The 268,428-nt window shown below is 56.7% G+C and overlaps 23 protein-coding genes and 1 long non-coding RNA gene across 36 annotated transcripts; 15 read left to right on the top strand and 9 right to left on the bottom strand.

Annotated features, from left to right (window-relative positions):
* Positions 1-2,657: 2,657 nt before the first annotated feature.
* RHOA (ras homolog family member A) lies at positions 2,658-28,684 on the bottom strand. The gene is made up of 5 exons (XM_061458442.1): positions 28,512-28,684; positions 10,903-11,060; positions 8,005-8,125; positions 4,930-5,060; positions 2,658-3,934 (listed from the first exon to the last, which is right to left on the bottom strand). Exons 2-5 carry the CDS (start codon positions 11,056-11,058, stop codon positions 3,761-3,763), a joined length of 582 nt encoding a protein of 193 aa, XP_061314426.1. The 5' UTR covers positions 11,059-11,060; positions 28,512-28,684; the 3' UTR covers positions 2,658-3,760.
* A 3,017-nt stretch (positions 28,685-31,701) lies between these two features.
* LOC133271921 (uncharacterized) lies at positions 31,702-38,427 on the top strand. The gene is made up of 3 exons (XR_009744292.1): positions 31,702-32,280; positions 32,865-33,058; positions 38,028-38,427. It is a non-coding gene; the product is annotated as an uncharacterized LOC133271921 (long non-coding RNA).
* Positions 38,428-42,349: 3,922 nt separating this feature from the next.
* TEX264 (testis expressed 264, ER-phagy receptor) lies at positions 42,350-78,235 on the top strand. The gene is made up of 5 exons (XM_061458434.1): positions 42,350-42,417; positions 43,503-43,794; positions 48,022-48,243; positions 70,421-70,592; positions 77,396-78,235. Exons 2-5 carry the CDS (start codon positions 43,537-43,539, stop codon positions 77,707-77,709), a joined length of 966 nt encoding a protein of 321 aa, XP_061314418.1. The 5' UTR covers positions 42,350-42,417; positions 43,503-43,536; the 3' UTR covers positions 77,710-78,235.
* Positions 78,236-83,665: 5,430 nt separating this feature from the next.
* On the top strand, positions 83,666-90,951 carry GRM2 (glutamate metabotropic receptor 2). 3 transcript variants are annotated; one of them, XM_061458426.1, is made up of 6 exons: positions 83,666-84,135; positions 86,384-87,221; positions 87,938-88,056; positions 88,135-89,001; positions 89,873-90,047; positions 90,462-90,951. In XM_061458426.1, exons 1-6 carry the CDS (start codon positions 83,677-83,679, stop codon positions 90,533-90,535), a joined length of 2,532 nt encoding a protein of 843 aa, XP_061314410.1. In that variant the 5' UTR covers positions 83,666-83,676; the 3' UTR covers positions 90,536-90,951. The 3 variants fall into 3 exon arrangements, with proteins under 3 accessions (XP_061314410.1, XP_061314409.1, XP_061314411.1); XM_061458425.1 differs by having other exon boundaries at positions 87,938-89,001; XM_061458427.1 differs by lacking the exon at positions 90,462-90,951 and having other exon boundaries at positions 87,938-89,001; positions 89,830-89,966.
* A 468-nt stretch (positions 90,952-91,419) lies between these two features.
* Positions 91,420-96,382, bottom strand: RRP9 (ribosomal RNA processing 9, U3 small nucleolar RNA binding protein). The gene is made up of 17 exons (XM_061458209.1): positions 96,237-96,382; positions 95,811-95,896; positions 95,531-95,653; positions 94,630-94,733; positions 94,443-94,561; positions 94,288-94,361; positions 94,152-94,193; positions 93,797-93,923; positions 93,510-93,634; positions 93,177-93,269; positions 92,977-93,077; positions 92,723-92,857; positions 92,523-92,585; positions 92,296-92,441; positions 92,110-92,189; positions 91,928-92,001; positions 91,420-91,835 (listed from the first exon to the last, which is right to left on the bottom strand). The coding sequence occupies exons 1-17, from the start codon at positions 96,337-96,339 to the stop codon at positions 91,730-91,732; spliced, it is 1,701 nt and encodes a 566-aa protein (XP_061314193.1). The 5' UTR covers positions 96,340-96,382; the 3' UTR covers positions 91,420-91,729.
* A 470-nt stretch (positions 96,383-96,852) lies between these two features.
* NAA80 (N-alpha-acetyltransferase 80, NatH catalytic subunit) lies at positions 96,853-100,785 on the top strand. Of its 4 annotated transcripts, XM_061458435.1 has the most exons (3): positions 97,145-97,245; positions 99,018-99,173; positions 100,002-100,785. In XM_061458435.1, exon 3 carries the CDS (start codon positions 100,010-100,012, stop codon positions 100,718-100,720), a length of 711 nt encoding a protein of 236 aa, XP_061314419.1. In that variant the 5' UTR covers positions 97,145-97,245; positions 99,018-99,173; positions 100,002-100,009; the 3' UTR covers positions 100,721-100,785. The 4 variants fall into 4 exon arrangements, with proteins under 4 accessions (XP_061314420.1, XP_061314419.1, XP_061314422.1 ...); XM_061458436.1 differs by lacking the exons at positions 97,145-97,245; positions 99,018-99,173 and adding an exon at positions 96,853-96,952; XM_061458438.1 differs by lacking the exon at positions 99,018-99,173 and having other exon boundaries at positions 97,167-97,188.
* Positions 100,786-102,002: 1,217 nt separating this feature from the next.
* LOC133271916 (hyaluronidase-3-like) lies at positions 102,003-103,803 on the top strand. 2 transcript variants are annotated; one of them, XM_061458431.1, is made up of 3 exons: positions 102,003-103,092; positions 103,201-103,290; positions 103,428-103,802. In XM_061458431.1, the coding sequence occupies exons 1-3, from the start codon at positions 102,124-102,126 to the stop codon at positions 103,770-103,772; spliced, it is 1,404 nt and encodes a 467-aa protein (XP_061314415.1). In that variant the 5' UTR covers positions 102,003-102,123; the 3' UTR covers positions 103,773-103,802. The 2 variants fall into 2 exon arrangements, with proteins under 2 accessions (XP_061314415.1, XP_061314414.1); XM_061458430.1 differs by having other exon boundaries at positions 102,003-103,290; positions 103,428-103,803.
* A 1,090-nt stretch (positions 103,804-104,893) lies between these two features.
* Positions 104,894-106,447, top strand: LSMEM2 (leucine rich single-pass membrane protein 2). Its single transcript, XM_061458439.1, has 3 exons — positions 104,894-105,539; positions 105,624-105,821; positions 105,915-106,447. The coding sequence occupies exons 1-3, from the start codon at positions 105,410-105,412 to the stop codon at positions 106,049-106,051; spliced, it is 465 nt and encodes a 154-aa protein (XP_061314423.1). The 5' UTR covers positions 104,894-105,409; the 3' UTR covers positions 106,052-106,447.
* Positions 106,448-106,779: 332 nt separating this feature from the next.
* IFRD2 (interferon related developmental regulator 2) lies at positions 106,780-109,911 on the bottom strand. The gene is made up of 11 exons (XM_061458433.1): positions 109,679-109,911; positions 109,509-109,593; positions 109,255-109,379; positions 109,015-109,172; positions 108,744-108,794; positions 108,252-108,421; positions 108,055-108,160; positions 107,702-107,839; positions 107,431-107,559; positions 107,260-107,355; positions 106,780-107,115 (listed from the first exon to the last, which is right to left on the bottom strand). Exons 1-11 carry the CDS (start codon positions 109,845-109,847, stop codon positions 107,035-107,037), a joined length of 1,308 nt encoding a protein of 435 aa, XP_061314417.1. The 5' UTR covers positions 109,848-109,911; the 3' UTR covers positions 106,780-107,034.
* A 2,418-nt stretch (positions 109,912-112,329) lies between these two features.
* Positions 112,330-114,510, top strand: LOC133271913 (2'-5'-oligoadenylate synthase 1-like). Its single transcript, XM_061458424.1, has 6 exons — positions 112,330-112,547; positions 112,733-113,027; positions 113,107-113,282; positions 113,365-113,606; positions 113,694-113,826; positions 113,906-114,510. Exons 1-6 carry the CDS (start codon positions 112,353-112,355, stop codon positions 114,410-114,412), a joined length of 1,548 nt encoding a protein of 515 aa, XP_061314408.1. The 5' UTR covers positions 112,330-112,352; the 3' UTR covers positions 114,413-114,510.
* Positions 114,511-116,164: 1,654 nt separating this feature from the next.
* Positions 116,165-122,066, bottom strand: SEMA3B (semaphorin 3B). The gene is made up of 17 exons (XM_061458422.1): positions 121,369-122,066; positions 120,317-120,474; positions 120,179-120,241; positions 119,975-120,094; positions 119,802-119,895; positions 119,595-119,714; positions 119,179-119,324; positions 118,979-119,093; positions 118,821-118,890; positions 118,582-118,726; positions 118,256-118,475; positions 118,083-118,174; positions 117,888-117,929; positions 117,631-117,788; positions 117,464-117,519; positions 117,247-117,386; positions 116,165-117,169 (listed from the first exon to the last, which is right to left on the bottom strand). Exons 1-17 carry the CDS (start codon positions 121,691-121,693, stop codon positions 116,729-116,731), a joined length of 2,505 nt encoding a protein of 834 aa, XP_061314406.1. The 5' UTR covers positions 121,694-122,066; the 3' UTR covers positions 116,165-116,728.
* Positions 122,067-135,988: 13,922 nt separating this feature from the next.
* On the top strand, positions 135,989-150,269 carry SLC38A3 (solute carrier family 38 member 3). 2 transcript variants are annotated; one of them, XM_061458417.1, is made up of 16 exons: positions 135,989-136,178; positions 143,772-143,923; positions 144,051-144,135; positions 144,229-144,344; positions 144,823-144,896; positions 144,976-145,068; positions 145,151-145,232; positions 146,046-146,128; positions 146,252-146,310; positions 146,759-146,932; positions 147,068-147,147; positions 147,576-147,676; positions 147,766-147,890; positions 148,250-148,394; positions 148,826-148,929; positions 149,031-150,269. In XM_061458417.1, the coding sequence occupies exons 2-16, from the start codon at positions 143,814-143,816 to the stop codon at positions 149,133-149,135; spliced, it is 1,536 nt and encodes a 511-aa protein (XP_061314401.1). In that variant the 5' UTR covers positions 135,989-136,178; positions 143,772-143,813; the 3' UTR covers positions 149,136-150,269. The 2 variants fall into 2 exon arrangements, with proteins under 2 accessions (XP_061314401.1, XP_061314402.1); XM_061458418.1 differs by lacking the exon at positions 135,989-136,178 and adding an exon at positions 142,190-143,252.
* Positions 150,270-151,722: 1,453 nt separating this feature from the next.
* Positions 151,723-166,321, top strand: GNAI2 (G protein subunit alpha i2). The gene is made up of 9 exons (XM_061458416.1): positions 151,723-151,909; positions 160,203-160,245; positions 160,422-160,563; positions 160,912-161,072; positions 163,387-163,515; positions 164,651-164,780; positions 165,018-165,171; positions 165,578-165,785; positions 165,906-166,321. Exons 1-8 carry the CDS (start codon positions 151,792-151,794, stop codon positions 165,766-165,768), a joined length of 1,068 nt encoding a protein of 355 aa, XP_061314400.1. The 5' UTR covers positions 151,723-151,791; the 3' UTR covers positions 165,769-165,785; positions 165,906-166,321.
* Positions 166,322-167,535: 1,214 nt separating this feature from the next.
* Positions 167,536-170,940, bottom strand: GNAT1 (G protein subunit alpha transducin 1). The gene is made up of 8 exons (XM_061458446.1): positions 170,630-170,940; positions 169,329-169,371; positions 169,022-169,163; positions 168,792-168,949; positions 168,586-168,714; positions 168,373-168,502; positions 168,133-168,286; positions 167,536-167,914 (listed from the first exon to the last, which is right to left on the bottom strand). Exons 1-8 carry the CDS (start codon positions 170,733-170,735, stop codon positions 167,724-167,726), a joined length of 1,053 nt encoding a protein of 350 aa, XP_061314430.1. The 5' UTR covers positions 170,736-170,940; the 3' UTR covers positions 167,536-167,723.
* Positions 170,941-173,442: 2,502 nt separating this feature from the next.
* SEMA3F (semaphorin 3F) lies at positions 173,443-196,036 on the bottom strand. 3 transcript variants are annotated; one of them, XM_061458419.1, is made up of 19 exons: positions 195,736-196,036; positions 192,279-192,448; positions 183,147-183,307; positions 182,926-182,988; positions 182,507-182,626; positions 181,062-181,142; positions 178,903-178,996; positions 178,398-178,517; positions 177,388-177,527; positions 177,199-177,313; positions 176,945-177,014; positions 176,677-176,821; positions 176,364-176,586; positions 175,538-175,626; positions 175,295-175,336; positions 174,938-175,095; positions 174,795-174,862; positions 174,027-174,160; positions 173,443-173,944 (listed from the first exon to the last, which is right to left on the bottom strand). In XM_061458419.1, exons 2-19 carry the CDS (start codon positions 192,394-192,396, stop codon positions 173,534-173,536), a joined length of 2,352 nt encoding a protein of 783 aa, XP_061314403.1. In that variant the 5' UTR covers positions 192,397-192,448; positions 195,736-196,036; the 3' UTR covers positions 173,443-173,533. The 3 variants fall into 3 exon arrangements, with proteins under 3 accessions (XP_061314403.1, XP_061314405.1, XP_061314404.1); XM_061458421.1 differs by lacking the exon at positions 195,736-196,036 and adding an exon at positions 195,454-195,584; XM_061458420.1 differs by lacking the exon at positions 181,062-181,142 and having other exon boundaries at positions 195,736-196,035.
* Positions 196,037-213,804: 17,768 nt separating this feature from the next.
* Positions 213,805-229,061, bottom strand: RBM5 (RNA binding motif protein 5). 2 transcript variants are annotated; one of them, XM_061458429.1, is made up of 25 exons: positions 228,902-229,061; positions 228,562-228,767; positions 228,338-228,450; positions 227,818-227,973; positions 225,642-225,711; positions 225,117-225,190; positions 222,706-222,789; positions 222,013-222,073; positions 221,786-221,851; positions 221,492-221,652; positions 220,359-220,456; positions 219,826-219,913; positions 219,542-219,619; positions 219,369-219,441; positions 218,801-218,886; positions 218,412-218,490; positions 218,064-218,155; positions 217,359-217,523; positions 216,743-216,889; positions 216,592-216,663; positions 215,966-216,145; positions 215,686-215,760; positions 215,132-215,229; positions 214,924-215,053; positions 213,805-214,485 (listed from the first exon to the last, which is right to left on the bottom strand). In XM_061458429.1, exons 1-25 carry the CDS (start codon positions 228,916-228,918, stop codon positions 214,360-214,362), a joined length of 2,595 nt encoding a protein of 864 aa, XP_061314413.1. In that variant the 5' UTR covers positions 228,919-229,061; the 3' UTR covers positions 213,805-214,359. The 2 variants fall into 2 exon arrangements, with proteins under 2 accessions (XP_061314413.1, XP_061314412.1); XM_061458428.1 differs by having other exon boundaries at positions 228,338-228,767.
* Positions 229,062-229,765: 704 nt separating this feature from the next.
* LOC133271906 (uncharacterized) lies at positions 229,766-235,926 on the top strand. Of its 2 annotated transcripts, none has more exons than XM_061458413.1 (9): positions 229,766-229,840; positions 232,532-232,635; positions 232,976-233,061; positions 233,219-233,341; positions 233,665-233,744; positions 233,992-234,106; positions 234,232-234,318; positions 234,791-234,895; positions 235,133-235,926. In XM_061458413.1, the coding sequence occupies exons 2-9, from the start codon at positions 232,533-232,535 to the stop codon at positions 235,442-235,444; spliced, it is 1,011 nt and encodes a 336-aa protein (XP_061314397.1). In that variant the 5' UTR covers positions 229,766-229,840; position 232,532; the 3' UTR covers positions 235,445-235,926. The 2 variants fall into 2 exon arrangements, with proteins under 2 accessions (XP_061314397.1, XP_061314396.1); XM_061458412.1 differs by lacking the exon at positions 229,766-229,840 and adding an exon at positions 231,573-232,192.
* LOC133271817 (maestro heat-like repeat-containing protein family member 9) lies at positions 235,759-237,320 on the top strand. Its single transcript, XM_061458208.1, has 5 exons — positions 235,759-236,097; positions 236,300-236,454; positions 236,581-236,728; positions 236,849-237,027; positions 237,116-237,320. The coding sequence occupies exons 1-5, from the start codon at positions 235,759-235,761 to the stop codon at positions 237,318-237,320; spliced, it is 1,026 nt and encodes a 341-aa protein (XP_061314192.1).
* A 12-nt stretch (positions 237,321-237,332) lies between these two features.
* LOC133271907 (maestro heat-like repeat-containing protein family member 7) lies at positions 237,333-241,032 on the top strand. 2 transcript variants are annotated; one of them, XM_061458415.1, is made up of 8 exons: positions 237,333-237,557; positions 237,766-237,903; positions 238,498-238,677; positions 239,056-239,211; positions 239,688-239,789; positions 240,123-240,225; positions 240,472-240,522; positions 240,764-240,843. In XM_061458415.1, exons 1-8 carry the CDS (start codon positions 237,447-237,449, stop codon positions 240,769-240,771), a joined length of 849 nt encoding a protein of 282 aa, XP_061314399.1. In that variant the 5' UTR covers positions 237,333-237,446; the 3' UTR covers positions 240,772-240,843. The 2 variants fall into 2 exon arrangements, with proteins under 2 accessions (XP_061314399.1, XP_061314398.1); XM_061458414.1 differs by lacking the exon at positions 240,472-240,522 and having other exon boundaries at positions 240,765-241,032.
* Positions 241,033-248,265: 7,233 nt separating this feature from the next.
* LOC133271931 (probable G-protein coupled receptor) lies at positions 248,266-250,767 on the top strand. Its single transcript, XM_061458445.1, is given in 1 exon segment — positions 248,266-250,767. A coding segment is annotated over 1 exon segment (1,230 nt). The 5' UTR covers positions 248,266-248,552; the 3' UTR covers positions 249,783-250,767.
* Positions 250,768-251,182: 415 nt separating this feature from the next.
* Positions 251,183-257,133, bottom strand: PCBP4 (poly(rC) binding protein 4). The gene is made up of 13 exons (XM_061458411.1): positions 256,941-257,133; positions 255,318-255,433; positions 255,017-255,040; positions 254,906-254,938; positions 254,531-254,647; positions 254,318-254,446; positions 253,951-254,079; positions 253,618-253,692; positions 253,399-253,443; positions 253,167-253,242; positions 252,759-252,811; positions 252,153-252,322; positions 251,183-251,845 (listed from the first exon to the last, which is right to left on the bottom strand). The coding sequence occupies exons 2-13, from the start codon at positions 255,411-255,413 to the stop codon at positions 251,530-251,532; spliced, it is 1,263 nt and encodes a 420-aa protein (XP_061314395.1). The 5' UTR covers positions 255,414-255,433; positions 256,941-257,133; the 3' UTR covers positions 251,183-251,529.
* Positions 257,134-258,239: 1,106 nt separating this feature from the next.
* LOC133271904 (putative protein-lysine deacylase ABHD14B) lies at positions 258,240-259,920 on the bottom strand. The gene is made up of 4 exons (XM_061458409.1): positions 259,831-259,920; positions 259,334-259,558; positions 258,928-259,169; positions 258,240-258,593 (listed from the first exon to the last, which is right to left on the bottom strand). Exons 2-4 carry the CDS (start codon positions 259,539-259,541, stop codon positions 258,411-258,413), a joined length of 633 nt encoding a protein of 210 aa, XP_061314393.1. The 5' UTR covers positions 259,542-259,558; positions 259,831-259,920; the 3' UTR covers positions 258,240-258,410.
* Positions 259,921-260,251: 331 nt separating this feature from the next.
* Positions 260,252-262,118, top strand: ABHD14A (abhydrolase domain containing 14A). Its single transcript, XM_061458408.1, has 4 exons — positions 260,252-260,807; positions 260,959-261,074; positions 261,390-261,625; positions 261,894-262,118. Exons 1-4 carry the CDS (start codon positions 260,560-260,562, stop codon positions 262,074-262,076), a joined length of 783 nt encoding a protein of 260 aa, XP_061314392.1. The 5' UTR covers positions 260,252-260,559; the 3' UTR covers positions 262,077-262,118.
* A 976-nt stretch (positions 262,119-263,094) lies between these two features.
* Positions 263,095-268,225, top strand: ACY1 (aminoacylase 1). The gene is made up of 14 exons (XM_061458407.1): positions 263,095-263,716; positions 264,351-264,415; positions 265,006-265,110; positions 265,221-265,315; positions 265,538-265,614; positions 265,856-265,945; positions 266,179-266,235; positions 266,331-266,404; positions 266,483-266,532; positions 266,728-266,872; positions 266,953-267,021; positions 267,116-267,195; positions 267,471-267,531; positions 267,639-268,225. Exons 1-14 carry the CDS (start codon positions 263,608-263,610, stop codon positions 267,801-267,803), a joined length of 1,242 nt encoding a protein of 413 aa, XP_061314391.1. The 5' UTR covers positions 263,095-263,607; the 3' UTR covers positions 267,804-268,225.
* The last annotated feature ends 203 nt before the right edge of the window (positions 268,226-268,428 follow it).

Below are 268,428 nucleotides of genomic sequence, written 5' to 3'. Positions count from 1 at the left end.
GCCAAGGTCAGAAAGTGCTTAACAGCCCTGGCCTCCAGCCAAGGCCACCTGGGCCCCAGGGGGTGTGCTCAGGGCCCCTCTGCTGCTGGCTGATCTCTGCCACGCTTGGTAGCAGGGACTCATTGCAAACTGCCAGCTGGCACTAACAGGCCATCACATAATGCTGTGTCCCTGGTCTGGGTTCCCAGGACACTGCAGGATCCTGAGGGTTTCGCTTTGGGCCACTCTTAGCGCCTGCCCCTGCAACTGAATAGTTCCTGCCTGCAGCCAGTTTTGGGAACTCATTATTTTGCACCCTTGTGAACCTACAATTTCTGTGGTGTGTTGCAGTGCCGATAGCAGGAACCGTGACAAGTGCCCTGAGAGATCGGAGCAGCTAGGAAATAGCTGTTGGGAGGAGCAGAGGTGCATGACCCTCATTTGCTGCCCAGTAGCCTGACAGTCACAGTTCAACCAGCCTCCTCACCCAGCCCCTGGGCACAGCAAGCCACAGTGGCTTGAAGAAGAGGAATTTCTCTTTGGGGGGCCCCAGAGGCATCAAGCCTGCTGCCACTTCTGGCACTTGCACAAACTGGCACTGTCAGTCTTTGGGCTGGGCCTGGGGCTTCCGTCTGGAGTAGGGAGTTTACTTCTGTGGCCCTGCCTATTGCAGACAGGCATAGCTTAGGGCTTTCCCTTCCTTTGTGAGCCAGGTCTAAGGAAACCAAGTGAGCTGAACTTCCTTGCTGGCTCTGCTGAGCCTGCTGGACTTGGATCCAAGAGAGCCAGGAGCTCCTGAGGGACTAGGTGGCCTCAAGGGACCCCTTTTGAGATGTGTGACAAATGGCATCTAGGAGGTCAGAAGATCACCGTTTAACAGCAACACCAGTAATTGCTAAGGCCACAAAACCACACTTTCTGATCTCCTCTTGCATCTTCTCCCCAGCCCTGGCACCAAACCCTCCCCTAGCCAAGGACTGCCTTTTGACTCCCAGCTTTTCCCCTGCCCTTCTCAAAGCTCCTTGCCTGGCTGGGTCACTCTCCAGAAGCACTGAACTCCCATTTCTCATGTCTGGTCTGGCCCTCTGTGTTTAGCTCAGTTCCATGAGAACACAAGTGGCTCCCAGAGGCAACAGACATGACAGGAACCCAAAAGGAGCCAGGCCACCAGCCCTTGAAGCCAGGAAAGCAGAGAACGACTGACAACTTCACAACCTGCTCCTAAGCAGGCTCCCGCTCTGATACCAGTGGTGTGAGGGACAAAGTGGGCTGGAGCTTCTGGTCATAAATAGGAGAGACAGAATTAACATGTCTGAACTCAGAGAAAGGCCAGCCAGGGCTGGACACCCAACACCAGCAGGTAGCCAACATGGAGAAGATGGGGAGGTAGTGCTGTAGGGTAACAAATTAATTGTAGGGTAACAAATTAATTACCTGGAATTGCATCAGCAGACATATCCCATGAGCTGGGTCTGAGGAACATGCAGACCTTACTCAGAACCCCCGAAGAGCAGCTGGAGGAGCTGCTCTGTAACTGTGACCAGGGAGAACTGCAACCCTGCAGCTCTGCAAGACTGAAAAAAAAAGAGTTTTGCTCAACTGCAACACCCCACAAGAAAAGGGAACTGCAGAGCAGCGACTGCCAGGCACAGCGTGAAAATCTCCCGGACAGCCCCCAGCGGGGAACTTCCTTCTTTGCTCACCACCACCACCACCCAGCACTGGTGGAAAATACACCCAGGAGAGGAAAAAGGAAGGGTGGGTGGGTGGGTGGGTGGCACTGCTGAGCTGGCCAGATGCATCACTGGCGTCCGTGGCTGTAGAGGGAGGACAAGGACCAGAGGTACAGGGCATTCCCATGGCTGGGGTGGCTTCTTCCTTGTTCCAGGAACAGGAATTGAAAACACTGTCAAAAAAACCCTACAAAACAAAACAAAAAACCCCAGAGAGACATTGGCATTTTGAAGACATTAATTGGATGCAGCAAGGTCCTCACTTACATGGATTGTCGTGAGCAACTGGACTCCCCACTGCTCAGCCAAGCAGGCAGAGGCTCTCAGCTCAGCACCAGCTGCTCTAAATACCAGTGCAAGCGTGGAAGAGCATGCTATATGGCGGAACAGGGGGAACTTCTCACACAGGAGCAGCACGATCTGCTTGCCAGCAAACAGGCCAGTACCTCAAGCCCATCCTTTGCTGCAGCATTTGAAGGTGTCCCTCATGAAAGCAGCGTGGCAAATGTGCTGCCAAGCACGGCACCTCACACATGCTCCAGTGCAGCACACAGGGTACATGGCAGCACAGACCAACCACCGTCCGCTTCTGCAGCTCCCCCCTGCACAGCCTCCTCCTGCTTGTCAACTCCCATGCTCCATATAGACAAATGCAACTCAACCACTGTGCTGGGGTCTGGTTTGAGTATCAAAAACAGCTCCTGGGAAGCTTTGCCACTCACTACAGAAGTCGGGCAGGGCGAGGGATTCCACCTCTGCTCTGCTCCTACATTTGGGAGTGGCTGTGAGCAATAGGTGAGTATCACTTGCTAGGAAACAAAAAAATACTAAAGCACTTGTAATGGCTAAGGGAATCCTATCACAGCTGTATCACAAATAGTACTTCTGCTTGAGGCTGCCAGATGCTGGGCCAGAAACCCAGAGTGAGGAATACAGACACGAGGATACAGGGAGCTTAGAAAACTGCCTTTATTCTATTAGTTGTTGGAAAAATGAAAATACAGAAAGAGTTTAGCTGGCTGCAGAACAGCAAGAAGTTCACAGGTTAGGAGTCTGATCACTACATGGTAACCAAACTTACACAAAAAGTTTCCTTTGTTGTTTCTTTTTTTAGTTTTGAAACTGGGTCCAGCAATGAACTTAAGGCAACTGAACAGTTCAGAAGCTTTGAGTGTGAGCAGGCTGTCTTTTCTCATCCCTACGGCACGTCATGGAAAAAACTCCTCCTGGGTGTGCAGACCACTCAAACCATTCACATGGGTCAGACTCTTACAAATGAACAGGGGAAGAGGATCAGCTGCTTTCCATCGGACTTTATTTTCAAATACAGTTTCTTAAAAAACCCAGAACACCTTAACGCAGAGGTTACAAGTAACAGTATTAGGAAATCCAATTATACAAAAAATACTACATCTAAGCTGGGGTAAATAGATTTATTTTTGGTAACATACATTTAAACTGGCACTAATTACACAGTAACTAAAAGGTAACTAACATGAAACCACAGAACCCTCACTTTTCCATAGCTGAATGGGACTTGGTCATTTCAGAGTGATCACATTTTCAAACTAATGTTTTATACCACTGAGCCATGAAAACCAGATCTTCCTAAATGTGATAGCACTGAAGCTACGCTTGATTCCACAAACAGCCATGTAACTGTTGTACTCAATTAGCATAGGACGTTAGTTATAAAGTAGTTACAGACCAATCCTCTGTGTTGACAGCTTTTTCTCTTTCTAGAGAGAAGAAAGGAGAGAGAGAGAATTGTCTTCAATTAGCGCCTGGCATATCCTGTGAGTGCAGAAAAGGTTTGTTAGAGGAATGTTGAGGTTAACCTTGGGTGCACAGATGAATTTGATGCAGATTGTTATAAAAATCATGGTTGGCTTCTAAATACTGGTAGCAAGATGACTCGATTTTTAAATCTCTTAAGTAAATTATAGATAATGAAAAAGGCCAGTAATCATACACTAAGATTAATAAACAGCACTTCAAAATTACTCAAGTGCAGGGTGCTGCTTTGGCCATCTTCCTCTGGCCACACTTTACAAGAGAAGGCACCCGGACTTTTTCTTGCCACGCCGGGCTTGCAAAGCAGCTCTAGTGGCCATTTCAAAAACCTCCCTCACACCGTCTTTGGTCTTTGCCGAACACTCCATATACCCAAAAGCACCGATGCGGTTTGCCATATCTCTTCCTTCTTCAGGTTTGACAGGCTCCTGTAACAGCACAAAAGCAAGGGGTGAGAACAAGCCAAAACGATGCCAATGTGCACCGGTCATTTCCACCTAGATTCCCTACAAAGGCATTTCTGGATTAAATGTATATAATTAATTGGTTAATTAATAATTAATTACTCCCCTGATAGTGATCCTTTAAATAATAAAAGCAGATTTATAATAAAATCTGCTTATTTTCTCAAGATGCAGTGTGCACCTCAGCCTGGATTACACAGACAGGTGTGTTTGTGTACTGCACCCACTCCCTGAGGACACCATCAGTGTTCCAACACCTCTGAGCTTGAATGCTGCAAGGTTCTTTGAAACTGGATCAAACAATCGCTTATTTCTGAAGAAACACACAACTCTTTGCTACAACTTTCACAAAAGCCTATGGACAAATTCCCAAATTAATGCCTCAGTCTTTGTATAAAAACAAGCATGCAAAAGGAGTAAATATTCCAGGATAGGGCAGAATATCTGCAGTCTCAAACCTGGGTTGGAGGCTTCAGACTCAATCTGAAAGTGAAACCTAGTGATGGGCTCAGGAACGAGCTACAGCATCTGTAGTTACCACCTCAGAACACCTACCAATAAAATTGTTCCCTTTCACATCGCAAACATACAACATAATTAACATCTCGAGTTGTTCTTTACATAGGAGAGTTCTTTACACACTTGGTGTGTCGATGTCTCCTAATTAATTCCTTCCTACCTCAGGGATGCAGCTCTCCAGCATGGAGAGCAACTGACTGTTGGTAACCCAATATAGCCATTTGTACTGTTGAGAATGCCTTTTTTCTAAAAGTTGTATCTCCAAATATGAAAAAAGAAACACTCAATTAAAGGCTATGATATCTACTTTCTGGTTTCTGTCATGGTAAGTGTTCATTATGCAGCTCACTGGAAGCTGGCAGCCAGCCATGGAGGCCTATTTAATCCTCTGGCACAACCACTACACACTTCCTTCATTTATTGCAAGGGAAAGAACCTGCCTGCTTCATTTTGGCCAGCTCTCGTCTTGTGTGCTCGTCATTCCTCAGGTCCTTCTTGTTTCCTACCAAGATGATAGGCACGTTGGGGCAGAAATGCTTCACCTCCGGGGTCCACTTCTCTGGGATGTTTTCTGAAAAAACAGAAGTATGACTGTACTAACCCCTACTTCTGGGGAGGGGTTTTATTGTAAAGCTGCTGCCTGAGTGGTTTGAGCTTGATAATCGACACTGACGCCCTTTACTCTTAATTTGGGAATCCAATAGAACTGTTCTGGTATTGCCAAAGATGACAAGCCTCTCTACCTAAGGTAATTTGAAGGCTGAAGGACACCTAACCTCTTGGCTTCTTTACATCTCTCAGTAGCTATTTGACAAGGGTTAGCATAAGGAACTTCAAAGAACAGCATGCAGAATCCTGAAGTAGAAAGTTACGGAATGTTTTGCTTCAAGAGAAACATTTATCTCCAGGAGCTAAAGATGGGCACAACCCAGAAGCATCAGTTTTTACACTACTTCTTCTTTTTATAAAGCAACATCAAGCAATAAATCCAAACTCTCCCATTAACTGTAGCATTAATGTTGTTCTCTACACTCATCACAGATGCACAAAGACTCCGTAAGTCACTTGAAGATTTGCCACTTCTCCCTGTCTGCAGCAAATGAATTTGCTCATACACAAGAAACTTCTTCCCCCTGACAGAAATACCCTGCATGACGTTTTTTAAAATGGAACTGCAAATGGAAGACTGGAGGGCTTTTGAAAGCAAAACCTTCATAATTTCTCTGTAGCAGAACTGCTGAACAGGCCAAAACATTCAGCTTTGCTTTCAGAAACTCTCAGACATCTGAAATTCCCTGGTAAAGGTACCTGCAGGATACATAACCCCCTTTTTCAGCTTTTGAAGAGACATTCACTATTATTGCATTGTTTTCTTGCTTGAAAGAACCCCCCCCAGACAAGCATTTTGAAGCCAGTTTTTGTCTATGGCCACATGAGTGGTTCTGCAGCTGCACCTGGAGTACTCGGGGTGCCTGCCTCTAGGTGCAGCACATCTGGCATGTCACTGCTCCCTCCACTCCCCCCAGGGACACAGGCACTGATAATGGCAAGCAGGAAGGGAGGAGAGTGAGTCAAAAAACACCCCAAGATCAGACTTGGCTTAATTAACCCTCTCTCCCTGCCTCCGGGGTTCAGTGAGCCATCTTGCTCCCAGGGCAGTCAGTCAATTTGCTCTCCAGCAGCCAGGGAAGCAGCACATGCAGTGGAAGCGAGCACAGCTCACACCTTGTGTGTGGCTGTTCACAGCCACCCCAGGCAGGACCACAGCACTGCTGCCCACTGAACCTCCAGTTGTTCTAGAGGCAGACAGTGAAAGATGTTTCCAAACACAGAATTAGGTGGTGAAGAGAGAGAGAAGGATTTTCCAGATACCAATCCAGCAGTGGTTCTTCTATAAAGAGTATTTCACACCCAACTGCCTGTTCAACTGCTGCTGCCCTTCGGGGGCAAAGTAAGGAACAAGAAAGAGCAGCTATCAAACACTACCCCAATCAGGCTGTAATATCACTGTAACAATCTTAAGGAATACTGTGTTTGCTCATTTACTCAAACTCTGTGAATTGTTGCAGGAATGGTATTTTTCAGCCACTGTGGTAGCTGCATGCAGGACTAATCCTTCCACTAACTGCATTTCTGTGCTTCCTGGATCCTTTTTGTCTCATTTCTTCCTAAGACAACTATGGGATGCAGTGGTCATCCATAAGATAGATCAGTACCAATCACTGTAAAGAAGGTTCTTGTCAAAAGTACAGCTGGTCATATACACACACAGAATCCACATGCCTAAAGATCTACCTTAACATTATCTGCATTCTCATAAGAAACCTCTCACTGTCCAGAAGTAGATATGGGAATTTTTACAGAATTTTAAGGAAGTGCTACCGGGTGTATTTGTTTAGCAGGCTACCCTGGATGGATGCAGTAACTACCATTTGAAAGGGATAGAAATCAAACTTTCAGAGTCTTACAGATGAGAGTATCTATCTCCTGCTCCTTACCCTCTTCAGAAAGTCTTTGTCAGATCAAATACATTGGTATCTACACATCAGATTTATAAATCAATCAGTGAAGATTCCGGTCTTGGACTGCACACAGAAGAGGAGATCATCTAATACACAGGTTTTTGAAACATATGTTTCTGGAGCTCAGAAATCTTAAATCAGGCAACTCTTTTTTCCTCTTTTCTCCATGACAAGCACATGTCAGTCACTGTAAAGCTGACTAGGAGAGTACAGATCTCCAGCCACTGCTAATTATACTGGAGAGAGTCCCCTTCAATATACTTCTAAGCCTATGTCTTTAACTCACCAAGGGGAGAGCAAAAACCCCTAGGTTATTTGGGATTCAGAGTGTTTCAATCTCTGGAATAAATGGGGGAGAGAGGAAAAAGGTATGAAAGCGCAAAGCTAGCTTTTCCATACACACAGAAAGAAAGTTGCTCTATTTCCATGGATATAGTGTGGTCCTGAGTGTGTAAGAACCTGCAATTCCAAGGAGAACTTACAAAACAAACAAACAACCAACCCTCACCATAAAATAAACTAAAAATTGCGTGGGCCATGCCACTCAGTGGACACCTGATGTACTTGCAGGGTTCCCAGACAGCAGAGTGCAACTACAGCCTTCCTCTTTCTTGGGGCCACCCAGGCAGCACTGCCCATAGGATGAGCACACCAGCAGCCTGCCCTGACCCACCAGACCACATTGCCGAGTTGGGGCTGCTGATCTAGGGCAGGGAGCTGCCTTCCTGCTATGTGTTGCTCAAATGACACAGCATAGCCCTGGGTAAACAGTGGGCTGCTGAGGCTTCCAAAATGCCACTTAGCATGTTTGAAGAATACAGGTTCCTTTAAGATCTTAATATCTGAAAACTATACATTCAAACCAGTATAGCATTCTGAAACTAGAAGAGCTCTCAAGCATTAAAGACCTGAAAACACATTTTACAGGACAATTTCCAAGGGAAGTACAGCAACACAGAGAGGTGGTTCCGATTCAGTTTGTGCTCTACTTACCTAAACTATCAGGACTATCAATTGAAAAACACATAAGTATAACATCAGTATCTGGATAAGAAAGTGGTCTAAGTCGATCATAGTCTTCTTGTCCTGCTGTATCCCACAGAGCCAACTCAACCTGCAGAAGGAAAGTAAGGCAGTTACCCAGATCAGGGAAGTTTTGATTCAGAAGCCATTAAGCAAAGAGAAATGGATAAAATATTTCAGTCAACACCACTTGAAAGGAGGAAACCACAAGAATAACTGCTTGGACAGAGGAACTATTTGAAATGTTATGTTCCATAACTCCAGAAATCAATTTATGCATCTTATGAGACTTTTCTTTATATCTGTGACCAGCGTCCATTCTCTGAAAAGACAAAAGCCACCAGCAAAAAAGCAAGACAGAAGAATCTAAGGGAATTTGCTCCAAAGGGATGGACATCTCTCTGATTAGCATTTCAGGAATACCAGTTTTCAGTGAAACTGGACTCTCTTAAGTATACACTTTTTAGGATCATGCACATTTTTAATTGCTTTGCAGCCCTGTACTAAGAAATGTCAGGACTGTACTTATTTGTGCACAAAATCATTAAAACTCCACCACAGCAGAAATTTACTCTTGCTATTTGCTTTGAAATAAACCTGATTTGTGTGCAAAGCTTCTTGTTACTAAGAACTGAATAAAGTAGCTGATGTTCTCAGTTTTTCTGCTTATGGTGGAGCTAGAGAAAAATACGCGTTTAAAACTGCAGAAGGAATAATGAATGTTTAAACTCAGAAATTAAAACTGTAATCAACATCTTCAGGCACACTCTTGCTTGAGGTTCCCTGATGCATCTCTGCCTTTGCAACAGAGTGGGCTGCTGCTTCTTTAAACTCTCATGTACAAAAATTCCAGCAAAAAAGTCCACAGCAGCTCTGATAAAGACAGAACTGGAACCCAAATGTGAGCTTGGGTATGCAATAAAACTGTTCAGTTAAATCTGAAAAACAAAGCCTTAGTTACACGCATATACAAAACAATTATTCTGTACTTCAGTCAGAAATACTCCTCTCAGAGTCACCTCTGGATTTGTGAATGTGAATTTTGTAGCAAATACTCGTATTTTTTACAGAAATGTCTGTTGAGGGCTCCCTCATGTGACACTGGAATCAGCTCCTTTGCTCTGCCTAAACCCCCCCACATCTCATACCATTACTGTTTTGTCTTCACATGGCTTCTGAATGTTTCTGGTGATGCTTTTTTAGGAAAAGAGAGTTTAAGTGGCTGCTAAAAAATAGAGTCTTAAGCACTGATCTACAAACTCCTGTGATCCAGTTTTCTGGAGACAAAGTGCTTGGATAAAATGTATCTTCTAATTACACAAAAATCAGTGGACATTTCCACCACAGAAAATGCTCTGCTGAAGCTGCTCATGCAAGTTGTACTGGCTGCATACAGCTGATAGGCCGTGACTCCCTGATCATCCATGTAGACATGCAGAGATTCAGGCAGAAGGGAATAAGGAAGTTTGAGTAGGTGATAAGAGAGAGAAATTAATATTGTATGTATTTTAAACACTAGAGTCTAAGATACAATATAGAAACTGCAGAAGCTGTCACTTGAGGGGAAAACATGTTCTAATACTAGTCTCAAAGTAAGTTTTTATTTTTGTATCACAGGAGATAAAAGCTCTTTTTAGACTCAAATGGCATGAACTATCATGATTAAACCCACAAATAATCCATGCCTATAACAGCAGGAGATCAATTTTAATATAAGCCCAAAACTAACTCAAAGTTTTGTTCATATGGGGATCAAAATTGAGCAGTTTCAGTGTCACTGCATCTAAACTAGAATGACTGACAATGTTCTGACTGCACCTGAGCCCAGAGTAAAGGCACATGTCCCAGGAAGGGGTGAAACAGGGGAGCTCAGCATTGTAAGCATCAGAACCTACCACATACTCAACATGAGGACCCATGGCACTGAGGTCAGCTCTCTGTGGCTGCAGTAACAAACCAGAGACATGCCATGGCTGCTTAAAAGGATTTGAAAATGGTTGAGCTTTTGAGATACAAAGTGTGTGCTTTCTGTGCTTCTGGAGTATCATGGCAAGTGACGGTTTTACACATCATGAACTCCCTTGTGTGACATAAATGCAGAAGGCAACCAACCCTGTGTTCAGAGAGCAGCCTTCTGAAAGCTGCCTCTCAGAGCAGGTGCTGGCATGTTTGCTTGTTTGGGAAACAAAAGGACTCAAGAGGTCACACACATTGAAAACTGATTTTCAAAATATTTAAAACTAGAATGAAATATTTTAATGGTTAATTTACTGAAGTAGCAACTGAAAACAAAGCTCAGTGAGCCATGGGCATGCTTGGCTGCTAAAAATTGCATTCCTTCAGACGAGTAGGACAGATGATGGAGACGTGCACTACAAAAATCAAATCCCTTTGAAGTCTGTCAGTCATCTGCTCTGAAGAGGATTCAGCATGTTGCCAGGAGTGGATATGAAAATAGACTCTCTCCAGAAACTAGTCTTTGTTAATCACAACACCAGGTCCTTATCAAAACAGGGACTCCACTATGCAACTCCAAAAGCTGGTAGCTCTATGTCCTCAGCATGTAGGCACGTCTTTGAATTGCTCCTTCCCTTCCCACCTACTGCAACATTTAAGTTGGAATAACTATGTTTTTTAGAATCTCAACTCATATAAGGTTAGAAATAAGTTGTTAAGCAGACACTAGATATGAGCAGGTTCTAGAAAGGCCAGTATGTTTTTCCACAGGAACATACTTAATATTTAAAAATATATTTACAATACAAGCACAAAACATTTGAATTAAACACTTACTAAAGAAGTGGAGATGTGCATGCTATTCTGGATAAAGGCAAGCTCATTCTGGCTGTCATAGCAGTGTGCACATACCTGCTTTCCATCCACTTCGATATCTGCTACGTAGTTTTCAAAGACGGTGGGAACATACACTTCAGGGAACTGGTCTTTGCTAAACACAATCAGCAGACAGGTCTTCCCACAGGCACCGTCTCCCACTATAACCAGCTTTTTTCGAATGGCTGCCATAGCTGAAAAATAAAATGACAACTCATTAACTGAGATGCTAATAACAAAGAACCGCTAAACTTTCAATTAATAAGAACTTTCAAATTGGGTCAACATGTGTCCATTAGAGACACTCACATAGGTATCTGAAATCACGTTGAGTTCAGATTCTCATCTGCTGAGAGAAACATTCCCCAGCACTTGTCAACACACTGGTGAACTACGGGGTGCAAAAATAATAGGAGAGGAGACCAGCCTGGCTTTACATTTCTTGACCTATTCTAAAGGTTGAGATAGGAACACCCTGAGACAGCAAGTGAGCAAGCAGCACTGTCCAAGAGCACCTTATGAAAAGGTGAAAACTGCTTCAATTAAAAGGCAGTAACATTTTTTTGCCATGCTGAGTTGTCTTAACTATAGAGTACCAGTGAGCTGGACTGAGAAGCATCTGCTGCCACGTCAGAGTCCCAACAGAAGGATCTCAAGGTAACCAGCCTGTTCCTCAAATTACAATTACCACATTGCAAAGGATTTGGAAGGCCACATGCCACTCCCTAACCTGCTTTCCGGGACATCGCTATTACAAGTTTAATACAGCCTGCTGTCAGCTTACATTAAGTAAAGGGAGACACAGAGAGAGACACCACCATGGTGCTCCACACATACATCTGCTGTTCAGTGTATTGTACCAGAAGCCATGGCTGGCTCACATGCAACTTTGTCCTCAGAAAGTACGAAAGCTTGAAAAGTTTCAATGAAAGTCTGGAGTCAGCGTGAGACTGGAGGAGATGATTGTGATGGATTTGGCAATTTACTACAGTCACAAGTCACCCAAGTAGTATGGACAGGGATGGACTGTTCATCTTCACTCCCCACGAATGGTATGTGAGGGGTGTGGTGCAAAGACAGCAGGAAAGGTATCAAACCCACCAGAAGGCAAGGGGCCTTGAGAACTCCAACAAGAGGATGTTATGGACACAAGAAACTTACACAAGCCTAAAGAGGACTGGGCAAGTACATGGGAGAAGCTTCCCATGTGAATTAAAGAATGAAAAGACCACATCTGCCTTAGAAAAATCTCCATAGTAAAAGGACTTTGAGGCTGAGAGAGTACTTTGGGAAGCACTATATATGTGCCTGCTCTCTTCTTTCTTTTCCCTAAGCATTTATTTGCAACCACTGCAGGAACAAGCCAGAGATTCAGGGAGTAACCTGGCTAGAAGAGACTGGAATGAAGACAGAACCGTAACTACTTTATTCTCCATAATATAAAACCACTCCAGGGGAAGCTGCTTAGTCATCCCATGAAGCTTCCTGGAAATGGAGCAATGCCACCATAATACCTACTATTGCATGACCAAAATAACTCAGAAGGGTGCTTCCTCTATGGTAACTTTTGCCATGATAATCCCAGTACAAAGCTCTGTGAGGATGACTGGGGCTGCTGGCAAGGGCAGAATGGCTCAAAAAAGCATAGAAGAGAATTAAGACACAGAAAACCCATTTTCTCCTTTCTACCTCTTCTTTTGCCTTACGAAATTAAATAAAAAGGTAAAATCAACCATCTGAAAGCAACATTAGTACTCTTAGGGGGTGAAGAAGCAGTGGATATTACAGAGATTCTGTACTTCTGCTCCAGGGGCAAACAGAGAAGGACCATTTTAGCCCATCAAGCTGCATGGATTCAAGGACTTGTAGCATGTAGCTTTGCCAGACAAAGTGCTCAAGTAATCCAAATCTATCTCTAAAGTGAGCTAATTTCACCTTGTGAATATACATGTGCGCAATTCAAGTTACTTACCTTAGGGGTTTGGGGTTATTTTTGTATTTGTGGAAGGTTTAAAATGATCCAAGCTTTAAAAAGGGTGGTTGTTTTTTTTTTTTCCAGTGGTTTTAGATGGGTTTGAATACTTTCTAGCAATGGTAATATTTGATTTTTATAGACCTGGAAATCATCTGTCCTCTGTACCAAGTCAGGATCAACTACTTTTACAAGCTCCACCTACAGTCAGCTTCATCTAATCTGCCTTTCAAAACTGTAATGCTGAGTCCTACAAAACCTCTGAAGCTGTCAACTCCTGTGCTCCACAATATTTACTATGAGAAAATTTCCCCCAGTGTGTACCCTCAACCTTTTCTGATGTAATATAAGCCCATTACTGTTTATCCTATTTGTCATAGGCATAGAAGAATAGTTTATTCCCTTTCCCTAGTGCAGTTGAGAATACATACTTTCATTTGGTCTTCTCTTCAGGCAAAACAATTCCAGTTTATTCAAGCCTTCTCTCTAAATCATATTTCACAGACTTTCCTGTTGCTCCCTTCTGGGCACAGTCCAATTGGCACAAATCTACCAAAGCACAGAGCCCAAAAGCTGAATCCATTATTTCACCTGGGGCTCTAGGAACATTAACTAGAGCTGAAGGATTAATTTATTTATTGATCTTCCAGGATACACTCTTGCTTAAACTCCATACTGGAGTGTGTCGTTCCCCCCCCCCCCCAAGACAACAGTGTCGATACATTTATCTCTCAATTCATGGTAACTCCCAGATCTTTTATCTTAGGACAGCCACATAGCGAGTTGCTCTCTATTCACACAGCTGAACATTCTACTGTCATGCTTTTATTTATCCTCCCGCTGACAGATGTTCTATTCTACCTTCAAGTTCTAGTTCTGTCCTCCACCTTAATCACAGTCTTTCTCAAATCCGACTTTAGTAATAATTATCTAGGTCACTGATGAAACCACCCTGGAGACAAAGCAGGTGGATGACAGGATGGGATAACCTGTCCTTCTTCAGCATCCTCTCTCTTTCCCCCTTCTGTGCTAGTGGCTGGGGCTCTGGCCCTTGGTCAGTTGTGTTACCTGCAATAGCACATAGGGTAGGTGACCAGCATAACCTATGGATAACTGTCTTTTTCTGTGGATTATCAGATCAACTCTTCCTAAATAAATCTGTTACTTCAGACTTTTTTAAACGTTCCTTGCCAGCTGAATATCATTTCATGCTTTGGCCTTCTATACACTTATGCCAAAGGTCTACAAGAGAACTGTAATTCTTTAAAAAAACCCCGAACAGTATCATTTAAAGTAGTGCTTTCTATAAACCCTTTCCTAAAAAAACCCAAACAACACACAAAACCCCAACAAAACCCAACCCTCCCCCAAAACACAAACCCTTGAATTTATTTTCTTACGTATATATTTCAAGAACTTTATTTTATCTTTGCAATATCTTTTTCCTGAGAAAAGTCTATCATGAAGCTCTCCCTTACCAAATCTTCCCTGAAATCTGTTGACTTTGTACCCAACATGGAAAACCACTGTCAACCCAGGTGCCCTTCAGCAGTGTATGCTCAGCCACTTCCTTCCCACTGCTTATGACTCAACTCACCCCATGAGACTCTCCCCTGCTCAGTATTTTATATGCAGGACAGTCTCCAGGACACCTCACATCTCCTGATCAGTGCCTTCTGTCTAATAATTCAACTACCTAGGTAATTAAAATTTTCTCATCACCACCTTCTAGAGGACCCTTCAGGACACTCACAAAAGGCTTTAATCACATTATCTTTTCTTGGTGGCCTATGGCACTCTTATATTTTTACTTCCAGAGCATTACCACAGAATAATTCCTTCTGCATAATTTCCTTGGAGGAAATGTGTTGTATAAAACTCAGTAGAGGATGCAGAGATCACCAATTACATCTTAGAAGCTTTCACTTGCCTCCAAAGCCCGAGGAGCTGCTTTTGATTTGCTTACTTCAACCAAAATTACTGGGCATGCAGCACAGGCTGAGGATAGTTTGTTTATGGACCTCAACATATTTTCAGAAACAGCTCAGATATAAATGCGGGGTAGACACAGACACATCAGGATGTCAGGTCTGATCACTGTATAGATCCCTCCATCCACCTCAGAAGGAAGTCATGAAACATCACAACCACTTGTTTCTTTCTGACATTAGTGGTTACAAACTTCTCAGCTTTCTGGTACTTTAGATTTCTCCCCTGCTGGTGAGGCTGAATCCTTACCTGCTGCCACAACAATATCCTTCACTTCTATTCAACCTGTGGACGTTCAAGGATGGAGCACTGCTGTTAAGCCTGCACCTAGCTTTCTTCTTACAACAGACTCATCTTGTCTGTATCACTGAAGGTCTTCATGCATATGGAAACCATTCCGCAGGGCTACAACGTCCCAAACCTGCATATTCGATCTTCAAATGTTAGCAGACATCTGGCCACAGCAATAGCATCCCATAATCCACGCATTAGCATATTTACAATAATAATGTCTTCATTTAGAGGATTCAGTGTACAGATCAGCATCTTTCAGCTAATTATTTTTAGCTGAAATAAATACATTCCTATCCAGTGAGGAGCTGGAAGGGACTGGCAGGTTTGGCAAATACTCAGAAAAGCAACACCTCTGTAGTAAAATAGAGGAAAAACAAGATTGCTTAGAATGGAGCTACAGCTTAGTGGTGCATATCACAAAGACAACACTAACAGCATTCACAGCAGTCAGGTCCTTCTGCTGCACTTTGGCATGCTTTGGTTTACTTAATCAAGTGTTCTGAAGCCTTGGACCAAATTTGCTTTTTGATTTGAAAATCCAAAAGTACTTTGCTAGCCTAAAAAGTTTCATTTAATATGTACAGTACTTACATTGCATGCAAGTTAGTATCTGCTGCAGCACAGCCTGTCACCAGTGAGTGTGTCTACATTCAGAGGTAAAAAAGCCCAGCTATATGAACTACCTAAGAGGATATTACAAATAGACCAAATCCAAGCTACTACGACCTCACTGTTAACAAAACACAAGTACCACATATTCATCCTTTTAAGCAATGCTTGGAGTAGGAAGAGACCCATAAATCCAGAAAGCTGCTGGAACAGCACCACTGACAATGCACACAGAACATGGAGCAAGAAGCATTCTATCCCACTTAGTGTAGCAGAATGGCTGCAGTGATCTTCTAGGGGAATCTGTGCTGTCTTCTGCAGCAAGATGACAGATCTGCAATTTTTTCTACTCTTAAATGAACCACTCCTCCCACCTCTTCATTTGTAGGATTCTTAAAACCAGCTAGTCTGCTAGATTCAAAGTGGAAACTCTCACAACATGACTCGAGTGACTCATCTAAATGGAAGAGATTCAGTGATGACATTTCCTCAACCTAGGCCAATGCCTTTCACAGGTATTGCGAGAGCTTCAGCCATCATTTACTCAATCCCACTAACATTACAGCTTACAACACAAGGAGCTCCTGTTTGCCAAGTTGCCACACCAATATCCTTGTTACATGAGACTGCTATTTCTAAGTGCAGTGACGCTCCCAGACTCATGCAGCATAAAGCTCTGCTTGTTAAAAGAATCCAGAAAATACTCCAGAAGAACAGGAAATGGGGAAAATATTCCCTTCCCCCCCCCCTTTTAAATGTACTCCTCTACCCCAAGTATTCCAAGTATTATTGTTTACTGCATGGAATTTGCCTCTTCTCTTCAGCAGGCTATTTATTTTTACAAGGAACAACATTTCCAGTGCCCCCTCTCCTGCAAATCCCAAGGCCACAAGCACGAGTGAGGATTGTGGACACACTGGTGACTTGGATATCTGAAGTTAGTTAAGCTGGTAACAAACATGCCAGGTTTGCCTGTCTCACCCTGAATCTCATCCTGGAGAAAGTAATAATGTGGGAAAAAAAACTTTTTACCACCACAAACGCATTCTGACTGGATTTAATTTCAATACCAATCAACTACCATCAACTTCATGTTGCCTGTTGGGTCAGATGGGCAGATCTCCTCCTGCTCTGTACTTAAGCAGTTTACTATTGAGTTACTATTGAGCCTGGTATTCTTCTCACTTCCTTCATTTCCCCCTGCATTCAGCCAGTCGTGCCCTGGGACAGCAGCAGGAAAAGGCCAAGGCTGAGGAACCAGAAGATGAAACCCTACTCAGGAGTCCAGCAGCCCAACCAGTCAAGCCCTGCCCTCTACCTACCAGAAGGGAGAACCGCCTCTGCACCAGGACCTGAATTTACTGCTAAAATACACTCACTTTTGTTCCAAGTTTTGACAGGGAAGAGGACGGAGTTTCCGCAAAGACTCTAGTGATGAAGAGGACACAGATGAGCAGGCTTTCCCCACAGCTTTCTTCTGGCTGTTTAGCATAGCAAGGTCTGGCATCAAAAATGAGAACTATCAAAACAGTTTGGAGTAGAAAGCACATCAGTCCAAAGGCAAATATGTCTGCTTTTAGGGCACCTGTATACAGTGAAGAAACTGAGATGGAATACGGAGCATTTGAGTGGGGGAAATGATCCAAAGACCATCAACAGAGAACAGGGAGGAGATGAGCGAACAGGCCAGGAGGAGGATGGCAGAAGGATGTAACTGCTCAAACCTACCCTCCTTTAGAGCAGAATCCAGGATTCTCCACTACACTTTTCATTAGTTAAAGTATGTACAAACAAACATCAGAAACATTTGCTGTTGAAATGCTATTCAGGCTGCTCTAAACAAGCTCATTTGAGCATACACAAGCCTATCGTGCTATCTTTTTCCACATAACGCATACAGGATGGACATGCTCTTAAATTCAGTAATAGTTGTGAAGTAAAGGAAACCGTGAGCCCAATTCACCTCTTACAGAGGTTGCAAAATGGGTAACAGCCTTGGGACTGCAATAAGCATACAAAAAAAAAAAAAACAAAAACAAAACAAAAAAAAACCCCTAAGAATTAAAAAAGATGATTCAATCAGATAAAGGAGTTAGTGACAACCCATGCTTGTCTACAGGGTTCCTAAAAGACCCTGGAATAACATGATGCAAGTGACCACCGATTTACTGTCTTTATTTCCAAAGACATCCAGAATAGATCCCATCTGTGCAGCTGCACTGAAAGTAAAGCCAGATTAACTCCATGCTCAGAGTGGTCATGCACATTTGGTACAATGTACAACTTGAAATCAAGTGTTACTGGGGTAGAAATATAGTTCAATTACAAGCTACTGGAATACAAGCACTAAAACTAAGAATGCAGTCACTGCTATAAAGGAAACAGTCACAAAGCATATTTTAATTATGAAATGTACTGAATTCTGTGCAAACTTGCCTGTGGACACTTGCATTCACAAACAGATAAGCCACATTATTTAAAGCAATGCTAACAAGGCCTTTGGGAAACAACTATATTTATATTCCTTGCAGCATCCAGCACATAAAGCAGTTTGCCAGTACTGCAGCAAGACAGACCTGTTTCTAACTATGGTGCTATGTGGGAGCACTTGGTAAGAAAAAGCTATCTGCTGGGGGTTTTTGGAGGGTTACATACAAAATTAACACTTTAAAAAATTCCCAAAACTGGCAGAGCACAGGGCAGGCCACTGACACTGCAGTAAATGTAATCCACAGAGAAATAGTAATGTTCTGTTCTAAGACTGTAGTACAATTGAAAAACTGATACAGAAGATCAGCACAGTATCCAATAGGATTAAAATACTGGACATGGGTCATAGGTCCTTCAGGAAGGTCCTTGAACAGGGAGAGACAGGCATTAGGCTTTCTGCTAGCAGTTTATTCCAACTGTGTGTTAACCATGATAAAGCCTGACAAGTTTTACTAGTTTGGTAAAAATGCTTTGCAAACATAGCTGTACACTTCCAGAGCAGCTTTAACCTGGAAGAAGTATAGCTGTGTTATAACCCCAGCTCATAAACCTCACCAGGTCTCAGCTAACTCCACAAATAAGCAGCTCAAACCATTTTGTATCACATCACCAGAATGGGGAGCAGGGGCAGCTTAACAGCATTAGCTCTTAACACTGGCTGCCAGTCCCGGTGAACCCTTAAAGACTGATGTGTTATCGGAAAGTACAAAACCAGTGTTTAATAGGCATGGGCACACAAGGCATTTCAATCAAGCACACACTGTGTTGTTTATGCTGCCTCTATGATGGATGGGACAGTGCAGGAGATTCCTCCTCCAGGATAAAGGCTGCCAGTGCAAAGATCCTGAGGACACCCGAATGGGCAGCCAGTGCTAGATCCAAGCTGGCTGTCATGCGGACAGAGTACATCTAATCTGAGATATCATGTGAAGTCTCAAAGCTGGATTCATCATATCAAATTGCAGCCTCTGCCCTTGCTTTCCTCTTCAGGATAAATCCTGTATCATATGATTTATCTGACTCTGAGACAAAAAATGGCTTTGGGTTCTGATATATTTTCTTGATTTCTACCTACCACAGGAAAGATCAAACCATTTTGCTTTGCTCTCCCTCCCCTGCTCAGCCCACCCACCTGTGCTTTACAGGCATGATGCCTTAGCATGACCAAGCACTTCCAGAACACACAAACTACCTTTTGTTAAACACCCGAGCCACGACCTGTGCAACCCTCTACACCTGCACCGTGTCCCACAAGCAGCTTCAGCACAGACATCAACCAGGGGACCAACTTGTCCCTGGAGCTAAACTTACATTTCCTACATCTAGAGACTCACAGACCATCCTTTATTACAGGTCTACACACATAAAAAAATGAGCATATTGCCTTGGGACTGAAGTCCCTCCACCTCAGCACCTGGCATTTAGGATCAGCTTAGGAGTGGATTCCTACAGAGAAGCAGAAGAGAAAGGAATGAGAAGCTTCTCCCTCCATGCTCTCCAGCCTCCAACCATTTTCAGCTCAGCAGCTTCTTGGGTCAGATGTGGTTCCCATGAATTTGGTAACCTCAAACAGATTTCTCTTCCATAAGCTTGTCCAGACGTCTTTTGAACCCAGTAAACTTCCAGCACTCACAACATCCTGTTGGAAGGAGTTCCCACAGCTTAATTACACATTGTGTGTAAAGCCACTTCCTTCAAATTTAAGATTGTCCCTATTAGTCTGTTTTACTGTCTTCTAATTCCAAAATGGAAAGAGAGCAAACAGTTTACCTCACTCACCCTCCTTCTGCTGCTCATGTAGCAAGACTTTCCAGACTGTAGCATCCTAGCATACATCTGTTTTAGCTTTTAATACCTTTACACCTTTGACAGCAGCAGCTGGGTGATCTATCAGCTGGCTGCTCATAGCATAAGGAGTAACAAAGTGGTAGAGGTGTCACCATGAAATGCTTCAGCCAGGAAGGGCCCTTGGAAGCCCAGCAGCACAGCAGTGTGTATCTTCCCATCCCACATCGTCCAGGCACAGCACCAGGCAAATGCACCAGGGCTGAAGCAAACAACTGGGGCCCCAGGAGCTGGAGCGCAGAGGGTTTTGACAAGCCTGTGCTGTTATATCCATTGAGCCACACCCTGAGCTGTGTTTCAAGTGCAAACAAGCCGCAGCTCAGTCATTCCTCGGTGGTTTCACTCCTTGCTTTAACTCAAGTGCAGACTATCTTGCCTTTAAGGCAGGTGATAACAGAGTCCCTGAACGGTCTCAGGCCAGCAGTTACATTTTCTGCATTAGCACAGGGTTTTTTTGTCAGTTCCTCGTTTATATGGCCTCTGCCAATTTCTTCATACTGGTATTTTGTGTTTCCTCCAGGTGATGGGGAAGAAATACAGCCCATGTTCACTAGAGACAGATTCATTTGAGCCTTCGCTCACCTTTTAAAGCTGTCCTCTTTCTACTAAATTTAATATGAACCATATTGATTTTGTCATGGCTTCATTTCTAATTGACATGCAATTACTGTCAAGCGATAACTGAAGGCTGAGATGAACACCTCTACTTAAGAACCAAACTGAAACAATGAACACTAACTGTTTCTGTTTCCCCCAGTCCAGGCTGAGTGATGTTGCTGTAATTCCTTCCTGAGCACTTTGTTACTTAGTCCATTATTGTACCTGGGATTGATGCCTTAGTCTGATGGGATTATCATGATTAAGGTTGTCCTACTTCTCTTTGTTATTACTACATATTCGCATTCTTTCAAACTCCTTAAACTGTTGCAGTATGTAGAGCTTTCTGGAAAAAAAAAAAGATGTCTATAACCCCCTCCATTCTCAGGCCAGAGATCTTCAGAACTTAGATATATCAAACCAGAGGTGTCAGTTACCAAGTCTGGTCACATAAAGCATGCAATATAATTCAATCTTTTTAAATTTCATTCAAAGGGATAATCAAGACACCTGATTACAGGGAATTTCCCTGGGAACATGTAAGTAACTGGTGAAAGATGGGGAAGAAACCAGAGAGAAGGAAATGCTCACCTCTCACAGAAGACCATCAATTGAACCTGAACAGCCCAACATTCCTAAATGACCTGAAAAAGCCAGGAAAAATAGCAGTAACAAAATTTATTGATGATGTCAAGATGCCCAGGTAGTAAAGGCAAGGGCTTACAGTGATGAATTTCAGAACCTTAACAGATGTTGTGTCTAAGAACTAACATTTGAAATAGATAAATGTGAAGAGATACAAAAGGCAAAAAAAACAGATTCAACTTTCTATATGAAATGATGGCTGGGAGCTGATCACTGTTGCTCGAGAGCAGTATTTTAGGGTTATATAGTTAAATCCTATAAAACAAAAGCTCAACACTCTGAACAGCTAAAAAAAAAAAAACACCACTAAAATTCCATTTTTAAGCACTAGGAAAAAATGACCAAACCAGAAATCATTAAGCTGATGTAGGAATCCACAAGCACACCTGCATCACTCTGCAGTTGTGATCCTCCCCATGTCAAGAGGCTGTAAGGGAACTGGAAATGGCACAGAGCAGGGCAACACGGATGATTAAACCACAGAACAGCCTCCATATGAAGAACTATGGCTGAACTGGAAAAAGGAAAATCTGGAAGTGACACAACCAAGGAAGAAAATTATTACAGACACTTGTCCAAGATCCTAAGCAGTGGTGAGAAAAGCTGGGACCTGAATCTTCACTCTTTAAGCACTCTGGATGAGCCAGGTTGAAAGCAGAGGCAGGCAGGGCACAGAGCAAGGTGTTGCTGCTTCTAACACATTTCAACTTTTTAAGTCTCTTTGAGCCCCCTTTTTCTCTCAGTTACACTTCATGCTTCTAAACTTCTGGTTTGTATTTTCTACTTTCAGTTTCAGCTTTCCTCATATTTCATCTGTAAGGCTTTCTTGCATTGTTTTTAAGTGCAAACAAAACAGATGCCTTCATTTCCTTTCCAAGTTATTGAATTTGCTTTCAATGCTTGACTGGGGGAAAAAAACGCAAAAGGAGGTTCCTGAAACATCACTTCTAGGCCTGTTTAAGCCAAAATTGTTAGAAACTAAAATAGCAATAACTGCAACCAAAAGTATCTTAACATCGTCACCGTGCATCCTGTTTTGCAAACACCAAACTCAGAAAGGCCCTCCTGGTCTACTACAAGTTTTTCTTTCTTCTTATCTGCAAAGTTCACCCGTGCGCTGTTCACCTCCCTGCTTCTATAGAAGTAGGAAATTATAACAATTTCAGAACCCAGGAAAGACTAATTCCAGCATTTCTCCCCTGCCCTACTCTGCCATGACAAGTCCCGCTCCCAGGCTGAAGGCAAAGCTGGAGCTACATGGGCAGAAAGCAGCGTTTTGCCCTCAGGCCCTGGGGCTGCCACTGCTGTCCTTTCAGCCTCACTCAACATCCCTATGACTTTGCCCCTACCAACTAGATCTGTGTTATCTGTAGGTATGATGACTTAAGAGAAGATTTCTCCTATGCAGCACCGAGTCCCAAGATTACTTTGCACAAAATGAGATTGGGGTTAATATTGAGGTAATTACAGTAGATCGGTGGATATCCACTCATGTGCAATCTGCAAAACACTTTGCATTTGTGCCAGGCTTTTTTTCCTTCATATTCTCTCTTCCCAGACACCTCCAGCATGTCAAAAGGGATGTGGAGCACCCACATGCTGAAGAGGACAGGCTCTTCCTGGGTGAGAAGACTCTGTCTTTAGGCACCCACTGCTGCCCTGTAGCTGGCAGCAGAAGCATGTATGGACCAGAGAACACCAACTATACCAGACAACCATCTTTCTGTACCCACAGCTAACACTCTCACCTGTGGTTCCTTCTCCCACCACAAGACATCTGCTAAGGTTGTACTGGTTTAGGTCAAACACCCCTCAAGTCCAGCACCCTGCCTGACACATGCAGGTACCTCAACTGATTAAGACAGAGCAAAAGAAGAGCAAACGCACTGATATCTCTGTATTTTCTCAGTTTCCAGCTTGGGAGTATTCTTAGCTTTTTTAATCTTTGTGATCAACAGCCCATTTGATAGCATTTTCTTCTGTTATTTTATCTGTTTAATTCTGAAGCCACATAAATCATTGTCATTCAAAGCACTTTGTGGTGCTGCATTCTACAGTCTCAATACAGACTGCTGGAGTGGCAACATCAGTTTTGATCTAGACCAGACTGTGCTCAGACACATCTTTGCCAAGCTCAAGGCTTCAAATCTTTCTAACCATCCCTTGTATGGAACCAATTTCTTATCCTTGATCATTCTTCTCAGCTTTTCTGGTTGCCTTGTATCTCTAAGTCCATCTTTCTTCACACAAAACCACAGTAATCAGCATGCTCAGAACTGAGAGCTGTACAGTTACCTTCTTTCCTTCTTTCTTTCTTTCTCCAAAGCCCCGCACACATGCTCATATGAGCACTGTTGAGTTTTAAAACTTACATTTTCACAGAATTATGACAAGCTCTTCCTCTTAAGTAGCAATAATTCACTTTCACCCCACTGGTGCATAAAAAAAAAAAGATAATTTTTTTCCTCCAACTTTGTATTTATCAGATGAACAAATTCATCTGACATTTTGCTGCCTGGACTTCAGCGTCAGGAGGATGAGCTGCAAGCTGTTTTTTCTTCCCTTACTACCTCATACCTTTCTCAACAGATCATTTATGTGTATGCTAAACAACATAGGTGTAACACATATCCCTATTCTTCTCTTGTCCCAAGCTTCCCTTCTCTGTACTTGTCGAGTCATTCAAAATCTCCAGCAGATTTAAGCAGCACCATTTCTCTTTGCAGAAGCCACACTGACCTTCTCCTATGGTTAAGTTGTCAGACCATCTGGTTACTTTTTTTTTTTAAATAATTTATTTTTTAAGAAATCATTGAACTCCGTGATATCCTGCTCAACTAGCATTAAGAACTGCTACCATGTAAAGCCATCTTTTCTTTCTCTGGCTTCAAGGTACTAAGGAGTTACACAGTATCTTTAACAATTCGGTCACTCCATGCCCAAGTCTCCTTTGGAACCCCTGGGCAAGCACCAGCTGGTCCTGGCATTTTGTAACTATATTTATCACTTAGCTATAAACAATTCTTTGCTGGAACTTCAAGCAGAGACAGATCTTTCATCGAGTGCTGCTCCACATAAAGAGAATTTCTGACATAGGAACCTCCTTGGACATCTCCACAGTCAACAGGAATATACATAAAGTCATTTAACTTTCTACTGATGGCTTCATCATTAAGTTTTTTTTTTCACTTTTTCATCATCAATTGGCCCTCCAGACTCCAGCACCTTTCTTGCTTCTGATGTACTTAAAAATAATATATATATTATTTTCTCTATTAATATGATGTTGCTCAGAGTTGTTCTGGTGGGTCACTGTATTTTTCATTTGACTTGCCAGAGTTCATGTTCTTATTTACTCTTCTGGTCAACTTCATGACTTGAACTTTCTGAAGGCTGTATTCTTATTTCTAATAATTTCTTTATCCCAAACTGCATGCTTATTCTCATCTGTCAACATTCCACGGTATAATTTAAAATCTTCCCAACAACATTCCAATTTCAAGCACAGAAGCCTGGTCTGCTGCAGTTTACATGGAACCCAGCCTTTCCAAACAGCTTTTGGACTAAGGGTCAAAAAATGAGCTAATTCACTCTGTCAGTACCAAGTCAAGATCCTACTCTAAGACACCTTCTCATCTCACACAATTTCAACAGAGTAGATAGAAAGTGAAGAATAAAGAGCCTCCAGGTGTAAAATGTAAGAAAAGTGAAATGTTAGCAAAGAATGCAAACAGAGATAACTGGTATTTGGAGAGCTGATAGTTCCTTCAAACCACAAAAACTATGATGATGATGAGGAACCACTTTGTACACATCCACACTAGTGACCTGCTCCAAATGCCATAGTTCAATCAATCAGTCAGTACATGGTAAGGTGAGACAGAACCACTTATTGTTGCAAAGCACTGCAAACTAACTGAGCAGAAAGATTGAATTCAGCCCCACTTCTGATTAAATCAACAATAAAAAAAGAAGCAATCAAAAACCCCACAACTGTCAGAGTTTGAGAAAAGAAAGACCTCATATCTCATATTCCTAGTGGGTGTACTGCCCAGTATCACTCAGTATAACAGCGGCTCTCCATCTGTTCCTTCTGCTAGAGACCTTAGTCATGAAGGCTGGTCAAAGACAGTGAACCTTGTTCTGATGAGTTTAATTAGATGATTCACTTAGGAAGGACTGGCTGCTAGCTGGGTGTACACATCAGGGGATGGCAAGTATCTTCATTAAAAGGTAGTTTATGGATACCTCAGTTCTTTCACTGTCTCAAATGCCATTCTCAGGTGAAAACATGGTGATAGGAAAAAGACAGAAGAGAGCATGAACAGAGCAGAGCTGCTCCATTAACTCCAATTATGCTTTGGGTAGCTTTTGTTCACGCTTCAGAATGAGGCAAGAACAGAGATCACATCAAGGCTAGAAGGCACCTGGACACCTAACAGTGGTTTAATATGGCTTAAAGCAACAATAAATTAACCAGAGGCAGTCTTTGGGGATATTTGTTCTTATCTTTGAGATGATCCCCAAAGTAATAAGCAAATACCTCTTCCTACTCGGTTACCTAGCTATTTATACGTAGTATCCAGTGCTGCAAGAGAGGAATCACACCACCAGGCAAGCAGCAGAGGATTTTCATCCTGCATTCAGGTGTGTATATTTGCATAGCTGTACTCTGGGAGTGACGGCTGTTGCCATTTGGTGCATTTACTTTGCACAGCACTGTTCTGTATTATAGGGTTTCACTCCTTATTACATGTTTACTAGGACAGACTGATCACAGATCAATTTCAGATTTAAATGGTACGCTGTTGAACCTTCACTGACATGCTAACTTCCTCAAACTCACCAACTAAACTTTTCCTCCATATTAGTTAAACTGCGTTTGAAGACAAATCATAAGACAACAGAGCAGTACAGGCCAGATTACACACATGTGGAGTAACACATGAGCCAGACTAAAAGTTAGTATAAAACATAGAAGATAGAGTCTGTGCAGAGACTTGAAAAGAACCTAATGATATCATAGCAGCAAGGAATAAAATGTTGCAGAGAGACTGAAGGAGATACAACAGGCTAGTGAGAAGGCAGCAGCCAAGGTCGGAAATTTCTAGGGTGGAGTGGACCACAGAAAGGGTTCAGGGCAACATAAAAATGTTGAGGAAAAAAAAGCTTAAGTGTAAAAAGTAGGGGAAATAAGAGTTACCATTAAAAAAAAAAAAAAAAAAAGAGGGCAATGATATTTCCAAGCTGCCCTCAAACTATCAAATTGGTTTTATTTGGAATTTGCTTATCTGAAGAGCCATTGCTGGTCTCACATCCTGGTGGCAGTTAAGATCATTTAGGATGTTTTTACTGTCAGTTCCTGGCTCAAAGAACTCCTCGCCTCTGGCACTCAGTTGCTGTGGCAGTGGGCCAGAGCTGGAGTATAGTGAACTACAAGGGATAACACAGGAGCTGCTCAGCTTAGCTCTGTGACCACATTTCTTTTGTCCCTTGTGCTCTTCTGTCTTGAGAAATTATTTAAAAAAAAAAAACTGTATTTCAGTGTTAAATTACACAAATCACTCATTACAATTCATTTATGTCAAGCATTTATGCTGAATAGGCTGTGAAACATTCCAGTGAACTAATTAAAACAAAATAAGGCTAATGGCAATTGTTTTTTGTTTTTTTTTTTAACATGCAAAGTTGGTCCAAATCAGAGCCAGAATTAGTCCGCAGATGTGAAACAGAAATACTAGTGCTCTGTGGCTGGAAACCTGGGTAAGGACAGGAGGAAGGCACAGCAATGTATCAGAAGAACCTTCAACATAAAGGTATTTTCACAAATTATCTCTTCAGGGAGAGACTTCATGTTTCCCCACTGAAAAAATCCCCAAATAAAGCCACTGGAAACTCTAACACTTTGAGCCCCATACAACATTTGGGACATGTAAAACTAATTTTTTGAGATTTCTGAGCTAGCAGCACACCATTTAAAAATTGCACAGGCAGCGGAACTGTTACCTAGTCTAAGGTCTGGGTGGGGGAACTGCAACAACAAACCTAACATTCCCTAGGTAGGTCCTAGAATTTAGCCTCCTCCGAATCCTGCAGCACACGCAGAGGGGGGTGGAATCCGCTGCTGACAAACGGCTCCCCGCACCAAGCAGGTGAACTGCAGCGGGACAGAAACAAAAGCTGGATATAAGGCAGCAACTAAAAACAAACAACTCCCCGTTCCAGACATCTCACCGAGAAGCTTAAAGGGGTATCAGAGCAGTTAAAGTATCATCTGAGTGGGGACACCACTTTGTCCTAATCCTCTGTAACTCTGTAAACCTCCAGAATACGTTTTTGGTGTTTGTTTGGTTCTTTTACCAAAGTAGTCTCGAGGTGCCTCTCGCCGCAGACGGAATGAGCTTCCCGACAAAGAATCTTTAGCTACCACTTAATTTAAAGCTGGGTATTTTTCAGTCCAAGGTAGGGGCTGCTGGGCCACACGGTGCCGATCGCGCTAAGAGTTCGTTTCGAAGCAAAACCGCTCGCTTTGCCAGACTCTTGTCCGCGCGCCTAAGGCCCGAGGAGGCCGCACCGGTAAACAGCAACAGAACGGGAAGTTCCGGGCCGCACTCCGGGGGCGGTTTCTGCCCCGCGCTCGGCTCGGACGTTACCAGCGCCGGGAGCTGCTTCCGCGGGAGCCCAGCGCCACGGCCCGGCTTCCGCGCGCGCGGCTGACGTCACCACAACAAGCTGCCAGTCAGCCGGGTCACCCCCACCGCCCGGTGCCCTCTCGTGTCACACCCGCGGCCGCGGGGGACGGCAGTTACTGTCGCCTCCGCACCGAGCGCGGTCCGCGCCGCGGCACAAGCGGCTCCAGTTGGGGGGAGCCTTCAGGGCCGCGCCCCGGCCCGCCCGTCTCTGCCCCCCCCTCCCCCGCCGCCCGGAAAAGACCCCGTTACCGGCCCCGGAAACCTGGGGGCTCTCGAGGGGCAGCCGCACACGCCCTCCGCTTTTGTGCGCGCGATGCCGCTCGGACGCTGCGGCGATAGCCCCGGCCGGGCCCGACTGCCTCCGCCCGCAGGCCACGGCGCGGGATCCCGGCGGGGGAGGGCGGGCCCCACCCGGCGGCGGCGGCGGCGGCACGAAGGGAGGGGGAGAAAGCCGGCGAGCTGCCTCCCTCCTACTACCCACCCCCCGGTAGGCGAAGAACCCTCCCCGGTACCTGCGGCCTAGCGCTGGGTCTCACTCCCGCCGCTTCCTGCTCCAAAGGCCTAAGCTCGAGCAGCGGCGAACGGAAACGGGCGGGGCGGGGGCGTGCGCGCTCACCGGCCCGGCGCGACGCGGCGCTGCGCTGCGCTCCCTCAGACCGGCCCCACCCGGCCCCGCCCGCCCACGGCCCGCACGCACCCGCGCGCGCGTCCCCGACGAACCAATCAGCGCGGCCCGGCGCGGGGGCTGCCGGGAAAGAGCGCTATAAAAGCCCCGGTGCTATTTACGCCGTGGGGGCTGGGCTTGCGTGTCCTGGTGCATGCGGTGAGGGTCCGCAGCTGACTCTGGGTGCGCCCCGGGCCCGCCGTGAGGTCTTCTCTGGTGGGTGACTTGCTGGGGAATGTGTGCGCGCTTCCCTTGCTTATCTTTGGGCTGGGCGAACCTGTGGGGCAGCCACCGACTTGGAGTTTTCGGTGCTGGGTACCCGGGGGCACCTGGGTCTCACTAGGCTGGGGTGAAGCGGCTGTGGTAGGGTAGTTGGTGTATGAGGGTGTCCTGTTTGCTTACAGGCTTTTTAGATGAGCCTGTCTGGGCTGAGAGTTGGTTCCCTATTTCTTTGAGCCAGGCAAGTAAGCTCTGCTGTTAACAGAACCTGGGCAGAGCTGTTGGAAGAAGCTGAAGAGCTGACAGGGTCAGACTACACCATGTCTTATTGCCAGGATCTTCTGAGCATGTCTCTGGTGTGCCTGATGGTGGGGATTGTCCTCGTCTGGGGATGCGGAGCCTCCATAGTTGATGCAATGTGTCCTGAAGGAAGATACGGCTTTATCAGTTGCACTGTTTCCTTGCCTGCGCACCTGAGAAGGTTCAACAGATGGAGCTGGCTTTAGGAGAGCCTGGTCATAGCTTTGCTGCAAAGGTGTACAGAGGGGGTGGTGATGGCCATCTTCTGCAGGTCTCTCAAGGTTCCCTTGCACATAAGGCACATTAGCCTATAGCTGGCATTTGGGCACAGCTTACTAAATCTGGGTTCCCTTAAGAGGAACAGGGTGCTGTGCCAATTCTAGTGTGTGATCCTGTTAATAACTGTATTTTCCCACTCATGTTCCTTCCTCATTTGACAGTATTTGTGTTGCTAGACAACTTTAGACTGACCTTTTTATGGACTACTCTCTGGTGTCTCTAGAGGAAGGAGGTGCTTAACTCCTATTAGTAAGCATGTCCCTGAGACTAGCTCATTCTAATAAGTGTTTCAAGGAATCTGACTTTTTTAAAATCAAGCAAGCGTTTGATACACACTAATAAATGGTCTTAATGCGTACAGCTTGGTCCTGGTTCTCAATGGACAGTCAACAGCATGCAGGTCATGAGGCCCTCTGATACCTTGTCCTGTGGGGTGGTGGGTGCACTTCCACCTCTGACACTGTAGGAGCATTGAGACAGAAGTTTGTTTGAAGTCAGTAGTAGTGAAATGACATGTGTGGTTTGGGTGCCAGGTAGGTGGGGCTCAAACCGGAAATCAGTTATTCCTAGGTCATAGGTTCTTTTCATAATGTATTTTTTAATTTTTGCAGTCTGTTAATGTTCCTTGTGGCCTACTCTCCTTTTTCATGGCACACTGGGAAGTTTGGCCTTTGTTTATGGAACATTGTCAAGTCTTTGACCTGCACTCCCCTTCCTAGAGTGGTATCTCCTTGCCCAAGGCAGGGAGATTTGGATTTGGCCCAAGGCCCCAGGCATTGCTCTCTCAGGTGAGGGCTGTTCAAGTAGGTATTGTGTTAATCAAAGTGCTTTGGGAGCTGCTTTTTTTCCAGTTTGGCAAGTAGATAGCTTTTAATGGATTGAGAGCTTTGTTTTTTTGATGAAGACAGTAGCCATCAAGCTCTACTACAGCTATGAGGATCCTCAGTCTAACTCTCTGTAAACCACACCTTTTGAAGGGGTCCATACTGCTGTCTTGCCACATTTTCTTATCTGTGTTGTGTATGTCATTATTTGAAAAAAGTCTTCATCCCGACTTTCATATTACAGCCAGGACCCTGTTAGGTGCCAGCTGCCAGGATAAGAAGTAGTAGAAATATGCAGCTCTTCTCACACAGCGCATGCAGAATTTGAGTTAAAGCAACAGATTCTGAAGGTATTTGGTCATAAACGCTTCTTTCCCTCCTCCCCCCCCCCCCCCCTTTTTTTTTTTTCTAAGATACAAATCCATACAGGGGAAGAAAGGTTTCTTAACTGATAGCTGGGAACAGCTGAAACATCCCAGAATATTTTTTTACAAATATTCTTATTGCAGAGAACAGTCTCTCAAGTGTGTTTATAGTTATCACAAAAAATGGCAACAAAAAATGAGAGGAAATAATAAGAAGCAGTAGCTGATAAGATTTGTTCTCGGGGAATTTAACATGGGTTGTATTTTTAGTCAAGCTGAAGAGTAAGCCGTGTTTCTGTGCCAGGAAAGTGAGAGCTTACTTCTCACGCCACAGCATGACATAATTTAGCAAAAGTTCTTCCCTAACTTACCCAGCCCAAATGTTTTCTGTTATCTAATTGTATCATTATTTGCTTTTATACCACTGACAGTTTCCAGACATGCTTACCAGCATAATAGGGTGGTATGTCAGTGTCATCTTTACTTTAGCACTATAAGCTGAGCAGTGTGAGGCATCTGCCTACCACAGTAAGAATGTGCTTGGGTGGTGGTGTGTGTTGTTTAAAATAAATTAAAATCCCCAACAGTTTACCTTTCCAGGATATTTGGAGATACAACTCTTAAAGTCAAGAACTTTTGTCTGAACCGAGGCTGCTCAGATTAATAAATAATGAACATTAGCAGGTCAAGCCACTCCAAACAAGCAAAGTGCCTTTCCAGGTTCCTCAATCTGTGGCCTTATTAAGCAAATGAAGCAAAACTCTCCCAATGGTGCCAGTATTAAAAAAAAAAAAAAAAAGTTAAAGCAACAGAGTCCAAACCAAAAAGAGATCTATTTCTTTTATTTAGGACATAATTCTTCCTCTCTCCCCAGTCTGCACAGCATTTAGGCCAAGTGGGGGCCCTGGTGAAGTTAGGTTTTGGCCTGTCTCACAGATAAAGAAGCCTGAAGGGTGAATTGCCTGTCTGAAGTCCTGAAGGAAGTGGCCACCTTGGAAGCCAGTCCTTTGGCACCCTCCTTCATTGTTGCTGTAGCAATTAGCTCGTTGGCTTGCAGATACACCCATGGGCATTGTGTTGATTAGTATGGCTGTCACGACAGCCCTAAGGGGTAGAGCTCCAGTGCTCTGGACAGGGGATTTTCACAGAACAAGGGACTGCTTTTCCTCAGGGAGAGGGAAATCCAAAGCCTTTGATTTGCAGAAGGGGAGCAGGAGCTTCAAAAAGTTAATGGCCTTTAGTCAAACACAGGCTCCATGGTTGGAGAAATGAAGCCTATGAGCCCCAGCTCAGTGCAGCTACTGTGTGACGCTAGCACAGGTTTGCTGTGGCAGACACCTTCAAGATGGCATTGGTAAGGCTTCCCTGGCCTAGGGAGCAGCAAGCTGTGCTACAGCACTGCTGGAGGAGAAAGCAGCTGTGTATTCCCACTGAGAGAAACCCCTGCACAGAAACCATCTAAGTTCAGAGGAACATAGGCCTTGCAAGAACAGCCTGGGTCTTGAAGCTTGTCCCCTGCCTCCCCAGATGCAGCAAGCACTCTTAAAAATCCTACAGCAAAGTGACCAGAATCCTTGTGTTCTGTATTCCCTGTCCAAGTGTGGGATTCTCCTGGTCTCCTTATGTGAGCGTGATTACCTGGATCAAAAGTTAATCTTGCATCCCTATCCAGAAATGCATATCCAGAAGTCTGTATGTCTTACAGACCCTGGCTGGCTCTTGAGCGTGACAGCAGTGACCTTTAGAAGCTCATCCCTTAATCCTAGTGTGACCCACCTTCCTCTCTCCCACAAATACAGCATAAGCAGCTCCTTGTGCAGCTCTGAAAACCTTTCTTAATTTTCGCTTTTTTTTTTTTTGTTGTTGCAGGTCATTTATTTTTCTGCTCAGTTCTTTTAACTTGCAGCTCAGTTGAAAGCTGCTTTGAAGTCCAGTTCACAATTTAGCTTCTTTCACAACAACATAGCACCTTTGCTTTAAGCTTTCTGCTGGATTTAAGTGCACAGTAGCTAAATATATTAATTATGCCCTTAGACTTCAACTTGGCATGGGGCACAAAAGGTACAGTAGAGGCAACGCTACTCATACCCCATGCTGGCTTGTCAGCAAAGGGAACACATCAGGGATAACATCCTACTGAGACTAAGTTTCCTTATGTGATTTCAGCCTGTCGTTAAATGCTCAGTAAATCCATGGTTTTTTTCTTACATGCAGAAAGGAAGGGCTGATGGATACCTCCTCAGTGTGAAACATGTTGTAGCTGAGCAGCAAGGACAGACCTGCCTGTCACCTACAAGAGAACCTCCAGCCTTGCCTGAGCAGGACAGTGCCTCTGCTCTGCTCCCTTCCTGCCATCTGCTGCTGATTTCTGGAGAAGACATCAAAGGAGGACCAAAGCAGGATACCTGGTATGTGTTTATACAGCTGGAAGGGGAAGAAAGTCTTGGCCATGCCCTGCTGATGGCTCACCTGCGTCAGCTGCAGTAGGGCAGGTTGAGAACTGAAGCTTTAGTAGCTCTCAGTGCATTTGGCTGAGGGGTCCTGTAGCACCCTGAAACTGTCCTGGAGACTTGCTCTACCTACATGCAGAAAATGAAAGAAAATTCATAATATCAACTCCAAGTGACCCTGAGAGTTTTACTCTGCTTTTAGTGCTTTCTGACAGAGGAGGGAGCTGTCAGCTCACCATTGAACTGTTCAGCAAGCAGTGGTGCCCACCTGGGAGCTGGTGAAGGTGTCTGGGTTGCCCACCAAGGAAGAGGCTAAGCCTGTCTTGCAGGAGGTGATGCTACCCTGCAAGTGCTTAAGTCTTTTGTCTTTAAGTGCATGTGTGGGGTGTTTTGTGTCCCTGTACAATGGAAACCACAATTGCTAAGCTGCAGGGACAGTGGGAGCAGCAGGCCTGGGAAGCTGTTTGGAGCTGGAACATTTGGCAGTGGGGTGTTGCACACTTTGTTGGTGTAGCAATGCCCTCCTCTGCTACACCAAGAGGCCCCCCAAAACTGCAGCCAGTGCAACAGTTTCCTGCTAGAGACAGAGCACCTTCCTCTGTGTCTGGGCAATGCAGGCAGGCCTTTTATCTGGGTTACCTTCCAGGAAGCAGAAACAGGCAAGGCAAAAGCTAGGTTATATTGATCTGAGGTTTACTCAAGCCAATATGGACTAGTCTGAAGTGCAATAACAACCTGATTCCATCTTCTGTTTCTCCTGGTACAACTTGTCAGTAGCCTTCCTGCCTTGCCAGTAGCAGTGTGACAAAGTCTTTCTTAGTTACAACCCTGAAATAAAAAGAACTTCTTCATTAAGTGTTGCTTTACAGCTGTATCAGTCATCTTCTGTCCAGCTGCTCATGGCAGAGCTCCAAGTGGGCTGAGTTGGCTGGTTTGGCAGGTATGTGGAGTGGTGATGGTGGTTTGAGTGTGCAGCTGGGCAGAATGCATCTCTGAGTCAGAGGTTTCTGGTGATGTTGCTAAATACAGTTTGCCACAAAGGTCTTTTTCTACTTCATACTGGAGCTGTCTTTATGCAGTCTTCTGCTTTCAGAAATATGGCTGAGATCCAGTTCCTGCTAGTCATATGCATTCATTTGTTAGCCACTGGAAAAAGGCAAGTAAGAAAAAGTGGCGGCTGCGTTATGCTTGAGGACTGGTTTCCACCACACTTGTCTTCTGAGAAAGATTGAAAGTTGAGGCAGCCTGTCTTCCTATCCAGGATTTTGTGATTTATTTCTCCAGCCATGGAGATAATCTGTATGTCAGATGACTTCATTTTGAATTGTAGTGAGACAGTGAACCAATGATTAAGGAGCATGCACTGTCTTTGTTGTGGTTCTGATTTTGATGTGTTGCTTAGTGTACAAGAAAGATGGATTGTTACTTGGCTAAGGCTAAATGTGGAGGTAATGCTGCGTGCTATATGAAATAGAATCTCTTTTCAGCCTCAGTCAGTCCTCTGAATCCTCTTCGTTTTTCCCCAAGGTACTGCTGCTAGAAAGCAGCAGCCTTTCCTCTACCTCAGTCGATGCACCAGCTGCTTTGAATTAATGGTAAATCTTGTGTGTCTTGTACAGTGGTGACTGACTCACATCAGGTCACTTGATCACTTATTCCAGGAAAATAACACTCAAATTTGTCAGAGAACTGTCCCTGACACTGAAATATTTGCGAATTCAAAGCTTTTGCAACTCTGGCAATTTCTATATGTTTTCCTCTAAAATTGTTCATATGAAAATGCAGGGATTGCACAAAGAGCCTTGCTAGACTCTTCAATTTGACAAGAGTTTAAAATTAATCACTTGGACCAACAGGACCACTTGTTCCATGCAATTTAGCTCAGACTAATGTAGACTTGCAGAAAGATCAAGGCATAAACTTGGGACATAATCTGTCTATTCCATGGTGAGTCTTCTTTAAGAATTTTAGCTTTAGTAACTCAGAAAAGGCTGTGTCTGTCTGGAAAAAAAAAAAAAAAGTATTACTCCAGTGATGGACTTAATGCAATCCTTTTATGTTATTTTTTGAGGGACTTTTTTTGGACAAGAGGCAAATGGTGCAGGAACAAATTCTTTAGAGGCATAAGACTTCCTGTTCATATGGGAGGAGCAAAGGTTTCACAGCTAAATAGGAAAAAGGCTTGCTTTGAGGCTTCTGAGTTTTGGCATGAGTCCCTGTGGGGTGTGTGTCATGGGCTCCCCAGTCTTTGCAGTGTTGCATTTCTTCACAAAAGTGGGACCTTTGCTGGTACTGAAGTAAACAGAAAAACCATGGGGATGTGCTTGGAGCAAGGGGGAGCAAACTGGATGTCGTGTGTGGTGAGTGGCTCTGAGTTAACTGCCACTGCTGTGTATCTCTGTCATTTCAATATGCCTAGTAAGGTCACATCGCAGGGCTGAAAACCCTCCTGCTCTCTCAGAACTTCAGAGGGACTCTGTAAGGCTCAGATTTGGCTAAACAGACCCCTTAAATGACAGCAAGGAGACCAGTTAAATGCCAGAACTGCCTCATAAACTGCTAAAATCTTGGGAAATTGATTTATCTTCAGTCTGCAGTGCTGAGCCAAGTGACATCTTGTTATTTGGGGCTTTATCTAAACTCCATTTCTGACTTCACAGATGAGAGCTGCAGTGTCTGAAAAATAACCTGGTTGGAAAAGCTGCTAACCTCCAGCAGAAAATGTGCTTTAGTGGTTTACTAAAATGGAGGGTGAAGCTGTGGCATGCAGAGGAGGGCAATGCAATTTCTAGTGCTCATTGGTGTTCGGGCTCAGTGCAGGTGTTTCTCACATATTATCCTCTGCCACAGCAGCAATAAACATTGTAATAAAAAGACAAGACACTGCTCTGTTGTGCCACTCTCTTCTGTCTCCTCCGCCATGCTCGCGTTAGGGCTTTGCACTCAAAATTCAGATGTGGATCACATTTGGCATTATAGCTGAATAAACTATAGTGTTAAAAATATTCCTGGATCTCCCTTTAAATGGTTTCCCTTCTCACTATGGCATACTTGGCATCACTGGGATTGTATTTCTATGCTCTGTTGCTGCAAAGTTAAGCCTATATCAGTGTCAGCAGTTCAAGCTGTCTTGTCAAGGGAAAGAACAGCAGCCATAGGATCCAGTTTAGGCCTCCTGAACAAATCAGGTCAGCTGAGCTTCTATGGGGACACTAATAAATGAGCTTGTCTAGCAGAGCTGCAGTGGTGGGCTTAGACATGGTCCAGTTTGAACTGAAGCCATCACCGCAATGGGAGCGGTGCACCCTGCTCTGCTTGCACATGGGCTGGCCTGACCTGATTGTAAGCTGGGAGGAATCAGACTGGGCATAAAACTTGGGGATTTGAATGCAGTGGGAAATGTTTTTACCACCTGTGCAAGTCAGTAACCAGGAGAAGTGTACTCATGGTGGGTGGTAGTGCACCAGCAGGCAGTGACACTTGTAAGAGGAAAGGGGGGGTCATGCTGATGTGAAATAATGTCAGAAATCACCTGTGCATAATAGCTTTTATTGTAAATGCTGTGTACCCCACAAGATGAGGTAGTAGGAAAAGAAAAGGAAATATAAGAGTGTAAATAATCAGGGTTTCTGAAAGTCCTTTCAGATGAGCTCCCCCTTGTCAAATTTACAGCAGCTCCCACAGATGTTGGAAGAGGCTTGTGAAGTACTTTTTCAAGATAGTTTTTTTGCCAGGAAGGAGATGAAAATCTTGCATGAAAAATGTCTTTCGACTCTAAATTTGGGGTGGTCATTGGAATGTAATTCTTTACACAGCCGCCAGCAAAGTTTTTTTAAAGTGCTGTTTACACATGCGCATGAAAAACAGGAGCGTGCCATGGCTATAAGAAATTAATTTTCTGCTTTTTAAAGCTATCAATTAGGGCTGGAACAAATGTTTGTATTTGCTATTTATTCTGCAGTCACTCTTGTAAAACTAAAGGACATGCTGGCATGAAGGCTCTGTTGGTGTCATTACGGCTAGGCTGCTTTGCTTTGTTCAATGTCAGCTCCTCTCTGGTTAGAGTGCATTTGTGTAAGGCTCTTAAATTCCTGTTGAAACCCCTGAAGCCTGTTAGGGGATCCCTCATTAAAAGTGCTTGATGACAGTCTAAAGTGTCACTCACTGTAGAGAATGAGTTTATTGACAAGGCTACATTAAACCCAGCACTTCTTACAAGCACAGTTTGCAAACCCAGAGAGACAGAGCGTAGGGTGTTCATGCTTTCCTTGTTTCTGTGTGGATGGAAGAAAAGAACGCTCTGTGTAAACAGTCTCATGTTTTCAGCAAGAAAAAGAATCTAAGCTTACTCAGGACTTCACATACAATAGAGAGGTTAAAAAAAGGACAAAAGGCTGTTTTGTGGATGTCTGTTCTTCTGTAGCTCAAAGACAATGTAAGATCTTCCTCAGGATAAAGAAGGAAGTACATGATTGCCGCTAAGACAATGAAAATTGAAGGCATGCCCCAGGAAGAGAAATTGAGAGAACATTTCAATACACATTTCCCTATAAAGTACCTTTTTCACCAGGAAAAGGTGTGTATAGCCCCATTCTTTGTGTGTGTGATACACTACAGTAGGAGGTACGAATATCCACAGTGCAGGTAAAGGGAGATATTCCCTTCTGGATCAAACACAAACAACTGCAAGAAGCATTGCTGCTGATTTGAGGAGAACAGAATATGGCTGCAGAGAAGAGCTCCCTTCTGATCACTGGCCCATGCCTGGCATCTGGGAGGAATTTACCAAACCTGTTTGGCCATGAGTCAAAGTTGTGCACCCTAATTCCAAATGACTGGAGCTATAAATGGTTTAAAATGATTTTCAGGGGAGTTCAAAGATGCATAACACGCTCCCCCAGACTCGTACATGATCTTTTATTCACAGAAAATCAAAGCCATGTACAAATGTGATTGCTGGCCTTGGGGAGGGGAGTCTGAATGACTGCTTATCATTCACAGAAGCTACCAGAGTTGGTGACATCTGAAAGGAAGAGATGAAAGCTCCATCGCAATTTGTTAAATAAAAACAACCTTTATATCTCACTAAATAGCTGATAAGCAGATGTGCAGGATGCTACTCTACTGTTCAGTGCTTCCACAGCAAAAGGAGGACCTCATAGGCTACAGCCTACAAAAGTTTTTCTCCTGTAACTCCAAGAAAGTTTGCTTGTAGTATCCATGGAAATTCCTGTGGCAGAAGTCAATATTAAGGCAAAAGACCTGGCAAAGCGCCTGGAGTAATCTGTCCAATTGTATGCATTCCTATTCTAAAATATTGTTAAAATGTAATAATGATTTGTAAGAACACAGATTTTGTTTATTTTATCTTTTTTTATTTGTCCTAGCAAAATGAAACCTGTAATGAGAAGTTTCAACCTGAAGTAATCAAACTCACTGGAGACTGAAGTCAGTATACACACAAGAAAAGATGGGTGCACACTAGTTCTAAGTAAAAGTGGCTTGAGAACCTTCTACTGACCCACATTCCTCCAAAGAAGTGTTAGAAAAACTATTTAAAGGAGCAAGAAGCCTGGTCATCTCAAAGGTAGCACATAGTAAATTTGTTGAAGAATCATAGGATGCCACGTATCAGACTGGAAAGGACTGGTCTCCAAACTGGAAATTCCTCCATCTCCTGCTGCTGTAGGTCTTTGCTGCTCAAGACACCGTGCAGGTATTGCTGAGTGTTTTGTCCATCACTGCAGTCGGTTCGGTTCAGTTTGGTTTGGCGGCTTGAGTTTTGATTTAGTAAGTGGATCCTACGCTGTCCAGGTTTGTATGGTTCAGGCCTGGGATCTGAACATAAAGATGAGAATCTAAACTCAAGGCAGGAGGTAGGGAACGTTATGTGCCTGCCTGAAAATTTCATTCCATAACTTAAAAACTTTGCATTTAATTACAAGACCCTTTTTGCTAATACATACAGGAAGAAAGTAGTTTGCTATTTAGCATTTGTGGCCTAAATAAACAGCTAACCATAAGACAGCCCTGCATATTTTTTAACACTTTTAGATTTGTCTGAAAAGACATAAATGTCTTCTTATTCTGTAACACTGTGAATTTTTAGTTCCTGTCACATCAAAGAAACAGCAGAAATCAGCGGGAAATTAATTTAAACGTGAGGGGAAAATATGGATCAATAGTTAGTCCTTCAGTGTATCTCCTCTTCTGCTTTATCACCGAATGGTGAAGGGCTGAAGTGCTGCCAGCCTCTTCAGGCTGCTAGTCCTTCACAGGATACCAGGACATGTGTGTTTGCTTGTGTGATCCCTTCCTATTGTCCTGTCGAGGTTTTCCCATCAACAGCAGTTTCATTTGAACAAATGAATATTTTAGAAAATTTATTGATTGGTACAAGAGGTTCTATAGTGGCAAATATTACAAGTTTATGGTGCCAGTGGTGGGCGTGTGATGTGGCCAAGCAGGTGAGGAAAATGGGGAAACCTCCCAGAAAGCACGAGTTTTACATGCTTCTGCCTTGGCTTTTCTCAGTGTACTGCTTCATAGTGAAGGTATGAAGCTGCTACATGAGACCCAGATTTTAGTGGTTAGTGATACTGGGAAAATGTATGTGTTAAGTATGTGTGCTGAGTTAAATAACTCTAAGGGTGGAGAAAAGAGAAGTGTGTGATGGCCAGAGCTGGCAGTTAAAGAGCTTCTGAGTTCTCTTCCTCTTTCTGCCAGTGATTCACTGTATGGCTCCAGGCAGGACACGTAACCAAGCTGAAATATTTTCCTCCAGCTGCAAAAGAGCTGTAGTGCCAAATACAAGGAAGGCCTGTGAGATTTAACAGAATTTTACAGAAAGCCGTGAGATCCCTGCTAGAAAGCTGCTACAGAAAGGCAAGTATTACAGTATGTCAAGCTACTGTTCATAAATGACCTCCTTGGCTCCACATCAGAGAAAAGCAGTGCCTGGAACTCCCTCTATGAACAACCCTGATGAAGAGGGTTGGAACAGATGGGAAACGGATGTGAAAACACAGCAGGAGAGAGGCGAACTCCACCAGCAGCAAACTCCACTGCTGCTGAATCTGGAGGTGGCTTGGGCGGGTGTACCAGCACCAGAGAGCAGACTTTCCCTGCCAACAGCACTGAAGAGGCTGAGAAAGAGAGGTGTCAAAGCTTTTATAGAGTGGAAGAACAAGGATGGGAATTGTGTCTGGGTCCTTCTAGCAAGTCTCTCTTGGAGAAGGAGAAGAAGGTAGGGAAGACTGCTTGCTCCTCTGTCATGGTTTAAGCCCAACTACCAGCTAAATCCCACACAGCCAGTTGCTTACATAATCCTTCCTCTAGTGGGATGGGGAGGATGAGTGGAAAAACAGGTAAAACCCACAGGTTGAGATAAGAACGGTTTAATAACTGAACTAGTGAAAACTGAAGTATAGTAACAGTAACATCATTATCACCATCATCAATCCGTTTAACTCTTTTTTTTCTCAACCCTCCTGGTGCTCCCCCTTGCTGACTACTGCTGTCCATGTCTGCCAACCTATCTGCCGGGTTTTCCTTCCAGCAGTGACAAAGCCCGACCATCAGCAGAAACAGTCTCACCGAAGGGCCCAAGCGCTGCAGAGCAACTCTGCCCAGTACCGCGACCAGCCAGGCCCTGTGGTCAGGGCCGTAACGCACGGCCCGTGTGTCCTTTGTCATCGCGGAACCTGTTTGTCCAGCGCCCGAGGGAAGGAGCCCATTAACCGGACCCTCCGGCTGCTCCGGAGCCCGACGCTGGGCGTCACTCAGCCGGGACGCGTGCGGAGCTGCCGCAGCCCCAGCACAGGTAACGCTGTGCTAACAGGTTACACGTTGTTTATCAGTCACGTCCAGCGGCATTTTGGACCGGCACGTGCCGTGAGGGGCGAGAAGCCTTCTCACAGGGGGCACGGGTGAGCAGGTCCCGGCGGCCCCCGGCGCGGTGCAGTGCGCGGCTCGCGTGCTGGGCCGCGGGGTCCAGGGGACGGGGCGCGAGTTGCACCGGCCCCGCATCACGCCAGGGGGCGCTCTCTTGGGCTGCCCCGGCTGCGGCGATCGAGCCGCGGGAAGGGGCTGTGGCCCCGCCGGAAGCTCCGCCCCCTCTGCTGCTCCTCCTGCGTCCGCGCGCGTCCCGCGCTGTCCGCCGCGCGCAGCCGCCGCCTGGCGGGGCGGGGCGGGGCGGGGCGGGGCGTGCCAGCCGGAGAGGGGCGGGGCGAGCGGGAGCCGGCAGCCGGGAGCGCTCCGGGCCGGCCGTCACCGGCGAGCCCCGGGTGAGGAGAGCGGGGCGGCGCTCGCGTCCCTCCGGCCAGCGCCGGGGCGGGGGGCATTCTGTGCTGGGGGAACGGCGGCAGGGCCGGGCGGGCCAGAGCTGCTTCGCTCCGGTTCCCCCAGGCCGCGGCCTGCTTGCATCTGGGGGGACGCCGGCCGGGCTCGGCTGGTCCCTCACCGCTCCGGCAGCTGGGCCGATGGCGGGGCTGCAGCCGGTGCCCCGAGGGCGCTGCCTGCAGCTAAGAGGGGCCGAGAGCTGCGCCTGCTGCAGGCCGGCCGGGCCGGGTGCTAGGGCCGCTCGGGTCAGACCCTGCCCTCCGCCCGGGCACGGCCTTCTGGCCGGGCAGGGACCGGGCGACCTCTGCTCCCGCTGCCTGTGAGGAGGGCAGATGGGAAACTGCCCGCGCCTGCCGCCGGGGCGTGGAACGACCCATGGGGACCGGGAATAATAGCCGAAAGCACCGGTTTCTCCCCTGGTGCCAGCCGTCTTTTGGGCCCTCGGGCCGGCAGCTCATGGAGAATCGCCAGAACTGTGATTTGAAGTAATAAATCTATGTTGGTTATGGGGAGGAGGCTAGGTGCTGCTGGGGACCGGAACGGGTGTAAAGCTCCGGGCGTGCTGTGGGTCAGGGGCTCCTCCCCTGCGAGGCCACCCTGAAGCAATGCCCGGTACCACTCAGGTGTCCCCAGGGTGGGACATACAAGCAGGACATTGTCCACCTTCGACGTTCCTTTCCAGTGTCTGTGTTTCTTGGTGCCCCTGCATTCAGCCCCAGAGTTTTGGGAAGAAATCTTGTCTCGTGAGGTCCTGTGGGAGAAGCTGCTCCTTGGGACGCCCCTCCTCTGGAGAGCAGGTCCGAGGCAGCTGGGTGCCATTCAGGTGCTCTGCTGTGACTGTTCTGCTTTTGGCCTTGTATGTTCAAAAGGAAGCAATGATGTTTATTTTTTCCTGCTCTAGCGCCAGAGATCCTGCGCTAGAGATCCCCAGTGGATCAGATGTCGTGAACTGTTTCTGGGCTGAGCTGGTTTTGCAGGTGAGTAGGGCCATGGTTTGATATGGTGCCCAACCTGGTGCTGCCGTGGCACTGAGAGCGTACCTGGCGGTGCCGGATCTGCAGGGCTTGGTTTTGCTGTACCACTGCTTGCTGGGGTTGAGCAGAGCTGCCCTTGGCTTCTACCAGGATGTGACTCTTTTCTCTTGCTGTACAGCTGAGCAAGCAGCAGCCACTGTGAACAGCTTTTATTGGATAAAGTGTGTTTAAAACACAGAGGTGAAGGTGAGTTGTTTACTTCAACCTTTGCTTTCAAACTGAGCTCCTGTGCAAGTCCCAGGGGAGTGTTGCAGCCAGTCCCTGTGACCAGGTCTGTGTATTCAAGGGAGAATAAAAAGCTAACAACTCTCCTGCAATGGTCTGGGTTGCAGCTTCCCAGAGCCACTGCTCTTGGTGGGTGAAAACAAGCAGGAGGTGTTCACCAGACTGCTGTGTCCTGCAGCAAGTGTGAGGGAGAAAAGTTGCCAAGCAAAACAGGAAGCTTTTGTTGGGGTTATAAAAATTCTTTTAGGCTAAAACTGACAATCTAAAAGGTTTACTGGTAATTCATTGCACCTGAGTGTGTTTGGGATGTTTTTTCTAGCTAGGTCTTCAACTTGCTCTGAGCTTCTCTGAGTGCTTGGATCAAAGGGGCTCCCCTGGTCAAAATATCAGGCATGGCATTTATAAATTAAAAATTATTTTATTATAGACCCCTGATCCTTAGCCCAGTGCTGGGTATCTGTTGATCTGTTGGGTCATCCATCTTTCCTGGATGCAAGGCTGGACATGAGCAGTGTGGCAGGTTCTGGGAGATGGGGGCAGTACCTCTCCATTTCTCCTCCATAATCACCTCATTCCCAAGAGGTGCTGAAGCAGTATAATTTGTACCTGGTGACCAATTGGAACAGGCTGATGCAATGTAGGGCTAATATACAGGAGATTTCTAGGGTGGTTCCACTGTCTTTAAGCTTCACATGTGAGAGGGATTGGAAGTGGTTGTGTTTTACTGCAAATAAATATCTTCAGAGTGATTGCTTGTCCAAGCGCTAGCTTAACTTCCCTTCTTTCTCATCTCTTGCCACTAGTGCATCAGGAAGTGTGGAGCGCCAAGCATCCGTCATGTCTGACTGGGTGCTCCTCGGGCTGATTGCAGTGCTGGTTGTGCTGCTGCTTCTGACCGTCTTTGGCTTCGCTGTCTACTCGGGGCTCTTCACAGAGGTGGTTGTGAGTGCTGGCTCCCCACCTGTCGGCAACATCACACTGGCCTACAAGTTCAGGGTAGGCCCCTATGGTGAATCTGGGCAGCTCTTCACGGATGGCTGCAGCATCTCTTCAAAGCTCTACTCCATTGGTGTCTACTACGACAACCCGCACACGGTAAGGCATGCCTGATGGGGCCTGTAAGCTCTTGTGGTCAGCACCCGGGTTCACAGCTCAGGATGCTCCCTACCTGTATTTCAGGCACTTTCAGCTCACCTTCTGTAGATGAGTACTGGGATTCACAAGGTCTCCCAGATATGTAGAGGATGCTCTGTGGGGAAAGGCACCTGAAAGCAGGTTATTTCTTGGACAACCCTAACTGGAAGGCATTGGTCAAGCAAAGCTTGCTATCTTCTGATAGCTCCTTATGAGCAAGTTATCAGCAGCATAGTGGATGTTATTATGGAGCAGAGGCCAATGTTCATGATCCCAAGGTAACGCATTCCTTGGCAGATACCTTGGCTGCAGGAAGTGCAGCCAAGGCTCCTTCTGGACTTGCAGCTCTGTGGCTGAAAGCAGATGGTCTCTTCAGCTTGCTCTGTTCTTCATCCATATTCCCCTTGTTTGTAGTGCTCTCGTGTTTTTCTGAGCTTCCCTGTAGTCCTTTCATCCCCTGAGAGTTCTTACTGAAACCTCAGGTGAGGTGTGCTGAGGGCTCCTGTCTGATGAAACAGTTAACTCCATGATGCTTTTCAGGCTGAGAGGTGAGCAAAAAGTGCACTGCCTCATGGCTGCCAGCAAGACCTAGGTACTCTGGTGGGTACTGTCCAGGACAAGGAGCAAATAAAAGTGCACCAGAATTTGCTGAAGAGTGAGGAGCCTGGTAGCTGATGTGAGGTGGCACTGGGGTCTCCAGATAACAGCATGTGGGCATTTGTCTGTGGCAGACAGTCTGGCTCCCCAGTAATGCTGCAGTAGCTAGCGTGACCGTGGAGGAATGCCACAGGAAGGGACAGCAGAGTAGTTAGCAGCTCTGTGTGTATGCTTGGGCATGTGTGCTAGGGGTGGTGTGGGGCACAGTGATGGGGTTGATAGTTCTCACCCCGTGCTTCTGCTCTGGGGGTGACTGATCCTATTTTAGGAACCCTGTTTCGTTGCTTGCAGCATGGTGCTCCCAAGGGTTGGACCTGCTTGGACAGGACTTGTCCGTGAAAACACAGTCCTGAGTGGCCTGACAGGAAAATATCAGAGGCAAGAAAGCACTGAGCTTGACAGTGGCCTCTGGAGCCTGGTGCGCTCAGCCACCTTGTGTCTTTGTATCTAGTGTTGAGCTGACTTACCTTTTATCTTCCAGTTTTTACTTCTGGATCATGGGAGGCAAAAAGACACTCTGCAGTGCCTCTTCCTGGCCTGGGAAGGAGGGTGGTGGAGTGTACTTTCCCCCATGGAATAAGCTGGGCAGTGGCAGAGTTTGACTGAACATGCTTGGACACTTGTCCGCAAGAAGTGTCTTGTTTGGAGTGGGTGAGGGATGGGAGCCGTGAGGAATGCATGGTGTGCTGAGGCCCGTGTGGTCCAGGTGGCTAATTCTTCTGCCACAGATTTGTGTCCTTGCATCAAGGTTCTCACCTGGAGTTGAGAACCCTGTGCGGGGCAGTAAGTGCTGCTGGAAGGGCTCAGCATCCATGCTTAGTGCTACCCTGCTCTGGGGGTGTGATGTGAACATGCCTGTGGTTGCCCTGCAGACCTTCTGCTTTCACACTGTGTGCTTGTACCTGCTGTAGCTGTGATGGTATGGGAGATGGTGTGCGCTGCTGGCTCCTTGTTCCCGGAGGTTCAGCAGAGCAGAATCGGTTACTCAGGCTCCCTTTCCCCTGGGAGGAAGAGGACCTCTTCCTCCTTGTTTTCAGCGCTCTCCTGACCTTGGTGAAGCACCCTGTGGCAGAGGCTGGTCCATCCAGAGATGGTCACCCGTCGCGGATGTTGACTTGTCACCAAAAATAGACCTTTTGTCATCAGGCAGCAGAATGTGCTTGCTGCCTGCTGTGTCCCCCTGTGTCCCTGGACAAGCACTGCTGGGCTCCGCCCAGACAGCTGCCTCCAGCCTGGCTCTTGGACACCAGCTGCTGTGGGGTTTAGTGCCCCAGTGCTGCAGCAGGAAGGGGCTGATGACCAGCAGGTACCAGTGTGGGATTTGCTGTCCTGGCACATTTATGGCCAAAGGAGGCTCCTGGTAGAAGAGAGGATGGGGATGCCAGAGAACATCAGCTGTGTGCTGGGCAGAGCCCCGTGGCCTGGAGCATGTGGGATGCCTCAGGGTCACACTGGGCCTCAGGGCAGCCGCATCCCCAGAGCTTCCTTCTGGCTCCTGGCTCTTAGTATTCACACAAGGATGCTCCCTGAGTGCTGCTGAACCCCTGCCAGTGATGTTTTATGTGGTTTAATGGACAAGATTAATATTAATTTGCACTTTTTTTTTTCTTTTTTTCCTTTTTATTTAATATTTAGCAGCCCAGAGGATTTCTCCCTACTTCTCCCACCTCTGTCAGGAACAAAAATAACTCCTCAGCAAGGATGGGATGTGGCGGGTGGGTTTGTGCTCAGCTCCAGCCAAGCATTTCTGCTCACATCTAGTTGTAGGCACGTGCCAGGGCCTTTTGCCTTCCATCTGCATGTTCACATGCTGAGTGACCAGCCTGTGCCCAGATGTTGGATGGATGAGGCCAAAAAGCTCTCTGAATGCAAGAATGGGTTTTGCTCCAATCAGCAGAACTGCTGATTAGGTTAACTAATAATTTCCAAAGATTCTCTGCTGGGGTGCTTGGGGGAGCAGAGGCTTTGATCAGCATCTGCCCATCCTAAAAGGACAATTAGGGAAAGGGTGGTTTTAGCTGGAGTGTTTCCTTCCTTCCCTTGAGATGGTCTGTGTTAGCCAGGGGAGGAAGCAAATCTGTCTTGCTGCTGTCCTTGAGAAAGCACCCATGGGTCTGCACACTATGAAATAGCAAGTTAAAAGGAGAATGGAGGAAGCAAATGTACCTGGCCCGAGTGGTGCTGCCTGCTTCGGCAGCTCTGGTCCTTCCACCTGCTCTGGGGGTGAACTGTCTTTGCTCAGGATGTAAATGGAGATTTCATTTCGTGTTTAAAGGAATTTACTACAGATGTCCCTTATTTCCTTGCTTCATTTGGACTTTTCCCTAGGGATGCCTTTAACTGTTGCCTCTTTCTGTCTTTGGGGTGGATCTGCTGCTTCTTCCTGGCCCCAAAGCAGTGATACTCAGCGCAGCCCTGTCTGCAGCTCCCTCTTGCAGCATAGGAGGGCAAAAGCGAGCTGTCAGGCGCCAGCCCTCAGCCTGGTGAATGCTGCTACTTCTGACAGGCTGTTTTCTTCCTTCCTTTTTGCATCTGCTGTGTTTCTCCTCCGGGGTAGTCCTGCTCTGCAACATTAAAGAGTGTTTTAAAGGAAAGGGAGGGCAAGGAGTGCAGTGTGAGGTAGTTATGCTGCAGAAAGAGACGCACAGGCAGAATTAGGTATGAGATTGGGAAGCACAGAGTGGTGATCCCCTTGGGAGGCACATGAAGAATGGAAGTGGTAACACGGTGGCCTTGTGTGCACCCTCTTTCTGCCTCACATCATCCCCACAAGAGTTTTGTGGTGCCAGAGCCTGCAGAGCATTCCCAAATACAGAGAGAGCATGTTTTACGTTTTGCATGTTGTTGCGGTCCAGGATGGAAGGGGATTTGTTTCTCTCTGTGCTACTACAAATAGCTTGCTGACTGTGCAAGTCTTCATGCCTTCATTTTCCCATCCCTGAAACAGCTGGACTGAGTGTGCTCATGTAGGAGAGACCCATCAGCCTCTGTATTTCTCTCTGGCTTAGTGCTGGTGGCCCGTGCAAGTCGGTTCCACCAGCGCATGTGTCTGGGTGGCTGCTGGGAGTAGGCACTGGTGCAGGTCAACCTCCTTGAGGGTATGGTGGAGGCAAGTGGGCAGGTTGTGGTCAAATCTCTTTTTAGTTCCTGCCAGAGTAGCAGGGATGCCCTGCACATGGGGATGGTGGTGAGCTCATCTTAACAGTTGGGTCTCTGATGCGGGGGAGAGCAAGAGAGACACTGGGCAGTTACTCACCTGGGACAGGTTTCGGTGAGCAGCCTGATGGGGTTTCTTTGCTGCAAGTCCCTGTGTCCTCCAAGGAGGGAAGCAGTACATTCTGCACTGGTCTGTGAGCTAAGGCTGGGAGGAGTGTGGACACCTAGGAGCGGGCACCTACTTTGGTGTGCCCGATCATTGCATTTACCCTGGTTTGTGGTGGTCTACTTCCTCCATGCTCAGTAGGTTGAGGTTTTGGCTGGTATTAAGACTCTCTCTTCTTCTGACACTGGCTGTCTGTCCCCCTTGTTCAGGTGTCTCCAGAGAAGTGCCGTTTTGCCATAGGCCGAATCCTCAGCGAGGGAGATGCAAAGCCGTCAGAAGAGCAAATCAAGCGGTTCCAAAAGTATGGCTTCAAGATCTTCTCCTTTCCTGCTCCCAGCCATGTGGTCATGGCGACCTTCCCATTCACTACGCCATTGTCCATCCATCTAGCAATCAACCGTGTCCACCCAGCCCTTGACACCTACATCAAGGTAAGCAAGCATGACGTGAAGAGCTCTGCATGTGTTCAGTGAACTGTCAGAGGCTTCTCATGCTGACAGCTAATGGGGCTGCTCTGACATGTCTTGATGTCTTCCCTTGGGCGCTGCCATCAAGATCTCCTCCTTTTGCAATCTGGCAGGTGTTTTCCCAGCAGGGGTGTCCTCCCATTCATTCCATAGGTGCAGGGGTGTCTTTTCTGCTGTTTTGTGTTGACAAGAATTCAGTTCTCATCTGATGGCTTGCTGCTTTCCTCCTTAATGCAGAGATAAAAGCTGCTATTTTCCTTGAATGTCTTCTTGTTAGGATCTGGCAGGCATGTGCCCCTTTGGTGTAATGCACTGTGCCATGAGACTTCTGTTTCAAGTGCCAGCCTCACTGATGGGGCAGCTGTTTTCTGCAGGAGTGGGAGGAGAAGTTAGAAACTTTCTGGTCCATGGGCTTAGGAAGACTTTGTTTCAAGCAATGCATTGAAATTTGTGGCCCTTGGTCAATGTTGGGCAGCTGTGGGCTGTTTGCCCTTACCCTGAGCAGAGCAGGTGGCCATCCCCACTGCTTCTGGTATTTTGATGACAGCTGTGCTGTTTTGCCCCGGCTGCCGGACCAGCTGCAGCAAGGGCGTTCTCAAGCAGCACATCTGACACAGGCATCTCCAGGTCCAGGCTTTCTAGAGAGTGGGGATGGTCCTGGCCAGCTGGGTGATGGAGGGAAGGGATGTGACCATCCTTCCTGGTGGAGAGGATGCTGGGGAGGGGCCTGTGCTCAGCCCCTGGCTGATCTGGCTGTCGAGTCCTGCTGCTTTCATTTGTTCGTGTTGAAACGCACTATTTATAAACTTGCTTTTCCTGGCGAAACTCCCAGCCCTGTGGGGGAACCGTGTGAATCCTGCAGCCTGTGCTATGCCGCAGAATGACTACCGGGGTGCCAACCCCAGAGCTTCAGTGAGGGACTCTGCCGACCCACTTGCGCACCCCAGCCTTAGGTAGCTGCCTGCTAGTAACCAGCAGAGGCGTGTTAACACCGGCAGTGGGTGAGACCTCTGCTGCTCGTGTCCCCCTAGTGTTGGAGAGCTGATGGAGAGCAGAACCAGTTCCCCATTCTCTTCATTCCATGCTGTCTACATCTCTCCCTGGAGCTGAGTTTTGGTGCGGGGGGGGTTGGGCCCTTCTGCCAGCCCTGCAGTGGATGTGTGGGAATGCGGGGAAGGGGCTGGCACGAGTGGGAGCATCAGGTTGGCTGCGGGAGTGTTCGGCGACATGGGACTGGAGCTGCCTTACTTGGGGAAAGGTGCTGGTAAGCACATCTGTCGCGTGAGAGATGGGGTTGTCGGAGCTAAAGAGGGAGCCATGGATTGCTCTGGAAGCACCTTGGCAGCATTCAGTGGGAGGGGCCGATTTTGAATTAAAATAAAGAACTGAAATCCTATGGGAATGCAGTGCCCAGGGCCACGTGCAGAGGGAGGGGACACGTTTTGATCTCTGCCTCAGTCCCTACAGCACATGTCAGGGTGCATGCATCCATCCCCAAGTCCTGCAGCAAAGAGTGGCCTCTCTGCCCATGTTAGACTGACCATGGGGTTGCCTTGCCAGCCTGGGGCAGAGGGGAATGGGTACTGCAGGTCCCTGCACACTGCACCCTGGGAATGCCCTGGCTTCCTCTGATGTGGTGTGGGGATCTTTGGAGGGTGCTGGCAGCTGTGCCACCAGCATCCCTGCAATTTCTCCCCTAGGCCGGACCACCTGCATCCCTGGGGCTCTGCTGGCAATTCACAGGGTGGAGAGATGGGGAAGGGGCGGGGGGGGGGGGGAACTTTCATGGAAACAGGTGACCTATGCCTGCTTGGTGGTGGGAATGGTGGTTGCCATGGAGACAGCTTCTCCGAATAGCATCCTTCATCCCACCCCTGATGCCCGGCTCCCTTAAGCAACCCGAGACAGCAGTGAGACAGATTTGCTTTATTTATTTATTTCATGCTGTGCCTCCTTTGAGAAGGGCACTGTTAATAAGAGCCACAGGTCAGGCCTGCTGAGTGCTGTGTGCCCCCCACTGTCCTCCCACCCCAGCAGCAGCAGGGAGGAAGCGGGTGGGATGGCAAAGTCAGGAGGCATGAAAGGGGACTCAGTAGCAGAGGTAGAATGCCAGCTCCAGTGGAGAGGAGTTAGCTGAAGTGGAGGGAGGATCCATGGCTGCCTGTCATAGAAAGGAGGTGTGGGAGAGCAGGGATGGAGAGGGAGGAGGAGGAGGCAGGGAGAGGAGTGGAATGTAGGGAGGGTGGAGAAAGCTTTGGAGATGCTGAAAAATAGGGGAGTGGAACAGGAAGAGGAGGGGAATGAAGGGGACCTGTGGGGTGAAAGCACATCCTATTTTGGACCCTTATTTTTGGACCTGTTTTTAGCTTAGAAAGTTCTCTGACTTGTCACTATTGCAAATTGGATGCTTGATTTCAGCAGTGGTCTTATTGCTGTGGTGTAGAGATGTCTGGTGAAGATCTTGCCCCCTGCCACAGACCACCCCCCCTTGTGAGTTTGTTCTGAGCCAGGTAACAGTGACCGCAAACACGTGCCACTGTCCCTTAATGAAGTTGTTGTTTCTTCATTAAAAGTGGAAAATGATAGAATTATAGAATAGTTAGGGTTAGAAAGGATCTTAAGATCATCCAGTTCCAACCCCCCTGCCGTAGGCAGGGACACCTCCCACTAAACCATGTCACCCAAGGCTCTGTCCAGCCTGGCCTTGAACACCGCCAGTGATGGAGCATTCACAGCTTCCCTGGGCAACCCATTCCAGTGCCTCACCACCCTCACAGGAAAAGAATTTTCTCCTTATATCCAATCTAAACTTCCCCTGTTTAAGTTTTAACCCATTACCCCTTGTCCTATCACTGAAGTCCCTAATGATGAGTCCAGAATTGTACCAAGTCCTACATCTTCTCTGAGTTTGAATGAATGGCAGGGATCTGATTGATTTATCAGTCAAGCCTGCAGTCCCCACAAAAATAAATCATGCTTGCCAACAGGATCTGACAGCTGTAAACATGTGTTGGTTGGCATTAATTATGTCAGTCTTTGCTTCCTGGTGATCTGGTCCAGTTGCAGCCATCCGTTTCTTTTGCCTTGTGTCTGTCTTTGCTGACCAGCCTGTGCTTGCCCGAGTCAGCTATTTACCCATTTTAATTTTGGCAGGCAAAGGCTGCTGTCTCTCCTGGGACTTTGTATCATCTGCAGCTGGCCAGAGATCACCCTTTGACATGCAAACAGCTTGTCAGCTGGGATTTTGGTGTGTTTTAAATGTGTGTTATCTGGACCTGTGAGCTATGTGTTGTGTCTTCTCATGGAAGAGCAAACATTTCACCCGGATCCTCTTCCCATGTTGTCTGGCTTTGACCTAACTCAATTGCAGAAATACTCACTGAACACTCCTTTCTTCCTGGTGACACCACCAAGGTTTCCCCCAGCTGATGTGGCCGGGGTCTGTGCCATCCTTAAGACTGTCCTTTCCCACCCAGCAACCCAAACAGCTTCTTAATGTGAACAGCTTTCTGTCTGTAGAGGACTGGGAACCTACACGTGATTTTTTACAGCAGCCAAGCCTCGGTGCCCAGTGCCCTTGTGAATATGGCTGCACTATGTCCTTCACCTCCTGCTCCTCTGATCACACTGCCATGGCTGCTGGCTTTGCTCAGATCTGTTGATCTCCCTGCTGTTATAAATGAAGGTCTGTGGAGCTGTGTTCCCATCCCAGGTGGTTTGTACTTTAAAGGCAAAACCATGGAACAGTCTTTTTGCTGGGCTGTGTTGGGGGCTGGGATCAGGGATTCACAGCCAGTAAAACAATTGCAAAGAGGCTCAATTATTGGGATGTTTTCCCCTTAAATTATTTCTCCTGGCTGATCTAGTTTGTTTGGTTTGGGCTCTGTGCAAGTGGTCCAGCTGCAGTCTGAGCATGTGTGAGACCCTGTTGCAGCAGCAGCTCCAGCCCATCAGCTGCTGCCCAGGGTTTTCCTCTGGGCATGTAGGAAGTACTACAGAGACTCAGCCCTCTCTGTGGTGCTGTTCTTCAACCATAGCCATGCTCATCCTCATGAACTCCTTTGGTCTCCTGTGAGCTCTGGGGAGCACTGCCAAGGCCACCCAGAGTTCTATATCCATCTCCCCAGGGAGGGTGAGGAGCAGGATACCTTTATCCAGAATTTATCACCAATATCTCATCATATGGGCCTTGAAGGACTCTTCTAGATGACCTTCTTCCTTCTTGCACCAGTGGGTCACCTTGTGGAATATGGTTGTAGCTTTCTGGGAGCTGGAGCTCTCCATCTTTCTCCTTCCCTCTTCCTATGCCCCAGGGTGACCGTGGGGATCAGTTTGTGGATTTTTTAGAGAAGTTTTGGGTTTTGGCAAGAAAGGCCTTTAGTCTTAGCAAATATGCATTTGAATATAAGTCTGTAGAGTTCCCAGAAGACAGGAGGTTATCTGATGCCACTGTTAAGTAATCCTCACAAATCAAATAAAAACAGGGTGGGGGGGGAAAAAGCCCTTGAGAGTCATAGAGGAGTTGTCATGTCTAACTTGTATTGATGGCAAAGATGAGAGCAAAGCTGACAGTGTGACAGGCTGCTGTGCTGTGGGCTGGCAAGGGCTTGGAGTAAGGATACAGACTCTGGGGAAAGTGTTTTGGGAGCCTTTGTGTCTGCATGGGCCCCAAGCTGGGCTGTAGGTTGGGTCACACGTGGCTTCTGCACTGCAGATGGACCTCACTGGCACTTGACTCCCACGGGTTGTGTACCTCAGGGCTGCAGCAGCAGCAGTGGCTGTCCCTCACATAGCTCTGGTGCAGTGTAGCTGCAGACTGGTGGCATCTCCAGTAGGATGGGGATGTGGCTGATGATGGGAAGCCCTGGGGAGGGGTGGATGCTTGGGGTGGTTGGTGCAGACAGACTCCTGGTGGAGGGTGGGAGTGTTTCCAGAGTTTGGTTTTTTTTTTCCACTTTTGTAGGGCTTTTTTTACCTCAGCTGGGCTGACTCAGAGCAGGCGATTGATGACAAGCCATCTCCCTGGTGTTGCCCACTCGTGATAGCCAGCCAGCAGCAGGGTTTGGAAATGAGGGGGAAGGAACAAGACCCATCCTACTTGTTTTCCCCTCTTAGAAATAAAATCCAACTCAGATGCTGCTCTGGCTTGGTTTATCCCAGGACCAAGGAAGCCCTTAACGTTGTCTTCATTGCCAGTCACTCATGGTCATGAGTGCTACATAGTGGATTGAATTCTCTCGTCTCCCTTAGGAGCCCTGTGGAAGTGTTGGCTGTTTGCAGTCTTCTCCTCCAAAGGGCAGTAGAGCACAGCCTTGATGCTTGCAGCATCTCCCTGCAGACAGGGAAACTGAGGCACAGGGGATGTCACATCCAATCTGCCACATGCTGCTAAGGTCTGGTCTTCCACTGCTGCTCATGGCCATAGGAAGAGAGAGCAGAAAAGGGCAGTGTCAAAGATGGCTTTGGGCAATTGTTTCTGATTGTCTGGGGGCTTGTGGGCACTGGGTAATGTGGTGGTGTGCATTGAGTACATCACACCCCCTCCTCTTGCTTAGGCTTTACACACCCTGTGTCTGCTGCCAGTAAAAGAGGTGATGAAAGTAGAGAAGATTTTAGCCTTATTTTAGGGGAAGACAGTTTAAGGATGGGAGCCTCAGCAAGCTAAAAGTCTCTCCCTGCTCCTCCCCTGGTTGATGTAGAGGATGAGTTTTGGACTAACTTGGCCAGCAGTGTTGGAGGACACCCATGGCTGATGTGTGCTGTCTGCCAGGAGCCGGTGAATCTCTTGATCTTGGGCTTGGCAGGCGCTGGCAATGGGTGGCACAATACTGCTTCGGCCTGAACCTCTCTGGAAGGTGACATGCAACGGCAGGGGCTAGAGAGGGACACCGAGGTGTCTCTGCATGGGCTTGGCGCCTTCACAGACATTCATCTCCTGTTGACCTGCACTGACAGCTGGTTTTCAGGAGTCTCTCTCCAGCAAGGCTGCCTGCTTGCTGCTGGTTGGCAGCCCCCAGCTGCATGTCACATCAAATTGGTTTGCATGTTCACGGGGACTTCTGCTTGTTAAATATTTTCAGCAACAAAACCCTCTGAAGAAGTTTCAGTCCTGTGAATTCAAGTGATCTCACAGTATGGGGAGGGGAGGGCAGGATGCCCCCAAGGTCAGGATGGGAGCTGAGCCAGGTGGAAGGGATTTTTGGTGGACAATGTTACTTAGCTTCATAGGGACTTTTGGACTCAGCTTGGGGTTGGCTCATGCAGCAGAGAAGATCCATTTAACCTGTGTCTGCAGGGAATCGTGCTCCTCCTGTGCTGCTAATGGAACATATGGGGATCCAGGGCTCTACGTCATGTCTCCTGCCACTCACAGCAGGCATTCCCGCTTTCCCACTTCTCTAGAGGAATTTGGCAGCCCCAGGCCACTACTCATCTGCTGTCAGTTTTGCCCTGGTCCTTGGGGGTGGGCGGTGACTTAGCACTGGCCTTGCTTCATGCTTAGTTCTCAGCTGCCCTTACGTAGCCGGACTTGTTCTGGGTATGCCAGTGTGTGCCAGTCGATGTGTGTGCTACCTGCTTCTCTGCTGCCCTGTGCTTCCAAGCACCTTCTTGCAGGCACATGGCTTCTGTTTCAGCTCTGCTGTTCAGCTGCATGGGGGCAGGTGTAAAACCACAGCCCTGATTTGAGCAGAAGAGAGGTTTTCTGACCTGCTTTGAGCTTCTGTAGTTAAAAAGGCTCCTTCCCTGCTTCTGCAGCTTCTTTCATGTGTAAAATCACCAGGTTTTTCCCCAACTTCTTGACTGTGCAAGCACCTGCACCAGCAGCAGGCGGAGAAGTTCCTATCCCAGGGAATTAGTGTGTGGGAGGCAGGCTTCCAGCCGCTGTGGCCTCCCCAGTTCTAAGTATGATCAGAGAATGAGAACAGCCCAGGTTGGAAGGGACCTGGAAAGATCACCTGGGCCAACCCTTCATGGAAAAGGGAGCCTGGGTGAGGTTATCTAGCACCCAGTCGCATCCTGAAAGCCTTTGGCAATGGGAATTCTACAACATCCCTGGGGAAGCTGTTCCAGCTGGCAGCTCAGCCCTGGGTCTCTGCCATCGTGGGTGCTTTTCTGTGACATCCAGCATTTTGATCCTATTACCGTCCCAGCTCCTTTTCCAGGAGCATTTCCAAAGGCAGTTCCTGGAAGGAGAGCAAGCTTCAAGCGTCTGCCTTCCCATGCATGCCAAACCATGCAGGCATTCCTGATGGCTCAATGGCTAAAAGCCTGGCTCAGTGCTGCCTGCCAGCCAGGGGTCCTGCCCTCCATCCTGGGAGTGAGTGGGAAGCCACCTTACTCTCCCAGCCTCCGCTCTGGAAAGCTGGGCTTTGCAACCCTGTGACAACTTACCCAACCTTGCAAAATTGTCAGAGGTGAATCTGCTCAGGCACAAAGATTTGCTCCCCCTTTGCCTTTGCAGCCAGGATTAATGATCACTGAGGAAGCCAGCTTTATTTCATATGTCTGTCCAAGGGAGAGAGAACCAAAATGGTTTGCCTTGGGCAAGGAGGGAGAGTAAAATACTACAGTGCTTTTCTGTCACATCTCTTTATTGACCCAATCTGTACGTGTGCTCTTCCCGAATGTATTTATAGAGAATCCCAGAGGATGCAGCTGGCTCAAAAAGTTTTCTTTGTCATGTGTTGGAGATGGGTCCAGTGCTCTCAAACAAAGACACCATCCCAAACCTTGGGGTCTTCCCTCTTTGCCAGCCAGTCAATTAATAAGAGGATGAGATTGATCTTCCTCTTTGCAACTGTTTTAGCAGGGTCCTAATGAGATTTTTCTGAGCTGGTTCTTCCCCGTAGCCCTCTGAGCCAGACCTTGCCAGCTGTGCTGGGCTTGAGAAACAGCAAAATGAACCTGATCAAATGTGAAACAGCTTCTTAGAAGCACTGTTCTTTTCCAGCGAGCGCTGCTGGCCCAGTTTCCCTGGCTGTGAAGCTCCCACTTTGAAACCTGTGGAGCAGGGAGATAATACATTTGAAAGCAGTGGCATTTTTACCTCCAGAAAAAAAGACCATTGTGCTATGACTAACTTGCACTTTTTCGATTCTCGTTAGATATAAAATGGGAGGAAAGGCCCTGCTTCAGGGAGGGCTGGAGAATGAAAACATAACATTTTCTCTTCTGCACTGAGTCAAAATACGGATGGATGAGTTGTGAGGTTGGGTGATGATCAGATCACAGGGATGAAAGAACAAAATTGGTTCTTGCTCCTTCTTGTGCCAAGAGCTTATGTGCCATAGGTGCGATGCAGGCTTTGGGGCTGCATCGATGGCTGGAGCACCAGAGAGGCAGCCAAACACAGCTGTTTGCTCTAAAGCAGGGAGTTACGCTGAAAGTCCTCAGGGTCTCCTCTTTTGACGGGGATATATATATATACACCCCCCTGCTGTCTCTTCTTGCCTGCAGCAGCTGCTACCTTTCGGATGCTCTTCAAGTTGATGCTGCTATGACTGGTAGCCTTGGGTAGAGGCAGCAGGATAGAGGTGTCTTGAGCTGCCAGTCCTGTGACCATGGCAGGTGTGGAGATCTGCGGAGCTGCTGACGTCTTGGGGGGGCTTTCATGGGCTCAGCATATGGTTTTCTTATGGTCATGCTGTTGCCTGGTGGCTGTCACTCAGCCCGCACCAATAGGGACCCACAGCCTTTGCAGAGCAGGGGCAAGTTATGGAGAGGTACAGTGGTTCAGTGCAAACCTATGTACAATTGGCGCATCCTGTTCTGCTTTGAGGAGCAAACACCTGCTGCTGAACCCTGTTGTCCTGATAAGCTGCAGAAAATTATGCTGCCAAATCCTGGTCCTCCGGATTTACCAGACTGGGTTTGTCTTTGTGATCTCCAGCTGCCTCTGCCATTGCAGGGCTCCAGAGCAGTTTGTAGCCTGGTCTGTAAGCTCCTTGAAAAAGGAAGGTCAAGCTGTGCTTAATTCTTGGCTTGCTGACTTTTGGAGAGTGCATGGGAGCCCTCAGCTCCAGGACTCCTTTTGTCCCCTTTCTTTTCCAGCATGTGGCAGCTTATTCCAGCCTCTGTTCAGCCAAACTGGGGAAAATCAGAGCCTTTAATAGAAATGTTAGCAGATGTAACTCCATCACTCATGCCTTGGAGCTGGCAGGGATGACTCCAGGTTAGAACTGCCTGCGGGCAGGTGATGGAGGTCTGCAGCCTGGTGGGGATGTCCAAGCTTCCTGTGCTGCTTCCCCTACGCTATCCTGGGCAAGCTGCAAGGCGAGGCTCTTTGCCTTCATGTGGGCAGTCATCTGTAGGCCATGTGGGTAGTCATCTGTCACCTCTCCACCTGACCACATAGGAGTGAGAAAAGGCATTTGTTCCCTGCTGTCAGACCACAGCGGGCACAGGAGGAAGCAGCCCCCTGGGGAGCAGCTCAGGGATGAGTCAGTATTTGTCCTCTGTCCCCTTGAGCTGGCTTCTCTCACAGTCTGGTGCAGTGCCTGGCATTGTTAAGAGACCAAAGGTATCTCTTATCCTCAAGAGTGGATCAGCATCTGATAGACCAGTGCCTCCAGGTGTGCTAAGTCAGCATCCCATTTCTTTGTCCCCTGCCCACCTGACATTTAGCTCTCCTGGGCTCCTCGATGCTCTGGTGAGTGTGAGGACATGGAGGCTCATACCTGACTTAAGTAGATGCATTTCTGCTGGGTTTGTTGGAGATACATTCTCCCTTAGGTAGGGTCCCTCTGCCCTGCTAGGGCTGGTAGTACAGCTGCAGCTGTAATGTGAAAAAGGATGTACCTCCAACCTGGAGGAGAGGAACAAATGTGAAAGATGATGATGGAGAGACACCTCTTCTTCTGAGTAGCAGGAAGAAACTAGAAAGAGGTTTCTGTGCTGACTTGGAGCAGAGCCTGAGTACAGCTTTTGGGACAGGATCAGATTCCCATGGCCACTGTGTCCACTTTCTCCAAAGCTCACCTCTTACAGGGGTTCAAAATACGGATCTCCTGGCCGTGTGCAGAGGGGGAGGTGGGGAAGGCTTTACAAGGCTTTCAGGTTTGTGAGAGCAGCCCAGCAGCAGCAGAGAGCCTGAGCCCTACTCCAGCTTCCACCAAGGCAGCATCCAAAGGGTGGCCAGTAGCTCCAAGAGAGCCAGGAGTCCTGGGCCAGCACAGAGAGGGATGGGACTCACAGCCAGCTCCTCTGGCACTGGGACAGTAAAACAGGACACTGGGTCTGCAAAATGGAGTCACTGATGGCACTCAGGGTGTGTTTCTCTTCCAGGTCACTGACATCTGGATTTTGCGCGTCTACATTTTGCATGGCTGTGTTCCTCCTAAAGCTCAGCGTGGCTCTGCCGGTCTGAGGCTGAACTCCAAATTAAATGACACCAAACAGTATGGTTTTACATTTCAAAGGGTCTGAGTGAGCAGAAGGATACTGGAAGTTTCTGGTGCTGTGGAGTAATTGGTGTGATTATTTTTTGGCGGCTTGTACAATGACCACCAGGTGCTTGCTCCGCAGATGGACGATTTCACTTGTTCCTCTTCTGCTAATGTGACGAACGATAACGATGCCGCAGGGATGAAGGGGGTGATGGAGCTCAGTGCACTGGCGAGAGCACGTTAGTAACCGCTCTGCATCCCTGACTCTAGCTGCTTATCACAGTGATAACTTGTGCATGGGCACATCACAAGACCCCTGGAAACTTCTGCATCTGCCCCTCCTGCCTTCCACACACCACGAACCAGAGGATTTCTCTGTAAAGCTGTTAGTGTCCATTTCCCTTATCTTTGCAGCTCTGTGAGGGGGAACCTAAGGCAAAAGTGCTGTGGAAGGTCAAGGACAGACCTTTAAGGCAGCTGGGAGAGTGTCTGGGAGTCTCTATCCTTGTGTGGCACTGGAGGCTGTTGTCTTTCAGATGAAACCTGAAGGGGTGTCTTGGCCCATGGGGGATGAAGAGGATGTGCTGTGGCTGTTCACAGAGCGTGCCTGTCCACAGCTGCCTGCCAGCTTCATGCATTTCCTGACGGGCTTTGTTCCCACTCCATGGGATTGTAAGGCACCCCAGGTAAGGCCTCGCCCCTCTGTGGACACTGGCATTTTCTCCCTGCTACTGGATGGCTGGTTGGATCCTCTGGGTTTTATTTCTCTGGGAGCTGATGGCAGCTCCTTGACATGCAGAAAGGTAGGTATTTATTATTGGCTGTGGCCAGCTGCTCTTCTTTTCATGCTGTGCAGATACACAGCTTGGGGTAACGTCTGCCCAGCAGTACAGTAACCAGACCGTGAGTTGGCAAAAGCTTGTCAAGAGGTCAGTGCTGGAGAAAGACTTGCTGTGGTACTTCTCTAATGAGCAGTTCAGGAAATGAGCAAAGCAGAAGTAGCTGCTGTGGCTGCAGGAGCTGCCTGATGCTGTGGGCTTGCAGCAGAGGAGTGCAGCAATCGGCCCCTCTTTTCTTGCATCCTCCTTCTCTCGTGTGCATCTCTAAGTGCCATGTTCACTTGTCCCTCTCTTGCTTGGTTCCTGCCTCTTTGAGAAGCCCCTGCCTGTATCTCCCATCAGTTATCTTGCAAAGCTGTGTCTCCCAGTGAGAGCTGCTATGGGACCTGAGCGTTGGCTCAGCTCTGGCTTTGTCCAAACCCCTACTCTCCTGCTAGCCTGGACCCAGCTAGCTGCTTTCCTGGGACAGGACTACAGCGGCGCAGAGCAGAGTCCACTCCCTGCACTTGATAAGCTGCAGCTGCTTGGAGAAGGGTGGATGGGGACAGAGGTGCAGAGATGCTACCCCAAAGTCCTCTCCATCCTCCAGGTATTATGAGGGAGGCTACCATGGTGCTGGGAAGAGGAGGGGTGTCCTCTGAGTCTTGAAGGACACTGATGAGGATCTGGGGCAGCTCTGGTGGCTGCAGCATTGGCTGATGTGCTGCTGTTGATGATGTTGTGCAGGGCTGTACATGGTTTGAGGTACCCAGGACCACAGAGCAGTGGGGGAGATGGGGAGATGGCTCCCTGGCAGGGAAGGACCTGGAAAGCTGAGTGGTACAGTGTTTATCTGGAGCTTTCCCAGCTCATGCAGCACCTCTGCGCACAGGACCTGGAAAGCATGTGGCCTATGGAAGGGCAGAGTCAGGCTGGGCTCCGTCCTTGCCTAATTTGCTTTGATTTCATTATGTTATTGATATGCACGGTCAAGCTCACAGTCTTGCACTGGTAGAGAAGCAGTCGCCAGACTGCAAAGGTTTCTGAAAGCAGCTGCTCCCGTCCCCTGCTGCCTCTGTTGCCAGCAGAAGGGCCTGGCTTTGGAGGTGCTTGGCTCATGTCCCTGCTGGCACTGCCAGCCATTGCCTCCCCAGCACACCGCAGGGCTGTGCTCGACAGGAGTCCTCCTCTCCAGGCCAAGGTAATGAGCCCCCTGGGGCCCTGTGCTGGGGTCCCTGCTGGGCTGAGGAGGAGGAGATGAGGGCTGCAGAGGAAAGGCCCAGCCTCACCTCGGCTCCCAATGTCTGCTGTGCCAGGGTGGCTGGAAAGGTAGGTCAACACATACAGCCACTGAAATGGCACATTCTGGCTCGAGGACATCTGGAACTGTTCTGAGGTCCCTGATGAATTTGCCTGCTGCTGCTTCTTCACTTCCCTTACTGCTCCTTGCCTCTGTCTGTGTTTCCACCTCTTCCCGCATTGCAGGCAGCCTGCCCATCATTTTGCCTTTGCTTTCTGCCCGCCAGCATTGTTAGTTTGCACTGGGGATTTCCTTGGGCGAATTGTTACTGCCGGCAGTGTGCAGTGACTGGAGGCTCCAGGGCGTCGTTAGCCAAGCTCACCTGTGGGAGTCGTCACCACACTGGGGCTCACCAGGGTTGCTGGCTCTTTGCCTTTTGCCTTTCTGCACTTCTTGGGGTAGAGGTGCAAGCTCTTGGACGTGAGGATTTGAAGGCAGCTTTCCTGGAAGCCTGCAGGGAACTGCCTCTTGTTCACTTGCAAAGATTCGAAAAGGCGCTTATCCTGGGCTCTGGCTTCGTTTTAAAACACAGGAATGTCACGTCCCAGTAAAGGGAAGGAGGAGCAGTGAACCAGGGGTGAACAGTGGCCTATGGGTGAGTGTCCTTCAATGGAGAGCCTGGGAAGTATCCCTGTCACCTGAGGCAAGCCTCAGGAGGACACAAAGCCTTTCTGCACTGTGGCTTCACTTAGCCGATAGCTTGGAAGATCCTTCTGTCCTGGAAACTTGCTTTCTGCCATTAGATTTGCTGATACGCTGTACTGGAGATATGCTGATGGATGTAGTGTTCATCTTTTCCATTCCTCCTCAGCAAACCAGGCTGAAAACCTTAGACTTCCTCTGTGCTGGCCTTCCTTGCCTTTTAAAAGAGGCCAATAAGCCCAACACTTAAGTCCCTGTTAGTGGGGAGGGAAGGACTATTTTGTCTGAGAATCAGGCATTTGCATTGCAGCTTTGCTCCAGGCTGCTGGTGGCTTTATGTGTGCAAGTTCAGCAAGGTTACGTTCTTCAGCTTCCCTTTTCAACTTTCTCAGTTGCGAAAGAATGGTGTGAGGCTGAGTTTAGCTCATCGTGAAATATATTCCAAGCAGACTGGGAGCTGGGGGCGTTGCAGAAAGACAAGGTTGTACAAGGAGGTAGGAAGGGACAGGGGCTATTTATTCTACTGTGCTGTTTTCTTCCTGGGGGCATTAATGTGACACATGTCCTGAGTTTGTTCTGGTGACAAACAAGCTGTGGAAGAGCAGCTGGAGGTGCCTACGATCCTGGGAGGATGGCTTGTGGAGCCAAAGAGCAAGGTGAAAGGGCAAAGGGCTGAGACTGGGGGGGGGGGGGCAAGATCTCCCATGTGCTGAGGGCACAGGCACTCCTGCTCTGTGTCTGTTGCTTTGATTTTAGCACACAAGGGTTTCATCACAGGACCCGTTACTGGTGAGGGTGTGTGTGAGAAGGTTGGGAATGACAAGCCTCCACTGGTTGTCCCTGTTGCGGAAGGGCAAGTACTCAAGCAAGTGGTGGCCTGCAGAAAAAGCTGTCAAGGTGGGTTGGGAATGTCAACCTGGATGAGGAGCCCTCCAGGTTCTCAGCTGTGAGTTAGCCATGGAAGATCTTCCATCACAAGAAACAACCTGTTGTTGGTTGACCTAGAGGGAAGTTGTACTCCAGGTTAGGGCTTACTTTCCCTGCAAGCAGCCTAATGAAGACCCATGTTTCAAAGAGGCTTTTTTTACCTGCATGATGCCCCACTTAGTGTGGGAGGCTGCGGTGTGGTGGGCTGCCTGACCAAGGTGGGATGGGCAGGAGAACATCTTGAGTGTTTGCTTTCTGAAAGGCCCTCCCTTGACAAGAGGTAGAGAAATTGCTATAGCTGCTGTTCCTGGCAGCCTCACTGAGGCAATAGAGCAGGCAAAGAGATTTAACATTGCTCCAGCCATCCGTGATGGCAGCAATCATTGCATCAACCTCTTCAGCTTTGCGATTAATGCTGAAGAAGCATCCCCTGAGGGCTGGAAGGAGAGCGTTGGTCCCCAGAGACCCCCACTCCAAAGCAGAAGCAGCACTCTCCAGCTGCCTTCCTGCTCTCCTGCAGTCTCATCCACCTCCTTTTGTGCATGGCTGTTGACCCACACCGTGGAGATCCTAGGGACAGGGACAGAAACCCAGAGCTGGTTCCTCAGGGGAGGAGAGATTATGTGGATTTACATGGATTTCTTGTCTTTTAGTGAAAATCCAGTGTTTGAGCTTTTGGAGTGGTTAAAACCTTTCAGAGAGCTGGTGTGTGGCAGTGATGGGGAAGAGAGGGAGGGGTGTGTTTGGGGTCAGTAGGAGGAAAAATGTGAGAATATATCATAGAGCTCTGGGAAGCTGGTGGGAACCATCTCCCCAGCTGGCTTTATTTACCCATGGTGAGTATAGGAGGAAGGCAGAACTGGAGATATGGAAAGCACAGAGATTTTAGGAAAATTAATGTTCTTTTGTAGTGCAGAAGTTTGTTTCACTTCTGAAAGTCTGTGCTTCAGGACTAATTAGTGCCAAATAACCATGACACTAGGGGGGAACCAAGCCCCATGAATTACGTGTTTGCACCATCTGCTCCTTGTTCTGCAGGTAGTGTTCCCGTAGTTGAGGGCAGTAAAATATGTCCCTGGAAGTACATGGATTAACATACCTGAGCATGTCTGGGTTGACAGCCTTGTCCACGGTTTGTCCTTTCCCCACGAGGCTTTGGCTGCCCCTGGCTACTTTATGGAAGGTCTTCTTTTGCTGAGACTTGCTGTCTGCCTCATCTCTGAAGATGGGGAATGCTCTTGAATGTGCCGCAGGCTTTCTCTTGCAGCTCAAGTGGGTGCTGGAATCAGAGGAGGTCTGGAGTGCATCTGCACCTGTAGTGAGACGGGGCTGGAGCTTAGACCCTTTCACTTGAGGGCAGGATGGATTCTCCATCTTCATGCCAGGGAGGAGAAAAGTGTTCATGAGTCTCACAGCAGTAACCAGCAGCAACCTGGGAGCTTGTGCCTGGTCCTCATCAGCCTTTTTGGGGCATTCCCGTACTCGCCAACCAACCCAAGCTCATTCCTTTTCCTCTTGGTTTGGCTGTGCCTGACAGCTCCTGCGGCTCTGCTGGGGCGGGAGCAGCCGGGTGGCCGGGCCCGGGGAGTGTAGGCAGGCAGGAAAGGTGTAAATTGCATGGGGGGCTGCTTTCACCAAGGTGAAAATGAAAACTCTGCAGCTATCTCCCAGCCTGGCATTTCGCAGCTCCCATAGCCCAAATGTGCTCCCTCTCACCACTGTGGAGGGGATCTTGAGGGCTGCTTTTCACCTCATTGCGAGGCGCTGTATTTTGCTATCTAGAGGATTTGCTATCTTTTGGTGAGGCTGCTGTTGCTATATTGTTGGTTCATTTTTCCTGCTGGCTGATGGAAACAGCCTTTTCTTGATTGCAGTAACATCACCTTCTGTTTCTGAAACACCTTGCAGCCCAGAGGGTTTGAAAGTAAAGTGCATGTGCGTGGGAGCAGTCTCACTACATCTGAAATGTGAGTTTCTCCAGTCTGGGAAGCAGCAGCTGTTTTGCAGCCCTTGGCAGCCTGGTGTTCATGGCTGTGCTGTGTGCTGGAGCTGGCTCCAAGTGCTGACAGTGCCAGGACGAAGGGGCTGCGGGCTCCACGTGCACCCTGCTTGGTCTGCGAGCTAAGGTGTTGGGATTTCCTTGACACTTGAGGTATTACTGGTGTAAAGCACATCTGCCTTCCTCTCCCTCCAAAGCTTGTCCTCCCTTCTGCCCAAACTGTCTCTTGACCCAGTGGTTCCTTCTCAGCTGCTGCCTGGCTCCTGCCCCTCAGTGAGCAGCCCCCGGCACCCAGACTTCATCCCTGTCTCCCATGGTCAGGCTGCGGCTTGGCAGGGAGGACCAGAATCGCAGAAGGAGTTGGGTTCAAGGGGCCTTCAAAGATCATACAGCCCAAACCTGCTGCCATGGGCAGGGAAGTTGTTCAGTAGACCAGGTAGCTTAAAGCCCCATCCAACCAAACCTTGAATGCTTCCAATGATGGGGTATCCACAGCTTCTCTTGGCAACGCTGTCCAGTGTCTCACCATCCTCATCACAAGATATTTCTTCCCTATGTGCAATCTAAACCCACCCTTTTTTGGTTTAAAACCATTGCTCCTCTCACTGCAGGCCCTTCTAAAATCTCCATCTCTTACAAGCCCTCTTTGGGTATTGAAAAGCTGCAATAAGCTCTCCCTGGAGCCTTCTCTTCTTCAGGCTGAATAACCACAGGTCTCTCAGCTTTTCTCCATAGCAGAGGTGTTCCAGCTCTTGGACCATTTCCATGGCCTCCTCTGGACCTGCTCTGACAGCTTCACAATTGTATTGTGCTGAGGACCCCAAACCTGGGGTTTCACAAGAGCAGAGAAGAGGGGGAGCATCCCTCCCTCAACCTGCTGGCCACACACTGCTTGTGGTGCAGAGCAGGAGACACTTGGCTTTCTGGGATGCAAGTCCACATTGAAACCAAGTTTGAAACTGGGGAGGAAGAGGTGCCTTTGTTTTTTTGCTTCCATCAGCTCGGACCTGGGGCCAAAGTGGTGTTTAACCTCAAGCTGCTGTCTGGGCAAGGAGGAATGGAAACAGGGACACCACCAGTGGGATGGCCCAGCAAGGAGTCTGTCCCCTGGCTGAACTGGAAGAGTGTGGAGGGGTGCTGTGTGCTGTGCAAACTGAATTGCAAAGCCTCTCTGCACTACCTAGCACTTGTGTTCTAAGATAAGCGGGGATGACACACTGAGTGTGGAGCGTGTGTGGAAGCGAGGAGGATGTGGCACACAGTGTGCTCCCTCTGGGCCTAGCTGGTGGCTCAGTTTCAGCTCTTAATTTTAGCAGCTGATTTTAGGGCCCTTCAGCACCACATAGTTTTGTTGTTTCTTTAAAATCCATAGGAGTGAAGTGTTCGACCCCTTTACCGGCAGGAGGAGAGGATGGATGCATCTGTCTGGCTGTCTGGAAGCAAGATGTGGAGGAGTCATGTTGTCTGAGCAGGCAGGAGGTGCTGGTGGGTCCTCTGAGGGTCCCCCACAGGCAGCACAAGCGACGGGAGGTTTGTGATTGTGGGTGTGATGATGCTCTGGCTGGTCGCCCTGGTGAGACCCCTGGTGAACAGCAACCCCCAGCAGTGGGCACAAGCTCCCTCTGTGTTCCTCCTGGTGTGGCAGCAGAATAAATGGAGACTGGAAGCCCTGGTGCAACAGGGGGCTGGAAGGGTGTCCCTTAGCACCCCCCATTGTTCCCCCAGGGCAGGACCTGGACACCCCTCTGCATCACCGATGTTTAACAAATCATACTTGAGGCTGACAGTTCAGTTCGGTAGCAGGGTGGACCTGGCTGTAACCCAGTGGTGGGCTGACCCTGCTCTCCAGCTGCCTAGAGAAAATCCCTTGTGTGGCTTATGTCCTCCAGCATCACAGGATGAGGATGGAGCTGGCCCTGTGTGGCTGGCACCCTTCTGCTTCACTGCAATGGCAGTGGCACATCCCATTGCCATAAAGGCAGAGACAAGTGGCAGCAATAGGCATGTTGTGCCAAACTGATGTTCGTATGGCCACTGATAAACAACCCACAGTTTCTCTTTGGCTCTAGGTCCCCTCCTGGAGCAGGCTTGGGCCATGTGCTCATCAGTTCCCTCTGGGAAGTTGTTCTCTCAACTGGAACTGTGCAGAGAGAAGTTGAGGCTTAGGCTGGATCCTGCGCCACTGCTTTCCTGGTGGCTTGGCATACTCCAGCCAGTTTCAGCTGTTCAGCAGCTTAGCCATCACCCATGAGCCATGCCAGGAGGTCTTGGTGATGGGTCGGGGGGTTATGGGACCAGAGGGCTTGTGGCCAGAAACAGTGAGGAGCAGCTGCCTCCCCGCAGCCTTCCCAGCAACCCTAGAAGTGTTTTGGGGCTGACAGTAGGTTTGGCTCGAGTCTTGAGTGCCAGCATGGCTGGGCATGGTGAGAATCCTGAGAGCATCAGCAAGGCTTGTTTGCTTGTCTCCTAACAAGATGAATTCTTCCAGCAGTGGGAGATGAAGTAGATCAAGTTGGTGGCATTTGAATTCCTGAGCAGACAAGCCTGACAGAGTGACAAAGCCAGTCCCTGCAGTGCCCTGGCTTGCCTTCTGCTTCCTGGCAGGCACCAAGGGGCACAGCATGGCATGAGCATCCCAGCACCTCCTTCCATTTTGGCACAATTCTGCCGGATTTTAATGACTGCAAACTATATTGGAGTTACCTCATCATGTGACCCATAGCCCTGGAACTGTTCTCTTGCCTGCACAGGAAAGCAGGGGCGTCTTCCATCCAGGAGGCTGTGCCCAAACTGCTCCATGGGCAGGTGATGGGGTCTGTTCCTTAACAGACAAGCAGGGAATGTCTGAAACCCTGGTTTGGTGCATAGTCCTTGTTGTCCTTTCTGATGCATGAGACATGGGGATGCTTTGTTCATAGAGTGATGAGGCCAGCCTGGAGAAAGTCCTGCAGGGAGTCGGGGTGGTGGGTGATCTGGAAACAACCCAGGAGTAAAGACTGGGCACAGTGCTGTTACACCTGGGAAAGAGGAGTGCAAGAGTCTTCCCCTACATAAACCCTTGTTTCCAAGAGGTTGGTGACCAGCACCACACCATGGCCCTCAGGTAGGCCAAGAAGGAGTTGGCTTCATGGGAAGCCACGGGTCTGACATAGCAGGATTATGCTGGAGCTGCTGTGCATGTCAGGACTGAGCTGTTGGGCTCTGGATGTGTTGGTCTTTGCTGTGTCTGTGTAGTTTGACTGTATGGATTGCGTGCAATAAATCTTATGCTTTGGGTGCTTGGTGAAGAGTCCTGCATATAAATAAGCTTTGTATGCTGCCGCTTCTGTCTTTGCTAGCCATAGGAAAGGCAGCCTCCTGGCAGAAGCTGAGAATGGAGGTGGCACAGCATGACCTTGTGAAGGAAGAAGTCCCCTTTTCTGCCCTACTTACTGAGTCCTACTATCCTAGCCAGAAGCCTGGCCCTGACATTATTGGCATCCCACTGTTCACCTCTCACTGAGCTCCTCCGCCCGTGTGAGACTGCATTTGAGGATGCTCCATCCTCACTGACTGGAGGGCTCTGCCTTGCAAACTCCACATCCACCTTGCTGCTCCATCTGCCTTAGCTGCACAGCGAGCAAGGGGCTTCCTTCTGAGCTGCAGAGAGATTTATTGCCTGTTGAGTTTCTGTTGGTTTGCCATGTTGTTGAGCTTTTGCTAATTTGCTCTCTCTTTATATCTTCACCTTTGGATTTTGCTCTTCAGTCTCTTTGGGTTGTTTCTTTCCTTGCAGCAGCCTTGCAGCCTTTCTCTCCACCAGGATAACCCTAAGCCTGCTCTATCCTATGCTGACCTCCACGTCTTGGTTGCACTTTGCTGCACCTCTGCCTGTGCTTGCCTGGCCTCTGCCTGCCTCCTCATCTCCTTTGGGATGATCGCAAGGATGATCTCCCTTGCATCCGCTTTGGATTATCTCCTTATGCATTTTGTTTAGTGATTCGCTTATCCATTTTTGTTGCCCTGGCTCTCCACCTCATCGCCTCTGCCCTTTCCACAAGTCTTTATGCAGCCTCATGCCTTTGGTCCCAACCCAGAAGGGACAGCATTCCCAGCTGCCACCTTGAGTGTGAAGCAGCACTGTGGAAGTCAGTATTATGGCTGTATAATTGGAAGAGGAGTTGTAGCAGCCTAGATAAACTGTGGGGAGAGGGTATGTCCCAGATCTGCTCTGTAGGAATCCCAGAGTGGACTTTGGGAAGTTGGTCTTGGAGGCCAGACTTGAGCTTCCAAGAGGTTTTAGACTGGTTAGAGATCTCATATTAATTTAGTGAAGGTCTCTTTGCTCTAAGATCCTTTGAGTTGTCCCTGTCTGCATTAAGTGGTAGAGGGCCAGCTGGATGCATTCAGAAAACCTGCAAATCTTTGAGATGCCCATCTCTGGTATGTGTTGCAGGAACCTAAAACCAAATTGAGCTGAAGATTGGCTGGTGGGCTTGTGGGGCAGAGCGGCGCGGAGGGTTCTTGTCTGCGTTGTTGCTGCAAAAGCAGGAGTGAGATGAGCCGCCTCTGCTCTGCTGCTAAAAACAGCCCAACTTGTTTTTATTTAATACAGTTTTGATCTGTGTGTGTTAGTGTTTCACCTGCCTGCAAGTGGGAACTCCAGGCTCCAAGCTCCTCGGAAGCCTGCCTGTGTCCCTGTGCATCCCTGCGGCACCAGGCTCACAAATGGGGCTTCTCATTGGTTGGAGGAGGGGCTCTGCTGAAATTCAGGCTCAAGGGCTATGGGACGGGTAAAGTTTCTGCTGAGGTTTGTGTCTCTGCCACTATAATGCCACTGGGTAAACTGGGGCCCCCCAGAAACAGATCTTGTAGGCTTCCCAGGGAAAATAGACCTGAAAATGGCTCACGTGGGGTTTTCTCCCTGCCTTGCTTGCACAGCATCCTCTCAAGAAAGGAGGTGGCTCTCCAGGTGGCCTGGCTAGCAGCACTGGGGTAGAGGGTTGGCATTGGCTCCTCTCTTTTGTAGATTCTGCCCAGTGCTGGCATTTGACTGGGAAATAAATAATTCAAAATCAACTTGGTCCATTCCCAGGGGTGAAGAGGGTCAGGAATGAACAGGCTTTTGTAAAGTCATGATTGATGTGTACGTAAAGCTTGTCCTCAGAGAGGGCTCACCACTGTCTTCAGAGAGTCGTGGAGGGATGGGGACCTTGCTGAAGGATGTCTGGGCAAGCCATGCCAGGGAGGAGGATAAGGGTAGTTGTGGTAGGGAGGAGGAAAAGGAGGACAGTCAGGGCAGGAAGGAGAGGAGGATAATCAGTGTGGTTGTGGAGTTAAACAGAAGCTGCCGGTGACTGGAAAAAGAGAAAGAAATAAAAAGAAATCTCCCTGGAAAGACACTGCCTTTTCAGCCGCCCCTCTGCCAGCAAGCAGCAGGCAGGCAGGCAAGGAGGGGGTGGCACAAGGGGTTCAGCTGCTCCAAAGCACAGCACTGGCACCCTGAGAGCCCCCCAAGCCCACGTTTTGCTGGGGGCGATGTGCCTCCCTCACAGGGCCCTGGCAGGCAGGGGAGGCTCAGTGTCTTGGGGGTGGGGGGGAAGGTGGGGTGAGGAGAGAGGAGGAGGGGCAATTGTCTGAAATGCCAGGAATTCATCTCCCACTCCCCCTGCCCTCACCGTTCTGAAAGGAGCTGTGTGAGCTGTCAGCTCTGGATTATATTAATTAGCAGAGAAGTGCTACGCCTGCTCATGGGGCCGCACTGCCAGGAAGAGCTGGGGACTTGGCAGGTCCATGCGAAGCAGCTGCCGGGCTCCCCGAAAACCCTCACTGCAGCCTAAAATGAGCACACCAAAACCAAAGCTGAGCCGGGGAAGCTGAGTCTCCCTAGGGCTTTGGTGTCTCCTCCTTGAGTGTGGCTTGTTGTTCACCCCTAGGGCTGAGCACTGAGATTGTGACAGGGAGAGCAGCACTCCAGTTTCAGAATGGGACCCACTGCTCCTCAGCAGTGCCCACAGTGCTGCAGGTCCATGTGGTGGGGGGCTGCTGGGATGGGGAGTGAGAGCACATCCCTGACCCTGCTGTCTTTCAGGAAAGGAAGCTGTGTGCCCACCCTCGAATTGAGATCTACAAGGAGGACCGCATCTACTTTGTCTGTCCCCTCGCCCGCCAAGGGGACTTCTACGTGCCTGAAATGAAAGAACTGGAGAGGAAGAGCAGGGCTGCTGCAGCTGAGGCTGAGGACGCCCAGACAGACGTTACAGGTACCTGTAGCTTGCACAGGTCTTGAATCAGTGTCAGGCCTCCCAAAGGTGGGCGTTCTGGTGCCCCTGGTACTGCTGCCTGTCTGGGGAGAGAGGGGCTGACCAGCACCCACCTGGCACCCAAACACTGAGTCTCAGCACACCTCTTTCCTTACCCCAGACTGAGATAGGATCTTGTCCCTAAGCTGTCACACCACCTTGGGGAGCACTCGGGCACCCCTTCGCCCTGTCAGGCGAAGGCCAAGCTGCAGCGAGCTGATGGCCCACTGTTGTCAGAGCAGAGCTGGATCTCGCAGCTTTTGGTTGCAGCTGGTCTTGTTTTTCTCCTTGTCATATATGTCTTCGTTGATCTCATCTTCATCTGTTACATACTGGGATTGCAAAGAGCTTAAATACCAGGTTGCTGTAGCTGGTGGTGGAGTTGCCCGATAGCATCTGCTCAGCAAGATCTGTTGGAGTCTGTATGTATTCGTACAGGAAGGGACCACAATGGCTGTAGGCACAGAACAGCAGTGCTATAGTAACCCAAAATGCTAGTTGCTGTCGCCAGCCCACGTGCTCACATGTCTGCGAGATGCGGGAGCTGGCTAGCCGAACATTCCCAGGCACTTGAATGGGGTGGGGGCAGCCACCTCCTCCTGCCTCATGGGTCACCACGCTTGTGTAACAGGCATGAAAAAACGTGCCAGCTCTCCCTGCCTCCCTGGGAGTTTGGTCGTTTGTTTTAACACATCTTCAGGTTTGGGTTGCTTTAATTCTTAATTGCATGCAGCGTAAAAGCAAGTCTGGGAATCACTTTCTGGGAGCTCTGGAAGTCCATTTACTGCTGTAATTGGAGCAGTTTCCCAGCGCTTTGAGGTCCCGTGTTTTCATGGTGCTCACTCAGCTCTTTGCCTTTTTGTCAGCCTTCCCCTGGGATGCCACCGCCAGCATGCCTGTGCTGGGGGAGTGCCCTACCCTGCTGGAAGAAGGGCAAGGAAGGTCTTCCCAGTTTTAGACAGCAAATGATAGTGGACTTTCTTATGTAGGAGACCGTGGGCTGGGCTCCCCAGCAGCAGCTCTGGGCCAGATCTTCCACCACCCCTCCTAGTCACATAGATGAGCTTTTGTCAGTGCAGCCTGTTGCGGTGTCATCTGCTGAGTCTGCACAAAATCAGCTTAAAATAATAATAGCTGTGAGAAGTTGGCCTTGCCTCTGAGACTAAAGAGTTAGCTTGAATGTTGCACTGTGATCACCATTCGTACTGGGCATGGCAGCCCAACCAGGTCCTTGCTTCAGCCACTGGAGATGGCCAAAGACATGGCAAGCCTTCAGATTGCTTATGTCACTCCTGCCTGAGGGTCTCGGAGGTCTCCATGATCTCCTGCATCCCCATGATGTTGCAGTGCCCCAGGCTGACACAACTGCTGTCAGCTGGGGAGAGTGGCCCTGCGTGGGGAGATCCTGGGCTTGCACTAAGGGAAACAGTGCCCAGTGAGTGTCCTTCTCCCACTGCCTCTGGCCTGCTGATGCTGGGATATCGGTTGCCAGTGGTACTGCTCCAGCCTCGGCAATCAAGTGGCCATTGAACTGTCCTGGTTAAGCAGCAGGGTCAAAGTCAGGAGGTGAGGTGGGAGAGGATAGCTCTCCATCTTGCCACCAAAGTCCTGTGTGGGTTTTCTGAGCCCTGGTGCAAGAGGAGGAGAAGCCACTGGAGGGGGCAGCCAGTGGATCCCCCCTTGCCCAGCTGCTCACTGGAGACACCTTGAAGGAGAAGCCTTGAAGATGATGCCCTTATGGATTGAGACTGGTCCTCCCTTCTAAGGTATTTTTTTGTGCTGGGATCTGCGCAACCATTTCTGAGCTGGAGGAAGAGAAAGCCACAATCTCTTTTCCCAACTTTTTTAGTCTCTGCTTATTCAAGGAGCAAGCTCAGCTTAGCCACAGCATGATAGCCAAAAGATCTTCATGACCCAGAAAATCCTCGGGTGTCTGTGACAGCTTCCAAATTTCCTTCCATCAGGTGGAGGGTGGGCACCACAATGTCCCCATCTACTTCTCAGTGCAGTCCCCCCTCCAATCCAATTGCACAGATTTGGGTTATTTCTTGATCCACCTCAGTTCTGCCAGTGTTTCAACTGGTCCTGCCCTGACAGAGGCTCAGGCACTGCTGGGATGCTGCTGGGAAGGGGGGGTGGTCTCCCCTGTGGCACTCCACTCCTCTGGCAGTGCCTGAGCTCTGCAAATCCAGACATGGGGCTCTGACTCCCTCCTGCCTCACAGGGCAAGTGAGGGGACTGGGGAGGTGGTGACCCCCTTTTTCTCTCCCTGAGGCAGCTGAGGATGCTTTACATACAGCAGCCTTGGGCTCTCACTCCTGATGTGGAAGCAGCTGAAGCCTGCTCTCCTCCCGAAATACTGAAAAAAGTCAGCACTGGGCATATGATTTCAGAGTGATCATCATATTTAGCAGTGCTCCGTGTGGACACAGCACCTTTCAGTCATGGCTCACAAAACTCCCTGCCAGCAGCTGTATCGTGCTTTCTTTGAGTTAAAGACTTCAGGGGTTCCCAGCAGAAGGCGCTGCTGTTTCTTCTTGCCTGTTATTGTGGCTGGTGCCAAACAGTACCAATATTGGGTGTGTAAGGAAAGCCTGGATTTGTTTTCTTGAGCTTCCTGACTTTGGAGTGCATCTCTGCATTCTGACTGTCGCCTGCTGTCCTTGCTCCTGAGCTTACTCTGTGAGGTGCTGGGTGCCTGTGGCTCTGAGCAAAGCCAGTGGCCACAAAGGCTGCAGGACATGATTCAGGATCTCTGCTTTCTGCTGTGCCCAGAGCAGGGTGCTGGCAGCTCTGCTGAGGACAGAAACACTCAGCATACAAGGAAAGGGCCAGGGACTGCGGCTGCCTCTGCACCAATTCCATCCCGTTGCCATCATCAAGTTCATCAGAAAGACGGGAAGCATTTTCGGAAGGCAGCTGACAGGTCTCCAGAGGGGCAGTGTCAATCACGGTTTTGTACTTAATTATTTTCTGGGGCTTTGGCACCAGCATGGGCTCAGCAGGCCCCCGCTCCCGGCTCGCGCTCAGCACTCTGCTCTCCAGAATGACCCCACTGTGACACATGGAAGGTGAAAGCAAACAAAAGCAGCCTCTTAACATGAGCTTGCTGGCATGAGCACAAATGGTTTCTAAGCACGTGGCTCTGCCCATAGTCTCAGGTGTGCATTTTCCTGGAGCTGAGTCTATCCAGCAACTTTTGGATGCAGCCAGTGGCATCACCCGCTGAGCCCCTGTGCCACGGGGGGCATCTTCCCTGATGTGCTCTGCCTCATCCCCACTTGCTTCTGTCTCCAAAGAGCCCTGCCTGTACATCCCGAGGAGGGGCTCAGTGTGCAGCTCCTGCTGTGCCTTCCTGCTGGTCTGCCTGCCCCAGCCCCTCTCCTGATGGCTTGTGTGTGAGAGTCAGCAAGCACAGCGGAGCTGTTCTCCTCCCAGCAGCACACTGATCTATTATTTAGTGGCAGTGGAGATTAATATTTGATTGAACAGGGGGTAAGAAAGGGCCTGTGTGCTTGGGCATCACTGTCATACTGGGACAATGCAGTCCTTCTCAGGGGGATCCTGGGGTGCCACAGGGCTGAGCTGTTGGCAGTAGCCAGCTCCTTGCTGGGCTTGTTAGCAGCATGGGGTGAGTGGTTCCTGTTGCACCCACCCATGGCTGCTCTTTTGGTGTTGGTTGCTTAGCTTCTCTTCTTCCTAGGAGGCTCTGGCCTTTGGGGAGCTGCTCAACACCTCTGCAGGACCACATCTCAGGCTGTGCCTCTTTTTTCCAATTAAAACTTTCCAGGTTCCACACTCCTGCTGAGTGAAGGTGAAGTGGGATTGCTGCACTGTCTTTGGGGGAGCAGAGCAGGGAGAGGGTTCCACAGGATGGCTGGCACCTTGCTGCACACCAGAGGGAAGAGCCATGCTGCATCTGGCTGCTGGGCTGGCTTCTGATGCAAGGACTGGCCTTAGAAAGTGGGATGCAGGGTTGGACAGCAGCTTGCTGGTGGACCAAGTAAGGTGCCTGGTGCAGGATGGAGAAGTGAGTGCAAGAGCTGCTGGAAATCTCTGTGCCCAGATGAGAGCTGAACCCATGCTTATCCACAAGGCACCTTATGCCACAAGGCACAGTGAGGCTCTGGTTGCCCTCTTGGAGCCCCACCATCATCCCTGCCCAGGCTGGGTGGCTGTGCTAGAGCCAGCCTTGTCCTGCGTGGAGGAGAGCGAGGCTGCTGAAATGGGCACATTTGCCAGCTGAGGCTGCTCAAACACAATCAGAAGTGACAGAGCAGTGAAAAAGTGCCTGGCTGAAAGGAAACAGGACTCGATTCATTGTCGCCCTTGGAACAAGGGAGAGGGAAGTGGCTGTAGGGGTGAGGACAGTAGTGCTTTTCTGCAGTGGCGGATCAAAGCAGCGTGTAGGTCAGCTCCATCCCTGTCTTTCGCTTCCTGAGCTGCTGCTCCTCCCCTCAGGAGCATCTTTTCTTTGTGTCATGGGGTTATGTGACAGCTTCCCAGCTGAAGTGGTCCCCAGGGTAACAAGGGAGGGTGATGGACAGGCAGAGCAGGGCTTGGGTGGTCAGAGTCACTCTTGTCCCAGGTTTCAGAGGGACACAAGATAACCATGAATGATGCAAGCTGTCATGAAGCCATGGTGGGCATGTGCCTTTGTCATCTCAGGCCACCAGTGTGGCCAAATCAGATCTTCTTCTTTTTTGAGATCGCTGCCAGAGACCTTGCAAACCCTTAGTTGGCTTCAAGGATAAGGACCTTGAAGGCTCCTCTCCATCCCCTGTATCTGTCTGCCTTCCCAGAGGCTCCCTGCTGACCCACTGCCCTGCCGAGGTCCTGCCGGGTGGAACAGCATCTCCCAGTTCTCTGCCACCCATCCAGTGGCCACCATGCCTTTCAGCAAGCACTTTGCCCGCAGTGTGCAGAACATCCTTTTTAACTTAGAGTAAATGTAGTTTCCATGTCAAGATGCTCCCTGGTGCTGCAGCAAAGGCAGTGCATGTTGGCAGGTGATGGGTCTTTTCTCCTTTTTGGGGGGGATCATCAGGCATCATTTGGGTGGGTGGCCCTGGACTTGGCTTGTGCCAGCTGCTGAAGGGATTGCATGCCATGGCCAAGGAAAGGGTTCTACTCTCTGGGTGTTCACCAGGCAGGATAAAGCCGATAGGCCATACAGGCAGGATGAAGCAGTGAGTATGCTGTTTCTGTGGGTCTTTCCCAGTTGCTCCTTGTCCTGCCACCACTACTTGGTCCTCTCTGAATGGCTGTCACTCAGCCAGCAGGACTGTGGGATGATGCCACTCAGAGGACTGCCATTTACCAGCAGTTCTGCTGACAGCTGCCCAGGCCAGGAAAAAAAAAACAGCAAAAAAGGGGATTTAGGGGTGCTCAGAAGGAAAGTTCCCTCCCTGGTAGGTCTCCTCCGGGAGATTGGTGGCTGCAGGAGGCTGGAGATGTCTGCAGGAGCCCTGTGCCAGTGGCTGGGGAGGGAGCATGCTGGGAGGAGCCACTGTGAAGGAGTCACCTCTCCTCTCTCACTTCGGTCATGACCATCCTCTTTGCCACCTCCTGACCCCACTGGCGGCAAGCTGCTGGTCCTCCACCAGTGCTGCTGCCAACCAGGACTCCTTGTTTCCCTCCTGGTTCAGGGCATGATACTCAGGAGGCACATCCAGCCCAGCATGGATGAAGCCTCAAGGGAAGTAGAGAAGCCCAGCATATGCTTCCCAATGGTGCAAGGCAGGCAGGGTGGAATGGGGAGGTGATGAAGGAGCCCATCCAGTGTTTACTGCCACTGTCATAATTAACAACATGGATCTGTGATGTCATGATCAGTGATGTGGATCTGTGATGTCATAATTAACAGTGAATAATGTTTTATAGGAAGGTTTGTCTCCCAGCTGGTTGCTCTGGCAACAGCACCAAGCTGCTGGTCTCGATCTGACTCTCATCTCGTTGTCAACTCCTTAATTGTGTTGTTGATGGAGCTAACAAGGCCAGGAGCCAGGGAATGGGGAGGTGGGCTGAGGGCTTTGCCTGGGCAGGCAGGGGCAGCCCCTGGAGGGGCTTAGCCATGAGAGGGGCTGTGGTTGGCAGCCGGGTGATGTGAGGAAGTGCCAAGGGTGCCAGGAAGGCTGGCCCCAAGTCCCACCTGCTGCTGTCCTGCCAGCCTCCACAGTGCTGCAGGAGTTGGCGGCTGCAGGGCAGCCATGCACGTAGGAGGAGTGGGTTGTAGGAGATGCTGAGGGCCTGTTAGGATACCCTGGCAGGAGGCTGGACATACACTGGCCTGTGGTGACAGCACATCTGAGGACCTGCCCATGTGCCACCATCCCCTTGGGTGCTCCAGCAGTGCTGCAGTTTCCCGTCACTCTTGCAGCACAGCATCCCACTGCTTGCTTTGTTGCTAGTGCTGTGACAGGGGCAGGGTTATCACTCACCTCCCAGGCTGGGCATCCTCCCTGAGGAAGGGCTTGCCAGGTCCTCCATGTGTGCACAGAAAGCAGCAGTGGGGCTGCTGCAGAAGGTCAGGGGTTGTTTGTGCCAGCTTGAAGGTGCCCTGATTTCAGGGAGCCGCTTGCGTCCAGCTGCTGCTTGTCTTAGTATGGTCACTTTTAGAGGCCCAGGAGGTAACAAGGTAGGAGCTGGTCTCCACTGTGACCTGATGTCTTTGATGTTTCTGGTGGTTTCAAAGGCTGTGTCACGCTATCCCAATCTCATCTTTCCAACAGCATTCACTCCCTCCCCTTCTCTCTCCATCTCAGGGGCCGACACCCTGAGTGAGGCGAGCTCCATCAGCATAGAGGCCACAACTGACAGCAGAGACACCTCAGTGGCCACCTCCATCCTGCTGCCATTCCCAGCCAGCCGTGGCCGGGAGGAAGCAGACAACCGCAGCGAGCACAGCTACAGTGAGTCGGGAGCCAGCGGTTCCTCCTTTGAGGAGCTGGACCTGGAGGTCACCGTGGACGGGGAAGGAGCCCCAGGCCTGCTGCCCGATGAAGGCTACGCGGGCAGCCAGGAGGTCACAGACAAGTGGACCAAGGAGCCCATCGCTGCTGAGAGAGGAGAAGAGTGATGCGGAGACCTGGCTGCATCGCCTCCACTGGGGTCTGAGTTACTGGGAAACAGTTGCCTTTCCCACCTCCTTCCTCTCCAGCCAAGAGATTTCGGTTACTGATTTCCTCCGAGACCTGTTCTCCCTCTTTGCAGAAAGGGTATTTGGCCATTTCAGGGATGCCGGGAGGTGGGGGGGTCTCCTGCAGTGCCTGGTGTTGCAGGGTGAGTGCAGGCTGGGGGGGCAGTGAAATACATTTGCCGTTTGTGTGTCTCTAGATGCATTGCATATTCCTTGCAGGAGTTTTGGGGGGTGGGGGTGGATGGCAGAGGTGTCCCCCCAGCATCTCTGCTGGTGCCCCTCTCACCCGCAGCTTCTCTCTGCTGCACTGCCACACGTTTTCTAGCACCAAAGAGCCGTGAGTAGGGTTGGATTTGTTCCCCTCTTCCCCTTGCTGAAAAATGGAAACATCCCGTGTAAACCTGGTCTTCCTGGCACTGCCACGGGTGCTTTTTGGGGTCTGTAATAAAGTGGATGCTTTTCCTCACTGGTGGCCGGTGGAGTTGCTGACTGCCTCTTGGCCCATCATGGTGGGAGCAGGCTGTGGGTGGAGGGTGTGGTGGGCTGCACCCTACATCCCCCAGCTGAGCTGGGGAGCGTTCTGAAGGCTCTGCATCCCATGAGCAAGCATGCTCAGGTTTGGTCCATGTGTGGCCAACCCAGCAGGCCCACAGGGTCTATCCCCAGCTCTGCAAGCTGCAGGGTGAGCAGGGAAGGATCTCAGTGATGAGCTGAGCTGGGCTTGAGGGAGGTGGCATCCCTGCTCCTTTTGGGAACCTGACAGAAGGAAAGCCAGTAAAGGCAGGTCCTGGGCTGCTGGTAGGCCTGGCACCACTGTGCTTCTCCTGCCTGTGCAATGCCTCCCTGGCATCCCATCCTTCTAGTCTTGCAGCCATGGATTGCAGAGGGCTGTCCAGGCTGGTCCCAATCCCTGTCCCACAGCTGGGGACAAAGGAGGGACCTTCACAGTGCCCTGCAGCAATGCCAGGTGCCAGAGCACTTCACCAGGCTGGCAGAGCTCAACCCCTGCTCCAGGAATCCCAGTGCCTCTGGCAACCCAGGGCTTTTTCCCTGGCAGTCAGATGTGGTGGCCCAAAACCAGGGCTTGGGATTGTGGTTCTAGGGACAGGGGAGGCCTGGCTGTCCCTCCGTGGTGAGGATATGTCCTCCCTGGCTTGGCAAGGTCATGATTAGTCCTCAGCCAGTGATTGACATGAAATCGTTCATAAATATTTTGTGCTCTGAGTGATAAAATATTAAACTCCTCCAGCCCACATGGAAAAATATTGCTCTTCACAGTGTTTATCTTTGTTGCCAGTTATTACAAAACTGCCAAGCCCCCTGAAATATTTATGTCTGGCTGAGGCTCCAGGGGGGTTGGAGCCAACCAGCAGATCCTAATGCCACTTGTCCCCTAACCCCACCACAGATGGGGGCCAGGGAGACTTTGCCATCATCCTCCCTCAGCAGCCAGAGGATGCAGCTGGTGATGGGGCTCATGCCAGGTCCCATGTGGCAGGGACAAGGGGCGGTGGCAGTGCAGCATCCTCCAGTGTAGCACGCCTCCAGTCCTGCCTGGCTCACTGTCCGAGGTCCTCCAACCCGGGCACCTTCCTCTCCCCAGTGCCCCACTCCATCTGTGGTGAGTCTTGAAAGAAGATAGGATGGTGGGGTCTGGGGTCCTGGTGCCATGGGACCTGGGGGACCTTGTCACAAATCAGGACTGCTGGGAGGTGCAGACTGGGTCTGACTTCCTGACGTGCCGTAACACTCAGCCTACAAGCACAGCAGCTGGCAGTGGGGAAACTGAGGCACAGGGTGGTGCCCCAGAGCACCCCTGGCCCCTGCCCATCCCTGTCATCCCCTGTCCCATTCTTGTCCCTGAGTCAGGAGCTCTCTGGGACAGCTGGGATGCCAGCACAGGGCAGACACATCATGGCAGGATCCTGGGCAGCCAAAGGGCTCCAGAGAAGGTTTGGACAAGTGGTGGAGACCTGGAACACTTAATCCAGCTTCTGCCCCTGTCTTCAGATTGTCCAAAGACTTCCGCCCAGCTTGGTCCTTGGGCCGATGGTGAGTACCTGCGGGCTGTGAGGAGTTCAGGTGGGCAGTGGGGTAATGCTGGAGCCTGGGGAGACTACAAGGGCTTTGGAGAACAGGGGGCCGGGGGTGGTGGTGTCTGTGTCGGGGGGTGAACAGCCCCAGGGCCGGAGGGGGGGGGTGTGTCTGTGTCGGGGGGGTGAACAGCCCCAGGGACACCAGGTCGTGGCTGTAGAGCAGGACGAAAGCTGGGACCCCCCTTGCTGGGCTGGGATGGGGCTGGCGAAGTAGGAGCTGAGCTGTGCCGTGCCGGGTCCTGCCTGCTCTGGTCGGGTCCTGCCTCTGCCCAGCCTGGATCTGGCCACTCGTTGCCTGCGTCTGGCTGAGTTCTGTCTGTGCCCTGGCTCCGTCTGGTCATCCTTTGCCTGAATCTGGCCGTGCTTTACCTGTACCCCCCCCCTTCTCTGGCCGCGTCCTACCTGTGCCCTGCCCGTGCCCTGCCCGCATCCGTCCATGTCCTCCCCGGCTTTGCCCAAGCCCCGCCAGCCTCCGGCATTGCCGGTGCCTTGCCCGGCGGTGCCGGGAGCGGGCGGGGGACAGGAGGAACGGCCCCGGGGTGCCGGTACCCGGCGGGCCGGGCCCGGGCAGGGGCGGGGGCCGGGGCCGGGCCGGGAGGAGGGCGGAGCGGCTCCGCTCAGCTGGGGCTGGCGGAGTGTCAGAGGCGGCGGCGGGAGGCGGCGGTAGCTGCAGCTCTGAGGCAGCCGCTGCACCGGTCACTGGCACCGGCTCCCGCTCCCGGCACCGACTCTCGGCGCAGCCCCTGGGGCCCAGGTAAGGGCTGCGGTCCCACCCTGGCGCTCCCACCCTGGCGCTCCCGTGGCCTCGGGAAGCGTCGTGCCCCGGCGGCGCCCCGGCATCCCCAAAGCCCCGGTGCCCTGGGCGACCTGCGAACCCCCGCAGCCGTGGGGACCGCGACCCGGCGTGTCTCGGCGGCCAGTGCGGGTGCCCAGGCTCGGCTTCCCTCCCGCAGCCCCGGGAGCCCAGCTTCGGGCGCTGGCACCGGCTGGGCCGGGGGTGCGGGCGGGGAACACCGAGGCCGGTCCCCATGGCTCTCCAATGCCCGGAGCAAGACGCCGGACCGCGGGGATCCGGGAGGAGAGCTCAGGCTGTCTCCATCCTCCCGCCCCGGTGCCCCAGCAGCGCCGCCCCCCCCGCGGGACCCCGCCGTCCCCGGGCAGGGTCTGCCCGCCGTCCCCGGGGAGGGAAGGGGGTTGACTTCCCTGCCCTGCCGCTGCCCCGCGGGTCCCTCCTCCGGCTGATCCAGCCCGGGGAGAGCAGCGGCTTACGGGGAGCAGCCGGACCCCCGGGAGGTTTTGGGATGGGATTTGGGGCTGATGGGCTGAAGCCATGACCGGTGAGGCGCTGCAGTGGGGCAGGTCCCCCTCAGCTCCTCTCGCTTTCACCTCCCTGACTCCCCGCGCTCCCACCAGAGCAGCCGAATGGCCACAGCGGTGGTGGGCAGTGGGACAAACGCCCCGGGGAAGGCTGTTTGACCCACGGGGCTCGCAGGCCGTGGGGCGGAAGGGAGGAGTAGGGGTTCTGGCAGAGCTTGGTGGTAGTGGGACTTCCGGGGACCCCCAGTGGAGGTGGTGATGGCAGCTTGTGAAGCTGGGCTCACCTAGCACCCTGCCAGCACTCTCACTGTGCCCCATGCCACCCCTAAGGGTGCTGGTGTCAGAGGATCAGGTCTCCTGGCAGCTGTAGGTGGGGGGCATGTAGGAGCATTGGCACCTTCTCACCCATCCTACTCACCAATGCTTTCTGGGGGGGGAGGCTGCCAGCAGTGGGCAGGAGCCTTCCTGCCACACTATGGCCTTCGGGCTGGACTTCGCTGTGCCCTGCCTGGTGTTTCACTTTTCCAGATGTCCTCCAGATGTTGCATCCTCCCCTGGCACCATGCCAGCCCAGATGAGCAGCTCTGGGGATGGCTGCAGCCCTTCACTTCAGGGCTCACTGCAGGGTGGGTGATGCTTTGCCCTTTTGGGAGCGCTTTACCTGAACGTGCCTTTTGTCTGGCGGGTGCTGCCAGCTGCCCCAGAAGAGCTGGACCCCAGGGAGCTGGGCTCCCGGTGCTGGTGGCACCCTGTGCTGGGCTCAGCCTGCCTGATGTGTTCCATCAATAACCCATATGCCTCCAGCCTCTTTTCTGCTTGAGGAAGCCCTGGGTCCCTCAAAAGCATTGACTGACAGAAATAAGAGACCCTTCCGTGGTCTCTTTCCCAAACTTCAATTTGGGGGTCAGGTAGAGATGCCCTGAGCTGGCTGGGGGCTCACTGCAGGCAGGCATCACCCAGGGCAGGTGCTTTGGGTCATGTAGCAGGAGGAGGTCTGTGTGCACCTCCCCACCCACCCTGCTATATGGTCCATGTCCAATGTCTGCCCACATCCCCAGGGCATCACCACCAGCTCCAGCTTGTGGAAGGCTTGCTGGAGGGCTCCTCCAGCCAGACGTTGCCTGTCCAGGAGCACCACAAGGCCATTGAGGGCTGTCCTGCTCCTGCTTGTGGACAGCAGCCTCGGTACCAGCTGTGGGGAGGTACAGGGGGGCGGCACCCTTCAGCATCACCCCATCTCCCACCCATGTGTTCCCATGAGCACCCTCCTCTGCCAGCCTGCAGGTGAGCCCCAGGACCTGCTGTGGCACTGGCACTTTTCCATGCTGGAGCAGCCTGAGCTTTCTGGGCTGTCAGGGGGGAATCCTTCTCCCATGGCTCCCAAAACACCAGCTCTGTGGGATTTCAGCAGGCAGCTTCAAATGGGAAACAAATCTCTCTTGTGGTTTGGGAAAAGACAACTGCTCTCCAAGGGGACTGCATCTCCTGCCAAAACAAGGCCTGCCTGCTGCAAAAGCCTTTGATTCCCCCGCGCCTCCGTGCTTTCTGCAGAGGGAGTCAGCAAACCTGGCTCTTACTTTTACTGAAATCTCTGAATTTAGTACACGGAGAAGGAAGGGGCGGTGGTGAGAGAACAGGCTCTAAGGCACCACGGCTGCTGGAGCCCACCCCGCGCATCACTGCGGGAGGACAAAGCCAGCAGCATGTCCCTGCTCTGGCCCTGGTGCCATGGCCGGCACAGAGGTCAATGCCAAGGCAGGTGGGCTCCAGGAGTATGGAATGGGGAGTAAAATAGAGCGGTGGCTGGGTGCTGGGGACACAGTGGGCTCATGGCCGGTTGCTTTTGGCTGGAGGCTGGGAGCTGTTGGCACCCCTCAGGCTGCTGCATGGGTCAGGGGCTCAGCTTGGAGCTGACCCTGCCCTTGGTGATATCCCTGCCACGGGTGACCACCCTGGCTACTTACCCATCTCGATGCTGTAGGGGCCAGCAAGCTGCCCCCTGGCAGGCTGCGCAGCCCGGTGCTGCCACAGGAATCAGCTCTGTGCACCCCCTGCCCATCCCAAGGAGTGCTGTAAGGACCAGTCCCTGCGCCTCTGCTTGCCCCCTGGGGTTTGTGCCACGTGAGGGTGTCCTGGGTTACTGCGGGAGCTGTCACGTCCGCTCAGCTCACCCTTCTGTGGGGGGATCCTTCCTAAGGAAAACCTGATACAGGATTCCAACCTGGATACAGGGTTGGGGGGCACGGACAAGCTCAAGCCCTTTCTTGCACATGCAGCCCTGGCATTGTCCCTGCGGATAGTCCCAGTCCCACCTTGCAGCCTAAAGACCCAGCGCTTTTTTCTTTACGTTTGCAGGTGCTGAGGGCCGTGCTGGGTGGCAGCACACCCTCCTGCTGCCACCACGCCACACCACCCCCACCACCCGATGCCTGGGGACAGCCTGCCCTTGCCTTGACAGGTGACAAGGGGTGGAGTGTCGGTTCCAACACACCCCATGGCAGTCCCCTTGGCCGCCTGGCTGTGGCTGATGCGCCTGGCCACCTGCCTGGCTGCCGGGCATGGCATGGCTGGCAAGAAGGAGATCAGCATGGATGGGGACCTGGTGATTGGCGGCCTCTTCCCAGTCCATGAGAAGGGAGTGGGGAGTGAAGACTGTGGCAAGATCAACGAGCACCGGGGCATCCAGCGCCTGGAGGCCATGCTCTTTGCCCTGGATGAGATCAACAAGGACAGGAGCATCCTGCCCGGGGTGAAGCTGGGTGCCCACATCCTCGACACATGCTCTAAGGACACCTATGCCCTTGAGCAGTCCCTCGACTTCGTCCGTGCCTCCCTCACCAAGGTGGATGGCTCTGAGCACATCTGCCCCGATGGCTCCTATGCTGTTCATGATGACATGCCCACCGCCATCACCGGCGTTATCGGTGGCTCCTACAGCGACGTTTCCATTCAGGTACCTGGGGCAAGAGGGGCTCAGATGGGGCTGGGGGGCTGGCAGGAATGACGGCGGGTGGGTTAGAACCCTGGTAGCAGTGCAGTGATGACGCTGCCAGTGGGGCACAGGAGTGCTCTCGCATCCCTCACAGTGATGTTGTGCCCCTTCCTGCAGTGGGGAAGGAATGGCAGCCTGGCACCTGAGAGGGACATTTCTCTGCTACTATGGGGGACCTGCAGCCCTGATGGTGGCCAGGATCCCCTCAGGAGCTGTGGGAAGCCCCCCATCCACTATAAGCCATGGGAGCTAAGCCGGTGATCTGTTCCATGTAGGGACAGGGCTTTATTCCCCTCCTGGAGTTATGTCAGCAGGTGCAGCTCCTCAGCCCAGGATAATCTCAATGCTCAAGTTCACACAGTCCTTGGTGCCACCATGCTGCTGGTTCCCTCACCGCCGCCACTGGGTTTGGATGGTGCGAGCCGCCTCCCAGCAGCGCTGGTACCAGACCCTGGCCTGCCGCATCCTGGCATAAGCCTGAAAGAGGACAATGGCCTTCTCCTGCCTCACCTACTCTGCCAGCACCAGCAGGCGCTGCTCCTCCCGCCGACGGGTGGTCACGCAGTGCCACCAGGCCTGGATGAGGCAGGAGCTGCGGGTGGCCACCTCCAGCGTCCGGCGGACCAGCTGCCCCCACCACTATGCCTGGATGGCCGTGGCTGCACCATGGATGTCCAAGCCCCTCCTGGCCAGCACAGTGTTGGGGGGAGAGTCTGCTGCGGTGTCCTGCCACCCAGCGGGTGGCTGTCCCTGGGGTCTGTTATGGTGCAGAAGCAGGGCTCGGCTCATCTCCAGTCCTGTGTGTCCTGTCCTGTGTGGAATGGGTGGACGTCCGAGTGCAGGGATATGCCCTGGCACGGCAATGACACTCCTGATGTCAGAATGGTGCCAGGGACACTGTGGTGGCGGTGGGAACACTGATCCTGGCAGGCAGAGCTGCCGAGCGGCAAGGGCACTGTTCCCTCTGCCCCCCAGCCCAGCCCCGCAAGGTGCAGGCAGCTGTGAGGGGCACTGCTTCTGAAAGGCTCAGCCTATGGCTATGGCTATATGGCCAGGGCAGAGGGTCACCACCCACATGTCCCCACAGGAACAGGCACCCTGCGTGGGGCACAGCTCAGTACCCAAGACCACAACTCTGCAGACCCAGGGGCTTTGGCAGGGAAAAAAGCATCCTCCGAGGATGCAGGCAGCCACCGGAGCCAGCCGAGTCCTTGAGGCTGCTGCTGAGCCATGTGTTTGCTAGGATTTAACGAGTCTCCAATGCATGTCACACCATGTCTGCTGGTCTCCAGGGTCCCCACATCCTCCCGGCCATAGGGCAAAGGAAGCTGGGGCCAGGTGATGGATGCAGGATGCTGGTCCAGTCCATGTGGGTGCATGTCCCTTCCCTTGATGGAGGACCTGGTGTGCACCCATGGCTGAGGGCACCATCCTGACTGCGGGTAGGCAGGTGGTGGCACGGGCAGCCTGTAGCCAGCCAGGGAGCGTGAGCAGTGCTGGGGTGGCACAGTGGGCTGGCAGATCCCATTGTGCAGCGAGGCCAGGCAGCAGCATTGCTGCGCTCGGGGGCCTTCCTGCCATTAGGGGACTTCTGTCATGGAGAGCACTTGTCCATGTTAATTCAGCCACATCTGTCGCCTTGGGAGCAGTGAGATGTGGGCAGGCTCACTGGCCCGGCCAGCATGCCCAAGCCCCTTCCTTGCTGCTCTAAGAGCCTGGGTTTTTAACAGCCTCGTTAGCGGGGCTCTTTTCCCCTTTGAAGCTAGCAAGGACTTCTGCTAAGCAGATGGAAAGTGCCAGTCCTGCTTGGGCTCCCAAGGCAGGATGTGCAGGCACCGGTCCCCAGGCCCAGCTCTTCAGTGCCCCTGGCTCCCAGGCCCCAGAGCCCATGAGCATCTCCCACAGGTTGCCTGTGGGAGAGTTTATCCCCTTCACAGCCCTGCATCTCAGAGGAGGGTACATGAAATAGTAAAACAAATAAAAGAAATAAGTACGTGTGAGGGCTCAGGCAACCCTGTGAATGTGTGTTCGTCCATCTGTCTGCCAACCAGCATCTTCCAGGTGTGGGGAGGCTGCTCATCAGCCCCATGGTGGTGCTTGGAAGCACCGTGCACATTTGGCACATTTGGTGTTGGGCAGGGGCCCCTCTGGTGAGAATGTCCCTTGCTGGCCCATGTTTTGAGGCACTCACCTCTCCTCCTCCATGCAGGTGGCCAACCTGCTGCGGCTGTTTCAGATCCCGCAGATCAGCTATGCCTCCACCAGCGCCAAGCTCAGTGACAAGTCCCGCTATGACTACTTCGCCCGCACTGTTCCACCAGACTTCTACCAAGCCAAAGCCATGGCAGAGATCCTCCGCTTTTTCAACTGGACCTATGTCTCCACTGTGGCCTCAGAGGGTGACTACGGGGAGACAGGGATCGAGGCCTTTGAGCAAGAAGCCCGCATGCGCAACATCTGCATTGCCACCTCGGAGAAGGTGGGGCGCTCCATGAACAAGAAGACCTACGACAGCGTGGTCCGAGCTCTGCAGCAGAAGCCCAATGCCAGGGTGGTTGTGCTGTTCTCCCGAAGTGAAGATGCCCGGGAGCTGCTGGCAGCTGCCCAGAGAGCCAACGTGTCCTTCATGTGGGTGGCCAGTGATGGATGGGGGGCCCTGGAGAGCGTGGTGGCTGGGAGCGAAGCGGTGGCAGAGGGAGCCATCACCATCGAACTGGCAGCCTACCCCATTAAGGAGTTTGCTGCCTATTTCCGTAACCTTAACCCCTACAATAACAGCCGAAATCCCTGGTTTCGGGAGTTTTGGGAGCAGAAGTTCAAGTGCAGCTTCCACACACAGGACTGTAGCTGGTACTCCCTCAAGACAGGCAAGTTTGAGCCAGAGTCCAAGATCACATTTGTGGTCAATGCAGTCTACGCCATGGCTCACTCTCTCCACAACATGCACCAGGCACTGTGCCCCAACACCACCAAGCTCTGCGATGCCATGAAGCCTGTCAATGGCAAGAGGTTCTACAAGGACTTTATGCTCAATGTTAATTTTGATGGTGAGTCTAGAGGTGGAGATGGGGTTGGCTGCCTAACTGGAAAGGGGCAGGTTGTGGGGCAAGGAAGAGACCTAAATTTGACCCAAGACCTTCCAAGTCCTCCAGCCTTCCCCCACCTGGGGACCTCTGTGCCATGGGCTGTGATTGTCCCAGGATGACAACAGTCCGCTATCTATGCTGGGAGGCAACCCAGGCCTTCTGTCCCTGTTGTAGAGAAGCTGGTGACCAAATCCATCATGTTTTAGCTAGGTGGAATCAGTCCCACAAGAGACCCTCTGAGAACATGGGTCCTCAGAGACTTCACTTGCAAGCATTGTGATTATTCACATTTCAGGGGTTAAACTGGAGGGATACCCTTGATCAGGAACCCACACAGTTTGGGATGAATTAGAAGAGTGTCCTCTGTGACTTGGGTTGAGCCCAGCTACTCTAGTGTCACTGACAGGCGCAGAGACTGTAAATCCCCACATTGCCCCTGCAGATCTGGCTGAGGCTGCTGAGCTGTTAGACACATGAGGAGGCAGTTCTCCACCTTTGCTTTCCTGCTCCTAACATGTGCATGGGCAGCAAGTATGAGAGTGAAGGCAGGGAACAGGTTTGACGTTTGCCTGTGGCCATGGTGGCATGTGACCCTTGGAAGGAGCCCTTCCTCCAGGCCAGGAGCAAGCCCTCTCCTGCCCCATGACAGTGACCATCTCCCCTTCTCCTCCCTCTAGCTCCTTTCAGGCCAGCAGACACCAAGAGCGTTGTTCGATTTGATCGCTACGGTGATGGGATTGGGCGCTACAACATCTTCAACTATCACCACGTGGATGGGCGGTATCGGTACCAGAAGGTGGGCTACTGGGCTGAGGGGCTTATCCTCAACACCAGCCTCATCCCATGGGCTGAGACCTCCATCCCTGTCTCCCAGTGCAGCGACCCCTGCAAGAAGAATGAGATAAAGAGCATGCAGCCCGGAGACATATGCTGCTGGATCTGCATCCCCTGCCAGCCCTATGAGTACTTGCTGGATGAGTTCACCTGCATGGACTGTGGTCTTGGTTATTGGCCCAATGAGACCCTGAATGGCTGCTATGAGTTGCCCCAAGAGTACATCCGCTGGAAAGATGCCTGGGCCATTGGTCCTGTCACTATCTCTTGCCTGGGTTTTATCTCCACACTCTTTGTTTTTGGAGTCTTCATGAAGAACAATGACACCCCCATTGTGAAGGCCTCTGGCCGGGAGCTCTGCTACATTCTCTTGACCGGGGTCCTCATGTGCTATAGCATGACCTTCATCTTCATTGCAAAGCCCTCCACTGAGGTGTGCACGCTCCGGCGCCTGGGACTGGGCACGTCCTTCGCTGTCTGCTATTCGGCCCTCTTGACCAAGACAAATCGCATTGCCAGGATCTTCAGTGGGGTGAAGGAGGGGGTCCAGCGTCCCCGGTTCATAAGCCCCACATCACAGGTAGTCATCTGCATGGCCCTCATCTCTTGCCAGCTGATCATCGTCATCATCTGGCTGCTGGTGGAAACCCCTGGCACTGGCAAGGAGACGGAGCCTGACAAGAGGTACATCGTCACCCTCAAGTGCAACAACCGTGACTCCAACATGCTCATTTCGCTCACCTACAATGTCCTCTTGATTGTCCTCTGCACGGTCTATGCCTTCAAGACACGGAAATGCCCTGAAAACTTCAATGAGGCCAAATTTATCGGATTCACCATGTACACGACCTGCATCATCTGGCTGGCCTTCCTGCCCATCTTCTACGTGACCTCCAGCGACTATCGTGTAAGAGCCTGAGTTTTAGGGGGTTTTAATAAGGCTTGATCTGAGTGGTCATGGCCACTTGGGCCCCCATGGGGTTTGTGACTAGAGATTGCATAGGCCTGGAGAAGGGTCTTAAACTACAGGCTTGGTGATGGTCACCTCTGCACTGGGGAGTTTGGGACCAGGTGAAGTATGGCTGAAGGGGCAATGACTCCTGAGGAGAAGGCACCAACCGCTCCTTGACAGACTGTTTGCTAGGGTGAGGATGGAAAATGGACCTGAGACCTCCAGAGACCCCTGACCTGACCACAGAGGAGTGATTTCCATCCTTCAGCCTTGCAACACGAAGGCATGAGAATGCCCCTGGCCCATACAGATACTCCCCCAAGCAGGGCATGAAAGCCAGCCTCAGGGCCAGCATGGTGCCTGTGGAGCTAAGCAGTGCCAGGGGCAGGGGAGCACAGGGCACACCCTGCAGCACCTCAACCCGCCTGGCAAGGCAGGACATTCTTGCCAGGCCCGGAGGACTCGATGGGAGGCAGCTGCAGTTGGGGGCTTCCAGAGAGGACCTGCACTCCTCAGTGGGAGCGGGCACTGGGGTGGGGGTGCTGGGCTCTGACCCTGGCCACTGCCCCAGAGCAGCCTGTTGGCAGGGCAGAGGGTGCTGCTCAGGGTTGCAGGGGCAGCATGTCCCCATCAGGGCAGTGCCCATCCTCTGCTGTGGGTCCACTCTGATGGAGGGACGTGGTAGGGGGTGGGATTGTCCCTGTGGGGTGCAGGCAGCAGCCCCTACCTGGTGGGGCTGGCTGGTGCTGCAGTGAAGGCTTCATCCTGCCCCTCTCCGGGCAGAGGGCTGGTGGCAGGAGCACCTGATGCCCACCCCTGTCTCCAGGTCCAGACTACCACGATGTGCATCTCAGTGAGCCTCAGCGGCACTGTGGTCCTCGGCTGCCTCTTCACCCCCAAGCTTCACATCATACTCTTCCAGCCGCAGAAGAATGTGGCCAGCCACCGTGTGGGCACTGCTCGGTTCAGCGTGGCAGCCGCCAGCTCCAGCCAGTCCCACGGTGAGCATGGTGGGGTTGGGGAAGGGCTGGGTGGCAGCACCCCCATCCTGGAGGGGGCAGGAGCACCCCAGCATGAGCCCCTGAATGAAAGTGGGGTGCAGGGTAGGGTGTGGCTGAAAACGGGAGTGTGAAAGATGCTGTGTTCCCTATAGGGACCACAGTCTGTGTTCCGTCCCAATCTCTCACCTCTCATGCCTGCAAGCCCCAAGACTGCAGCATGTCCTGCCAGGGGGGATACTGTGCCCAGGGCCCTGTCGTTGCCCTGAGGGGACATGGTCACCCCAAATACTCTCCATCCCAGCCCTGAGGGATGCAGCTCCCCAAGCACTCATCTCCCACCGGAGTGGGATGCCCTGAGGGTGGGTTGCTGGTGCCAGACCCCAACCTGCCCCTAACTGATTCCTTCATTCCCAGGCTCTGCCTCGCAGTATGTGCCCACAGTGTGCAACGGCCGAGAGGTGGTGGACTCCACAACGTCATCCTTGTGAAGGACAGGGGGACCAGGCCATAGTGCGGCCACCCTGCACCCGGCCCCCTCCTCAAGGACAGCAGTGCCTGCATCACAGTACAGACTGCTCAGGTGCCAGAGGCAGGCAGGAGGCTCAGCCCCTGCCCCAGCACAAGCTACGCATTCCACACGTTGGGTCATGGTACGTGTCACCCTTCCCTTGCACTTGAACTACGTTACGCGTCCCCTGCACTAAGCCGTGGTGAACATCCCCAGTCCCCTGCACTGAGCCATGGAGAACAAACCAAATCCTTGAACTGAGCCATGATGTATGTGCCCCTGCCACTTGCACTGAGACACGGTGCACATCCCTCCAAGTTACCTGCACTGAGCCATTGTGCACTCCTACATCCCCTGCACTGAGCCATGGTGAGTGTCCCCCACATCCCCCAAACTGTGGTGCCAGCTCTGCTCCACATCCCTCGCACTGAACCGTAGCGCACAACCCAACTGTCTCCCCCAGCCCTATCGCAAGTCACACTTCCCTCGGGCTGCACTTCCTGCTCCGTCCACTGCAAGCCCTGTGCTGGCATACACTGTCCTCACCCCATCACCCTGCTTTCCTGCTGCGGGTCCTTTCTGTTATCCAGCCATGCCCCATGCCACCCTTGCCCCGGCACTTTGCACAGCTTCACCTTTTCCTCCTCGTTTTTGGCCCCAGGAAAACTGCTGAGCGCTGCTGGGCTGGGCCCAAGCTCCCTCAAATCCCTCCCCTCACTGTGTGGGGTGCTGCTCCCCACCTTCCTGGGAGAAAGGGCAGGAGCAGGGAGGAATGCCCACTGCCCCCTGTCCCCCCAAGAGCCACGGGGGGGGGCTGGCAGTGGCTGAAGGCAAGTAATGGGACCCAGATATTTGCGCCCAAACAAGTTTTTAAGAGTAGATTTATTCTGTGAACAAGAGTGTGACTTTTCTTTTTGTAATTTATGTAAATAAAGTGGTTTTGTTGTTTAGGTTTTTTTTAATGGACTCTTCCAGAGCTCAGGTATGACTGAACCTGAGGGAAGGGGACAGACCCTCGCAGAGGGCAGAGCCATGGCACACCATGGGGAGCAGCAGGGTAAGAGGCTACGCGACAGCCCTCTCTGACATGCTGCTGTCCCAAGGAAGGTGGTTGCATGAAGAACACGGGGCACAGCTCCAGGGACAGCAGTTTAAGGACATGGCTCCAGCCATACTAAGAGCTGTCAGGGCCTTCCGGGCTGGGAACTGTGGCCCTCTGTTTCAGTGGGATGATGCAGATGCTGTTTTTGGCTTCTTTGATTCTCCACCACCGGCCGAGCCTACAGATGAAAGAGATGGGGGTCACCCTGAGCCAAGCACTGTAGGGGGTGGGGCTGCGCCCCTGGGTAGTGCTGGGCAGGGGAGACAGTACCGGTGCTCCTGCCCAATGCCAGCCACCAGGAAGTCACCAGCTGCGGAGAACTTGAGGCTGTTGACAAAACCCACCTGGAGGGAACAAGGCAGGTGAAGGGCTCCTCTGCCTCCACTCAGGCAGGGGAACCCCCAAGACAAGACACCACTCCCACCCAGCATCCCCAACCTCCCCATCCATACTAAGGGGATGTCCCAGAGAGGCTCCAGCTTCCGAAATCCCTCACTGCACTTCCAGAGCTTCACGCTGGTGCTGTGGGATCCTGGGGCAGAGAAAGGAGACTGTCATGCAACCCAGCTGGGCACAGGAGCAGGATGTCTCCACACATACACTCCCCAGACCCCTGTTCCAAAGCAGCTGCCACACACCTGTGGCCAGGAGGTCACTGTTGCGCAGGGCGGCCACCGCTGAGATCCAGTACGGCTGCTGCAGGCCCTGGGCATCCTGCATGCCGTGTGCCTGCCGGGCCAGTGCCAGTGGCTTCTTCTTTGTCACCCCCCACAGAGCAACAGACCTGCCAGGAGGGCAGAGTGAGGGTGCTGAGTGGGGCACTGCCTGCCCCGTCCCCCAGGCACCATCCTGGGCCTGTGCTCACCCATCATCAGCTCCAGACACCATGTGCTCCTCATTGATGAGCTGGATGCAGTCGATGGAGCCCCTTTGAACAAAAGAGGCAACTACTATCAGTTATGAACATGCTTTGGGATCGCATTTAGAAGACAACGGCTCACTGGGGCATCAGCATCCCCAGTGTGCTGCTGCCTGCCACAGGCCCTGCTCCTGCCCCAGACCTACTGGTGCCCACAAAACACGAGCTGTGACTCCTCAGGGATCTTCCAGAGCCTCACAGTGCCGTCCCGTCCCCCTGCCGTCACACAGCACTCCCGACTCAGACTGTCCAGCCCCGTGATGACATCCTGGTGCCCAAACCTGGAGAAGGAGATTGCAAAGAGCTGCTGGGAGCATGGCCCTTTGCAGCCTTGCCTCTCCTGGGGCCGCTGGTGCATCCCATGGCAGCAGGGTCAGTGGGGTTCCAACCCAGGTCTTACAGCGTCTCTACATAAGCATTTTCCGCCACATTCCAGACCTTTACACAGCGGTCATGGGAGGCACTGTACAGCTGGTGCGTGCCCTTCCGGAAGGACAGGCCCTACAGACAGATGGACGGACATAACACAGCAGTGAGGGGCACCGGGAAGAACACGGCTGCCCGGCCCTGCAGGCAGGGTGGTTGATGTCCCTCACTCACTGAGACAGCGTCCCGGTGCCCAGTGAAGATGTGCAAGCGCTTGCAGGTAGCTGTGTCCCAGATCATGATCAGCTTGTTCCTGTCTCCCGTGGCCTGAAAGACAGCAGAGAATGCCCAACGCCTGCCCCATGCCCAATGCCCATCCCAGCCTCCATTCTTTCGCCCATGTGGCTCCCAGGGATCCACTCTTGACTCCAGTGGGGGAAGGGGCTGCTTTTACCCAGCAAAGTACATCCAGGCATAAGACACCACCCCCCAGGACTGCAGGAGGGATGCACTCTCCATAGCCACTTCTCTGTCCCGTACAGCAATGCCAGCCCTCTCTCCCCATACCAGGTACTTGCCATCTGACGAGATGGCCATGCAGAGGATGTGGGACGCGTGGCCCATGTGCTGCTCCTCGGTGCCCCTCTTCCCCCCAGGCACCACACACAGCTTCTTCCCACTCTCCACCTCCCCTGCAGGTAAGGCATCATCGTCACCCCATGGGAGCCTCTCACAGAGTCCAAAGAGATACACGTGCACGTCCACGGAGGGGGCAAGGGCCAAGCCACCTCTGTGGGCACCTATGGCCCTGCTGCTGTGGGAAGAGCCAGTCACAGCCCCAAGGGAACACTTGCATTTGATGAGGGAGCCGTCCTTGGAAGCAGAAAAGATGAACCTGTCATCTGGAGAGACAACCAGGCAGGTGACGGGCAGCTGGTGTCCCCGAAACACACGGATGCTGGCTGGATCCGGAGGCTGCACCTACAAGGAGAGCAGGATGTAAACTGGGCTGCCCTGGCCCTTTCCCCAGGCACAGTACCTGAGCACGGCACCCTCCCTTCCTCAGGGTGCCAGCAGCTGGCACCCCTGGTGGCATAAGGGCTCTGGTCCCGTAGCCAGCACAGCAACTTGGGGTGCCAGCCATGACCATGACCAGGTGTCCCTCCAAGCCAGCATTTACACTCCGGTAACCCCGTGCTGAGCACTTACATCCCCGGCGACCAGGCGCTGCAGGCGGCCCTTCTGCTCGAGCTGGGGAGTAAGTGGGAGCTCAGCGGAGGCGGCCCCGGCCCCGCAGCCACCAGCCGCCACCGGGACGGAGGGGCCGCGCCCGCCCCCTGCTCACCACGTCTTCCTTCAGCCGGTCGCCGATGAGATCCGCCTGCTGGGTCTCCTCCTCCTCCTCTGCCAGCTCCTCTTCTGCAGCGGACACAGTCCATAAGGGCCGTGCTCAAGGTCCGGGGCCGCCTAGCCACAGCACGGACACCGCGCACGACTCACCGTGCTGGCGCAGCTGCTCCAGGTAAAGCTTGGCCAGGCGCAGCTTCTTCTCCTGCGGCGTCTCCTCCACCTCCTCCTCCGCCGCCACCGCCTCCCGCCGCCGCCGTCCCTGCAACGGGCTGCGGAGATCCGCGTGAGAACCGGTACCCCCACCGGCAACAACTCACTCCGTCGGCGCAGCCCCTACCCTTCCGTCTCAGAATCGCTGGACACCTCCTCGTCGACCGGCCGGCCGGCCGCCACCCGCGGCCTCCCCTCGGTGCCCGAGACCTGCGGGACGAAAAGGGGTGATCAACAGGAAGGAGACGGTAGGGGAGCGCCGCCTCCCGCGCGGGCGCTCCCTCCTCGCTCCCCTTTCCCCGCCCGCCCCTCACCGCCGCCCGCGGCCTCCGCCGTCCTGCCGCCCCGCGCGGGGCCTTGCCCCTCCTGCCGCCCGCCGTAGCCGCCATGCTGCCGCCGCACGTGGCACCCCCGCGCCGCTGTCGCCCCGCGGCCAGGCCACGCCCCCGGCAGCGCCTATTGGCTGCAGGCGGGCAGGAAGCGCGGAGCAGCCCCGGTCCGGGCCGCCCTCTACGGCCACTGCAGCCCCGGCTCCCCTGCCAGGAGCCCTCCGAGCGCGGCCCGCGGGGTCACTCCCGTAGCGACCACGTTCACGTAGCCGGGGACGCCGAGCTGGGGCTGGGCAGGTACCTCATGGCAGCGATGGTCAGCATGACTTGCTGCCGCACCGTGGTGTCCAGGCGATCAACGGGCCTGCAGCAGCACCTGAGGGGCACAGCAGTGTGGATGGGTCAGGACAGGGCAGCTCCTTCATCCAGCAATAGCCCGCGGGGCTGTCAGAGCCCATCCTGGCACCCCCAACCATTAGCAGTGGTCCCAGCCGCGTAGCAGGAAGGGCTGCGCCCGTCACAGAGCACAGCCTGGCCAAGGGACCTGCAGCCGGGCCATGCAGGTGGCTCTGGAGCATCGCCAAGGATGCAGCCCCAGAGCGGCGCTCGCTCCGCTCGCACTCCCTGCCTGGCTGAGCCCTCTCCTGCCCCAGGGCTGTGCCATTGACCCTGCCTCAGCCTGACCAGCCATCCCCTCACCTCGAGGGTCTCAGCCAGCTCAGGCTGGAAGAGCAGCAGCGTGCCCCACAGGAAGGAGTGCATGCTGCTGGTGGTGCAGATGGTGCAGACGGACTCCAGAAACCTCAGCTTCTGGTCTTCTTGCTGCCAGCCGGGGAGGTGACAGATGGACAGACATCGTCAGGCGGGAGAGACAGATGGGGGGTCCGTAAGACCCCTCAGCACCTTCTGAGTATGGGACGGAGGCAGAAAGACCGTGCAGGAGACACAGGCACAGCCGCATGGAAGTGGTCGTGGATACCTTTGGTCTGCTCCTGATGGACGCCTCGATGGTGTCCAGGCTGTTCTTTTCCTCGCTGGACACGTCCGCAGTTGAGATGCATGAACCTGGCCAAGAGAGAGCAGGCAGGACTGGAGGGCAGGCAGTACACGAGCCCTCTGCCCAGCTTCAGGGATGTCCCCAGTCCTGGCTCTAGGCTGGGACAACGGTGCCGCCCGTGCACCCCAGGGGCGAGGATGCGATGCGGGAGGGCAGCATGGGAGGGAGGCCCAGTGTGCCCCAAGGAAGGACACCCGGCACCAGGGGAAGAGGGAGCTCCTGGCCCAGAGATGCTGTGGTGAGGCTGTTCCCTGGGCTCTGCACTGCGGGGCCGATGCCTGGCTGGGGACTGCAAGCGTGGGACGGGGCAGGGTGGGCAGCCCCTGCCCGCAGCACCCGCGCACTCACCTGTACGCATCTCATTGCACTTCAGCCCGGAGCTGGGAGCCGGGCCAGCTTCGTCCTCCTCCACCCAGGCCAGTCTGGGTTTGCTGGGGGGTCTCGCCTCCATCCTGAGGGAGGGAGGGAGGAAAGGGGTGAAGGGGACCCCCCACCACCAGAGTGCTTGTGGGGCTCCTTGCTCCCACCATGTCCCTGAGACACTGTGCAGGCAGGGCTGGTTGACAGAGTGCCCCGATGTCATCCCCGCTCAAGCCCCTTCTCCCCCTCTCCACAGCACCCCTCCTGTGACCCCAGAGCCCCACGGAGCCCTCCTTGCCCCCTTGCTCCAATTTACGACCCTGAGAGGCTCCTCGAGGTGTTTTCTTTTGCAGCCATGTACCTGTTTCTCAGGCTTAGCAAAAGGAGGAACCTACGCTGCGGTGGGAGAAGACATCTGGTCCTCCTGTTGCAGCCTTCCTTACCCGCAGAACTGTAGCCTCCAGAGGCAGTGAAACACCAGTTTAAGCATCCTCGTCGCCCTGTCTGTGCCTAAGTCTCTGTATCCAGCGAGACCCCAATTTCATGTGGTGCCAGTGGCGGTGAGCTCCGCCCGGCGACATGACACCGGCCACCGCGCGTGCCGCAACCGGTGGCGAGAGGAGCGCGGCCTCCGGCCGCCAAGGGGCGCGCTGCGGGCGCCGAGAGGTGTCGGCGCCGGAAGTGATCGGGCGGTGGCGGAAGCGGTGGGTCCGGAGGAGCGGCGAGGGGGGCGAGCGGCGCGGGAGTAGAGGGGGGTCGGTGATGGGCAGAGGCGGGGCAGGGAGGGAGGCGGTCCTGAAGGCGGTGGCGGGTCAGTGACGGGCCCGGCATTGAGGGGACGGGTGACGGGTCAGTGACTGGTCAGTGGTGGGTCAATGGCGGATAAGAGCTGGATCGGTGATGGGGTGGGGGCAGTGATCAGCTGGGTGATGCCGTTCAGGTTTGTGCACCTCGTGTGGGTGCAGTGTGGATCGCAGTGATGGGGGGTGCAGTCTGGGTGCCGTGGCAGGGGGCTGCTGGCAGTAGGCCATGTCCGGCAGCGTGGCTGCCGCGCTTCCCACTGAGCAGCCTGGGGAGACTGAGGCACACGTGGCTGGACGGGCACCGGGCGAGTACGGGAGAGCTCCCTGCAGTGCGCTGCCGGTGAGGCGGGCAGCCGGGTGCACGCGTTGGTGTGCCAGAAGGTGGGGTGGCACAGCACAGCAGCCCGGCGGTGCCTGACACGGGGCACGTGTCCTCCTTGCCCCTCGCAGCAATGGGCTGTGGCCAGGCGGGTCCCCACATCCCACTGCTGCTGCTGCCGCCCTGCTGCTCAGAAGAGGTCCCTCCCGCTGCCCCTGAGGACCCCGAGGCTTTGGGGTGACCCCTCCCTGGGGACCTGTGCTGGGGCTCTGGGGTTTGGCCCGTGAAGCCGCAGGGGGAGAGCGCCAGGGCTGGGCTCCCCTTTCCAGACAGGCAGCTGCGCCTGGAGGGTTGTGCAGTACAGGCAGTGGGTGAGGACCTGGGTGCGCTGGGGCAGGAGAAGGGGCTCTGGTAGCAGCCAGGAGGCAAGGGCTCGGGGGGGGGGGCACCGCTCAAGCCGGAGGTCACTGCCCAAGGGGACCCTGTCCCAAGGCCAGGCCTTGAAGATGTTCTGCAGCTGCAGGGTGTCAGAAACTTGCAGTAGAGACAAGCCTCGGGTCCCTGGCTGTCCTGCGGCGCCAAGTGGAACATGCTGCAGAAGCAGGCTTCCAGGAGGCCATTCTGCTCTGCTGCAGGGACAAGGAAGAGCTCTTTGGAGGAGGCAGATCCAGGATTTGGAGAGCTGGGCTGATCCTCACATTACAGGGGCCACCTGAACCCCTCCTGACCCTGACATTGGCCTCTGGGGGGAAATCCCTGTGCCACCCCCTGCCCTGCTGTCTGCCCCCCTCTTGGCCCTGCCTCTTGCCACCAAACAGATGAAGGGACCTGGGAGAAAGGGGAGGCTTGAAACAGCTTACTCCTTGTAGTACACACTGATTTTGCCCCAGCTCAGGTCACCTTCCCAAGTACCCCTCGAGAAGTGATTCGAGGCCCTGGGAGCTGGGGGTCTGGAAACTGAGGAAGATGATGCAGTAGGTAAGAGATCATGTGGGTTAGAAGATTTCGGCAGATGGGTGGGACCTACGGGATAGGGGAGGGATAACCCCAGGCTCACTAGAAATGAGCCAGGGAGTAACGTGCTGCTGTTGGAGTCCAGATCCACAGAGCAACGTCAGTGCATCTGTGCCAGTGCCCGCAGCATGGGGAACAACCAGGAGGAGCTGGAAGCCCTTGTGCAGCAGGGAATTCGTGATATCATCACCATCACAGGAACGTGGTGGGATGATTTGCATGATTGGGGTGCTGCAGTGGACGGCTGCAGGCTCTTTAGAAGGGATGGCAAGGAGGAAGAGGTGGTGGGGTTGCGTTGTATGTCAGGGACTGCCTCAACCACTTCCAGCTCAGTGTTCTGAGTGAGAAGGCTGAGTGTTTGTGGGTGAAGATGAGGGGGAAGGCCAACCAAGCTGGCCACTGCCATAAAAGAGAATAAAAAGTACTTCTACAAATACAGTAGCAATAAAAGGAGGGCCCAGGAGCACCTCCATCCTCTACTGGATACTAGGGGAAACCTGGTCAATGTGTCAGTGACAGATCAACGATGGATCAGTGATGTGGGGGGGCAGAGATCAGCTGGGTGATGCCGTTCAGGTTTGTTCACCTCGTGTGGGTGCAGTGTGGATTGCAGTGGTGGGACATGCAGTCTAGTTTAGGTGCTATGGCAGGGGGGTGCCATGTGGGGCTCTGAACAGTTGAGTCATTCACACTGGGGAAGCAGAAGCAGGCACTGCGGTTGGCCATGAGACTGGGCTGCTTCCTGCTGCACAGGCACCAAGGGTGCAGGAGCCGACAGCAGCAGGCAGGGTGAGTGTGAGCATGGGCAGCAGCAGGCAGAGTGAGCAGCAGGCAGGGAGGGCAGCAGGCAGGGTGAGTGTGACTATGGGCAGCAGCAGGCGGGGTGGGCAGCCCCTAGGCTGGAGCTGGAGAGGGACAGGCATAGGGGGGAACTGGGCACCAGGGCGGGCAAAGCTTGGCAGGGCACCACAGGCAGAAGTGCAGGAGGCCAGACATGAGGGGGGCTCCCTCTGGCACTGAAGGCCCCCAGGGTGCAGGCTCTGCTGGTGGGGGGTTCCCGGTGTGGGTTTGCTGGGGAGACAAAAAAGCATCCCCTGCCTGATGGTGCTGAGGGGGCCTTGGGGTGCTGCCTAGTTTCCAAACCAGGCAGGATGGAGTCTGGGCTGGGAGCCAGAGGTCTTAGGCCTGGAGGGTGACTCTGGGGACATCCTGAGAGTGTGGGGGAGCAGGGCCAGGCCCTCCCCACCACCGAGAGGGGGAAGTGGAGCAGTTTGCTCATCCCCAGCTGACACAGCAGTGTGGCAGTTCCTCCTGCCCTCCGTGGCTTCTCTTTGCAAGAGGAAGGACCACCGGGCTGGGAGAGGGGTCCCCACAGCACACAGGTTGTAGCAGGGAGTTTCTGACCCCTCAGAGGCTGACAGGGCCCACCCCAGAGCCCCACATGCCACTTCCCTGCTGTGGTGCTGACGTGCACCCTCAGACCTGCCGTTAACCCCCCTGAACCCATCCTGCTGTGAGCTGGGCAGCCGTGGCTGCGCTGGGGCCGGAGTGGGCTGGGGGAAACACCCCATCTGCCCCCCACCGCCTCTGACCTGTGGCCTGTTGGTCTCCCACCAGTGAGAAGAATGGGCTCCGTGTCGGAGGAGCTCACCCTCGTCCCCCTGCACCAGAGGCCAGAGCTGCTGGAGGCCTGTGCTGAGCTGCTGCGCGAGGAGTGGGGAAAGAGCCGGGCGTCGCGGCTCCACATGCTCCAGCGCTCCTCAGACTCTTTCCCCGCCTGCCTGCTGCTGCTGCGGAGCCAGGGCACCGCCGAGGCCCCCTGCCAGCTCGTGGGCCATGTCCGGCTCTCCCGCGTGGCTGCCCGGCCCCGCAGCCTCTTTGTGGAGAGCGTGGTGGTGGCCCGGGCGCTGCGGGGCCAGGGCTACGGGCGGCGGCTGATGGAGGCCACTGAGCAGTGGGCCCGAGCCCGGGGCTTCGGCTGCCTGCACCTCACCACCCACGACAAGCAGCATTTCTACGCACATCTGGGCTTTGTCCTGGGCGAGCCGGTGCAGAGCGTGGCCTTCCTCAGCCCCACCGTACCCGCTGAGGTGCTGCGGCTCTTCTCCACCCGTCCTGGTGCCGACACCACCACCACCAGCAGCACCAGGCCAAGGCTGCCTCCTGCCCCACCACCTCCCATCTCGTCCCGTGCTGCTCCTGCACCACCCCCTCCACCACCAAATGTGATCTGGGCAAGGGGGGTCCTGGCTGAGAGCAATGGGCGCAGCCTCCTGGAGACCCCCCACCGCGATGCCAAAGGGCTGCCCATCTTCTGGATGAAGAAGGACATTTGAGGGGCCCGGGCTCTGAGCCCGTGATTAAAGCAGTGCGGGCAGGAGCTGCCCGCCCTGGCACTGCCTGGCTGCTGCCATTCTTCAGGTCTGGCACCAGCTCCCCCAGCCTTCCCAGCGCCATTGCTGGGGTGGGTGCTGGTGGGGAGGTGGGCCCACACCTTGTCCTGCCTGGGCACATTGGTTCTGCTCCCACCAGGCCCCCAGCTTGCCTGGCTGGGGCCCTGGGACCACCAGTATGGCAAGGAGCCAGCCCCATCCTTCCTCTGAGGGTACAACCAGTCCCAACAGCTCTGCAGTTTCACCAGTGTGTCCTGCAGCCATGGATCTCGCTGTGGGGCAGCTGGGGCTGGCAGTAGGCCATGTCCAGCAGCGTGGCTGCCGCTCTTCCCTCTGAGTGGCCTGGGGAAACTGAGGCACACGTGGCTGGATGGGCACCGGGCGAGTATGGCAGGGCCCCCTGCAGCGCGCTGCCGGTGGGGTGGGCAGCCAGGTCCCCCCCCACCAGCGCAGCTGGTAGCAGCAAGGGCCAGAGACATGGCGTTGGAAGGTCAACGAGCATCTGGGCTGCGCCAGGGGATTAGCAATGTCCTTGCTGCGTCACTGGGCCTGTTCCCTACCTAATCCCTCACCCCAGTGACTGGCCAGCACTGGCGCACCTGGCACCCTCCAGCACTGCCCTGATTCAGGGCACAGAGTTTCTGCTTTGACTCCACCATGGTTCTTGGGGGGCTCAGTCTCTCACCAGGGTGCCTGGCCTGGGTGGGCTCTGCTATGAAATGCAGGAGAAAGGATCTCATTAGTTGATATAAATATCTCAAAGGCAGGTGCCAGGAGGATGGTGCCAAATCTTTTTAGTGGTGGCCACTGACAGGACATGAAGCAATGGCCGTAAATTGAAGCACAAGAAGTTTCACCTCAACCTAGGGAAGAACTTCTTTACATTGTGCGTGGCAAAACACTGGAACAGGCTGCCCAGTGATGTGGAGTCTCCCTCTCTGGAGACATTCAAAACCTGCCTGGATGCATTCCTGTGTAACCTGGTCTAGGTGGCACTGCCTTAGCAGGCAGTTTGGACTGGATGACCTCCAGGGGCCCCTTCCAACCCCAATGATTCTGTGATTCTGTGCCCTTGCTACAGGCAGGGGTAGGAGCCAGCAGCAAAACTGATGTCTTGGGGTTGGTGGCTTGCAGTGCCATGTCAGAACAGTGGCTGTAGTGCAGGCAGAGCTCTGGGCACCAGGGCACAGCAGGCTGAAGTGCCCACTGGTGGCACTGATGCAGCAGGTGTCCAAAACCCCCAAGTTTCTGTGTCCCATGGGATTCTGGGGCTGGCAGCATGCCCCTTTGGGACTGCTTGGCCCATGTGGCAAATCTAGCCCACATGCCAGAGTGACAGTGTCAGCATGAGCAGGGTACTCGTGCATGGCACTGTGCCCAACTGCTTTCCTTTCCCCGCAGGGTGCTGGCCCAGCAGGATGGTGTTGGCGCTGGTGCTGTGGGCCTGCCTGGTGCTGGGCACAGCAGACGGGGAGAGCCCGGCAGCGGAGCCTGTGGCAGGTGGTCAGCCTTTTGTGGTGGTGTGGAACGTCCCCACCAGTCGCTGCCAGCACCACTTTGGTGTGGAGCTGCCCCTTGGCAACTACGGCATTGTGGAGAACCAAGATGGCCACTTTGCTGGCCAAAACATGACCATCTTCTACAAGGACAAGTTTGGGCTGTACCCCTACCTGTCGCAGCAGGGCATACCCCACAATGGGGGCATCCCCCAGCGGGTCCCCCTCAGCGCCCACCTCGCCAGGGTGGCGGGGGACATCCATGACCTCTTGCACCCCAATTTCCATGGCCTGGCCGTGGTGGACTGGGAGGAGTGGAGGCCCCTCTGGGCCCAAAACTGGGGGAACAAGCGGATCTACCAGGCAGCCTCAGAGCAGTGGGTGCGGGACCAGCATGGCCTCCTGCCACGGCAATGGCAGCTGCGGCTGGCGCGGCGGCAGTTTGAGCAGGCAGCACAGGCTCTGATGGAGGAGACGCTCCTGCTGGGCCGGACCCTGCGCCCGGGGGGACTCTGGGGTTTCTACCACTTCCCTGACTGCCTCAACAGCAACTGGGCCAAGGTGGCCAACTACACCGGGCAGTGCCGTGCAGCAGACGTGCAGCGCAATGACCGGCTGCGCTGGCTCTGGGCCGCCTCAGCCGCTCTGTACCCCAGCATCTACCTGCCCCCGGCACTGCCGCCTGCCTTGCGCCAGCGCTACGTGCACCACCGGCTGCGCGAGGCTCTGCGTGTGGCTGCCTTCAGCACCAGCGGCCTCCTGCCCGTGGTCGCCTACTCTCGCCTGTCCTTCCGCCACTCACCGCGGTTCCTGGAGCCAGTAAGCACCAAAGGGCTGGGGCCGGCGGCGGGTGTGCCAGGGGTCCTTCTCAGCACTAGGGGACAGCCTGTGCCCCCCAGCCCAGTCTCATCCCTCTGTCCTTTGCAGGCTGACCTGGTGCACACCATCGGGGAGAGCGCAGCGCTGGGGGTGGCTGGACTCGTGCTCTGGGGAGACATGTCGTATTCCCGCTCAGCTGTGAGTATGGCACCTGGCTGCGTCGGAGCTGCATGGGCTCTATGGGACAGCCACATCCCCTGTGCCCACCGGGGAGGAATAGCTAGAGGGGCCTCGGTGGCAGGGTGAGTTCTCACCAGTTCTTCCCCCCCCCCCAGGGGAGCTGTGCCAGCCTGCGCCACTACATCGTGTCCACCCTGGGTCCCTACGTGGCCAGTGTGACAGCAGCAGCCTGGGAATGCAGCTACAGGCAGTGCCATGGGCATGGGCGCTGTGTGCGCCGGCAGCCCCATGACCTGGGCAGCTTCCTGCTCCTTGGCCCTGGTGCCAGCCCACTGGCCTCCTTCCGCTGCCACTGCTACCGTGGATGGGCTGGCAAGGGCTGTAACCGACGTGTCCAGCCCAGCCCTGCCACCCCCTGCCTGGCGCTCACTCATGTTCATGTCCTTTACAGGCACAATGACCTCCCACCCTCCGACACCTGCCTGCTGCCCAGCACATGAGGCTGGTGACAAGGTAGGCAGCAGTGCTGCTGCCTCGTGCTTTTTATGAATTTTATTAATTTAAATAAATCCTCCTGGCACAGCAGGCATGGTCCTTGTGGGCAAAGCTGAGCGGCCTCCATGGTGCCCCCAGGATGGGCACAATTGCTATTGCTGCTGAGAGGCAGCAGAGACCCCATTTTGGCTCTGGATGGACCCACCAGTGCACCAGTTTTCCTGCACAGGCTCTGTTCTGATCTCACAGTGAAGTGTCAGCCCCTTTACCCTAGGAAGGGTGCATGGGTACCACCACAGGCTGCTTTCCCTTTGCCATGCTGGCACTATACTGCTGGAGCCCTGACTGCACCACTGGGCCCCCCTCCCCACAGCTATTTTTACCTCCCCCCAACTGTGTTTCTCACTGTCCTATTTTAAGCGACACAGTTGGCGCACTGGGAACCCGGTGCCCGGCTCCCAGGGCCCCGCACCACCTCACTGCCCACTCCTGCTGCCCGGGCACAGGGAACCATGCCCAGGGAGGCTGGAGAAGGTAGGCTGGGAGTGGGCTGGGGGGGCCCTGGCACCCGGGGGGAACTCGGTGGCACCAGGTCCTGGGGTTAGGATGGAAGCAGTGGCCAAAAGCTGCCCTGTGCTGTGGGCATTGAGGGCAGCGATGTCTGCCTGGGCAAGAAGGGGTTCCTGGAGGGGTGCAGGTGCAGGGCAGCAGGATTTGGGTTTGGGGAGATGGCAGGCAGCTGGCTGCCACAGCCCCTGCACCTAACTTCCACCACCCCCTGTGCCCCTCAGGTGCAGCATGATGGGGAGACCCACAGGACAGTCCGGTCCCTGGGAAGGGTCTGGGGATCCCTTGAGCACCAGCTGAGCCCCCCCCCCCCCCAGCTCTGACACCTGCCAGCCCCACTGGTGTCATGCAGGACCCCGACAGTAGTGGCATGGTGCCAGGCTGCCCTGCCACACACCACTGACCTGGGAGGGACTGGAGCTGGCACAGTACACCCTGTTCTGCTGCAGGCACAGCACTGGGCCATGCCCAGCACACAAAAACATGCAAACACATAGACAAAATCATTCCCTTCACCCTAGTGTGTCTCCAGATGGTGCTGGAGCCATGCCTGCTTTGATAAAGCCCGCTTGCTCTCTGAGAGGGATGGTGGGCACGAGGACCCCCAGCATAGCACACACCCTATATCCATCCATGCACCCCTAAGCAGCGCATGAGAATGGTGCCCATGGGGCAAGACAAGCCATGCCGCAGGCTGGAGGTGGCACATCCCTAGCCCTGCTCGTTGGCTCCCAGCTGGCCCAGGAGAGCCCTGGCCAGCCCCACAGTGCCTGGGCTACCCGGACTGGGGGGGTGGCACATTCCTGCCCCCAAGCCAGGACCAGATTCCAGCCCCATTAACGAGGCTCTGGGATCCTGGCCACCAAGCACCCGCGAACTGCTGCGATGACAGCATTCACCCGCCTGCGGCCACCACACCGTGCCATGCCGCAGCACTGGCTGCCTGCCCCAGCACAGCCCCAGCTAGTGTCAAAGTGGGGTCACCTCCGGAAGGAGCGTGGTCTCTGCAGGGGTGCCTGGTGCAGGCAGGGGCTGCAGGCAGGACACCCACTCACCCTCTGCCTCCGCAGACAGCATGGGACGGGCTGAGGGTGCTTCAGAGCCTGGGGACCCTGACAGCGGTGAGCCTGGAGCCATCAGCCTGCACCCTGTGGAGTCCATCAGCGATCTGCACTGGGCCTCGGGCGGGCAGAAGGGCACTGAGGGTGAGCACGGGGCAGGGGGGGGCCCACACCAACCCTGGCCGTGCCCACGACTGGGCTCTGACCATTTCTCTCCCCTGCTCACAGGCAATGGCCCGGCTCCCCCCAGCAGCCTGCACTGGCCCCCGCCTCGCCCCACACCCCCTGGCTCCCCACCGCTGCTGCCCACTCTGCGCCCTGTGCCCACTGCTAGCCTCTGCCCTGGCCACCCCTTGCTCCTGGCCCTGCTGGGGCTCCTGGCCCTGGTGAGCCTGGTCCTGGCCACACTGGCTATATACCTGAGTGGTACGTGGTGCTGGGTATGGCGGGAGGGTCTGAGGGACGCTGCAGGAGAGCCAGGCTGCCCACCCCTAGCGTGTCCCCATCCTCTCCCCACAGTCCTGCAGAGCCAGTCGGTGCGGGCACTGGCCCAATGGCTGGAGACCCAAGAGGATGCCGTGCACCAGCTCCAGGCAGCCAATGGGCAGCTCTGGGCTCACCTCAACACCAGCGCCGAGCATGGTGGGCACCGCTGACCTGCTCCTGGCCCCACCACAGGCACTGGGTCACCATGGAAAGGGGTACTGAAGGGCGGGAGGGGGAAGTGGGCAGCAGTACCAGCCCCACACCCCATTCAGGCCTGGCAGCATCTCCTCATGTGGTGCAGAGTAGTAGCAGAGGCAATTCTGGCCCCTATCCTAGGCTGTGAGAGAAAGGGACATGGCTGCAAGGACTGGCACCCAGGCAGTGACAGCCCTTACTCCTAACAAGAAGGCAGAAGGCACTCTCCAATTCGCCTTTTAATTAGCTCCTGTAATCAAAGTCTTAGAAAATCACCACCACAAATACATTCCTGGGGCAAAAGGCACTTCCAGATGGCACAGCCCCATGCTCACACGGGCAGCAGCCCCTGAGGCTGCACAGGCACCACTAGGACTTGCCCACTGTGCCATGCACCCGTAATTTATTTCCCATAAGAGAACTATTTCATATAGAGCACTTGGCTGGAAAAGGGCTCAGAGTGGGCAGCTGGCAGGGCTGGGCAGAGCCTGATGTCCCACACTGCTCTGCCACCATCCCTGGATGCCAGGCTGGCTGTGGAGGCAGAGGCTGTGCTCAGCATGGCAGTGGGGAACACTCAGACCACCAGCACAGGCACTGTGCTGCCAGCTGCCCTGCATGGCTCTGCCCTCCCACCCAGCGTCCTTCAAGCTGTGCCAGGCATCCATGAGACTGGGGAGGGGGTACGTGAGCCCTGCCCGCGAGACCCCCTCCACCATGGCACACAGAGCCCCAGCCACAGAGCAGGCACACAGCAGCATGCCACCACCTCCCCCCGCTCTTCTTTGATCCTTCTTTTTGCTTTGGTTTAAAAAAATAAAAGAGGGGGCAGCCCCCGTTGGGGCAGCTCCAAATACTTTGCTGTACATGAATAAAAGCCTGAGGGCTAGGCCCGCCGGCCCCTCACAGTGCTGGGTCTGCAGTCCAAGTGGGCTAAGGCCTCTGCCCCCTCTGCCCGTCACAGCACATCCGTCCGCTTGTCCCGCACCCGGCTCCGGGCTTTCGTGCGGGCTTTGAAGGCAGCCGAGTTGTAGAAGTGCTGGTGGGGAGGGAAGGAGAGATGGGTTACTGGGTGCCCCTCTGCCCAGCTCCCCTCTGGCACCCACCAGGCTCAGGCACTCGGCTGGAGCCCATGGCAGCACAGAAGGGCACTGAGGGCACAAATGTGGGTGGCAGCACCCACCTTCTCGAAGCGGGAGACCTTGCTGGCTTTCAGAGCAGGTGCATCCAGCACCAAGGGGGGCCCAAGGCCGAAGATCTCCCGTAGCAGCTCATTGTTCTGGGGAAGCAGGGGCCTGTCAGCACTCAGCAGCACCGGCCTGGCAACCCCTCCCTGCACAACCACCCCGCCTACCTGGAGGTGGTGGCAGATGCCAGAGGACAGCACCTCTTTGAAGGCTTGGTAGGTGCGCTGGCATGCCCAGCTATCCACGTACATGCACTCCAGGCCAAAACGGATGGTCTCCTCCTGGTACTCCCCGCTCTGAGCAGAGAGAGGGGTATCAGCAGCAACCTGGGCACCAGACCTGTGTCCCTGGCTCTCAGCAGATGGGGATCACCAGGCAGCTGGGCAGCAGCTGCACAGGCAGGGGCTCAGCAGGAAGGGCACCACCAGCCTCCAGTACCTCAATGAAGTGCAGAACGTCCCGGAAGATGGAGCGCTGCTTCCGTCGGTCCATCTTGGCTCGATACTTTTTGCTCTCAGTAGCCAGCACCTTGAGCTGGGCACACAGGAACACCGTATCTTGGTGGCACAAATCCACCTGCCAAAATACGGGGTTTGGAGGGGATGTGGCTCCAGGCACTGCCCACCACTGTCACCAGGATCACCGGAGCCAGTCCCTCTGCCTGGGTACCTGCTGGTGACACCAGTCTGAAGTGTCCCAACACCATCAGTGCCAGCTCAGCTGGGGCACAGGCAGGGGGCTGGTGCCAGCAGCTCTCTGCTGCTCTGCTGCCCATCCGTACCCCAATGTACCTCCATGTCCTGAGCCAGCTCGAAGACCAGCGCGACAGTCTCCCCAGCCAGGATGCGCAGCGCAACATTGCTGCTGGCCAGCAGCAGGGGCAGCCTCAGCCAGCCACTGGGACAGGAAGGCCGGAGCACAGTCAGGGGGGCTCGGTGCTACCCCAGGGGCTCCCCCCTCTGCAGCTGGCTGCCCCCACCCTACTCACTTGTCCAAGATGCTCTTGATGTGGGATGGGGGGCAGATGGTGAGGAGCAGGGACCATGACTGGAGCGCGCTGCAGTGCAGAGGGCCATCCTGGGAGGGTGCCGAGCCCTCCTCAGATGAGCTGGGGGGACTGAAGATGCTCTCCAAGCAGGACAGGCATGAGACCAGGTCCTGGAAGGGGGAAAGCCACCTGTCAGAACACAGCTGCCACCACAGTGAAGCCACACAGCAGGGGACCAACAGGGACCCACCCCATCCAATGACACCAGGAGGCTCCTTCACCCAGGACACCCCATTTCTACAAGGCAGACTTCCCCCCAGCTCAGCTCCATGCTGCCCACGGAAGGGGCCTGGGCTGTCACTGATGTCCCTGTACCCCCTCCCCAGCTCAGCTCAGCTCAGGCTGCCCTGGCACTGTGGGCTGAGGGTTGGTGGTACAGCAAGCCCCAGGGTGCCCTCCAGCAGGGTACAGACAACACTGAGGCACAGTTACCTCGAGATCAGCAGCAGCAATGTAGCAGCACATACCCAAGGCTGTGGCACACTGGCAAGAGACATGAGGAAAAGGCAGTCAGAGGCAGCAGTGCCAGGTCAGATCCAGCACCCAGCCAAGGGGGGAAGTAGGGCTGGTGTGTCCCTGCTTTACCCCACTGCTTCCAATTCTGCCACCCCCCTGTGACTGCAGGGACCCCCAAGGCACTGCCTGGGCTCTCCCCACAGCTGAGGTGTCCCCTGCGCCCAGGAGGAAAGGGTCCAGGCCTTACACTCTGCCGAGCGCCAGGGCTGGCCATGCTGTCTGTCAGGACACTGATGAGCAGGGGCTTCACGCTGCGAAACACCTCTTCCCCCTCCGGGCCAGAGCCCATCTGGAGGCAGAGGAGGGTGAGGACGGTGCCTGCCAGCGCCTGTTCTTCCCCTTTACCTGCGGGCAGCATGAGAGACCTCCCTCAGACACGGGCCATGGCCCCGCCACCCACAGCTTCGATGCCCTCCTGCGCCCAGACCTTTCTTGAGGCACTTCTCCAGCGAGTCAGCGAGCGTGAGGCGGCGCTCCAGCAGGAACTCGGAGAGGGTTCTGGAGCAGAAGGCCAGGCGCAAGCTCTGCAGTGCCGCCAGCCGCGTCTTGGCGCTGGGAAAGACCATGGGAGGTCATGAGGTGAGGTGGCCCGGTACAGGGCATGTCCCAGCCGCTGGCTGGCAGCGCAAACGGGGAACAGCAGCGTGCCAGGTGTGCCCGGGGCGACAGCCGCCTGGTTACCTCTTGTCCAGGAGGCTGTCCATGTGCTCCTTCAGCCTGTCCTCCACCTCTTCCTCCTGCGCTTGCTCCCCCGCCGCCTCGCTCCCTGCCGGAGTGGCACCGTGTCACGGAAGTCCCACCGGTGGGGGACACCGCAGCAGCGCGGACACCGCGGGGACACCGGCGCTCACCTGTGGGCTCCTCGGCGGGGCTGCCCCCCTCGCTGGCGCTGCTGCAGTGGCTCAGCACCTCGCTGCCGGTCTCCTCCTCGCTAGCGTGAGAGACCGCCCGGCCGCTGCCGGGGCCACCTGCGGAAGGTGGGGACAAGCCCCAGTCAGCCCGGACACACGGCGGGGCCATGAGGGAGGCACGGAACCTGTGCGGACCCCCCCGCTAACGGGACGGGACGGAAGAATGGTCCTGGCCTCCATCCCCATCCCCATCCCATCCCCATCCCCATCCCCATCCCCATCCCCATCCCCATCCCCATCCCCATCCCCATCCCCATCCCGCCACGCTCCCGCCCCGCGGACCCCACTCACGGCGCATGGCCCGGCGGGTCCGCGGCATAGCCTACGCAGGCGGAGCCCCGCCCCGCCCCGTGGCCCCGCCCCGCCCCTTGGCCCCGCCCCCGTGGCCCCGCCGCGCAGCCCCCTGGGAGCGCCCACCCCTCCCTGCGCATGCGGGCTGCAGCTCCTGGCGCGCGGCGCCGGGGTGAGGCGCCGTCGTTGTAGCCCTGGTCCCCGTCCCGTCCCGTCCCGTCCCGTCCCGTCCCGTCCCGTCCCCGCCGGTATTCCCCGTGTCCCCGCCCGTATCCCCCGTATGTCTGCTCGTGCCCCTGTCCCGTTGTTGTTTCCCTGTCCCATCACTGTCCCTGCCCAATCCCTTCCGCTGCCCCGTCTGCACCTCATTAGGAAAATCTCCTTCTCTAACTGTTGTACCAATTAGTCATTATAGTATGAAGTTGCATGAACTTTCTTAATCTGCAGATTTTTGTGTGAACGGTTGGTGGCTACAGGACCCCAGGTCGTTGGGAGGAGCGAGAGCGCCACCACGGGGGATGAAGGCCACTGCAGCACTTCAGCCCCTCCAACACCTACCTGCGGCCTTCCCATTACACACCCTCACAGACAGGCACTGTAGTGACTCCAGGGATACCTGGCTAAGGGAAGAAGGATGATCCCATCCTAGGAGACTCCAGTGGCTTTGCAGAGGAGGTGTGTGGTGGGGTGAGTAGAGGCTGATCAGACTGCGCTGTACCTCGGCATGCAAAAGGTGTGAGAGCCACGTGTGAAAACACATTTGGGGTGCCCCGATTTGTCTGGGACACACGTAGGTGCGAACAAAGAATGACTCTTTCTTGCTGCTCTTGCCTTGGTGTCCTTGTCTTGCTCCTCGAGCTGCACAGGCCAGATGTGAAATGCCCATGTCACTTCTCCATGCCCACAGCTTTGCCCCTGCCTGTACCCCTACTGCTGGTCCTCTCCTTCCCCTCTCCCTGCTCACATTCCTGCCCACAGCCCTGCCCCTGTCAGCATACCTGCCCATATCTCTCCTTCTGTCCTTGTCCCTGCCCCTGCCTGTATCCCTGCCCAAACACCTGCTGCTGTTCCCATTTGTATCCCTCCCCGTAACAGTGCTCCTGCCCCTGCTCTTGCGCCTGCCCTCATCTCTGCCACTTCCCTTGTCCCTGCCCGTCTCTACCCCTGCCCTGCCTGCCACCTTATCCCTGTCCCTGACCCCGACTGCACCCAATGCCCATCCCCACCCCTATATTTGTCCCTGCCCCTGCTGCTGCCCCATCCCTGTCCCCTCCTGCCTCCTTTCCCTACCCCCTGCCCGTCTTCTGCCCATGTCCTGACCACCTTTCCCTTCCTGCTTCTGCCTCCATTCTCCATTGCCTTCCTGTCTTCATGTTCCTGCCTGTACTGGATGAGCTCCTCCCCGACCCTACCCTGAGTTTCCAGACCTCAGTTTCAGACTTTTGGCTCTTCCTAGTTTCCCAGAGCAGGCAAGCGAGGCGGAGGGGGGGGGGGGGGAAATGGAAGCGACGAGGGGGCTGGAAGGGACGAGGGGCTGGAGCCGCCAAGGGCTTTCGTTTCCATCCAAACGTACTTTCGTTTCCAGCCAGCGGAATCAGAAATCGAAAGCGGCGCAGAAACAGAAACTCCCGTTTCCTGGCTCCAGTGTAGCCGGCGCTTAAGGCAGCGCTGACAGCAGCGTCCTGCCCGTACCGCCTGCCGCTGCGTGCAGTGACACCCGGGCCCCGGGTGATCCTGGCACCGACCACGTCCCATTGCCCGCGGTGACAGCAGGCTCCCCGGTGACACCGGCACCGACCACATCCCATTGCCCTTGGTGACACTGGCACTGACCATGTTCCATTGCCCACGGTGACACCGAGCTACCAGCCATGTCCCAAAGTTCGAACACGCGAGCCCCCGATGTGGGCGCAGGCAGGCGCTGGTGGAGACAGGGCACCTCCAGCCCTCGGGCAGGGTTCCCGTGGTGCACCCAGGGGACACCTTGTGCCACCGCTGTCCCTCCGGGCCAAGATATCCTGCAGCACCCCAGCCCCAGGCTCCCACCTGGTGCCGGGGTAACGGCGGTGCCCCGCAGCCCCTCCTGCCCCCTCTCTGCTCCCGCGGGGAGGGCGTCGGAGGTACCGGCGAGCAGGAGCTCCCCGGGGAGGCGGGCCAGTGGAGAGGCAAAACCCCGGGCTCTGGAGCCACCTTAAATGCCTGGTGGTGACGCCATCGGAGGGTTGGGGGGGGGGGGTGGCCCGGGAAGGTTTAAAACCTGGTGAGGGCAGGGGAAGGCAGCTGCAGGCAGGAGCGAGTAGAAGGAGTGACCAGACCTGGCAGCATGGATGTGCAGCAGGAGACATCCACGGACGGGCTGAGGACGGTGGCCAGCAACAAGCTGGACACCTGGATCATGAAGACCCTGCAACCCAGCATGGTTTTCTGCAGGCAGGTGAAGCAGACAGTGAAGCAGATCTGTGATTTCCTGAAGGAGGACTGCTTCGACACAGGCATCTGCGTCCACAAGACTGTCAAGGTGAGTGCTGCCCGGCTCAGGCACCAGCCAGCACCCCTACTGTCACCATTTCCTCTGTCCTGCTGCTCCAGCTCCTGCCTTGCCTCAGAAATGGCAACTCCAGGAATGGTAGCTCCAGGAATGGTGGCGGGCAATCCCCGTGCTGAGGGGCAGCAGTGCCGAGTAGGCAGGGTGTCTTTCTGCAGGGTGGCTCAGCAGGCAAGGGCACAGCTTTGCAGAACAACTCTGATGCCGACGTGGTGCTCTTCCTTAGCTGCTTCTCCAGCTACCAGCAGCAGAAGCAGGAGAGGAGGTATATCCTGGATTTGATTGAGAAGAGACTGCGCACCTGCAGGCAGAGCCTAACATTCACCATGAGCATCAGTGAGCCCCGGTACAAGGGTCCTGGTAATACACCGCGCTCCCTCAGCCTCACTCTCTACTCCAAGGACACCTTGGAGTCCATCGAGGTGGACATTCTGCCTGCCTATGATGCCTTGGGTAAGGGCTGCAGGCTGGTGTGAGGCTGGGTTCCAGTGTCAGCACCGGGATGGCTCTCACCCTCCTTCTCACCCCACAGGGCAGTTGAGCCAGGATGCCCCACCGGATGCAAGTGTGTACATAGGGCTCCTGAAAGCCAGCAGTGACCCTGGGGAGTTCTCCCCCTGCTTCACTGAGCTTCAGAAAAAGTTTGTGAAGCGCTACCCTGCCAAGCTGAAGAATCTTCTGCGCCTGGTGAAGCACTGGTACAAGGAGGTGAGGGGCTGCCCAGCTTCCCTGGCACCCACCAGCCACTCGACCTGGCCAGCTCTCACCCCTGTCGCTGTCTCCTGCCCAGCTGCTGAAACCACAGTACCCCACTGCAGACCTGCCCCCCAAGTATGCCCTGGAGCTGCTGACCATCTATGCCTGGGAGGAGGGCACAGGCTCCTCTGACTCTTTTGTCATGGCTGAAGGCTTCCGTACAGTGCTGGAGCTGCTGTGCCGACACCAGGAGATCTGCATCTACTGGGAGAAGTACTACTCGCTCCAGCACAACCAGATTGGTGCCCACATCAAGACGCTGCTGCGCAGTCCCTGGTGAGCACTGTTCCCGGTGGGACCCGTGCTGTGTGCCCCACAGTGCTGCCCAGGGCTGACAGCAGTTTCCACGCTCTGTGTATGCAGCCCTATCATCCTGGACCCCGCTGACCCAACAGGGATCCTTGGCCAAGGCAAGAATTGGAACCTGGTTGCACAGGGAGCTGCCAGCCACCGTTCCCTGCCCTGCATCAGTACTGCCCAGCCCTGGGCTGTGCACGTAAGGCTGCCTGCCCTGTGGCATTCCCCCCCCTCTCCCAACCCCGCAGCTTTGCCCACCTACTCTTGTATCCCTGCAGCCAGCACGGCCTGTGAAGATAGAGGTGAGGCAGTTGCTGGGCACCAGCCTGAGCAGGACCGTCAGCCCTGGCAAAACCATCCAGCAACTGAAGGAGGCGATTGAGCAGGAGTGGGGCATCCCTTGGTACCAGCAGCGCCTGGCACAGCAGGAGCTGGGCAGGAGTTCCATTGTCCTACAGGATGGCACGACCCTGGCCTCCCACGGCATCTTCTACAGCACCACTCTGCTGCTGCTGCAGACAGAGCCCCAAGCGATGGAAGTCTTTGTGAAGGATGACAAGAGCCGGACCACCACCTACACGGTGCTGCCTACCACCACTGTCCGGCAGCTGAAAGAGCAGATCCACAGACAGCAGGGGCCTCCCGCTGACCAGCAGCGTCTGACATACAACTTCCAGGAGCTGGAGGACCGGCACATGCTGGTACATTATGATGTCCAGCCCAGGAGCACAATCTTCATGCTCCTGCGGCTCCGTGGGGGTGCAGACCCCCAGTTCCCTAACTGAGTATTAGCACTAGCATTCCTGTACCCCCAGTCCTGCGTATTGCCCCTGTACTCCCCCTTCCCTTCTGGTCATGCTGGAAATAAATGTCTCCATAAATCTTGTGCTGCTCTCTGTTCCCAGTGTCACAGAAGGGTGGGTAGGGGGATTCCCATTGGAATGAGGGCGGTCCACAATGCCACCAGATGCTGGGACGGTATAGGGATACAGAGGTGCAGAGCAATAGTGCTGCCAGAGCCAGTGGTGCCAGCCCAGTGCTAGCTGGTCCTCAGGAAAACAGCTCCATCCTCTGCGTCCACTCTGACTGTTCCTGCCTGCAGCAGTTTGTAAACCTTCCCAGGCCCCTTCCCTGGTCACCACTGGGCAGTTAGGGTGGCCCAGTCCCCAGGGTTTCACTCTGCTCCAGCTCCCTGGGGAGTCCTGCCCACGCTCTCTGCAGGTGCCAGCTGGCTGGAGGCAGTGTCCCACCACAGGGATCCGACCCCCTGCCAGGGGTCCCTGCCTGTACCAGTGCCTGCCTGTGCCCACACCGCAGTTCAGGTGCTGGGCTGGGGCGCAGCCAGCGCTGGGACATGACTCTCGCGATGTGGTTCAGGAAACGCGATGTGGCCAATGCCAGTGTCACCAGGACCCTGGTGCCACCGCAGGCAGCAAGAGCAGCAGACGGAGGTCACTCATCTCCCGGGCACTGGGGAGTTTCGGTTTTCCTGCTCCAGAAACGAAAGTGGGCGGGGACAAGGGGCGGGCGGAAGTCGGGGGCGGGGGGGGACGGGACACGGACGACCTCCGTCTACCCTATGTACCTGCAAGGCAGACCTGGATAGGCTGGAGAGTTGGGCAGGGAGTAACTTGATGAAATATAACAAGGGAAAGTGTAGAGTCCTGCATCTGGGCAGGAACAACCCCAGGTTCCAGTATAGGTTGGGGAATGACCTGTTAGAGAGCAGTGTAGGGGAGAGGGACCTGGGGGTCCTAGTGGACGACAGGATGACCATGAGCCAACACTGTGCCCTTGTGGCTAAGAAGGCCAATGGCATCCTGGGGTGTATTAGAAGGGGGGTGGTTAGTAGGTCCAGAGAGGTCCTCCTTCCCCTCTACTCTGCCCTGGTGAGACCGCATCTGGAGTATTGTGTCCAGTTCTGGGCCCCTCAGTTCAAGAAGGACAGGGAGCTGCTGGAGAGAGTCCAGCGCAGGGCAACTAAGATGATTAAGGGAGTGGAGCATCTCCCTTATGAGGAAAGACTGAGGGAGCTGGGTCTCTATAGTTTGGAGAAGAGGAGACTGAGGGGTGACCTTATCAGTGTCTATAAATATATAAAGGGGGAGTGTCACGAGGACGGAGCCAGGCTCTACTCAGTGGCAAACAATGATAGGACAAGGGGTAATGGGTACAAACTGGAACACAAGAGGTTCCACTTAAACTTGAGAAGAAACTTCTTCTCAGTGAGGGTGACGGAACACTGGAACAGGCTGCCCAGGGAGGTTGTGGAGTCTCCTTCCCTGGAGACATTCAAAACCCGCCTGGACGCATTCCTGTGTAACATTATCTAGGTGTTCCTGCTCCGGCAGGGGGATTGGACTAGATGATCTTTCGAGGTCCCTTCCAATCTCTAACATACTGTGATACTGTGATACTGTGAAGGCTTGGCTTCCCCCAAGCCTCTTGGCTCAGCGTGCCCGTGGGGGTCCCTACCGTAGGACACCGGGCTGCCCCGCGCCCTGAGCGCTCCCCGGGGCAGATATCAGACCCTGAGCTGAATCCTCTGCTTTATTGTGCTCAATTAGTACAAGCCCCTTCACGCCGCTGCTTTGCACCCGGGCCGCTGGGTGCCACCTCTGTGCCCCCCACTACTTCCCCTCCGGGCACCCTCCTCCTGCAGCCCCCTCGCCCTACTGCTGCCCACACCGTCTCTGCAGGATCCCACTGCAACCCCCCCCAGGACTCGAGGGTGGCCCTGCTGCCCTGCCCCCCCGCGGTGCCGTGCCGGGGGTGAGGCATAGCCTGGCCCTGCCACCCCCTACCAGGGCATGCTTACATTCAACCGTAACAGTCGTTAATAAATACTTCGGTGACTCCGCGGTGCTGGCAGCCGGCTGGGTGCCCCCACCCGTGCTGGAGCCGGTGGCAAGGGTGGCCAGCAGCCCTTCATGGGGGGGTGGTCAGTCCGGCTGCCCTCATGGGCCCGGCGCCGCAGCCCCCCGCTGCTGCCTGTGCCCCCTCCCCGTGCTGCCGGCGGGCGGCCGAGACTGGCGGGGGCTTTACCCCTGCCCGCGGCCCCGCTCCTAGGCAGAGCCCGGCACCCGGGGCCGGCCCCGGTGTCACCAGGGCGATGCGCTGCGGGGGCCCCGCTCGGCCCGCGACCCCTCGTGTGTGCGCCGGCGGCGGGCTCTGCGCGGCTCCTCGCCCTGCCCGCGGCCTGGGGGTCTGGCCTGGGTGCGGGGGGGTGGCGGGGGTCTGCCCCGGGTCCAGGGCGGCTGGCACACCCGATCAGCAGTCCCCAGCGGCGGGCGCTCCACCAGCTGGAGGAAGTCTTGGTACCAGACCTTGCGGCTGGACGCCCCGGCGAGGGGCTGCGGGTCTCTGTCAGGTGCCGTGCCTGCTGCCTGCCGGGTGCCGATCACCTCCAGGGAGAGCCGCAGGAGCGGCTGGGTGAAGCCGTGCTCAGTGGCGTGGCACAGGTAGAGGCCAGCGTCGGCACGCTGCACGCTGCGCAGCAGGACACCCCGCTCCATCCGCACCACCCGCTCATCCATCTGCACCTACAGCACCACGGGAACGGGTGGTCAGCTCAGCATGGCACGGTCCCACCGGGGGCACCCAGCTGGGGAGAGCCTACCTCTCGTGGGGGATCATCGCGGGTGCGCTGGTATGTCCAGAACACGTGGGCTTGCAGGGATTTGGGCATGCACTCCAGGAAGGCTGTGCTGCCCTCCACCCCATAGAGCTGCTTCTGGGGCACGCTGCCCCTCCGGGGGTCTGGGGGGACACAGCCTGGTTGTCAGCCCACTGCCCCAGCAGGGCTGAATCCTACACCTAGCCAGGTCCCATCTCACCTTCGGAGCAGAGCATGTTGGGGTCACCGTTGCGGACATCCTGCCGGCGGAAACGCCTGGGGGAAGGTGGTGGAAGAGCGGGGGCTGCGGCGGCACAACCTGCACCGTTCACTGCGGCCTCGGGGCAGGCTGGCCACACCAGTGCCGTGTCATAGCACATCACCTACCTCTTGGTGTTGGGCACATAGCGGGTGCAGGCAGTGCCATCCCAGGCACAGTATGGGTCCCGGGCCAGGCAGCACTCGGCACAAGCTTTGCCGTAGGCACTGCAGCGGTGCAGGGGCAGCTGTGCCAGTGCCGTGGCTGAGCCAGCATAGAGCTGTTGCTGGGGGGGCAGAAGCAGAGCTGAACACCCCTGCATCACAGCATGGGGCCAGGCAGAGCCATGGTGGGACATGAGGACCTATCCAGGGTCCCTCCTTACCCGCTTGGAGGAGAGCTGCAGGCTGGTGATGGGGGAGGCGTCCTGTGGACAGAGTGCAGGCAGGAGTCAGAGTGTGCCTGTGCTGCCAGCTCCCACACCCCAGAAGCTGGAGTGCCTCAGCACAACCCAGAGCAGGGGCAGCATAAAGGGGTGCAGAGTGGTTGTGACTGGTGGAGCATGCAGCCTCCTCCTCACCTGGAAGACCTGCAGCTCCTCCAGGACCAGCGGCTCCATGTGGTTCCAGCTCTCCTTGGGCACAGAGACCACCTTCAGCACTGTGCCCACATCTGCAGGCAGGGAGAAATGAGACCCCAGCCCTGGCATCCCCTAGCTGAGCCCCCAGTACCAACCCTTGAGTCACTACATGCCTGTGCCAATGAAGAGGACATCATAATGGCCATCAGTGGCAGTGACACGGTCCACGGCAATGCGGGTCAAGGTGTAGGGCATGGCAGCTTGCAGGAAAAGGGGGCGCTGGCCGTGGGGCAGCACCGGGTTGTACATCAGCGGGTGGTGCCGGGCAAACTGGATCACCTCATCTGGGAAGTCCTTGGTGGAGCTGAAGGTGCCAAAGGTTTTGCTGGGGCACTGTGGGGAGGCAGCACTGACTGAGCCAGGTCTCACTCCCAACCACCCCATCTTGGGTACCGGGATCCCACCAGCAGCACCATTGGGATACCCCTGAACCACATACCATGCCTGGGCGGGGGTATGGCACACGGCCCTGGTATGATACCCACTGGTAGTTGGGACCTTCCTTGTGTGCAAAGGGGCCCAGGAAAGCCCGGCGGATGTCAGCCATGGTGTAAATGCAGATGGCTGATCCCTGGAAAACAGAGCTGGTGGGGGAGAGAGGGGATGATGTGAGGGGATGATGTGAGGGGTGAGTGGGGCACTGCTGGGTATTGGGGGGCAGTGGGGAGGGGGCTTGACCTGGAGGTGGAGAAGACAGTGTAGACCAGGGGGTTGCGCTTGTCCCTTGTCTGCAGCAGGAAAACGTCCCCTGCAAGCAGGGAGGATACCAGTGCCACCCGAATGTGCCAGGGGAGCCCATGGCCACTGGAAAGGCCATGTCCCTCTCCCACACTCACGGAGCTCATTGAAGTGGGTGTCTGCCCCGTCAGGTCCTGGCACGGCACACACGAGCCGAGCCTTCAGGAAGGTTGTCCACTTGTTCACCAGGCTGCGCTGCCCGCCTATGTCATTCTTTCAGGAGGAGGACACCAGCGTCAGCGGCAAAGGGTGGCACCCCCGACCCCCCCCCCAGCCCCCTGCCTGGGGCTGCTCCTACCCGGCAGATCTGGCCAATGCGGGCAAAGCTCATCCTGCCCAGCCCCTGCTGCCGCTCCACTGCCGTCTCGCGGAAGAAGAAGTAGATCTTGTCATCGTCAGGGTCCTCGCTCTCCGGCACCCAAAAAACGGCCACAAACTTGGGCTCTGGGGGCAGAGGGATACTGCCTCCACTGCCCCTGCTAGATCTGCTCTCCTGGGACCTGAGGAGCCTGCTGGTGTCCCAGGAGAGTGCAGACCCCTCTATGCCCAGCTGCAGGGCAGAGGCAGGGTGAGGGTGGGACCCCATCAAGCACCGGGGTCTGCAGATGGCATGGGGAGCCCCCAGATCACCCTCCGCATGCAGCAGAGGCCAAGCTTGGAGGACTCATGGCCCAATGCCTCCAGGGAACAATGATGCCACACTGGGGCACTGACCGTTGAGCCAGCGGGAGTCATGCTGCTCCGTGCGGATGGAGGGACGCCGGCCCAGGCTGCGGAAGATGGTAAAGTCACGGCCCATCAGATCGGTGGCCACCCCGGAGTAGAGCTCCTCGCCTGGCAGGCACCGAGGGAAGCGTTATGGGGGACCCCCAGCACCCCACTGCCACGCTGCTCCCCGGCACTGGCTCAGATCTGCCGTACCCACGAGGACGGAGGCAGCCGCATGCTGGGGGTCGTAGGGGCTCTTCCCTTTGCCATCCTCAACGTGCTGGGGGTCCAGCTTGAAGATGGGCTCCTGGGGAGGGGTAAGGACCAGAGGTGGGCAGGCAGCAGCAGCCAGGGGCTATGGCCATGCTGGGAAGGTGGGGGCTCACCTCCGCATGCTGGCCAGCCTCCACGAAGGCACAGACGGGGTGGAAGGCACCAGTGCCGCAGGCGTACAGGTGGGTCCGGTTGTAGGGGTGCAGGATCTTTATGAAGTTCATGCACTCGGCCTGGGGGGCAGAGGGCATGGGGTAGTGGCACTGGGGTGGCCCCGCAGCACCCCAGGGTATGCCCCAGCACCAACTGGCACTCACGGTGATGTCCTTGCCAGCCCAGTTGCACTCCTCCCTCCACTCCACAGGTGCTGGCCAGTAGATCTGCAGGAAGAGAGAGGGACACTCACAGCCCCGTGCACTCAGGGCTGTCCCACTGTGTCCCTCCATCCACGTTACCTTCCTGTCCCGTTGGCTGATGTCATCCAGGGCCAGGGAGAGGAGATGGTTCTGGGCGCCAACGAAGAGGCGGCCACGCTCCTCATCCAGCAGCAGGGCCTCGTAGCAGCACGACCGCTCCAGTGCGAAGAGACGCAGCCCATGGAGAGCCCGCAGCTCTGCCGGGATCCACCGGCACTGCTCAGCCCCGCCATAGCACCGGCTGCTGCCCAGCACACTCCCCTACCTCAGACACACATCCAGGGATAACTGGGGCTGGCCATGGGCCCCCTCCTGCTGTGCCACCTCCTCCCCCAAACCTGTCCCACTGGCTTGACCAGGTTCACAACCCCGTGCTGGCCCAGCACCCATCCCCACATCACCCAGCAGCCATCCCATGCCACCCCACCCCCCCCACCGGAACCTATTCCATGCCCCCAGCACCAATCCCATGCTCCTCCCAAAACCCATTCTGTGCCCCCTGCACTCATCCCTGCACAGCCCACCCTGGCATAGCCCACCCCGGTGGCAGTTGGTGGGGCAGAAGGGGCCATTCCTTGCCCCACAGAGCTAACCCCACTGCGGCGGGAACAAACGGCCCTTTGTCTGGTGGGAGGAGAGAGCTTGCTGGGACCCACCACTGGACAAAGCCGCCTGTGCCATGCTAGAGCCCACAGAGTGGCCAGTGGGGAGATGGCACCAGCTTGCCGGCTGGCACGGTGTCCCCACCAGGCACAGCACAGTGTGGCTTGAGAGTGCCACTACGGCGCACCGTGCGGGGATGAATACCTGACCTGGCACGTGCTAGAGGCAGAGTGAAAGCCCAAGTGTACGCACAGCCCCGAGGGCAGGCAGGTGATGCTGGTGGGGCTGGTAGCAGGTAGGAACCTGGCAGCCCCTGCCAGTGCCTGGCAGCCTGCAGGGAGGGCAGCACCAGTGCCGGTGCAGCAGCACTGCTGGGGTTTCGCATGCCTCCCGCCATGCCGGCCCCCACCATGCTGCTCCCATACCCTGGGATGATGCTGACATGAACTGGAGCACCCACATCCCCCCTGCCCGAGTCCCATGCTCACCAGGGAAGGCCAGCTTGAGGCGGGGAGTGGCAGTAGGCAGGGGGCGGCCGGCGGCAGTGCTGTGCAGCAGCAGCAGGAGCAGCGTGGGGATCATGGCTGGGGCCTGGCTGGCAGCCCCGCAGCGGTGGCTGGGGCAGAGAAGCGAGACCTCAGCTCGGGTTACAGACCCCTCCCCACAACCCCCAGACCGTGATCCCTCCCCAGCGCTGCTGGTGGGATCCAGAGAGCCCTGAGCATCTGCACAGGGCAGCCCTGACACTGCAAGAGGAGAGCCACCACTGGGCTTGACCTGGTGACTGCAGTTGCGGACAGGGGCCAGCTGCATCCCTCGTGGTTTTAACCCCCACTACTCCAACCCTGAACCACGGGCTCTGGGAGCAGCTCTCTGACTCCTGCCCATGAGGAAACAGAGGCATCTTGGCCAAGCAGCAACCAGCCATCCCCACACCTGCCCATTCCTGCCTGCAAGCACAGAGCTGTCCTGTAAGGACAGGAACAAGGACAGGGAAAGCACAAGGGTGGTGCCAGCCAACCAGGGCACCATGGGCGGACAGAAGGCTCCTGAGCATCGGGCAACCTGGCCATTATGGGAATCATGGTAGTCATAGGTTCTTGTGCCTCAGTTTCCCCCAGCCTATAGACCCTGTATTCAGCCCCGGGCTCTCCTTGTACCACCCTGCAAACAGGAGCTGGGTTTGGAGGGGTCTAGCCCTCAGTCCCCAGAGGGGCACATGCTGCCACACCATCACCATGGGCACTCAGATCAAGGAAGAGCTCCTCCAGCTCTGGCACCCTCTCCCCTGAGGAGCAGGAGGTGATGGTTATCTCGAGCACTGTGCCAACACACAGCTCCCCACCTAGCCCGCTAGCCATGCTGGAGCACCCCCAGGCAGCTGGGACGTGCCAACCAGCACCTCCCTGCGCTACGTGCAAAGCACAAGCCCGGCCACCAGCCCTGGGCACAGCTGGCCGGTTTCACCCGTGCCACAGCCGGGACACCGCTGCCAACCAAAGCCCCACCGCTGCACCAGGGCTCAGTGCAACTGCCCCAAGTCTCGAGGTGCGTGCTAGGCCGAGGCGGGTGCATGGGAAGAGGGACACGCGCTCGAGGCACTGCCCAGCACAGATCCGGGCACGTCTGCCCGCTGCCGGGCACGGCCGGCCGGGGCTTGCCCTCGGCTCCTGCGGGCAGGGGCCGCAGCTCCCGGGCGGGAAGGGTGGGGAGCGAGTCCCCGGCTGGCAACAGGCAGCGGGCAGGGCCTCGGCCGTGAGCAGCGCCGCGGGGCTGGGCTGCCCGGCGGCCTGGCGAGAGGGCGGCAGGCGCTAATGGCATTTCCAGAGGCGACGGAACAAGGTGCGGACCCGCCGGGCTCTGCCAGCCCCTTCGGCTGCTGCCAGCCATGCCCCGGGGGCACCGGGGTCCTCCCGCCCGCCCGGCACCTGCCAGCGCCGCCAAGGAGCACGGGCAGAGCCCCGGGCACGGACCCTCCCGCCGACTGTTCCGGCCCGATGCCGGCAGGGGGGGAAGGTTGGGGGGGGGGGGGGGGCGGGCGCCAGAAGCGTCAGCACCAGAGACCCCCCGGTGCCAGCACTGGTACCTCCAGCCCCGAGACCCCCGGTGCCAATATCCTCAATTCCTCCGACGCCAGCCCCAGCACTGGACGCAGCCCCTGGCCCCCCGGTGCCAGCCCCGGCAGGGCCCCAGCCCCGCCGAGACCGCCGGGCAGCCCCAGCCGCCAGCCTCCCGGTGACCGTCCGGGACACGGACGCAGCCGCCAGTGCCCCGCTGCCACCCCGGTCAAACCCTCTCGACGGCAGCGCTGGGACCGGGACCGGGACCGGGACCCGGCCCCCGGACACCCCTTGCCCGCGGCCCCGGCACCCACCTGTGTCCCGGCTCGGCTCGGCCCGGCCCGACCCCGCCCTCCGCGTCCGCCGAGAGGGAGCGGGACGGCCCCTGCGGGGCGGGGCGGGGCGGCGGGGGCGCGCCCCGGGGCGCGGGCCCAGAGGCACGCGCGTACGCACGTGAGGGCACGCGCGCACACACGTGTGCGAACCGGCACGGGCTTGGGCCCGCGGAGACGTGCGCGTGCAAACGCGGCCGCTCACAAGCACGGGCAGGCGCTGAGGGCCGCGCGCGGTCCGCATGGGCCCGCGGTGACACCCGCGGTGACGCGCGCTGTCCTCGGGGCCCGCCGCGCTCAGCGCACGAGGGGCTCGGCCACCTCGTTCCCAGGACAGGCAGCTTCCGGCAGGGTGCCGCCTGCGCCAGTGTGCGGGGCCGGGGTGCGCTGGGGCCATGCCGGGGGGGGCACGGGGTGCCGTGTCGAGGCCGGCGGGGGGCCGGTCCTGCACCCTGCCCAGCTGCAGCCCAGATGTCTGGCCCGGGCCCAGTCTGGAGCAAACAAAACTCCTCCGCTGCCTCCCATTTTCCAGCTGCCGCTGCCAAGAATAACAAGTGCGAGTGGTGCTGGCAGTGGGGGCTACGCGCGCCTTGGCGGGCAGGGCTTGGGATGGGGGGGATCAACGGCTGTCCTGGGGCCACCCCCTACCTTGTCACTGGCCGTCCCCACCTGTGGATGCAGGATTCAGGGAAGGCAGGTCTGGCATGAGTGGGGAGGCAGGGAGTGCAGCAGGCAATCGGGCAGTGCAGGCAGCAGCGGGTGCAGACAGGTGCAGGGTGAGCGGGGAGGCTGAGAATGTAGGCAGCAGCAGGTAGCAGCAGGAAGCGGGTGCAGGCAGGTACAGGCAGGCCAGCAGCAGGCAGGAGGAGCCGTGCCAGGCAGGGCAATGCCCTTCCGTCTTACTGCTGGTAACCCTTCTGCAACCGGCCTGGTTTCACCGGTGTGCTGGCAGCAGGCTCTGCCCCAGCACCACTGCTTATTCCCCTCCCGGTTCTGACACAGTGCCGAGTGCCAATCCAGAATCCAAGGTGGCAAGGTGGATGGGAACAGCAGGCGACAGAGTTCGGATGCCAGGGTTATCCACTGGCACCAGGATGGCAGGGGTTACTCTGCCCTAAGACTTTGCCCAGGCACCGCAGTAGGACTTTGGGCTGGGTGGCCCCCACGGGGTTGTGCACAGTGTCCCTGTCCCCACCATCCCAGCCTGCCAGCATGCCCAACCCTGCACGATGGACACCTTCCACTGCTGTGCCAGCACCGTGCCTCAGTTTCCCTCCACCCAGCGCCACTCCTGGCATGCGTGGCGAGGTGGCTGGATGACATCACTGTCACCCCAGTCGCGGAGCCCTGCGGGGACCTTGCTGGCAGTGGCTCCGCCTGAAGAAGCCATCAGGCGTCAGAAGGGCCGGGCTTCCATCCTGGAAAAAACGGCTCGGGAGGGATGCGCCACGTCGCCCGCCGGCCACCCCTTCCCGCCCCTCCGGGTGTTCCTCGTAAGCACCGAAGCCGCCGGGCCCTGACACAGTGACGGTCCCCAGCTGGAATGGGCATCACCACCAGCATCGCGCCCTCATTGCCTGCGGAGGGCAGCACGCCCGGGTGCCGCTGCCTGGCTTCTCGCCATCCCGGGGGTGTCACCGCCAGCGGCGCTAGCAGGTGCTGGCGCCTTCGCTCTTTGATCCCGTCCCTGCCAGCCGCAGATCCGCACCCAGGGGTCGCTGCCTTGGCCAAACCTCCCCCAGCAGTTCCGGCTCCAGCGAGCCCCGGTAACTCCGCTGGCAGCGCCTGAGCCTCCAGCGGTGTTTGCGGTAGGAAACAACTCCTCTCCACCTCTGCACGGCAGCAGGCAGTGGGCAACGGCTCCTGCACCTCCTGTGCTGGCCATGCATGAGATGTATCCATGCCATCGGATGGGTAATCAGGACGGCAGCTGCTGGAGAGCCTGCACTCAGGGAGGCAGGCTGGGATGGGTATCTACTGGCCAGCGGGATGGGAACAAATCGTGCATCCCAAATGGGAGCAATACCTCACTGCGAGAGGCCTGGTGATGCCATGGCGTAACCCAGAGTGAGGGGGCTGCAGGGTCACCATCGTGACCAGGCCCAGTCAGAATCCAGGGGTGACAAGGTGAGCTGTGTCATGCCAGCTGGTGCCATTAGTGTCCCTGTGCCACGTGGGCTTGGCACAGCCCTGCTCCCCAGACAAGAGAAGTGCTTGTGCAGCAGGATGGCTTTTGCCAGCTCTCCTGGTGACACTGATGACTTGCTGGGGGGGAGAGGAGAGAGCAGAGGGAGGAGAGAAATCCTCACCCCAGCCTGTATCCATGGGTACACCCTTCTTGAGCTGAAACCCTCTGAGCCTGGCCACCCCAAAAAGCCTTTTGTGGTTTGCAGTGGCACATAAGACATGGCTTCAGGACTCCTTTGGGAGTCCCCCCAGCATGGGGCCCCTTGCCGGCTGCCTGCACGGCTCCTCCAGCCCTGGCCGGGCTGACTCTCCATCCCAAGCCCTGCTCCCCACCACAGACTCTGGCTTTTCCGGGGAGGTGAGGTGAGCCCTGCTGTGCCATGAACACTGTGGGGAATCTCTCACTGCCGCTTTGATGGGCATGCCAGTGTCTCCTCACTGGCTTATCTGGCTCACCTGTGCACCAAGGCAGGGAAGTGTCTGCATGTCCCCATGGCACATGGTATTACACCATAGGCTGGCATCAGGATTCAGGTGGCTGCCAGGTCTCTGGTGCAGGAGATGGAGCAAGTGTGCTGGTGTTAGGGTTTGACTGTCAGGAAGCAAACAATCCCGTGCAGCATGGCATGGTGGTAATGTCCCACGGGGACACCAGCTCAAGGCTCACACCCCATTTATGGATACACCCCCCTCATCATAGCATCCTGGTGTGAGACCCCACAGCAGAGACCCACATGGCCCCTGCACATTCCTGCCGGGATTAGGTACCAGCTCCCGGCAGCGCCATGCTGGTATAGCCCAGCTAATCCCTTTTTAATTGTCCCCACACCACACTGGGCTGAGCCAGGCTGTCCAGGAGACATGGGGTGATGGGTGCATGCCAGCACCTGAGCATGTCTGGGGTGCCAGCTTTGGGTGTCCCTGCTGCGGGACCCTGGGCTTCTAGGATTCTGTTCTGCTGCCCAGGGGTGATCATCCATTCTTAGGTTTGTGGCTGCCTGCAGCCAAGTTTGAGGGTAGGCAGAGGGGCTGTGTCCCCTGCACTGCAAACCACTGAGCTTGAAGCTCCTCAAAACCATCCCAATGGGGCAGAGGCCTTGGCAGAGCTATGGTGTGTGGGACATGGCATGCAGGGTCTCTGCTACCAGCCCAGCCCTCTTCCTTTCCTGGCAGGAGGGATGCTGGCTGAGCCCCCCTGCCTGCTGCCCTGCCCCAGACCCCCTGGCCCTGCCCTGTGCCACACCGATGAGTGGCATCCTGCTCCTCTGGGCTTTAAAAATAGGCTGGTGTCCCTGCCATGGGGTCCATCATTTTAGCTGGGGTGTGTCTCCCTGAGAAGCATGTGGGATGGTTCATCTGCTCCCTCTGGCCCAGCTGCATCCACACCCCGGGCTCATGTCAGCCCCTCACTGCCTGCTTGCTCATCCCTGCCTCAGGCAGCACCCAGCAATGTGCCCAAGACACGGTCACCTCGGGCAGGTGAGCAGGGACAGGGATGCCTGGGTGTCCCCTGAGCCTGTCTGCTCCCCATCCAGGGCATCTCACCCCCAAAGACAGTGTCACCAGCGAGTGCAGCGTCCCAGCGCCACAGCAGCCGACAGCACCCAGCCAGGGAAGGTAGAGGGGTCCTGGCACCTTGCCTTGCCTGCCCTGCTCCTCTTGCCCCGGCCCCCAACACAACAGCCACTTCATATGGGCTCCCACGGGGCTTCTGCAGAGCCACGGTGGCTGGGAAAGCTGTGGGGGCTGCCACCAAGGATAATGCAGCTATTGATGGCTGAGCCAGAGGCCCCGGCGCGGCACAATAGGGCCTTGTTTGCTGGCCCAGCTCCTGCTCCTGCCCAGTCCCAAGCCCAATGTTGGGCTCCCCGCTTCCCCAAAAGGCTCAGAGCTTACCCAGGTGCAAGCCAGGGCAAGCCCTGCCTGGGGTGCGCTGAAGAGCAGAGTGCAGGACCCCCCTTTCCTGTAAACCATCGCCTGGGGAAGGGGCATGGCTTGGGAAACACCCCAACATGCCAATGTTCACTCCCACTGGGACAGGGTTTGGGGGTCCCCACTCAGCTGTGGGGCAACAGGAACAAGGAGGTGGTACATGCAATGCCTCCACTTCCCTCTCAGGACCATGTCTGAACCCACTGGCACCCAGGACCCACTGAGCTCCTGACCCTGGCCCCCCAGCCCCGTGGTTCCCCCTCACTGGGCAGGCCGGTGCCCCACGGCTGCTGTCTCTCACCTGCTGCGGTGTGTGGGCTCTGCTGCTCGCCTGCCTCCTCTCCCTGCGGGTGAGCAGGGGCTGCTGCCTGCTCCTTAAACCCCAAATCCGTGGTGCCGGGCGCCAGCGGCGGGGGCGGAGGGAGGAGACAATGAGCCTGGGTCCGTGCTCCCGGGGCCAGCACCAACAAAAGGCAACTGTGTCCCGTGGCCTCCCAGTGCACCCAGTGACCTGGCCAGCTGCGCTGGGACAGCTCCCTGGGACCCCCCGGCGTGCTGCCATTCCTCTCTGCCTGCACTGGGAAGGCAAGGGAGGTGCAGGCCAGCCCTGGGACCCCAATCACAGCCACAGAGCATTGCCATGTCCCCAAGGACTTGTCCCTTTGTGCTTGGCCCTGTCCTCACCTGGAGGGGTGCCAGGGCGAAGGCACTGGTCACTGTGCCCCCACCTCATGTGCTCCTGAAAAGCCCAGCCCAGCTGGGCTGGAGGAGGAGGAAGGGATGTGTGCCTGGGGGACTCAATCTGCGGAAACCCCAGAGCCCTGCCCATGGGGGCTGTGGGGCTGGGCCTGCGATGCCTTCGAAGCATCCCTGTGGTCTGGAGGCCAGGAGCAGCCTGTGCTGCCTCATTAACACAGGGTAAATGTGTAACGAGCTCTCAGCTGGGCTGGGGCGGTTTGAGCTGCATGGCTCCTCTTGCCTACCCACATGCTGGGAACCGGGGATGTGGAGGCTCTATCCCAGCAGAAAGGAGAATAAAGGTCTTGTGGCCAGGCACGCTGGGGTGACTTCAGTGCTTGCTGGAAGCAATGGAGTGGGCAGTGTGCTGGGCTGGGCCGGGCTGGGAACAAGCCTGTCCTGGAGTGGGAATGCTGAGCTGCACCCATGCCTGCCCCAGGCTCCAGAAGGTTCACCACAGCTGAGCTGCCCGCTGTCAGGTAGCAAGGGTGAGGGAAGGGGCTCTGCTCTGAGGTGCCCACCAGCACAGGAGCTAACAGCCACCGATTTAGTAATAAAACCAAACAGAAATTTCCATCTGAAGGCAGAAAAATGTTTTCTGCTGCAATGGTGGCCAGGCACTGGCATGGCTGTCCCAGAGGCTGTGGAGACAGGCAAACCCAGCTGGGTCCAGAAAACCTGTGCCAGCTGAGCTGCTCCTGCCACAGACAGGGTGGGAGCAGGTCTCTGGGTGGCTGTGCTGAGATCCTGATGCCTTCCATGAGAGCTGTGCCCCATGTGGGGCTGGGGGGGGTCCAGAGCCAGGGATGCTGGTGACATCACAGAGCCCGTGTGGCTGCAGGCTGTGGTGTCCCGCAGCTGATGGGGTCTGGATGCCGGGCTCACCATGCCATGTCACATGGCACCTAGTGATGGTTTTGGGTGGTTGGTGGCCCTGTGGTGTAGGTGACTCCACCGGGGAGGTGCTGGTGGGCAGCATGGCCACCTCTTCTAATTGGAAAAGCCAAGAAGGTCTGGGCAGAGCAGGCTGTGTGCTGGGGTATAAGTGAGGAGAAGAAGCTTCTGGGGAAACACTGTCTTTTGGGGGGAAACGGGACTGGGGTCACACGAGTGTGATGGGGCCGTGGGTGCCTGGGAGCACAGTGAGGACGGGTGCAGGCCGAGGGCAGGAATGCCGCCGATTGCCGTCAGAGGGCTGTCGGGGTCCGCGCCGCCGGGCCGGGGCGGAGCTGAGCCGGGCCGGGGCGGGCGGGAGCTGAGGCCGTACCTGACGTGGAGCAGCGAGCGGAGCTGTAGGGCTGGTGCGGGGGGGCCGGTGCTGAGGCTCCCGCTCCCGTAACCGGGTGTTGCGGCAGGGCTGACACCGGGCTCCCCGTGCCCTCCCAGTCACCGGACGGCGGTGTCCCTGCGTGTGCGGAGCGCGGGGTCAGCCCCGCCTTGCCCGTCCCTTCAGCTGCGGGAGCCGGGAGGCGCTGGCCGATGGCGGGTGGACGGTCACTGCCGGCGGCAGCACGGGCAGCAGGCAGCGCTCTCGGCAGAGCTGGAGCTGCCGCCTGTGCCCTGGCGCCGCGCTTTGTGCTCCTTGAGGACAAGCCGGAGCTGCAGCGATGGGAGAGCGGCTGAATGGGTGCCACCACGATCACCGCTACCGCTGCTGGTGGTGCCATCCCCCATGCGCATCCTGGCCATCTTCTCCGTGCTTCCTGCAGCCAGCCGAGCCTGGTGCTGGTGACAGCCAACAAGGCCAGGGTGCTCAAGGCCGGGTTGAAAGGGGCTTTGAGCAGCCTGGTCTAGTGGAGGGTGTCGCTGCCCGTGGCAGGGGGTTGGAACTAGATGAGCTTTAAGGTCCCAAAGGCAGGGTGGGGGGTCCCAGAAGTGCTGTGGAGCAGGCGGTGGGGTGCTCTGTGTGGTGTGGGATGAAAGCAGAGCTGGACTCCAGGGGCGGTGTGGTGCCCTTCTGGCAGGGGAGCTCAGTGAAGGGGTCCAGCAGTGGATTTCCATGAAGTGCCACGCTTTCCCAATGGGGAAGGATTTCAGGGAATTGGGCTGCGTGGTGGCTGGGCAGTACTGGGGCATGTGCCTCTGGTGCACACTGGCTGCCTGCCACCAAGAGCTGGCCCACAGCCTCGGGGAACTGGCCCAGCCCCACAGCAAACAGCTCTGAACTGGGCAAACCGACCCCTGTACTGGGCAAGGAGGGACTGCCCCCACCACCTTCCCTGCCACACTGGCTGCCTCGGCACAGCCCCTCCGCCAGCACAGTGGGTGCTTACTTCAACTCCTGCTCCCTCCTCCCCCCCTCAGCTCAGCACCCGCAGCCCCAGGCTCTTTCCCAGCTGTGGGGCAGGAGCCCCCGCAGCCCCCAGGCTGTTTCCCAGCTGTGAGGTAGGTGGGTCAGTACCATTACCCCCTCCGGCAGCAGCAGGCAGGGCTGTGCTGCCAACTCTGTGTGGTGGCTGGGGTCCTGGGCATGGGAAAGCTGGGGGCTTCCGCACGCCTGGCTGCGTGCCGGTGGCGGCAGGAGCTGGCTGGGGCTGTTTTCCTCTGTTTGCTCGGCCATGAGGACGGCCAGCCATGCGGATCAAGGCCGGTGTCCCCAGCACAGCCAATTGTTGGCCAGCTCAGAGGGGAGGGAGAGGGGCAGTCGCCCCAGGGTTTTCCCAACCATGGAGGGGGCCATCATGCCGGCAATGCTCAGCCTGAAACAGTGCCAGGCTCAGCCCACCCAAGCGCAAGGTTGGGTGATGCTGGTGGGGACCAGGGCCACCCAGCGCTCCACAGCTGCCTCTGGTTGAAGTGGCCACCCCCGAAGTCCCACTGCTTCCACAGCTTGAAGTCCCTGGTGCTAGGGACATGGCAGCCTCCGTCCTGAGCACCGGCATGCCCTTTTGTGCTTCTCCCTCTGAATCCCTTTCACTGGTTGGCCACGGAAGAGCTTTTATCCCCTCTCCTCCTCGTGGCCGGCAGGACCCTGTGCTGCAGGCTGGTCCTGAGTCTGCCAGTCACCCCAGCAGGGGTGGGAGCCCAGCACAGCCCTGCTGGTGCCTTACGTGGGGAGCTGGAGCCGACTGCAGTTTTGCCTTGGCTGCATGAGCCCTATCTACTCCTCTGTCAGCCCCGGACCAGCCGCTGCCCCCAGGGAAAGGAGGGACACGGCTGTGGCCATATCTCCATTTTTGACCCAGTTATTTATATCTTGAAACAAGGATGCTACAGTCATCCGGGCCAAAAAGCATCCCTGGTGCTCCCCTGCTTTCCAGTCCACAGCTCCCCAGCCATCTGCCACCCCATCCAAATCCATGCTTGTGACAGCTTGCTAGGGAGTTTGGGGCTGAACTGGAGACCCCCCCTCCCTGGGTGCTATGTATCCCCCAGTGCTGCTCCATGACGGAGACCTTTCCCTGCTCTGCTAAACATTAACTACCTGCCCCAGCTGTGGCTTGGCCCTGGACCTGGCATCTCAGAGGGGTTTAGCTGGGGGTCTGGATCTGAACTTGGCCCACGTGGGTTTTGGGGTATAGGGTAGCCCAGCCCTGCTGTCTTGCACTGCCTGTATTGCCCGTGCCTCCTCAGGGGCTCTGGGAGCTGCCTGGGCTTCCTCCCATCCCTGGAGAGCCTAGGCAGCTGCAGTGTGGGATGACAAGTTCTCTGTGTGATGGAGAATCCTGGGACCTGGGAGCTGATGGAGGGCAGCTCAGTGCTCAGAGAGTCTCAGGACCTGGGAACATGAGAGCATTCCCTGTGGGCTGACAGGTCTCTGGGTCCCCCAGCAGAACGGGGCCATCACTGTCCCAAGGAATAGCTGCCAGAGCATCCCTTTGGCAGCTGGTACCGGGCACCTCTTTGCCTGCTGAGGGAAAAAACTGCCGGCCCCACACCTGGCTTTCTAGTGGGACATGGGAGCAGCACAGCCCAGCAACTGGGGACACTGGGGCAAGCAGTCAAGACTCAGAGGCACTGGCCAGGAGCAGGGCAGTAGGTGCCGGAGATTTCAGGACCATCACGGGCACTTAGGCTTGTTTGTCTTAAAAGGCATTTAAGTTGCATTTAAAAGCAGCAAAGTCCTTACTACGTCCTTGCTTAGTTGCCTTAAAGGCATTTAAGCCCTTGTCAAGCCCACGGAAGCAAACCTGGCCCAGTGGGGCTATGGGTGCTGCCAGTGGGAACAGCAGGGACATGGTTGACCTGGGTGGCAAAGATGAGCAGGCTGCTGCCAGCACCTCCAGAGGTGACAGGGGAGACAGTCCTATGCCAAAAGGAACAATTTGTCCCCATCTACTAGGCCTCAGGGCATCCTCTTGTCCTCAAGCATTTCCAAGCATCCTTGTGCTTGGTGGCTGGAAGCTGGAGGAGCCCATGTTGGATCGGCATCGCAGCAGGGTCTGCAGGATTTGAGGGTCCCCAAACCCCCCTCCAAACACCATAGTGCTACGGGGAGAAGCAGCAGGGTTACCCTAGGGCTTGTCCTCAGATCCTTGGTTCCTGGTGTGGTGTTTGGCAGGAAAGTGATTGAGCACAGAGATAACCCACCCTGCAAGTCTGCTGAGCAGTGCTTTGCTTCTGGCTTCTGTAAAATAAATTGGTTTCGAGGTTCCAGGAACAAATGAAGGAGAAAACCCCACTCTCCTGATGTGCAGGATCATTGAGTGCTCTCTGGCGAGTTATAATTGCAGATCATGTTTTGAAATCGCATTAACCAATTAGCCCTTGTTGTTGTTGTGCTCTGCCACATGACAGCATGTGCTGTGAGCGAGGCAGCCGTCAAGGGCGATGAAGGGGCCATGAGCTGCCCCCAGCAGCTCTGGGCCCAGGGACGATGCTGCTAGCACTGGGGGGTTCTCTGGAGGGGGTGACTGGGGGAGGAAGGGTCCTGTCCTGGGCATGGCCTCAGGCAGGCTGCACCCCAGAGTCCCCCCAACCCATGCCACCAGTGCAGACATCCCTGTCCTGTTACCAGCATTCCCAGCTCGTTTTGTGCCTCACTCTCTGGTGATGGGGCTAGGGTGCAGCGATCTCAGAGCCCCTGCTGGGTGGGTGCTGGGGCTGTGCCTGTGAGATGCCTGGTGCCAGGAGCCAGTGGCATCCACTGGCATGTTCCTGGCAAGGACAAGTTCCAAGAGGTTTCTTGCTCAAGAGGCCACAGTAGTGGCGGGGGCAACAGAGCTGCTGCTTGGGCTGCAGATCTGACTATTACCTCCACCATATCTTCCTGCCATCTCCCATCTAGGCTCTGGGAACAGCAAGCTTCAGCAGGCAGCAGGCACAGGCTGGAAACCAAGTGTGACAAGGAGAGCATGGCCCATGTGCATGGCACCCACTCCTTCCTGCTGGGTCCTGTCCGGCCTCATCCTGTGCCAGGATGCTCTTGAGGCTGCGGGGCTTTATAGGCTCACATTAACCCCTTGGATCTCTGAGCGTAGCTTAAGGATAAAAAGTGGTGCATCTTTTGGCTGTGGGTTGGTGAGAGGCAAACCACATGGGCTGGGCTGCGGGCAAGGGCTGTGGCATGGCACAGCCAGCATGGTGCTCAGCTCCCCACCATCCGTGAAGCAGACTACTGCTGGTGGGATGTGCTGTGCTCCACCAAGCTGCGCTCCCCTGAAGGCTCCTCACATCCGGGAATCTGGCATCAAACTTTCCAGCTGGCCGGAGAAAACCGCAGGGCTGCAGTTTCACAATCTGCTGGAGACCAAGCGTGGGCCTGACACCAGCAGCGTCCGAAACTGCCCTGGGCTGTCCTGGGGAAACACCATCATCCCTGGGACCTGGGGGGCCGAGGGGATGGTCTTACCCTACACCTCTCCCAGTCAGCCCCTGGCTGTGGAGAGGGGAGCCAGCTCCCTGCTGCATGGCCAGCCCAGCTGCATGGGGATGGAGCCACCGTTTGCAGGGTACAAGGAGTCTCTGGGACAAGCTCTGAGAGGTTTGGGGATGTCTTTGCTCTCTCTTCCTCGTCTCCTTCTCACTGCTTTGGTTGTCCACAAAGCTTCAGCTGGGTATGAAGGGGATGGTGTGGGCATCTCCTCTGCCCAGCTGAAAAGGGGGACGCAATGGAGAGGGGTGTCATACACTGGGCAAGAGCAGGGATGACAGAAAGGGGGGCATGGCTTCATTTGTGCCAGCAGGAGAAGCAGGGTGGCATGTGGAGTCTGGGAAGGAGCAAACAGGCTCTGAATTGCTGCCCTCTCCCTGGCTCCCAGCATGACCATCCCATCAGCAGGCATTGCACCCTGTGCTATGGAGCCATTCTGCCCATCCCTGTCCCCAGCCTCCTATGCCATGTTTGCTTACAGGGCGGCAGCTCTTGGCCTCCTTTTACAACCCTAATGAGGCATGTTGCCACCCGTCCCCAGGACATCAGGATGTCTCCGCACCAGTGCCACGTGGCAGGTGCTGCCTCCATCAGAGCAGGGGAAGGGTTAAGCAGATGGCTTGAGCCCAGCCGTGCCTGTGGACCTGGCTGCCTCCAGTCCCTCGTCATGCCAGCCAGTGCTGGTTCAGCACTTACGCACACTGCTGTTATTAGAAATTATTTAATGGATGTTTCCAGCCACAGGCGAGTGGCGGTCACAGGAGCTGTGGGACTGCTGGGAGGGCAGAGCTGTCTCTGAGTATTTAACACCCCACCATGGTTGGGTGTGAGGTGCTGAGGCTGCCGGTGGCGTAAGGAGAGGTTTTCCTCCTGCCAGCCTGATGGCAACGCTCACTGCAAGCTGCCAGAGTCGTTTCCATCCCAGGCCTCTCAGGCTTCACAAGGATTTATGGAAGATATGCATAACACAAATAAAGCCTCCCAGCAACGTGCAGAGCCAGTGTGCAGCCGTGGTACAGGGCTCATTGCTCTGCATGGAGGTGGAAACATCAAACCTCAGCCTCTCTGCAGTGTGGACCCCAAAGGCTTTCAAGTGAAGTGAAAGCCAGGCAGGGCAGAGGAGCAGGAGGTGGTTGGGGGTGACAGTCCTCAGGAAGGGGCAAGGAATGTGTGGGGACACAGCTGATGGCTGGTCAGGAGCTTCTGGCTTTCCCTGCAGTACATGGGATGCTCTTGGGAGAACAAATTTCCTCTTTGGGGCACATTCATGGGGACAGATCCAAAAATTGTGCCTCTGTGAAAGAAGAGGTGTTTCAACTCGAGTGGGGAGGTCTGATGGAGACTGAAGGAGGAGACTGGACTGTGCTCTTTACTCTGGGTCACATTAGGGTGATCCCACATGGACTGAGTGCTCCCAGGGTTCTGAGATGCTGTGGTGGACAGTGCAGGAGCGCAGGCATCCTGAGCAAAGCAATCAGCTGGGTCAGTTTAGCATGGGAGCAGCTTGACCTTCCCAGGCCAGGGAGAGACTCTGCCTGTGGGTTGTGCTGGTGAAGATCTTCCCTGGCTGCTGAGTGACTCTGTCCCTACCTAAGAGGGGAGAAAACTCGGCAACCGCACTCAATATGTGCTGGATTTACCCCTTCAGGTCAGATTAGAGCAACTGCTACAGTCCTGTTGCTTTGAGAGCTGGCTGCTGGCCTCTGGCAGCAGCCCCCAGTGCTGTGGGTGATGATTTCTGCTGGGGTGTCAATACCTTGTGGTGTGGTGATGCCCAATGGGGTGGTGATGCCTGGTGAGGCACCAGTGGGCTGGGGATGCTCGCTTGGGTACCAATGCCCAGTGCAACACTGATGGCCACTGCACTGTGATTCCCAGTGGGATTGATGCACGGTGGGAGAGATGCCCGGTGTGTACCCTGCCCGGAGAGGCACCAGTGCCTGGAGGAGCGGTGATAGCCGACGGGGAGGCGGGCGAGGCGGAGCCCGTGCGCAGCCAGTGCCGGGTTCAGCCCCCCCCCCCCGCGGGCCGTCCCTCCCAGGCGCTGCCCCTGACACTGCCCGGCGGAGCGGAGATTGGGAGCCGCCGCTCTGGGGGCGGGCCCGGCTCCGGTTTAATCTCCGGCTCCGCCGGGATTACGGCTGCAGGATAGTCTTTAATCTGCGGCACCGCGGGGCCGGATACCGGGGGCTACTCGCCCCAGCCCGCAGAAGAGGCACCACCGGAGAGGAGGGCAGGTGAGTCCCATCCCATTCTCCCCAGCTGCGCTCACTCCCGTGCTTTTTGCCTTCTGCCCCCCGCACCTCATCCTATCCCCCCCACCCCATCTCCCTTCGTCCCCCGCCCTGCCCAGCTCTCCTCCCTCAGCCTGGCGCTCCTCGCAGCCCTCTGCTCCTCCTTGTCCCGGAGCCAGACGGGTCCTACCCTGCTGGGGAAGGCTCCGGCAGCGCTGGCAGGTTGCAGTGCCCGGGGCGTTTTGCTTTGCTTTTCTCCTGCCACTTCTCTTTCCAGGAGCTGAAACCCTCCCGCGAGTGGGTAACAAATTCTGCGAGGGCAGAGGGAAGGCAGAGCTCTAACTCGCTGCCTTTGCACCTAACGCCCAGGCACAGCTCTTGTCCGCAGAATGGTGCCGGGGGGGGGGGTGGGGGGGTGGGGTGTGCTGTTTCAGCATTGCTGCCTTCTTTGCTGATACTGATAATACCACCAGCCCCCAAATACCCCTTTCTTTCCTTCTTTATTTTTTTAACTATTTTAATTTTTAATCGCCCTTGGGAATAACGTGTGTTTCTGAAGGCTGGGAGCAGTGGCGGACGGGATCGGATGTCAGGGTGCCGGGCTGAGGAGCAGGGGCACTGGCAGGGAGAGCAGAGTGGTGTCTGCTGCCTCGGGAGCTTCTGGGGCTTGGCGGAGCCGTGCATGCCGTGCTTCCCGGAGCGGGTATTTATAGAGCCGGGACAGCCGTGTAGAAAGCCAGGAGGCACATCACATTCCCAGCAGCCACGCGTGTCCCACGGCAGTCAGCACTGTGTCCCGCTCTGCTGGAGCGGCTTGGAAAAGTCCTGCTGGAGAGAAACTTTCTCCAAGGGGAAACTGAGGCGTGCTGGACTGCTGCTGGCCTCTGGGTCCTTATGCTGGAGCTGGCTGTGTGGTGGCAAGGGCGAGCTCCCGGCAGGTAGGATGGAGGGAGGCAGAGCCCGGCTGGCAGTGGAGGGCATGGCTGCGCCAAGCTGCCACGGAGCAGACAGGGAATTTTCCACTGGTGTTTGGATCAGGCCCAAGTTGAGCCGTTAGACCTGCCTGGTCCCTGCTGCCGGCCACTGGCATATGTTTGCTCCCTGGCTTCGTGGGGGAACCCCCCAAAAAGCCCTCCATCCCTGCGACACTGCCCTATTCCCAGGGACCGAGTGCTGAAGTGCCCTGACTCCGGTGGCCAGGAATGTTGGGGTAGTGGAACACCGCGGCCCCCCTGGGGGGGAATAGGGGGTACCAGCACCATGGGGGAGCCTGGCGGAGGCGCAGAGCCTCACAGCACCCAGCCGCGCTGCAGCTGTAATCACATGCCAGGGCCGCAGCCACGGCAAACAAACAGGCAGCGGCAGAGCCTATTTTCCTTGGCGCATGGAGATGGGGGGATGGAGAGGGATCCCACAGGCTCCTTTGGACAAGCAGCCCTTGGGAAAACACAGGCGGGTTGGGGACAGGACGAGCCCCTCATCTCCTCATTCCTCCTCACAGCGTGGGTCTCGACCCCTGCATGCTAACCTGGCTGCTGACGCAGGTTTGGGGCTGGCTGGGTCCTCCATGCCAGCGGGGGGACAGACAGCCTTGTCCTGCTCTCCGTGAGCCAAGGAGCAGATGTCAGGCTGGTAGGGTGGCCCCATGGCAAGAGTGGCAGGGCTGTGGGCATTGGTAGTCCCACGGGGCTTGGGCAGGCTGTGGCCCCCGGTTGGGATGGGTGCTATGCCCGGGTGGCAGGGACACAGCTGTGGCTGAGGCTGATCCCTCCTGGTGTCCCCACTGCTGCCTGCTTGGACTTTTTGCCATCAACCCCTCAGTGTCATCCTGCCAAAGCCAGGTGTATTTTAGGGAGTGGGAACTCCAAGAAGGCATCTTGCTTCCCCGCTGAAATGTGTCTCCAGAAGTGTGATAGAAAACCTAATATTTTTCCAGCTGTTACCTGCCCACCAGTCCCTGCATTGCCACCATCAGTGTCACCATCTTTCTGGGGTGGCCTGAGCTTCTGACCGGCAGTGCGTTCGCTTTAATCTGAAAGCAAAATCCAGTATCTAGCCACGAGCCATCTGAGACGCTTTGGGATCGAGCTTCCATCTCACCCAGCATCTCCTAGAGCCATGCTGGGTGCCAGGGGCCTTGTGTTTTGTCAGCCCTGTTGCCATCCCTGTTCCCACACAGCTGGCCACCTCTGCTGCCTGACCTTGTCCCACTCAGGCTCAACCCCTTCCCTCCATGCTGGGTTGCATCAGCAGCTCCTTGGGCTGTCCCAGTGCTGGGCACGGCTCCCCTCACCTGGCCTTGATTGCCCTTGCCTGGCCTCAGTTTCCCCACCTCTCTTCCCAGATCATCTTGGTACTGGTGCTTGGATGTGGGAGTACCTAGGGTGATGGTGGTGGTTGGTAGCTGTGCTGCAGCCCCTTGTTCTTCCCGTGGCCCCGTCCTGGGGTGTCTGGGTGGCAGGGGATTGCTGTGGCTGAGCTGCTCTGTGATGTTTGGCTCTGTCACCCCCTTTCCTGCGATGCCTTTCCCCTCCCTGGTGTACCCCAGTCCGTGGCACGTCCATTGCTGGGGCTCGTGGCCAAGAAACAGCCCAGCCACTGGCACACTCTGCCTGCGGGCAAGTCCACAGGCATGGGCAGAGCCATCCCTGAGGATATGGGTGCTGCTTGTGTTCTTCAAGGGAAGACCCCAGGTGGGCACTGCTTCCCACATGGTGCAGAGGGGACAGCCTGGAGCTGCCAGGGCAGGTGCTGGTGGCACTGCGGCTCTGCCAGGCAGGACAGTGGCTTCAAGAGACACTTACTCCTTGCCACTGCCAGTTCTGCTCTGGACAGAGACTGGTGGCATCACCTAGCCAGAGGCTGAGCCATGGTGTGAAATCTGGGGCTGAAAGCCCAGGTCAGGTCACCCAAGGGCTAGGTGAGCCCAGGAGTGGTGCCACACTGCCCAGCTCATACTGGGACCACCAGTGGGGCTGACTGACACGGCTGTCTGATGGGGCAAGGCAGTGAAGGTCTCTGGTGGGGATATCTCAAGGGGATCTCCAGCAGGTTTCTTTAGGGAGGGTCTACAGTGGGGCTACCCAGAGGGGCTCTCCAGCTGTGCACTGGGCAGGTTGTCTCCAATCATCCCTCCACACAGCTGCTGATGTTCTCTTACATGGGGGTACACTCCAGAACCTTCACCCCAAAGGTGAGGTGCCCGTTTGTGGCCCTGGGCAGCTGGATTTGCCTTTCTGGGTGCCCGCTGCTGCAGGGGTAGGTGGGATGATGGCACTGCCTTCGCTTGTCTGGGAGGTGGAGGGGAGAAGTGGTGTAGGTTTAAAAACAGGGTTGGGGTGCTAATTTTAGGAAGACAGGTCAGGGGGAAAGCCACGTCTGTGTGTGCTCGGGGGGAGGGCAGGCTGTACTCCTGCAGTGTTCAGCTGACTCTGCTCTCAGCACCTGGCCTCTCATGGCCACCCCCTGGGGCTTCTCTTTTGAGGGGCAAGGGGAGGTGAGGGGGGTCCCCACTGTGTGTGCCTGCTCTGCTGAGACCAGGCTCCCTGCAGAGGTGATGCCCAGGGACTGCTGAGGTTTGAGCTGTTGTCCCAGCTCTGCCTGCACACCCCTGTGTCCACAGCAGTGCCGGTGGCTGATGAGGGACCTGAGGCTGGGGTCACTTCGTGCCCAGCAGCAGTTTAGGGGGCTGATTAAGGACCTCAAGATAGGGGTCACCCCATCTCCAGTAGCAGTCCAGGGGGCTGACCAGTGACCCCAGCCTGGGAGCCACCCCATTCTGAGCAGCGGTGCCAGGGGTAATCCCAGGGCGGGGTGCTAGTGGCAGTGGAGGGACACACTGGCACCCCTGCCCACTTGCCCATACTGCCCATCTCTGTGGAAGGGCTCTCTCACCAGCGCGGCCTCAGGGAATGTGAGACCTCTGTGTGCCCAGACGCACTGAAACCTGAAGAGGCACCTGGGCAGGCGGGCATGGGTGGGGGGGCCTTGCTGCTGGCCCCCTGGCACACACTGGTGAGTACCCAGTGGGGTACCTGTCTGTGAGCACGCAGGCGGCAGTAGCAGCAGGCTTGGTGCTAAAGCCGGATTACCACCAGGAATAGTCCCACGGTCCGGCTGGGCGGATTAGCTGGGATTCATCTGCAGAGGGAGAGGAGATGGGGAGGGCATCTCTGCCCTGTGGGGGTCCCTGGCCTGGGGGAGCACCCACACGCTGTCAGGGAGATCTGGCACCTTCGTTCCCACAGGTGAGAGCAGCAGGTGCCCATGGATGGGTGTCACAGGCTGCAGGGACATGATGGGTCATCACACCCCGGGGCTGGCACCATGTGGTGCAGGCAGGGCTGGCAGGCAGTGGCTGCCAGTCCCCATGTGTGCCGTACTCCCATCGGCACAGTGTGCTCTGGTGGGACTGTGCCATACCAAGGACTGATCGGGATAACCAGTGCAGCGTGAGAGCCAGGCTTTGCCGGGCTGTTTCCTCTTTACCACGCTGAGGGTGCAAGCGACCCCCTCCCTCCGGCGTGTTCTGCTGGCATTGCCGACAGAGCACCCCCTGCCCCTGGCTGTGCCTTGCTCCCCGATGGGATTTTTTGCCTTTTAAATGAAGTCTGGATGGAAGCGAGGTGTCAGGCAGAGGGATGCGGTCCCCTCCAGGACCGGATCCCCCACAATGGTGCCTCGGCCACCTGGGAGGGCTGGCGGGGGACCGGCATAAACCCAGGGCTGCTGGCTGCCAGGCAGGGACTCGGGAGCCCTGCGGCCCCGCACACGTGTCCCCGTCCCGGCAAGAGGGGACAGGCATCTGTGCTGGCCAGGGCACGGCGTGCGAGACCAAAGGCAGCCTCCCCCCGGCGCGCAGACGTGGCTGGCGGGAAGGGTACGTGCCGCCCCACGCATACGGCTCGGCGTTCCCCGCGGGGGGGTTCGGGATGGCACCGGGGCCCGGCTCGGGATGCCTGCCGTGCCGGGAGGTGGGTGCGTGGGTGGTGGCCTCTGTGTCACTGAAGAGTGGGACAGCAGGAGCAGCCCGCAGGAGAGCCTGGCATGGGTAGAGAGAGGTGGGAGGTCTGACAGCAGCGGGGCTGCCACGGTCCTGTCACCCGGCGGTGTCAGGAAAGCAAAATGTATCTGGCTCAGCACCCAAGGGACATGGCCCCGGGTGCCACAGTGGAGGGATTCTGAGCACATGGACACGTCTGTGCCCATGCCATCAGGGTGGGTGATCTGTGGTGGTCAGGAGTGGGCTGGCCAAGGGTCCAGCGAGGACGGCAGCATCCCATCTGTGTGGTGGCATGGCAGCCCTGCGGTGGGCTGGGGCTCTCGGGGCTGGCCCGCCGTGGGAAGATATCCCTGGGGAGATGCTCCATTACCAGAGTAGAGGGGAATTGGGTATACAGGGAAAGGGGTGAGTCCTCTGCCCTGGGGACCCACTGCACCGCCCAGGGCCATCCACTGCTCCACGTATTTGCTGTTCTGCCCACCTTATCGCAAGGCAAACAGCGTCAGGCAGGGCACGCTCTGCCCGATCGAAGCGTCTCCTGTTACTCCCCTTTCATCTTCCCACCTTCCCCGGCCGCTGATGACGGGAGAGACCCTGGCCGAGGAGCAAAGGCCAGGGCTGGTCATGGAGGTGGCAGCGAGTGGTGCCGGGGCTGTGCCAGGGCTGCCGAGCGAGAGGAAGCGTCTGGGTGGCAGCGCTAAGCGCGGCGCATGCAGAATGAGCCCGGCCGTGCCGCTTGCTATTCCGAGAGGCGTTCGGGGGAAGAAGCTGGTATTTCCTGAGCCGCCCGGCGAGGTGTAATTATAACCTGGGAGAAGAAAGGGGCTGCAGAGGAGAGCGCCCAGCCTGCCCGGCGCCCGCGGGGGAGAGGGCAGGGAGCGGGAAGCTCCTGCCCACCGCCCATGGGAAGCAGCAGAGCCCTGCCCGCGGCACTCGGGGAAGGGGGTGGTGGTGGTGGGCTGTGGAAGTGATGGAGCACTGGGGATCCGGCGGCCCCCCTCAAGCGCGGCACCGGGAGTGACCGGTTCGGCGGTGCCTGCCCGCGGCAGTGGGAAGGCGCAGCGTTAACGGCGGCGTTTAGACGTGCTGGCAGCCTTGTTCGTGCCTGGATCCGGCCCAAGCGGAGGCCTAGCAGAGGGGATAAATCATCCCAGTGCCTGCCCTGCGCTTCTCTCTCTTCCCCTGTAGAGCCGAGCCTCCCTGCTCTGGTCCCCACTGGCTTGTGCCCTGCCTCTGTTTCCCCACCAGTCTGGGTGCCTCAAGCAGGATGGCCCGACCGTGTACCCCTCATCCCAGGCCAGCATTAGGGGCTCAGCCCTCCAGCAGTGCCAGCGTCCGGCGTGTGGCCTGGGATGACCCTGCCAGGTCTGCTTGGTGGCCTGGATAGGCAGGGACAGTCAAGGCAGCAGCTCTGGAGCCTGGAGGTGCTGGCACCCACACCCTGCTGTCACATTCTTCCTCTGCGTGACAGCGGGACTGCTGTCCCTGGAGTCTCCCTGCCCCAGAAGTGCCACGGGAGAGCACATTTTGTCCCTAGGTCCACCAATCCCCTGGGAGAGTAAAGATAGGCACGTCCCCATCTGCTCACCCCATGGGGACCCCAGCCACTGGTGTGACAGGGCAGCAGCATCCTCCAGGAGTTGGGGTCCACGCAGCATCCTGGCCAGCCCTCACCTTGGATAGGTGGCATCATCCCTTGGCCGGACATGGCCCCAAAGTGGCGTTCCCCCCCAGCATGCAGGACAGAACCCCAGCCCCTCAAGCCGGCGGGGGGTGGCGGGGACCCTGCTCCTGCTGCCAGCCTGCCCCAGAAAGCCACCCTGTGCCGTTTCCTAGTGGGGCGTGGAGGGCCAGGGCTCGCACAGAGGCAGCTTTGTGCGGCGTGCCAAGGCATCCCGCTCTCGGCAGCCCGGCCTCCTTCTCCTGCCAAGGAGCTGTCTCACAGCCCTGTGCTCTTTCCTGCTCCGTTTGTCCAGCCCTGACATGCCCCTGAGCCCCTGTCTTGGCAGCCCAGCCACACCAGCCAGGGTGGTGGGACATGGGTGAGACCTTCACGGCAGTGCCACAGGCTTCATGTAAGGACGGTATCTGGGGTGTCCATCAGCTCCACTCTCCATCCCCATCTGCCCCCAGAACGCCCCTGCTCGCCTGTTGGAGCCCATCTGCAGGAGGGTAAACTGAGGCACGGAGCTGAGCGCTGCAGGCAGGGGATGGAGATAGGCAGGCACTGTGGATGGAGGCTCTGGGCTGGGCTGGTGTTGTGCTATGGGAAAGGGAGCAGGGTGTCCCTGAGGGTGGGCTTCAGGATGGCTGTGTGTGGGGGGTGGATGCACCGGGGGGCCCTTGTAGGACTGTTGGAGAGGGGGTGAGCTCTGTGGGGGGACGTGTGCTGAGGGGGCAGAGGGCAGAAGGCCAGCTGTGGTGCTGGCTGACTGGGTAGCCTTGTCATCCCCGTGCCTGTCCCTGCAGTGCCACCAGCGCTGGTGCTGAGCCCAACACTAGCATCCCCTGTGGATGCAGGACTTGTGGGCCCTCAGGCCAGCCTCTCCAGTGCTCCTGCTTAGGGCTGGACCCCTCTTGCCCGACTCTTGCAGAGCCCAAGGAGAGCCCGCAGTGAGCCCAGCCATCTCTCTGCCATGGATGCCACGGACGTGCCCCTCCAGGCTGAGATGGTGGAGCTGGTACCCAACGGGAAGCACACAGCCGCACTCACCACCTCCACCATGGCCTCACTGGCAGGTGACAGGTAGGGGCCCCAAGAGAAGTTGGGGTGCCAGAGGTTGGGTTGCTCCGTGCCCTTGCAATGCCAGCTGGCACTGCCCAGGCTTTGGGTGGGACATGGTGGCCCCAACTCTGCTCTCTCTGGCGGCCAGGTTTGAGGAGAACCAGACTGGCACAGCAGAGATGGAGGAGTTCCTGCCCCACGGCGCTGAGAAGAAGCAGACGCACTTCACTGATGTAAGTATTGGCACAGGCACCATGGTAGTGGTGGTATAGGGGTAGCTCCTGGTGTGACTATTTTGTCCCCTCCTTATTGGCTCTTGTGCACAGTTCGAAGGGAAGACATCTTTTGGGATGTCTGTCTTCAACCTGAGCAACGCCATCATGGGCAGCGGCATCCTGGGACTGGCCTATGCCATGGCCAACACTGGCATCATCCTCTTCCTGTGAGTGCTGCGCACCCGTGGGGGCTTGGGGAGGATCTGGGTGTTGGGGGCTCTTCCTCAGTGGGTGCCAGAGGTGCAGGTGAGAAAGGTGTGTGGTGACGCAGGGACCAACATCCTGCTGCCTGAGCAATGCCCATCCCTGGCATGAGCCTGTCTGCCCCTGCCAGGCACTGTGCCCCACTGAGGAGGAGGAGGATGATGATGGAGGCTTGACTCCCTTAATACAGGACCAGATTGCCCCATTTGGCACAAAGGATATGGGTGCTGGCTCCTTTTGGGCATGCGGACAGGCACCCACAGGGCTGGGGATGGGGCTGTGAGCACGCTGTGGATCATCCACCCTGTGAGCACCCAGCCAGTGCCAAGGAGAGGGGCTGGGTGGCCTGCCGGGGCAGCAGAGCCCCCATGCGGGCTTTACTCCGTGGCTGGGCCCAAGCCCTGTGCTGTGACCCACTGGTGACGGAGCTGTCTTCCACAGCTTCCTCCTGACGGCGGTGGCCCTGCTCTCCAGCTACTCCATCCACCTGCTGCTCAAGTCCTCAGGCATTGTGGGTGAGTGCCAGGTCCATGGGAGAGCCGTGCCAGGGGGTTCCTTCCTGACCCTCACCCAGCACCTCTCCCCATCCCGCAGGCATCCGCGCCTATGAGCAGCTGGGATACCGAGCCTTCGGCACACCGGGGAAACTGGCTGCGGCCATCGCCATCACACTGCAGAACATTGGAGGTGAGGCTGGGGCTGGCAGGGCTGGGAGCAGGGATTGGCACTGGAGCACATTGGTGCAGCACGACCTTGCTCTGCCCTGCAGCCATGTCCAGCTACCTGTACATCGTCAAATCCGAAGTGCCTCTCGTCATCCAGACCTTCCTCAATCTGGAGGAGAAGACCACGTGAGCACCTCCTTCCCGTGCTGCCTGTGCCTTCCCCAGGCAGGCACTGGGGCTTCAGCTCCAGCTGTGCAGCCCATGGCAGGGATTTACTGACATTAAGCCACTACTATTTTTGATAACCGTCAGTGATGAATAAGCCCTTGGGTGGGATTAAACTGAGCTGAACTTCCAATCCCTGCTCCTCACATCCCCTTAGGATCAGGCTTTCCTCCTTGAGCAGAACATGGGGCTGCTGCAGGGTAGGGAGTGGGAGGTCTTGATTGGGAATGGGTCCCCCCACCCTATGCCTGCATCCCCATCTGGCAGCATGGGGGCTGAGAGCTGGGCAGAGCTGCCATGGAGACCTCCACGAATCCAGGACTGGGCATCCCAGCCACACTTGATCCTGGCTGCTCTGGGGTGCTTGACCAGGGCTGGGCAGGGGTCATGCCCATGGTGTTGAGGACTAGGCTGAGCCCCCCTTGCAGATGCTGGTGCCCTGGGCTGCACATGGGAAAACATGTGCTGAGAGCAGCAGTCCTCAGCCTACCCACAGCAGCTCTAGCCCTTGGGGATGCACCACTTTGCAGGTAGGCAGGACCCCAGCTCAAGAGTCCCCAGGGATGCTGGCCCCAGTGGTCCCAGGGATGCCATCTCAGGGGTCCCTGGGGATGCTTGCACAGCCGGGATGCTAGTGGATCCCTCAAGCGATGTCAATGTCCCTGGGCTGCCGGCTCAAGCATCCCCACGTGTGGCAGACAGCCCCCCTGTATGTCTGCCTGTGCCTCACGTGCCCCGGCAGAGTGCAGCAGTGAACAGGCCCTCTGCTTCCAGGGACTGGTATATGAATGGGAATTATCTGGTGATCCTGGTTTCCCTCACCATTATCCTGCCTCTGGCCCTCATGAAGCAGCTGGGTAAGTCGGTGGTGCTCCCTGCACCACCAGCGTCTGGCACGCCGGTGCTCCGATGGGGTGACCGTGCCAGCCTGGGGTGATGAGTCCTACCCATACCCACCGGCTGCTCTTCTCCCTCCCCAGGCTACCTTGGCTACGCCAGTGGCTTCTCGCTCAGCTGCATGGTGTTCTTCCTCATCTCGGTGAGCACCTGCTGGCACTTGCTGGTGACTCCAGATGCTGAGCACCCTTGTGCTGTGGTGCGTGGCTCTGCTGCCACATGGCCAGGCTGTATGCCGTGGTGACAGTGGGGACATTGGGTGCTCCGGGCTGTGGAGATGTGGTGGTGGTGCTGTCATGCTGCTGGGTTATTTTTGGCTGAAGGAGCCAAACACTGTGGAAAGGGGACAGAAGAGGGTGCCGGGGGGGAATGGTTCATGTGGACCCTCCACGTGCTGCTGCCCTGCTGTGCCCCACTGTGCCTAATGTCCACACTCACAGGTGCAGGCTGGGGTCCAGCATCGCCATGGGGCACTGCTGGCAAAGGGTGCCCCATGGAGGGGTCACTGTAGGGGCACCCTTCCTCTGGGTGCAGTGCCAGGAGGGCTGTGGTGCTGGGTGCTGACCATCCCCATGTCCTCCCAACCCCAGGTCATCTACAAGAAGTTCCAGATCCCCTGCCCACTCCCTGAACAGGAAGGGAACCTCACACGCAGCCTCAACTCCACCTCTGTCAGCACCAGCGACTACCAGAATGGCTACACTGTCCTCCAGGCCCCTGAGCATGGCACCTGCACCCCCAGCTTCTTCACCCTGAACTCCCAGGTAGGGACCTGGGATGCACCCCTGGGGTTCTGTGTGAGCCCCCACCCTGTTCACCCCATGAAGGCTGGTGGTCTGGTGGTGGTGGCGGCACCCACCAGCTTGGCCTCAATGCCCAGCAGCCCTCCTCTCATGCAGACAGCATACACCATCCCCATCATGGCTTTTGCATTCGTCTGCCACCCTGAGGTCCTGCCCATCTACACTGAGCTGAAGAAGTGAGTCCTGGGTGGGGGCACCTACAGGGGGGGGTGAGCTTCGTCAAAGGCAGTGCCATCTGGTGTGGGACCTGTGCAGGGGCATCATGGGGAGGTGGGTGATATGACTCTGCTTGGGTGGTGGGTGATAGGATCTGGGATGTCCCAGGAGATGTGTGATGCAACCCGGGCTGAATGGCTGGTTGATGGTGGGTCATATCACCCCTGGGAGGTGGGTGATACGGCTCAGGATGGGTGGTGGATGCCTGGGTGGTCTGACGCACCACACAGCCCAGGAAGGGAACACAGCTCCTCCCCACACAGCCCCCATGCACCCCATGCTGGTGCTCCAGCATCACTCCTCCCTGCTGGGTGGTTGCTCAGTGCCGGTGGGTGCTGTGCAGTGGGATGGGCTGCAGGGGCTGTGCTGAGCTCACTATTTCCTGCAGTCCCTCCAAGAAGAAGATGCAGTGCATCTCCAACATCTCCATCACGGTCATGTACCTCATGTACTTCTTGGCTGCGCTCTTTGGCTACCTCACATTCTATGGTGAGGACTTGGGGATGGGGACAGGGGTCCTGGTCGCACGCCGGTACCGGGCGGTGGCGCTGCCGGTGCTCATCCGCTGCTTCCCGCAGACCGGGTGGAGTCGGAGCTGCTGCATACCTACAACAGGGTGGACCCTTTCGATGTGCTCGTCCTGTGTGTGCGGGTCGCCGTGCTGACAGCTGTCACCCTGACCGTCCCCATCGTCCTCTTCCCTGTGAGTGGACCTGTGGGCACTGCAACCCTGCCTGCCACAGGGCTTCGACACCAGGCTTTGAGAGGGGAAACTGAGCCAGCAATGGGGCTGGGACCTGGAGACAGGGATTGGTGGGGCTGCAGGGATTGGGAATGGGACCTGCTGGGTGTCAGGGACAGGGCTGGAAAGAGGTGATGGGGACCAGTGGGGCATCAAGGTCAGAGCTGAGACAGGTGAAAGGATGTTGGGGACTGGCAGGATTGTGGAGACAGGGCTGGAGCAGGGGAAACAGTGACAGGGACCGGCAGGATTGTGGGGACAGGGGATGGGATGGGCCCTGGCTCCAAGGATGAAATGTGACCCTCTGTCCCTGTCTCCAGGTGCGCCGGGCCATCCAGCAGATGCTGTTCCAAGGGAAGGACTTCAGCTGGATCCGCCATGTCACCATTGCTGTGGTTCTGCTGACCTTCATCAACCTCTTGGTCATCTTTGCTCCCTCCATCCTTGGCATCTTTGGCATGATCGGTGTGTGGCCCCCTTTGGTGCTGGGTGTTATGGGCAGCACAACAGCCCCTGCCTGGTGCTCAGCTTTGCCTGACCTCCCTGTGCCTTGGTTTCCCCTTTTCAACGTGCCAGGACAAAGGGGCATGTGGGATGTCTCCCAGCCCCATCCCTGTCCCAACAGGCAGGTTTCTGTGATGCAGTGCTGGCTGTTTGCCGCGCTGCTGGCAAGCACTTGCTCTTCCTCTGGGTGTTCCCCTTGAACCCCCAATCCAGGCTCCCCCTGCTTAGCACCCAGCTCAGTGCCAAGGCCCTTGCTGTGTGGGGACAGTGCCAGGACACAGCGTCCCTGGGTTCCTGGAAAGCTTTGCCAGGGCTGGGGTTGGCAGGGGGGAAGGGACCTGCCTGACATCCGGGCTGGCAGGGCTGAGCTGCTCCGTCCCTGTCTGCTCCAGGTGCCACCTCTGCTCCCTGCCTCATCTTCATCTTCCCTGCCATCTTCTACATCCGCATCATGCCCAAGGACAAGGAGCCACTGCGCTCCACCCCCAAAATCTTGGTAAGCATAGGGGGACAGGACAGGAATGGGGAGAGGGATGGAGTCCTGTGCTGGGGATGCTGTCACCCTGACTGTCCCTGACTGCTTCCCTGTCCCCACAGGCTGCCTGCTTTGCCCTCCTCGGAGTGCTCTTCATGATCATGAGCTTGAGCTTCATCATCATTGACTGGGCTACGGGAGGGGGGAAGAGTGGTGGCAGCCACTAGTCAGCACTGGGTGCCCAAACCAACCCCTCCCACCCCACCGGTGCCCCAAGAACAGCCAGCCCTGGGCTCAGCCCCGTGCCACGGCCCCCTGGGCTGCCCCAGGGACCTTCTGCCATTGCTTCCCATCACCCGTGGTGGTGGTGAGGGGGCATGAGCCATGGCAGGCACGGGGATCCCCTGACCTATGCTCAAGATGGGGCAGCGAGCGTGGGGCAGGTGCTGTGCCCCCCTCCCTGTTCCAGCAGGTCCCCTCCCTGCTCCACACCTCAGTTTTCCCATCTGTAAAATGGGAATAACACTGCCCTACCTCACCAGGATCTGGCTGTCCAGTGGTGCTCGGGTCTGCGCACCTAGAGCCACCAGCAGCAGGTACTGCCAGGGGTGTGGGGACAGGGGGCACTTACCTGGCCCCCCAGACAGCATCCAGAGCCCTGATGAACAGTGTCCGTGGGGAGCTGGAGCCTGTACCCAAGGCACACATCCTCTCCTGGTCCCCAGAGAGATGCCACCCTACTCCCCCTGCATCATGGGGGCACCCTGGTCCCTGTGGGCAGTGTGGCCCTGCCGCTGTGGCTGACGGTACCAGCCTGCTGCTCTTGAGCCTGCTGGGGACACGGTTGGCTCCCAGTACCCGCGGATGGGACCCCAGTGATCCCCAGGCCATGCATGGGGACCAGCAGCATCGCTCTGGGGAGGTGGCATGCTGGCAGGGGACTGGCCCCACCAAGGGGCGCAGGTTGGGGGATGCTGGGGGCAACTGTCATTATGGGCCAGCCTGGGGGCTCCAGAGCCATCTCTGTCTGTGTGCCCAGATGCCAGGGTGATGGGCACCCACGCAACCCAAGCTGGCCCTGCTCGCCTTGCACCTAGGCCCAGCACCCGGGCGCACACAGCCCTCTCCTGTCCGCCCATCCATCCACGTGTACATGCCGCTGGGACACCCCACGTCATGCCAAAACCTGGAGGGTGGCTCTCCCACTCCCTGTCTCCCTTCCCAGGGTGGGAGGCTGCCCAGCAGGGTGGACAGTGTGGGGCAGGAGGGGCTGTCCCACAGTGAAGTACATAAAAGATGTATTTTTTTTACTGGGGTGGTGGAGGCTGGGATGCTTTTTATAAATACTGTATATAAGAGTAGATCTTTTTTAACGTGTTGTGTCGCTCTGGGTAGCTCTGTATAATGTACATATATATACATATATATATATATGGGACGGGGAGAGACTGTGAGGGGCATCACTGTGGACCCTCACAGTTGCCTTGGGGCTGTCAGCTACAGCGCGACCCTGTCGTCTGCCCCCAGCCCGGCTGCTCCATGCTGGGGGGTGACGCTATTAAATTATCCATGGGGAATGCCCGTGCTGGCGGGAGGCTGGCCCGAGCAGCTCTGGCAGCAAGAATAAAGATGTGAACGTGCTCAGGTCTCAGGCGTCACTGGGGCGGGCGAGGGGCTGGCACCCAGCACCCAGCATCCCGGGACAGCATGGACATACAGACACGCACAGGTGCATGGATGTACATGGGGGCAGCATGGACATGGAAGCATCTACGTGCATGCCCAGACGTATGGCAGGACAGCCCCGACATACAGACTGCCCCAGGGGCAGCCCCAAACCCCTCAGCCTCTCCCATGGCCCTCTGTGGATTGGGGGTGACCCCCCTCCCATCCCTCATTCAGGCCCTCTACCCCCTGCCTGCAGGCACAGGGCTCTGCTCCAGGCCTGGGCACAGCTCCAGCTCATTAGCAAAGCCTTATTAGCACCGCAGCCTGCTCCCACGGGAACAGCCCTGCTCCCCCCACGCCAGGCCCATGGGTGCTGCCCCATGAACCCCACTGCTGGGCTGTATGTGACAGTGCTGCACCCCTTCCCCTGGCACAGTGGCTTCTCAGCTACAGCATCGCTCACTGCCCCTACCCCACCTGCTGGGTGAGGAGGGGCTGGGAGTCTCAGGATTTGCCACGGAGCTGGTATGGAGTGAGGTAGGCTTCCTGGGCACGGGCGAGCCCCGCGGGACACTGTCACAGCTGGGCACCCTCCTTGGGCTGCCTGGGGTGTCCAGTTCACAAGAGAGCATCCTGGGAGCTGGGTACCCCCTGCCATGGGCGATGGCTGCCTCAGGGGTGCTCCATCCCTTGTTGTGGACATCCCCAGCCCTGGCACCCACCGAGGGGCTCCCTCCTCTGGCAGCCTGGCACAAGGGTCCCCAGGGGCTGAGCCCCTTCACCAGCAAGGGGATGAAAACATCCCAAGATGGGAGCCACCAGCCTGTGACACCCCGTCCCCACAGCAGGTGGCCCTGAGGCACAGCATTACCCCGCACGGCTGGCCCCAGGGCTGCACCCACCCCTGTGCACCCAAAGGACCCCGGTCCCAAGACGCAGCACCCACGCTCCGTCTCCCTCCCCATGTCTGTACCAGGGCACACGGCGGCCCCGCTCGCCCCATGAACCCATCGCCCCGCGACCCCCGGTCCCGGCCGCTCCGTGCCGGTGCCCAGCGCGGCCGCCTGGGGGCCGATCCCGCCGAAAAGGGACGAGGCCCCGCCCCATCAGGCCTCGCCCTCCCCGGCCCCGCCCCCAGACCCCGCCCGTCCTGGCCCCGCCCCGCGGCGGCGCGCAGGCCAGACCGGGGGCGCGCAGGCAGCCGCGGCCGCCGCCATGGGCTGCACCGTGAGCGCCGAGGACAAGGCGGCCGCCGAGCGATCCCGCATGATCGACAAGAACCTGCGGGAGGACGGCGAGAAGGCGGCGCGGGAGGTGAAGCTGCTGCTGCTGGGTGAGACCCTTGGGATCCACCTAACGGGACACGGCCGGCCCGGCCCGGTCCTTCCGGAACCGAGACCCTGGGCACCAGCCCGCGAGGCTGCGGCCCCGCCCCGGGGTTCCACCAGTAATGTGGTGCTGGACCCAGCCCAGCCCTCGGGTTTTCCCCCCTCCGCAGTGGGGTGTCGGCCCATCGATCTCTCAGGGAGTAGGGTGCCCGCCCTCCCCCCCCCCCCCAGGCTTCCGGGTTTCCCCCAGAAGTGGGGTGCTGGCCCCACAACAGGCTTTGGGGCTCCGCACAGGAATGGGGTGTGGAGCCCATCTCAGGCGCAGGGGTCCCACCAGGAGTGGGGTGCTGGTCCTGCAGCAGGCCTTGGGGATCCCTCTGCAGAGGGGTACCAGCCCCACCCCTGCCTGCGGGGCTCCCCTGAAGTTGGGTGCCAGCCCCACCCCACTGTGGTTCCATCCCCGCACCCCACCGGCATCCAGACTGACACATCCCTTTGGGCACAGTTAGGGACATTTCCACCCTCCCGCTGGCTGGGACCCCCTGTCTTGCCTGCATGACCCCCAGCTGCCTGGCCATGCCAGGGAGGGATCCTCCATGGACTTGCCTTGCTCTGGCCTCAGACTGGCTGGGGCAGAGGTAATGGGTCTAGCCGAGCCCCTCTATCCCACTGTCGCCCTCCCCTCGCCATGGAGTGATGGAGAGCTCGGGCAGCAAGCTCGGTCCCACACGCTGCCCACAGTGGGCAGGAGCCTGTGCAGCCCACGGGTGCTCTGCCCCACGGACACCTGATTTTCATAGCGATAACGGGTCGCTTGCACTCTTCAAAGCGGCCCCACAATGCTGCTGTGGGCGTTCACAGACCTGCCCTGCGCCTGCAGGCAAGGCAGTTGCTTATTTACTTTATTATTTTTCTTAATGACTCCCAGTTGGGTTTTTAAATTCCTTTTCCGAAATTCCCAGGGAGAGCCTCGCTCCTGGTGTGACGTGGGGCTCTCACAGCACCCTGGGGCAGCGAGACCCGGGATGGGCACGGAAATCCCGGCTGCTGCCAGGGCAGCGCTGGCAGAAAATGTCTTTCGGCTCGTCACTGCCATCGGCAGAGGAAGCTGCCGGCAGCAGGAAGTCAGCCGAAATCCGGCAGCCCTTTATTTGCTCAACCCCTGCCTGCCTTGAGAAATACGTAATTAACGCCCTGAACCGCTCGTTTAACGGAGCACTGAGGGGTTTTGGGGTTTATTCTTATTTCAGCCTTGGCGTGAGTGGTGCCAGAGCAGGACCTGTCAGGGGGGGCTGTGCCATTGAGGGGGGTCTGGCTGCTTATACAAGCTCGCTGACCTGCTTGTTTCCGGGGAGGGGTGGGTGCCGGTGCAGTGAAACCCCATGGGGTTCACTTGGGGAAACACGTGGTCCCCCTTTGCAGTGAGCTGCTCCTGTGCCGGGCCTTGATGCTGGCTTGGCAGCTCTTGAAATAATGGTGCTAAGGGATGTAGCTGGGCAGGGGGGTTGGCACCTCCTTCCCATGGGGCTCCAGGGGCCGGACAGGATGGGCGTCATCATCCCAGTGCTGCCGGCATTGGGGTGTCCGGCTGGCTGGTGCTGAGCATCTCTGAGAGGACAGGGGCTCCCGGTTGGCAAGGATCACAGTATGGGCTGGCGCAGTATGGGCTGGCCAGCCCACATCCCTTTCCCGTGTCCTGCTCTCTAGAGAAGTAGAGGCAGGAGGAGGATGGCGGGTGCACTCTTTCTGTCGAGGCCAGCATTTACAAGCGGTATTTCTGATCTCAGTTGGTTTCTAAAGCCAAAAATAGTGTGAAATGGCTCTTCTAAATTATTTTTTTATGTTTATTTTTTCCCCTCGCAGGTGTTCAGGTGTAAGTAGTGCTGGATCCTTGGGTCACATTGGCCTGTTTCCAAGCCCAGCTGTGGCTGGAAAATCCTCCTGAGACGGGAGAGAATGCCTGGAGTTGGGGCCAGTGTTGCTCTACATGGCGATGCGGTGCCTGCTCTTCCTATCACCTGATTTTTTCCCCCCTAGCTGGAGGAAGCTTTGAGGAGAACTAGGGCTTCACATGAGCCCAGCAGGTGCTTTTTGGTAAGCACCACAGCTCTTAGGCACTCTTAGCAAGGCAGAGCTTCTCAGCCCTCCCTCAGGGCTGCAGCACTCCTGCATCCTCCAGAAATAGGGGGGAAAAATTAGGGAGAAAAAAATATAAGAAGAAAAATAGCTTCACCCTTTGTGCCTAATTGGCCTGTGGCACAAAGAGGAGAAGGCTTTTCCAAGCACCGCATGGGTTTTGCCGGCCCTTGGAGCTTCTGGTGCAGCCGGCAGGATGCGGTGTGGGTGAAGAGCTCTGGGCTTGGTGTGCAGCGGGGTGGCAGTGCAAGTATAGAACCATGCTGCGCACCGGCACCATGCAGGGCTTGGGGCTGATCAGTACAGCCACCTTGGCTCAGTGCTGATGCCTTTCCTCCACCATGGTGGGCAAGCTGGAGAGGGATGATGTATGCTGTCAGTGTGGTGGGGCAGGTAGGACCCCCAGTGGTGCATGGCACTGTAAGTGTGGGCCAGCACCTCCTGTCCTTGCCTGCAGGTTTTCCTCTGCCGTTTGCCAGCTCTGAAATAGTTACATGCATATAGTTTGAAGCTTCAGTCTCTGATGGGGAGAACACCCAAACAAGGCAACCCCCCCATCCCTGTGGCTGGAAACCAACAGCCTCCCAAGGTTTTGGTGCTGGGAGAGGCCAGGAGCCATCAGTGGCATCTGGAGCATCCACCCTGTGCAGCAACGCTGCCAGTAGCTCCCAGTGCCGCTGTTGGCTCTTTGACATCACCATGGCTCAAACCACTGGAGTCGCTGGCTGTAAGTAGAACTTGGGTTCTGCCCAGCCCAGCTCCTGCTTGCTGGTGCTGGGATGCTCTGGGGGGATGAAGAATCAGTGCAGGCAAGCAGTTGCCTCATTTAAAGGCCCTAATTCTGTATTTTCCTTTGGAGGATTACGAAAGTGAAAGGATTTCTTGGCTGCTCGGGGAGCATTAGAGGCTGTGAAGATGCCTAGGACAGGGATGGTGCTTTTGGGTTGATCGTGTTGATCCGCAGTGGTTTTTAGTGCTGGAGGTGCAAACCCTGGGGTGAGGATGCTCCCCTCGCACCCACCTGGACTGACTCGCACAGGAGTAAGTCTCGCCTGTAGGAGATCCTGCCTGGGTGAGCTGTAGCCGGGGCAAGGGTGGCCGGGGCAGGGCTCAACAGCTTTATATATTTGGGGTATTTTTGAGGCTTGCATAAAAATAGAGGAAGGGAGGGACCAGCTGCGCCTTTCAGTGGCTGCGGTGCCCGGCTCTGCCCTGGCCTCGCGTGTGAGCGCTTATTCTGCTGCACTTTGTCCTGCCTTGGGGTTTTGGTTTTGTGCTCCTGCCCCAGCCCAGGGTGTGGGAAGGGGATCAGCTCCTCCCTTCGGTGGGGACACTGAAGGGTCCCAGGGGTGTTTCTGGCCACAAAGCAGGAGGTGTCATGTAGCAGGGAAGAGCTTGGTGTTCACATGGGTTGAGATGGGATGGAAGGAGCACAGCACCCAGGCCCTGAGACAGGACAACTTGGTGTCCCTGCTGGTGATGTCCCAGATGCAGGCAGCTGCCCTCCAGTCCGGGATGAATGCTTAGGCTTTGCACAGGAGAGGCAGCAGATGCGTATATTTAGTATAGAATTGTATGCGTATGCATTAGAAAAATATTTCATTCTTTTATATGTATTCCTTTTTTGTGTATATATGTTGCTCCTTTTTATGGAGTAGTATATAAATTGCTTTTTGTATATATATTTAAAAGCATATGTATATATTGCTTTACCCATATAGAGAGCTTTACAGAGGGTCTTCCATGGGCTTTGCCCACCTAGGGCTGTGGGTGCCAGGCTAATTGAGTGCCTCAGTGCCATTGCTGGAGCCGGGGCTGGCCTGGCCTCTCTGCAGCTACCGGGTTTCCTGCTCCGGGATGGAGCACGGGTTTCCGGGCCAGAGGCCGGCTGAATCACCAGAGCTGGGGAGCTGAGTAATCCTGGCGGAAAACCCAGGCGGGGGGAGTAGGGTGCGGGTGAGCCCCCGCCCATCAGGGTGGGATGAGGGGATGGTGGCACTCCGGCACAGAGTCATAGTCCTGCTGGGGGCAGCTCTCCAGCACGGGCTGCGCTGGAGCCACCCCAGTGTTTGGTGGGAGAATGTGGGGACCGTGGTGTGTCTGTGCTGGAACAGCCGGGGCTGACCTGGTGGGTGACAGTCTTCAGGAGACCTCTTTTCTAGGGATGAGAAAATTGATGCCGGTAACCTGAAATGTGTGCGGGAGGAGGGGACAGCGCGATGCTGAGCCCTTTAGGGGGCCCTTCCCCACCACCCCAGTGCTGGCACAGCCAGCGTGGGGAGCGAGGGCTCAGAAGTGGCTGGTGCCAGCCGAAGTGGGGAGAGAGGGAGAGACCACTGCAGCTATGGCAGGGACAGAAACAGAGCAGCAAAGTTCTAGGATTCCTGGAAAAAGCCCAGCACAAGGATAGTTTTGTCCAGCTCGTGAACACCAGCGGCCCTTGTCAGCACCTGGGGTGCATTTGCTGTGCTCCCCATGGGAAATCATCCCCAGCCCACCTCCTCCTCCCCCCGTACTCCAAATGTCCTTCCCGCTGCTGAATTATTTCTACTTCTTTTATTTCTGTGGGGTTTTTTTCTGTGTCTCCATCTGCTGTCTTGGACAGGGGGGTTCAGACCTCCCTGGTGCCCCCTAATTTTTGGGGGTCCTGCTTGGGGACGTGGCATCCCACCGTGCGCAAATGCGCAGGCTCCTCCTGGGAAGCGGCCAGCCCTGTGCCGGAACGGGATGGCCCCTGGGAAAAACGCCCTGTGTCGCTGTGGGGTTTTAAAAAAACACGATTGTTTTTACAGCAATTTTCCATCTATTTTGGGTAGGAAGGAAAATGTCAAGGGGAATCTCTTCTGATTATTACTGTTTGAGTCTTTAGGGTAACTCTGCTTTTAACGCACCTTTGAAAGTCTTGTTTGATGGCAGAGACCCCACAGGTGCCTAGATAGCCACCCCATGAGGGTGTCTGTCCTGCTCGGAAGAGGATCGGTGGGTTTGTCCAGAAGTAAAAACCATTCATAAATCCATGCTCAAGTAATAGCTCCTGTTTGCCAGGCTGGGAAAACTTTCCAGCACATTCACTGAGGATGGGACTGTGGGTGCTGGGGATGGCTCCGGACCCAGTGGTGGATGGAATTCCAGCTTCTCCCCTGTAATAAGGAAAATTTTCCAGCTGTACATCGCTTCCATCCACGCCTGGATATTTGAAAGCATAAAACAGGATGGTGCCATGCGGCAAGATGGAAAATTCCCTCTCAGCAATGCGGGGTGAGGTGGACCCCAAAACCTGTGACCAGCTGCTTAAATATATGGTGTTAAATATATACTGACCAGAAATATATTGCATGTATCACGTTAAGTCTGTGCTGGCCGGAAAGCATCTTAAATTGTGGGATGCAAAATATATGTTGGCTAAATAAATGTTTCGCCAGTGGATTAACGGGGAGCTTTGGAGCCAGGCAGCTGCTTCTTTTAAATTGTTGAAGATTATTTTTAACAGAAAAAGGGGGAAATCAGCCCAAGAGAGAGCTCTCCTCCTGTTTTTGACGGGTGCAGCTCTGGGAATGAGGCAGGAAGGGTGCACAGGGCTGGAGGAAGCCCGGATGAGGGGTCAGCCCATGGTGGGGGCTCTCCATCCTACCCAATGCCTGGCCAGCATGGGGGGGTGGAGGATGACGTGAAACCCCATGCGCTGCCTGTCTCCTGCCTGGATTGGGCAGGAGGGTGGAAGTGGCAGCTGGCGCCCTGCCCGCGGATTGTTTTGGGGCTGAATGGACGGCAGCTGGGGTTTTCCGGGGATTGGAAACCCTTCCCCTCTGCTATGCTCAATGGGGGGGCTGGGAAGGGTCCCCCCTGCGCTGTGCTGGGTGGGATTTGCAGGTGCTGGGGCACCCATTGGGCCTGGCAGTGTTGGCGGTGGCAATTCCCTGGCCCCTTCGTTAGGCAAAGATGATGATTTGAAAGGGAAATTGGAGGGGGAGGATACCAACTACTGCCTCCCTGGCTTCTGCTGGGCTCTGGCAGGGCAGCTGCAGGGTGTTAAAGATTCAGGCCTGAATTTCTGCTCACCACAAGCATGCGGGCGTGCTCCCGGCAGTGAGCAGAGGTGCTGGCCTGAGCTAGGAGGGCAATGGCACAGCTGCCTTCTAGCCAGGAGCTGTAGGGGAAGTTTGAGAGGCAAATGACTGGCCTTGGTGACTCCTGCCCTCCTGCTGACTGTCACCCTGCTGCGGGCAGACAGGAGGTCCCAGACGGGTTGTACCCTCCTGGGCAGGGAGCAAACGTCAGGCAGGGCAGGAGATTGGGGGACAACTGGCACCTCACCCCAGGGATGCTTATAAGCAAGGTTCTGCCTTGCTACATGCCTCAGTTTCCCTGTCTGGGCACCGAGCCCGGCGGTGCAGGGTTGGTGTTGTCAGAAACCACAGGTATTTAGTGGAAAAAATGAAGGGATAGGCGGAAATGCTTCCCCCTGCTGCTCCCAGCTCCAGGCAGGAATTGCCAGCACTGACCATGGACACTGTCCGGGCTGTGCCGGGTGCCGTGTCAGCAAGCTGGGGGTGCTGGTGCAGACCAGGGCTGCTGGAGAGCCCTGGCCATGCTGAACACTCACCCTGGGCTGAGCAGAGCCTGTCCCTCAGCAGATGTAGCATGGAGACCATGGAGCGGGTGTTCCTGGCAATAAATGTAGGGTCTGTGTAGCCCCAGTACGGCCTCAGCCTCAGGGGGCTCCATGCCCTGAGCAGTGTCCATGGGGTACATGCTCATCGCCAGGGCTGCATTTACGCTGGTGGCACAGGCAGAAGGCGTTTGCTCCCTGCCGCCATGTCTCGGCTGGCATGACAGGCTGTTTGTCCTGGTTAATTTTAGCATAATCTGATTTTTTATATATATATTTATTATTTTTTTCTAAACTCCTCTGTAATCTCTCTCCCCTCTCTGTGGCTGTGCCAGTGCGGCTCTGCCTGGGGCCTCCAATAAGGGCAGCTCCATGGCTGAGGGCAGCCACGGGACCTACCAAGGGGGACGGGAGAGAACTTGGAGATTGACTTGGTGTGGGGGGAATCCCCTGGGATTTGCACCCAGGGGCAGGGATGATGCTGGTCCCTGGTCGAAGGGGTCTTGTCCTGCTGGGGGTCTCAGGGCGAAGTGAGCCTGATGCTCGTCCATCTTGGTGTCACTCCCTGCCTGGAGAGAGGACAAGCGGCCTGCACTGTCTCTTTCAGCTTCCCCTTTGAGCTTCCCCTTTCTTGCAGCCGGGGTGACTTTGCTCTTTCCTGCTCCCAGCCTGGGGAGGGAGGGCTGGGTTGGGACCTGCACATCGCCTCTGTGGGGGTGATGTCCCCAGGGGGGACAGGATGGTGGAGCGGGAGCCTGAGGCACCCTGGCTGTCCCCTCTGAGCCCTGGCCTCCAGTGTTCGAATGCTGAGGAATAAATCCACCCTGGAAGCCATCGGCTTTCTCTGCTGGCAGCCACCTCCGCAGCCAGGCTGGGGACCTGGCAGGCTGGGAAGTGCTCACTGAAAAGCAGCCCGGGGGTGGCTGATCCTGCCGGGAGCCTCTCGAGCACTGGCGGAGGTGGCAGCTTCTTCCTGTGCTCCCTGGAGTCCCTGGCTTTGGGTGCCCAGCCCCCTGCCCGTACCTGGTGGCACCAGCATCCTGTGTCCTGGCTGCTGCCAGTTCCAGCTGTGGGCATGTGGCAAGGCTGACATTCCATTGTCCTCTGGCACAGTAGGGATGCAGATGTGGTTTGGTATATGGCAGCTAAGCTCAGGCTCTGCCTGGAGCTGGGATGGCAGGTGATGGGCATTGCAGGGCATTCCCAAGCTCAGCTGAAGCTGGGGCTGTCCGCTGTCTTGGCTGCAGTGTTCTGACACCACAGGGCAAACATTAGTGCTTTGGTGCCATGTTCCTGGCTTGGAGCTGGTGTCATTTCTTCCCTATGGGAGCTATTGCAAAATCTCCCCTAGGCTCCCCTTTTCCTCCCCCTTTCCTGGCTCTGCTGTTCCCAGTACCCATCCAGACCCTTGCTCTGGCCAATGCTGGGAGATCTCCTCCAGTGGCTGAAGCTGCTGCTGCCCTCCCTCCCAGGGCTGGGTGGTCCCAGTAGTGTGGGGATCCCAGCTTTGGGCAGCACCTCACTGCTCCTCTCCCCTTCTTGTTTCTCCGCAGGTGCTGGCGAGTCTGGGAAGAGCACCATCGTCAAACAGATGAAGTGAGTGTCCCTGCGGCTGACACCGCAGAGACCCCAGCCATGGGCTCTGAAACCGGTGGCAGCTGAGGAAAGTTCCCCTCTGCAGCATCAGTGCTGCTGCAGAGCATGGGGAGGGAGCAGCACCATGGGGTGCCCCATGGAGGGCTGACCTTGCCTGTGTCTCTTCCCTGCCCCAGAATCATCCATGAGGATGGCTACTCTGAGGAGGAGTGCCGGCAGTACAAAGCTGTGGTCTACAGCAACACCATCCAGTCCATCATGGCTATCATCAAGGCGATGGGGAACCTGCAGATTGACTTTGGAGACTCCTCCAGAGCGGTGAGTGCCCTGCTCCCAGTGCGCCTGGCAGGGCTTGGGGGTCCCAAAGCTGGATCAGGATTAGGGTGGTCCTGCTCAAGCTCTGCTGTTCCCTTGCTGGACGTGACCTCCTGTCTTTGGTGTTGAGGAAGGGGGCACCCAAAGCATAATCCATAGGTGGCTACCCTGGCACGGCCCCTGGTGGGTGCAGAGGTGGGGGTCCATTGCTTCCCTTTTGTCTCATCCCCATCTGGAGCTTCTGCCTTGCCATCTGGGTGGGACACGGTGGGCTCCAGCCAAATCCTTTGGGGCAAAGTGAGTTTTGATAACCCTGTGCCAATGCTTTATCCCTGTTTTTTTTCCCTTCAGGATGATGCTCGGCAGCTGTTTGCACTCTCCTGCACCGCTGAGGAGCAGGGCATCATGCCAGAAGACCTGGCCAGTGTGATCCGGAGGCTGTGGGCTGACAACGGAGTCCAGGCTTGTTTTAACCGCTCCCGAGAGTACCAGCTGAATGACTCTGCTGCCTAGTGAGTACCCTGGCTCCTCTCCCCAGGCCCTGCAGGCTGTGGAGCTTTTATTGAGCAACAGAAAATCCTTCAGGGGCTGCTGTTCCCCATCACCTCAGGGGCTGGTGCTGCCCCTTCCCACCCGGCGCTGGGGCTGAGCCAGAGCAGAACTGGGAAGGCGGATGTTTCGAAAGCTGTTTCCTCCTCTGGCAGGGTGCTGCGTCCCGCAGGAGGGGGGCACCGGGGCCCCCCCCTCCTGCCACTGCTCTGCACCCACTGCCTTTCCTGGGGTTTGCTCTCCCCTGTTGTCCCTGACATGGCTTCCCCCATGTGAGCAGAGCCAGGGGTACTGCCTGTCCTCATGGCCCTTCATAGGCATGAAGACAAAAAAAAGCTCCAGAGAGGGCACTGGGGACCCGTGTGTGTGAACAGGATAAGAAGGATGCACAAGAGGCTTTTCATCTTAACTGAGTTTATATGGAAAGACTTGGCATTATGCTAGTGTACTAGCCAGCAAGCTCGAGTTTAGGTGGATAAATTGCCTGCATCTGGTTGGGTTTATCCCTGAAGAGATTTAATAAATATGTTAATCTACCTAAAATATGGTTGCTGGAGAGGGTGGTGTGGCCAAGGCTGTATTGAGCTTGTATGGTGTCCTCCTACCCTGTCTGCCTAGATCCTTTGTGGTGAAGCAGTGCCATAGGGAGCTTGTGGTGCGCCAAGAAAACACCATTAAGGCTGGTCCCGCTGGGGTGTAAGCGTCCTTGGGACTCGCCACTGCTTTGTCCCCTGTGTGCCAGCCCAGTTGTCCCCGCTGGCACTGTTGGGTCCCTCTTCTGCATTGAGGTCACTGGGGGTAAGAGGCAGAGGAAAGGTCCTGGCAAGCAATGACCCCAGAGAAGCTCCCACCAGCTCTTTGCTCCAGCATCCACGGTTTTCTTTTGCTGCTGCCTGACCCCCACCCGCCCTCCCTGGTCCCTGTCCTGCTCAGTGTCATCGTCCCACAGCCGGCAGTGGCATGGGTGCTGGTTTGGAGGCAGGAGGGACCTGGCAGCTGCCTGGCAGCTTGTAGGCACAGTCTGAGTAGATACATCTGCAAGGTGCCTGCAAGCTGAGTATCACTATAAATGCATGTATGGTGTGTTTGGCACATTGCAGGGGTTGCGCAAGCATGACTTAAAAGCCCCTCCAGCCCCCCAGAGATGCTGGTGCAGTAATCGATGCCCTGTCAATCCCTGTGGGGATGGTGCTGTGCCTGTGGTGCCACTGGCACAGGGCACCCAGGGTTTGAGGAGCCCTGTGCCGTGCCCAGCACACAGCCTGTCTGTACCCCTGCCTTCTTTGCAGCCACTTGAGGTAGCTGGAGCTCAGGGTGCCCGGTGGGCGCTCACTGGCACCCTGGGTGGGTGTATGGTCCGAGTGCCGCCGGCGCTGTGCAGCCCTGCTGCAGTGTTTCCTGTTTTTTGTCAGCCAGAGGCCGTGTGTGTTTCCGGCTGTTTTCAAGCTGTTCCACACAGCCCCATGCCGGTCCCCCCGCCCTTGCACCCACCGTGGGGTCCCAGGGCACCTACAGCTCTGGCTTTGATCCGGCTCACTGAAGGGTTTCCTGGGAGCTGGCCAACAGCCGTGCTGCCATTGGAGCCAGGGATCCCTGTGGCTTTGCGAGCTGTAATCTGCCTTTCACCAGATTACAGGGCTGCAAATGCCTTTAATTAGCACAAGCCTAATGTGCTTAAAGGAGCCTGTTTATAGTAACCCAATTAAATCAACGTGAGCTGGAGAAATTGAAACTTGCCTTGATTCTCCCAGCAACCCTCAGGTGGTCCCAATGTTGGGAACCAAACCCCACTGCTGGTGACTGGGCTCTGACAGGGCCAGGGCAGGCAGTGCTACCCCGGGGGGGCTCAGGATGGACGACAGCCCCCCAGCCACACTGCTCCCTGTCTCTCCTGCCTCCCGCTTCCTCCCAGGATGCCGTCCCTTTGTGTTTTGTGACTATAAATGGCCCGGCGCCATCGATTGTTTCCGCCGGCGCTGTGGCTGGTTGCCATAGCACTGAATACTTTCCTCTCACCATTTCCCCTGTGCAAACAGCCGGGGAAATGGGGGGAGCCCCCCAGCCCTGGCTGCATCCCCCTGTCACCCCAGGAGCTGGCAGGGCTCTGGGGTGACCCCAGGGTGCCGATGGGGTCCACTGTGCTCAGCGCTGCCCACTCTGAATGGTTGATGCTAGGGTCTATGGAAAGGGTGGCCTGGTGTGGGAATGCCCCATGGGATTCGAGTGGGTTGTAACCCATGGTCTAGCTTCCACAGCGCCTTTCTGCTCCCTCGCCAGCTACCTGAATGACCTGGAGCGGATAGCCCGTGTTGACTACATCCCCACCCAGCAGGATGTGCTGCGCACCAGGGTGAAGACCACCGGCATCGTGGAGACCCACTTCACCTTCAAGGATCTGCACTTCAAGTATGTCTGACCCTTTCCCTTTTTCCTTTCCAAGGCAAGAAATCCCTCCCTCCCTGTGCTGGGTTGGATCCTGCTTGCACTGACTCCCCCTGGGTTTGCTCGTGGCGAGAGCTGTGGCCTCGGAGTGAGCGGAAACTGCTGAAATAGCTGGAGCAGCCTCAAAAACGCCTTGCAGGGCTCATCCAGGGGCCAGATCCAGCCTCGGGCAGGAGGGGGAAGTGGGAAGGAATCCTCTGTGTGCCTGATGCTGCTTCTGCTGTGGGAAGGGCGCTGGGCATGAGCCGGGGGTCTCTGTGTTGGGCAGTGACCCTGCTGCCTGCTGGCATACTGGGTTGCTATCCACTGAAAACCCATGGGAAATAGCCAGAGCTCCAGTTTCCGAGGCAAAGAGCTGGCACTGTGCACATTCCGGGGAATTTAGTCACTTGGCAATGGAGCTGCTGGCAGAAAGATCTGCAGGGGTCCTCTCTGGTTGTGGGGGGCAGCGGGGACCCCTCTGCCACCCTGGTGGGATGGAAGCACTTGGCTGTGCATCGACAGGGCAGTGCTTTGGAGGTGGTGGGAAGGATGGTCCAGGGGAATGTGGCGTATCCAGGGGGCATAGCAGTGAAGAAGCCTTGCTGCCAGCCAGACAGTTGGCAGTGGACATAGTGCTGCTGGTGGGCTTTTCTCTGTGGATGCAGAGCATCCTCTGCCGCCTGCAGCAGGAGAGACTCGCAGTGCACTGGGATCATCCCCTGAGTCCTTGCACTTCTTGTGATCCTGCTGAGCCTGCAGCCTCTTGGCCAAGCACCGCAGCTCCGCTTGGTCCAAGATCTAAAGCAAAATCCCACAGCACCTGCTCCAGAGTAGAACTCCAAGAGCATCTACTGGAGCCATGACACCCCTGGGAAAGGTGGCCTGATCCTGCTCTGGCTTATAGTGGGGATTTGGTCCCAGACACCCTGCTGTCCCTGGGATGGGCAGTGGGTGCTGAGCAGATCCACAGCACCAGCAAAGTCCCTGGGGAAGAGACACCATTCTCTGCCTGCTCCAGTGCCACTCCTGCTCCAGGAAGCTGGGGAAACTGAGGCAGGGTGCAGGTGAGAGCAGTGCTGGATGTGCTGCCCATCACCACACCACCTCCCTGCCCCAGGATGTTCGATGTGGGGGGCCAGCGCTCGGAACGGAAGAAGTGGATCCACTGCTTTGAGGGGGTGACAGCCATCATTTTCTGCGTGGCCCTGAGTGCCTATGACCTGGTGCTGGCTGAAGACGAGGAGATGGTGAGTCGAGGCAGATGGAGTGGGTATTGTGAGCCATCCCATCCTTGTGGGGCAGGGGGAGCACCCCCTCCTCAGGTGGTCACCAGTGCTCTGGCCAGTGTGGCCCAAGTCTTGCAGGGCCATCAGCATCCCCTGCCTGGGCTGACAGGAATGTGGGGAGGTGGCAGGTTGGTCAGCAGTAGGGTGGGAGCTGCTTGGGGTTTCCTGCCCTGCTCAGGCTGCTGTTTTCCCTGCCAGAACCGGATGCACGAGAGCATGAAGCTGTTTGACAGCATCTGCAACAATAAGTGGTTCACGGACACATCCATCATCCTCTTCCTCAACAAGAAAGACCTCTTTGAGGAGAAGATCATGCACAGCCCCCTCACCATCTGCTTCCCTGAGTACACAGGTACCACCAGGACCCTTGGTGCTCCCCCAAAGGGCACCTTGGCAATAAGACAAGGTGGTGCAAAAGCACTAGGCAGTCTCTTGCCTGGGTTGTGTAGCACGCGATGCTGGGGATGGATATGGTGGCTTTCCTGTGTCTGGGAAGTGGTGTGCTGGGGCAGTGGTGGAGTGCAGTGGTGTTTGGGGTGACCCAGGGTATGGGGAAAGATGGGCACATGACACAAGGGGAAGCAGCCCTTGGGGGGGTTTAGCTGAGGCTCAGTGTGCCTGGGGAGCATCAGTTCAGCATCAGAGCAGTGGCTGAGCTGGTGTGGGGAGCTAAGCCAAGCCCAAACCCTTTGGGTGCTGGTGGCAGGGGGGATGTCCCTGGGGGACTGTGGGGCATCCCAGTGTGTGCTCCTCCCCAGGGGCCAACAAGTACGACGAGGCGGCCAGCTACATCCAGAGCAAGTTTGAGGACCTGAACAAGCGGAAGGACACCAAGGAGATCTACACCCACTTCACTTGTGCCACCGACACCAAGAACGTGCAGTTTGTCTTTGATGCCGTCACTGACGTCATCATCAAAAACAACCTGAAGGACTGCGGGCTCTTCTGAGCGCCGGTGCTGCCTAGGTGCGTGCTGGTCCCAGTAGGGCCAATTGGGGTGGCCACAGAGCATCCTGTCCTGCTGTATCACCAGCTGGGGGTGCCCGTGCCCCTCATCCCATCCACTCACCCCTTGCTCTCTTCTAGGACCCCTGGGCCCGCCGCTGAAGGAAGGACCATGCCGCCCCCCACTCCTGCTTCTCTTCGGATTCATCCCTCTGCCCCCACCCCACAAAGAGACTTTTGGGTGCCAGCGCAGTGGCAGGGCCTGTGTCCCCCCTGCTGCCTGTGTTTGTCCCCCACCACCTTCCTCCTCCTTGCCGGCATCACCCTTCCCGGGGTAAACGAGGTTTTAATCTTGGTTTTTAAGCCCTGAACCCTCCCACCCCTCTGTCCATGCCCTCCGTGCCCCCTGTTGATGTGTTCCGAGCCCTGGCGCTCTCTCTGTTTACATTGCAAGTGTTGCTGGCATGGGGAGGGGACACGGGGGTCACCTCACGGATGCCCACCCGGCCAAAAACACGATGATGACATTCCTTTGGGTAGACCAGAAAAGAAAGGCACCCCCCCACCCCCCAAACCCATGCAAAAAAAACCACACCACAGCGGCTGGGGCCAGGTTGCTTTTTAAAGAAACCTTTTTACCAAACTATTTAAAAGCGTCGAGTGCTATGTGGTGGCAGCATCCTCCACGGCCAGCCCACCCCCAACCGTGTGCCTTGGGGGGGGTCCCGCACCCCACCCCACCTCACTGCGCATCAACACTGCCCAAGGGGTGGGCAGGGGGTGCTGCCGCTGCCTGTATCCCCCCATCCCCTTCTTTCTAAGCCTAGTTTCGTAGGGCTAGCTGTTGCATAGGGTGAGGAGAGCCTGCTGTACAGTGGCCCGTGCTGCCTCCCCCCCAGCCCGGGGGCCCCCTCAGCCGGTGCCTGCGGCCTTGCTTTTCCCACAGGGTGTTTTACCGAATTGTTCACATGGTTTGAAATAATAAAATGTAGAAAGGAAAAAAAAAAAAAAACAACAATGTATGTAGTGGTACCCCCCTACCTGTGACCGATCATAGGGTGGGGGCTGGGGGGGCCCGGACTGGAAGAGGGGCATGGGGCGGGCTGGCATTACGCCGGGGCTCAGCAGCATCCCCTGGGTGTGGGAGGTGAGGGCAGCAGTGGGACCCTTGAGAGAGAGCTGGGACATTGCCGGGGGTCTGAGCTGATGGGGGACCGTGACCACCCCTTGCCCCTGCAGCAGGGGGATGGTGGCATTCCGGGAGCTCCAGTACCTGTGACCTCAAGGGGGATCTAGCACCCGTTGCACCCAGGATTCCATAGGGACACCGAGGTCCATGGGGCACCCATGAACAAAGAGTAGCCCCCAGAATCAAGGGGTTTCTGGAGACCCTCGGCTCCAGGGGGCACCCAGGAACTGCCAGCACCCTGCAGCACCTGAGAGACCCCCCCCCCAGTACCTCCCAGCTGCAAAGGGTACCCGGGGACGTCCGGCACCCAAAGGATCTCTGAGCTCCCTTTAGCTCCAAGGGGTATCAGGGACCCCCAATAGCACCCCAAGGGACCCCAAAGGACCCCCAACACCCCTGGGGGCACTGGCTCCAAGGGGCACTCAGGGACCCTCATCACCCAAGGGACCCCCAGTAGTCCGCAACTCCAAGAGATACCTAATGGATCCCCAGTGCCTAAGGGATCCCCAGTACCCCCCAGCTCCATGGGGTACCCAGGGACCCACAGCACCCAGCACCACTGAGTGCCCTGTGACGGTGGCTGGTGGGAGGACAGACAAGGAGGGGAAGTGGGGCTGTGCCCCCCCTCCCCCCCCGGGGTGTCTCTGGGGCTGAGCCAGTCAAATCCCAGGGGTTTGGGGCAAGTGGAGGTGGGGTGGGGGCAGCAGTGGGGCTGGACCCCCAGGGGAATGGGGAGGCCGGGGCTGGGGAGGGAGCACTGGACCTGGGGCTCAGAAGAGCCCGCAGTCCTTGAGGTTCTCCTTGATGATGATGTCGGTGACGGCATCGAAGACGAACTTGACGTTCTCAGTATCAGTGGCGCAGGTCATGTGGGAATAGATTTCCTTCACATCCCGCCGCATGTTCAGCTCCAGGAACTGCAGCTTGATGTAGTTGCCCGCGTCCTCGTAGGTGTTGGGACCTGATGGCGCAGCAGTGAGCTGAGTCCCCTCCCCATGGAGTGTCACCGAGCACTCCCCCCGGCCGACCAAACTGTGCTTGGTTCATGAGCAAGGGTAGTGCAGCACCACTGCGTGGGGTGCTGAGGACACCTGGTGGGTGTCTGCTGAAGGGTGCTGGCACCCAAGCCTTCACCAACCACCCACTTGCACCCGATGCAGCAGCCGCTGGCACGCTCACCGTCATAGTCGGGGAAGCAGATGCTGAGGTGGGCCTTCTTGATCTTCTCCAGGAAGACGTCCTTCTTGTTGAGGAACAGGACGATGGAGGTGGTGGCAAAGTAGCGGTGGTTGCAGATGCTATTGAAGAGGTGAAGGCTCTCGTGCATGCGGTTCTGTGGAGGGACACAGCCCCATGGTGACTCCCATGTCATGACAGGGACAAAGCAGAGGGGGGTGTGGGACGGTGAGCCATCCTCACCACTTCGTCATCCTCCACCAGGACCATGTCGTAGGCGCTGAGGGCCGCAATGAAGATGATGCAGGTCACCCCCTCGAAGCAGTGGATCCACTTCTTACGCTCCGAGCGCTGGCCCCCCACATCAAACATCCTGGGCAGGACAAGGATGGGGTCAGCACACACCCCCTCCCCGACACCACCTGACACCAGCCCTCGCTGGGGGCTTGGTCCCACCTGAAGTTGAGGTCTTTGAAGGAGAACTGGGTCTCGATGATGCCGGTGGTCTTGACACGGGAGCGCAGCACATCCTGCTCCGTGGGGACATAGCCAGGGGTCACCAGGCGCTCCAGGTCTGACAGGTAGCTGACCGGGCACACGGTGGGCATGAGACATGGGTCAGTACCCCCAGACCCCTCCCCACATTCCTCCACCCCACGTACTAGCCAGCCGAGTCATTGAGCTGGTACTCGGAGGCACGGTCGAAGCAGGCTTGGATGCCTGCGTCCTTCCAGAGCCGCCCAATGATGTCTGACATCTCCTTGGGCATGGTGCCCTCCTCAATGGTGTCTGAGAGGTGCAGCAGCTTGCGGGCATCATCCTACCAGAGACAGGGCCTCAGTGGGCTGGGGGACCAGGAGGACCCTCCTGCCCAGCCTGGGGTGCTCCTCACCTGGCGAGCTGTGTCCCCATACTGGATGTTGAGGGTGGACATGGCCCGCACGATGGCCAGCATGGATTGCAGTGTGTTGCTGTAGATGATGGCGATGAACTCCAGGCATTCCTCCAGTGAGTAACCATCCTGGTGGATAATCCTGGTCAGGGAGGAAAACATGGGGCTGAGCTGGGCACCCATGGGTACAGCATGGGGCTGGTGCCATGGGTCTGAGCCAGGCACTAAGGAGTGGGTACACCCCGTGGCTGTGGCATGGGGAAGAGCTGGGCATGGTGAGCACCAAGTGTCACCCCTTGGCACTTACTTCATCTGCTTGACAATGGTGCTCTTCCCTGACTCACCTGCACCTGAGGGGACAAAACACAGGTCATGGCAGTCCTGGTTGCACAGACACCCCTGTGCTGGGGCTTCTGATGCTGGGCAGGACTGAGGACACTGGTGGCAATGCCAGGTCCATGGCTCAGGCAGGGGCATTACAGCCTGGTGCCAGCGGGCATTAAGGTTGGGCTGAGCTGCTGTGGTTAATGGGATCTGCAACAGCTCAGCCGGGACGTGCTTGGGGACCCAACGGAGGATATGGGGACACGGTGGCATCATAACCCCACCACCCATCACCCCATGCCCTAGGCCTGTGGCTGCACAGGGAGATGAGCCCTGGGCTGGAAGGCCAGTGATGGTCCTGATGGCACCACCATGTCCAGGGTACCCCGTCCTCAGGCACCACTGGGGCAACTGGGAGGGACTGGGAGGGACTCACAGTACTGTGGGGCTGCAGGGACATACACAGAGTGCTGGTGTGGGCTGCATGAGGGTGCCTAGGAGGAGGGGGGGAGCTGGGGGGTGGTATTGGTGCTCGGGGGGGCTGGGGGGTGGGGGTGGTGAAGTCTCTTGAGATGGGTTGGTTGGGCTTTGAGGGACCTGGGAGTGGGGGAATACTGAGTGGGCTGGTTGGGTTTGGGAGATGCCTAGAAGAGGAGGGATCACAGGTTGGGCTGATGAGATGGGTTGTTGGGTTTGGGGAGCCTGGCAGGGTGTGTGTGTGTGTGTGTGTACTGTTGAGAGAGCTGCTGAGATGAGCTGGTTATGGGGAGCCCGGGAATGGGGAGCTGGTGGGGTGGGCTGGTTGGGCTTACAGGTTCCGTGGGAGTGAGGAAACATTAAGGGGCTGTTAGGGTGAACTGGTTGGGTTTAGGGGTGCTGGGGGTGTCAGGAAAACAGGAGAATATTAAGGTGGGCTGGTTGGATTTAAGGGTGCTGGAGCATCAGGGGAAACACTGGGTGGGCTGTTGAGGTGGGTTTAGGACTGCCTGGGTGGTGAGGGTGCTGTTGGGGTAGGCTGGTTAGATTTAAGGGTGCTGGGGGAGTCAGGGAAACATTAGATAGGCTGTTGGGTTTAGGGCTGCTGTTGGGATGGGCTAGTTGGGTTTAGGGGTGTCAGAAGGTGCCAGAGGACAGTTGGTTGGGCTATTTGGTTTAGGGGGGCTGTTGGGGAGGCCTGGTTGGGTTGAGGGGTGCCAGGAGGTGTCAGAGGACCATAGGGAAGGCTGTGAGGGTAAGGTGCACAAAGGATGGGTATCTCCCCCAGGGTGCTGTCCCCCTCCATACCCAGCAGCAGCAGCTTTACGGTCCTGGCATCCTTCTCAGCATCCTCCTTGAGCTTCTTCTCCAGTTCCCGGGAGTGCTTCTCCTCAGCGCTGGCCCCGGCGCCCATCCTCGGCCCCACGGCCCTGTGGCTCACCCGATCCTTGGAGGTCAGTACCAGGATGGGCAGCGAGCTCCAGCCCCGCGCCGCCTCCAGCACCAGCCTCCCTGTGCCTGCTGCCACCAGCCACCAATGTGGGCCAAGGACGGGGCCAAGGTCCCCAGGGGCCACCCGGCTGGTGCTGCTCTCAGCACCCGGGCTTAAGCCAGATGCCCCCCCCGCGCCCTCTCCAGATAAAGCCCCTTCAATCTGCAGTAGGCTGAGCTCAGCAATCCCAGGTTCCTGGTGTCAGCACTTCTGCCTGCAGGGGCGCAAGGCAGCCAGCCCCCTCTTTGCCCCAACCCTGCGGCTAGGGCAGTGATCCCCCAGACATCCCTGGGGATGTGGGACCCCCACCCAGCTCCATTTCTGCTGTGGGGTTGGAGCTGAGGTGGGTCTGATGGGGACTGGCAGTGAGTGGAAAGGTTCCCATTGACCCGGCTCACACTGGTCAACCCTAGTGCTGGGCCAGTGCCCACAGCTCCCCATAGTAACCCATCACAGTGTCCCCAGGGGCACCCACCAGTGATTGGATGTCAGCCCCGGTCACCCCACCCTGTGTCCCCAGAGCTCCTTACAAGACACTCCACCAATGTCCCCAGCCCTCCTGTGTGCACTCAGTGTCCCCAGCCACCCACCAATACACTTCCAGAGCCACCAGGCCAGCACAGTGTCATCCTCTGAGCGTTCCCAGGTACAGTATCCTCAGGGATGCCTGAACACCCTCCCCATGGTCTCCGAGTTCCTCCTGAGTAACACTGCTCAGTATCTCAAGGAGAAATCACACTCATCCCAGTGTCCCCAAGCAATCCCAGTCGTGCCCTTCAGTGTCCTCAGGACATACACACACCCCCTAAAGCCTGCCCCAGAGGCAGCCCAGTGCCACCCGCTTGCTCCCGCACCAACCAAGGTGACCACCCTAGTGTTGCCAGTGCCCCGTCCCGGTGTCTTTATGACACCAGTTCCTCCCTCCCATGTCCCCAGCGCCCACCATTGCCACTGTGGGCACCCCATTAAGACTCAGAGTCTCCAGGGACACCCCAGTAACCTCCCAGTGTCCCCAGATCCTGGCAGGACTCCCCCAATGTCGCCAGTACAGCCCAGCGCCGCCTTGCGCAGACACCCGCCCCGTCCCCGGTCCCCCCATTGCAGCTGCAACACCACAATTGGCCGCCAGAGGGAGAAAGGACCCAGGGCAGCGCCCGCCGCACCGCCCTGCACCCCGCAGCGTGCCCGGTGCTGCCCCAAGTAGAGCTCTGCACCCTAGAGCTCATTACCAGTCTCCCACTCCATGCTCCCGGTAACACCAAGTACTGACTCCAAGTACCAAATCCTAATGCCTCAGGACTTCTCCTCGTGCTCCCAATACCAACCTCCAGTGTCCCAGTACTACCTCCACTATAGCTCAGAGGAGCCTAGCACCACCCCCATTGCCCCCTGTACCAACCAAAACGTTCCCAGTACAGCCCAGTATCACCCAGTACCACTCCCAGTGCTCCCTGTAGAGTGTCCCACTGTCCCATGCCCCTACTACCCCCAAGTAGCGGCTCCCAGTATCAAATCCTAGTGCTCCAGTACTTCCCCAGTGCTCGCAGCGCTGACTGTGAGTGCCCCCAGTGCCTTCAGTAGCACCCAGCACTGGCCCAGCGTACCCCTGACACCCAGGTAGTACCACCCAGTACTGCCACCTCCCAGTGCCCCCCAGCACCCAGTGATTCCAGCTTCCCAATGGTCCCAGTGCTACCCTCTCTCCTGCCCGGCCCCAGCCCAGTGCTCTGCCCTCCCGGCAGGGCTCAGCAGCAGCGTTAAGGAATAACAGGATGGGGGCAGCAGCAGCATCCCGACAGAGCACACGAGGCCCCACGTCTGTCCCAAAGCCAGTGTTTATTTGGGGGACACTTGCTCAGCCCTGGCCACCCCTGTGTTTCCCATGTACAGCTATTTACACCCCCACCCCCACCCCCCCCCGCGCCTGGGTGCCCCGAGGGGCAGGCTGATGGATGGGTGCCCCAAACATCTGTGGGCACTGGTGCCAAAGTGCCCATATCTGCTCGAGGTCCTACCCTGGTGCAGGCCCTTCTCCTTCCCTTCCCCACACAAAGACCCTGGCTGAGCCCCCACTGTGGCATGGACTCCTGGATTCTGCCTAAAGTGCCCCACTAAGCCTGCAAGGAGGGGGACTAGGCCACACACCCTGCCCCACAGACCCCTTCTCCTAGGCTTGCCTGGTGGGCTGCAGCTCCCCCACGGAAAGCACTTGCTCCTCAATAACCAGGTAGGGAAACTGAGGCACGAAGCTTCAAGGGTCATGCCCAGCTTGCACAGGCAGACCTTGTCCAATGCTCCCTCCCCCCTGCCTCCCCCCCAGATGGGGTTTGTCGCTCCTTCCGCAGAGCATCACCTGCTCCCACAGCAGCACCTCCAACCCCTACATGGGCCATTCCTCACCTGTGGGATGACAGCGGCTACAGTGCCGAGTGGTCTCAGCACACCAGGATCCTGGGGCAGGAAGGAAGACAGTGATGGTGGCTGCTGCCAGCCGGGGGTCCCTGCTCCTCCTTGGGGCTGAGAGGGGGGTCACATCACCCCAGTGACTATATACAACCTACAAATAAATACCCCCTCCCATGGGAGTGGGGAGCGCATGTGTCTGCGTGTGTGTGTGCATGGATGTATATATATATATATATATTTATTTATAGATATTTTTAATATTAAAAGGGGGGAAAAATAGACCACTTGTGCTAGCAAAGTCCCTGATGATGGTTTCATGTATGCCCGTAGGTCTCTGGCTGGTGATTCCGGCGGTTTCGAGGCTTCTTCTGGTCCTGCTGCTCCTTGGCTTTGAGGCCAGCCAGTGGTTGTGGTGGGCTGGCGGCCGTGTGCCGCCAGTAGCCCTGGCAGTACTGGTCCAGGAGTCCCATTTCGGGCTGGGTGAGAAGCTGCAGCAGGTCCTGGTAGCCGGGAGTGGGGGCCCCCGGCAGGCCAGGGGGGGTCTCTGCCTGCACCAGCACGGCATGGACGGCGCGGCTGCTGAGCACGCGGAGCTGCACCTTGGTCACCGTGTGCTTGAAGTTGTTCTCGGTGGCGGTGCAGGAGTAGAGGCCGCTGTCGGTGAGCTGGAGGGCACGCAGCAGCAAGCCCTGCTCTGTGCGCAGCACCCGGCCCTCCACCCGCAGCTGTGGGGGGGACAGGAGGCATGTCTCAGGCGGATGGAGCCCCGCACTCCCCGGCACCCCCCGACACTGTGCCCTGCCCTACCTCTTTCCGCCGGTCGCTGTTGTCCTTCTGCAGCAGCCACTTGATGCTGGCCTGTGGAGAGCGGGGCTGGCACTCCAGGAAAGCGGTGCTGCCCTCCACCCCATACTGCACAGCCTCCACTGCGTTCTTGTTAGCTGCAGGGTGTACCATGGGCAGCGGGTTACCTGCCTCTGCACCCCTGCCCTTCCACCCTCCTCCTGACCAATGACTACAAGGAGCTCGGGTCCACTGCCAGCCACAGATCTGTCTGGTCCCCAGCCACCCAGCAAATGTGCTCCTCCTTGAGTGCAGCCATGCTTCCACAAGGGTGTACATTCAACTGCCCATCCATCCATCCATCCATCCATCCATCCATCCATCCATCCATCCATCCATCCGTCCATCCATCCGTCCATCCGTCCATCCGTCCATCCGTCCATCCGTCCACCCGTCCATCCGTCCACCCACCCATTCAAATCTGCTCATTCTCCTCCCCAAAATATCCACCTATCCATCCATGTTCCATCCATACCAAATCTATCCATCCATCCACACCCTAACCCTAACCCTAACCCTAACCCTCCTCCCCAGTGTCTCCCTCCCTCCCTTCTCCCTTTACCTATATATCCACCCTCACAGACATCAACCCACCAGGGCATCCATCCACCCATGGATAGACGTCCCCCTCAGGCCACCCATGTCCCCTCCAGCCACTGCCACCTTGTCCTTCCCATGCCCTCAGCGTGCACCCTTCTAGGCCCACGCTGCAGGCTGCCCCCAGCCCCTCACCATTGGAGTTGTAGCCTCGGCACTGGCGGATGGGGTTGCCGTGCCGCACGTCCTGCCTCCGGCTGCGCCTGTGGGGAGGTGGGAGGTGAGCAGGAGAGTCTGGGCCAGGGGGACCCTACTGCCACTCCCCTGTCCCCCTGTACCTCTTGGAGGAGGCGGAGTACCGGGTGCAGGCGCTGCCGTCCCAGGCGCAGTAAGGGTCCCGGGCCAGGCAGCAGTCCGCACAGGCTTCCCCATACACATCGCAGCGGTGCAGGGCCAGGTGAGTCACACCTACGGCCGAGGACACATACAGTTGTTGCTGTTGGGGGACAGAGAGGACAGGTGAGGTGCTGTCTCATCCCTACCCCACAAGGACAACCCAGAATAAGCTGCAGCCTGCCTGTACTGGGACTGGCTGAGACACCAGAGCCACCCGGCTGCTGCAGTGACACTGGGCAGTGCTACAGCCACATCTGTGATGGGATCTGCCCGGGCCCCTGCCACATGCTCTGACTCACCCTCTTGGAGGAGATGGTCATTGTCTTGATGGGTGCTGGCATCTAGATGGGAGCAGAAATGAAGGAGATGGAGGGGGGACTGCCTGGCCCATGTTGCAGCCCGACGGCAAGTACCCCAGACCCCCTGCAGGCAGCTGGGGCAGGCAGGGGTAAGCAGCCCCAAGGGACTGGCTGATGTCCCAAGGGGGTGGTTGGAAGGGTTCAGGACATTTGGCAGAGGGTGGAGGACAAGCCAGCCCTCACCTTGAACACCTCAATTTCCTCCAGCATGAGCTCCTCTGTCTCCATGTCATCACGAGGGAGCACGATGACCTTCTGCACGGTGCCCCTATCTGCAAGACACCATGATGCCCAGGAGCTCAGTGCCACCCTTGGACACCTGTGTCCTCCCCAAGTGGGAGGGGGGTCCCTGCTGGGGCTGGGGGGAAGAATGATCCCCCCCAAATCATCCCCATCTCTCTCCTGCCATAGTGGGCAGCTGTGCCTGGTGTGTAGCTCAGGTCACTGCCTGTGGCCAGGGACTGTCACTATCCAGGGCAAGGTGGGGACAGTAGCTAGGGATAGACAGCAGGGCAGGAAAGGATGAGGATAGATCACAGGAACTCTGGGGTGCATCTTAGAGGAGGGGAAGCACTGTGCTGGATGATGGTGTCCCCAGTATGGGCACTGGAACTGGGGGAGGACAGGGCTGGATGCTGGTGCTTCTAGGATTGGCAATCAGGCAAGAGGAGACACAAGGCCAGATGATGGTCGGCTTAGTATGGACAAGAGGAAGCACGTAGGATGGTCTCTGGGGTAGGGGGAGGACCAGGCTGGATGGTGGCATCCCTAGGATAGGAGATACCATGCTGGACTGCTGGCTCTGGGGGTGGGAACTGGGCACCGGGGCAGGGGAAGAACCAGGCTGGAGCCTTGAGGAAGGGCATGGATCTCAGGGTGGGGGTTGGAGCCCCTGACCCTGCTCCCGCATGGCGGAGGGCACCATGCTCTGGCCAGTCCCGGTGGTGGCCGTGCCCTCCGGGGCCGCGGCGGAGCATGCTGCGTTCCCCGCGGTGCGCGGCGTGGGTACCTGTGCCCAGGAAAAGCACCTCATAGCGCCCGTCTGCCGCGTCCACCTGGTCGACGGCCACGGTGGTGAAGCGGTAGTTGACATTGGTGCGCACCACCAGCGGCTGCCGGTGTGTGGGGTACACAGCGTGGTACATCAGCGGGTGCGCACGCATGAAGTTGATCACTTCATCAGGGTAGTCCTTGGTTGACTTCATGGATGGGGTGAAGGTTCCCCCAGGGCACTGCGGCACAAACATCACCAGCACTTGGTGACCCGGTACCCTAGTGTTGGTTTGAGAGTCACCTCCCCATGAGTGCCTAGGGGTACTCACGGTGCCTGGCCGGGGGTAGGGCATTTTGCCTGTGTAGGGCATCCACTGGTAGTTGGGTCCTTCCTTGTGTGCAAATGGCCCATTGAAGACCATGCGGATGTCAGCCATGGAGTAGACACACACGGCAGAGCCCTTGAAGACTGACCTGGGAGGAAGGGCCTGCTGTCACCCTCCAGCTTGGTGCTGCCGCCATCGCAGCATCACCGGGGCATCCCCCCTAGCTGGGACCCCTCATCCACTGCTCTGTGCCAAGAGGGTCAGCACTCACCCCGAAGCGGAAAACACAGCATAGATAACAGGGTTCTTGGTGTCCTGTGTCTGCTGGATGAAGACGTCCTCTTGGGACAGAAAGATGGTTGTGTCACCATGGGGAAGGTGGGCAGGAACCCCCTTGCACCAAGAGACACCAGGGCAGGGAGGAGAGCAGCTCCCCATGGGAGACTAAGAAATGTGGGTCATCAAGGGTGTCCCCAAAGTCCACAGGGCTGCAGAAGGCCCCCAACCCCATCCTCGCTCACTCACGGAGCTCATCGAAATGTGTTTCGATCCCATCGGGTCCTGGCACGGAGCAGACGAGCCGGGCCTTCAGGAAGGTGCTCCACTTGTTCACAAGGCAGCAGTGGCCCCCATCATCGTTCTGGAACAGAGGGACCCCTGTGCTCAGCTCTGCCTCCCCTGCCCGCTCCCCAGTCCACCCACCACTCCACATACCAGGCAGATGCGTCCAATGCGGGAATAGACCCCAGGGCTCAGCGGGGCATCGGCTGACTTCTCTCGGAAGAAAAAGTAGAGCTTGTCGTCATTCCTCTCGCTGCTGTCAGGGATCAGCTGAGCTCGGACAAAGGCTGGGTCTGGAATGACATGGCACAGCATGGCACTGACAGCCCAGCAGCACCGCCCAACCCATGCTGAGCCCCCTCTCCTCCAGCATCATCCCACTTATAGAAGAGCACTGCTGTGGTCACAGGGTGAGAGATGGATCTAGACTAGAGGTGGGCTGAGGAACCAAGTCTCTCTGGAGGACACTGATGCTCCAGAAGGGGCTCAGAGCATCCCTGAGGTCCATGGGGTGGAAAGTTCCTGCAGCTCTATGAGCAGGGTGGTGAGAACTGGTCTTCCCCGCTCCGGGGAGGAACCACGCAGCCTGGAAGTTTCTCAGGAAGCTTCTCCTTGCCATCCATCAGCCAGTGCCCAGCCCGTGCTGACAGCTCCCCCTCTTCGGGTTACAGCCCCCGCCGGCTCCCCGGCCCGGCAGGATCATCCCATCTGCTCTGCTCTGTTTACTCAGCTGCTGTCCCACAGGCAGGGGTGTTCTGAGGAGGGCAGGATGGACGCTCGGGGTCACCGACTGCAGGCGACATGGTTGACATCTCAGCCCTGCACAAACCTCTTCATGGACTCTGGCAGAGCCAGCCCCATCTCTCACCAGCTGGCTGCTCCTGTTGCCCAGCAAAGCTCCTGACACATCCATCACTGTCCCACACAGCTATCTCTCTGCTCTTCTGCCCATATTTCCACCCTTCCATCCATCCGTCCGTCCATCCATCATCTGTCCGCCCATTCACACACCCATCTGCCCTACACCACCACCCATTCACCTGCCCATGCTGGCTACCGTCTCTGTCCTGGTAGAAGGATGCAGCGTGACACAATGGGTCTCATCTCTAGGGCTGAAGCCATTGGGCTCCCAGAGAACCTGGGCCAGTGACACACCAACTCACCATTGAGCCAGCGTGAATTGTACTGGTCTGTCCTCATGGCTGTCTGCTTGCCCATGGTGCGGAAGATGGCTGCGTCCGTGCCCATGAAGTCAATGTAGACGCCAGCATAGAGCTCTTCATCTGCAGAGAGCAGAGCCAGGGACCCCCACCCAGTCCCATCCAGCCATCTTCTCCCACTGCCCCTGGCTCCATCAAGCCCCAGCCCTGGCTGGTAGTCACCAGGCAACCAAGAACCACTGCCAGTGGCTGTCCCAGAGAGCTCAGGAGGTGGGCACTGGTCTGTAACCAGGACCCCAGCTCCACTGGGCCAAGTGCCCAAGAACTGGGCATCTCAGGTGCCTGGCCATCCACAGCTGTAGCAGACAGTGGTGGCAGGGGCCACTGAGGGATATTTGGACAATGCAGGAAGACAGTGGGAGCAGCTGTCCCATATCACCTACATGTTCCCTCTGCCTAACACAGGCAGCACCAGCACCTCGTAGCACCAAGGAGCTACAAGACTTACTTATTAACGCAGAGACGGTGTCGACTTTGGGGTCATAGGAACACTTCCCCTTGCCTGACTCCAGCTTGTCTGGCTCCAGGTAGAAGATATAATCCTGGAGAAGGAAGCAAACAGAGGAGCTGGTGAGACTGTGACCCCTCCATCGCTGTGGCACTTTCCAAAGCCCATCAGGAGAGGCAGCCTCCTCCATGATGGAGCTCAGCAGCAAGGACGGGTGCAGATGGACCACACCAAGAGTCTGCAGGTCTCTGAGAAGCTGAAGCTCCCATGAGCTACACCTCCAACGTTGCTGGGTGCTTCTCCATGCCCTCCACCACTTGGAGACTTGGCTGAGCCGCCAGGCTGAAACAAGACATCCATTCCCCAGGTCCACTTCTGGGCAAACATCTCCCTCAGCTGTCTCTTCTCTCTGGCTGGTCACGCTACACATCACTGCTTGGCTGGCTCCAGGTTACTCAGCTCCAGCTGCTTTGGTAGGCAGGGTTTGGCCAGTGGCACAGCTCAGCTGCTGGACCTGATGCGCTTCTCTTGTCAGGATCCGTTTTCCAGTGGGTGCCACTGGGGTGGCATCATGGTCAGATCCTGCACCCACTCCAGTGAACTCGCCCCATGTCGTTAGAGGCCATCTCCCTACTGTTGCCTCTGCCTTCCCTGCAGCCATCCTCTGTCTCATGTCCCCAGGCAGGGGAAACACCCACATTGCCTCTGAAGATGCATGCAAAATCCTCTACTAGTGCCAGTCTTCTGCTGGTGCTGGTTGGGGGGCAGTTACCCCACACCCCCAGCATATGAACCCCCAGATCTGGGATGAAGCAGCAGCACATCAACCCCCATGGGCACTGGGGGAACCTCAAGCAACCAAATTGGGCTGGTCCTGTACTCTGGCTTGGACGCAGGGGTGATGGATGTGGCGTCAGCCACCATCCATTGAGAGGTGAGCAGTGCCCTGGTAGAGCCCTCAGCTCCAGGAAGGGCAGGAGGGAGTGGGGAGCCAGGATGCTCACCGTGAACGCCTCCCACCAGAGGGTTTGCTCACGCCAGCTCCTTCCGCATCAACCCCAGCCACAGAGATGGACACAGCCGTGTTTCTGCTGTCCCTGTCGCTGCACTGCACCACCTGCACGTCTATCACCATCACCAACACCTCTGCCCGGCACTGGCCCTGCTCCTGAACTAGGCAAACCCTCACAGGGACAGCCTGGCTCTTCAGTACAGCCCTGGCCCTGGTTGCACCATCTCACCCTCCCGGTCAGGCAGCCCGCGAGCTGTCACAGTGTCAGCACTGCTGTTTGGCTCACGTGCCTTGAAACACATCAGAGCTGCTGGGAAGCAGAGGCCAGCAGCCCCCAGGGAGCCCTGGCCCAGGAAATGCACCCAGGAGCTTCTCCCTGTGGATGCTGGGGACAGGCCCAGCAGGCAGGGAAGAACCAGGGGAGCTGAAGGAGTTGAAATGGCAAAGTGCTTCCTCAGCTGGCACTGGGGAACCAGACAGCAGGAGCTGCCCACAGCCAGAGAGATGCTCATGGCCTCTGCCCCAATACTATTCCCCCTCAGAGTGGGGGGGGCAGGGGACAGAGGGATGGGCAGGGGGGTCCAGGTCCCACACGCTCCCCAGCCCATGCACTGACCCATGTTAGTTCAGAAGGATGGCTCAGGGGGTGACACTGTCAGGGTGGGCTGGGTGTCTCCAGAAGCCAGTGGTGACACAAGCCCCTCCAGGTCATGGCAAAACAGCTGCTCAGAGATTTTTACGTAGACCCTACCAAAACACCTCCTGCACATCGCCTTGGCATCATCCCCTTAACACATCCCGAGCCCTTTGGCTCTGCCAACACATGGTCCCACTTCCGAAGGACACAGCAAGCCCAGAGCCAGGCAAAGCCAGCAGTGGGGAAGAGAGCCACCATCCCTGACAGTGTCCTCCATGGGGATTCGTACGTGTCCTGGGAGGAAGGAGTTAGTGAAGGAAGGAGAGCAGACGCCAGGCCGGTGGCTGGAAGATGCTGTGCCGAGAGGGAAGGAGATGGCAGGGATGCCCATGGCACGGGGCCCTGGCCTTGGGGTCGGAAGCATGCCGGTGGGAAGAAGGAGCCCGCGGCTCCAGCACTGCCCGGGGAGAGGTGGGCACAGCTGCAGCGGGCTCCCAGGCCGGTTCCCACCTTGCTCTGCGCTGGTCTCGGGCTGAGGGGGCTGGCGGTGGATCTGCTTTCCCGGCCTCCCGGCTGGCTCGGCGGGAACCCCTGGGGAAAAGGAGCAGGGCAGAGAGTTAGCGCTGCGGGTGGGGGGAGGACGCCCCAGAGCAGGGACACGTGAAGGGGACCCTAAAACTGGGTGATGGGGGCCTGTGCTGGTGGTTTCCCTGGATGCTGCGGGCTGGGCGGGCTTTGCCTCCCACAGGAGCTCCTCCAGGATGGATCCTGCTCTCTCCCACAGAACTGGAGTGCCCTGGCGCAGGGCAGAGCAGCGAGGTGGCTGCCTGCAGCCATCCAGGTTGGGCTCACACCCGGGCACACAAAGATGGCACCTGACAGATGGCAGCGCCCTGTGCAGAGGAGCAGCACTTCAGGGATGAGCTGTGGCATGTGGGAAGCTGCCAGCACCATGGGGTCACTGGAACCACCTGTCCCTGCCACATCGCTGCTGCTTCTGACGGGGAGGACAGGCCATGATATCCTCAACGGCACCGGCACCCTGGTCCTACCTCTAAAGCTGCCACTGCAGTCCCGGTCCGGTCCGGTCCTTATCTAGTCCCAATCCGGTCCCAGTCAGCAGTGGCCCAAGCAGCAGCCACATCACTTTGTGCCTATGCCCTGGGGACATCAGGGCAGATGCCCATCCTCCATGTCCTCCATGTCCAGCGCCGTGATCCTCCCTTGGCTCGGGCTGGTGGCACCCCGCTCACTCCAACCACAGGAGGGGACACAGCCTGGGACCTGCCACCCAGCACAGAGGGGATGGACACCTTGCAGGGCTCAGGGCCCCTCAGGACACCCATGCTGCTACTTGCAGAGACCAGATCCCTTCCAGGTCTGTCCTGAGGGCACTCCTCTGTCCACTGTGCATCCAGCTTGGCTGCATGCGGCTTCAATGCCACCTTCTGCTGCACGCTGTGGTCCTCAGGGCCTGGTGACATCCATCCAGGGACATCCCCGCCATGGTCTCATGCTCTGCCACTGCCACTGCCACTGCCACGGTTCTCCCTGTGCAGTGCCAGCGCTGGTGCGGTGCTGAGCATCCTCCACATATACGATGAGGGGCTCAGCAGCCCGGCGGCAGGTGGGAAGCCAAGGGGACACAAGCCCCTGTCCCCAGCAGTGGCTGCAGCCAGCAAGGTGGGAGGGCACATTACATGGAAGCCAGCATCGGAGTCCAGCCAGGGCAGCCCAGTTCCAGCATGGAGAGAAGTCCTCGGTCTGCAGATATGGCTTGGGCCCGCTCGGCAGCACAGCACCGTTAGCCATGGTCACCCTCCAGCCTGCCATTGCCCCCAGCCCTCTGCCCCCCGACCCTCCCAACACCAGCCATGCCACCCTCCTGCACCCAGCTGAGCCAGCACTGCTGGGACAGGCACCAGCTCAGACCCCTCATCCCTCCCTCCCCTCACCTGGGCTTTGCGCCCACGGTTGACGAAGGCACAGATGGGGTTGTAGGCGCCGGTGCCGCACACATAGAGGTGGGTCCGGTTCCAGGGCTGGATCAGGCGGATGAAGTTGCCACACTCTCCCTGGGAAGCAAAGGAGGAAGTGACAATCCCAGTGAGGGGCCATGGGTTGGGGTGGGGCCATGGGTTATTGTGGTCATGGGATGGCATGGGTCATGGGATGGCATGTGCCATGGGACAGCGTGGGTTGGGGTTGGCATGGGCCATGACCTGGCAAACAGGAGGACTCAACCCTGACTGACAGGAGGAAGCAGCAAGGGCACTCAGGAGATGGCTTTTCCAGGGTAGGACATGAATCCCCCTGCAGTGCTGGCACCAGGCCTCCCACTGCTACAAAAAGGGTGCTGGTGATGGCCACTCACGTTGCTGTTCTTGCCCGACAGGATGCACTCCTCAATCCTCTGCTGGGAAGCAGGCCAGTGGATCTGCAGGGACACCAGCCCAGGGAAGATCAGAGCTCCTGCCTTGCTCCACCTCTTCCCCACCAGCACCAACGATGCCCATCGAACTCTTGCCCTGGCATGTGAAACAGCCCCTGGTTGTCCCCCTTCCACCTTCCCCCAGCCCTGCTATGGCAGCTTACAATGAGGGGTTCGCGGTTGATGTCGTGCAGGTCCAGTGAGAGGACATAGTCCTTGCTGCCCACGTACATGCGGTCGTGGTCCTCGTCCTTCAGCAGAATGCGGTAGTCGCTGGAGTTGAGGAGGAAGTTGAAGAAGTGCGCTGTGCCCGTCGCCTTCAGCTCTGTGGGGGCAAAGGTGTCAGCACCCCAGGGACCCCCAACCTTCTCTGGTGCGTCCGTGCCCAAGTTCAAGCTTGGTCCTGGCCAGAGGACGTCTTGCGAGAGGAGATGCCACCTTCCAGGCCATGGTGCTCATCTCCCCTTCCATGAGTGCCATGATGCTGCCACCTCTGTGCAGAACATGGGACAATGGAGATGGTCATGGCCGGTTGGACAACCAAGAATGGCCAGAGGAGGGGACAACAGGATCTAGGGTCAGGAGATGCAGCTCCCCACAGCAGGGAGTGGAGCTTCCCACCGAGATGGGTCTGGAAGGGGGTGCTTCCTGGCTCCCCATCCAGGAGCCCACAGCTCCCAAAAGCTCCAGCATTGCCTCTCTCCTGCCCTGTGACCTCATGTCCCAGACAGGCTGCTCGGATGGGGAGCTGGGACCCCAAGGAACCATCTCCTGGGGAGGGGATGAGCCTCCCCCAGCCCCGCACACCCCATCCCCCCTTGGAAGTTATTTTTAGCCCGAGTGTGGGAGCAACGAGTGAAAGAGGATAATGAGGGTCATGAATATTCACAAGTGCAATGAGGCAGCCAGATGGAAGGCAGAAGTGCTGCAGATGATGTGGGCCTGTGCCAAGGACCACGCAGCAGGGGCCACGGCAGCAGCGAGAGAGTACTCTAAACCCTTGGGACACTATCTGCCCTGAACGCAACCCCTTTGGAGGTGCCACCCCTTTGGAGGTGCCACTCCCTTTGGAAGCCACTCAGCCATCAGATGCCACCTCCATGGGAAGACATCTGCACTGGCTGCCTCTCCCTTTGGAGACGCCACTCTCTTCGGAGGTGCCATTCTCTTTAGATGCCACCACCAGCCATCAGATGCCAGCTCCGTGGGACACTATCTGCCCCAGACGCTACCTCCTTTGGAGATGCTACCACCTTTAGAGGTGTCACCCTCTTTGGGCGACATCAACAGCCATCAGATGCCATCCCCATTCATTGGATGTCACATGCATGGGGTGCCATCTGCCCCAGATGACCCCTTTGAAGGTGTCACCCCCTTTGGATGCCACCCCCAGCCATCAGATTCCACTCCACGGTACGCTGGACCCCCACCCTGCAGAGTTTGTCCCTTCACTGAGGCCCCATCCATGCAGGCACCAGCTGCTGGGACTGGGGTCAGGGACCCCACAGAGACCCCCCCATCTGAGGCAGGAGCAGAATGGGGTTCTGCAGGTCAGTAGCAAGAAATCACGCCAGCTTCCCAGCAGGGCCAGGCAGGGCTCCAGCCACCTGGTGCCGTTCCCAGCCAGGATGTCAAGCATCCGCAGATCTCCCTGACCCCATAGGGGGCTGGCAATGTCCCATGGATGTCCCCAGGATCTCTTCCCATCCTGGGCACAGGGATGGTGGGGGGCTGTGCCCTGCACCCCGGCACACCAGCTGTGCCAGGGACCCCCTCACACAGCCCTGGGGACCTCCTGCTTGGCATCCCGGGGTGGGCTATGGGGAGCCCACACCAAGGGGGCACAGCCAGATCCATGCCCACCGGTGTCACTGGGAGAACCCTCTCTGTGCCACGGCTACAGCAGTGCTCCCCAGCCCCATGGAGGGACACCCACAGCCTGCTCAGCGCCACTCAGCCATGATGGTGAGGCCAGTACATGCTGGGCACACAGGGTGGAAGCCATTGGGGCAGGCTGTGGGAAACAGCGTCACAGGAGGTGAAATCAATCTCCCCCCAGCTCGGGGCCTGCCTGCCTGCCAGGGCTGGCTGGCTGGGGAGAGCATGGTGGACGTGTGGAGTGTCTGCGGGCAGGAGGGTGCCCCCAGCCATGGCAGAGGTGGGGTGGCAAAGGATAGGGGACTGGGGGTGCTGCCCACCCACAGCATGCTCCTTCTCCTGCCTGTCCCATCTGGGCTCCAGATGCTCCCTGCCTGCCCCAGTATTCCCTGCCTGTGCTGTGGCACAATGGGTCTGGTTCCTGCCTGTCTCATGGCCTGCAGCTGCAGTGTGTGTGTGTACAGCAAGCAGTGTGCGTGCATGTGTGTGCCCCATGCAGCATGTGCGTGTGTACAGCGAGTCATGTGCGTGCATGCCTGTGCCTCATGCACCGTGTGTGTATAGCGTAACACGCTACACACGTGTGTGTGCACGTACAGTGTGCACTGCGTCTGTATGTACACCCCATGCTGCATGTGTGCGCACACATGTCCCACACAGAGGGTGTGTGCATGTGTGTGTGCATGCGTGTGCCCCATACAGCATGTGTGTGTGTACAGTACATAACCTGCGTGCATGTGTGTGCCCCATGCACCGCGCATGTATATAGTGTGTAATGTGCTTGCATGCGTGTGCTCCATTCACCATGTGTGTATAGCACAATGTGCATGCGTGTGTGTGCATGAACTTGTAGTGTGCACTGCATGTGTATGTATGTGCCTCACTGCATGTGTGTGCACAGGTGTTCTATGCAGTGAGCGTGTGCATGTGTGTGCATGCGTGTGACTCACGCAGTGCCCTGGGGACACAGGATGAATTTGTTGGAGCTTTCCCCACCCCAGGGATGCTGCTGTGGGGCTGGAGGTCAGGAGCCAGGAATGTGCAGGATGGCCCTAGCTGCAGCTGCAGCAGTGGGTGATCCCCCGCCCAGGGACCCGGTGCTGGAGCCATGCACTCAGCCATCGTGCCTGGGGCAGACACAGCCCTGGTGCAGGCACAGTGGTTGTTAAACTGGGCAGGAGCCCACACAATGGGACAACGCCACATCTGTCACTGCTGCCTGCCCCAGAGACAGCATGCTCGAGCTCCCTGGGGATATGCTCTCATCCTCACCCTCCTGGCCAGGACCCCGGGGCTGAGCCAGGCAGTGGGGGACACTGGTGTCGGAGGGTCCCATACCAGCAATGGTCCCAAATATCCCACATCCATTAGGATGGCAGGCCCCAGGACTCAGCAGGACACAAGACCAGCAGCACAAAAGGGACCCATTCAGCACCCCACGGCCCAGTGATCAGAGGGGGCACCCCTAAAGCAGGGCGGTGACGGACCCACTGCCCCGTGACACCTTCTCCAAAGGGGATGGAGGGGCGGGCGAGCCACTGCCCCAACCTCTGACCTCCCAAACTGACACCCCCTCGCCCTGCCCTCCTAATCCCTCACCGCCACCCTGCCCCCAAACCTGCCCCCAGCAACCGCAGCGGGACCCTGGGGAGAGAGCAGGGCAGGGGCCCCGCCGAGGCGGTTGAAGCCACCTCGTTAGCCGATGTGTCCTGATGAGCTTATTCCCTCCCGCATCCACGCCGCCAGCCCCGGCACCAGCAGAGCTTTCCCGGCTGGCCGGGAGCCTAATCCCGTTTTAATTGCCCAGCACCGGAGCCAGGAGCTGCCCAGCAGCGCAGCCAGGGTGGCCTCCCTGGGGAGCGTCCCTTCGCAGCGTCCCGCGGAGCCCCCATCGAGCCCCCCTTCCCCAGAGTCGCCTCCCCGGCATCGTTTGGTGGCCTCAGTCATTGAGATTTAATTACCCCGCGCCCTCGAGCGATGCCGGCGGCCAGGAACCGGCGATGCTCGGCTTGCGGTGGCAAGCAGCACCACCCGATTACATCCGCTGCGAAGCCACATTCCCCCGTAATGCCAAATTCGGGATGAATCTACAGCTCCGGCAGCTGACCCCACCTCCACCCTTGCTGACTGCCAGCACTGGCCACCATCCGGTCCCTGCCCGTCGCCCACTGGCACGAGAGTGAAGCTGATCTCTGAAGCAAGAGGTTGATTCTGGGGACTTCGACAAACCGAGCATCCAAGAGGCTGCTTACTCCTCACCCCAGCACCACAAACCCCCTGATCTCCCCCCCCAGCATCACCAGGGCGCCGGCACTAAGATTTAATGCCCATAAGGACCCGAGCCAGTCACCTCCCCAGGTGCACAATCGTGCACCATCGTTGTACCCCAAAAACCAATTACAGACGCTCTCACCTAATTAGTTTCTAATTATGGGCTTGTAGCGCATTCAACATAATTAGCATGTAAATTACATGGCGTGTTTATATTCAATAACCCCCCCCCCGGCTGGCAGAGGCAGCGCCTTTCGGGAGCCCTTTCTTTGCACAGAGACGAATGAATTCACTCCAAATGCCGATGGATAAGCTCAGCGCTAGGCCCAAGGGAGCCTGGCCAAGCAGGGATAAATCCCAGCTCCATCCCAAAGCATTTTATCCCATAAATTTATAAGCATACCCCAAATTTCAGGGATGCTCTCCCCTATTTTTTTCCCTGCTTGAAATTTGGGATGCAGTTCCTTGGCTACCTGGTGGAGGAGAGTGATGGGGAGCAATGCTCCGAGAGGAATGGGGGACTGGATGCGTCCCCTCACTTGTCTAAAGCATTTGTTGTTATTGTGGTTGATCAAAGAGCTGGGTGGGTTGCACGATGAAAGCAGAATTGCTTATTTGTTTGAGCGTCACTCCGCTACCCCTTGATGGGTTATTTATGATGTAATTAAGCTAATTACATGTAATAAGAGAGTTTCCATGGCCCCCAGCCAAGCTCTTTTCCCATTTAACCGATTCACAGGTGGGAGGAAACCAAAGCTGCCTTGCTGGGGCTTGGGAGATGAAATGGCTCCGGTTCCGCTCGCTGCATCCCACCCCACACCATCTCCAGCCCTCCTGGAGCATCGCTCCAGCCAGCACTCACGGCAGGTGTCATGGCTGCCCGGATCAAATCCCTCGGGATGAAAGCGGGGCCGGCTGGGTGCACCCCCATTGCTGCACGGCCCGTTGGGCACAGGCCAAAAAAAAAAAAAAAAAAAAAAAGGAAAAAGACATAAAAAAAGAAAACCTACATTTTTTTCACCCAAAACCGCTGATTCATCCCGTGGAGCCTGGAGCCTGCCCCAGGCGCTGGTGGAGAATGTGCCCCAGCAGCATCCTGGCCAGGGGAGACCCTGGCACCACCAAGCATCACTGGGCAGCAGTGACCCTGGTCCCCAGCAGGAGCTGGGCCCTGGGATGCTCCAGCAGCAGGAAAACCCCCTCGGGAAGGAACGTGGCTTCGGGAAAAACACCTGAATCTCCCCAAAACCAAAGAGCTGAGCTGAGGGGCCGTCACACACACACCCCCCACCCCCCACTGCTTCGGGGTTTTCGTTTCAAATGTTTTCTGACATTATTTCTGTCTGCAGCCCCCGAGCACCAGACAAGGTGCAGGACAGAAACACAGTTGCTTTTCCAGGCCATTTGCTCCGTGCCAAAAAGGTAGTGGAAAGAGCAGCAGGCAGGGGTGCTCTGGGCAGGGGCTGACAGGACTGGAGCTGGGTCTGGGGGATGACACATACCAGGACCTCAGGAAAGGCCACCACTGGCTGTGCTGCTCCAGAAGGAGCGGTGTTAACTTGAGGGCTAATGAGCTTATTGCATATTGGCTTGGGGGGAGGGCTGTAATCACATGGGGTTTTTTTGGGTGTGGGGTTAGGGAGCATATGGAGGTTTGCAGCCAGAGCCTGGGGGGCTTATCCTGAGCAGCAGCCGGTCCCAGCAGTGTGGGGGCTGCTGCAGCCCCCCCATCAGCCCAGCTGAAAAAATCCTCTTAGGGGTCACAGAGCTCAGGCCCATGTCCCCATTCCCCATGGCACAGGATAGGACTGCAGCATGCCCCCCAACTTTGAGGGGTCTGAGGAGCAGCATAGGGGTTTGGTGCACCGCCAGCCCAGGCCAGGATGGGGACTGATGGCACCCAGCCCCTCCGGCACATCCCCAGGCCTGGCTGTCTCCGTGCCCTTGGCCCTGCCCATGCCCCCCATTTCCCCCCATGTTTATCCCAGCCCGCTGTCACAGAGCGGTGCCCACAGCTGCAGCAGCTTAGGAGGGCATCAGGACGGCCCCGGGGACATGGCCCCTTGCCGGGCTCCCCTCCAGCCATCTGCCATCCCCCCAGCCCGGATCAAGTGTGCCGATGGCCCCCGGCCGAGATGCCGGCAGGGTGGGAGGGGAAACTGAGGCATGAGGCATCCAGGAGCGAGGTCAGGCAGGGGGCTGGCAGCAGAGCCCACAGGAGACTCCACCGCTTGATTTATCCTTTTTAAAGTGGCATTTTCCCCCGGCAGGAACTGCCCTGCCTCTCACCCAGCCCCTCCCAGCCAGGGCTGCCCCATGGCTGGAACTCTGCTGTCACTTTTCCGAGAGGTGCTGGCATAGCTGCTCCCCGTTTGAAGCCCTATGGAGAGCCCTGACCTTGAGGGCTTCCCGCGATGATGCGGGGTGAGAGCCCACCCTTCCTTCCCGCATGCTTTTCCCACGCTGGACGGGCAGCAGGACACAGAGGGATGAATCACCATCATCATCACCTCCTGCATCCTCGTGGGGAAAGCATCAAGTTCTCTGGTGCCCGAGCCCCTGGCCCAGAGGAAGGCTCGGAGCAGAGGGGCCTGCAGGATGTGTATGGGAGAAGGGGAGGAATTGTTAGCAAGGAGATGATTAAAAATATCCACCCTATTTCTGGCCAGCACTGGGCTGGGATCTGGGAAGAGCTGTTGGCAATAGGGAGCCGTGTCGGAGCCGCTCCCAGCACTGTTCTTTCCGTGTCGGTCACCTTCCTCCCGCCAGCACATGGACAGGAAAGCCTTGAGAAAGAGGACAGATGGACAGGGACCATAGGGGTTACGGGATGGGGGCAAGGACCGGAGGATGACCCTGCAGCAGGACGAGGGAGCTTGGCTCCTGCTCCTTTCCTATGGCTTCCTTATTTTATATATTCTTTCTTTCATAGCGCTCGGAGACGCTGGCGCTCTGTGAAGGATGACGCAGGCCCCGGGGAGCTGCGACAAACCTTCGGTGCACGATAACAAGCAAAGGCAAACAAACCCAGAGACGCTCCCGGGGCTGGCGGGGCTCCAAGCAGTGTGGGGGGGGCAGACACGGAGACACACAGCTCCTTCCCAGCACCCCACCAGGCACCAGCACGATGCCACAGCCACACCATTGCACGGCGATGCTCCAGCCTTCAGCACGAAGGATGCTGATGGTGGGGCTCTGCACCCCAACCCCAGCAGCGTCCCTCCAGCCCACGCCAATAGCCACCAGGTCCCCTGCAGTACAATAGCCATGTCCCTGCTAGCAGGGCCCAGCTCAACTCACCACACCAGTGTCCCACAGCCTAGCTCCCATCACATCCAGCCCACTGCCTTCAGCTGCCCAGGGGGGTTGGGGACAGGGATTTAGGTACTGTACCAGCTACCCGTGCAAGAGAAGGGACCAAACTGGAAAGCGAAGCCCATGGATTCAAGAAGCTCTGGGCAATTATCAACTGGGGGAAGCTGCACACCAGCAGTCTAGCATGCAGCTCATAGCTGGCCCTCTGAGGAAGACCCTGGGCTCATTCTCTGCCACCACACTACAAGAGCATGGGCAAGGAAGGGGTGAGCACATCCCTTCCCAATCCCAGTGTGCTTTTTTCTCCATATGCCAGTGCAAACCAGCCCTTCTCCACTGCAAATCCCTCTCTGGGCAGAGAGGGCAAAGGGGGCCCTGCCAGACCACCCCAGGTGGAAAGAAGGACCGGAGCTCCCAACACAGGCACGTGGTCCCCTGGGCACAGCCAGTGACCTCTGCTCCATCCAGCCAGGGACAAAACACGAACCCCAAAGCAGCCCTCACCCACAGCACAACAGGCCCAACCATGCTTATCCGGAATTAATCCCAGTCCCGGGCATGCCGGCGGCTGTGGGACGGCGACAGGCATTAACACACACCTCGCCGGGGCGGCGCGTGCTGGGTCCAGCCAGGGCTTCACCAGAGCCTCCCCTCACTGTAGCCATGAGGAAGACACTTAGAGTCGGGACAAGGGATGCAGCCCTGGGTAGGAAACAGCAGTGGCCAAAGTGCCCCAGCAGCCCCCAAAACCCACTGAAACCACCTTTTGAAGGAGGCAAAGCAGCGCCTGCTGTGCAGGGAGGAACTGCTCACGCCTTTCCAGCCCAGGCTTGTCCCCAGCCTCTTCATACCAGCCATTTTTCCTGCTGAAGCCAGCCTTTACACCGGTGTCTCACCCCGTCCGTGCTGTGTTGCCATCACCCCTCTGACATCACCTGGGGCTCTGCTGGCCCAGAGCTCTGTGCTCATCATCAGCTCTGTGACTGCATCCTGGGCTCATGATTTGGTACCTGAACAGGGGCAAATGCACTGTGGGATGGAGGCAGCACCAGCTCTCCTTGGCAGCTCACGTCCCCCAGGACCCCAAGGGGAGGCAGGCAGGAGGCTCCACATGCCCGTCACCCTCCTGACACATGTCCCTGGGCTGGGATGCATGGAAGTGCGGCCCTGGCACTGGACACACCACGCTGGCAGAGCCAGTTTTTGTTCTGCTTCTCAAGGTTTGCAACCTGCCTCATCGCCCCCCATCCCACCCCTCTCAGCATCCTCAACACAGGCACTCAGAACCAACCCCTCTGCCAACATGCACCCTAAAGCTGAACTGGGGGAACCCCTCTGCCAACATGCACCCTAAAGCTGAACTGGGGGGTGTCTCCCTGAGCTCTCAGCATGGGCTGGGTGGGTCGGGCAGCCCTGTTACGAAAGAGTTAACCCCCCACCCCCACCCCCCCCCCGGCATCCTTCCCTCCTGCCTCTTGCCGGCTCCCTGCCAGCTCCCAGGCATTAATACCAGTGGGGGGGGGGGGGGGGGGGGGTGTCAGTGATGTCAAGCTGGTGCCTGGACTTGGGGTGTACCTCTGCACCCAGCTTTGACAGACAGAGGAAGCCACCCATCTGCAAGGGGAAGCATACTGGGGGAACTGGATTGGCTGATAGCCCTACAGACTGGGGTGGGGGGCAGAATGGGAGCTCAGCACACAGAGATTTATGGGGGTGCAGCCTGCTGATGCCCTGCCAAGACAAGAAGGAGCAGCCTGGACTGGGGTGTCCCAGTCCTCTCCACGTTCTTAGGGTCCCTCCCTGCCACCCAACTGACGCCGCCAGGCTCTTACCTTTGAAGGACAGCTGGACCCTGGGGGTGGCGAAGCCGAAGCCGTGATCCTTTGCGTGGGCAGCCCGCCAGCCCAGAGTCAGCAGGGTGGCCCAGAGGAGGACACCAACCACGGGCATGGTGGACACACGCTTGGGTGCCAGGGTCGAGGGGAGTCTGGGGGGGCCGAGCCTGCCAAAGAGTGCACAGGGAGGAGGGATGTCAGTGTGCTGCACTCACACCCCCCAGGGGGGGGATGAGCCCCACATCTCCCCATCCCGCTGCCCAGCGTGCAGCATCCTCCAGGGGGGATGGAGCCAGCCCAGAGGGTCTCAGCCGAACTCTGCTCTCATGGTGGGGGGGCAGGAATAGGGGGTGCTCAGCCTCGCCTCTGTGGGTGCCAAGCCAAGTGTGCAGGGAGAGGAGAGGGCGGCGCTGGAGGCTGCAGCACACTCCTTCAGACGAGCCGTCAAGCCTTGCCCAGGTGAGGAGCATCGTCCTCACCCCCCCAGCCTGCAGCCTTCCCCCTGCCGCCACCACGCTGGATCCCCTCACCCCAGCATCCAGAGGGGTCCCATTCCCAGCCCTCTTCTCCCCACCTCTCCTCCCAGCCCCCAGCAAAGCCACAGCAAGCAGAGCCGGGATCAAATCTTTCCAACATGAAGGAAATCTGGACTTCATTATTCCAAGAACGTACAAAAAAAAAAAAAAAGAAAAAAAGAGATTTTTTTTTTTCCCCTTCATAAATAAAAGAGGAAGAAAAAGGAGAAAAAAAAAAAAAAAAAGAAAAGAGCCCTGCCTGTGTGCCAGGCAGCTGGACTCCCTGGGGCTCCGGCACGGAGCAGAGCCCGCCAAGCTGCCTCCAGCAAGCCACACACGCACCCCGGCACGGCACAGCACAGAGCCCCCCAGCGCGCTCACCAAGGGACCGTCTCTTCAGGCCCTGTTCCCTCTCTCAAGGCAGCACCCTTGGGGCGGGGAGTTCCAGGGGACTCAGGGCAGGATTTGTGAGGAGGCCTGCAGTGGGAAGCCCCTCGCATCCCCAGGGAGCTGCACATCAGGGTGGGATGCACTGTGCCGTGGTACCAGGGTGGGCTTGAGCATCCAAGAAGCCCCAGACTCTGCACTAGGGGATCCCCACCATGCCACCCTCATGGGGATGTGCCCTCCACGGCTCTGCCAGCTGCCACAGCACTGCCCCACGGGGCACAGGAATACACGAAGGTGCCAGGTGGATGGCCAGGAACCCTTTGGGGCACAAGCGAGAGGAATGCTGAGCTGCAAAGGAGGCAACCCGGCACTGCGGGGGCCTGCCTGCAGCCCATACGGGTGGGTCTGGCTGGCCCCTCCTGGGGTGCCCAGCACACACCACACCGGCCCCAGCCCTGAGCGGGACGAGGGCAGCAGCACTGTCACCGGCATGCGGGCCCCTCCAGTGACGCGCTTCCTCGAGCAGCAGGGCAAGCCCAGAGCGCAGCGGCATCGCCGTTCACAGGGGCTCAGTATCTTATTTCTTACTCTTGCCTTCAGAGTCAGGAAATATCTCGATTTGTTCTATTCCCCCCCGAGCACACCCAGCTCTTCTCCATTGTACTGGCATTCGGACCCCTTCCAGGCTGCCCCCCCTTCTCCCACCCATTCCCAGGCTCTGCCCTTCCCATCAGCGCCGGGCCGGGACAGCCCGAGCCCCCAGTTCCTCCAGCCAGCCAAAACTCCAGTTGGTTGCAGTTAAATACCCCCCCCCTCCCCCCCCCCCCCCCTTAATCCAAACCTCCCCCCTTCTCCCCGGCAGCTTTAGGAAATAATTCTGGCAAATCCCACTATTGCATTTGGATGGAGCGGCGTACGCGTCAGAGACAGGGAGCGAGATGGCAAACAAAGGAAAAGAGGGAGAGGAGGGGAGCGCAGCGAGCGTAGGGCGAGGAGGGGGGAAAGGGCCGGCGGCGAGAGGGGGCACACAGGCCCGGCCGGGAAAGGCAAATTCCAAGGAAGCAAGAAAGAGAAATGGCCCATTGGAGTGCACCTCGGCCAGGAAATCTCTATTTCCAGGGTCATCTGCGCTCCAGGGAAACTGGGAACTCCAGGGGGGAGAGCGGCCACGTTCCTCTCCCCCAGCATCCGTGCTGGCTGGGGCTGGGGTGTTTTCCTTAGCAATTAAAGTTTGGCCATTGCTGGTGCTGCCGAAGGATGATGAAAATCCCGCTCGGCTTTACCCCCTCCTCCCCAGACCGGTCAACCGAGCGCCGCCGCGCCGAAGCAATTAGGGAAAGGTTTCCTTGGCTGGAACGGGGACGCCTTTTGGGGGCTGAGACCCCGGGCTGAGGGGGGAATTCGGGGGGCTCGGAGGTCGGGCTGCCCTCACGCCTGGTCCCAGCGGCCTCAGGAGCCAGCCTAGGGTGCAGGAAACGTTTTGGGAGAGAAAAGGAACACAGGAACACAGGCAGGATGGGCAGCGGGAGGGGAGCCTGCCCCTCCTCTCGGCCACGGCGCCCGAACGCGCGATGCCACCGGCGGGAAGGGGGGAAAAATAATCAGAAATAAAATGAAATCGGGACGCTGCCCGCGCAGCTCGGCCCCTCGCACCCGGGAAATAACTTTGCACAACTTTACGCCGCCGGCCCTCGGTCACGCCTGTCCCGGCCCCGGGAGAACCCCCGGTCCCCCGCGCTCTGCCCGCCCCATGCTCCGGCCCCGGAGGTGATTGGGGGCCCAGCGGGCGGCCCTCAGCTGCATGCCCCGAGGTGCTGGGGGGCTCAGGCGTGTGTCCCCTCCCCAGCACTGCTTCCTCGGGCGCCCACCCGCCTCTGAGCCCTGCCGCAGCCCGCCCTGCCCCAGCAGTGCCCCGCCAGCCTCCGTCCCCTGCGGGCACCGTGTCGCTCAGGAATAGCCCCCCCGCCACCGGAGCGGGGCGCGCCTGCCCAGCCAACAGCTCCCGCGGGTAGGGGTCACCGCAGGGGCTTCTACCACCCAGCTACTGCCGCCCGCGACGCTGGAGGGGGGGTGCGCTGTGAAGCACCTGGTGTCGCCATCCGCTCAGGTCAGCCCTGCCACCGCCGGACCGCAGCCACCAACCCGCCCGCTTCACCGCTTGGTTACGACGCGGGGGCACACACGCGAGTTCCGGGCGGCAGAAAGTTTTCCCGAGGCTCCCCCACCCCGCACGGGGGCTCCTCTCTGCCGCCCTTCCCCGCCCTTACCTCTGCGGGTGCCAGCGGCTGGGCTGTGCAAGCGGCGGGGCTCAACGCCGCGCCCGGCACCCGCGGCCCCCCGCCATCGCGACTGCCAGCCCCGGCCCGTGAGCAGCGGCGGCGGGGCGGGGCAGCGGCCCGGCCCCGACTGGGCGCCGCAGCCCGTGCGCTCAGGGCTGGGGGGGAGAAGGGGGGGATGTGATTTGCATAGCCCCGCCCAGCCGGCCCCGCCCACCCCGCCCATCTCTCAGGGCCGCGGGTTCGAGCCCCACCGCCTCCCTCATCGCTCACCTACAGCTCCGGCCTTTTGTTGCTCCGTGCCGGCGGCGCCCCGCCGTGAGAAGCCGCGGGCGGCTCGGTTGGGCTCCGGCGCCCACCGCCCTCCTGGCGGCCCCGGGAAGGAAGCGAATAGATAAGTGACGTCCCTCCTTTGTCTGCCAAGGCGGGCGGCGGGGGGGCGGCCCTGGGCTGCGAGAGGCAGCGGGGAGCCGAGCCCGGGCGAGCCGGCGGCTTTGTGAGAGCTGCGGCTCCGGCGAGAAACCGCCTCCCACACACGGCAACTCCTTGGGCAGGGTGCGGGGCTCTTCCCCCAGCCCCACCTCGCTCCTTCTGCCCACACCCCCCCCTTCCTCCCCGCCGTTGATCCCCCCGTGACCCCCAGCCCCAGTCCCAGGGAAGATGGGTGATCCCTGCCCTGCTCCAGTGCCCTGCATCCCGCTGTCCCGGGACCTGCCGGCCTCTGGGCGAGCCTTGCCCAGCACCATTTCCTCTGCACGCCACAGCATCCTGCCTTCCAAAGCAGTGCTGGCAGGTGCCGAGCAGCTGATCCCCATGGCTCTCTGCCCTGAGCTGGGCACCTCGGAGCCCTCCAGATTGCAGGCACACTCCTTCTCTACCCTGCTCTGCTCCCGAACCCTGGGGCCTCCGTGGTGCTGCCTGTAAAGGCAGGCGCTGCCTCTCCCCCTGCTGTGGGTATAACCCCGGTGCAAGCATGGTGACCCCCAAGACCTTCCCCCTTGGCCTCAGAGGTCCCATCCACAGGTTTTCCACTTCTTCTTCAGCTACCCTGCTCCCACGCAGGGTAATGAGGCATTAAGGACTCTAAGAAAGCGCAAACAGGGCTCCTAGAGGGAAAGGTGCATTGATCTTAGACCAGTCATGTGCCTGTGTGGGCTTGGGCTGTCCCTCCCGGGGTGGTGCTGGTGCCTGTGAGCCAGGCTCCCTGGGCAAGAGCAGGGTACAGGGGACCAAGGCCATCCTGACATAAGGGCCAGAGCACGGAGCCCAGTAGACACCATCAAGCAGGTACTGGTGCTGGAGCAATTCCTCCCCTGAGCACAGTCCCCTGCTCTGTCCTAGTGCCCCTCTACCCTCTGTTACACTGCAGGGATTGGGGACAGTGTACAGGACAGTCTCCACCCAGCCATCCACTGGGGCTCAAGGAGGAGGCAGAGAGGGTGTCTGCACCCAGCCCTGCTGCCACCTCCTTTCCCAGGGATGGCTCCTTGGAAATCAGCAGGCTCCAGCCTTCACTGTCATGCTTTTCCTCTGGCTTTCTCTGAAAAACAAGGAGTTTGTCACTGGCTTCTCATCGCTGCCCACTCTGTGTGCAGGAGAGGATGGCTGCAATGGCTGCAGTCAGCCGTACAAATAAATGGCCCGAAATACGATATGCGGGAGCTCCCTCGGATAAAAGAATTTGTAAGGAGAGGTTTTATTTTCCCCTCAGAGCCCCAGTCTCGTGCAGTCTGGTCCAAACACAAAGGCTGTCCTGAATTTCCAGTCTCACTTTCTCTCCTCGCTGCTGGCGCATTGGGCAATGCTTTGGGGCACCCTCTCCCCTGTGCCATTGCCTCAAGGCTGCAGTGGTAGCAGGTCACCAGCATCCCCAGCGCACAGCATGCCTGGGGCCACTGGGCTCCAGTGCAGCCGCCCGGCCCCCGGGTGCAGTTCTGGGGATGGTGACACACATTTGGCAGTGAATTAAACTGGGGCAGCCGCAGCCATAGGCTGCTCTCAGCCACCTCCAAGCTACCTGCCTGGTGCTAGAGGAGCTGCAGGTGCTCCCTCACCTGCAGTGGGGTGACACCAAGCAGGAGAAGGGGTGCTCAGCTCTGCCTCAGGCCACCTTCCTGTGATCTGACCCCCAGAATGACTGTAGGTACCCACCATCCTCTCCCTGTCCCTCAGAACCCTGGCTCTCTGGCATGGAAAGGGTCCTGGCTCCACCAGTGTATCATTAACCCATAACTGAGCCATTAATGGCCTCACTCTCCCAAGTCCCCATCCTTATAAATCAGCCTTTCCTGTAACTTCCTTCTCCCCTACTACAGTTTAAGCCTGTGGCTTCCTGTCCTAATTAACCAGTAAGGTTAATTGGCCCCCAGCCTCTCTACACTTCCCAGCCACTCTGAGGGGTGGGCCACTGCTTTCCCTGATCATGCACTGACCCTTGGACCCTTTCCCTCACCACAAGCTCTACCTCCAGCCCCAGGGACAGGGGCCACATTCACACCACTGAGGGACGCTGCCGGCCTATCCCAGCTCCTCTGAGCTGGTTTTTGCCTCCTCAGCCGCTGCCCGCAGGCCTGGGGTGGGCACTCACCATCTACCCAGAACCCTGTCCCTGTTTTCATCCCTCTCCCAGACCCAGTTCCCATCCCTATTCCTGTCCCCAGTCCCATTCCTGTCCCCATCCCCATCTCTGTCCCTATCTGCATTCCCACACCCTTTCTTATCCTTATTCCTGTCCCCATTCCCACTTCCCGGATGCCTCGGCACAGCCTGTGCCATCGTCACGCTCTGGCCATCTGTCTCCTGCCTGGCTGCCGTCTCTCACCTCCTCCCTAGGCCTGGGGTCCCTGTCTCACCTGCTCAAGGAGTGGATGCCAGGGGTGCCGGGTGGGTGTCCCCAGGGAGGAGGATGGTTCCAGGAGGGATGCGGGTAATGCTGGCAGCGAGGGGTGGAAGGTTTGGTGCATCGGGTTTGGTGACTCCTCTGTGCCTGCCGACCTGGCAACTGCCCGCTGCCACCTACCCCAGGGGAGCCTGCGAGGCACCCTGGGACCAGCTCAGCCCTTTGGATGCTGCTCAGATGCCAAAGCATCCCCTGAGGCTGGCACCCTGGGGCTCGGCTGCTGGGAGTGCTCCATGCCAGCCCCCCCCCAGCCTGGCAGCAATTGCCTTCAGTGTCCTGCTCTGGGGGAAGCATTCCTGCTTTTTAGAACGCTGTGTCACTCCCCAGCCCTGTGCCAGCCCTGTGCCAGCCTGCCCGCCCTGCCTGCCTGCCTTGGAGCAGCCCGGGGGGGCCGTGCCCAGGCAGGGCATGCGAAGGGGGGGGGCAGCGGGAGTCAGGCCCTGCAGGGCCCGTCCGACCTGCACAGCTGCATAGCTTGTCTACAGCTATTAAACAAACTCCTCCATCTCCCCCCCTCCTCCGGTCCCCTTCCCGCCTGCCAGACGCTGCTTAACCCTCTGCTGCCCCACTCCTCTACCCAGAGCCTCTGGGAAGTAGCATCTGTCGGTTTGACCCACAGGATGGACCACCCCTACTGCCCGTGCCCCCCAACCCGGCTGGGCAGTGGAAGGGGATCCCTCCAGGTCTCCAGAATGCCTGAAGCCTGCCACCGTCCTGTGGAGAGCAGGGCAGGAGTGGGCAGAGAGTGACAGGGCTGCAGGGCAACTTGGCAGGTCCCAGAGACTGCGCAGGGCAGTGGGATGCAGACAGGGGGTGCGGTCAGGGGAATGCAGGCAAGGGGATGCAGGCAGGGAAATGCAGGCAGGAAGATGCAGCAGGAGACACAGCAGGGTATGCAGGTGGGACATGCAGGCAGGGAGGTACAGGGTGCAGTGAGAGAGATGCTGCAATGCAGGGCAGGGGGATACAAGGACATGGAAGCAGCATCCCTCGCACTTCCACCTCAGCTGAGCCTGGCAATGCCTTGAGAACAGCCTACATCCCCCCAGTCCCCACAACCTGCCTGCACACTGCAGCTCTCAGAGACTCCAGCTTCATATGTATCCCCAAGCTGCTCCCAGCTCAGAACTGTTGCAGGGGGATGCAAAGAAGTAGGATTTGCCTCTCAAGGCTGAATAGAGCCTCCAGAAGGGTTGACGTGGCGATGCTACACTCTGTCACCATCCGAGGACACAGTGGAGAGGACAGACCCTGCCTGGCCTCTCCAGGACCTCCCCGATCCCCCTCTGCCTCCCACGCTCCCTCCCGCAGATGTTTGGGATATCTGGGCCTTTGCTGCTCTGGCCCCAGTGACAAATGCTTGCCTGAGCAGGGTTTATTATTCTAAGAGCCTGGAGGTGGCTCTGGCCAACTTTCTGCCTGGGGCCAAGCCAGCAGCTGAAGGGCACCCTTCGGCACAGGCACCCCTGGGACAAGATGTCCCCACTCTGGACACCCTCTGCCTGTCCAGGGGGTGGGGACAGACCCCCTGGCACTGCTCAGCACCCCATGGTGGGCGCTAGGAGCCCAGGGCAAGGCCAAGTCCCAGACTTGGGAAGAATGGAGGGTGTTCTATCCTTCAGCCAGCAGAGCTGGGAGAGGGGTAGGGGGCTGCTGAGAGCCCCCCTGACCCCCACACTGCTTCCCCTCTGCTCCACACCCTGGCCGGGCTGTCGTGGGCTGGAGCACAGTGGGTTGGTGATCGATGGCTGAGGCGACGGCTTGCCAAGCCCTGCGTGTTTGGAAGGCGCTGTGTTTGTCTTGGCAGGAGCGGGGATGTCATCTCCTCCACCTCGCACCGTGACAAGCTGGGAAAGCCAACGGGGGGCTGTGCTGGAGCCAGTGCCTGAGCGGGTCCCCTGGCAGCAGCAGAGGGGTTGCCCCACATGGGCAGAATGAGGTCCCAGTGAGGAGAGGGGACAAGCAGAGGGTGATGTGAGGAAAAACAAAGCCTGTTGTCCCCTGGCAGAGCAGGTTTGGCTACCCAGATGTGCCCTGCTGGTGTGCCTGAGGCTGCCCAGATGTGCCTCTGGGCTGCCTGCCCGGAGCTGCCATCATGCAGAGCTGCCCCCAGACCAGCCCCTGTGCTGGGGTTGCACTATGGTCACCACCGAGCCCTGCGCTTTGCAGGAGGAGAAACTGAGGCAGAAGGGCAGCACCACCCAGGAGTGGGTGCTGTGGGGCTGAGGAGCTGGGAGCAAGGCGGGCTCTGGATGAAGCAGTCTCTTGGTCAGAGGACAGTTTGGCCACAGCTATTCTGGGAAGGGGATGTGGTGAGAGCATGAAAGGTAGCACCGGATCGATGCCCAGTGTCGACGGCAAAGGTATTTGAAAAGCAGCTCCTGCCGGTGATGGCGAGGCTCCAGGTGGATCAATAGCTGCCTGCAAAGGCAGGCAGGTCCTGTGAGGGTCCCCAGGCACAGCAGGAACTCGTGAGGGAAGTGAGGCGAGTGCCCTGGTAATGTCTGCAGTGTGATGTGCTGGTGGGCATGTGGCTGGGGAATTGCTGAAGACGGTGCTGCCCGTGGGCCTGGGGCCTTTCCCTTCCCAGCTGCACTCCAGGAAGATGAGATGACAGCACTGGCACCATGGGCAGGGGATGTCCAGCGCTGCCTGCACCAAGCCTGGCGGTGGGTTCTACTCTGCTCCTGTGATGATTTCTGAGCTAGAAGGACAAGTGGGATGCCCAGTCCAGCTGCAGTTCGGTTGGCAGTGCCAAGGCTGGGTGGTATCCGTACTCCAGAAAAAGGAGTCATCACCCACCTTTGCTCGTGGGTAGCCCCATCTCATTCATCTCCTCTCCCTGACTGCACCAGCACATTCTCAGGCTCTGCAGCAGCATCACGGTCATCAAGGAGTGCCTGGGACCAAGCATTCCCAGTGCACTCTGGACCATCACACGTGGGACTATGACATAGTGGGGGACCACATCTGTATCACCCCACACATTGCTATGGAATTGGGCAGGAGCTACACTAACAGAAACCAGACCTGGGCTGGTGGCCCTGGCTCACAGTGAGGCCTCCCCTTCACTGCTGCCCGGAGCCATTTTCCAGCCCCCACAAATGCACGGAAATGTTTGATGTCATCTGTGGAAGAGGAACAGTTGGATAACTCAATGGTTTAAAGATAATTTCCCAAATTTCTGGAATCACCAAGGGCTTCCAAGAGCCTGGGAAAGCAACGTGGGCAGACGGTGGGAGCCAGCAGCTCTGTGGCACAGCCCTGATGCACTGGTGTGCCATGTAAGTGGGTCAGTGGTATAGCCATGGGCATCGGCAGGCACAGAGGAGCTGGAGAGGACAGGGTGGTACCAGGCAGTCGGAATGGCTCAAGGGCGGGAAGAAACTGGGACACGTCCGTGCACGTGGGTCCTCCCAGGGAAGCCGGCCAGGGAGCTGGATCAGAACATGGGGAGAAAACAGTACCAGGCAATTGGAGAAGATTTTTGTCTGCAGGACAAAGTGATCATTCAGCTCCAAGACTCCTCACCGGGATGTGTCCAGTAGTGACTGCCTTCATCCCGGTGAGGACAGATGGATGCTGGCCACAGCTCCACACCCAGCACGGCCCAGCCATCCCCATAATAGAGAGAATGTTCATCCCAGCATGAATCTGGAGCTCAGACTGGGTCTGCAGTGAGAATACTGGTGGAAGGGTTCTCCATGGAAACTGGAGGAACTGGGAGAGCCTTTCCTGACCCCTGTGGCCATGCTGCCCTTGGATCCCTTCCTCTGCCCCAGAAGCACATCCTGCCTCACCTTCCCGGCAAAATGTAAGGATGCTCCTGCTGCCGGGTCGCCGTGGCAACTGACAGGCATGAAAAGGGGGGGTGCAGGACCTGACCCCCATCACTACCCCCACCCTGGACCACTTCCCTGCACCTCTGCAGCCCCATTGCCACAGGACTGGCTCCGTACTGGGGACTGCTCCCTCCCTAAGGCTGTGCTCCAGTAGAGAAGCCAGTGAGGTCCAGACAGCAGATGCCGATGGGATGCTGATGCTGATGCCGGCATGTGCCTTTCTGGGAAGCTGTCTCCCTGCCTTGCCCTTCATCGCCGTCCTCCCAGCTGCTGCCTCAACTTCAAAGCTGCCAAAGGCCACATGGCCTGGAGCATCTTCTCTGCATCCCTTATAGGGTGAAGCTGCTTTGAAACCCCCCAGCCCTTCTCCCCTCCTCTGCAGGATAATTTCCATTTTTTTCAAAACCCCACAAAAAAGGAGGCTTTTTCCCTTTTTCCTCTTTGTTTCTCTTCTCTCTCTTCCCCCCCTTGTCTTTGTCATCTAAAAATATGCAACCCACCAGGGAGGGCGGGTGGGGGGAGCTGCTGCTGCACCAAAGGCTAGCACCAGTCTGGGCTGGAAAAGCCACTGCTGTGAGATTGAGATGCTCACCACCTTTAAGTGGTGGGTTGGGGGTCAGGGCTTTGCCCCTGCATGCTGGGGGTTGGCAGGTTTGGCACATGGTGTGATGACATGTGAAAGGTCAGATCCAGGTCTGTCTATCCCAGTTGTTTTCCAGGGGGTCGGGAGGTGCCCAGGGATGTCCAGGCACCGCGGGACAGGGGGAGGGTGACCCTGAAGGGCAGGGATCAAAGCATCTGAGGCAGGTCCAGGCTGGAGCGTGGGAGGAAGGTGGGTGGCCGGCAGAGACAGGATGTGATTTACCTAATACCCATTGCACCATGGAATGGATGGAGGAGAAAAACAACCCGGGGGCTTGTTGTCTTGAAGAGACGCTGTCAGGGACCGAGAGGCACTGAGCGGTGCCAGAGTGAGCAGGGAAATTAAGTTGGGTGAATCACCCAGCACCAGCAGCATTCACCTGAGCCACAAACCTGCCACAGACTCAGAGAAAACACGTTCCCAGCTCCCAGGTTGCAATTTTAAGCCTCAGCCAGGTTTGCAGGAAGGTGACAGGCTTCCAAACCGGCTTCCTCCCCACCAGTCTCCAAGGAACGTTGCAGCAGGACATCTTGGCACTGGCAGAAGCCATGGGCTCCCCTCTGGAGACAGTGACCCAGCAGCAGGAGGCAGGAGCCAGGTCTCCCGGGCAGGACCGATCTGGGGGCACCCTGCAGGGTGGGGAGCAGGTGCTGGGTGGTGGGAGGCAGGCAGGAGACAGCCTGGGATGTTGCAGCATCAGCAGGATGGGGTGCTGAGAGCAGGGGGAACCTACTGTGGAATCAAACTTGTTTGGAAAGCAGGAGGCAAACAGTAGGAAGGAATTCCCTGCACAGCACCAGGGCAGCTGTGGGTCAAGAGCATTTACTGGCCCCTGGGATGGAGGTGTGAGGAGCAGGGAGGTGACAGAGCTGCTGCTGCTGAACTGGGGAGGTGCCAACTTGGGGAGCACCAAGTGGCACTGCTTGAACTGGGGCAGTTGCCCACCTCCCCGTGGTGGCCTCTGGCTGGGAGAGCTCGGGACACCCCATCCAGGCGATGTGTTGGCCACCTGAAAGAAGCTGGCAGCCCCCAGCCCCGCGGGGCAGCTTGAGGCGTGATTTATGGAGTGAGGGATTAGCAGGAAGAGGAGGCGGCACCGGGGCACACATGGCAGGCACTGACGGAGGGGAAGGGGCTGCCGAAGCAGGACGGGTGAGTCGCAGGTGCCCGGAATACACATTCCTCAGCCTTCCCCGGAGCTGGATTTACTCCTGCGGCGAGGGATGTGGCCCCACCGGGCAGCGCAGGGGCTTGGCACGTCTGTTCTCAGGAGAGCATCCTGGGCTCAGCTGGAGGGAGAGAGCAGGGCATGTCCTGGCTGGGGGCTGGCTGGACAGACCCTCCTACTCCTACGGTCTCACGGCTCCCAGGCATCCATTTCCTCCCCGTGGAGACACCTGGGAGGAGAAAGACAAGGGGGAACAAGAGGAGAGATTCAGATTAGGCATTAGAGAGAAGTTCTTCACCACGAGGGTGCTGAGGCGCTGGCACAGGGTGCCCAGAGAAGCTGTGGGTGCCCCATTCTTGGCAGTGCTCAGACCAGGTTGGACACAGGGGCTTGGAGCAAGCTGCTCCAGTGGAAGGTGTCCATGCCCGTGGCAGAGGGTTGGAACTGGGTGAGCTTTAAGGTTCCTTCCAACCCAAAGCAGTCTGTGACTCTATGAGAAGGGTTTGGCAGAGGGAAAACTGAAGCACGGGGCGAGCTGCCTCTTCCTGTTGCAGGGAGGGATCAGCCAATGTTGGGACACAGCAGCTCTGGGATTCCCATCCACGGCTTACCCCGGGCTGCAGGAGCTGGAGGGACCATGGGTGTCCTGATGGGCAGGCAGCTCCTGAGCGGGCTCTGCCTGCCCTCGGCCGTGTGCCCGCGGGAGCAGGGACGCTGGGGTCCCTGCCCTGGCGGGTGGCGGTGCCGGCAGTGAGGCCGCCTTTCATCTGCTTCCAGGAGGGATCTCCCATTCCGGCACCTGCTGCCCTCCAGCCGAAGCCAAGGAAGCCGGGCAGGGGTGATGTGCCAGACGTGGCTCTGCCCGCACGTCCTCTGCTCAGGGTGGGACAGCGAGACGCCAGAGATGGGCCATGGCTGTTGAAGGAGTATCCCTCCCTGCGCACCCCACACACTCCAGCTTCCTGGCTCAGTGTGGCCTCGGCTGGGACGGAGCCTGGCGAAGCCCTGCACCAGAGACAGCAGCTCCGTGTACCTCCCCTGCAAAACTTTCCATTGCCTTTAGCTCCCGCGATTAGCGGGAAGAGCTGGAGCTGGGTTGCAGGCAGGGGTGCATGAGGGCTGGGAGGAGAGGATGTGGCTGGAATATGTGTAGTCATCAGCGTGTACATGTCCAGACGTGTGTGTTTGTGTCAGCACACGTGTGTCTCTATGGAGAGATACATGTGTGTATGTCGATGTGCATTTCTGAGCCCGCGTTGCACGCCTGTGGGACTGCAGCATCCCTTTGCTGCAGCGTTTCTCAGCGTGTGCAGCCTAATGAGCCAGCACAGCAGAGTTAATTGAGGGGACAGACAAGCAGAGCTCATCATTAAGGAAAACACTGCAGCAGGTACCAGTGACAAGACGCTGCCTGTCCCCCCAGGCTGATGGCAGCCCCCGTGGGGGACGGTGACAGCCTGAATCCCCAGGAAAGACAGCTGAGAGCATCCCACATGCTGCAACCCTTGCCCAGGGCTGGCTCCATTAGCAAAAGCAGCCAGGGAGTGGGAATTGCTGCTGCCTGCATTGTGGAATAAATGTGCCACCCCCAGCAGGACAGGGCTGTACACTGCCCACAGCCCTCTCTGCACTTTGCACATGGAACACGTTGCTGCTGACACACACTTGCACAGCATGACGATGCCCTGGCAGCCAAAGCTGTTCCCTCAGCTCCCATCATTAGGTTCCAGAGTGAACACGCAGCAGAGGGGGCAGAGAAACTGGCTCCCAGGAGCGTGGTGAACCTGTGCCAACAGCCCACAAGGATGGGGAGCCTTGCTCAAGGCTGTCAGATTCTTGCTAGAGAAGCTCAGAGAACTGGAAAGGAGCCTTCACCGTCTCCATAGCAAGGGGTTCCCACATTCTGCCTCCCTCTTCTGCTCTCTTCCTAGCCATGCCTCTCTCCGGGGGACCATGTCCCCACAAGACATATCCAAATACCCCCGTTAGGAACCACTGCTGTGGGCATGTCCATCTCAAGAGCTGCGAATGTGTTGCTCTGCCCCTTCCAGGAAGTGCTCACTCTGAAACCTAATGATGGGGCAGGAGCCTGTCCTGCAGGGAGGAAGGCATTCTGCTGGAGCAGAGTCCACTGCTGTGCCTCCTCCTTCCCACCACTGCAGTCCCCCCAGCCCTGCACCCCCTGCCCTGGCTGCTAGCACTGCAGGCAGAATAAAACCCTTCTGGAGTGAGCATCTCCCAGGCTAGATTCACTCCCCAATTCAACAAGGGGCTCATTCAGTAGCTGTTGGACTCCCTTTATGGGGACCGGAGTGTTTTTGAGCTGATAAACTTATGGCAGACACATCCCTAATTAAGCTCATTAGTTCTTTGTGACAAACAACATATGTGCTGGGCCCGGGGGCTGAGGTGGCCGTGTGCCCTCCGGTAGCCATGCAGCCCGTGGTGCAGCGCAGGCAGAACAGACAGCCCTGTGTCCGCGCCAGGCTCTGCTGCCTCTTCCCAAAAAGGATCTTCAACCCCGTGGCTTCGCTGACCCTCCAAACCCTAATATTAGTCTTGGGTTTCTCCTCTGGGCCAGTGGGGTGGGCAGACACGGGGCTGGACGGTACAAGGCTGCTGAGGCTTTGCTTGCACTATGGGAGCCCCGTCCTCTTCCCATGAGGTCTGGGGCAGCATGAGAGGGACCCACGATCTCTTGAGGGCCTGGAGCTGGCGGGATGGTGGAAAACAGCAGCTCTGTATTCTCCAAGGGGAGAAATGCAGGGACTGCAACACAACCTGCTGTTGGGTGTGAGACCCTCAGGAGTACCCAGGGCCTCTCACCCACACCAGGACAGTTTCTTTGTCCATCATCTGGCTGATAGCTGGAGATATCCATCCATCCATCCATCCATCCATCCATCCATCCATCCATCCATCCATCCATCCACCCACCCACCCATCCATCCACACATCCATCCATTCACCAACTCACCCCTACTCATCCTTGCCTTCAACCCTCCTTCTCCCCATCTACCCACCAGCTGTCCTTCCTATCACCCCTTCTTCTGCCTCATAACCCCACCATCCACCCTTGTTTTCATCCCTCCTTCTGCCCATCTATTTGCTCTCCCTAAGCTCAGGCCACTCATTACCTGCCCCCCCTCCCCTGCTCATTATTTATCAGCCCACATCTAACAGGGCGCAGGGAGGGCACCCGCTCACTCCCCCGTCACATCCTAAGCCAGTCCCGGTGTTTCTTATCTCCGCAATGCCACCTTGCTGGCAGAGGAGCAAAGCAGGACGCCGCATCCCTGGGGAGCCGCAAACCAAGCGATAACGAAATCGCAGCTGCAAGGAGAAATTACCTTGCCTGAATTTTAAAAACTTCTCTCCGAGGTTGCCGTGGTAACTGAAAGGTGCATCACGTTGCTCTGACAACCCCGAAACTGCCAGGGTTTTGCCTGGCGGGCTCCGGAGCAGCAGGCGCTGGGGAGGGATGTTCAGTGTGGTGGGGAGGAGGATGTTCAGTCCCAAGCACCAAGATATCCCATCCACTGAGATGGAGATAACCCCCTTCCTGTAGCTGCCAGCTTCCTCACCACCATTTCCAACCCCTCCCCTTCCATCTCTCCTGAGAATTGCTGGAAGAAGAGGATGGAGGGGCTTGAAGCCCAAACATGCAGTCCCATATGAAGGTGGCAAGGAGGTGGGACAGGCTGCAAGTTGGTGAACCCTGCTGTGGGCACCCTGGCACAAGACAGGAGATGGTGGGAACCCTAGCCAGCAGCCTGGGAACCACTCCTGCACCCTGCTTGGGGGATGTTGTGCACCCAGCACAGCTTTGGGTACCCAGCATGGCTTTGGGATCCAAGCCCTGGGGCAAGGGGCAGCAGCATTGTCCCAGCCCATGTAAATCACTCTGCCACAGAAATAGCCCCAGTGGGTTGAAAAATAGCAGGTGACTCACTGAGAGCAAAGGGTCCAAAATAGCCCCTCTGAAGCACTCCTAAAATTAGTCTTCTTCCCGGGAGGTCCCGGCCACTGTGTCCTTGCCAGGGCACAGCCACTGTGTTGAGCCCTCCTGGCTGCTGCCACTGCCAGGGCTTGGGAGCACAGGGCCCTCTTCACTGCTCTCATCCCACTGGGATCTCCCCAAAACCCACTGAGCTGTGCATCTCCAAGCAGATCTGGGTGGCTCCTTCTTGGGATGCCCCATGCTTGCAGCCCCAGGCACCATAAAACAGCTTAAGAACCCACAACTAGTGGGCTGCAAACGGATTGCCCCCATCTGCTCCCTTTGCCTGGATTTTAGCTTGGTGACACGGCAGATCAGGTGTTTTCCAGCGATAGAGAATCCTCTAGAATTCATGTTTTCCAGTACCAGCTCACCCTCTTGCCATCCCCATGCAGCACCCACCTGCCTGCTCCCAACCGCTGCCTTTGTGGGTCCAGGGGACACACATGGAGGGACCCCAGGAGCAGCATCCGCTCTGCTGGAATGGCCAGGAGTGCTTCCCAAGCTGGGCCATCCCCCCCGCCCAGGTGAGCGGTACCCAGTTAATTAGAGGAAGGGATGAATAATTCCTTTTTATAATGCACCGTTGCATGGCAGATGCCGTCTGCCTCATCTCGGCGTGCGGGAGCCCGCGTTATTCTGCTCTCAGCAGAGTTATTTATACACTGGGACATTTTTCAAAGCGTTGCTTTGATGGTCTTCCACCGGCTCAGAAAAAAAAAAGTAGTCCACCCCAAAATAACCCGAGAGAAAGTCACAGCTCCTCATTACCAATATCTTCAACCAGGGGGCTCGGAGAACAAAAACCCATCACATTCTTCCCATCAAATCCGCCTTTTTCAAGTGCATTTCAAATGGGTTCAAACCACACCACAGCGGCTAGACGAGTGCTAATGATGCTGCAGGCACATCCTACCCTGATTTGGGCTGGGAGAGGGATGGAGCTGGGGGTGGTGGGCTTTAAGCAGCTTCCAAGAGCCCACGGATGCTTTGGGTGCCCAGGACAAGGTCAAGGACCGTGGTGGGGTATGCTGGGGGGAAATGCAGTGCCCCCTCTTGCCTGGCTTTTCCTGCTGCAGGAAGCAGTTTCTCTCCCAAAACCAGGATTTAGAGGAGGGGAACGAGCACCATATTATTTTATCCAAGGAACTGGGAGCACAAAATCCCCAGCCCCCAATTCCCCCTGCACCACAGACACCCCTCGGGCCTGGTTGTGTTAAAGGGGAAAAAAAAAGGAAAGGGGGAAAAGAGATGTTTGTAGGTGGTGACAAATCCCTGTGAAAGTGTTTCTGGCAGGAATCCCTCTCCCATTCAAGCTCCTTCCCAGCGCAGAGAGTGAGTGGCTCCCCTGGCTTCCCAGCCTGGTGAAGGGCCCGAGCTGCTCCACCTGCTCTGCCCACGGAGGCTGCAGGGCTGGGGCCAGTGGGTGTCTGCCGGAGCAGCACAGGGGCTCAGGCCTCCCTACATCATCCGGGCTGGATGTGCACCCACTGCCTCCACAGCACCTCCAAGCCCACCGTGCTCAGCAAGGGGCCTGAGTGCTTTGGTGGGGCTGGTTGGTGACCCCACTGTGGGGTGTGTTGAGCTGGACCAGGCAACCACCTGCACCCATCACTACCCAACAGGACCCCCAGCACTGCATGGCACCCCAGCAGCCCCCCATCCCTCTATCAATCATGCTCTGCATCTCAATCACACACACGGATTCCCCTCACCAGCCCTGTGGGAAGAAGACTATGGGGTACAGGGACTCCTCCCAGAGCAAGGCGTGCACTGCACCCTGGAAAAGAGGTAAACTGAGGCACCCTGGGACACATGCCAACCTTATTGGGTGTAAAACACCCTTGGTGGCTCAGCTTGCCCCTGGATCCCAGTGCCCTGCCTGCATCAAGCCCAGCACTGCCTTGCCCAACGGACCAGCACGCCTGTCAGGTGATGGACAACTTGCTGCTGGTGGCAGGGAAGACTCTCTGCCAAGGAAACCATTTATTTACCCTCCCAATTCTCCTGTTCCAGCATTTCTGCAAGGCTGGAGCACCTTCCCTAGGACAGCCCAGCACTGGAAGACGCCCAATTGCCCAGGACAGGGTGAGCTGCCTGCATGGCAGAGCCCCAGGGTCTGCACTCAGCCTGGCACCCAGCCAGCTGCCTGGCAGGGATAATGTGCCCATGTGGCCGAAGGCCCCAAGGATGCCAGCCCCCCCTCTGCTTTTGGTTTCTTCCAACAGCACCAGAACCCTCAGCTCCACCCCCAGGGCTGCAAATTGGGTCCACATTGCTGCAGATGGTGAGTCAATTAAAATCAGGGTGTTTTCCACCCCAGCAGGGGACCATGTGGTTCCCAATCCAGAAACAGGCTCTTGGTCAAAACAGCACCTGGGTGGAGTGGGTGAGGGATGAGGGACAGGCTTCCCCTTCCTCATCCACACTGGTCCCTCAGGGGTGGGTGGAGAGCGGCCAGGACGACACAGCCACCCACCCAGGGACACAGAGGCTCTGTGCCATGGGGCAGGAGAGGGCTTGGAATAGCTCAGTGCGGGATGCCATCACCCCTGGGGAAGGAGCTACCTTTGTGCACACTCCACATCATCTGCCCTTCTCCTGCTCCTAGCGCAGCCCCCCAGGAAAGAGGGGCTCCTGTGGGGCTGCAGTTAGTCTCTGCTATGCACCAGCAGGATGCTGCACTGTGGCCTGCCTGTCCTCCCTGCCACAGATCCACAGCTGAGGCCAGAGCAGGGTGGCTATGACATAGTCAGGTGAAATCGTTTATGCAGGGAAACTATCCCAGAGCAATTCCAAAGAATTTCAGACATATTTAGTGGCTCGGGGGAGGGCAGACCAACATGGTGGGGAAGTGAAAGGGAAGCAGCTGTATTAGCTCCTCAGCGGTGGAGTTGGAGAGAGGGGTAAGCACACACGTGTGTATGGGTGCGTAAGTGCACAGGTAGGCACATACACACTTGCATGCACAGAAATGCAGGCAGCTGCACAAGCACATACCAGTGCACACACACACATATGTGCCTGTGTCTCCCCCATCCCAGGCTCCCCACTACAGCAGCAAAACCCACCTCTCATTTCAGGCAACCCTGATATAAACCCCCCAGAGCTGTGCGTGCCTGGCTTTGGCCAGCACTCAGCACACACACGGGCCACAGCTCTATCCAGGACCCATCCTGCCAGCATGGCAGGGAGAGATCACAGGGGGGCAAACTCAATACACACCAAGCCCTGGCACCAAGCTGAGCTCCTTGGGTGCATGCTGCTTCATTGAGTGCTCCAGACCAGTGCCTGCACCCTGGAGTCTCTGGCAGCCCTGAGCAGCAGCACAGGGATATTTTCCTGCCTGCAGGCACTGTTTCAGCACCCTGCAAGCTGCCAAGCGAGGCAGGCCAGGGGCTGGCCACGCAGAGTGCTGGGCTCCACCGTGGGCTGGTAACTCCAGTGATTAGGGAATGCTCAGGAGAGAGGCTGTTCACGCGAACGACTTGGCCGGTTTCCTGGCCTTAATTAGTGCACAGGAGCTCGGATGCTTGGAGGGCCTCCTGGAAAGCCAGGGCATAGCAGCCTCCGGAGCCTGAATATTAATAACGCTGAAAAGCCAGTCAGAAAAACCCCAAACCTTAAAACTAGTCCCAAAGAGACCTTGAACCGCCTGGAGGAGCTGCAGCCTGGTTGGTGCTGAGGCCCTGGAGATCACCCTGCAGCTGGACCATGGCTTCAAGGAGCCGCAGGCTGCAGCCCTGCCCTCATCCCTGGTGGGACCTGCTTCAGCCCTATCTGGCATTTTGGATGGCCCAGCACCCTCCTGGGGCAACCTGCATCAGGATCAGGCCGTGAGGAGCAGCAGCTCCCTTGGCTGCTGAGCCCCAGCAGGATGGGGGCCCGACAGAGCTCCCTTCTGCTCCAAGAGGGTCCTGCCTTACCCCAGTGCGCTTGTGGGGGTGGCCCCATCCCACAGCTTCCCCACCTGCCAAGGACAGTCCCCACGGAGGCAGGAACACGGTGTCCCTCTGAAGGCAGTGGGTCACAACGCATTCAGTCACGAACAGCCGTGTTGCGCTGCCTAAATTGGAGGCACGGGTGCTGGCAGGCAGTGCCTCCACGTGCTGCTCCATGCCTGGGAGGGGGGGGCCTGCACCAATGCTGTGCCCCTTCCCCAGCAGCAGCACCTGCCCCAGGAAGGGGGCTTTGACCCATCCACCACGGGGGGGCTGTGACCCCAGGACCCCCATTAAAGACTTGCCCCAGGAGCGTGCCCTGCTCTGGGCATCCCTGTCCAGCAGTTATCCCCACAAGCAGACAGCGAGGGATGCTGTGCCCCCACAGCTCACTCCTGGTCTGCACCGCAGCCGTTCTGCTGGCACTGGGGCAGCATTTGCCACAGCAGAATGCTGGAAAACTGCAGGAGCCGGGAGGCCATGCTGTGCCCCCTCTTGCCTGAAGCATTGCCCCTCGCCAGGAGGATGCACTATGAAGGTGATCGATGGGCTGGGGAGAAGCTGAGCTGCACAAATGCACTTTATCGACCCACTGAGCCCACCTTCTGGGAACCAACGCCCAGAGCAGCAAAGCACTCTGCCACACTGCCAGCCGGGACACATGGGGAAGTGGGGAAGGCTGCTGCAGGGGGCCCCGCCACAGTGCACCAGGCCTGTCTCCCCTCACCATCATCCCGAAGGGGAGAAGCTGAGGCAGAAAGCTGACACTCAGATTGTTTCAACCCACCCAGTTTCCTCTGCGGAGCTGAAGAGAGGATGTTGCATCCCGGTAGCCAGCCCTGTCCCCGCTCTTACCCCCAGCCTGGCACAGCAACTTCTGGCTCCAGGGGCTCACGAGTCCTGGGCGCTGCACCTCTCCAGCCTGTCCCCACACGCGGGGCCGGCTCTGTGCAGGGTGACAGCCGGGCCGCGCCTGCCACCTGGTGGCACTGCCCGGCACACGGACAGCGACACGTCCCCACTCCCGTTCCCCAGCATCTATCACCCATGCTGCAGCAGCCGAGGCGAAGAGGGAGCGTCTCCCTGCCGCAGCTCACCCCGCACCAGACATCCCTCGACTACTAGGTAGGGGCTTGCCCGTGCCACAAAGCCCAGGGGTAGACCTGGCAGCTAGCAGAACTCGGGTCACTGCACCCTGGAAGGCAGCTCCCAGGAACCAGCCTCAACCCTCAGAAGGACCTTGCACAAGACAGGGTGGTGGAGCAGCTCTTGCTCCATTCTAAACCAGTGTGTGCACACCTGTAGTGTTACCTGGCACAAGAAAGACTGAGCAAGTCCCATAACAAAAGGTATCAGTAGAGGCAGAGACCAGGGCTGAGCCATTCCCTGCTCACCGTAGCTCTTGAGTAACACCTGAGACACCAGCACTGGCAGAGGAAAAACCCAAAGACAGCCCTTGAACAGAAGGAAACCTCAGAGAGCTGGGGGTTTGCACACACTCCCTACACCTGGCTCAGACCCCCCGTTGCAACCCCAGGTGTCACTGAGGCTGCCCCCTCTCCTCAGCCCACTACCCACCAGAGGACTGGCTGGAACACCTAGGGTCTCCTGAGCAGGTCCTGAAACCTACAAAAGACGTTTCTGCTAGTCCTCTCAGGCTCCCCTAGCTGTGGCAGGAATAGCTGCAAGATCTGGTCCTCCAGCATCCATGCTGGAGCTATGAGAAAGACACTGTGAACAAGGCATGGCACACTCAAGGATGAAAGGTGAGCAGAGCACCAGATGGAAGAGAAAACTCTGGGATGAAGCCTCATCAACGAAGAAGAACCACAGAAAGAACACGTAAGCTCTGGCAACTTAATTCTTCATTCACAGAGAAACAGAAATAATATAACGTTTGGATGTATTTCTTTTGGAAATGAGCCAAACTGGCAACTAGAATCAAAGTCTTCAAAAAGTCTATACAAAGATGTATCATACAAAATGTACAGCAAAGTTCTCCAAAAAAAAACACCAAAAAAACAAACCAAAAAAACAACCCAGACAGACAACACAACGAAAGGAGAGCAGACGGTGTGAAACCATAGCGAACAGGTCCTGCCCCTGCTCTGGGGGCAGAGCAGCATCTGGACAACACGCTCCAACACATAATACATTACGCTATGTACAGCTCCATACAAAGACCGGCATCCCCTTTGGTCTAACCAGGAGCTCTCCAGCATGAAGTCGAGGCAGTTCAAACAGTCTGCTCATGGAAGTATTACATGCCGAGAGGGGGAAAAAAGTCCAAGGGAATTAAATGGTGAACTCTAAACCATAACCAGAATACAGCCAGGCCACCAAGGCTACAGAGTTTAACAGTCAGTTCTGGCTAACAAGTGCGTGCTTTGCAGGCCACAGTGCATTACTCCATCTCCGTGAAGCGAGCGAACATGGCTTTCCGCACTGCATCTTTGTAGGAATCTGCAGTGGACACACCGTAGGAGCTGCCCTTGGCTCCCAAACCAGCTCCTCTCATTCGTACTTGGGCCTGCAAGGGAAAAGACACATGCTTCAGCTCTGCAAGAGGTCATACTGCCACACAGGACTCCACAGAATATTATCCGCCCCGTCAGCTTCTGGCGCTCTGCAGAGATGCCCAACAGGCACCAGAAGGCAAGACTGCATATACACCATCCCACACCACTCCAACAGCAACTAGAATGAAGCTGCTCAGAGCAAGCTCAAGCCTCAGTACAGACAAAGCCCAGGAAAGCCACTGGCTCAAAGGACGGCAGCCCACCCCAAGCAGCACTAGAGTACACAGCTCAGGTGCTGCACTGCTGCTACTGCACCTCAGGGTGGACTTCCGATGGAAGGAAGCATAGCCCTGTGGATGGCTGTTTCTTCCACACGAGAGCTTCAGCAGCAAGTGCTTCTGGATATGAAAGGCACCAAACCTCATAGGAAAGCACCCATCTCTACTTACCTCAATGGGTGCTGTGATGCCCTGACATTTTCTTCCCAAGCCTGAGCCTTCCCTCCAGCCCATGGCCTGCAGCATCTTGTTGCCTATATTACTGTTGTCAAGGCCATCTTTGGTGGGCTGCTCATAATTACTGCAGGAAGAAGAGATGAGTTAACCAAATGGTTCATGGTGCACTGAAGCAATGACCAAGGAGCTGTCGGCTACATACACTGTGCCAGCGTCATAGACCTTCTTGCGCTTCGGCTCAGGTGGCTCTGGGATGCCGTACTTCTCCCGCCTCTCAGCTGCTCTATCTCTGTACTTCATCTGCATGAGGTAATCAGATTCAGTACTGATTTAAAGACACTTTTGTTCATCTTTTGAGATATGCAAGTAGGCCAAGTGCCTGCTATTATAAAAAGCTGCCCACCACAGCCTGCTGAAACACAGCTTGATTACCACAGAAAGGAGAACCTAAAAGGCAAGTCCCTGGAACACATGGAGCCTGCACTGGGGTAGGAAAAGCCTGTCCCAACTGTGCATTGCCATGTGAAGGTTTCTAGTCCCAGCATGGCTGCCCTGGAGGTGGAAGGCTCCTTCCCTAATAAGTGGTACCTGTGGGATATGGGGCACTTCTTTCCAGAACAGCTCTGAACCTTGACCCAAGAAGGGGTTGCCTTACAAGGATTATCTCGAGCGACATGTGTCAGGATAAGGAGAGCTCAACGTATTATCTGTGCAGGTTTTCCATTAGCTACTCATCTGCTCAATCTTACCACTGACCTCTCTCTCACGCAGCTCCAAGGCTTCAAGCTCCTGCTCTGAAAGCTTTGATCTCCTGTAGATATCCATGTTTTGCTGCAACAAAAAGAGATTCACATTAACATGAAATGCATGACAACTCTTTTTATGTAAGCAGCTGACTTCTGGGAGAGAACAATCCATCTGCAGCCATTTCTGCCTTAAGAGGAACCATTTTCCAAGCTGCAATGTGCATCATGGCTTTGGTTTACATACCAATTTCTGGCAACCAAGTACCTTCCTGATAGCAGAGAGCAACTACCTTGTGCAAGTCAGACAACTGCTGATGCCGAATCAGAGCATCTTTGTTTGGGAACTGCCTTCTACACAGTAGACAGGCCATCTTCTTCCAGTCAGTCAGCTTCTCTTCTTCATTCTCCATTCTTTCCAGCAAGTCCTCATCATTATCACTGTCACCACTGTAGGCAGCCACAAGGCCACGCTGGAAAGGAAAGTGCAGTGTCAAGATGCATGCAACAGTGTCCCACAGTTTGGAGAGCCCAGAAAAGGAACACAAGAGATAGGTGTTGCACAGGATGGGGCAGCACTCTCTCATTACTAAGGATGAAATGCAACTCAAAAGAAATCACATACTACCATGGTGCAAGAGTTAGCTCCCACCAGCCAAACAGTAATTTAAGCACAGCCTTTCTAGAAGGCCCAAAACCTCAATTGAGCTCTTGAGGCTAGAAGACATTGCAGCTTTTATCAGCTTATCTCCATCACCCAATATAATGCATTTGCACTGGAACACTGTAACCTCTACCACCATCTTGTACACATGATGCTGTGGAAATTCAGGTTGGAAAGGTTGCATCTGCTTGACTTCCTGTAAAATGCTTTACCAGTAACCTCTGGGAACACCTCTGCCATGTAGCTCACACTCACCTTCAGTGGATTTTCATCATCCCCATTTTTCAATACCTCTGGCAAGATCTGCTGCCTCTCAGAAAGAGCTCCCTGAAGGAGACAAGAATGCCATGAGCACTGAGCTCTCTGCCACCCCACACCACCTGCATGCCTCTGCCAGCACCTTTACCTTTTTCTCAAAGAGGGCAAAGCCTGCATCTGCAGCAGCTGACTCTTTCCTCTCCTCCTCCCTGGTACTCAGTGGCTGGAAGCTGTTCTTGAAGTTTTCTTTCTGCTTGTTCAAACTTTTTGCCCAGCGCTCCATATCTTTAGCAATCTGAAATGCAGAGTGGTTTGCTCAAACAGCTCTCCTCACAGCTATCAATCTTCTATGACAGAGATTCAATCTTGCATACAGCTTCCAGAACAAGTCAACCCACTACCTTTTATTTTTACATCACAGGACACTGGATGTAATGCAGCTGCTTTCCCTGTATACAATGTTCAAAGATACCGCAGCTTGCTTGGTTTACTGCAGGAACCCTTCTTATCAATCTAATCCTCTAAGTGACGGCTCAGTTATACTCCCACTGCTCCTGGCATGATTCCATATGCATTCCTCCTATGCAGAGCTTATTTCTGCACTGAAGCCTTGCCAACTACTCCTCTCCTCAGCCTTCTACAATGCCTGCAAATTGCAGGCACACACCCCACCAAATAACCTAGCATTTCCTTTGTCATGGAGAAGGAGAACTATTATCCCACAGAAGACTTTAGCCCAGTTACAATCCTATCTTGTCTTTTACCTGTTGTGCTGTTTTACTTTTAGGCTTCTCTTTCTTCTCCTTTACTTCTTTGGTGGTGGCTGTGGTAGCTGTTTGTTGGTATGTGATACCTTCCGCAGCAGGCATGTAGGTCTCCTTTTCACCATCCCAGTAAAGGTACTGCTGGGTTAAGGCATTGTAGTAATACTGCCAGAGGAAAAGACAGTTAAACAGCTAAACACCTCATCCAAGCATCCAAGGGAGAACACAAGCAAGCTGTCTCATTCATGCTACCACACCAAATGGGAAGGTATTTTGGAGTTCAAACAAGTTCTGCAGACTCCATAAAGGAGAGAACAGGCATGAAGTGGCTGAGACCTCTGTCCCCGAACACAAGCATTCTGCCCAACAGCACTACAGAGAAGTTTTTGCCCCTCCCAAGAGACAAACCACCAGAGCCCAGAGTTGGGTGCACTCTGCTGGGCACTCTCCAATGGAATAGCTCAATTACAGTGTCTGTGACAACAGCTGATCCTGTATGAGCCAAACTAGGAAGAAAATTAAGGAAAGGAGAGAAAAAATAAAGACTGCGCCAGACAGAATTCAAGTCCCAGCTCCATGCACACTGGTGAGTTACCTGCTACGTGCAGCATTTTGTGCACCTCAAAAGTGAATTTCACTTGCATGATGAGAGACAGGAAACTAATGGACCTTCACAATTAAGACAGATGGGAAGAAACCGTTTACCTGGGAATTAGGATCATAGTAGAGCCCTGTTACAGGATCATAATAATATCCTGAAGATTCATCATATTGGTAGGTGGAAGTGTCAGGGACAGCTGTAAAAAAATTAAAGTGTGAGACATGGTTGTTCCAGTCGAATTCAGACAGTATCTGTCCACATTTCAAGTACAATTCTGAGATTACCAGCTGCTATGACAGCAGCCATGTCTGTAAAGGGCTCTTCACCACCCATGCAGATCACACTCTCCAGGGACAGCTCCACCACTGGAGCACTCAGCCAAAGCCAGGTTTCTCTCTTGCTACAGTGACAGATACCTGCACCCTTTTCCCAGGAGTAACTCCGCTGCTTACCGTACTTGGTTCCAGGGACTACTCCAGTCGGGGGAGCTGTTTGTGCCTGAGTGCTAGTGGTGGGTGGTGCCGATTGCGTCTGGAAAAAACAAAACCAGGAAATCTCAACTAGAAAAATCTATTACGGAGGCACAAGAAAACAAGGACAGTGAGCCAAGCCCAAGTCCACACCATGCATACAACAGCTACTGCCTCTTCACCAGCACTCACCTTTAAAGAACAAAACCCTCATAGAAACAAAATGACAAGTGACTTATGAGGACAAGCACTGTGACTAACCCATGAAGCTTTGCTGTACCACCCACTTTAAAGAGCAAAGGCCACAGCTAAGCCAGATATCCCACAGAACCATGGCGTGAAAAGCAAGGAGAAAATAGCACTGTAATTACTGGAGAGTCAGGTGAGTTTGTCTGTTGATTGTATAACTGAGGACTCTGGGACACAACTGCAGCTGTGGTGGTAGTGACCGGAGCTCCTGCCAACAGAGAACAACAATGGATAAGCCAACTAATTTGTAAAACCCTGTACTTCATTCTAGACCTAGAATTCCTTTGTTTACAGTTTCAGCTCCTAATTCCAGCTCCAGCAGCCAAACAAGGCAATTAAACATTCAAAAGGAGGCAGATACACAGCGGGTATTTTCTACCCAGACAAGGGTTTCCTTTTCAGGAGGAAATATTCTGCTCTAAAGTCAGTGATTCCTGGCTTCTGACAGCAGCCAGCACTGAAGATTTTTCTAGAGCTGCTTATACAGCTCTCTTGAGTTCAAGGTTTTTGTCACTAGTCTAAAACAGATCTGTAACAGTTCTCTAGTAACACATGCTCATTCAGACATCCTGGGAGCAAAATGAGCTAAGTCTCCCTTTACACAATAAAGTAACCTAAAGGCTAACATAAAATACCACTGTTGCAAAATTATCCTTACAAACAGCATCTCCCATACACTGGAAGTACTACCTGATATGGTAGCTGTGTCTGAGTCCAACGCTCCTCCTTGATTTTGGTAGTACTGCTGATAATCCTGGGAGTACTGCAGTGGGAAATGAGTGACAATGCAAGATGAGCAGATACCTGAATTAAAATACCCTATGGGTTGGTTGGTTGGTTAAAGCACAACTGCCACTACTAACCTGAGCATACTGTGTGTAGCCCTCCTGTCCAGACTGGACATAGCTGTAGTCAAGGGTGTTGCCTTCTCCAGTCTGTGGCTGAAATTTGAGCAGGTAGTTTTTTGTCAGAGACAGGAAAGTTACTGCATTTAAGTATTTTAACACTCCTTAGGATCCAGTCTGTCAGAGCAGATCTGTCAAAGCAGCTTTGGTCAGTTCAACCAAGTGGCCAGCAGTGAAATGATACGCCCTATGTTTTCATTTTCAGGAAAGCAAGACTGGAAGGAACAGCCTCCAAGTCCTACCTGTGTGGAGGACCACTGCGCTGCAGCTATGGCTGTGCTTGCCACTGAGAAGGCGCTGACTCTGTTGCCATCTGGGAGCAGCAGGTCTCTGTAAGCACAAAACCCACCCATCTGAGTAAATACTGCTTTTTCCTGAAGTGTCTCCCTGTGCAAGGAGGTGGAATCTGCCCTTACACATGGATTTCTTGGCAGTTAGAAAACATTCTGACTGTAATGAATGAGCCAAAGCATAGTCTGGCAAGTAAAGGGATTTAGGTTCATTATTGTACAGTCAGTAACAAGTCACAGGGTCTCCAAGGAAACAAGCGCGCTGTGTACACAAGCAGTTATGATCTTATCTTCAAGGACTGGAAACGGGTGGTAGGAAATGCTCCTTTCACTGTCCTCATGCGCAGTGAGAAGTGGAACACATGCAGCACAAGGCACTTACAGGAAGCAAAGCTTTGGAGTGACAGTAATCTCAAGAAAAGCCTGGGTGTACTCCAATATAAACACACCAAGGGATAAAAAAATAATCAACTATCACAACTCACTTTCTGGCACTCTTTGCAAAGTCAACACCAATCGTTTTGCCATCAATTTTTAATGGAGGCTGAAGGCTTTGTAAAATCTGCAGCAGTTGAGAAGCATCCTATAAAGAGAAATATTCATTACTATGAACAGCATGTTACTGAGGATTCACAGCTCCCGGATCTCAAGCCTTTTCACACACAGCTAAAGCTGTAAGAAGACCTCCGTCTCCTCATACTATACATATGCAGAAAAACTCAATGGGACTAATCACAGCCCATCTGCAGTGTGCATTTCACTGGGTTACAGAGTATTAAACACGTTCTGAGGTCTTAGCTTTATGATGCAGATATTTGCCCCGAATCACTCCAAAATGGAAGCCAGCAGAGACTGAGGTCAAGCACTTGTTTTTATCCAAAATGCTCCCCTCTGCCTGAAGCAGCTCCAGACATATCATGCAGCTGAAGAAGTTTAGTATATGGCATCACAGAATCATTTAGGTTGGAAAACACCTTTAAAATCAAGTCCAGCTGTAAACCCGATACTGCCAAGTCCACCACTAAACCGTGTCCCTCAGTGCCATATCCACCCATCTTTTAAATACGCCCAGGAACAGAGATTCTACTACCCTTTATGGACCCCATGCCAGTAGCTGACCTCCTTCAGTTAGGTTTTCCTTGTACCTCCTGCAATTTCCCATGTTTTGGCTTATGGCTGTTGCCTACTGTCCAATCCCTATGTACCCTCAAGTCTCTGCTGTCCCTATACCCTTCTACTGGATGCTGCAAAGCGACAAGATCCCTCTCCTTCCCCTCCCCCAGGTGGAAAAGGCCCTATCCCGTGCACCTTTTCCCACACCATACACCCCAGACCTTAAGTTCTGTGAATGAAACACGATCCCAGACCATTATTTCTGCGATCCAAGCACAAAACTAGCCTTCACTTCAGAACAGCACTCTGCTACAAAAATAGCTTTCCCATGTGCTCACAGCATCCTACCACCTTCTTTCCAAACTGTAGCTAATGATGAAAGACTCTGACACGCCCTCCGTGAACTGGGGTGGGGTCCTTCAGACAGCTGAAAAGCTCTACATGCTTTAGCTACACAAGTGCCTTAACAGGCCGTTTCTCCCCAGTGCATCAATGAGGCCCTCACCATGGCAGAAGACAGCTGCACAAACGCAAAGCCTCTATTTTGCTGGGTCTGCTTGTCTTTGATAAGACGAATATTATTGACTGCCAGAGATGCATATGGAGACAAGGCAGTCATGATGGATTCCACCACTGTGTGAGGAGCAATATTTCGGAGAATGATGGCTGAGGAGAGAAGAAAGTATGACATTAGCTGTGCACATAATGGCTTTCCAGAGTACCTCAGTGGGCAGTCTGAGGTACAGGAACGATTTTAGTACCCACACTCACATTATACATTAAGTCAAAGATAACTTACTATCACAGTAATAATCCACAGACTGAACGGATTCTGCTGTTCCAGGTGGTACCTCCTGTTCTGAATCTTTGGAAGAAGAAAATATGGCAGTTACAATATGGCTAATTCACTCAAACTCAGCATTTCACAAGCCAGCCTAGGACCTCCAGTGAACTTTGTTCTCCTTATGAACAACAGGAACTTTCCCACAGAAATCAAACCCAGCCAAAGAGATCAATGTAACATACCGAATTTGTCCGCTCCACAGCGGAAGCATTTTAGCCTCCTTCTGAAGTTGTAAAGGCAGCACTATGAGAAACAAGAGGAGCCCAGTAAGAACTCGTATCATTTGCAACAATGGTGGCATCTACTGTACAGTAACAAAACTAGACAGTCAAAGTAACATCACAAAGCTGAACCCACCAGGGTAACAGAGAACAGCACAAGCCACCCCTGTCCATACCACAGCTGCTTTTCAAACATCCCAGCTACCTCTTCCCTGGTCCTCCTGAATTAGTTAGGTATTTTAACTATGTGGTCTTCAATTTACAATCCCAGGCACAGAAACTACTTTAAGAAGCACAGCTGGAAAACAAGTCTTCTTTACAGGCAGGAGCTGTAAAGACTAACCAAAAAGCCTGGTCTCCACCTTACTGCATCAATTCCACTTGAGAAGGTCAAACAAGGAGCATGCAGCTGTATGTGACCATTCATCACCTAACAACTGCATGTTCTAGTGCAGCTCACCGCCCATCTCCATCTTCTGAGGCAACACCCATCCACTTTGCCATCAAAACTACAGATTTTTTTCAATCCTGTGTTTTACTATTCCTACAGTGTCATTCAGACCAGCAGCACGAGGAGGTCTGAATCATGGATCACTTTGTTCAAGCCACTGTACTGGTGAAGAGCACTGAAGCCAAGACAATCAGCCACTGTACCTTGTTGCAAAGCCAGTCCTCAAATTTCGGCCTAGGGTTGCTGTAGTGCATCGCAATCTGCTTCCCTTGAATCACCAGCTTTTTCTGCAAAAAAAGTGGTTTCAATTATTCCTGTCTCAAGGCACACATGTTCATTTTCCCATGGCAGAGCACCCTTCGGAGGAATCAGTGCTTCTGAATTAAATGGACAACATATGGGGAGGATGTGGAGGACAACCACCGCCACCTACACCCTGCCCATCCAATCCTGCAGAGGAGGACAAGGGCATCAAGAGAATGGGATGTGGAGCAAAGATAAACGGAATCAGGGAGTGTTGAAAAAGCTGCCAAACGCTAAACGTTGACATGGAACCAGAAAGTGTCTCGAAGGAGACAAAGTCCTAACATGCTGCAATCAGGATTAACACATTTTTAGAGGAGTCTCTTTGCCCCCACATTTCTATTCACTTCTGGCATAGCACTGAGCAACGTTTTAGACATGTCCTTAGGTGACTGCTTCACTTCTTCCCTTACTCCAAATACCCCAGACCTTTTAACAACCACGTCTGGATTACTTTTCCAAGCACTTTCTTCACAAGCATCCCTTTGAAAATACAGTAATTCCTCCCAAAGGGACCCTGCTTAAGACTTCTTGGAGGCTGGGGTACAAGTGCCATCAACTGAAATACACTCAGAGTGGTTTCTTTTGACTAATGCATCAGTTCAATTGGAAGCCTGCACGAGAGGTTTGTGTTCTTCATTCAGGCAAGAGCTCTCCAAAATGAGTAACTAGACTGCAAGTGAAGCTTCTCCAGTGGTAGGAAAAGTTCATAAACGCTTTCAGCATGTGCTCTCACTCTGACTTCAGAGGACTTAGGAATTTACATCTATTTAAGAGACCTTGATGCTCAGCCTCACACTCTGCCAAGCGTGGGTATGCAGAATGCCCTTTCAGAACATGGCCATCAACGTATTTTAGTCAAACAGCTGGAAGCATGTCTGAGGAAGCACATGTTAAAAGAGGCCAAACCCCACACCTTGTAAAACAAGTATTTTTATGGCAGGCTGGCTTATTGCAGAGGTACCACGAAAGTGTCAGGACCAGTGGTGTTTCTGCTAATAGGGTCTGACACAGATCTAGCATGTAGCATGAATAAGGCTCTCACATTCTGCACAACTAAATATGGCAAAGCCATTTCTCCTACCGGCAGAAGGGAGGGTTGGAGGGCCCAGCATTCACTGGATATGCACACATAGAAACAAAGCTGCTGGCATAGTTGCAAGACATCATCCTTTCATCTAACAGTCAGCAACCAGGCTGCTGGGGAGGTTCTACGTTTTCCCTACTACTAGGGTGGCTGGTTACTGGAGTGAATTTGAGTATGTTTCAATAAATAAAACATCAGTACAGCTTTGTATATATTAAAACTATCTTGTTTCTGAAAATACGTTCAGCAGTCACTTCTTGGTATCTTTTCACTGTATCCACCAAACCTACTGAGCAGCATGTCAGGAAAAGAGAATTAGAACACTGCACTCTGGCTGGGGAAACCAACCATGGTATGTATGGAACATGTGAAAGCCTATTCCAGCATAAAACACACAACCACCTGCACGTAAAGGCACTGGACTAACTGCCTGTGAATCCCGCTACAGTGCCATTTCTTTATATACAGTCCCCAAGACCAGCAGTGCACAATACCATTCCAAATGCTGCCCAGGGACCTTCACACTTAATAATCGGGTGTATAACAAATGGCTCAATACACTTGGCTCATTTTGAGAGTATTTTTAAGTTCTATTGTTAAAACAGACTATGAATATTCAAAAAGGAACAAAAGCAAGTGAAACTGTTCGCAGTGCAACAGTAAAGTCCCACTGGAAAAGAAACTAGAGGACTGTTACACATTTTGGCTCCTGATCAAGTCATACTCCAAAAAAGCCAGAATACACTGCGTTACATGGCAGAACTCACTCTCTACCCAATATACTTGGAATAAACATGTTTTTCCTCTAGAAGAGCCAGTTTTCCCTCTTTAACTGAGGGAACACACTACTACCACAAACTGACACTTCTTCAGCTTCATACTAATGTACTGCAGTTATCAGGTGCTTTTTCAGGCAACAGAGAAGGAAACACCACAAGAAAGTAAGTTAGGATTTTCTAAAGACTACTCTTTAAACCTTTATGAGCCAATTAAAACAGAGTAATCTAAAATAATGGCACCAAGAAGTGCTCAAAACAGCGAGATTTCTCTCATTTTACCTGCTCTTTTGTCCTACTGCTAACAAATTTTAATATATACAAAGCTTTTACTCTTTGAAATCACTGTTATGGAACAAACAGCTCCTTCCACATTTTTTTTTTTTTTGTAAAACTGTACAGACTTGTTCCATTTTCAGGAATATCTAGACTTGGTGAGTGAAGCAACCTGATTGGCTTCCATCCAGCTGGTAGCATCTTGAAAGTGATAAAACTCCACGAAGGCGAAACCACGGCTTACACCTAGAGACAGCATTCAGATATAGACGGGATACTTGTGTTAGTCAGTTCCTTTAAAACAGGTGAATCTCTCTCCAACTGCTTCATTACTTCATGACAAAGCAGCTTTACAAATGCGACGTCAACTGCTGGGATCTGCTCGTTATTTTGCCATGGCAAGGAACCAAGCTCCCTCAACTGGCTACATTTCACTCCATGTTTAAAAGGTAACCATGCAACAGACTACATACTAGTAAATGGGTTTATACTATGATTACTTACCAATACCTGTTAACAAAACCCCCTGTAGACAGACTTCTTTTAACATGTTGACCAGCTATCTAAAAGTCTTCCAAAAAGCCACATTCCTTAGCCATGGCAAACTTTTTTTTTTTTATGGCATGTGTTTGCAGTTTGGGTCTTTTGGGCTTGGGAAGAGGAAGGTGATGTCAAAAACTGGATTAAGAGCTCTCACCTGTCTTTCTTTTCATCAGCCTCACGTCTGCAGGCTGAGGACCTTCAAAGGATTCAATAATCTCGCGAATCTGCATGAGATTTTAATCAGTTACATTTTCACATCTTGGCAGACAGCTGGGAGAGTCACAGAAGCAACCTGACAGTACATGCAAGAAGTACATAAAAACATGACATTCCCACACACAAAAATAAAACCTTCACAGAGAACCTACCAGGAGACTGATGAGGCACCACAGCACCCATGGAGTCCTTTGCTACATTAAACTGTCATCTTCACTTAGGCCACACAGAATCATCCAGAATGTGAGTCTCCCCCATCTTGCATTCCAAGGTTATTTGTGCAAGATTTGGCAAATGTCCCACCCCAAAGTTTTTATAAAAAGCCAAGGGAGGTTGTGAATGCTCCATCCCTGGCAGTGTTCAAGACCAGGCTGGAAGAGGCCTTGGGTGATATGGCTTAGTGTGAGGTGTCCCTGCCCATGGCAGGGGGGCTGGAACTGGATGATCTTAAGGTCCTTTCCAACCCTAACTATTCTATAACTCTGTGATAAAGAACACTGCTAGCATCCCACTCCCTGCTTATCTAAACATCCCTAGCTCCTCACAAAGCAGAACAAGAATGCTACACTGAGAGGCGCCATGGTGTAACTATTGTTAAACCTCACACTACAGTTCTCATTCTCTTAACAGTTCCCTTGTTTTTCAGGAGATAAAGTGGATTTGCAAAGAATGTATCATCAAAGAAGCTAGAGACATCAGTTCTTCAGCTGTAAGAAAGATGCTTAAGCTGTGTCACAGGCTACATAAACTGCTGTAGGAAAAAGAAACACTAACAGATCTTTTAACGTCACAGCAGAAACCAAAAGCTTTTTCAGCAGCTCTTAAGAGAGTTCAAACTACATTACATACAACAGGGCTGCTCAGCAGACTCAAAACCGATCTAAAGCTGCCTGTTTAAGCTGGCTGGAACGGACATCTTCAGTGCGAGTAGCTTTTTTTTAATGAAAAAAGGTAGGAGAAGCTGAAAAATATGTACACAACTGGAAGTACCAAAGTAACAGTGACTTAAAAGAACACTTGTAGTTCCAAGATGCTAGCTCCTAGTTTAAAGATGAATCCATAATTGAACTTTGTCATAAATTACGCTACAGTTATTTGCACAACTACAGACCTACAATATTAATATCTCAGAAGCAAAAACTGTTCTGAAATGTTCTGTATAACATCTAACTGGGCTGCCTCATTGTACGCGGGAGTCAACACCTTACCATGAAAATACTGGGTGAGCACACAATGATTAAAAGGAACACTAAATAATGGGAGGGTGGTGAATAACCATGTGAGAGAGAAAAAAAAGAAATCAACTGCAGAAATAGCACAAAAGGATTCTGTGTCAGCCATCAACACAGAAAGATCTGAGAGACCAGAGGTGGAGTCTTGTCTATAAACTGCAACAGCTCAGCTTTTACAGGGCTCCCCCTTGCTCCTAGAGTAACAGCTGTGCGTTTCTATCTTGGAAATCAAAATAATACAGCAAGGGAGGAAAAAACAGTAATAAAAAAGAGAAAGCTCAAAGCTGGTCACCTTCAACATCTTTTTAAGTTAGGTAACCATCTACCAAGCTCATTTGCCTACTTGCTCTGTCAGCTCCATAGCAGCCATTTTATGACTCCACAGCTGTACCCACACAAACCTGCTTTGTGCAGAGCTGCATTCTGAGGAGCTCCGTGTCTGTGTGTAACCCCACCATGCAGAACTTCTGGCCTCAAAGACCTGGAAAAATTCACGTACCTCCTGTCTGACCCTTCCCTTCCCCTCCCCTGGGGGAAGAAGGTGGACAACTAGTAGGGGGGCAAGAAGAAAAAAACCTGCCTCTCCTCCAGTAAAAGCAGTAAAGGCAGGTAGTTTAAAATCCCCTCTTACGGAACGCATCCAAGCACGCATGAAAAAAGACTATTCAGACTGCTCCGTGCGAAAGAAGCTGGTTAACATTCATCTGACCTCTGTTACTTAACAGAGGCAGTTTAAACCCTGTTAGGATTCAAAATGGCAGGACCAGCACACTGGAGGGGGGCGCTATGATGCAGCTTTGCACAAAATGGCAGCAGCACTACCACAGCCCGACTGACGCAAAGCCGGTGCATGAACAGCAAAGCCCCCTTCTGCTTACTTACATCGTTCTCTGTAACCGTAATGGGGAGGCCACGTAACATGATAGTTTTGCTTTCTTTCTCATCGTTAATGTCGTTCCTGTAGTCGTGCTCTCCATAGTCGCCATCAGAATGGTATCCATCTTCCGATTTGTCACTGTTCCTGCGCTCCCGTTCCCTCTGAGAACCCAGCACCCAGAATTAACCACTGCCGATGTCTAGCGGCATGCGCCCGAAATGCAGTTAAGAACAAAGCATAACAAAACCAGCTCCCCATACGACCACCTTCCTCGGGTTTGGTCCTGACAGCCTCAGGCACACCACTGAGCTCAAACCCCTACCCCTGCCCTAACATCCCACCCTCCCCGCCGTGATACCAACCCAAGCACCGGGCTCCTCCAGCCCCAAGAGGCCTCTTACAGGGGTCCCGGGCTGGGCGCAGCCCACCAGCCACCGCCTGGCCCCCTCCCCACCTCGGGGTGGCCGTAGCTGCCCCACGGCGTCAGCGCCCAAGGCTCCGGCCCGGATAGCTCCCCCCACTCACTTCAGGGCTATCGTAATCGCGACTATCGTAGTCTCTATCATAGTCTCGGCTGTCACGACTGTCGTAGTCTCGACAATCCCGGCTGTCGTAGTCCCGGCAATCGTAGTCTCGGCTGTCGTAGTCCCGGCAATCGCGGCTGTCATAGTCACGGCAGTCCCGGCTGTCGCGACTATCGTAGTCCCTGCAGACCCTGCTGTCGCGACTGTCGTAGTCCCGGCTGTCGTAGTCTCGACTATCACGGCTATCATAATCTCGACTGTCGTAGTCACGGCTATCATAGTCGCGGTAGTCATCGTAGCGGTCACCGCGGCGCTCTCCACTGGACCTCTTGCAGTCAGAGTCCCTGCGCCGGCTCCGGGACTCTCGCTCATCACGGTCCTCCCTCTCCACGATAGAGCCGTAGCGGCCGCTCCGCTCCGTCCTGCTCACGCTGCGGGTCACACCGAGCCGAGCTCAGAAGGAGAACAGCCCGCAACGACCCCCACCACTGCCCATCCTGCGGGGCCGCCCGCCCCTTCGTCCCTCTCCATCCACTCCTCCCTCCGCCCTCCCGCCCGATCTCACCGCTTGTCCGAGCCCATGCCGCCGCCCGCGACCCGCAAGCACTGAGCGCAGCAACAAACGCCACCACGGCGCTCACAAAACACTGACGCAGGAGCTCGCTCCCTCGCCACAAAATGGCGCCGACGTGACTGCCCGTCTTCTACCCAGGAAACCCCGCGCCTGCCGCCTGGAACGTTCCAAGCGGTGCGCAGGCGCAGACGGCCGAGGGGCATGCTGGGAGCTGTAGTGCGGGACGGCGCCTCCCCCTCGGAGCAGCCGTGTCTGGGCCGGGACCTGTCCTTCTGCCACCGCCATGGGGCTCGTGGCACGGGGGGACCCAGCTCCACCGTCACTTAGTTCTTTACTCGGAGCCCCAGCCTGCACTGCCCCGGACAAGGCATCCACTGCCTCTGTGTGCAACTCAGTCCAGTGTCTCGCCACCCTCATCACACGATGTTTCATCCCTACGTGTAATTTAAACCCACCTTCTTTCGGTTTGAAACCACTGCTCCTGTCATTGCAGGCCCGGTAAAAGGTGTCCACATCTCACACGCCCTCTTTCGGTATTAAAATCCTCCAATAAGCTCTGCCTACAGCCTGCTCCACGCCAAACAACCCCACCGCTCACAGCCTTTCTCCATAAGCAGAGGTGCTACCGTGTGATTTGGCGGGCCGAGACTGGGCCCGCGATGGGGCCTGGTGAAACCCAGGGTTCCTGGGTTCCCTGGTCGTAACCTGCGGTGTGTCACTGCAACCGTAACCAGGGGATCGGCTATGTTAGGGGGACCCCAGCACCCCCAGGTCAGTGCGGCTGCAGCAGTGGCCGAGTGCATGGTGTGCACCCGGCATCCCTGCGCGCGCAGCAGCATTCATACGAGGGGAGACCCTGGGCCTCCTGTGGAAGAGGGAAGAGCCTTGGAGTGCCTGAGGGCCACGGGCTGTGCCCCGGCCCAGCCGCAGGTGGGGGTGGCCCCAGTGCCCAGGAGCGAGGGGACAGTGCAGGCATGGGCAGGCTTGGCTCTACTGCAAGGTATGCCATGGTGTGAGCCACAGGGAGTTCCCTGTCCCGAGGCCCTTTCCTGGTCAGAGCAGGGCCACGGCTGCGCTGCTCCCCCAGGCTGCCAGGGCTGCCCTCGAGACCCCGCTCCCTTGCAGACCCTGTCAGCGATGGACAGCATGTTACAGGTGCTGGTGTGCAGTGCCAGCACCCTCGGCATCCAGGAACTGCAGAACATCTTCAAGGTCTGGCCTTGGCACAGGGTCCCCCTGGGCAGTGACCTCTGGCTTGAGCATTCCCCCCCCCCCAACAGCCCTTGCCTCCTGGCTGCTGCCAGAGCCCCTTCTCCTGCCCCAGCGCACCCAGGTCCTCACCCACTGCCTGTACTGCACAACCCTCCAGGCGCAGCTGCCTGTCTGGAAAGGGGAGCCCAGCCCTGGCGCTCTCCCCCTGCGGCTTCACGGGCCAAACCCCAGAGCCCCAGCACAGGTCCCCAGGGAGGGGTCACCCCAAAGCCTCGGGGTCCTCAGGGGCAGCGGGCAGCGGGAGGGACCTCTTCTGAGCAGCAGGGCGGCAGCAGCAGCAGTGGGATGTGGGGACCCGCCTGGCCACAGCCCATTGCTGCGAGGGGCAAGGAGGACACGTGCCCCGTGTCAGGCACCGCCGGGCTGCTGTGCTGTGCCACCCCACCTTCTGGCACACCAACGCGTGCACCCGGCTGCCCGCCTCACCGGCAGCGCACTGCAGGGAGCTCTCCCGTACTCGCCCGGTGCCCGTCCAGCCACGTGTGCCTCAGTCTCCCCAGGCTGCTCAGTGGGAAGCGCGGCAGCCACGCTGCCGGACATGGCCTACTGCCAGCAGCCCCCTGCCACGGCACCCAGACTGCACCCCCCATCACTGCGATCCACACTGCACCCACACGAGGTGCACAAACCTGAACGGCATCACCCAGCTGATCACTGCCCCCACCCCATCACCGATCCAGCTCTTATCCGCCATTGACCCACCACTGACCAGTCACTGACCCGTCACCCGTCCCCTCAATGCCGGGCCCGTCACTGACCCGCCACCGCCTTCAGGACCGCCTCCCTCCCTGCCCCGCCTCTGCCCATCACCGACCCCCCTCTACTCCCGCTCCGCTCGCCACCGGTTGCGGCACGCGCGGTGGCCGGTGTCATGTCGCCGGGCGGAGCTCACCGCCACTGGCACCACATGAAATTGGGGTCTCGCTGGATACAGAGACTTAGGCACAGACAGGGCGACGAGGATGCTTAAACTGGTGTTTCACTGCCTCTGGAGGCTACAGTTCTGCGGGTAAGGAAGGCTGCAACAGGAGGACCAGATGTCTTCTCCCACCACAGCGTAGGTTCCTCCTTTTGCTAAGAAACAGGTACATGGCTGCAAAAGAAAACACCTCGAGGAGCCTCTCAGGGTCGTAAATTGGAGCAAACAAGAACATGTAGTTGGTTTGAAAGACTAAACACGCATTCCAACACCCTTGACTAAGGGATTTCCATAAAAGTGTAAAATGAGTCAGGGGATTTCTCCCCAAACGAGCACTACAACCCCCAGAGACCACTCCTCAAATGCACAGCGCCTGCGCCATGGCCTTATCTGCCCAAATTACCACGTGCATCAGTAAGGAGAATCGGGTGGGATTTCACGCATCACAATGAGTACATACGTAACGACGTCTAAGCTGTAAACTGTCCCTTCTCGGTGTGTGTGTTAGGCAGAGTGACTCCCCATGCACCCGGTACCCTAACAAAGTAACGTCGGGTTTCTAACCTTTCATTCTGGTTAGAGAGTTTATTTCCCGGATTTTGGTGACAAGCTCACGGCCATGGAGTGTCCTACTGACCCACCGGGGGTCCTAGGGGCAGAGGAGGCAGCGCTGGCCTTCCCCAGCCCCACAGCAGGAGGCTGCCCACTCCAACCCGCTCCTTGCCACCCCTTCCCGCTCCCTCCTGCTCCAGCCCGCTCCTGCTGCCCAGGGCTCTGCCAACCGGGCCGTGTTTCAGGGGGTGAGGTGGGTAGGGATCCCTGGCAGGGGCCATCACTGACTCATAATTGACCCATTATTGACAGCCCTGGCAACCGTAACCAGGGGATCGGCTATATTAGGGGGACCTCAGCATCTCCAGGTCAGTGCGGCTGCAGCAGTGGCCGAGTGCATGGTGTGCACCCAGCATCCCTGCGTGCTCAGCAGCCTTCATACGAGGGGAGACCCTGCGCCGTGTCCAGGGCCTCCTGTGGAAGAGGGAAGAGTCTTCGAGTGCCTGAGGGCCACGGCCTGCGCCCCAGCCCAGCTGCAGGTGGGGGCGGCCCCAGTGCCCAGGAGCGAGGGGACAGTGGGGTTGTGACAATGGGGTACTCCGGCTCAGATGAACCCCAACCCTGTGCCGGGAGGAGGAGGAAGGAGGAATCAGTCCCACCACCCGGGGGCAAGGAGGGCTCCGTGGGGCTCTGGGGTCACAGGAGGGGTGCTGTGGAGGGGGGGATCAGGAGCTTGAGCGGGGATGACATCGGGGAACTCTGTCAACCAGCCCTGCCTGCACAGTGTCTCAGGGACATGGTGGGAGCAAGGAGCCCCACAAGCACTCTGGTGGTGGGGGGTCCCCTTCACCCCTTTCCTCCCTCCCTCCCTCCCTCAGGATGGAGGCGAGACCCCCCAGCAAACCCAGGCTGGCCTGGGTGGAGGAGGACGAAGCTGGCCCGGCTCCCAGCTCCGGGCTGAAGTGCAATGAGATGCGTACAGGTGAGTGCGCGGGTGCTGCGGGCAGGGGCTGCCCACCCTGCCCCGTCCCACGCTTGCAGTCCCCAGCCAGGCATCGGCCCCGCAGTGCAGAGCCCAGGGAACAGCCTCACCACAGCATCTCTGGGCCAGGAGCTCCCTCTTCCCCTGGTGCCGGGTGTCCCTCCTTGGGGCACACTGGGCCTCCTTCCCATGCTGCCCTCCCGCATCGCATCCTCGCCCCTGGGGTGCACGGGTGGCACCGTTGTCCCAGCCTAGAGCCAGGACTGGGGACATCCCTGAAGCTGGGCAGAGGGCTCGTGTACTGCCTGCCCTCCAGTCCTGCCTGCTCTCTCTTGGCCAGGTTCATGCATCTCAACTGCGGACGTGTCCAGCGAGGAAAAGAACAGCCTGGACACCATCGAGGCGTCCATCAGGAGCAGACCAAAGGTATCCACGACCACTTCCATGCGGCTGTGCCTGTGTCTCCTGCACGGTCTTTCTGCCTCCGTCCCATACTCAGAAGGTGCTGAGGGGTCTTACGGACCCCCCATCTGTCTCTCCCGCCTGACGATGTCTGTCCATCTGTCACCTCCCCGGCTGGCAGCAAGAAGACCAGAAGCTGAGGTTTCTGGAGTCCGTCTGCACCATCTGCACCACCAGCAGCATGCACTCCTTCCTGTGGGGCACGCTGCTGCTCTTCCAGCCTGAGCTGGCTGAGACCCTCGAGGTGAGGGGATGGCTGGTCAGGCTGAGGCAGGGTCAATGGCACAGCCCTGGGGCAGGAGAGGGCTCAGCCAGGCAGGGAGTGCGAGTGGAGCGAGCGCCGCTCTGGGGCTACATCCTTGGCGATGCTCCAGAGCCACCTGCATGGCCCGGCTGCAGCTCCCTTGGCCAGGCTGTGCTCTGTGACGGGCGCAGCCCTTCCTGCTACGCGGCTGGGACCACTGCTAATGGTTGGGGGTGCCAGGATGGGCTCTGACAGCCCCGCGGGCTATTGCTGGAAGAAGGAGCTGCCCTGTCCTGACCCATCCACACTGCTGTGCCCCTCAGGTGCTGCTGCAAGAGGAGCCCGTTGATCGCCTGGACACCACGGTGCGGCAGCAAGTCATGCTGACCATCGCTGCCATGAGGTACCTGCCCAGCCCCAGCTCGGCATCCCCGGCGCCCAATGCCCCATCAGCCCTGTCCCGGGGACACCCAGGGAGCTGGGACTGAGAGGGGGGAAGACAGCAGGGCAGGGGGTGGCACAGGGATTTCCCCCCAGAGGCCAATGTCAGGGTCAGCAGGGGTTCACATGGCCCCTGTAATGTGGGGATCAGCCCAGCTCTCCAGTCCCTGGGTCTGCCTCCTCCAAAGAGCTCTTCCATGTCCCTGCAGCAGAGCGGGGCTCCTTCTGCAGGAGAAGAACAGCCTCCTGAAAGCCTGCTTCTGCAGCATCTTCCACCTGCCTCCGCAGGGCAGCCAGGGACCCGAGGCTTGGCTCTACTGCAAGGTATGCCATGGTGTGAGCCACAGGGAGTTCCCTGTCCCGAGGCCCCTTCCTGGTCAGAGCAGGGCCACGGCTGCGCTGCTCCCCCAGGCTGCCAGGGCTGCCCTCGAGACCCCGCTCCCTTGCAGACCCTGTCAGCGATGGACAGCATGTTACAGGTGCTGGTGTGCAGTGCCAGCACCCTTGGCATCCAGGAGCTGCAGAACATCTTCAAGGTCTGGCCTTGGCACAGGGTCCCCCTGGGCAGTGACCTCTGGTTTGAGCATCCCCCCCCCAACAGCCCTTGCCTCCCGGCTGCTGCCAGAGCCCCTTCTCCTGCCCCAGCGCACCCAGGTCCTCACCCACTGCCTGTACTGCACAACCCTCCAGGCGCAGCTGCCTGTCTGGAAAGGGGAGCCCAGCCCTGGCGCTCTCCCCCTGCGGCTTCACAGGCCAAACCCCAGAGCCCCAGCACAGGTCCCCAGGGAGGGGTCACCCCAAAGCCTCCGGGTCTTCAGGGGCAGCGGGCAGAGGGAGGGACCTCTTCTGAGCAGCAGGGCGGCAGCAGCAGCAGTGGGATGGGACCCGCCTGGCCACAGCCCATTGCTGCGAGGGGCAAGGAGGACACGTGCCCCGTGTCAGGCACCGCCGGGGTGCTGCGCTGTGCCACCCCACCTTCTGGCACACCAACAGCCTTTCTCCTTCCAGCTCCTGCTGCCCTTCATCAGTTCGGGGGTGGCCGTGGTGCAGGAGAGGGCCGTGGCACGGATTGCCCGGCTGGCCAGCTACTTCAGCACCTACCCCCTGCCACAGGTACCGAGCTCCCGGTCTGGGGCAGCCCCAGTGCCCCAGCCCTGTGTCCGTGAGCCCCAGCAGCACCCGCTCTGCAGGAGCACATGAGCAGGGGCTCTGCCCCCCCCCCCCGGCCCTGCTCTTTCCTAGGGCACAGGCAGCAGCATGGGGCCAGCATCCCTGCCCTGCTTTGGGCTGCTCAGGGAGCGGCTGAGGCTCTCCTTGTGCCCAGGTGACCTTGTGCCCATCTTCTTCCAGTTCTGCTCCTGCTCTATGAGAGTCCCAGAGCTGCAACGTCAGTGCTGCAAGACTGTGGTGATGGGGAGGCTGGTGGGGCACCTCACGCTCTGCTGCACCTGCAAGAACACGGGCACCTGCCATGAGGCTGCAGAAGCTCTCTTTAAGATGTACTGCTTCACCCTGTGGCACATAAGTAAGAGAAGCTGTGTGGGGCTGGGTTCCCCTGGGCATGGGCAGCCAGGGGCCACTCTTCTTGGCAACAGAAAGCCAGATCCAACCTGCCCGCCCACAGCCAAAAGAGCCGTTTCCCCTCGCCCACACTTGCACTAGCCCTTGGCCTTCCCTGGGCTTTCTGGCCCTGTGTGGGTCCAGGCCTCTGGCCTCTCTTTGCCGGTGACTCTTCAGCCCAGTGCTCTCAGCTGCACCTCCAGCTTTGCACCCTCTCTCTGAGCGCTCTGTTTTTGCTGCTCCCCAGGCAGGTACCCTTGTCTGCTAAAGAGAAGGCAGCAGCAGTGCCAGCAGAGCTGGCAACAGGCGCACACCTGGGAGCTGTTGAAAACCACAGACACAAGACAGATGTTCTCGGTGAGAAGTGCCTTTGGCTCCTGGCTGGGGCTCAGTGTGACTGAAGGGACACCCGGTGCATGGGGGTGACGGGGCTCATGCTGTTCCTGAGCAGGGGCCAGGCAAAGGCCCCAGCGAGCTCGGCTTCCCCGCAGGACCCTGAGCCCCACCACTGGTCTCCTCCCAGCACGGCCTGGCTCTGCGTCCCGCGCTCGCTGCACAGCCAGGATGCTCTAGGTGACAAGTCCTCCCTCTCCTTCATCCCACAGATGTTTACAAAGTACCTCCAGCCCTCTGAGAGGTCAGATATCATCCTCATGGCCGTGAAGACCTTGACAAATCCAGGGGTCTACAGCATCGGCACGGCTGCCCACATGGTGGACATCCTTGTGACAGACAGTGACTTCCAGAGAGGGCAGGTGAGCAGCCTGTGGCGGCACGGCTGACGCACCAACCCTCCGGGGCCTGTTCGTGTCCCGGCTCTGTGCCTGGCCAGCACTGACACTATCTCAAGCTGGCATATCACACTGGGAATGGCAGCAGCACCCAGGTGGCGCGGGGAAACAGCCACGCTCACCCTGCTGATGCCACTCCCCGCTGCCACCCATGCGTCCCTTGCAGGTGCTGAACATCACGTGGGCCATTTACAGAAACCTGCCCTCCGTCAGCACAGAAATAGCCGGCAACAGCCTGAAGACGGCCCTGCTGATGCTGACACAAAAAAACCCCGGAGAGGTGGTGGCCAGCATGCTGCAGTGCTCGCCAACGTGCAGCAGGTATGGGGCCCAGCAGCCTTTGGCGCTCCTCTGCCCCTGGGACGGGGGCCCCAAGACCCTCCTGAGGGCCTTCAGCCTGCCCATCCTCCAGGGTGTCCTCGCTGACAGAGCCCCGTGTCCCTGCAGTGGCGCCATGGCCATGTGGAAGACGATGCTCTCTAAGCCCAAAGCTGCAAGGAAGGTGCTGGAGGAGCTGCTCAGGACAATGATGAATCAGTCGCTGCGCAAGGTCTCCGCCACCACCATGGACAACCCGCGCATGCTGTCCCTGGCCGTGAGTTGCTCGATGAGGCCTTGCTGTCTCCCGGGGCTCCCCCTCCTCTATCCCTGCCCACCCAAGCCCTGACCTCCCCAGGGATGAGAGGACGTCTCAGTTTCTGGGTGTCTTCTGCAGGCATGCAGGACGATACACAAAATCCTCGAGCAGTCCCTCTGCCCAAAGGAGGTGGAGGAGGTTTTCCCTAAGCTTTTCCTTGCACTGCTGTTCCAAGTGTCATTCACGACAGAGCTGAAGCAAAAGGAAATACTCATTTGCTGGAAGGAGTACCAGCAGGATCAGCTCACTCCCATCAGGTGCTCCATCCCTCTCCTCTCGTCCCTGCTGGCCACCCAGAATTAAGCCAGGGGTCCCGGTGGCAGCTGAGCATCTCTCCTTGCGCAGGTCAGCAGTGCAGTCCATGAGAGTGTTGCTCCGCACCATGGGCTTTCAGATCAGGGAGCTGGTCATCGAGGAGCAGGGTGGCTGGGCCAAGCTGCTCCATGTCGAGCACCACCTCGAGGGAGTGCGCATCGTGGCCAGGCGAGAGCCCCTTCTCCCCGCTCCTCGGGCACCGCGCACCCCGCAGCACCCACTCCCTTGGGGCTGACGGCGAGGGGGCCCCGCTGCTCAGAGAAAGTGCTGCAGACTGGTGCTGTCCAGGCTGCTGCAGACCCAAGGGAGATGAGCCTGCCCGGCTCAGGGCTGACAGTGCCTCCTTCCCCCTGCCAGGGAGATGATGAAGACCCCGAGAAGCCTGCACTGCACGCTGTTTGACGAGCTGGTGAATCTCCTTACTGTGGAGGACGCCATGTGGGAGATGGTCGCCATGGTCATGTTCACCGAGGTGAGCCCTGGGAGCTGGGGTGGCGGGTGGGCTTTGGCTGGTACCGTGGAGAAGCAGGCAACCAAACAGTGCAGTGTGCTGTGGGTCATGGGGGTTCTCTGCAGTCCCTGCCACCTCCGTCTGAGCTTGCTCTTGGCCCAGCATCCTTGCCTTGAGCTGATGGTTGGAGCCAGCACCGCACCTCACCAGCTCCTCCTGTGCGTTTCAGATGCTGAAGTGCAGAGCCATCAGTGATACTCTGGACTATGCCGTGGACATCTTCCCCATGTACCTGCAGAGCCAGTGCAGGGGGATGTCAAGACTGGTGCTCAAGAGTCTCTACGGGCTCTCCGAGAGGCCCGACACGGTGCGCAGGGGTCACTGGGGCAGCGGCACAGGGCACAGTGGTGCTGCTGGGTTAACAGTGCCTTCATCATTTCTGGGCATCGGGAGAAGTACCTGCTCTGTGCCTGCCCAGTCCAGCGCCCCATGGCTGTGCCCTGAAGGAAGAGAGGCAGTAGTGCCATGGGGAAGGGGCTACCATTGCTGGCACATCCCGACAGGGGTGATGGAAAGACAGCCACCAGCTTGAGCATGGGGGCTGCAAAGCCGGGCTGTGAGGTGCTGAGCCCTGGGGTGAAATGCAGCACTCGCAGCAGGGCCTGCGGCACCTCTGACAGCTTTCCAGGCAGTGCCAGGCACCCACCAGCCTGCCCAGGAGCTCTGCTGGAGAAGGGGCAGCCGAGGGGATGGCGAGGAGCCCGCGCTCTCTGTCCTTCCCCTCTGTGCCCTGCTCTTCCCCTGGCCATGCCAGCGAGCCCAGTTTGCTTGGCTCATGCTCGCCCTCATAACCTGTGCTGCCTGCCGAGGAGCCAGCGGGGAGGCCGGTGTTTGCAGAGAGGTTTTTCGCTCCTGCCGTCGGTCACTGCGTTACAAAAACGAGGTGGCATGTCCCACACAGGCAGAGAAAATCCTCACCCTGATGCCAAACATCGTGGCGTGCCTGGAGGATACTCGTGACAGTGGTGACATCTCCCTGGCCATGCTGGTGCTCAACAACTTACTCCCGCTGCTGGATGAGAACACACTCAGCCTCAGCGCCCTTGCCATCGCTCCCAAGCTCCGGTTGCTCTTTGACAACGTAAGGCTGGGGGAGAGACTTGTGCCCCTGCACCGCAGGCACCTCCATTCACACCTCCCATGCCCCACTGCCCTATCGCTGCCCTCCGCAGCTCTGTGCTGTCCCACACCCCCTCCCCGCATGGACTAAGCCTGGCTTGGCCTCCCTGCTGCAGGAGTTGGTGGTGGCAGGATGGCAGCAGGGCTGCTGAGCCTCAGCCGGCCCTGGCAGCATCTCCGAACCCGTCCGGGGTCTCCTGCTGTGTCCCCCAGCCCCGCTGGGCAGACGTTCTGCATGCTGCAGCTCGCTCCCTTTTGGAGGAGGCTGTTTTGGGAACATCCATCTCCACGTCAGCTCCCTGCTCGCCATGGGCTTGGGGCTGAGGTCCTTCTCCCGCAGGAGTCAGACACCGTGAGGGAGCTCTCCATCTGCTTATTCCAATACGTGATGGGGCTTGGGACGGATGCTGAAAAGGAGAAGATGAAGAAGGAGGTGTGGGAGAGTCTGCTGCCGCTGGTCTTTCACCTGCACGACCAGAAGGAGAATGTGGCCAAGGTGGGATTCCCAACCAGATGGGTCCTTTGGGCAGGGCGCTGGTGACACTGGAGCCTTCAAATGTGTGTCACCATGAGGTCTAGCTTGCTGAGGCCCTAGGACCAGCCAACCCCCCCCCTCACCCACTGCTGCCTTTCGCCTCCTGGATGATGAGGGTGGTGGGTCCCTTTCCCACCCACCTCCCTCCGCACAGTCCCTGCCCTGGGGCATGGGGCCCTGCGGCCCCAGAGACAAGGCTATTGCTCCACAGCAGCCTGGGGCCACCAAGGCCAAAAGCCTGTGGCCCCAAGGGGCTCCCAGGTAGAGAGGGTGGCTGGCCTTATCTTCTCCTGTGGTGCTGAGCCTGGTGGCAGCACCACAGCCCAACTCACGCGTCTTCCCTGCAGGGACCGGGACGGGCTCCCAGCCCTGCTAAGAGGGTGGACACAGGGTGCTGTGCCTCCAGGGCTGGTGGTGGCAGCTCTTCTCCTTCCCAGGCCGCCCAGGAAGCCCTCTACTTCGCTGGCTGGTTCTTGAAGTGGCAGGAGCTGACAGAGCTGGCTCTGACTGCGGAACCATGGGAGATCAGCGAGTGCCTGGTAAGCAGAGCCCCAGCGCTGCTGGGATCCGCACCGGGAGAGCCCTGCCCCATGCCCAGCAAGGAGGACACAGGGCTGTGTCCCGCACCTCTATGCACCTTCCTGGAGCAGGCTCTGTTCCAGGCTGTCCTCACCCCCAGGGTCCCAAGGGGGACCCTGCCACCAGAGTGGCACCCCAGCATCAGTGGCGAGCCCTGTGCTCCATCTGAATGCAAAGGCCACACGGTGGAGAGCTGGGAACGTCCTGCTGGGGGGAAGAAGGGTGGTCCTGGATGGGGGAACAGCCCAACCTGGGGGCAGCTCTGCGCCAACCCTGCACCCTTCTCTCTCCAGCTGGAGAGGAAGAGGAGGAAGACCAAGGACTTTCTGTACCAGAGTGAGGTCTACCTGCAGAGCCCACAGGAGACCCTGAGGCAGGACGCTGTCAGGTTCATCGGTGAGCCATGAGCCCCACGTCCCTCCCTCTGACAGGGTCCCTGCATCCCAGCGCAGGACCTGTGGAGCATCCCTTGGTCCCCTCTCAGCCACTCCTGCTTGCACACGTTGGGCTGGCAGGTGGCTCATCCCCTCCTCGACACAGTACCCCAGGGTCAGCCCTCCCTAGGGAGCTGTGTGGCCAGGGGGGCTGGCTGCTAGGGTCCTCGACAGGCAGCGGGTTCCTCAACACACTGCATCCCCCTAGGGCTCATCGGCCAGTACGTGGATGGGCGCAGGACGACGGAGTACATCAAACAGGGTGAGTGAGGGCAGTGGGGAGGAGGAAGGACTCTGGCACAGAACTGTCCCAGGCGAAGGGGGCTCTGCTGCCAGCGTGTCTATGGGGAGAGCGTGTTTGTGGAGGGGGTGTTCCTGACCAGCAGCCTCCAGGTAAGCCACCTGCCTCCCTCCCGGCCCTGGGCACCATGGGGTGTAAAGGTGCCCTGCCTGGAGGGGACGCAGGGCTGTCACCTCACCTCTCCTGCTTTGTCCCCACAGTCCTTGAAGGCCCAAGAAAAGACGCCAGCCCCCTGGTTTCCTCCTTGGCGACTCAGACCGTCCTCATGCTGGAAGAAAGAAGGAGGAGTTCAAGGCTTAGCCTACAGTGGCTGCGCTCATTGCTGCCGAGGGCATGGAGGAGGCGGCGCTCGGCCCCCAGCAGAGACTTGCGAAAACCTGGTGAAGTTCAATAAAGCAAAGCGCAAGGTCCTACACCTGGGGCACGGCAAGCCCAGGCACAGCAACAGGCTGGCTGGAGCACCCCCCATGCAAAGACAGGCTGAGACAGTTGAAGGTGGAGAAGAGAAGGCTACGTCGAGACCTCGGAGCAGCCTTCTAGCGTCTGAGGGGGCCTACAAGGGCATCCAAGTCCCTGACTCTTCATCAGGGACTGCAGCGATAGGACAAGGGGCAATGGGTTTAAACTTTTAAGAGGGGAAGAGCCCCCCCACCTCCCTCCAGCCTCCTTTCAGGCAGTCGTAGAGAGAGAGAAGGTCCCCCCTGAGCCTTCTCTTCTCTGGACTAAAGCCCCACCAAGCTCCCTCTGCTGTTTTACACTTTGCTCCAGGCCCTTCACCAGCTTTGCCACCCTTCTTTGGGCCCGCTCCAGCACCTCAATGTGCTGGAGGTACAGTAGTGAGGGGCCCAGAACTGAATGCAGGATTTGAGGTGCAGCCTTACCAGTTCCCAGTACGGGGGGGACAGTGACTGGCCTGGCCCTGCTGGCCACGCTATTGCTGACAGAAGCTTGTTCAGCTCCACCAGTTAGCACCCCCAGGTCCTTTTCCATGAGTAGCTTTCCAGCCACTCTTCCCCAGGCCTGGAGCGTTCCATGGGGTTGCTGTGACCCAAATGCAGGACCCGGTACTTTGCCTTGTTGAACCTCACACCACTGGCCACAGCCATTTATCCAGCTGGCCAGCTCCCTCTGCAGAGCCCTCCTCTTTTCCAGCAGATCAACACTCCCACCCAACCTCGTGTCATCAGCAAACTGACTGAGGGTGCCCTCGATCCCCTCATCCAGATCATCAGCGAAGATATTAAACAACACTGGCCCAAACACTGAGCCCTGAGGGACACCGCGAGTGACCGCTCACCAACTGGATGCAACACCGGTTACCACCACTCTTTGGGCTCGCCCATCCAGCCAGTTTCCAACCCAAGTGAAGAGCACCCCTACCCAGGCCATGAGCAGCCAGTGCCCCCAGGAGAACACTGTGGGAGGAGACACTGTCAAATGCTTCATTAAACTACAAAGGGACAATGCCTAGAGCCTTTGCCTCATCAATCCGGCGGGTCACCTTGTCATAGGAGGAGATCAGGTTGGTCAAGCAGGACCTGCCCTTCGTCAGCCCATGCTGTCTGTGCCTGATCCTCCCGTTTTCCCGCTTGTGCTGTGTGATCTCCCTTAGGATCATCTGCTCCATGACCTTCCCCGGCACTGAGCTCACGCGCACAGGCCTGGAGGTGCCCTCCTCACCGTAGCAAGGCATGTAGATAATGCCCATCGCTAGGACATTAGGGCTACAGAAGACAAGTAAGATGTGCTCCCCAATTTGGGCATGGAGGATCTCATCCATCCTTATGTGTGCCCTGTAAACATGTGTCTGGGTCCATGGGGTGCAAGGGAAGGGCCACTGCTGTCTGCATTACTTAAGTGCACCACGGATGCTCCAAAGCATCCCCGTGCTTGGGGGCAGGAGACCTGCAGACCTTCCTGTAGGTCCCTGAGCAAAATGGAGTCACGCAGCAAAAGAATTTGTAAAGGTAAAAGAAAAAAAAGGGGGGGGCACTGATATGAGAAAAGCTAGTTCATCAAGGAAGCTAGAGACATCAGTTCTTCAGCTGTAAGAAAGATGCTTAAGCTGTGTCACAGGCTACATAAACTGCTGTAGGAAAAAGAAACACTAACAGATCTTTTAACGTCACAGCAGAAACCAAAAGCTTTTTCAGCAGCTCTTAAGAGAGTTCAAACTACATTACATACAACAGGGCTGCTCAGCAGACTCAAAACCGATCTAAAGCTGCCTGTTTAAGCTGGCTGGAACGGACATCTTCAGTGCGAGTAGCTTTTTTTTAATGAAAAAAGGTAGGAGAAGCTGAAAAATATGTACACAACTGGAAGTACCAAAGTAACAGTGACTTAAAAGAACACTTGTAGTTCCAAGATGCTAGCTCCTAGTTTAAAGATGAATCCATAATTGAACTTTGTCATAAATTACGCTACAGTTATTTGCACAACTATAGACCTACAATATGAATATCTTAGAAGCAAAAACTGTTCCAAAATGTTCTGTGTAACATCTAACTGGGCTGCCTCATTGTACGCGGGAGTCAACACCTTATCAACCAGGGGAAGGAGGTGGGCAAGTAGTAGGGGGGGGGAAGAAGAAAAAAACCTGCCTCTCCTCCAGTAAAAGCAGTAAAGGCAGGTAGTTTAAAATCCCCTCTTACGGAACGCATCCAAGCACGCATGAAAAAAGACTATTCAGACTGCTCCGTGCGAAAGAAGCTGGTTAACATTCATCTGACCTCTGTTACTTAACAGAGGCAGTTTAAACCCTGTTAGGATTCAAAATGGCAGGACCAGCACACTGGAGGGGGGCGCTATGATGCAGCTTTGCACAAAATGGCAGCAGCACTACCACAGCCCGACTGACGCAAAGCCGGTGCATGAACAGCAAAGCCCCCTTCTGCTTACTTACATCGTTCTCTGTAACCGTAATGGGGAGGCCACGTAACATGATAGTTTTGCTTTCTTTCTCATCGTTAATGTCGTTCCTGTAGTCGTGCTCTCCATAGTCGCCATCAGAATGGTATCCATCTTCCGATTTGTCACTGTTCCTGCGCTCCCGTTCCCTCTGAGAACCCAGCACCCAGAATTAACCACCGCCGATTTCTAGTGATGCGCGGATTGACTCCACAACTCGTTCAAGTTGTGAAGTAGGTTTGCTTTTATTCAGCGCTGAGACGCACGGGGATAATTCCTCAAAGTCATGTGTACCTCAGTGTTGTTTCCCTCTACATTTATTCTCTAAAGTTATATATATTCATGAGGTTGCACAACACGCCTATACATATTCATGTCCTATCCCCGCTTCGTATTATAATAAGCCAGAAGGTCCTCTGCACCTGCGCAGTGCCCCCTCTGGTCATGGGCAGGGGTCTCAAGATGAAGTAACTGAGTCTTCCTCCTGTGGGTAGGGGTCTTCAAGATGAAGTAACTGAGTCTTCCTCTTCTTGCACTTTTCACCTTTCAGTCTTCACATATGGCCTTAGGGTTTGGTCGGTGTCCCAGCCATAAACCATCTGCTTCTCCCCCTTATCAGCAGATTCAGGCCTCTGCTTTTCCTTATCAATAGCTGCTTATCAATAGGATCAAGTGTCTGCATTTCCTTATCAATAGCTGCTTATCAATAGGACCAAGTGTCTGCTTTTCCTTATCAATAGGACCAGGTGCCTTTGTTCTGCTTAGCAGGCATTTACAACAGACAATACTTTTGTTTAAGCAAGCAAATTTCTCTAACCCCCTTGTACAACCCCCCTGTACAACCCCCCTGTACACTGGTCAACTCTCTGCATCACAAAGGGTATGATAAGTGTCCCTGTCAATACCACAGTGAGGAGGAAGAAGAAACAAGGGAGTAATTCCCCTGGGTCAACCACAATATTGTGCATAGAAATGTTTTGTTCATTGTTTAAACTGCATGAATATGCTTGTTGGGGGGGGTAGGTAACTTAGAGATATGTCCTGTTACAGAACGTTGTGAAATCTGTGCGCTGAACAAACCCCATCACGAGTGGAACTTACGGGGGCTAAGATGGCGGTCAGACTTGTTACAGACACAGTATTTCTTCACCCGGAGACAAGACCCCAGCTACAGGTGGAGAAGCCCGGGAAAAGAAGACAACAGGCTTGGCTGAAACCCGAGAAGCCCGGGAAATGAAGACAACAGGATTGGCTGAAGCCCAAAAAGCCCGGGAAACCAAAAGGTAGAAGAGACTGTCCCCAGAAGTTCCCGGTGTGTCTGGGGTGCAGCAGAGGCTACCTGGTGAGCCCAGTGCCGGAAACGAGAACAGCCAAGATCAATACCCAAGGTTTCAGGATCTGGGAATTGAGACAGGAAACAGACAAAAAAAAAAAAAAAAAAAGGAAGAAGTAATGCCTGCCTATGCTTTACAACTTGTCAGTAAGAACTCTTTGTCTACCCACTTTGAGCTAGTAATCTTGCTTCCGTGTCGTGTCCTGTACTTGTACTTCTTGCATTTGTATGGAAAAAAGTTAAATCTTAGTGGGTTTTGATATTTCTTGCTGTATGATGCTCCACGTGTATCTTAGCTTGCTTCTTCAAATGCATTATACAAAAATCTGAGATAAGTAAAGGTACCACCTTAGTAGTAGGTAAAAAAGAGGAACCCTTTAGGGTCCCTGTTATCAAAAACGTAGAAATAGAATCTGAAAAGAAAATTTGTATAGGAGATTTTCTGCTAGTGGAGGAGGCAGAGAATAACCTATTAGGATGAGATTTAATTACAAAGTTAGGAATAGAGGTGGAAAAGGGAGCGATTGCTGTAAACTTGTATCAATTAACAGAAAAGGATTAACAGATTAATTTAAAAGTCTGGTATAATAAGGGAGAAATAAGAAAATTAGATATTGAACCGTTGGAAGTGGAAATAACCCCAAAAGAGCCCATTAGGGTCAGAAAATACTTGATCTCCTTGGAAGGAAGGAAAGGATTGAAACCAATAATTGAAGAATTAGTACAGAAAGGAACCTTAGAACCCTGTATGTCACCGCATAACACTCCGCTTTTACTGGTCAGGAAATCAGATGGGAGCTATCGGCTAGTTCCAGATTTCAGAGTGTATTTGGGTGATTCGGGTGTATTTTGGGCTGGTTTGGGGCTCTTTGAGGCTGTTGGGGCTGTTCCGGGGTCTGGCCGCTTCCCCCCGAAGCGCTGGTGCTGGCCGCGGCCCGGGACGGCTCCAGCGGGGGGGAGCTGCGCTTGGCCGCCGTCACGGCGGAGGGCGTGGAGCGGAGCATACTAACGGGCGCAGCTGCCGGGGGGGGGAAAGCGGGCCCCTGCACTGAGCGCGGGGAGATCCCGCGGCGGAACAGTCCGAAGCGGGGGAGCTGGAATAAAGGTCGTGGGGGAGAAAAATATGGGAAGAAAGGGGTTTGATAAATACACAAGGGTTAATACATGAGGAATTAGAACTATGCCAGATTCGGCAACTGGAATCTCACCTTTTGAGATGCTATATGGAATGCCCTACACTCAAGGGCTACCAGTAAGTCACCCCAAACTGGAAGATACGACTATCCAACGCTATATCACTATTTTGAATGAAAACATGCAAGAACTCAGAGCCAGAGGAATGCTAGCTCAGGCGCAGCTGCCTGTCTGGAAAGGGGAGCCCAGCCCTGGCGCTCTCCCCCTGCGGCTTCACGGGCCGTACCCCAGAGCCCCAGCACAGGTCCCCAGGGAGGGGTCACCCCAAAGCCTCCGGGTCTTCAGGGGCAGCGGGCAGAGGGAGGGACCTCTTCTGAGCAGCAGGGCGGCAGCAGCAGCAGTGGGATGGGACCCGCCTGGCCACAGCCCATTGCTGCGAGGGGCAAGGAGGACACGTGCCCCGTGTCAGGCACCGCCGGGGTGCTGCGCTGTGCCACCCCACCTTCTGGCACACCAACAGCCTTTCTCCTTCCAGCTCCTGCTGCCCTTCATCAGTTCGGGGGTGGCCGTGGTGCAGGAGAGGGCCGTGGCACGGATTGCCCGGCTGGCCAGCTACTTCAGCACCTACCCCCTGCCACAGGTACCGAGCTCCCGGTCTGGGGCAGCCCCAGTGCCCCAGCCCTGTGTCCGTGAGCCCCAGCAGCACCCGCTCTGCAGGAGCACATGAGCAGGGGCTCTGCCCCCCCCCCCCCCCCCCCCCGGCCCTGCTCTTTCCTAGGGCACAGGCAGCAGCATGGGGCCAGCATCCCTGCCCTGCTTTGGGCTGCTCAGGGAGCGGCTGAGGCTCTCCTTGTGCCCAGGTGACCTTGTGCCCATCTTCTTCCAGTTCTGCTCCTGCTCTATGAGAGTCCCAGAGCTGCAACGTCAGTGCTGCAAGACTGTGGTGATGGGGAGGCTGGTGGGGCACCTCACGCTCTGCTGCACCTGCAAGAACACGGGCACCTGCCATGAGGCTGCAGAAGCTCTCTTTAAGATGTACTGCTTCACCCTGTGGCACATAAGTAAGAGAAGCTGTGTGGGGCTGGGTTCCCCCGGGCATGGGCAGCCAGGGGCCACTCTTCTTGGCAACAGAAAGCCAGATCCAACCTGCCCGCCCACAGCCAAAAGAGCCGTTTCCCCTCGCCCACACTTGCACTAGCCCTTGGCCTTCCCTGGGCTTTCTGGCCCTGTGTGGGTCCAGGCCTCTGGCCTCTCTTTGCCGGTGACTCTTCAGCCCAGTGCTCTCAGCTGCACCTCCAGCTTTGCACCCTCTCTCTGAGCGCTCTGTTTTTGCTGCTCCCCAGGCAGGTACCCTTGTCTGCTAAAGAGAAGGCAGCAGCAGTGCCAGCAGAGCTGGCAACAGGCGCACACCTGGGAGCTGTTGAAAACCACAGACACAAGACAGATGTTCTCGGTGAGAAGTGCCTTTGGCTCCTGGCTGGGGCTCAGTGTGACTGAAGGGACACCCGGTGCATGGGGGTGACGGGGCTCATGCTGTTCCTGAGCAGGGGCCAGGCAAAGGCCCCAGCGAGCTCGGCTTCCCCGCAGGACCCTGAGCCCCACCACTGGTCTCCTCCCAGCACGGCCTGGCTCTGCGTCCCGCGCTCGCTGCACAGCCAGGATGCTCTAGGTGACAAGTCCTCCCTCTCCTTCATCCCGCAGATGTTTACAAAGTACCTCCAGCCCTCTGAGAGGTCAGATATCATCCTCATGGCCGTGAAGACCTTGACAAATCCAGGGGTCTACAGCATCGGCACGGCTGCCCACATGGTGGACATCCTTGTGACAGACAGTGACTTCCAGAGAGGGCAGGTGAGCAGCCTGTGGCGGCACGGCTGACGCACCAACCCTCCGGGGCCTGTTCGTGTCCCTGGTCCCCCCTTGCTGAGCCCCTCTGGCTGCTAGGAGCCAGCAGCTGCCTGTGGGACTGCCACAGTGCAAGCAGTGCCGGGAGTGACAGCTGGTGCCATCCGCAGCTGGCGGGATGCAGGCAAACAGTGTGAGGAGCGGGTGACAGTGTGGGAAAGGGGAGCGTGGCCTCACACAGAGCCAGTGGTCCCATTCTTCTGTGGGAGCTGCACCCTGGGAGAGGAGGAGACCACCCACCTCCACAGGAACAGAGGTGAGCTGGGTCCTCTCCCTAGCCCCAGAGTGCCCCTTGGAGGGAGCAAGGAGCAATGATGGGGCAGGCGGGTTTGTGCTGTCCCTCTTCAAGGGGTGCTGGTGCGGTTGGTGCAGGGGGATGGCACAGCCTGGCACGGGTACATGCAGGTCCTGGCAGTGCCATCTGTGGCCAGGCTGGGACAGCTCAGATGCCAGCCCAGCAGTAAGCAGGGTGCCACGACCTCGCCTGGCACTTCTCCCTGCTCCAGCATCTTGGAGGGGTTCAGGTCATCTCCAGGTTTCTCTGTGGCTCTCATTCATTTTGGCTCTCCTTTACACCCTACCCCTCCCCTCAACAGGCAAGGAGAAGATGGTGGCCATGGTTGTGGTGGGGTTTCTCTTTAATGGATGCCAGAAATGAGCCCTTGATGCCCAGGCACCAGAGCTGCTGGCGTAGCCCTCAGTGGGGATGGCAAGCCAAACGGGGCTGAACACCACGGACAGCCTAAAGCTGCTTCCTGTCCCTGAGCAGTCCATTGCCCAGCAGGTGGTGGGCCTCCTCTGCATGGTCCTGCTCACACTCACTGCCCTGGTGGCCAACACTGTGGTGATGGTTGTCATTCTCAAAACCCCGCTTCTCAGGAAGTTCATCTTTGTTGGCCACCTCTGCATGGTTGACCTCCTCTCGGCCATTTTCCTCATGCCTGTGGGAATCATCTCCAGCTCCTCCTGCTTCAGCAGGGTAGTCTACAGCATTGCCGAGTGCCAGGGCTTGATATTCCTGAATGTCTGATTCATCAGTGCCTCCATCCTCACCATTGCCATCATCAGCGTGGAGCGGTACTACTACATCGTCCACCCCATGAGGTATGAGGTCAAGATGACCATCAGGCTGGCAGTGGCAGGAGTGATCATCATTTGGGTCAAGTCTGTTCTCGTCACTGTCTTGGCAATAGTAGGCTGGCCTCAAGGCAACGGGGCCACCAGTGCCAGTCGCTGCACAGTTTACTGGAGCCCTGGGGCCCACAAGAAGGCTTTCCTGATCATCTTCAGCATTGCCTGCTTTGTTCTGCCCACCATCATCATCTTCGCTGTCTATAGCAGTGTCTACCGTGTGGCCCGGATGGCATCCCAGCAGCACGCGCCTGTGCCGGCACAGGCGGTTGCACCAAGACACCGATCTGACTCCATCGCCAGCCTAGTGGCCATCATCATCACCAGGAACCTGCCGGTGCCCAGACTGGCGCCAGAGCGCTTTTTGGGAAGCAACAAGGCCATCCTCACCTTGGTCCTCATTGTGGGACAGTTCTTGTGCTGCTGGCTGCCCTTTTTTGCTTTCCACCTGCACTCCTCTGTGGCTGCTGGCACGGAGGCTGCAGGGCACGGGGAGATGGTGGTCACATGGATTGCCTACTCCTCCTTTGCCATCAATCCCTTCTTCTACGGGTTGCTGAACCGCCAGATCCGGGAGGAGCTGGCCCGGCTCCGGCGCAGCTGCTTCAACCAGCCGCTGGGCCAGGAGCTCTGTCTTTCCATCTCCGAGGCTTCTGTCCAGGAAAACTTCTTGCAGTTTCTCCAGAGAGCAACTTGCACACTGGAGACCCATGCCAGCTGCATCAGCCCCAGCCCCAGGGACAGGCTGGACCAGACCAAGGTGAACTTCCCCATCCCAGGTCAAGTTCCTGAAGAGAGCAGCTGAGAAGCAGGAGGCCCTGTCCCATTGTGCTGGGCAGGAGGATGGGCAGGGAACCTGCCAGGGACCCACTGGACCTGCTTTGATCCAGCTTCTCAGATTTGGAGGGGTCCTTGTTCAGGTTTTGCCTCTTCTCTGAGCTTATGGTAGAAGACGGTTTCTCCATTCAGGAGAAGGAAGATCTGGGGAAGCCTCATCTCCCTTCCACAGGCTGGGATTGACTCTGGCTCCACCAGCACAGGCTAGTTGCATGGACCCTTCTCAAGACACAGGGTGCCAAGGGGCTCCTGTGCAGAGGCAGATGAGAGGGCACCTCCATCTCCATCACCTTGCTGGGACCACTTGTGGCCAGCGGGGAAGAGCAGATGTCCCTTGTACCCTACCCAGGAGCAATGGACCAACTAACACCACTAACACCAGTAATCCCCACTGAGCCTGGACAGCTGTCATGGAGCCTTCCCTCCCTGGCTGCTTAACCCAAAACTAACTTCTGGGTAAAGGAGCTCCTGTCACTGATGGCACTTACCAGTGGGACAGCACCCTTGGGGCTGGCTCTGGCCATGTCTGTGTTTATCCTGCTGGCATGGCAGCATGTGATGTCTGTAACTATGGCCTCCATGGGGAATGCTGGGCAGCCGGGGCCAGTGTGTTTATGGACACAGCTGCCCCACTGAAGCCCAGCCAGTGGTGCCACATGCCAGCCAAACTGGGCTGCTGGCCAGTGGTGGACGTGGTGGCACAGGGTGATGGTGGGGCCATGTGGGGCTCCCCTAGGCAACAGCAGTGGAAGAGGACCAGGAGCTGCTTTCCCCTTCCAGTCTCATTGCTTCTGGGGACCCTCCCATGGGGTCCCCAGCACAAGAAAGGGGATTGGACACTGTTGGGGAATGCTGGAGGCATCACTCCCAGCCCACTACAAAGGGCCCAGGAATGGTGCTGGTTGGAGATGCCCCTGCCCCAGTAATAACTGGTGGGCTGGAAGAGAACTGCCCCATGGCCTCTCAAACTGTCGCATGGGGCTCCGGGAAGACTCCCAGAGAGGCTGGGGCTGCGAGTCAGGGGCATCCCCCTGGCCACAGAGATGCCCTTCCAGCCACCACCCCAGGAGCTGGTTCTGCCCCTTGTGTTGGGGGTGTCTCCACCCTGGGTGGGGGATGTTGTTACTTGTTTTCTTGTAAATTTTATCTTTTTATTAAACCATTGAAAAGTTACAAAGGAGGAAAAAATATAGACTTATATATACAGCATTTTCAAGCCAGCAGGGACTGGCTCTTGGATGGGTATGCTGGGAGGCAATTGCCCCAGGGTGCCCCCCGCCCACCAGAGCCAGAGGAAGGGGGACCCCCACAGAGGCAGTCAACCCCTCATCCAATGGGACCCAGCATTTGGGTGCCAGCTTGAGGGTGGGCAGGGCGAGGGGCAGGTGGTGGGGGTCCCACCCTGGCACTGGGCACTGAGAGAAGGGGACTACAGGCCAGCAGGGACAGCTGCGCACCCCCCAGTACCAGGGCACGTGGTCCCCGCGGAGGAGAACCGAGGAGGGGGACACAGCACTGCCGGGGTGGGCAGCAGGCAGCAGAGCAGCCTTTTCCTCCGTGGACATCTGCCAGGAGGACCCCTCCCCAGGGCAGGGGGCAAAGGGTCCACTCTGGCCATGGGGTGCCTGGCAGGGGCTGGGGACAGGGTGGGCATCAGGGGGTGTCTCTGGCACTGGGGGGCACCCCGGCCCCCCTCACCCACCTGCTGGCAGGGCTCAGTAGGGTGAGAACTTCTGCCGGTCGGCTCGCTTGGTGCCATTGGCAGCCGAGATCTTGGTCGTGTGGGTGGCAGTGCCGCCGTTGGGACCCGCCACAGAGGACGGGGACAGCGCCAGGAAGGACATCGGCTTCAGGCCGATGAAGTTGGAGAGGGAGATGGTGTAGGGGGTGCCCAGCAGGGCTGGGTGGGCAGGGGCAACTGTGGGCAGCGCTGCACCAGAGCCCGGGGTGAGGGGCTGGTTGAAGCTCACGCCGAGGTCCATGGAGCCAGGGCCTGGCGGCACCTGGGAGGTAGATTTGGCCGTCTCTAAGCTGGGGAACCAAAGGTGGTGATGAAGTGGTGAGGACCACAGTGACAGAGCAGGTCCTTCACCCCAACCTGCCCATCTTAGGATGCAGGGACTGCGTGCCCCATCCTGTCTGGCACTGGTCTTCAACCTGGGCATCCTGCTGAGGAGGGCTAAAAATCTGGTGCTCAAACCCTGTGGGATCTAGGGTCCTGCACCCAAAATCTTGGGACCTCAAAGCACTGCCCAGCTCATCCTTCCTGAAGATGCTGGGGGGGCAGTGTCCCCCCAGAGCTGCATTGGGGTGCTGGGGAAGTGCACCTAGTACCTACCAGGTTGTGATGAGGTACTGAGCCAGGGTGATGCTGACGGGGGACCCCGTGATGGTGATGTGCCGCTCGCTGGAGCCCTCAGTTTGGTTCCCAATCTTGATGTGGGCACCTGACATCTGACGGATCTCACTGATCTTGCTGCCGTGTCGGCCAATGATGCAGCCGATGAGCTGGAGGGGCAGAGGCTGGAGTGAGCTGGGAGCAGCTGGAGGGGCCATGCCAACCGGGGAGCTCCCAGGGGCTCACTGGCCACTTTCTATGTCTGGGAGTACTGGGGAAACTGAGGCAGGCACCGGGAGGGCAGGGTGCTGCTTTCCTTGGGCAGACCCTGCTTTTTTGCTCTCACTCAAGGCCCTCCCTGGCTGGCATCACTGGGCTGACACATCCAGGGCTATTCCTTGGTGTTGGCCAAGCCCTTTCCCCCTTCCCATGCCTTAGTTTCCCTTCCGGCTGCTTCTGCCCCTGAAGCATCTCCTGAGCTCTGACAGTCAAGGTAGAGCCTCCCCTGTGTGGGCCAGTTCTGGCCCCTGCAAAGTGGCTGTGGGGTGGGACACATGGATGGGGACAAGCTGTGGTCCCCGTCACCATCCCAGAACATACACGTACGTCATTGGGTACGAGGAACTCCTGGGAACTGCACTGGGAGCTGGTATCCAGGCCTGTAGAAAGAGATAGGGATGTTAGTGGAGGATGGTGGGTCTCCAGCAGCTCTGTGCCTCTACCCCAGCCCCATGCTGGGACAGTCAATGTTCCTGGGGACAAACTTGAAGGATCCCTGGGGAGATGCGTAACTTGGTGCTGGTGCTCCCCCACGGCAGGGTTGGGGGTCTCTGACGGGTGCAGGAACCCCAAGAAATCAAGGACAGGGTCATTCAAGGGGCAGGTAACCATGCTGGGGGGCTGGGACCAGAGAGGGTGCAGGGGATGGGGACCCCTTCATCAGGGCTAGGTGGCTGAGGGGATCAGGAGGGGCACCTCACACCCCAGCCCTGGAGGGGCACAGAAGATGCTCACCCGGCACCATGGTGGGTGCGTGGCCCAGGGAAGTAAAGGGAAGCGAGTGCCCTGAGAGCTGCTGCAGCTTCGTCACCTGCGGGAAGCAGGAGCAAGAGGAAGGAGGTGTTATTCTCTATCGACTCCTGGGGCTGGGGGCTGGCACCCAGCACCTCCCAGGACAGGCATCCCTGGCAGGAACAGGCACAGTGCCCATGGGATCAGGGATGTGCTGCCACAGGGACAGACTCACCTCTGCAGGAGAGACCCCGCTGTACTGGCCCTGCATGGGGAAGCTCTGGGGGGGAGGAAAGGGGCATCAGTAGGGGGCCGGGTGGTGCCCCTGCCTCAGGCCTCACCCCATGGCAGGGAGGCCACCCCAAGCCCACTGGAGTTGCCCTGCTGGGCAGAAGCTGAGCCCCCTGGTCACCCTGTGCCTGGGGTGGGGGGGGGGGGGGCTGCAGCCCCTTACCTGGTTGGCAGAGAGCAGGATGGTGCCCAAGGAGAGGCCAGGGTGGTAGGGGATGGTGGCTCCCTTTGGAGGTGACTGGAGGGGGAGGGAAGGAGGTGGAGGGGATAAGAGATGAGGTTGAATGTCTCCATTGCCCCACAGGTGCCCCTGAACCCCCTCTGCCAACCCCATGCCCCCAGCAAGCTGGGCACAGCCCTCAGCACCACTGAGGCATCGTGTTCTATGGACTTCTGTGCAGAGGGATGCCCGTGCCTGGGTCTAGGTGGGCAAGGGAAGCCCTGGTGAGGGGGGATCAGGCAGCATGTGCCCCCTTGGGCTGTGCTCAGTGGGTACCTCCAGGATGACGGCGCAGATCTGCCTCACGCACTGGATGATGGTGTCTGGCACCCCCGAGACAGTGACGGCCCGTTCGGTGGAGTTGGGCAGCAGGTCAGCAGCCACCTGCACCTGTGCCCCTGAGCTCTGAGGGGCAAAGGGAGACGCTGGGGTCCCTCAGCCATTCCACCCCCAGGGCTCAGCACCTCCCACCTCCCCTGTACCCTCGTGGACTCCCAGGGAGCTTTGCAGGACCCGCAGGGTGATGCTCCAATCCTGCATCATCTCCCACAGCCCCTGAGGGACCACGGCAGCCCCTGTTCCAAGGGCTCTGTGCTCCCTGGGGGAAAAGGGGAGCCCACACCTGGAGCACCCACAGCCTCACCTCCCGGATCTCCCGGATCTTGGCTCCTGCCTTGCCAATGAGTGAGCCACACTGGCTGGCTGGGATGACCAGGCGCAGCGTCACCGGTGCTCTGCCTGCTGCTGCCCCATCACACCCTGCTCCCAGGTCCTGCGAGGAAATGGGGATGCAGTGTTGGACCCCCAGGAGCACACAGGTGCGGCGATACCGGGTGGGATTGTGGGGTCTGCCTACCTCCTTCAGCTTGAAGGCTATCATGGAAACAGCACGGAAGACAGCGTTGGTGGAGCCGGTGATGGTGGTGATGCGCTCGGGGCAGGACCCCTCCGAGATGGTGATGCGTGCGCTGCTCTGGGGACAGTGTCACACTCCATCAGGGATGGCGTGGGCCCTGTGCTCCATGTTCCCCCACCCAAGGAAGGGCTCACCATGGCGGGGCTCAATGCCTGTGGACCTGGGCTTTCCCCTTCCCACCTGCAGCCTTCCTGGGAATGAAGCTGCATTTCCCCTGGGTCCATCCAGGACTGGGGGGCAGGGCTGGGCTAGTGGGAGCCATCAGGTGTGTGCAGGACAGGCATCAGGACTGGCAGCCCCCCAACATGCCCTTACCTGCTCTCGTATCCTCTTAACAGTCTCTCCTTTCTGCAGGGAGAGGAACAGGGCAGGTGGTCAGGTCCAGGGAAGCCCAGGGCTGGTGGTGCCCTGGACCCCAAATCTTACCTTGCCAATGATGCTGCCGATCTCCTGCAAAGGCAGAAACGAGGGTGGCCCCATCAGCAGGCAGCTCCCTGCCTGCCACATCCCTCCTCTGCCCATAAGGAAACAGGCAGGCCCTGCCCCATGGCCACTGGCAGCCTGGTGACACTGGGCCATGGGAAAGGCCCCTCCCCAGCTTAGGATGTGGGAAGAAACCCTTCTTGGAATGTAGGGGAAGAAACCAGGCTCTGGTGAGGAGCAGCATGGTCCCTCACCCTGGGCACTGCTGACCCCCCTGAGCAGAGCCAAGCTTCCCTGCTGTTACCTTGCCATGCATGAGCATGCGGAGGGTCAGGGTGATGCTGAGCTCCGTCTCTTCGGGGCTGCTGCCCAGGCTGCTGGCTGTGTCCTGCGATGCCATGGCAGGAGGGTGAGCTGAGCCTGCGGGACATGGCAGTTCCAGAAAGCTGGAGGCCCCAGCTACCCCTCCCCTAAATCTGCAGCCTGAAAAGCACCCAAGGCCGGGAAGCAGGGAAACTGAGGCAGGGCAGTGCTGTACCCTCCTCTGGCGGGGGAGGCTTGCACAACCCCGTGGTACCCCATTGGCACCCTGCACACCTTCCGGGAGCTCCCCAAAAGGGACTCACTGCTGTGTCTGCCTGAGCCTGCAGGCAGCTGTCTTCAGCCTGGCCCATGCTGGGCCTGGGCTGGAGCTGGCACTGCACCTGCATGAAGCCAGGAGCTGGGTGGATAATGGGAGGGAAAGGGGATGCTGTGGGATGGGGTTTAGTTTGCAAATGTTTGCTGGGATAGTGGCACACAGGGCAGGGGGGGCAGAGGTGGCCTGAGTCATCTCACAGGCCACGTGAGCCTTCCTCTTCCTCCTCCTCCCTTCTGTCCATGCACAAAGCCCCAGGGGAAACTGAGGCAACCTCCAGGATGGAGATCCCGAACCCAGCGCCCGAACGGAGTGATGCCAACACACGATGCCGCTGCACCCTGTCGTCGTCGTCGTCCCACCCCCCGAGCACCCCAGGGCCACCCCTCGGCTCCTGTGTGCTGTGCCCGGGGGTGGCCGCGGCCCCGGGTGCCGGCCCCGAGGACAATCGCCGTGTGTCCGAGCAGGGGTGGGCGGCTGCGGCATCGCTGGCTCCCGGAGGGCCGGGCAATGCCAAGCAGCTTGGAAACAAAGCACCCGTGTTGGGGCTGGGGCCGTGTCTGCGGGCACGGCGGGGGGGTGGAGGGGAGGTTATTTTAGGTGCTGGCAGGACTCGCCGCTGCTACGGCACATCTCCTGCATCAGGGTGAGGGGGGCGAGGGACAGGTTGGGTGCTCCGCACCCCCGAAGTGCCACGGTTTGCACCCCGCGGGATGGTTTGGATGCTGCATCTTCATCCCCCTGTTACCAGCAGCTGAGGAATGGCTGGGGAAGGGCGATATTGCTGTTCCCGATGGAGGGGAGGCTGAGATAGGGTGTGCTGAGGGGTGTACCCCCCTGTAATCCGCCTTCCCGAAGCCTTGCGTGGTGCCGGCAGGGGCGGGCAGCCTCCGGGGTCCCCCGAACCCCCGGGATGAACGGCAGCGAAGACAAAAGATCCCGCCGGAAAGACAAGGATGAGGCTGGCAGTGGGGCAGGGGAAAGGCAGGAGGGCAATGGGTGCCCCTCACGGCCATAGGCAATGTGGGGGCTCCGCGGGCAGGGGGGTGCTGTCCCCCAGGTGAGCCATGGCAGGGATGCCAAAGACCGCGGTGATGGGCACAGGCCATTTGCCCCCGTCGGGACAGCCACAGGCTGGGCACCGCCCGTCCTATGGGGCACCTTCTGGTGGCAAAGGGAGGTGAGGGGTTTGAGGATACACAGGAGGAAGACCCCAGCCCGTCCCCGGGGGATCCTCTCTCCACTCGCCCTCCCGGCCGCCCCGAGCCCCCGGGCCTGGGGGGTGGGTACCTTTCCGTGCTCCTCGTCCCTCCGCCGCCGGCCACCCCGCTCAGTGCCACATTGTCCCCGGCGGCGCCCAGTGGCACCCGGGGCAGGAACAATGAGCCGCTTGACAGGCCAGGGCCAGGCTGGCAGCCCCGGCCCCCACCCCGGTCCACGCCGGGGCCCCCCTCGCTCTTCCCCTCTCCCACATCCCTCCCTCCGGGATCCTATTACAGCGGATAAGAGGCACTAAAAGGAACAATGCACCCTGGGTAAGGCCATCTGCCACCGCTGGGGACATTCCTGCCCCCAACGCCCCCCCCCCCTTTGGCTCACACATCACCCCTCTTTGTAATTGCGTGTTTTTTTTTCCTGGAAGCCGATCAGCTGGCAGGGATCGAGGGCTCAAGGACACCGGAGCGGGCAGGGACAGGGCAGCTGGCACCCCAGAGCCCTCCGGCACTGGGGGCTGTGCTTGGACGGCTAGAAGCACCCCTGTATGGGAGGCTGGTCTCCCACAGGGAGCCGGGTGTGGGGGGGTAAGGGATGCTCCAGACAGAGCTCCTCCCTGGACCATCTCCTGCACCCTGGCACTGCCCTGTGCCCCCTCCCTGGCATCCTGCACCCACAAAGTACTCCCCCCGCCCTGTTATCTCCCCTACTAAATCCTCCTGGGCCCTGGCGTAAGCAGCTAAAGCCCAGGCAGGCTTGGGGAAGGAGGGGCAAGGGGGGAGGGGGGCACCCCACTGCCGGCTCCATCTGTGTCCCCAGTGCAGCAGCACCAAAGCAGGGGGAAGGCAGGTGGTGGGCAGGGGGCTTGTCCCCCTGTCTGTCCAGCTAGATGTCTGTCAGGCCTCCCCACCCGCCCCTTCATCTGTTCATGGCAGCCACTTACTCCATAAATCGCCCCCCACCTCCCTGGGGCACTGGGCAGGAGCCTGCAGGGCTGGCAGCTCCCTTTTAAGCTCCTGTGGATTACACCAGGAGGGGTGGGAGGAGAAAGGAGGATGAAGAGGAGGCTGGCAGGCTGGGGACATGGGTGACACCACCCTGGGGGACATACCTGGTCCTGAACACAGCCCCAGGGCTCCCCAGCACCCTCTGAGGCTCCCAGGGGTCCTGCCAGAAGTGATGGGTGGGCTCCACCAGCCTCACAGCCAGCACTCACCCACAGGGAAACGCTCCCCAAACATCCTGTCCCTCAGTGGCCACACCTCCCCTGCTGTCACCCCTCAAATGTGCATGGGATTGTGGCTGTGGAGGAGGTGGGGACCAGGGAAGGAGGCAGGGAAAGTGGAAAGAAGCAGCAGGAAGGTGGCAGGAAAGTGGTGGCAGAGCTCGGGTCTTTATTTGGTCCCAAGGGAGGTGGTGGCATGGCGTGGACCCAGCATGGTGCAGCAGGGCTGGGTTGCCACACAGGTGTGTGAGCAAGCAGAGGGGTAGGAGGGCTGGTCATATTCTCCTGCCCCATGGGTCCCTCCATACAGCCCATCCTGCTCACTCCAGCTGCTGCAGGAAGGCCAGGAGCCCATGGTGCCACTCATCAGGCTTGTCCAGGTAGCAGGGGTGCCCGGCACCCTGCAGCATCAGCACCCGGTGCTCAGGGAGGTGTTGCAGGTTGTTCAGGCTGGTCTGCCCCAGCTCCACATCCTGGTCCCCATAAACAATCAGCGTGGGGGTCTGCAGAAGGGGAACACACCCTGAGCTTGCCAACAGCACCCAAGCACCTGCTCCTCCTGGCTAGGGACACCCTGGTGCAGGAAATGGAGGGGAGACACTTGCCTTATCCCCCACCCACCATGACAAAGAGAAACTAAGGCTTAGACTCCTGGGTCTCCTAATGCCCCTTCTTTCCCTTTTGGTTACCCATGGTCGCACTCCTTCATCAGCATGTTCCCCTTTTCCGGTGGCAGAGGCCCGTTTGGTCTTTCTCCTGCCTATTCTGGTTGCAAGGTCTCTTTCCCATCACTCCCTCCCAGTCCCCACCCTCCCTCAATGTCCTTCCAGGCCATACTTTGATTTGGGCATATTGCTCCGCAGTGAATTTCTCGGTGCAGATGGGTGCCACAGGCACATATGCCTTGAGCAGGTGGTTGTGCTGGAAGAGGAAGGGCAGGGAATACATGCCGCTGAGCGATGGGCTGATCACCACAGCTGGACCAAGGCACAGAGCCTCCGAAACAGCTCTCAGGAAAGCCCCGGGCGCCGGCTGGCCCACGGGTGCTGGGGCTATAGCATCCTTCGAGCGGCCCAGCCCTGAGCCATGGAAGACAGAAGTTGCTCTGTCACTGTCCCAGCCGCCTAGTGACCAGGAGAAGCCAGCACAGCGGGATGCCGGGGGTGCCACCCTGGCACTACAAACCCGAGCAGCTCTATCTGCACGCCCCTCGCTCCAGCCTGTGCTCACCACTGCGCCTTACCCGGCAGGTCGATAGCCACAGCTCGGTAGCCGTTTTCGGCCAGCGTGGCAAGCGTCCGCAGCTGAAGCCAGGTGTCGGAGGAGAAGCGAATGCCGTGCAGCAGCAGCACCGGCAGCTTCGGTGCCTGCTGGGCCGGCTCAGCTTGGCGGTAGAAGAGGGTTTGGCCTTCCACCGTTATGGTGCTCTCGGTGAGCCGCGGGGCTGCCATGCCTGGGGTCGGGAGGGCTGCTGGGGGGGGTTGAGGAGTGAAAAACCACAGACGCGTGCCTAGTAGGAGGAGTGACGGCGCTTGTCCTGGTGTCGAGGACAGCGGGTGTGGGAAGGCAGAGGCTGTGGCACTGCTACTGGGACCGGGGGGTTACCCTGGCATCACCCTCTTTCTGGGGGACCCCGAAGGGGGCCGGCACCGGGGTGCGTGCGTGGGGCCGCTCGCTCACGGCCCCGGCCCCGGCCCCTGCCTCAGTTTCCCCGCCCAGCGCTGGGCCTGCGGCCCTTACCTGCTCCTCCGCCCCCAGTGCCGGCCGCTGCTCGCCTCCCGCTCCCCGCAGTGCTCCGGGGCTGCGGGTGCCGCGCCCCGGTCCAAAGGGCGGTGGAGCGGAGCGGGGGGGAGCAGCGGCCCCCTTCTACCGAGCCCCACCGAGTTCGGGTCGAGCGGAGCCGAACCGGGGCCGAAGTGCGTCGAGCGCTAGCCGAGCTCTGGTCGAGTCGAGCCGAGTGCAGCCAAGGGCCCTACCCGAGCTTTGCCGAGCTTTGCCGAACCCTAGCCAAGCCAGCCGAACTCTGCCGAGCACCGCCGAGCCCTTGCCGAACCGACCCGAGCCCTGCCCGAGCGCCGCCGAGCCCCGTCAAGCCGGGGCTCCTCTCCCGGCACCAGCCGTTCTTCACCGGGCCCCGGCACCGTGCGGCGGGCACGGCCCCGGCCCCGGTCGACAGCACTCGGGGCCTGCAGCGCTGCGGCCTCCCGCCAGGCGGAGCCCGGGACAACGGGCGCGGCGCCGTGAGGGCCGAGCCGGGGGAGCCGCGTGTCCCGGCTGGAGCTGAGGGGCGGCAGCGCCGGCGGCCGGGGCCAGCGGCAGCTCGGGAGGCCGGGGCCGAGCGGGGCTGCCAGCTCCTGCCGGGGGGGCCGCAGGCCGGCCCGGAGCTGAGGAGAGCGCTGCGGGTTGGGGCCTGTCCCCCACAGCAGTGGGGTTTGGGGCTCCAGGTCCCTGGCTGCCGTTTTTCTCCGGATGCTGCTCACCCGCAGCCGCCTGGAGCTCCTGCTCCTCGGGGTGCTCTTCACCTTCCTCCTCTACCTCCTGCTCCCGGCCGCCCAGAGCGGGCAGCGCTCGTCTGGTACCCGGTCTGACAAGGCGACGCGGGACTGGCCGGTGGCCAGCGCCATCGCACGAACGGGGATGGCTGCGGGAGAGCCCCCTGTCTTCTACAGGGAGGTTTCTGCAGGGCCCCAGGGCAGCGGCACTGCCGGCCCCGGGAGGTGGGTCATTCCGCCGGCTCCGGTGCCACTGCTGCAGGAAGGAGGGGGGTGACAGGCCCTGGGTCGGTCTATATGAGCCCTCGTGGCTGCTGGACCTCTGCAGGGATGGCATCTTCCCTGAACCTCTTCCCGCCTGTCTTCCCCACTGTAGGCCCGATGTCCTGTTCCTGCATGGCCAGGCATTCACCTCCAAGACGTGGGAAGCCTTGGGCACACTGGCGCTGCTCGCTGGAGAAGGCTACCGTGCGGTTGCAATAGATCTGCCTGGTAGGACCATGGCGCTGCACTTAAGTTGATCCCTCTGGACAGCTCCAGTCCCTCACCTCAGCCACTGCTGGGCTCTGGACCTCTTCGTGCTAGCGGTGGTCCCTGGGGCAGTGTGCTGGGGCATTGGCCTCTGTGGCCACCTTTGGCTGGGGTTGGCTCGGGCTGGCTGGAATGTGGCTGTGGCTGTAGAACCACTGTAGCTTGATCGGGTGCCCATTTTTTGCCACGCCAGCTGAGCCCTGGGGGGAGAGACCATTGCAGGCTGCACAATCCTCCCTGCCCTGTGCCCACCCCATGCTCTCTGCCCCATGCCAGGCTATGGGGATTCACCTCCTGCAGAGTCGGTGGCTACGGTGCAGGGCCGGGTGGCTTTCCTGGACCATGTCCTCCGGGAGCTGGGCATGCAGAGGCCCGTTCTCGTCAGCCCCTCCATGAGTGGCCGCTTTGTCCTCCCCTTCCTCCTGGCACATGGGGACCAGCTGGCTGGATTCGTGTCCATTGCACCTGTGGGCACCAAGGACTACACTGCTGAGCAGTACCGGCAGGTCCAGGTGAGGTGGGTTATTGGGCTGCTGGGGGTCCCTGTATCCTGGCAAGCCTTGTGGACCAGCTGGCTGGAGGGTGGCATGGAGGGTGGCCCTGTTTTGGGGTGAGTGAGGGAGACCTGTGCCCATCCAGCTCATGGGGGAGCTAGCTACTGCACCATTGGCTTTGTAGCCCCATATGGTGACAAGATGGAGGTGGGCACAGCCCAGAGGAAGCATGGTGGCCAGTTCCGCCTCTCACAACCTCTCTGGTTTTCTCTTTCCCCTTACCAAGACACCCACCCTGATCCTGTATGGTGACCGTGACACAAGGCTGGGTTCCCAGGCCCTGCAGAGCCTGCGGCACCTCCCTGGGCACCGTGTGGCCGTGGTGCCCGGTGCCGGCCATGCATGCTACCTGGACAAGCCGGCGGATTTCCACCGGGCCCTGCTGGACTTCCTGAGCCAGATGAAGTAAGCGCTGCCTCATTCCCTGCCGAGTGGAGGACTGGGGCGCACCGGGGGGTGGGGTGGGGTGGGGGGTGGGGGTGTGTGTCTGTTCTCTTTTGGGGTGTCCCCAGGGTGGCAGGGGACAACCACTGAGAGTTTCTTTTGCTGGCAAGACAGGGTGTCGTCTGTCAGGAGGCCAATAAACTGATGCTGCTCTGGTTTCTGCGTGTGTCTCCAAGCGCCGCGGGGCTCCAGCCCCATCTCTCTTCCTGCAGTGTGGGACAACACGGTGCACTGCCGTCCCCCTGCCTGCCCCCTGCCTTCAGCCCATTCGGTGGCCCCGCTCCTCCCCTGCCCGCCTCCTGCCCGCCTCCTGCCCGCTGCCGCTTGCGGGGCGGAGCGGAGCGGGACCGAGCTGGCGGAGCGGGGCCAGGCCGGGCCGGGCCGACGCCGGCGGCAGCAGCGCGGAGGTAGGGCCGGGGAGGGCGGGTGTCCGGAGAGCGGGGTCGAGACAGCAGCGCCCGGCAAGCCACGGGGGCTGACCCCGTGCCTTCGTTTCTCCCTGAACACGCGGCGCTTGCCGCGGTACCCCGCACCCCCACGTACCTCCGTGCACCCTTAAGGACGGTATCCCGCATCCCTCCTGCACCTCCTTACACGGTACTCTCCACCCTTAACCACGGTACTCTGCCACCCCCCCGTACACCCCCTTACCCGTAATCATGGTATCTTGCATCCCCTGCACTCCCAGCCACGGTATTCAGCACCCCTCTGCCCTCTTGCTTGTGCTACTCCTGCACCCCAATAATGCGATTGCTGCATCCCAACCCATGCAGTCCTTGAGCCCCTAATCATGGGACCTTGCACACCCCTGTGCCCCTAGCCGTGGTGTGCTGCCCCCCCCTTCCCTCTTCTCCACCCCCTTAACCACAGCACGCCTGCACCCCTACCCATGGTACCTCACACTCCCATAACTCTAACCATGGTGTCCCTGCGTCTCTTCCTACTCTAACAATGATCCCCTGCACCCCTACTCCCATACTTCCCCGGTATTCCCCTTCACCCGTCACGTGCCCCTAAGCACCCCACATCCTCCTGCTCCTCCGGCTGCCCAGCACCTTTCAAACACCCAATAGCCTGTCACTCTCGTGTACTCCTGTAGCCCATAGCCCCTCTGTCTTCTGTAAGCACCTGATCCCCCTTTACCACCCCATTTTCCTGCATCTCCAGCATCTTTCCTTGCACCTCTCCTGCACTCCCTAAGCATGCAGTGTCCCTCTTTCCTTGCCTGCATCTGCCCTGGCACTGTGTTTGAGGCAGGAACATGTGCTTTGGGGGGAGAATGAAAGGACACATTGGGGGCATCCTGCCTCCATTCCCAAGTAGTGGGAGATTTCTCCCATGGAGGCGGTGTTCCAGGACTTGTACTGGGGAGACCTTTGTCCTGTCCCACTCCGGTTTCTGTGATGACTGAGCTTGCTGCGGACTTTGGAGGGGCCGGTGGGTGATTAACCATCTTGCAGCTCTTCCCCCAGAGCTTTGCAGCCTTTGTCCCTGCCATGGCACCTGGAAAGCCTGGGAAGAGCACGGGGGCCTCAGAGGACCCCTCAGTTACGCTTTTCCGGGAGTACCTGAGGATTGACACTGTGCACCCCAAACCTGACTATGGTGAGGATGGGTTTGGGGGGGGGGGGGGGGGGCAGGATAGGGAGCTGTGTTGGGATCTGGCAATGTGACTTTATGGCTCTGGTCTTTGGACCCAGGTGCCTAAATGCTGTGCCAGGGCTGTTTTGATTGTGGTATTAAGGAGCAAATGCTTTTGTGCCTTATCTCTGCTGCTAGCTTTGGTTAGGACAGGGTTGTCTTGAGTGCTCCCAGAGCTGCTGTTCACCTCCTCCAGCCCCATGCCCCAGGGTCCCCCTTTTCCATGCTGCCCTGGCTGTGGGCAGCAACCCCCTGCTGATGTCCTTCTGTTAACATTTCTATCCTTCCACGTACTGAGGTACATCAAGATTGTTTTATTGGTGGGGAGCTCCCAGACTCCTATGGAAGGTCATCCCCCTGACTCACCCCCTTCTTTTATTTTTTCATGTTCCCCTAATCTTCACCCAAAGGGATGATGATGAGACACTCCTGTCGCTGCTCCTGGTCACCTTTTGTGCCCAGGACCTCCGTCACCTGCCCTCTCTGGTCACCTTTTTCCTTGGCCTCGGAACCCCAGGGAGCCTTGAGGTCCCTGGGGGGTACAGTGAGAGGGGAGGGAAATGCCAGTGTAATTCCAGGCATCCCCACTCCTCCCTAGATGCTGCTGTCCGGTTTCTGGAGCGCGTCGGCACTGACTTGGGCTTGGCCTGCCAGAAAGTGGAGGTGAGACAAGGAGCAGCCCCATGTCTGTCCATCTGTCCGTTCATGCATCTGTCCGTCCATCCGCCTTTGCCCAGAATCTTAGTGACCAGGCTGTTCCTGCATGCTGCCCGGAGCTGAGCAGGAGTGAATCGCCTCCGGAGCTGAGCAGGAGTGAATCGCCTCTGCCTGTAATCCTGAGCTGACCAGAGCCCTTCCTTAAGCCCATATTCGTCTGGTCCCTGCTGACCTCTGCAGCTGCCTGTGCTATCATTAGCCAGGGACCTGGCAGGGTCATGTTGGCTGCAGTGTACTTCTTGCTGGGCACTGAGTGACCCAGGGAGCTCCTTGGCTCTGGGAGAAGACTCTGGTTTGTCTCCTTTCCTCTGTCTGAATGGCAGCCAGGTCTCGTGCCTGCTGCTGGGCTCTGGCTGGCTGGGGTGGGTGGGCTGGGGTGTGCAGGCATGCCTGCGCCTGCTGCCTGCCCTATCCCAGCAGAGAAAGGGGTGACCTGCCAGGTGGCATCGAGAAACACTTCTCAGGGTGTTGATTTTCATCTCCAGCCCCTCTGTCCCCAGCCTGGACCTCAGTGACGTCCTGTGCTTGCCCCACAGGTGTGCCAGGGCCGTGTGGTGCTGGTCCTGACCTGGCAGGGCACGAACCCCCGCCTGCGCTCCATCCTCCTCAACTCACACACCGATGTTGTGCCTGTCTTCGAGGTGCTGGGACAAGGGGAGGTGTGGGACGGGCATGGTTGGGCTGGAGTATAGGAGAACGGGAGCTTAGGCCCGCTGTGTCCCTCTGCCATAGCGGCTGCTCTTCCCCGCAGGAACACTGGACCTACCCACCCTTTGAGGCTGTTAAGGATTCTCAAGGCAACATCTATGCCCGCGGTGCCCAGGACATGAAGTGTGTCTCCATCCAGTGAGTGGAAGGCTCTGTGGCCACCGGGTGGGCATGGTGGTGGGGGTGCTGATAGGTGCAGGACAGGATGCCACCATCCCCAGTGTCCCCCAGGGACTGAGGACCATCCCCAGTGGTCCCCAGTAGGGGCTGAGGGTGCCACTGCTTTATCCCCCCTGGGGTTGCTCTGAGCACACCAGCCCCTCTCTTGAATGATGACCTGGCACCACCTTCACCCTGCAGGTACCTTGAGGCCATCCGGAGGTTGAAGGCAGAGGGAAAGTGTTTTGCCCGCACCATCCACCTCACCTTTGTGCCCGGTGAGTTCCAGGGTGTCCCCTCTTAGGGGGATAGAAGGGGCTGGCAGCTGGGTGATGCTCTGGAGTTCCCTGCCAGCCTCTCCAGATTTTGAGCTCCCCTAGCTCAGGGCTGGAGGAGTTTCCATGTCCAAGGACGTCAGGTGCACTGGTGGCACCCAGGCTGATGTGGAAGGAGGACTGGGGGGGTGGTGGGCCAGGGGACACCCTGGTTCTTTCCTCCATACCAGGCTCTCCCCTGCAGATGAGGAGGTGGGTGGACACAAGGGCATGGAGATGTTCGTGCAGCGCCCAGAGTTCAAAGCACTCAATGTGGGCTTCGCCCTGGATGAGGGTGAGTGGTGGTAGGGCTGGCATAGGGACGTGTCTCCTCTTGGCACACACCCCTCTGCCTGTTGTCATCAACCCTTGGGCACTGACACCCGGCACGGCTTCCAGGGTCTCCTTCCCCAGCAGTGACCCACACGGTGCCAGCCTGAAGGGGAAATGCTGCCAGGGCAGACAGAGCAGAGGGGGGTGCATCACAGCACTTCTGCCTCACTGACCCCCTGTCTGTGCCCACCACAGGCCTGGCCAGCCCCTCTGACACCTTCAGTGTCTTCTACGGCGAGAAGAGCCCATGGTGTGAGTAACTACATGCCCACTGCCCCACCCTGGATGCTGAGACACTGGTGCCACCCGGGCTGTCTGCTCAACGCCTTCTCCCCAAACCTCTGCAGGGATAAAGGTGAAGTGCATGGGCAGCCCCGGGCATGGATCCCGCTTCATCAGCAACACAGCGGCTGAGAAGTTGGTAAGAGAGGGGGTACAGCCTGTGCACTCCCCTGCCTGCCCTGGGACCAGTCCTCACCTGCTGCCCTTCCCTCCCCAGCACAAAGTCATCAGCTCCTTCCTGGCCTTCAGGGAGAGTGAGAAACAGAGGTAGGAGACAGGCAGTGGGATGGCTGTGGTTTTAGTTTGGTCCATGGAGGGTGTCCTTGGCTTCCCGAGCCAGGCTCTGATCTGGCACGTCTGCTCTGTGCCTCGGTTTCCCCGTTTGGGGCTGGCAGCGGGGTGGGGGAGTGCTTCTCCTCCTCCTCAGGTGGCGGAGGGTGACTCTCCCTTGCGTCCCTCGAGGCTCAAGTCCGACTCAAGCCTGACCCTAGGGGACGTCACCTCACTCAACCTGACCATGCTAGAGGGGGGCGTCTCCTTCAACGTGGTGCCCTCTGAGATGGCGGCCGGCTTCGACATCCGCATCCCACCCACCGTGGACCTGAAGGTGGGCGCCGTGCGAGTCCCGCTGCCTGGGAGCGGATTGGGGATACCCTGCTCACACCCCTCCTCTGGTGTCTGCCTCAGGCCTTTGAGGAGCAGGTAGCCGCGTGGTGCCGGGATGCTGGGGATGGTGTCACCTATGAGTTTCTCCAGGTGAGGGGGTCTCAGCTACCTGGGTGCATCGTGCCCATCCCTCCCCTGCCACGTGCCCACCCTCTGCCCATCGCCTGCCCTATCCCTCCTTCAGAAATGCATGGACCAGCACATCACCTCCACTGAGGAATCGAACCCGTGGTGGAAAGCCTTCAGCGGGGTCTGCAGGGACATGTGAGTAGTACCCCCAGGAGGGACAGGACCCTGATGGGGACATCCTTTGTTGGGAGCCAGGTGGTCCGCAAAGGTCTCTGGGGTCATGGCAGGGATTGGGAGGGTGTGCTCAGTGCTGTGCCAAGGCATCTCCCTGTGCCCCCCTGAAAGGGATGGGACTGAGTTTACTGGAGGGTATGACATTCTTGGCATGGTATCTTTGCCCATGGGGTGGCAGGGGGACAGGAGACCTGGCTGCCCCTGTGCCCATACTGCCACAGGGTCTTGCTTGCCAGGAAGCTGCAGCTCAAGCTCGAGATCTTCCCAGCTGCCACCGACAGCCGCTACATCCGAGCGGTGAGTGCGATGCCAGCCCACCCATGGGCTCCACACCAGGATGAGACCTGCAGCTCCAGGCGGGAGCCCAGCATAGCCCCGGCCTCACCCTGCACCCCCATCCCCAGGCAGGACACCCTGCTATCGGCTTCTCGCCCATGAACCGCACCCCAGTGCTGCTCCATGACCACAACGAGTTCCTCAACGAGCAGGTCTTCCTGCGGGGCATTGAGATCTACGCCTGCCTCCTGCCCGCCCTGGCATCGGTGGCCCCGCTGCCCTCCGAGGGCTGAGCACCCTGGCAAGGAGTGGGAGGGGGGGATGCCAGCAGTGGGACACAGGGCTTTAAGAGGGGGCAGGGCATGGGCACAGCAGATGCCTGCCAGCATCATGCCGCATGGCTGTGCTCAGTGCTGGCCCAGTGGTGATGCCTGTGCCGAGCATCCTGGCTGTGTCCTCGAAATCCAGGTCCCAGCCACCCTCCTGGGGGTTGTGCTCCAGGTGCCATCAGAGCCTTCTGCCCAGTGCCTCCTGTCTTTCCTGGTCTCAGTGATGCCATCTTGTCCCTGTGCCACCTCTGGCTGCGCTGGCTCTGGGGTAAGGGGCTGGCCAATGCCTGGTTCTGCCTGCCCGTGCCTTGTCCTGCTCCCTGCCCGCTTGTCAGGGGAGCTGGGGCCAGTGCTGCGCATCGAGTCAATAAATCTTGGCAAGCACAGCCAGGGGCTGTGCGTGTGTGTCTGTCCGTGGCATTGCCTGTGGGGTCTCAGGGAGCCCAGGCACAGAGGATTTCCAGTGGGGTCTGCTGGGTGCTCCCTGCTCCCCTGGGATCGCTGGGCTGTGGGATGGGGTTGCAGGCAGGATCCTGCCTGGGCAGGCTGCGGGGCTGCCTCAGGGTACTGGGGAATGCAGGAGCGGCTG

Source organism: Pezoporus flaviventris, unplaced genomic scaffold, assembly GCF_033815535.1.
Source record: "Pezoporus flaviventris isolate CSIRO_AGI_PZ_B2104156 unplaced genomic scaffold, CSIRO_AGI_Pfla_v1 ptg000026l, whole genome shotgun sequence".
Taxonomy (NCBI): Eukaryota; Metazoa; Chordata; class Aves; order Psittaciformes; family Psittacidae; genus Pezoporus; species Pezoporus flaviventris.
The sequence above is the reverse complement of the archived record's forward strand: the minus strand, read 5'-3'. Positions and strand labels throughout refer to the sequence as shown.

Excerpts from the sequence above, each read along its gene's own strand:
- RHOA (XM_061458442.1), bottom strand. The coding sequence starts at position 11,058 with ATGGCAGCCATTCGAAAAAAGCTGGTTATAGTGGGAGACGGTGCCTGT. Across the intron at positions 8,126-10,902 it reads TCGAAGTGGATGGAAAGCAG|GTTGAGTTGGCTCTGTGGGA; the intron begins GTATGTGCACAC and ends TTCCTTCTGCAG. Across the intron at positions 5,061-8,004 it reads TGATAGTCCTGATAGTTTAG|AAAACATCCCAGAGAAGTGG; the intron begins GTAAGTAGAGCA and ends CTGTTTTTTCAG.
- IFRD2 (XM_061458433.1), bottom strand. The coding sequence starts at position 109,847 with ATGGCCCCGCCGTGTGTCCGGGCTGACTGGGGCTTGTCCCCACCTTCC. Across the intron at positions 108,422-108,743 it reads TTGCTGCTGCTGATCTCGAG|GACCTGGTCTCATGCCTGTC; the intron begins GTAACTGTGCCT and ends TCCCCCTTCCAG. Across the intron at positions 107,356-107,430 it reads GCATCTGCCACCACCTCCAG|AACAATGAGCTGCTACGGGA; the intron begins GTAGGCGGGGTG and ends CTGCTTCCCCAG.
- LOC133271916 (XM_061458430.1), top strand. The coding sequence starts at position 102,124 with ATGAGCAGGGTACTCGTGCATGGCACTGTGCCCAACTGCTTTCCTTTC. Across the intron at positions 103,291-103,427 it reads TGTCGTATTCCCGCTCAGCT|GGGAGCTGTGCCAGCCTGCG; the intron begins GTGAGTATGGCA and ends CCCCCCCCCCAG.
- LSMEM2 (XM_061458439.1), top strand. The coding sequence starts at position 105,410 with ATGGGACGGGCTGAGGGTGCTTCAGAGCCTGGGGACCCTGACAGCGGT. Across the intron at positions 105,540-105,623 it reads CGGGCAGAAGGGCACTGAGG|GCAATGGCCCGGCTCCCCCC; the intron begins GTGAGCACGGGG and ends CCCTGCTCACAG. Across the intron at positions 105,822-105,914 it reads ACTGGCTATATACCTGAGTG|TCCTGCAGAGCCAGTCGGTG; the intron begins GTACGTGGTGCT and ends CTCTCCCCACAG.
- SEMA3F (XM_061458419.1), bottom strand. The coding sequence starts at position 192,396 with ATGCCCGTGGTTGGTGTCCTCCTCTGGGCCACCCTGCTGACTCTGGGC. Across the intron at positions 183,308-192,278 it reads GGTCCAGCTGTCCTTCAAAG|AGCTGAAGGCGACGGGCACA; the intron begins GTAAGAGCCTGG and ends TTGCCCCCACAG. Across the intron at positions 175,627-176,363 it reads GGTGCTTTTCCTGGGCACAG|ATAGGGGCACCGTGCAGAAG; the intron begins GTACCCACGCCG and ends GGTGTCTTGCAG.
- RBM5 (XM_061458428.1), bottom strand. Across the intron at positions 222,074-222,705 it reads AGGACTGGCTTTGCAACAAG|TGCTGCCTTTACAACTTCAG; the intron begins GTACAGTGGCTG and ends TGTTTCTCATAG. Across the intron at positions 220,457-221,491 it reads TGCAGCTGTCTTCTGCCATG|GATGCTTCTCAACTGCTGCA; the intron begins GTGAGGGCCTCA and ends TTCTCTTTATAG.
- GNAT1 (XM_061458446.1), bottom strand. The coding sequence starts at position 170,735 with ATGGGCGCCGGGGCCAGCGCTGAGGAGAAGCACTCCCGGGAACTGGAG. Across the intron at positions 168,715-168,791 it reads CTCAATGACTCGGCTGGCTA|CTACCTGTCAGACCTGGAGC; the intron begins GTACGTGGGGTG and ends GTGCCCGGTCAG. Across the intron at positions 167,915-168,132 it reads CTGCTTCCCCGACTATGACG|GTCCCAACACCTACGAGGAC; the intron begins GTGAGCGTGCCA and ends CTGCGCCATCAG.
- GRM2 (XM_061458425.1), top strand. The coding sequence starts at position 83,677 with ATGGCAGTCCCCTTGGCCGCCTGGCTGTGGCTGATGCGCCTGGCCACC. Across the intron at positions 84,136-86,383 it reads ACAGCGACGTTTCCATTCAG|GTGGCCAACCTGCTGCGGCT; the intron begins GTACCTGGGGCA and ends TCCTCCATGCAG. Across the intron at positions 90,048-90,461 it reads CAGCTCCAGCCAGTCCCACG|GCTCTGCCTCGCAGTATGTG; the intron begins GTGAGCATGGTG and ends CTTCATTCCCAG.
- LOC133271913 (XM_061458424.1), top strand. The coding sequence starts at position 112,353 with ATGGATGTGCAGCAGGAGACATCCACGGACGGGCTGAGGACGGTGGCC. Across the intron at positions 113,028-113,106 it reads GCCTGCCTATGATGCCTTGG|GGCAGTTGAGCCAGGATGCC; the intron begins GTAAGGGCTGCA and ends CTCACCCCACAG. Across the intron at positions 113,607-113,693 it reads ACGCTGCTGCGCAGTCCCTG|CCCTATCATCCTGGACCCCG; the intron begins GTGAGCACTGTT and ends CTGTGTATGCAG.
- SEMA3B (XM_061458422.1), bottom strand. The coding sequence starts at position 121,693 with ATGCAGCTGGCCCCTGTCCGCAACTGCAGTCACCAGGTCAAGCCCAGT. Across the intron at positions 119,896-119,974 it reads AGGCTGGCCAGCATGCGGAG|GAGCCCATCTTCAAGCTGGA; the intron begins GTGAGCCCCCAC and ends ACCCCTCCCCAG. Across the intron at positions 118,175-118,255 it reads TGTCCTCTTCATTGGCACAG|ATGTGGGCACAGTGCTGAAG; the intron begins GCATGTAGTGAC and ends CCCTGCCTGCAG.
- LOC133271817 (XM_061458208.1), top strand. The coding sequence starts at position 235,759 with ATGGGGGTGACGGGGCTCATGCTGTTCCTGAGCAGGGGCCAGGCAAAG. Across the intron at positions 236,098-236,299 it reads GTGACTTCCAGAGAGGGCAG|GTGCTGAACATCACGTGGGC; the intron begins GTGAGCAGCCTG and ends CGTCCCTTGCAG. Across the intron at positions 236,455-236,580 it reads TGCTCGCCAACGTGCAGCAG|TGGCGCCATGGCCATGTGGA; the intron begins GTATGGGGCCCA and ends GTGTCCCTGCAG.
- LOC133271906 (XM_061458413.1), top strand. The coding sequence starts at position 232,533 with ATGGAGGCGAGACCCCCCAGCAAACCCAGGCTGGCCTGGGTGGAGGAG. Across the intron at positions 233,745-233,991 it reads CTGACCATCGCTGCCATGAG|CAGAGCGGGGCTCCTTCTGC; the intron begins GTACCTGCCCAG and ends ATGTCCCTGCAG. Across the intron at positions 234,896-235,132 it reads GCACCTACCCCCTGCCACAG|TTCTGCTCCTGCTCTATGAG; the intron begins GTACCGAGCTCC and ends ATCTTCTTCCAG.
- ABHD14A (XM_061458408.1), top strand. The coding sequence starts at position 260,560 with ATGCTGCTCACCCGCAGCCGCCTGGAGCTCCTGCTCCTCGGGGTGCTC. Across the intron at positions 260,808-260,958 it reads GGCACTGCCGGCCCCGGGAG|GCCCGATGTCCTGTTCCTGC; the intron begins GTGGGTCATTCC and ends TCCCCACTGTAG. Across the intron at positions 261,626-261,893 it reads AGCAGTACCGGCAGGTCCAG|ACACCCACCCTGATCCTGTA; the intron begins GTGAGGTGGGTT and ends CCCCTTACCAAG.
- TEX264 (XM_061458434.1), top strand. The coding sequence starts at position 43,537 with ATGTCTGACTGGGTGCTCCTCGGGCTGATTGCAGTGCTGGTTGTGCTG. Across the intron at positions 43,795-48,021 it reads ACTACGACAACCCGCACACG|GTGTCTCCAGAGAAGTGCCG; the intron begins GTAAGGCATGCC and ends CCCCTTGTTCAG. Across the intron at positions 48,244-70,420 it reads CCCTTGACACCTACATCAAG|GAAAGGAAGCTGTGTGCCCA; the intron begins GTAAGCAAGCAT and ends GCTGTCTTTCAG.
- PCBP4 (XM_061458411.1), bottom strand. The coding sequence starts at position 255,413 with ATGGCATCGCAGGACACAGCCAGCAGCCTGGGCAGCAGCCCCGAAGAG. Across the intron at positions 255,041-255,317 it reads GCATGCTCATGCATGGCAAG|GAGATCGGCAGCATCATTGG; the intron begins GTAACAGCAGGG and ends CTGCCTTTGCAG. Across the intron at positions 253,243-253,398 it reads GCGGGGTCTCTCCTGCAGAG|GTGACGAAGCTGCAGCAGCT; the intron begins GTGAGTCTGTCC and ends TGCTTCCCGCAG.
- NAA80 (XM_061458436.1), top strand. The coding sequence starts at position 100,010 with ATGGGCTCCGTGTCGGAGGAGCTCACCCTCGTCCCCCTGCACCAGAGG.
- ACY1 (XM_061458407.1), top strand. The coding sequence starts at position 263,608 with ATGGCACCTGGAAAGCCTGGGAAGAGCACGGGGGCCTCAGAGGACCCC. Across the intron at positions 266,236-266,330 it reads CGGCGAGAAGAGCCCATGGT|GGATAAAGGTGAAGTGCATG; the intron begins GTGAGTAACTAC and ends AAACCTCTGCAG. Across the intron at positions 266,533-266,727 it reads AGGGAGAGTGAGAAACAGAG|GCTCAAGTCCGACTCAAGCC; the intron begins GTAGGAGACAGG and ends GCGTCCCTCGAG.
- GNAI2 (XM_061458416.1), top strand. The coding sequence starts at position 151,792 with ATGGGCTGCACCGTGAGCGCCGAGGACAAGGCGGCCGCCGAGCGATCC. Across the intron at positions 160,246-160,421 it reads ACCATCGTCAAACAGATGAA|AATCATCCATGAGGATGGCT; the intron begins GTGAGTGTCCCT and ends TCCCTGCCCCAG. Across the intron at positions 160,564-160,911 it reads TTGGAGACTCCTCCAGAGCG|GATGATGCTCGGCAGCTGTT; the intron begins GTGAGTGCCCTG and ends TTTTCCCTTCAG.
- LOC133271904 (XM_061458409.1), bottom strand. The coding sequence starts at position 259,541 with ATGGCAGCCCCGCGGCTCACCGAGAGCACCATAACGGTGGAAGGCCAA. Across the intron at positions 259,170-259,333 it reads TGTGGCTATCGACCTGCCGG|GGCTGGGCCGCTCGAAGGAT; the intron begins GTAAGGCGCAGT and ends TCCATGGCTCAG. Across the intron at positions 258,594-258,927 it reads AGCAATATGCCCAAATCAAA|ACCCCCACGCTGATTGTTTA; the intron begins GTATGGCCTGGA and ends CCCCTTCTGCAG.
- RRP9 (XM_061458209.1), bottom strand. The coding sequence starts at position 96,339 with ATGGAGGCGAGACCCCCCAGCAAACCCAGACTGGCCTGGGTGGAGGAG. Across the intron at positions 95,897-96,236 it reads GTGCAATGAGATGCGTACAG|GTTCATGCATCTCAACTGCG; the intron begins GTGAGTGCGCGG and ends TCTCTTGGCCAG. Across the intron at positions 93,078-93,176 it reads GGCACCGGGACGCTGTCTCA|GGCCTGTCCTTCCGGAAGGG; the intron begins GTGAGTGAGGGA and ends ATCTGTCTGTAG.
- SLC38A3 (XM_061458417.1), top strand. The coding sequence starts at position 143,814 with ATGGATGCCACGGACGTGCCCCTCCAGGCTGAGATGGTGGAGCTGGTA. Across the intron at positions 144,345-144,822 it reads ACTGGCATCATCCTCTTCCT|CTTCCTCCTGACGGCGGTGG; the intron begins GTGAGTGCTGCG and ends TGTCTTCCACAG. Across the intron at positions 146,311-146,758 it reads TGGTGTTCTTCCTCATCTCG|GTCATCTACAAGAAGTTCCA; the intron begins GTGAGCACCTGC and ends TCCCAACCCCAG.
- LOC133271907 (XM_061458414.1), top strand. The coding sequence starts at position 237,447 with ATGATGAAGACCCCGAGAAGCCTGCACTGCACGCTGTTTGACGAGCTG. Across the intron at positions 238,678-239,055 it reads TCCGGTTGCTCTTTGACAAC|GAGTCAGACACCGTGAGGGA; the intron begins GTAAGGCTGGGG and ends CTTCTCCCGCAG. Across the intron at positions 239,212-239,687 it reads AGAAGGAGAATGTGGCCAAG|GCCGCCCAGGAAGCCCTCTA; the intron begins GTGGGATTCCCA and ends TCTCCTTCCCAG.